General features: G+C 39.0%; 1 protein-coding gene across 2 annotated transcripts; it reads right to left on the bottom strand.

Annotated features, from left to right (window-relative positions):
* Window positions 1-9500: 9500 nt before the first annotated feature.
* ALCAM (activated leukocyte cell adhesion molecule) lies at window positions 9501-125166 on the bottom strand. Of its 2 annotated transcripts, XM_039732806.1 has the most exons (17): window positions 124760-125166; window positions 45090-45190; window positions 41949-42168; window positions 37887-37951; window positions 37420-37507; window positions 36410-36592; window positions 31322-31449; window positions 29577-29706; window positions 23898-24010; window positions 22869-23004; window positions 22660-22793; window positions 20972-21104; window positions 20197-20235; window positions 19926-20043; window positions 17953-18009; window positions 13046-13160; window positions 9501-11309 (listed from the first exon to the last, which is right to left on the bottom strand). In XM_039732806.1, exons 1-16 carry the CDS (start codon window positions 124857-124859, stop codon window positions 13073-13075), a joined length of 1833 nt encoding a protein of 610 aa, XP_039588740.1. In that variant the 5' UTR covers window positions 124860-125166; the 3' UTR covers window positions 9501-11309; window positions 13046-13072. The 2 variants fall into 2 exon arrangements, with proteins under 2 accessions (XP_039588740.1, XP_039588741.1); XM_039732807.1 differs by lacking the exon at window positions 17953-18009.
* Between the last annotated feature and the right edge of the window lie 118627 nt (window positions 125167-243793).

Below are 243793 nucleotides of genomic sequence, written 5' to 3'. Positions count from 1 at the left end.
CACATCTGGCACTGGGAAACAAGCAGCAGCAGGCTTGTCTCATGCAGAGGGTGGTTGGAGGAGCAGGCTGGGATCCAGCACATGCCTCCTTCTGCCAGGCACGTGTGAGGAAAGCCTGCAGCTCCATCAGGCAATGGACTGATGTGGGAGATGCTCAGTGTATCTCAGAGTGCCATCTATGGAGGTCCCCTTGCCTTTCCACAAGCATGGTGTTTGCTGGGCTCATTCATGGCTGGTTTTACCCTTTATTTCAGAGGTGACAAAACCCCAGCCCAGCAAAACAAGACGACAGGTCTGTACCACCACTTGCCAGTGTCTGGATTTAGTCAGTGAGCCCAGGAGGGTCCTGGCTTGACAAACTAGGGGAGAAAAATGTTTCCTTTCTGGGCCAGCTAATAATCAGGTCATATTAACAAGTAAAATTTGATTAGGCTTCTGATTAGAAAAGAGTAAGCCAGGAGTTTGAAGCTTGTTGTATCAACAGAACAGATTAGCTTGAGTCTGACGTTCTGCTTTCAATAAGGAACTGTTAATAGAATTATGGTTAGTGTCTGACTTCCTCATGAGGTTCTGACCAGGATACAGGGCTTTGAGTGGTTGCTAAGTATCACAGGATGTGTACTGGGACTTTGTAAACAGCCAGGCAGAAGGCTACCAAATCATGTAGTTACAATAAACAATAAGGGAGTAGGGAAATCTCTGACTTTAATGAATAAGGTGAAACTTGTATGTTGGGAAAATACCAGTAGGTTGCTGTAATTTGCCTAAGGTGACCAGTTGGAAAGGCAGATGTCCTGCTGAGGGGCCCTGAACTCGCTGTTGTACAAGGCTTTATTTGCAGAATAGCCCAGTTCAAAAAGTTCTGAACAATTCTGACAATTGACCCTTTTTACTGGAAAGCATTGAGATCATGTCACCCACAACTTGTGAGTGGGCTCATTGCATGCGAGGAGAAACTGCCAACATGATGTGACCTGGATGGTAATGTCATTTGTATTTTTACTTTGAACAGATTTTAGGAGGAGAAAATAAATAATTCTTGTAAATTTTTTATTGTGCCTGGCTACTTTCAGCCAGTTCTGAGAAATGGCCGGCAGATCTTCCTTCACGTACTAAACCATTGCTGTGGTGTCACAGGGTACAGACTGTTAAAACCATATTGTAAATGCCTAACATTTAGAAATATAAATAATGCTTAGCCTACTTTTCTCATCAGGACAGGATACAGTGACAGTGTGATTAATCATAGGCTGTTCAGCATCAGTAGGGGGAAATGAAACCTATTAATGCTGCCGTGTTCTCCAGGCACCGAGGCTGTACTGGGAGGAAATGATCTCTGACGTGAGGGAAGACAGACTCCTAATTCCACACACAAAATTCCACCTGCTGTCAAGAATGATTAGGGATCAGAATGGTATCTGAGGGTATCAGTGGTGATTGCCTGATCTTTGTGGCTAATGAAGTTAACTGTCCATTAAAGTTCTGTGTGGTGTTTCACATTGCACCTAAAATGCTCCCCTGCCCCAGATATGTAGGAGCAGGACAGCTGCTCCCTTGGAGGATGCTTGCTCTCTCTGCCTCAGACACCAGCAGTGGGAGGGGTTGCACATTGCTTTCAGCCCAGAGCAACAAGCTTTGCTTCTGCTTGTTACTTCAGACACTGGGGACACTTTTTGGATGCTGCCGTCATCACCACCAGCATTAACAATGCTCTCTTCAACTTTATTTGGGGAGCAAGGGGATGGGAACAAAGCAGTGTTTCTTCTACATCTTTGAACTTCTCCACAGTGAATTTCAATAAAGACATCTTCTGTTCTATGTTATAGCCAGACTACCTTTGTCTGCTTCACAAATGATTCATTTCAGCATAATATCTATGGATTTTGTCCTCCCTCAGATCACTTTGAGTTAACCTATGGTGGGGAGCAGATGTTCTGCTGGAATGCCAGGTCTTGGATTCTAATGTGTCTGCAGGAAAGCTGTAGATTGTCTGAAGGACACAATAAGGGCAATGCACTGTGATCCATCAGCTAAGAGAGAACAGGATGGTGATGTTGTGAACAGAAACACAGTGACAAGTTGCTGTCACATGCACACTGCTCATGCAGATGACAGGGAAGTGCTTGTACTTAACTGGATCCAGGTAGTGGTATCGAGGCTCCCATATGGAGTTATTTGTCTTAGAGGGCAGGTGAGCTAAAAATAACCAGGCAGCTGTAGGTGAGTTTGTCTTGCCAGGTCCCTTTCAGTTAGGGAAGCTGAGATTGCTTCATTACTGTCATTGAACCACTGAATGTGGGTACAAATGTAGCAGCACTGGGACCAGTGGAAAAGCAGTAATCAGAAACACATTAATTTGGGAGGGGAATGGCTAGAGGAAATGAGGCACAAGGGGAACAAAAAAGGTTCAGAAGTGGAGAAACGGAAAGCAAGCTAAAAATCAAGTAAAGAACCAAGGGCAGATTTTCCAGCAGTAAGAGTATGAAATTTTACAACGTTAGTGTAGCTGTCCTACTGGCCTAAGGCCACCAGGATGCCAGAGGGAACCCTTGGGACAACTCACTCACCTGCCAGCCAGGCCTGCTTTGGAAAGGACTGGTGTAGGGGGGTCAGAGCCAAGGGGAATAACTTGCACCTTAGTGTTAAATGCTGTGGGGAGGGAAGGTGATGTCTATTTCAGTAGTAGTACCGTGTAATTAACAGGATCTAGCATTGATAAATGGTAGCTTTGTAGCTGTGTAATTGCAAGCAAAATAATGTAAATTGAACACAGTTGTCTGTTAATTAAATTGTTTTATTACTTATTAGTAATATGTTGATTAATCAGTAAGAATTACAGTCCCTATCAGTTCTATCTCCAGTCTGCAGTATAAAGGAGGAAAGTCAGACCCTGAGGCAACAATCCAGCATGTGGTTCTTCTGAAACTGGACCTTGGATGGCTGCATCTCTGTGGAAACCAAAGTGGTAAGAAAGTGTTGCAAACACGTTAACCACAGGTCTGGTTACTCTCCCACTGTCTTCCACAGTAATCTACAATCCTCAAGGTGATGTATTTAATGTAAAAGGTCTTTCATTCCCATTTTTAGCTCATTAGTTCCTACATGGTCAAAATTGTCCTGATCTCTCAAATGCCCATGTAAATATTTTTGGTTCAGCTACTTTCAGCTTATAGTTCCTGTTTTTTGAACAGGGGTGTTGGCAAATTTTTGTTTAGACCTCTTTTCAAATTTCTCTGGGTATCTAGTAGCTGCCATTGCAGACAGGATGGTTTGGGTCTTTTTTTTTTTTTCTGAGTAGCTTTTTATTTCTTCTTCCTGTGAAACATTATTTAGTTTCCCTTAGGTAAAATTCTCATTCCTGATTTAATTTTATTTGACTGTTTGGGTTAGCTTCAATGGCTTACGAATAATTTCATTATTTGTTCCATCTTGCTTCCTTGGTTCCTGACAGCTCCTCTCTCACTACCTTTGTCCTGATGAGCAGTTTTCTGAATTAGCCAGAATTTAGCGTTTTCCCTATGTAGATAAGCATCGGTAATACACAGTTGGGATGCTATTTGTGATATCTTCACACCAAAATTCTTTTCAGGATGGTGGTAGCAGAAACTGTTTTCCCCCTTAGAAATCCTGTCACCTTTGCTGTTTACCACAACCATGATCACTGTGTCTTTGGCCAGGTGTCTGCCCTGTGCCCAGCCAGCAACAAATGGCCATGCCTCATATTTCAAGTGGATTTATTAGGAATGGTGAGAAATGCATTTTATGCTGGATTACTTATTACACTTGTGTTTTGTGTCAAGATCTAGCTCAATGAAAGAACTGAGTGCATTGAAACACCATTTGAGAGGGTTATTGGTTAATAATACCTTTAAATGCAGTTGAATGTTTTTCCTCATGTAAATTTATGCAAAGGTTTTTGCACTGAGGGTGGAACTATTATAATCAAGGCAGTACTATGTATATTGAGGAAGCTGAGCTATTTGGGTTACTCCTATCTCTTAGAGTTGAAGACACTCATCCTGTCCAGTCCAATTATTTCCACAGAAGTTTTTTTTTTCTTTTAAGTTCCTTTCTGAGCTGAATTGTACTGATTGAAGAAATGTAGATGTTTAAAAAGTTCTCTTGATACCTGCTGCAATGCTGAAGCTGGATTAGTGCTTCAGCCAGTCCTGCTCCAGCAGCTACTGCTGGTTCAGCCATTAGACCTTCCTTAAAACTCAGTGAGCAAATGCAACCTGCTTAATGCCAACTCCCTGCACCCCTTCTGCAATGGTTGAAGCTCCTTTCAGCATTTCCATCCTGCTGCAACTGGAATTAGATGGGTTTGTTAATTGTTGAATTTACCTCAGCCCCAATAGGCTGTTCTCTCTCTGGAGATACATGAAGAGTTCTGGTGGCTTCCTCTGTTAGAATTAAAGATGACCACTGAGGGTAGCAGCTTTGTAAAGGATTGCTCTGACTGCTGTGAGCCCCAGATCCCTTCTTGTTACAGCTGTTAGCACCTTTTAGCTCATGTTAGTGCAGAGAAACATACACATTCTGAGGAGAGAGCAGCTGTTTGAATGAGTGCTCTAGGGACAGTAGTAAAGAAAGCATTAGGATGGAGCAGTGCTCCTGTCTAAGGGCTGCATCCTTGCAGGATGGATGCTGCTGACCACAGCAACATTCCTACCTCAAATTATTTTTTGCATTTTTTATTTTTTAAGATTTGCACTTGTAAAAGTATTTAGCTTTTATTTAAGGTAACTTTTAGTGAGTTATGCTCCTATTTGCTGGCAGAGTTTCACTCTTCCCTTTTCTCCTACACCCTTTTTTTAAGGACCAAACAATTGACTTCTCAGTCAGTGAGAGGAGTTGGTCCACAAATACAACTTTCTCAAAGGCTTCTGACTACTGATGACTTTTGTTGCCAAACTTGTATTTCTTATCCCTGCCTCGAGTACATGTAAAAATTTCAGTGAAAAACTCTGCTTTTCAACTGTTATTCCTGATGTGGTTTGGATTAGGAAAATCTGGGATGCAGTGCTGTGCAGAAGAAAAACAGCAAACGTGGAGTGCACTGCACAGTGGATTATTTCAAGTACAGTGAGTGGGGGAAGAAAGACATTGCACTTAGAATAGATATTACACTTGACAAAAAGGTCTGAGTATTCCACACACTGCTAATCTTGCTAGCTTCAATTTTTATCAGAAAGTCTGTCTCAGCTGATTTCCATATCCTGTTTCTTTCTGTTTAGTAAGTGCACTCACTTTAGCCAGTTGTGTTTGTTGTTTACTTCCCTAAATTCATGGAAATTAGTGTTATCTTTCTTTACTTGGAGTAATAAAACCAGATAAAGCTTTTATATCAACATGAACAAAATAAAATTTGTGAAGATATTTTGTCTATTATGAGGGTGTTATTTGAGCCTTTAATTAATTTAATTTCCTGAATTTAGATTCAGTTATAAGTTCTTCCTTTTAAACGTATTCTCTTGTCCAGGCTAGAATAGCTCTTCTTGTGACAGATGCAGATATTAATGAAAACTCTTGATCTGGTGTGTAGACATTATTGAAAAAAAAACACAACCTGAATTTGTAGTCACTTTCTAGCCCTGGAGAAATCAAACTGTTGTCAGAGATGTGCCCATTCAGTCACTTAACTCCTCTGGTGAGAATCTCAAGGGGCAGGAGGGAGAATGGATTAGGATGACGTGAGTTTGATCTGAGGTAAGCATTGTTCTGGGTTTGCAGTTGGTCTCTTTTAACAAAAGCTTTATTATATAATTATTGCTCTGTTACTATATTCTATATCACTCTATAAATATTATATTATTATATTGTAGAATATATCTGAGTGAAATTGAACATAGGTTTGTATTCACTCCTTTTTACTAGAAAAACTAAATGGGTAGAAGCCACTATATTTAAATATTATTTAATTTGTTACTTTTTAGAGCCATAGGATGTTCTTCCTTCCCTCCGCCCTCTCATGTCAAGGGCTGGGTCTCATGAAATAAATCCTTGCATCACAACTACTTGGACTGAATATAGGAAAAAATATCACATTCTTAAACCTAAGGTGCTGGCATTCCAGTACCAAATAATATTTATTTAACATTAGTTTTAATGCTATAAGTGACAGGCAAAGGGTTAGATAAGAAAAAAAAAACACATTGGTGTGCATGGATATATGCTATGGTATTACAGTTGAGCCTTTGGAGTGTGGGTTAGATTTTTGTGCAATTTTCCCAAAATAGGGAAACTCCAAGGGACTCCAGAATTGTGGATGCAACCACATGGAAGCCCAAGCAGAGGAAGCTTGGTATGTTTCTACCTTTTTTCCTGTTTCACAGTCTCTTTCATGTCTATAGTTGTGTTAAATTGCTGGTAGTTACTGGGTGTCCTGCAAATGAAGAAGTGATGGTGAGGGCAGCAGAGAATCAGTCTGTACTAGAGATGTGGTAATGAGCAGCAGCACAGGGAACAGACAGAGGCCTTGGCTGTAACACCAGGTGGAGCATGAGAAGAGGCAAAACATCTGGGAGGAAACAGGGGGAGGGTGAGTGATGACAGAGTTACATTACTGTTTTCACACTAAGAAACAAAATTTCCTAATAATTTGTCAGGCTCTACCTTTTCAAGCTGAAATTCATTACTACATCAAAGTGAATGCCTCACTACTAAAAGAATAAATGTCTCTATTTAGAATGTAAATGAGAAGAATGTATGAATTACAAGACATTTTAAGCCTTGTGAGTGGCTGGGAGGATGGAGTTAGTCTTATTTTAGAAATTGGCTTTGACATAATTTGACAATAAGTAATAGGCTTAGTTTCTGATTCTCTAATAACTTGAAATGCAGCAAATCTTTGCTGAATGTGTGAGCTGCATTACACATGAATGCAAGGCAAGGAGTGTATGTGGGGGGGTTGGCTGCTTGGTTTGTTTGCAGCCTGGCTGCTTCCCTTCCTACAATGCCCTCCCTCCTTGGCAGACCACTGGGAAACAGGGTTGAAGTGTGCCTGCACTGAGTTATGCCAGCTTGAGGATGTTATCCTTTTCCAGAAGATCTTGGGAACCTTTCAGGGGTTAGAAGCACATAACTGGAAGTTATGTACCTCCTGTGCTCCTCTGGCTCCTTCTGCCTGGAGGAGAAATCTGCCTGAAAATGCTGTATTGGGCGATTCTTGGAAACAGACACCTGAACACAGATGCATTCTTGCCAAAAGGAAACCCAGAAAACATTTGCACAGATGTGGTTGACACAGGAGGTCATGATCTCATTTCATATGTCACTGTTTAATCTTAGCTGAGATAATTACAGACATATGGCTGTCTAAATATGAAGTCAACAGGAAGGTATCCAGCTACATGTGGTACTACAAGTAAATCAGATTTCACTGCAACAGCCAGCAGCTGAGGCTATTAGGTGGATGTTGGATATTCCCTGACAAAATTTATCACTAAAAAAAGGCAAGAAATTTAGATTTATTCATTCTTTGTATGTCTTTGTGGACTGGTACCAGTATAGATAAAACTCACACTAGTATCTTGTAATGTTCAAATAATAACCAAAATGTAGCCATGATATTTTATGAAAAATCCTTTGCTAGGATTTTTCTCCTATTCTAGCAGGGAATCCTCAGAAAAGAAATGTAAACAATTAACTATCTGATGCCTGTGGAATGTGGTCTGGACATTGTTTACCAACAGGTGCATCTGTGATTGGGGCATGTAGGTTGTTTCTAATTAATGGCCAATCACAGTCAGCTGGCTTCAGACTCTTGGGGTCACAAGCTTTTGTTATCATTCCATTCCTATTCTTTCTAGACTTCTGATGAATCCTTTCTCTCGATTCTTTTAGTATAGTTAGTATATGATTTTAATATCATATATATCATAATGTAATAAATCAGCCTTCTGAAACACGGAGTCAAGATTTACGTCTCCTCACACAAAACATTGAACATACCAACATAGAATTTAGAGTTATTTATTTGTGTATTTTTTTCCAAAACATGACAGGATGAAAATCTGGTATCCCACAAAAGGTGGAACATATTGCCTAAACTGTCTGGGTTGATGCTGGCAAATCCTGGAAAATACCCAGACAATGAGGTATGGATGGTTTGTTCCCCTGGCCACAGCTGGGTCAGTGCTGTCCCTTGCCTGGGCTCTGAGCAGCTGCCAGCCCCAGCAGCACAGCAGTGGTAGGTGCAGTGAAGCCCTCCAGCAGAGGGCTCAGCACTCACAACCAGTACAAAATCTCCCTGATGCTTTTCCTTTCATAGTGCTGACCCCAATTACTTTTTTTCCCTTTCTTTCCAGAAAGCTCACCTTGTGGCCACACCTTTATCACATTTTCGTAGCTCATATCCACTGCAGCACAGCTATAGCTTTGATATTGTTGCTTCAGAGGACTCCCAGAGCTGCATGGGAAGCCCCTGGGTATTTTTGCAGGATACTGCCTTTGCAGCATGCAGTGAAATCCCCTGGTTTGTTCCAAGCTCAGTGGCAGTTTCCTGCACAGCACGAACAAACACCACTAATTACATTATTTCCTGACTGTAAAGCAAGAGGATGGGCTCTACTGCCTCCTGCAATGCTTTTAAACCATTTGTGAGCAGGGATTGGTTTTTCTTCCTCTGTGCAGTAAACTGAGGCTGAACTCTTGTGGAGTCCTTGCTCAGATTTAAACAATGCCCCACCCAAATTCACTGCTAGTGTAATTATTTGTCCAGGTCCCAAGGAGAGACCTGCACGATGAGCTTTGGCAAGGCTTTGTGCACCAGCTTGTCTTGAGAAAGTGCTTGTGATCCCCAGGTGCTGTGGGCCAAGAGAAGCCCCACAAACCCACACCCATCACCCCACGGCCTTTCCTGGGAGCGAGACTCCACGGGGCTGTATTTGCAGGACCACAGGCAGCAGCAGCAGCTTGAGCTCTGGCCATGAGCCTTCCCCCGGGCTCACACGTGTTCTTGTAAACTGAGATTTCACACGAGCCAGTGAAGACATACTTCAGTTTTATTGTTGTTTAGGCATGGATAGAAACATTAATTCTTTTGCACTCTTGGTTCTTGAAACTTGCCTATAGTGAACTCGGAGCAGGGAAAAACCCAGCTCCTCAGATTGACGATTTAAAGTGCATAGGAGATCAAGCAGAATCCCAAAAGGCGAGGAGTTTTTTATATTCATTTTCTGTAGCTGTGAAAGTTGAAGGACTTTTTTTCTTCTCATATGCCCTATATTCCCCTGACAGTGATATGAAAATTTTCAGCCCTTCCCTATGCCTTCCCTTTGGAGTTTTCCCTATCTTTGGAAGATTCCTCTCTGTATTTAAGAATTATTTGTAGTGATATAAACAAAGAGAGGCAGTAGATGCACACTCCTTCACAGGACTCTGGTACATTTCCCGTTCAGAGTCATGCCCACTGAATTTGTTTTTTCTTTTAAAAAACGTGTATCGCTTGGCAGTGTTCTTGCACCAAAAGAAAAAGATATATTTATATATAAAGTAACTTTTTTTGTGTGTTCACGTTTTATTTTCGAAAAACAGGTGTTTAAAAATTTTAGAATTTTTTTAACAAAATTCTAAAAAGAAAAAAATCACAATATTTACAGAGATAACAGAATGGCTTAGCCATGCAAAACAAATTACTTTGGTTTTCCCCCATTTTACTTTGGTTTAAATATTGACCAAGATTATAATTTTTTTTTGCCAAATAAAACAGTAACAAATTAAAGTTTAGAGGCATATAACAGGATTTCCCTCTAATATTTTATACAGCATAGAGTTTATAGGACATCTTATGTATTTAATCCATGCCAATGCACTACAGGAAGCTTTTATTAAGACATCAGTCACTACTGCCCAGACATTTAACATTTTACAAATTTACAAGTAACAGTGTTTTCTGCCCCCTAAATAATGCAAAAGTGGCAAAATACATTTCCTAACGTCCATCTTTTTCTTTTATTTATTTATTTATTTTTGCCTACCAGTCTATAAAAACTTACTTTTTCCCTGGATATTTGTAAATGGAAACCTGATGTTCTGCTTAGTTCTACTGTTCCTCTCCATCAAAGCTGCCTGTTCCCTTCTTCCAGAAACTAACTTTCCAGATAAGATGAAACTTATCTCCCTCAAGTACAACTTTCCATTGGCCATTTACCCTAAAACCTTTTCTTATCAAGTACCATTCTAAAAATTCCCTCAAGCAAAAAACATGTTTATAAAGTTACAAACTTGAATGTAACTAAAAGATACATAGACATTTCATTGTTACAATTATATGTACTGTTTGATAAATTAGGTACCAGTTAAAAACACTAAAATTATCTCAAGGTGCATTCAATATCTGTAGCATAGTTAACAAAAACACACAAAAAATATATATATATTTATATATTCTATTTTTGTGGGAAAAAAATGCAGCTTTGATATGATAACTTTTTAAAAAAGTTTCCAATTTGGACTGGTATCTCTCTGAAAAGAAGAAAAGGTACAGTACTTTAAGGCAGCAAATAACATAAAGGAATCAAAATTAATCCAGAATTCCAGTTCCTTATCCTAATGCTAACATGAAAGATGACTGATAACCATCAATAAAATGCATGTCTTGCTCCAGAAGAAAAGGATTTTTTAGCCACCAGCTGTACGTACGCTAGGAATTTTTCATAGTGTTCCTTACTCAATACCCAGACTTCTTCAGGGAAACTCTTTATTCCCCTTCTAGCTTGTTTAGCTTTGCATGGTTTTTAAAATGTTCACTTTCATTAACAATTTAATTTATTCTTGTCACAGCTGTCACCCTTCTGCTTTACCATGATTTCAAAGAATGAAAAAGGAGTTTGACATTTTCCTTTAAGACAATCTTACACTCTAGGTACTTGCTACAAAGCAGAGGCTTCACTGATTACAACCAGAATCAGACATGTACCTGTTCAAAGGGTGTCATAAAAACAATTGAAATAAAATCATTACACTATACATCAGATTAACAGCAACTCCCAGAACAAAGCCTTACAGTGTATAAAAATAGCTACGTAAAAAATTTACATAAAGGCAAACAAAAAGAAATCTTCAGTGCAGACATTTACAAAAAAATATTTCAAACAGAACACAACATGGTGACCTATTATCATGGCTGTTGCCAAAATTTTGGGAGGTTTGTGGGGTTTTTTTTAGCTTGAGATAATTGTGTCTAAAATCCTTTGAAAATCTGGTAGTATGATCTGCTCAATACTTGAACCATGAATAGCTGTCACTTCTTTGTATATGTTTAAATACAATCCACGTTCATGCTTCAATTGGTCTATATGTATTCTCTGAAAGATAAAACCAGTTAAATATTTTAAAATATGTTAACCATCATAACTACTCAGTATCTATGCTGTAAATAAACAGCTACATGAAAAGTACTTTCTTCTGCAGCTCAATGACGTAAACACTTTCTTTCATGACAAGAATCGCTGTTGCAGCATTGTTCCCAGTAAATCCAGTAAGTTTATCTGGTAAGTAATGGATTTATGTTCATTTCAGTTATGCAGATCTACTGATCTGAAGAAATACAGAGTAGAAGATTGCACCAAAGGCACACGTAAAGGGTGTTTACACTGCAACTTTTTCAAAATCCAAATGGATTTGTTTTCCATCTTTAAATCCTTCCTAGGACATAATTTTGGTATTCCCAATTCCCTTTTCCAAACCAGTAAAACAGTAATATTGCTGGGAAAGTGCCTACAGCAATGCTGCATCTCTTTATATACTGTGTAATTGCTCTATATAATCCATTACATTCTAAATGTTTAATGCAAAACTTGTGGCTTGTATTAGAAAATGTCAGACAATACTGACATATTGAAATTATTGACAGTTGCATTCATTTAAAGAAGAAACCTTGTTATATAAATATGAAATATTACAATTCCATATGCTTTAAACCCCTGCTACCTCAAGAAGGTATGCAATGCTATTTACTTAAGATCATTGAAAATCAGGGCTGTCTACAGCTTTTCTGTGGAGGAGCTTACAATGCAAGCACCCCTGAATTTGTAATACTCTCACTTTTAAGATTATTTGATGACTAACTCAACAAATCTCTATGTTTAGCTGGTTTCCAGACTCCTGTATTAACACAGTATTAATTTTAAATGACCTAAACTGGCCAGAAAAATGGTCTAACCTTACCCTCCTTTGGTTACTAGGAGGAGAGGTGCAGCAGTGGTGTGTGTATGTGTGAGCATAGGGTGGTGCTATTGGTGCTCTGCAGTGCTCCTGTAATTCCCCGCAGAACTTCAGCATCTGCCAGGCCATTTGTAAACAGTTTACTTCATACAGATCCCAGCGGGGGAAACTTTCAAACCTGTTACTAATGTCTCTCCGCAGAACTTCAGCATCTGCCAGGCCATTTGTAAACAGTTTACTTCATCCCAGTTTGGGAAACTTTCAAAACCTGTTACTAATGTAGTACACAGTGTCTCCTACCAGGATAAAACTGATCACAGTACAGGTGTGTGAAATCTAGACTAAGAGAATTGTTTTGTTCTAAGGGAAGTAGTAATAACTTGAAACCTTCTGAATCCTGTTACTAATGTAGTACACAGTGTCTCCTACCAGGATAAAACTGATCACAGTACAGGTGTGTGAAATCTAGACTAAGAGAATTGTTTTGTTCTAAGGGAAGGAAGTTTCTATAAATATTTCAAGTAATAACTTGAAACCTTCTGAACTCTATCTAAACATACTCTTCATATAAACACATACATACACATGCACAGTGGTACAGTATATAAATTTGTATTTTCATTTCCTCAAGCACATGCATTAAAATAAAGCCAAGTATCAAGTTCTATCTAAATGTCAGACTTCTTTTTATATTTGTATATACATCTCTGAACTCTTAACCGGCCAAAAGCTTGAGTCTGTGTGTCCTAAAACTACACCACAAAGCGACCCCACTGCCTCACCTCTGGAAGGTGATCCCCAGACCAAGCTGGAGCTTTGATCACCAGAGAGAAATGGTAGACAAAGACATTTTAATGCTGTAATATGAAACACTTACCTGGAATGATGACTGACACATTTTCTCTTAAGTTTCAGATTTATGATTGTTTTCCTCTAGTTTTTTGTTTTCTTCTATATTTCCAAGATCTTTGTCTACATGTTTTGATGCCGTCCTACAATGTAAAGGAAGGTCATTTTTGCATGTCTACACCATTTTGTTCCAAATTCATATTAATGACACTGCCTCCTCCCCTCACAGTAAACAGAAACTTTTGACAGTCCTGTTCTGAGCAGAGCAACAGGTTTGCATATGTCTGTAAATAGGCCAGTGACACCAGAGTACCACAGGAAGTATTGCAGCAGGGCTCTGTGTTGATCTACCTTTTAAGGAATTCAGAATTATTCTGAGCTAGCAGACATTTAGTAAGGCTAAACCAGCTGTGGAGAGCCATGTTTCTTGACATAGTAACTGTGCAGCTTGTTTCAATAAACACAAGTCTGCTTTAAGGCATACTAAAATGTTACAAGTGTAGCTAAAATATCTTGATCAACACAGCAATTTTTGGGTATTTGTAGTAAATGACTTCAGAGCCTGTGCCAAACGGAAGCTCTTTAAATGTGAAGAAATTCATGAAAATTCTGGCACCACTGAAAAAAAATCTCACTCTGGCTTGTAGGTCTGTGTTAGCTGTGACTGTTGAGTTTTGGGTAAAGATGAGATTGTGTAAATGTTTGGGTGGGGGGAGAAGGAAAGAGGTATGCCTCATTTAAAATAGCAGGTCTTCCTTAATGCGAGTAGTGGTGATGCATTAATGAGTTAAGTGCTTAGTTTAGCTTAGCACAATAAAACCACTATGCCATTCATTTAATCTGTGAGAAGCCTCACTGTCTGCCAAGGTGAAAGATTCCTGCAGTGCTGTGATAACATTTTGAAGGCCCCAATTTTTAAAATGTAAATGGGCAAATATGTTTGAGTGGGACAAAGAAAATCCCTTGTGTCAAAGCAGATTATCATATCTGCATTTTCTCGACAGATAATTTGTTTCCCCTACAGAAAAGTATGGTCTGCTGTGACAGACTGATGCATATGCTCACCCTTGCTTCAGGGTACAGACCCGGAGTGACGCCAACTTGCAAAGTACAAGGAAGACACAGGTTGGGAGTGTGACATGTCACCACGCTGACACCATGCAGGAACGCACGGACCGGACCGGCCAGTGGGATTATTGCCAGAGGGGAGCTCTTGGGCACATCCTCCATCTGAGCAAAGGCTGGGAGAGCCCTGCATGCCATGAGTGCCCTGGGCTAGGGACCCTGGAGCAGCGCTGCTGAGGCAGGGAAGCTTAGTTCTTGTCTCTTGAAGAGACCTCCCCACTTTTGGGAGTGCTACTGAAAAGCTGCTCTCTTGGAGTGCCCGGGGAGGATGGGATTCTGGATCTCGAATCCCACAAGCTGCACTGAAAGAGACTACTCTGAAATCTTTTTGGTTTTAGAGGAGGTCATTTCCTGAGGAGCCACAGGTTTTAATATTTTAAAGCTGCATTAACTTTTGCTATTGGTCTGTTATATTTGTGTGACTGACAGGAAGGTATCATGCTGAAAACACATTTACTGCAAAGATCTGAGCTCCTCTTCATTACAGGCAAATTTAATTTAAAAAGTGATGAGATATTGTAAGTAACTTGTTCTACAGTGGTAAATTTCTATTGTGCAGTAACAATCTCTTTTTTCTGGTATTCAAAAACTGAAACACATGACATGAATAAAAGGGAAGGATATGAAATGCAATGAAGAAGAAAATTCAATGCTTTGGTAGGGACTGACCTTCTATGAGCTTAATAACCTTTCACAAGTCTCTTTAATCATAACAAAAAAAGAAACACCCCTCAAAAAATTCCTTGAAAATTAAAAAAGTTTATCATTTAAAACATGTTTGGTTTAGGCTGAGCACATAATTTGGCTTGTCATGTGGCTAATAAGTCTTTTCCATAAATAAGTCTCACAAAATTGGAGACAATAGTGGAAGAGATGAAAAGCTGAAAGAAGCTGGACTCAGGCAATTACCTGAGCTGAAGTGAGTTGGATGTGAGAAAGCAGTACCATGCACATCTGTCCTCACATAAACTGCTAATGTCTGCTCTTGGAGACTGGATAGACTTCTGGCATAGCTCAACGGGTTCCTTCTTTTTGGCCCCTTATCACCAGTTTTACAGTGCCCAAATCAGACTGAATCTCATATGACCTGACACAGCACAGAGAACTGTCTCGTCTTTGATAAGGTTAAAAGTATTCAATGACTATCACCAGGAGATTCTGCAGTGTGATCAGGTTTTGATTTTTAAAGTAATCTATTTTAGTTCTATATTCAGTCAAACTAAATGGCACCTTTATTTTCCTAAAGCCACACTGGGCAAAAATGGGACACTTAAAGAGCAACACTAACTTTGAAAGAGGCAGGTGCTCCAGAACTCTTTTGGAGGATGTTACAAACCACTTGCTTGAAATCAGAGCAGCAGCAGTTTTTCATGTCTGACAATTAGATGGATATCTATTCTCAATGCCTGAGACTGAAATGCAGCCTTTTATTTATGAAGGTTCAGTGATCCTGCTGACCTGTTTTTTTGTTCCCCAAATGCTATTATCGAGGCAGAATCACCACCTCAGCACAAACAATGCTGCAGCCTTTTTTGGTGCTATCTAAATAGTATCATTAAGAGATGCAGGAGTTATTTGGCTCGGAGGTGTGGTCCCCAGGCAGTGCTCTGCCAAGAGCAGAGGAGCAGCCACCCCTGGCACGGCACCAGTTGCCAGGGCTCAACAGATGTGCTTGGGTTTGTAACAGAAATGTCTCAAAATATGGGTTCCATTACTTCCTGAGCTGACTTCAGGCACAGCACAAGGGGTCCTACTCCAGCTTAACATTCAACAACAGTTGTTCCTTACTTTTTCTGTGAATTAACTCCTGCCAGCTTGCTCCATCTGCAACTCAGGATTGATTTCCTCATAATATTTGAGTAGCTGGGCAATGAAGCCTGAACATACAGAAATATTCCCAAGGATTTACCCAAAAGGGAAGACAGCCCACTTTACCCAGACCTGGAGCACTCTGACACTCTCATTATCTGAAGCTCCACAAAAAAAGCCCACACTTTTGATAGTGTTGCTCTGAAGAGTGAGAAGTTGGTTGTATAAATATGAGTTTACTCACTCCTCTTTTTTTTTTTTTTCCCCTTTAATTTGTAAATCATGGATCATTCTGAGCTCTTGCTAAAATTATGACTCGTATTTAATATTTATCTATGCTTGCTCTTCAGGAAAATAATTATCCTCAGGGAATCCTAATCAAAATTTCTCCGTAAGTAGTACCAAAGTGAGATTTTTAGCATTCTTTGGAGTATGTGTGCTGTGAGGCCACTATTTTATGGATCTTGTTCAGATACTGTTCATAGCATTGTTTGTAATATGAAGACCATTTTCCATGATAATTGTTTTGCCTGCTGCAGTGTAAATACAGACTACATATAGGTGACCCAAAAATTGCTGTAATGTTTTAATTTCTGATTTATTTTAATCTCACAAGTCTGGGCCTTGCCCTCAACACTATTTAAGGAAGAAAGTATGCAGTGCTGTTTGTCCTTGCTACCTTGTGATAATGACAGGTAAGATGATACACATCTGAGTAGCTCTGGGTGCTGAAGCAAGAGCCATGAATTTCCTTAAAGCTACACTCAACTGCACTGTTGCAGATGATATTCTAGGAGCAAATGGTTTTATACATCCCAATCTGGACTAGCTGCAACCTCATTATTTACTCCAATCTTGCCTTCCACTTCCTCCAATTATTTTTAAATGTCCATCAGTAGGACAAACCACAGAGATATTAGAAAAATATCCCAGTAATCAAGAAATGGGTGACCGTTTTTAATTTGTGTCACTTTTATATTAGATTTGTGTTGAGCTGACACTTTCAGAGATGTTTGGTAACTATGTCTTTTCTCTGAAAGAGAATTGCGTGAAAGCCAATACAATGCTGAGTCTTATTGAAAACATAGTGAGTTTCTTACATCTTTGGCCCATCAAATCTGACTCCTATGCTTGTTTGCTATAGAGCATCAGAAAAGCAGAACTGTTATGCTTCAAGTGTTCACTTTCAGAGACGCCAATAACCTTTGTCATTACTGTGACCTACGAAACATGTCAAGAGTTTGATGTGCTCTGAGTGTGAACTTTAAGACTGCTGCTGTGATTCAGCTGGCCCAGCTGAAGTGATATCCACTGGATGTTGAACCACTTTAACCTTGATCAAGCCTCATGTGACTTGAGATCTGAGCACCTCCCAACTACAGGGATAAAAATGGGGCCAAGATCCAACAACATGCCAACTTCCATGACTAGCGAGCAGGTGCTGAGTGCACTATTTCCTTTCTGAATCTTTAATTTCTGCTGTACCCTCAGCTGTTCCTGGCAAGGTGAAAATTTCATATATGAAGCATTTACCAAACATGGGTGTCCTTCAATCTCTCAAATGACACTTGACACAAAAATTTTACAAAGATTCCAAAGTGCTGAGTTATATTCTGTTCAGTACAGATTAGTGTACAACTAATTTCTGGAAAAAGGAGAAATCTGAAGAGAACAACTGTTTGGCCTTCTGCTCAGATGAAGGAGAAACAAGGCATGCTGGGGTAGGTAGCCTCAACTCTTTATTCAAGAGGAGGCTGGATGCAGGATGTGGAATAGAGATGAGTCTCTGATTTATGGGATAATATTCACACTGAAAAGAATATATGCCAATAATCAGCTTTTCCATCAAGTGAAGCTGAGGGAGTGAGTAACTGTACAAGTGATTTATTGTGAATATATTCCAAGGCTACAAGTATAATTCCTACTTAGTGTGGATGACAAGACAATAGAATATTATACAAACCACAACACCAATAACAAAAAAAGTAATGTTTTTCTTGCCTCGGCAGACTTGGAAAGTTCTGTGCTGCTGCCTTCTCAGACTTTCCTTTGGCGTCACTTTGGGGATAGAGATTAGGTGAGTTACTGGTCAAGGGTGGGTTCAAAAAATAACTACTACCTGCTGGCCTGGATGCAGATGGGGAGGTTGTGTCCAGAGGTGTAAGTTGCTTTTTGCAAGGTCTACTTTTATTGCTAGGTTATGATTCATAATGAAAACTTTGTCAGAATAGGTACTGACATTCTGCTTGCTCCTGCAAATATGGTGTGCAGAAAGCAGGGGGGATAGCAACACATCAATTTAAAAATATACAGAGAACAGGAGATTGTCAATGATGATACATCAATTAAGGAGTTTGGAAGCCAGCAACCATGTGTCAAATACAGAGACTATTGTTTAACTATGAAGGCATTTTTGTTTCCAGTGAACCTGTCTAATCAATTCCAGCCCTAATTTTTCCTCTAAGCTTTAGGAAGAGAAGCTGAACATGAGAAAAAGAAGTGGTGTCCATTTAGATTATGCCATATCCTATCTTTGAAGCAGAAAAAAATTGTTATCATTCATAAATTCATCTCATGCTATATTCTATGATTCCTGTCGGCTCTCCCTGCAGTACTCAGTGGTGCAAGAAGAGATATTTTACCTTCTCCACCCTTGTTACTTGTTACATTCACCACCTCATCCAAAGAAATCCAAAGCAGTGTACCACAGTTTCATGACTCCACATTCACACATTTGAAAAGGAATGACAAACTTATCTTAGGCATTACTGCAACAGTAGCAAAGTGTGGGAGGAAGAGCACTATGTTGCTATTTTACCAAAAAAGCATAAGCCTTGGGAAAAAACCAAAAAAACCCTCTATAGTATCTGAGTGCAGTTCGGTGCATGGGTAATTTATAACAATTCTATATTTGGAAAACTTCAAAACCCTGATCAGTTATGGTTGAGCCAAAGTCTTTATGTATTATCTAAAAAAAGGAGCATTTCTTAGCAGATGGAGAATTCCTTGTTGTACTTTCACATCAGTGAAAACACATTTGTTCATAGTAAAATCCCACTGGTATATTTTAGATTTCATTTGATTCAATTTTAATGGAAGATCACACTGAAACCAATTGAACTTTAAGACTGCTTTTACACCTGTACTGATGGGAGCAGGTTATGCACAGCCACTTAACCTCCCCTGCTCAGAAGCAGCTGTGAGAGCTGTCAGAAAGCAAGGCTACTTCTGACTGCCCTCAGTTCACCCTGGAGATAAAGGTATGGGGGTAGGACCAAATGGGGCACACAGTAACAGCCAGCTTCAAAAGGATGGAGCAACGTGGTCACTTCTTGACACCTTCCCATCTATTTTCTGAAGTGAACCTCTGTGACAAGGAAGAAAGTTGAAAATGGAAAATGCTGTTCTATGCCTATGACATCTAAAACCTGGGCTGGGATAAGAGGTCCTAGATTTTTCAGCAACAGAAGCTCTATTTTTACCAATTTTATTTCTGATACCTGAAAGTACGCGTGAACAAAGCAATTAAGGATCTCTCTTCTCCCTTAGATGGTTGAGTCTTATTCTGTATGTTATTCCGTTTTTAAAGGAAACAAGGTAGCCATTTCTAAGTAAAGGCAATTTCTAGCACCAGTACAGCCACACAGGCTTCCAGACATCACATTCCACAATTAAGTGCTATATTTAAATGCAAGAGTCAGCACAGACTTGGCTGTCAGGAAACAGGACCTCATTACTACTATGATCTATGAAAATCTTAGAATCCCACTTCCAGGAGATGAGTCCCATTAAGCAATAGGACAAGCCAATCAGAGGTACCAAGTTTCCTTTTGCTATAAGTGCACCTACTGTACCAACTTTTCCCCACTCCAGAAAACTGAAATGCTGTAGAGGAAGAAAAACAAGTAAACATACATCTCTTCTTATCACTGCTCTTTTTCCAGCTTAGTATAAAGTTTTCAAAAAATTCTTACTTTGATTTCTTCACATAGAGCCAGTAGACAACACCTGCAATCAGAGCAACCAGCAGAAGGCCGACCACAATTCCCACTATTAGCTTTGCCTGGTCATTAACCTTTTCACTGTTGTCATCTGAAGCAAAGAAGAAAAGTTAATGAGATGACCTATGATAACATAAAGCATTGCAACATTTCTAAGGAATTTTCACCAGAAACAGAAAAAGGGATTAGAATATTAAAAAAAAAAAAAAAAAAGAATAAAAAAGAGAGAGGAAACCATACATACCACCTCTATCCTCTGTCTCATCATATTCTGGAATACTTACTGAAATGAAAAATGTAAAAATTGAATTAAAGACAACACAGACCTAAAAATTACCTTTAATTACCTATTTAAAGCAATGACAAAAACTGGAACAGTGTTTTCCAAACAAGATATTGAATCCCATCTTTAAATAGAAGCCTTCCCTTGTAACTATACTATATACATTAGAAGAATCTTACTCTAAACCTGTAATATTCAAGTCAGAAAAACTTCTGACCGAGAATTTCTGTCTTACCTTTCCACAGGTTCTCACTACCTTTCATCATGATATATGATTAAAGCCCAGTATGGCTGATTTCTGTTGTGAGTCAAGTCATACCAATAATAATAAACTGTAATTTAGTGACTAAGAGATATTGTTGATTTTGTAATAAATAAATAATCATTTGTGTCTTGTACATGAAGTATTACTTTGCAGTATTTTGTATTATTATGTTGTACTATTATTTTGTAATATTGTTTACTTTTGTAGCTAGCCAAAAAAGTCATGAAGACTAAGTGACACAGTAGAAAGCTATCAATAAATTTTATGTACTGCTGATCCAGAGTGGATTTACAATTGCTTGACTTAAGACAAAGTGCTGATCCAGAGTGGATTTACAATTGCTTAAGACAAAAAGGTTAAATATCTCAGTATTAACATTACTATGCAGACCTACTCTTCATTTAAGTGTGATGTATGAGTACTTTATGAGAAACTGTAACTTTAAGGAAATTATCTTTAGAGGACACTCACTAGCAGAGACGTTCATGGAGGTCACAGTCCTTTCTAGCTCATTTTCTGCAATGCAAGTTAAAGTTACATTTTCCTCAGGAGCAATTACAATTTTACTGGAAAATTTCCCATTAACATATTTTGTCTCCTCTGTCTGAAAAGGTGAAAAATGAAGATTAGTATAATTTAAAAACACAAAGAACAATACACGCATCACTTGTATTACACAGTGAAAATGTCCAGACGGAAATAACTTTCAACAAATATTTCAGTTTTCCAAACAACAGCAAGAGAAATACTACATTGTTTTATTAAATGATAATGTAAATATTTGAAAGAAAAAGTTGGCCAAAATATCCAGTTATAGATAGTATAATGTGCACTGTAAGACCAATGATAAAAAATTATTTTTTCTGAAAAATTAACAACATTCCGCATTTGCTTTTAATTCACATATTTTTAAAAATATTCCAAGAGAAAAAGTTCTTGAAATTTCAAACTTCTAAGGTACAATTTTTTCCATCTTGCTGTTTCTCATTTACGTCACTATAAGGGGAAGAACTGCCCCAAGTTTTCCACTTTCCAGCTTTCCAAGCTATTTCCACACTAAGCATTATTTTGCCAAACTATTGTGTGTGTCTAGTAGCACCTATAGTATCTGTACTGTAATATCAATGTGTTGTTCCTTAAATTTGCTGTGCATCATTCTTGGATTAATGCAACACCTAGAGAAAATTATTTGCAATCATTTATATAGCTTCAAGACAATTCCTGTCTATACCTATAAGTAAATGGACCAATTTTGTCAGCTACACATAATTTCTGTAGGGTCAAACAAAACCTAATGAAATGTAATGGAATCTACAGAATCACTGCACATTGTCCTTCCAGCCACTGACTGTAGAGTGGTCTCATTTATTTTTCCTGCTAAGGCAAAATCTGGCAATACTTTTCATGGGATTTGGTAATCCATATAAAAATACTTCAGTTTGCATATTTTCCAGGTATTTTCCCTGCTATATATGAGTTCTTCTTATTTATCCCTCAGGATAAATGTATAATCATTTGGTAATCCATATAAAAATACTTCAGTTTGCATATTTTCCAGGTATTTTCCCTGCTATATATGAGTTCTTATTTATGCCTCAGGATAAATGTATAATTGTTCAGTTTCCAGCGAGAAACAACAGGTATAACCATACAAAAACAACTACAAATATTAGGATAAAAGCTGCAAAGCACATAAGGAACTATAATGAATGTAACTTCTGATTCACACACGCCAAATTTCATTACATTTCACTCAGTTAATGCCTACATCAAGTACCCATTTGCTTTCTAATGTAAGTTCCACAATTCCATCATTATTTGCAAATTCTTTATGCAATGGCAAAATCAGCACATTACCCAGATAAAACGGCTAAGTACCTTCATTTAAAAAATGCATATTTCATTTGTAACCTTTTATTTTCCCCTGCAGCTTCAGCTTGTAGCCAGTGGATCTCCTTTGCCTTCACTTGTTCTATTCAAAAAGGCTTTATCATAAAAAAGTCATCCATGTAAGTGCCACATAGGTACAGCTACCCCTTAACCTCCTCTTAGATAAATGAAAAAGACTTATTTTTCAATCTCACTACCTCAAAAATGTTCCTTGATTTTCATTTGCACTTCCTATACCCTAGTGTTTGGTGAATAAGAAAGATACTTGCTTTATTTAGGATGCTTCCACTGCCCGTAACTGTCCACTGCACTGCTGGTTTGGGGAAACCTTCCACATGGCAGATAATTGTCTTAGACATTTTATTTGTGTTGGTTTTCTTGGTCATTTTGATTTGAGGTTTTCCTACAAGAACAATATTACAGTTAACCATTTTATTTTAAAGTAACCATTAATAATTGCAACTATCTGCTTGCTTACCTTCCACAATAAGTTTAAGTGTCTGTCTTTTCCTCAGTCCTTCGACCTCCTGCAGAGTAGTTTCACAGACATAGTTCCCAGCATCTTGATACTGAAGACTTGAAAATGATGGACTTGTTTGCATTCTGGTATTGTCCTGATAAAGTCAGGAGTTAGAAATAACAGATATGGACTCACAATACATTAACCCCTTAATGACTACTATCAACAGAAGTTTTCACATGCTTTGGAAAATTAGATGCTCACTTTTTTAAGCTGTTTCCCCATTAATAAGTACATTTGAGTATACAGCATGAAAAGTGGAAACTGCTGGAGATTTATAGAAGCCATCTCATTTCTTCTTGAACAAGTCTGCTTTTAAATCAAGAGCATAGATGGGATCAGTTATGAGCTCTGAGCTTTTCTAAGAGGTTGGCCAAGACCATAAGTGATAAAACATTTGAGACACAAGTAACCCTCCTCTAGGCCAGGCTTATGAGCTCAACATATGCTCATAAACAACCATTAAGCATCATTACTATAAGTTTCCAGCACTACAGGTTTTGTAGAAAGCCACTTTCTGCAACTGCTACATTTTTCACCATCTAACCTTTCAACCCTTGCCCTTTTGTTATGTTTATCAGAACCAAGACCAAGTGCACCTGTGACAAAATGCACTAAAATTCCCCCAAATGGGCTTTTCTTCTTAGAAGAACCTTATTCTCAAAGGGCCTTGTACAGATCCGTTCACAGAAGTGGTATTTGTATTACAATATGCCTTAATTCTCTCCATTTGGAAGCGGAGCTGATCATTACAGTAACTGATTTTCAGTCATCAATGTGAGCAGATCTCATTTTAACCACATGCATAAGACCCATTTCAACAATATTCTTTAAAAAGCCCAATGAACTTCCTTCCTTCCTTCCTCCCTCCCCCCTTCCCTTCCCTTCCCTTCCCTTCCCTTCCCTTGCCTTCCCAATACTGAAGTAGCAGCAGTAATATGAAGAGGTGAACATCCAGTTGGAGTGTGAAATAGATGAATTACTGACCTTTATCCAAAACACAGTTGCATTTCTACTAGAAGAAATTGTGCATGACACAGGCAGGGCCTCTCCAATTTGTTTTGTGACTTCTCCACTAGGAGTTAGCTGCAAATCCAAATCTGGGATAGAAAGAATATTTGTAAAAAGTTAATCTGAGAAAGCCTGGCCCATTTCAGAGGCTTATCAAGAAAAGAAAATGTGACTAATTGCACTCATTAAATTCAAGATTTCATTTCTTCAATAAAATTCAAGTCAATTTTACAAGGAAGGGAGATGAGAGAATTATTCTAAAACAGGCATTGCAGAACATTCATATTTTTGCTGTAATTATAGGCTAAAAGGAAAAGCAAAACCTCACTAATCACTAGACAAATGGATACAATTTTTTCACCTTGTTCTGCTGAAAGAATGACAGAGCAAGCACAAGAAGCTGAAGAAGTATGTCACATAACAGAATGTGCATCTTGGAAAAGGATGCACAGAATGTTGTGAGGGTACCTTACTATGGGCCAAGTGGAAATGCATCTTCAGGGGAGGACTACTGCAGGTGGGGACAGGTTATCTAAATAGTGATTGTGGAGAGAACAGCAAGGGTCAAGGGGTGCCTTTCTTTTGTGTGGTAAAACTAGAGGATTTTTACCCTCAGAGTAAGAAGGGGATGAAGAAAGTCAAAGAGGGTGCATGAGACATGGTACTGATTGAAGGGATGAGAAGCCTGAATTACAGGGTAGGGGAGCTGCACATGAAGCCCTTTATTTGTTCTTATTTGTAAATTAAAATGCCACTTTTGTGTACCTCAAAAAAGAGTCCAAGCTCTGCCTGACATATTTAAGCTCAAGGGAAATTGCAGTCAGTGACAGCTGTGTTTGACACAAGGCAGGGTGAGAGCCAATAACAGAAACATCAGGAAACACTGCTCTGGATTTTTCTTAGTTTAAAGATTTGATGGGCTGATCATTTGGAAAAAAAAATTAATCCTACAGTGAAAGAAAAGCAGAGTTAGCCAATCTTTATTTTGCTTCCCCTCTGACAGTGCCTTGCTTGTAAGCCAAGCTGCCTGACTGAATGACTATCACAGATGTGTGCACAAATACACAAACACATGTGGTCAAAAGCACACATGACTTCATCTCAAATATGGTACTTGCTGGAAAAGGGTTGCAAAACCTCCTTTTGACTTTTAAGTAGAGCTTTAAAAAAGCTTGAAACAAAAATCACAGTGGAGGAAAGTGAGTTTTCCTTAACAAAACAGTGAACTTCACTACTGGCTTCATTCAGTGGTTGCCCTGGGAACACCATTGTAATTAAAGGTAGAACCTGAGGGAACAGCTAGTGTTCAGCCTGTACTATGGATCTGCAGCATTACTATCTGTGTTACAAGCCCAGTGTCTTTTCTGAGAGGTCACAAGAGCTGCATTTTCATCTGTGAATGAGTCAAAAATCTTGATGAAATAAAATGGCATCTTGTTTCTGTATTCCTATGGGCATTCCTATCCTCCCTCCTGAAACCAGTAAATGGAACCCAACTATTCTCCTGTGGCTTCCAGAAGAAAAAAAAAGAAATAAAATTACAAGATTCCTACAGTGAGCAGTACATAGATTTGGACAGTGTATGGGATCTTCTTAAACACATTCTAACAGTGCAGAGGGGTGGTCGAAGAAAAAGCTGTTGTTTTTTTTTCCCCTCAAGAATTTCCTTCTACATCTACTTAAACCTTTTGTAAAAGCTGGTTGTTTTTTTTTTTCCCCTCAAGAATTTCCTTCTACATGTACTTAAACCTCTTTGAAGCAAGATAGCACCTCAAATCTAAGGGCTCACCAAAGGCCATTCAGAAGGCATTCCTCTCGTATTTGCCATAGGAAGCAAAAATTAATGGAAGTTTTTGCCTTCATCTCAGGCAAGACTGACACTGAGCCCAGAGCAATCACTCAGCCCAGTCTCCCTCCAGGGCAGTCTGACTGTGCCCTGCTGGCCCCTTTGTGTGGTGTAACTGGGACTACAATCCCTCCCACACTGGTCTTGGTTGCTATAGTGGTTCAGGAAAATGTAGAGGGTATGAGATGAGCTACATAAGTCAGAGCAGTATTTGTATGACTTATAAGGCAAGACAGAATTAAGCTACTGTTTAACATAGGATCCCCTCTAGAATCTCTACGTGAACAACTTGATTTAGCTTAATTTTCTGCCAGTTTATCTGTAAGGTCCACAAAGTAATGTGATGTAGTTACCTTTACCTCTCTACTTAGTAAATAATCTCACTTTGGTACAGAAGTATGAGGAGAAAACATTTCTTGCATACAGAAGACTATCAAAACCAAATTTTTGTCTCCATTGAAAGAAAATCTTTTCTGTGAGAATTTTCTGTACATTTCACGTTTGGCTTTGAAATGTTCTTCAGAAACAAGCTCCTCATCAGGCACCATTTTCAATATATTCTGGCTCTTAATGTAGTCTCATTTGAAGTCTTGCATTGATTTCAGTGCTGTCTTTGCATACCAAGTAGGGCATGGAAGAGACAAACAGTGCATTCTGCACGTACCACCACATCATGTGAGGGAGGTATGGAATTAATGTGGGCAAGACTGAAGCAGAAATTTCAGTTTGGGAAGCTGTGGAACATCTAGGACAGACTCCCAGCATTTAAAGGAGGCCTCTGATGGAATACTGTGCTGCATTTGGGAAAACTATGCAGGCACTTCTTTGTTGTCTGAACTCCATAAATAAATTAGCAGACAACTGGAAACTTCTCCTAGTATCTTGAGAATAGATTTTTCCATGCAACATTCAAAAGGTGATTTTCTCCTGTATTTTCAATGGCTTTACTGAAAGACGAGACAAGTCAAGACAAGGCTATAAAAATATCTATAGAGAATTACAAATGCTATACTCCCAAGACCTTCAATTTACCGGATGGTTTGCAGAACGCATTTTAGCAGAAAGGAAAGCATCACAAAGAGGAAGTTCCACAGACCTACTTACTCCACACTAGGTTTTATGTGCAGAAACAGTTACAGAATCATATAATGCTTGGGCTGAAAGAGACCTAAAAGATCCTCTGCTTCCAACCCCTCTGCCATGGCCAGGAACACCAACACTAGTCCAAGCTGCTCAAAACCCCATAGCAACAGATAATGACAGGGCACTGTGGGTTGAAAGAGCTCTTTCTTTATAGCTGAGGGAAGACATACCTGTCCTTTACCCTGGCTGCTTTCCTTGCCTCACTCAGGGTGTGCTTCTACACCTCTGTAAGTGGCTGTAAACAGCTTTTGCCTTGGTGCCCTGCCTGCCAGTTTTGCTCATCTGACCCTGGGCAAACTCACTGAAGGAACAAAGCTGGCAGAGAATTTACAACCTCGTGTGAAAAACCCCAAATCCACAATATCAATCCTGTTCTGTTGCTGCCTCTGTAGAGGGACAAATCATGCCAACCATGAGCACTCAGTACTTTAAACTGGGACCTGGCTGCACAGATCCTGATCTGAAGGGCACGAGCTCAGGTTGTAGTTTGTCCTTTATGTTCCATGGATAAGGCAGGGAATATTTTATACCCCTAAATTTCCTTAATAAATAATTTCACTAACATTAAGGGTAACTCTGATGCTGTAATGTCAATTTTAAGCTTTCTGTAAATCTCATAATTTACAGTCAGCTTGGAAAAATGGAGCTTGATTTTCTCTACAAAAAAATATTTCAGGATTATGGCATAATAATGTTTTTTGATGCCAGCAAGAAGCTTTCCCTACCTAGACACTGAAAGAAATCAGTGCCATTATAATGCTTAATAAAATTGATTTGGGAAAAGACACTAGAATTGAAATTTAACAAATTCCTATAAATAGTTTATAAAATTTAAATTAATTTACGTTTTATTTAAATATTAACATAAATAATAAATTAATTTTAATTTATTTTAATGAATATTATTATATTGCCTGCTTTTTGTTGTGCTTGTGGTTGGGTTTTTAAAAAACAAATCTAAAATGCTGAGATTGGATGTGAAGAAATGAAAAGCCCTGACTCCTAATCATAGTGTGCCACCACAGAGAGGAATATTCATCCATAAAAAAGGTGAGGAATTAAGCAAAAGAGGGAGAAAAAGTAGGATTTGATTAGTAAGTAGTATTTGAAGGACAAACCACATGCTGCAGAAATGCTTTAGACCAGCATCTGACAAGACAATGAAGTACCTTAAGGATGGTGCATGGTCTGGACATTTCAGGAATTACAGAACTATTCCAGGCCACTGCAACTCATTCGTAAAAGAAGGCTTTATAGAGATGCTTTGGAAAAAAACTAAAATGAACCCTAAGTACAGTGAAGTAGTAGGGTACTGGAGTGCACCTCTGAGTTCGGAGTAGCTGCATTAGCTGCCAGCACTGGAAAGATTCATGTCTAGAAATTACATGTTTCTCTGGCATAGCAAAGCTCTTTAAATGTGCAGACAAAATAGAAGACACAGGAAAACTGGCTTGCTAAAAATAACTTGGAGCTGAGAAAGCCATTTTTCAGAGTAATTATTTATGAAAATAAAAGTAGACGTGAAATACACTTGAAGAAAAATCAAAGGGCTGGTTATACCAGAGCAAAGGTACCTTTGCTATCCAGCAGTGAAGAGGCAGCAGCACAGAGCCCTTTTCAGGTTTTACATGCCCAACTCTCAGCAAACAGAGCAGGTGGGCAGGGTAACAATGGATGATCTTATTAATGGCAAAATATTCATTACATATAATAGTGTAATTAATCATGTGTAGTGTAATTAATCAATAACTACCAATATATTATGCATGTACTGTACCTCTTCCAAGAAAAAAAAAAATCAAAACCAAATAAAGAAACATGAAGTTTGTTTTAATGTAAAATATAACTACAGTGGAAGCCTTCATTATCCTTCATATCCCTCTGAACCTGTCAACTACTGATGATACTGTGAAGAGTACAGACAATCAATGTTTTTAGGGGAAAACTTCTAGCCCTGGCATGAGTTTTATTTAACAGCCTGTGATAGTATAGCAGAGTTTGAAAGAGTTCCTGCTTTTGACTTCTGCATAAAGAGATTAAAAGCAACTATTGCTTCAATGGTTCAACCATTCATGGCTGCTTTCGAAGTGTTGCTGCTAGTGTGACTAAATAATATCCAGCTAAAGAAAATTTAATGAGCTCTGTAGCTCTCACAATCCTGGAAAAAATAAAAACAACAACTTTTCCTATGTGAACATAACGACTTCCTAAGTTTCTTTTCTAGGCCCCTTACACGTTAATCTCATTGAGGGAACGGGAACTTAACTATGAAGAACTAGAAGAATGACCTTCAGTGATATTCCTGTGGATTAGCTTCCATGTTTGTGTACATTCTAAGGCACAGCTGGAAGAAAGTAATTTTCCCTATATACATTCACTTGAGCAAAAGATAAAATAACAAAATTCTCACCATATGTGACAGTGTAATAGAATCATACAGAATCCAAAGTTACGTGAAGTGAAACTATCTAGACAATGAATTGAGAAAGTCAAGATTTTCAAATAGAAATACATTAAAATAAATAGAAATGAGTGGACATGCCTTCAAACAAGCACTTCACCTGTAGGTAACTGCCCTAAGCTGCATACACAAAGCAGAGAAACCATCCCAGGAGGTCCAAGATCAGTTTGTATCCTACCTAGGAGGGCAAAATGCAACGACTTACAGTGCACAGTGATGGTGGTTGAGTCCATCATGCTTTTGTCAGTCAGAGAGCACTTGTATTCTCCTGTTGCATTTCGTCTCACATCTGTCATCACGTAAGTGTCTGAGCTTCTTATACCTTCTGTTTCTCCCTGTGGGTGAAAAACAAGACATTTACTGTAGATGGGCCTGCTAAACCCACTAATTTTTGTTGAGGATTTTTTTTTTAATTATAAGGACAGTGAAATACTTCAAAGCACATATAGACACAGCATCACTGAAATGTAATTACCTATTAGTTAAAGTAACATTTACTTCCTGCATGATAACATTATTTTAAAAAACAGCTACAGTCAAGAGCTTACTCTTTTACTTGAATGACTAGCTCATTTTAAGAGGATGTTACAATACAAAATTTAACATTTTAGCTGAAAAAACCCAGTCTACTAACAATTAAACAAAACAGAATCAAAACAACAAAACAAAATCTGACTCTGATATATTCAGCTTAGGACAAATAATGAACTGAATTGTACTGCATTGCACATATTTGAACAGCACAAGCACACTGGTGTTTTGAATTAGCCAGCAAATTAGCCAGCTTTAGGGCTGTCCAGTTCCCCAATTTCCCCCTGATTACTGACTTAGATCAGCTTTGAAACAAGCATAGAATGATACCCTAATTCCTATCTCTGAATGCAGAAAGAGATTTATAATACCTGTGAGCCTTTCAAAGAGATCACCCACTGCAACTCTCCTTGAGAGAAAGGACCAGTATCAGACAGCAGGGAACCCACAGATAAGACAAACTCTGGTGTTTAGCTCACTCACTGTGATAGTGGAGCAAGGAGACACCAGACACTTTTTCACTGGCATTTAGTGACTTTCTAGGATGACTCACTGAATCTAAATGGCTGTTCTGAGATAAGGACTTCAGCTCCTAGCTCCCCTTGCTCTCTCCAGCAATTCAAACATGCCAGGAGTCCAGAGTAGTGATGATTATGTTCAGAGGGTGACATGCTGGGATTGAAATATCTGAAAGGATACCACTTCTTCTGGCTTCTCGCAAGAGCAGCTCTGCTCAGAGCTGCAGCAGGAACAAATAAGGCATATAAAACAGGAGTGGGAAGCAGGACATGGGAGCAAGGACCAGGAGTCTTAGAATATAAAGCCACATCTGTCTGTGGATTTCACCAGTACTAAGAAGATTAATGGTAACAAAGACTTTATTTTTCTCAGTCTGTGTCTTAAGCATTTTACCGATTTGTTCTTCTGTGCTGTCACACTCATTATTTTTTGTGTTGTTATGCCACCAAACAATTAACTGAAGAGAAGAAATAGCACAAAGATTAAGCTGTGAAAGTCCAAAAAATAGCTGAGTTAATTTGTTGTACTTTCACTGCTGGATCTGTGTTATGACAACAGATGAGATGGCTTTCTTCAAGATGCTAAACTGCTGTAATTAAAACTGCTTATTAAAATACCTCATGATGGGAAAGAAAGCCTTGTAATTTTTAGTAGGTCTAAACTGCTGAAAAATTTGGGTGGGCTGGAGTGGAAGGAGAGTTTTTGTCAAAAATATTTTGCCAACTGAGTTGAGGTGTTCTCAGAGTGTGACAACGGTCAATGTTTATCTTCAGTGTTTGTCGCATCAAATTCCTTTCTTCATTTGTTACAAAACCACGTAGACACTGACATGTAGCAATGTCTGCAGGAAGGAATGATACAGAATATTTCACTAGGCAGTGACAGCAAGGCAGGACTTACTGGAATGTAAAACAGGAACTCCTGTGGAGGAGGGTTGCCGTTTCCTGAGCACTTCAGAGTGATGTTATCGCCTTCTTTAATGGTACTACTTTGTGGCAGCACTTGAATAGTCACCTTCTCTGTTGGGTCTGTGAAAATAATGTACATATTTAATAGCTTCAGGGTAATCATAGAGCAACACTATGCATATGATATTCATTGCCCAAGATAAATGCAATTTTGTCATCCTGCAGCTGAAAACATTTGCATGTGTAGATCTTTTTATAAAAGAACTTGAAGTTAATCACACTTGCTATATTCTTGCCAATTAAGCGCAAAGAACTCATATGACATAAAATTCATTTTTATTCGCCAAAATACCTGTAACTGAAACAGCAATGATTACAACTATGTCATGTGCTTTAAAGCTAAAGAAATCCTGATTAGTATGAACCATTTCATGGTGTGATTTCATTATGAGGGATTAACTTGTCCTCTGTGAAATTCCCTATTTGGAGGACCACAGCAATCAGAAAAACAACTGAAGCTCTCAACGCCATGCATTAGTACTAGATAATAGCCTTCTGGCTTAAAAAGAAATAAACATGAACTAAGCAACTATGTTCAGCCTATTCTATATGCTGATCACTACAGGCTTTCAGAAAGATAAATCTGGTGAACATAATAGGACCCTTAGCATAGTCAACAGAACAGTAAATGTAACATACTTCTGTCATGTTCACTGAAGTTGAACTATAACTAACATTTTACTTTCATAATTTTTTAAAGCAGTGTATTCTTTAGCAGATGCTATTCTTTCTAAGTACAGACCTAAACATAATTTTTAAAAAACAAAGTAAAATGAACAAAATTTAAATAATATGGGCAGATAACTCTCACTATTTTAATGTCAAAGGATAAATAAAATTCCAACAAAGATGCCAGTCTTGCATTAAGATACAGCACAGCGCACCTTATTAGACACTAAACAAGTCTCCCCAGCAGAGGAAGCCCTAGCTGACAGGTGATTTTGTGTGTTTAGTGAAGCGTGTGCTCCACAGCCCTGCCTCCCTTCAGGCATTCCTCATGTCTGTCTCCTGCAGGGATTTCTCAGTATTCTCAGACTTCTCAGTATTTCGCAGTTCTCAGTGGAGCTGCGTTCCACCGCGGCCTCTCAGGCACTGAGAGCCTTAACACAGCCCAGCCCCTCACCCCTCCCCAGGCACTGATTCCAACCTGCCACAGCCTCCCTCCTTCACAGCCTCGGCTCCCTTCCCATGGAACCACCACACACGACCCAACAAGCTTCCACCTCAGCACCTTCAGAGCTGAAGCACAACTTTGCCTGCTTGGAAAAAGGAAGTCCAGCATCACTGCTGGTATGGAATACAAGAGATGCAATGAGATAGCTGGTCAGGAATGTCATGCCCCTCTTGGTAGCTGCTGGGCCAAAAAACTCAGTTTCAGGGGCTGCTGCAATATGTCTTTCCTTCTGTCAAGGTAAAGTTATCATAAAGAATGTCTAGATATATCCTGGAATGGCTTAGCCTTTATCTTGAGACTGAAATGGAAGGAATTAATAACGAGAAAGACTTAAATTTAGAACATTTTTTTTCCCCTCACAGAGATAAACAGAACTGGATTAAAAATGGACACTATATCCTGGAATGGCTTAGCCTTTATCTTGAGACTGAAATGGAAGGAATTAACAAAGAGAAAGACTTAAATTTAGAACATTTTTTCCTCACAGAGATAAAAAGAACTGGATTAAAAATGGACACAGTTAAACAAAAGTTACATTCTTGAAAACCACCAGTCTTTTCTCTAGAAACATCCTACCCTTCTATCTACAGTAATCAACCCAGAGCAAATTTTAATTTAATTTGCTAAACTAGAAAAAAACCCAAACATACAGCAGTAAAGCCTACTTTAACTGTTATCTAAGATGAAGAGGTCATTCTTCTGAGGAAGATGCAGCCTGTGAAAAGGAAGATGATGTCCACGGCCATGCAGAGTGGTGCTTGGCATGAGCAATGTACTCCCCTGCTTTCACTAAGAAACAGGAGCAGCCTGGTGAAGTCATATCTTGCCTCTCAGTGGCACACAGGCCTGACTTGGCCCATCTTACTTGGTGCTTTTGCACATCTGAGATTCTGCTTTCTACAACAGCAAAATTCCAGGAGCCAGCACCAAAAGGCAGCCATTTAGTAAATTAATGCTGCTGCCCCAGAGCTGCCCCAGCCACTGTGCCATTTCAAGGAAAACACCAATGCTGGAAGCAGCCTTAGAGTGAAGTGCCCTTGACTCTAATCTGTTATGTAAAGCAGTTTATCCATAACAAGACAGACACCTAACAGCAAGGCATGACTGGGAAGCCCGCCTGACAAACATTATCTTTTTACACTGATTAATGCTGAGCAGAACCCTACATAACTGGAGCTTAGATAATTAAATATCTGAGATAATATCGAAGTGTCCAGCTCCAAGATTCCTCTCCCAGTACTCCCTGCTTTCAGTAGCTTCCTTGCTTGCAGCTGCAAAAGCAAGCATGTAACTGCTGCTAGCTGAGCTAAATTATCCTAATCCAAGTAACATCCAACACAGCATGAGCTAATTCACTCTTCTTCTCACACTAGGTTACAGTGTCTGGCTCCTTCCAAGATGTGAACTAGCTATTAAACATTTGAGTACTAAAGACTACACTAACTCAATGCAAAAGATAACCAAATCAAACAAACAATAAAACATTTCTTAGATCCTGACTGAATAGATATATCTTTGAAAAAAATCTTCTGAAGGCATAATTTTAGTCATGCTCTCCCCATTTCTTTAGGAGAAATGGATAAGTTGCAAGGAATGAGCAGCAGGTTGTTCTGATTTGGTTCTATTGCTTCAGAGATGCAAAATATCAGTTTTGACAGTCAATCTAAAAAAAAAAAAGGCTGAAAGACTTCCATTTCTTAAGAATTGAGTCTGCCATTTTTAAAATATGCATTATATGCATATGAGTTTTGACTCATTAAAAACATCACAATTATCTTCCATTTCTTAAGAATTGAGTCTGCCATTTTTAAAATATGCATTATATTTGACTCATTAAAAACATCACAATTATTGAGAAACTAATTAGGAACACTCACTGAACTAAACTAAAAAAGCAAAACCAAATCAGACAGGTCATTATCATCAACTAACAGCAGTCATGAATTGCATCTCTTGAAGCTTGGACATCTATTAATGAAGAATTTCACAAATTCATTTGGAGATGCATTTATGCAGAGTAAGGAACTGAAGTTACAGCAGATGAAAATACTCAGAAGGAAAACTGGGTAACTCCACACTCTAGGAGTGGACCAGGACTAGAAGAGCTAGTTTATCAAACATTATATCTTTACACAGAGGGCACACTACATATGGCCAGTGACCATCGAGAGCCAGGCAGCTTTTTTCCCCTTCATATTGGCTAGTTCTTACCTACAAGTGGATGTAGTACACACACCACAGAAATCTGGAACAGCCTTACCCTCAACAGGTGAAGTGGCCCTAACGCATGAAAGCAGAGGGGAAATGAGGACAGCACAGCATCTCTTGGCAAGTAACAGCAAAAAATGCTTTCTGATCCTCACATTTCTTTCCTGGGAACATCTGCCATGCACAGCAGGAGTTATTCATGGTCATGGGGCTCCACAAATGACAGAAAAAAACACAGTGAAATTTGGTACCCAGTTTTATAAAGCAAAACCAAAAAAATAAGAAATGTCTCTAGCTTTAAATTGATGGGATAGGTGTGGACAGGCTTGAAATACCCATGGTATTCCCATGGGTAACAGCTGTCCGAGAGGTTGTGTGGACAGGCTTGAAATGCTTGAAATACCCATGGTATTCCCATGGGTAACAGCTGTCCGAGGGGTTTTCTTCTCCTTTAGTTGTGCTGGTTGTCACTCTGGAGAAAGAGCTTGTAAAAAGACAACTTTGACTTCAGATGAAACCAAAGACCAGCTGCTCCAAGGTTTGGTTTTATTTGATCAAGGTTAAGGCCCTGTGGCTCAACAAACTTTACCTGCAGGGGAAAAGCAACTATTGTCTAGGCAGAACACACATGGCACTTCCAGTCCATGGCTTTTGTTCTCAAGGCGGTGGTGCACCCACCCTACTTGGAGAAATTGAGTGCCTTATTTTCTTTGTTTGCAGCTGGATCACACAGTTGTCATACAACACATTGCTAAGACACAGATGCTGGACTGTACGCTCAGACCCTATCATTCCCAAAACAGGGACTCATCTTTTACAAGATGAGGTACTAGAAGTGTGCAGAGAGGTAATACTCGACTGGACATATTGTCTGTCTCCTGTTCCCCTACATCCTGCTGTGACCTGCTGCCTTCTACAGTCCTTCAGAAGTGTCATTTTACACGACTTTGAAATGCCTCTTCCCCTGGTCTCTAAGTGCTGCCACCTCCTCTGATCTTTCCTTGCCAACAGCCTGTTTTGTTTATTCAAAGGAACATTATGATTTCCACATCCATCAGTAACACAGTAAGAAAGCTGCTTTAGAATTCAATCCAGTTACAAGCAATTATTTGCACAAATTCTTTACTTAAGAGTCTACCAATATTCAAATTATACATTTTAAATGTAAAACACAGCATCTTACAGCTGTAGAGAAGCATTTTGTGAAAGGTAGGCAGCCAGCATTAACTGCTTGGTGCTGACTCTGAAAAGATGAAAAAAAAAAATTGAGTTTACTAAAAACTGTATTGTGTATTTACTGGATTTTTCAGGGGGCACAGAATAATTTTTATCAACCACTATAACTTCCCTTAAAATTCTCAAAAGCCTATTTCACTGTAGCTTTTTATGGCTATCACTTTTCTCTTGCCAATGAAATCCTGATATTTATTATTCCATTGCTAGGAAAAATGAAATCTCAGGAAAATCTGAAGATAATAAAAATTATTGACAATGTACTCAGACCTTCTTGATGCAAATCAGTTTGAAGAAACCATTTCAATAGCCAAGCACTCTCTAATTTTGAAAACTTTCGGATTTTGTTTTCCCCTGCCCTGGAGGTCAACTTTGTACAGCAAAAGACGCTTTTTGGTAACTTACAGTGAACATCGAAGACAACTGGTTCAGACTGCATTGTCTTCTGGCCAGATGGTCCATAGTAAGCCACAATGCAAGAGAACTTGGCATTTACATCTTCCTTTGTGGGCATGTACTGAAGAGACGATGTCATGGTGAAGAGTCCAGTTGTTCTGTCCACAATCTTTTGCAAATTTATGACCACAACTGAAAAGGAAATAATGTTTCAGTGTCACACACACAGAATTTGAAACCTTTTTCCTGTATGTTGTTGCCTGTTCTGCATTTGAGATCAGGACGCAAACATACATGGAACATGTTACCCAAGAGATTCTACACTTTTCCTCTAGTACTGCCACTGAAGTATACCAAGAACATTTTACCAACAACATACTCTTAACCTACCTAATATTTAAAATCAAATTTAAAAAAAACCTAGTTGCAAACTGGTGGGGTTTTAATACAAATCAGCCTAATTTGTAAGACAGAAAGAAAGCCTCAAAAATGGAAAAAAAATTAGGATCAAATTAATTTTTTAATTATTCTCTAATTTATAAAGAAGGAAAAATATTGTAGCATTATTGGTCTGTCAAAGTTGAAAAGGAAAAAAATAGTTGTTCTGACATATCCTGGGAAATAATTAGTCGTATAAGATGATGGTCTGTGAGATCCAAAACACAATACTGGACAGGTATGAAACTGAGACAGTTAATGCCTTATAAGAAGTTGGAAATTAAATACAGGTTTCTATTAGTTACAAAAGCAGCTCATAGATAGCTTTGGGATAGCATCAATAAAGGCAATTCTCCTCTCCATGATGTGTATTTAAAACTAGAACTAAAAGAGAAAAAGATTATGTGGTGTAGCTCGGGTCCTCTGAAAGGCCTGAACATCTCCTTCCAGCAGTATCTTTCTATAAGAGCAGTTTTTCTCAAAGGAAGAATACATTAGAATAAGGCAGAGCAACTCTTATAAACACTTCACGCATACACCCACGTGTGGATCCAGGGACATGGGCCATTAGCAGAACATACCATCATCCACGGGCTGCAGAACTCTCCCGTTTTTGTACCACGTGACGTTGCCCTCGGGATAACTGTCCCTTGAAACGCACTCCCCGAGCTGCAAAACAGACAGGAATCAGCCACTTGCTTTCTCCACTAGGCTTTAACACAATTCTGGTTTTACTTACGCCGTTTTGGGTCAAAAGTTCTAGGAAGTTTGAATGCTTAACCTCAACCGCTTTTCTTAAATAAGGCATTTTGAATCAGCGAGGCACAATTTGGAACAGGGTGGTGGGTCTAAGATCAGGGTGGCCCCTGTTTGCAGATCAGGCAGGAATAATGGAGTGGTGGCAAGGCAACTGCTCTGTGCTCAGCCTGGCTATAGACTCACAGGCAGGTGTTCATTCACCCCTCTGAGCCATCACCTCTGTCTGGACTGTAAAGGGACTTCAGGCAGCTGTTGGGAACATAACTGTGAGGGAGAATGCTGCTCTTACCATTTGTAGCTTCTCTGTTTCTAAGAGGTTTGCTTGATGTAAGATTTCTGGTTGAGAGGGTTGTTCTAAAACATAAATAGGATAAAAGTACTGGTGAAGGGAGCACAAACAGCTGTTTGAAAAACAGAAAAATACTAAAATTATGTGGATTTTGAAATGAAACAGAATAATCTAGCCTGATACAGTCTTACCTACATTTTCCCATTAGAAGAAGAAAGGGTGAGGTATTTCTATTTCAATATTAACAAAAAAACCTGAGCACAAACTCTCACTTTAAATGTTTCACACCTTCCATAATGAATTCCATGTACTCTGACAATACATCTTTTAACCAGACAGACAAGTTCACCACCCAGGAGGAGAGAACCTGAACTCATCTATTGATTTATAGGATACACATGCTGGAGAAGGAGCCAGTAGTACAGAAACTGTAGCAACAAAAAAGCAGCTTTCCTGCAGATATTACTGTAGCGGAGCTGTCAACATTATAAAGGAACAAATTCAACCTAATAATTCTTCTAATGTTTATTTTTCCTAACTGAGATTATTACATTTAAGGATTCAGATGACAGAGGAAAGTGCAATTATTTTAACTGATTCTGTGTTAGTTATGACTCTCTTAAAAAAAAAATAAACTTTTTTCCAGTGCCAGTTAGTCTTCGTACTTACTTTTATTATGGTAGATGGATCTCTTAGCTTGCCAAAGTGGAGGATCTATCAGTGTTTCTATCATAAAAGACTACTTTCTAGGGACTATATAGTTTGTCTGTTTAAACAGTTTGGCCTGAAGCCCGGAATGCAAATTTTTATCTCCAAAAGAGACAGTTTTGCCCACAATTTTAAAAGAAGAGGGGAAGAGTGAAGGGAAAAAAATAAATCAATGTCTACACAGTCAAGGAAAGGCTCTACACCCTATCTGTACTGCTTAAACAACCATACTTTTACAGACTGAAACATTCTTAACCATGTCAGCTTACAAAACCCTTTCCCCAAATTAAGCTTCCTATGAAATACCGCATGTATGTTGGTAATCCCAGCCCTAAGTGAACTTCACCACTGTCTTGCCAAAGTCTCTACACACACTGATGAAGTTACTGATGTGCAGATGCACTGCTGCTGTTGTCACAGAGGTAGCAAGCCTGTTTTCCCAATAATCCATTTTATTTGTGTGCATGTTTACGTGCAAATGCACAAATACTCTTCACTTGAATGACCACCCCAGGATGGAACAAAATCAGTTCAAAAGGGAAATGAAAGTGAATAAAAGAAGCTATTCATCCAGCATCTTTCAAATAACTTTGCTTATGGCAAAAAACAAAACCAAACAAAAAACACAGTCAAAGCTATAGACTAAGACTGTCACATTTTCTTCAAAGGACTAATAAAGATTTTTATTTTTAGAAGATATACGCATGTTTGTTTCTCTTTTGTTAGAAAAGAGAAGGAAGGAAAAAGTTGGACCTTTTCCATATAAGAACCTGTCAAGGAAAGATTATTTTCACGTCAATTCAAGAAAACATGGTTTTACAAAACCATTAACAGGCTTTCTGGGGCAGATTTTTGGGTCCCATAAAGAGGGGTAGTTGCCTGCCTGTCCCAGTCATGAGCTGATCAAGCCACAACACCTTCTCCCACCTCAGCCTTGCTTCCTTTTGTCTCTCATCTCCCCCAGGACAGGGTTTGGTGTTTGGGATGCCCCTGCCCTGCAGTGATCCTGAGAGGGGAAGGGAGGCCCCCTTGCTCTGCAGCTGCTGAGTGGGGCTCTCCCCATTTTGAATGCCCTGTGACTGAGCAGGTGTTCCAGTTGAGAGGCTGCCACCTGCTCTCTACCAGCAGCCTCTGAGAGGAAACTCCTGCTGCCAGATCCCCGCAGCCGCTGCACGTGCACCAAGGTAATTCACTGCAAAACACTCACTTGGCATTTACCAGCTCAGCGTCTGAAGCGAGAAAAAAATTTAGACTTGGCAGCAAACCCCACTTTGGTGGGTTTGCAACTTCAGCACACTGCTTATCTCTCAGCTTAAGAGCTTGCCAGAGTATTTTGCTACTCTATATAAGCCTTATAATAGAGGGAAAAAAGAGTTCATTGCCTACAAAAGCCAAGCGCCAGTGCAGCAGGACAGCAGCTCCTGTCTGCTGGGCTGCCCTGCTTTGGAAACTGGCCATTTAATTCCACAAAAAAGTTGCTGACAGGATCCATCTGGAAAGCTGGTAGTGCTTGTTTGAGTAGTCAGTGAGAGAGACTAGCAGGTGGTACCTGCACAGTGAGCCATTTCAGATCCTTAGTCCTCAGATAATCAGGTAGCACAGCTGAGAACGGAACAAGCTCCAGCAAAACTCAGAATCAGACCTGGCTTCTGGGATGCAGCTGAGTTCCAGGTGCACGAGATTCTGGTTTATGAGGGTGACACTGCAGCAGCTTAGCTCTGTACCTGTGGCTCCATGAGTTAGAAACTCCCCTCATTAAATAAATGAAGCTTGCCAGCTACTCTTAATTCCTCTGCAATTAAATTGAGCAAGTGAGCAACTAAAAATGAGAACTTAAAAACCAGACTCAAGAAAATTAAATGCAAAGAAAAGTTAAGAGAACCGTAAATAAAGTTGTGAATGCAAAGTGAAAAACCACAAAGGTAATTTTTCTTGCAGCGTTAAGTTGGCCATATTACATGTGTGGCATCCTCCCTTCTTATCTTCCTTAGTAAATAGAAGCTTTCTCTACTAGAATTAATGCACAGAATAAACCAGACAAGCTGTGCTCCATGGCTGAGTTAGCATTGTGTTAATGCTTAGTAGAGTACACAGTAATTCAAGCAGTTAGTGGGGGTTTTTTTACCATATACCACTGCCTCATCTACATATTTACTACTGTGCAATAAGTAAATATGATAATTCTTTATAATTTCCTTTGAAGCACTGTGTTTACTATTCGTGCTCTGAGCACACTCCTCCCTGTTGTCATTAATTCAATTGTTCTTGCAGTCAAATTGAAAGTGCAACAAGGGAATTACTATTGGCTCCTAATCTTGCTTTAAACTCATTTATGTGACTGACAGCATTGATATCATTGAAGACTCCCTGGCACCTTCTACCTGAGAGAAGCAAAAGGCTACCCCTTCCAAAAGATGAATTTTTGTTTTTCAAGCACAGTGTGATCTCTTTGAAACTGCCCATACCCACAGTCAGTGTGTTCCCACAACAGATTTACTGTGTAGAAATCTGTGCCTGAAGGGCAACAAAGGCCAAAAGCCATATAAAAACATGAAGCTAAGGACGATAAGACACTGCAGTCACAGCCCTGTGTCTCTAAAAAGCCACAATGGATACCCACCCCAGGCTGACTCAGGGTTTGATGGATTACACTCCTGCTCTGAATCAGCACCAGAAAGGGACCAGGCTTGTCCCTGCTCCTGTGTGAGCTCTGAGCTGGGCTGTGCCTCACAGGGCAGGGGTTTGTACTGCAGATCAGCCTTGCCATGGAGCTGTGGTGACAGCAAACACTAATGGACCTTGCTGCACTCTAGGAGAGAAAGGCAGACTGGTACTTCTCCTTCCTACCATCCAGCAGGGGACAAAACAAGCATTTGGGGCTGGTGGATCACTTCCCAGCCTCATGCTGTCTCCCTCACAGTGTGTGCTGTTGCACAGTAGCTGCTCAGAGCCACTTCAAACCTCCCCCCTGAAATAATCCAACAGACCGCACACAGTTAATGTTTCCCTCCTGCAGAAAAATTTGCTCTGAGAACAAATGGAAAATAATCAATGCTAATTTTACATTTTTCATTTCCAAGGCCAAATGACATCACATAAGTGAGTCATTATCAAAGCCTAAAATTCTCTTTGAGCCAGCACTTATCATGAATAAACTGCAAGTGCAGGCAGTCCTGTTACATAAATGCCACCAGTAGATTACATTTTTGAAAGCTGCAGAAATTTGCTAGTCTTAGTAATTTACTGAGCCAAACTTACTTTCTTGGCTTTAATCCTGCCCTAAACAAAAGTTCCTGTAATTTATGATTGAGATGCTGATGAATGTTAATGGTAGTAACAACTAGATTTACTTACTGAAAACTTTGACTATCGTCGGCTCTTCGGAAACATCATCTTCTGTAACTAGCATACATACAAATCTCTTTTCATCACTGATTCTTGCATTCTTGATGGATAATGTATAGTTTTCTGAGAGACTCAACCTGTCTTTGTAGTCTGGTACATCATCATACTGTACATTTTTTTTTGTTGATGATCTGAAGGCAATAAATACTGGAGATCCATTTGGCATTTCCTATAATAAAAGGATAAACACCTCTATTTTGCATAAACACTCATTTAAAAGTTCCTGAAGATTTGTAATTGGTACAAACCTATAATTAAAAAAAATCTGCAAACTATCAGATGGCTTTTTTTTTTCTGATTAATTTCTGCTGTACATAGAAGAAATTCAGTGTTATAAGAGCTAGTTTAAGATTGCCAGGGTACACATTGAGAATATCATCAGTAGAAATTATTTCAATCCTTTGGCTCAATCTCAGCATAGCAAAGGGCTTTCTCTGATAAAAGCTGGTGGTTTTGGCAGCACTTTCCAAAAACTTGTCTGTATGAAAAAGTATTTGAAATAGAAGCATGTGTGAGCTAGTCTCAGCAGCTCCAATTTCCTTTTTTACATTATTGTTTTACATATCCCCATTGTTTATTTGGGATACTTAGACTTAATTTCAAATGCAAGATTTAGTCAGGCATAACTGTCTATTTTATTCTAAATTAGTTCTTAGCTTTTTTTTTTTCCTTTGTCTTTAAAGGACCCAAGAGCTTGTAGATGGGAATATACATATAATCAAATATTGCTAATTGCAAAGTATTGTTTTCTAGACGTCCTCTTTATGCAGTTCCCATCCCAAGAAGGAATACATAGTTTGCAGCCTTGCACAAATCCCTCATATTAAAAAAATACCATTTTTAAGATGAAGTTACAGGCGCAGCTCTGTAGGATTTGATTCCTTCCTCCTTACACAAATACATGCACAGAGCAGGGACAGACAGTGTCTGTCTTTATTCAAAGAGAGGTGAAACACTGATTCTATCTTTATGTTCAGTATTGTGCTGGGTGCTGGAGAAGGTTTTAATTCTCTTTTATCCCTTATACCTTGCAGCACTGATGTTAGTAGTGTTCCCAGCACAACACCTCAGCTGGACTGCACAGTCCACAAAGCTCACAAAAAGTGATGATGCTGTGACAAGATGAGTGCTGTCAGAGCTAGGCAGGGAGCAGGAGGCATCAGCTGCTTGTGAAGTTTAAATTACCTTACAGTCTTTCTCCCTCTCCTACTTTTAACTCTTGGATTTGTCTATTGTTTGTCACACAGAAAATACTTTCTTGACTTGACACACCTGACAAGAAGTTGGCTGTCGAGTGCAAATGAGCTCCTAACTCCTGCAGCCCACCCAGCTGCAAACACACACAGGTAGAAATTGAAGTGAGCAACAACTGCCATGGTGCAAGTCTCCCAGTGCATCCAGGTTCCCAAGAACCCAAATTTCTCTTCATAAGGCAGTAGAGAAGAAAACAGAATTCATCCTTCTTCCAGTGAAATAATCGCCTGATGAAAAAACCTAATCCAACCCTCTCTGTTCCCATGCTGTGAGCTGCCCTGGGAGAAGAGGTACCACTTTCCCTTGGTTGTGTGGGCTGTCAACAATTTCATACAATAGCAATTTAGATAGGCTTCTTTGTATGTTAGATTTTGTGTTCCTTTCCATTCAGAAGAAGCTGCAACCTCTCCACTTGCTACTTGTTACTTGTCTGTCCAACACAGACAACCCAAATGTAATGGAAAGAAAGAATGTGTTTCATTTTTTCAGAATATCCTTGCATCTTCAGAGAGATGGACTTGTGTCTTCCTCAGAAAAGTCAGCGGACTGAAAAAGATACTGAAAAATGTAGGCACTCCATCTTCTGAATGTTCATGTGAAACAGTTTTGCTGCCCCTTTTTGGGTAAACATTCTCCCCAAACTTCTTAATTTCCTGAAAAGTGTTTGCAGGAAAAGAATTATTGAGTGGATGTGACTACAAAAGCTGCAAACCTGAAGATAAAAAGGAAGGAGATAGGGGAGAATTGGACTCCCCCACCACCACTGGCAGATCATTCTCCCGTAAAAAAATAAGCTGGTGGATGCCATTTGCAAAAAGAGAGAGAACTATACAATTTTAAATCCACTAGAAATTATTTATTACTGCAGATACACTTGATTTAAGAAGAGGAAATTGCAAACCTGAAGATAAAAAGGAAGGAGATGGGGGAGAATAGGACTCCACCCCCCCCCCCCCCCCCCCCACCACTGGCAGATCATTCTCCTGTAAAAAAAACAAGTTGGTGGAGGCCATTTGCAAAAAGAGAACTATATAATTTTAAATCCACTAGAAATTATCTATTACTTCAGGTACATTTGATTTGAGAAGAGGAAACTTAGATGAACTTCACAGAGGCAGGAAAACCATTTGTCTCAATACAGTTTGAAAAGCAAAAGGGGTTTCGTATCCCAGCATTTTTTTCCAGACATGCTTCTAGGTTTCCTTTACTTTGATATGCTGATCCTCCTTGTGACCTGGGACAGTGATCATACACAGGACAAGCTCATCCTGTGGTGTTCCTACACAGGCTGACCAGCACACCTAGAGAGCACCCATGTTTTTGCCCCTGTTTCCTGCCAGAAAACCAGCAGCAGCGCTCCCAAGGTCAGCTCTGCTCTCTTCTCCGCTGTGCATTGAGCAAAACAAAGCCTGAAACAGATCCCGGTGACTGTCAGATCAACCAAAGACGGGGACAGTGCTTTTTTTCCCCAGGGATGGAGCACGCTCTGCTCCAGGCAGCTGACTTCAAAAGTGCTCAAATGTGCAGCGATGGCTCTGTCAAGTGAGCGAGACACCACGGGATAACATGCCAGATCTCTAATACAGGTTGGCAGAGAACTCCTGAATAATTATTTCTCTTGAACAATGAGATTAATTCCTCAAACCTCTAATCTACACTGGGCAGAAATTATACAGCTTGGAATCTTGCAGTCTTACAAACAGGAATAAATGGCTTCATGCATGAGGTAGAAATCCTGTCGTTTGGAATCTTAAAATATCTCTCTCTCACACACACACACAAAGTACACATCATCCTATAACAGCTGTAAAAAATATAAAGACAAGATATACTTACATATTTCCATTTTCCAAACATAAGACCATCTGGTACTTCTAGAGGACAAGGCATAGTAATAGTGTCTCCATATATTGCATTTACTGTGTACAATCCCAGAGCTAGAGGAGAAACAGAAGACAGGAAACAATTTTATGTGTTTTCTTGAATTCCCATATGCTAGCTAATATTTGGTTCATTCCTATTGCAACAGCAGCTCCTTTGCAAATGGTGATTTTCCAGCATGTAGGATTTATCCTCAGACCTATAACAAAACAGAATGCCTATCACTAAATTTGTTAAGTGAATGTTATGACCTTTTTAGACCCATGCGTCCTTGCCAGAGTCAATGGGAGCCGAGTGTATTTCCAAACAAGACTGCACATGCTCAATCAGATGAATATCTACACTACAATCAGGATTGTCTCAAACTTAAAATGCATAAAGGGAAAATCCCTAAACCTTTATTTTCTTCATCTGAAAAAACAGCCTGGAGAGGTTGCATTGCAACACAATATTGTGAGGAAGTCAGCAAAAAAAATGATACTCTGACTGCTGCATAGCATTTAAAAGATAGGAAATGATGACAGAAAAGGGAATGATGATATTAAAATATGTTCCCTAAAACCTGGGGGGAAAAAACAAACAAAACCCAAAAAACCCCAAGAAAAACTAGTCTGTACATTTAAAATTTGGAAATATGAAGTGAAATGCTTCAATGAATTATTTAAAAACAGCTTTTTTGGAAACCTCAGCATAATGTTATTGTGCTAATGCACTTACAGAATAAAACCGACCCACTCATTTTCATTGTCTGAAACATGTGAATTGAACAAAAACAACAGACCTTAAAGTGATGAAGTGCTGAAATGCAAGGAAGCTTAAAGGAGAAGATGTTACAACTTGATGCATTTGCTACAATGCAACTTTGCTCCTCCTTTCCTTAGCTCCTCTTGTTTGCTGCTCTTTGCACTGGAGACAGATTTTGCTTCTAGTGTTTGCCCAGGAGTGTGCTGGCTGCCTGCTCCCAGCCACACAAAGCTTAAAGGAGAAGATGTTACAACTTGATGCATTTGCTACAACGCAACTTTGCTCCTCCTTTCCTTAGTTCCTCTTGTTTGCTGCTCTTTGCACTGGAGACAGATTTTGCTTCTAGTGCTTGCCCAGAGAGTGTGCTGGCTGCCTGCTCTCAGCCACACGTCTGCAACTTCTGTCAGATTCTTCCCCCAGAGATTCAGGATCTCCCCCTTTGCTGTCTCTTCATTTGCAACTACAGCTTAAGGGCTTGCTGCCAAAGGAACTGTATTTAAGAGAGTGAAATAAGATGCTGGTGGACGTAGCCAGGTGCTTCTGAGGAAAATCATCCATTCCTTCTAGAAACATTAATTTTTTGGGAGATTCAGCCCTTCCTTTCTATAGCTAGAAAAAGAAACATGCACCCCCAAAGACCTGAGCCACAGACCCCTTTGCTTTTCCCAAGTCTTAAGGCTGCTGCCTGGAGGACCTGACAATTCTATACAGTGCATAGATACACTCAATAGGGAGGTTTTTCCAAGGGACTTTTTTTTTGTTTTAAAGAAAATCATGCCTTTTCAAAGACCCAAACACTGAATTCCTTGCCTGCAATTTAAACTAGTAAGACTCCAGAGCATTTTTCTTGGGTGAGGACTTCAGAGCTCACTGTTAACATCAGCTTGTGTTTATCACGTGTATCAGAGTGACAAATGAGGCTGTGGGGCATGTGCTGTATGACATTGCACAAAGAAATAGTATTGCAAAATCTTTCCTTAGAGAAGCTACAATCTGGATGGCACCACAACCTTAAGGCAGAAAAGCAGGCTGGAGCTTAATGGACTAAAGGAACACAGGAGATAACAGGCACCACTACCTGCATTCATCTTAAACTTTCTTTCCTTCACTCGCCTCCCTTTCAATTAAAGCACTGGTAATCTTTCTAATTTTGTTACTTAATTAGTCACAAACATGCTTGAGATGCATTACTCACACTGTAGGGACTGGATGCTCTAATTTTCTATATGGTTCATGGAGACCAGCTGCTTCCTAAATGACAATAGCAGTCATTCCACTAGGTGGTGCTGAGTAAGAGCAATCTTTTCAAAAATAATTTAAAAAAAGATCAGATAACTTCAATTTCATGGAAACAGAAGCAATGTTTTACAATATCAAGCTATAAATGGAAGTAAGATTCAAAGCTGGAAGAAACTGTTCCCTTGCTCCTTTCTTGCACTCATCTTCATTCTGATCACCAGGAGGGGGGCAATCCTAATTTTCATTTTTTTGCTAGAGCAATAAAAGCTGTCCTTTTTGTCCTTTTTTGGTTCTCTCCCATGGGATCAAAATGACAACAGACTTGCAAATATATATTCAATTAGTAAACTAGTTAGTACCTGTTCAAATTCCAGCTAAGTATCATTTAGTAATTTGAAATCTAGTAATAGCATTTGGCATCACATGGATAACCAAAAACTGCTCCTGTGATATGAGATGCTCTTTGGTATTAGGGGAAATACTCCCTGTCATTAGAGGAAACCAAAATGAGCCCCTAGGATCTGAAATGCTGCTCTCTTCTACACACCCATTTAGCCCTACAGAATTGCTATGATAGCAAGTACACACTACTGAAGGCTCAACAGTCTCAGGAGGGAGAAGGAAAATGTTTCCAGAGAAACTCTGCAGCATTCAGAGCAGGTAATTTGTGAATGGTCTGATAAAGGGAAAGACTGACTTCTGATTTTAGAACTCTTTCAGCTGAAAGGCATTTCTTAAAAAGGACAAATTCATGACTTGACATAAATGCTGCCTGTACTAAAATCACACATTTTTCTATGAATTTGTTAACACAGAACCAGAAAGATATAGGTTTTACTTTGAATACAAAGAAACAGCGTTTTCAAGAATAAGAAAAGTCCTCTTGCAAAACATTCTCGTTCCACTTCAGTAGCAACAGATCTAGCACATCGAAGGAGTGCAAATTAATTGAATAACTGCAAACTTTCACCACAGTAACTGCAGTCATCTCCACAAAATGACCCTACCAACCTACGCACTTAAGAAAAAAACAAAAAAAACCCCACTTCAACAGAATTGGAAATTCCTCTCTCTGTTGCTATTAGACATATTTGTAAAATGGTGGGATGAAAAAGAAAAAAATGATTGCTTAATGACACAACAGTGCTTACCACCAACCATCATATTGTATGGCCTCTTTACATAATTTCCAGCTCATTCTAAGAAAAAGAAAATGAAAGCAGGATCTACAAATACATAACAAATTGCTCCATGCCCTAACATGGTGCAGGGTCAATGTCAGGGCCCTCATTTCCCATTAACTCTGCCAGAGGACACAAAGGCGACCGCAGGGAATAACGCTACGTCACTGGGCATCGTGTCCTGCCTTGCTCTATTTCTGGTGCACCTTTCTGTAGCTAATTAAGAGCTCAGCCAGCTTCCCTATGTGATTTTCTGATGTTGTCTTCTAAAACTGAGCTAGTGCTGTGAATAACACCATTAATTCAGAGGCAGGATCTTGTCTCACGTACACCGAGAGCAGCTCCACCTGCTAGGTCTGAACTACACCTATATCACTTTCCTTCCATTTCTTTACATACATAAGAGGCTTGAGAAGGCTGAGATTTACTTCATTTCCCTCTCTTTGATCCAGTGCTGAAGAAACTCTGAGCCAGATGAGACCTTTCCACACAGGTTAGAACATGGGAAGAAAGACGCAGCTTCATGAGGTATGATGGCTCAGAGAAAGATCCCAGCAGGACACTGGTAAATTGAGATGACATAGCTATTGATGCTTTTAATTGGAGTACTTTCCATGTTCCCTGTGGCAGTGCTAACTGCATCCTTCTTTGTCCTGCTCTCGGCCTGTGTTTCACAAGGCAAGAACCAAACAGTACCCACATCTTCAAGGGACAAAACAAAAAATCTTGAACAGAAGCTTAAATACAGATAAGGTACTGTTGTTATTTTAGATCCTCACCAAAAGTATGAGGCAGGTCATACTTTAGACCAATTATTCTTTTAAAATCAACAGGATCATATAGGAAGAATGCATAGAAGGTGAGTTAAAGGAAAAAACACATTAGGAAGCTGATGGTTCTCCAAGGAAATAACAAAAGCAGCCATGTTTTCCACCTCTACCTTCTGTTCGCAATACTAAACAACTTCTTGTCCACAAACACCTCTTCTATGTGCTTAGGAGTAGTATTTTTGGGACAAATGCAAAACAGAACAAGAGCTGTTCAAACACCCTGTAGATGCAAGTTCCACGTGAGACTACGAGACTGTATCTGAAAACTGACTAGCACAGGTACTGCCCAGGACTCCTCTGCGCTGGCAGGCACAGCAGGGCTTCCTTCTAGTGCAGGGGAAGGCTGGGGAGCTGAACCTCCCTCACTACCTTGGCATTCACTGATTTAAACGATGTTTTACATCTACAAAGATGTCCTGCATTTTCCTTTGCACTTAATTTTTTACTGCTGATGCTTCTGCCCTGGCAGGTTCAGCAATGCTGCTTTTTATTACACTGTCTGGACCCAAGGAGCAAAGTCTCATTACTAGAGAACAGCAGGACATGTTGGCTGCTATGGCTCTTTGCAGCAATCAGCAGCATGAAGCAGGGCAGGTCAATTAGCAGCCTCTGCAATGTCAGTGTCCAAACTCAAGAGCCATTATGTCTATTTAGCACCTACCTCAGAAACTGTAGTTAACTACTTTGGAAACTCTACATTAGGATTAACACTCCAAATCTTTTATTGAGGCATTGGCCCTACCATCTTTTCTCCAGTACAGACTAGCCTGTACTAAATATAATCTGGGAGGTTATAAAGCTTTGCCTCATAAAATAAATATTTTATAAAGCTACTTGCTATTTTTTTTTCTACCCTCCACTTCCTAAAGGGATTTCAGCTATATAGGCATACACATAGGTCCTGCTGGGTACCCACTTAGGTACCAGCATAAATGGCTGGTACTGACCTAAATGATTTTATTTTTTAGGAAACATCAGTGTTTCACAAAACCATTACATGTTCTTAAGATTGGGATGGCACCATTTAGAATCACAGAACCATTTATGTTGGAAAAGACCCTCTAGATCACTAAGTCCAACTGGAAACCTAATGCTGCCATGTCCACCACTCTACTATGTCCCTAAGTCTTTTAAAGACCTCCAAGGATGATGACTCAACTTCTTTCCTGGGCAGCTTGTTGCAGGGCATGACAGTCCTCTTGGTAAAGACATTTTTCCTAACAGCCAATCTAAATGCCCCCTGCTGCAACCTAAGGCCATTTCTTGACTCCCATCTCACTACAATCTACTTTTAGGTAGCTGTAGAGAGTGATAAGCCTCCTAGTTTCCAGATTAAACAGCTCAGCTCCCTCAGCCACTCATCACAGAACTCATTCTCTATGCCTTTCACCAGCTTAATCACTCCTCATTGAACACACTCTTATTAGAAATATTTTTATTTTTTAAAGACAAAACAGTATATGAAAGACAGCTGGGTGTTGGTACAATACAAAAATTTATTAGAAAAAACTCTCCTGGTTTGGATGTGACAAGACTTGACAGCAGATATTTACTGTCCCAGCTGTTGATACTTGATAATGCCTTAAAGCAGGTTTTAACATGGGAAAGTATTTGTCATTTAATTAAAAGCACTATTCAGAGAAAAAAAAAAGTAAGAGAGTTTACCAAATCACAGACTGAGGTTGCAAGGGACATCTGGAGGCAACTGGTCCAATCACCCTGCTCAAGCAGGGCAGGGCCCCACCTACAGCTGTCCAGGACCCCATCCAGATGGCTTTTGCACACCTCCAAAGAAGACACCACAGCCCCCCTGGGCTGCCTGTGCCAGTGCTCAGTCACCCTCACAGGAAAGAAGTGTTTCCTGATGCTCAGAGTAACAGCCTGTGCTTCAGACTGTGTTCACTGCATCTTGTCTTGTCACTGGGCATCACTGAGAAGATCCTGTCTACACGTTCTTTGTACCCTCCCTTCAGGTATTTGTACACACTGGGGAGACTCCCCTGAGCCTTCCCCTCTCCAGGCTAAGCAATCCCAGCTCTCTCAGCTTTATCCTATAAGGGAGGTGATCCAGTGGCCCTTCCCTGGACTTTCTCCAGAACGCCCATGTCTCTCATACTACAGTGCTCAGAAAAGACCATATGCAGCAAACTTGTCATGCGCCTTTTATTTCACCACCTGTGCCTGATAAAATCAGTTGAAAAACACAACAAAACCTATAATTTTTTTTTTTTCCTGAGCCACAACAGCCAGGGAGGCAAACATCACCCAGCTGCCATTTTCTCAACAAGCTTGTCCTTGTGATCCAGCCTGCTCTGCTGAGAACAAGCCTCTTCACATGAGCTACAGCAGGCAGTCCTATGCACAGCTCACACAGTGCTCATTAATTTTCTGACATAGCACAGAAAACACAAGATACACTTCAGGATGTCAAAATACCAGTCAAAGCAAGCAAAAAAAAAAAAAAAAAAAAAAAAAGCTCACATTATCAAATCTCACACATAAGGCATTCTTTATTTCAGCTAGGTGGGTATAATCATTTGTATGCTAGGCATGAAAATAGGGAAGCAGGGCAAACACTTCCAAGAAAATTCAAACAATGATTATCTTCACTGTACAAATATGATTAAAAACAAAGGTGCATGTGTTTGTAGATATGTTATGTGATACAGGTTATATAAACAGTATATTGTTTCTTCTCTCTACCTCTTCAAAGAGTGAAATAAACCCACACAAGAGCAACTAGCTCGTCAAAAGGACCATTGGTAACAAAGAATCATCAAAAGTATCCAAGAGGGAAACTAATTGTTCATAAACATATAGATCAGCATTCAATGCACCAAACACTTTTAAAGCAACATAACAGAAATTGCTGAAGGGTTTCTTATACTTTATCACAGTATTCCTTCAATTAGTTTTAACCCTGAATAATATTAGAGCCCAGGCAATTTTAACACCAAAGGAAAAAATCCTTTTTCAACTTATAAGCACTGATGGAACAGACAGCAATTACCCTTCAGAATACAGACTGCTAACTCAAGCTCTTTGAAGCTGTGAAGTTAACTTGCACATTTGGGACTGGTTTTGGTTTGTTTTGGGTTTTTTTTTTGGGAGGGGGAAGGGGAAGAGGGAAGGAAAGGGAGAAGATCCAGCTGAAAACCTGGTTGTGACTCTGGAAGATGCTGAGCTGCTTTTGACAAGCTTGTCAGAAACACTTCCTTAACTCCAGTGACACAAGCAGCCAAACCCATACATACAGGAGCACTTATGTACTTAACACTGATTTTGGCAAGTATTTGAGCAGGCTAGAGAAATGGGGCTTGGTACTGAACAACATTAAGGCACTGGACACTACACACCATGAAACAGGCAGGGTATTTAAAGCTAAAGAAATACTGAAAGCATCAGAGAGTAGGCATTAAATGCCAGCAGAATTCAGCTATCATTACCCTACACAAGCATTAAGTGTGTTTAAAACACAGTTTTTCTCCATTAATGAGGAAAAAAATCCTGAAGGAAACATGTCAGCTCTTCAGAAATCGTCTTTCTTATGAATACTAACAATTACGCCTTTCTAATACCATATAAAACAAGTGTTTTCCTTATCAGTACAAAGAAATGAGCTATAATTAGAAACTAGCTGAGATAACTTGCCCCATCTGACCAAGGCTACATGGGCTCTACCACCCAAATCAATGAAGAAATCCTCAGCCCATTTCTTCAAGAGGAGTGAGGTCATTGCATGCTTCTCACTGGTTCTTTCCTCTATAGTTCAGCCACTCTTGAATGGCAGGGATGGACAGTTTTCCTACACATGCATATAGTTTGGCTTTCTATGTAACCTTAAGTGTGAGCTCTAGGCTGAGCCTCCATGAGTTTAGGTCCAAAATCTCATGGAGCACTTTAACCACAATTTTAAAAGTCCTACCTGGTGGCCATATAGAGCTCTGAGTACTGTGTGCCTATTCACAAACCAGACTACTTTTTATTTTACTAAGAGCTACTTCTGTTCCAAGATCTCAAAATATCCAGCTGTTTCAGTATTTTGATCACTTTTTTCCCCACTTCCCAAACCAGAAAACAGCTTTCCATCTCTATGCTCCTTTTCTGTATGATTTTCATGCAGCCTGATTTGAAAGTACTTTAGCAGAAACTTTTGGGAAGATTGAGGGAAATTGAGGAAAACACAGAGGTTTTAGAAAGTTATGTCCTTCCAAGAGCAGATGGTTTTGTGGTGCATAGTTTACAGGGATTATCATCACTGCAAGCTTTACCCTAGTGAGGTTCACACTGAGCATTTCCCTGAACATCTTCTGTCATCATCACTGCTTGCAGCACTATGCTGGAGAACATACAGAAAAAAAAAAAAAAAGCTTTTAATTTTCAATGTACCCAAACACCTAGATTGCATCTAAATAATGATGACTAATAATCTTTTGTCAGCTTAGTAACTTCCAATATTACATATAAAGCAATAACCATGACATTTTCCAGATCATAATCACCAAAACTTTCTAAAATTTTTGATAGGTATGCAAAAGAAATTTGCACATAGTCATACTCCTTTAAAACTGGAATGGCCATCATAAAATGCATTATCATTGTCATTTAAAGTAAAACAGATACTGCTTTCAAGTCAGCACAGCTTTCAAATGACATAAAAGAGCTGTTCCTAGCATTACCCTCTGCAAAGCTGGAGACTAAATGAGCAGTTCAAAGCTCAGTAACTGATGCAAAATGCTACTGCAAAATGAACTACTTGTGTCAGCACATCAACCTTCCTACCGTACCACCTCAGCCTCGCTCCAATGCCCAGCTCCATGAACACAAAGAAAACTGATAAGTCCAACAGCTCTGAAATGGGACCAGAAAAGCTCCACTTTTTAATCCTCTCCCTTTTATATCAGGAAGGCTCCAAAATCTAGTAAAGAACTGTAAGGAAAACCCATGAAAGCCACCAACACCTTTGCAGCACATGGGCTTTGTTACAGCAAGATTTTCCTTCCTAAGAGGAAAACCTAAGCTTCTTTCCCAAACCACCACGCCAAAACATCACCTGTGATTTCAGTGGCCTTCTAATCCCACTATTTTATGGAAGCTCTAGCTTTTGGCTCAGAATTATCTAGTGCTGTTTCTGGATTCACTGCTAATCCCAAATCAGTCATATTTGCGGATTTAAGTGTTCAAGTCATTTGAGTAAATCTTACAGATTTAAAAGAAGTTACATATATAGCAATGTTACTGTAAATAGAAAAAAAAAAGCAGCATAATTCCAAGCAAATATGTACAAATTAGACTTAAGAAACACACAACCACTGATTAAGAAATGCTTGAATTAGCATAACGCTAACAAAGACAACATTTCCACAAGATCCAGGTGGAGTCACATCAGAAGACACGGCCAACATTGGCAAATTGGGGTCAGCCTCAGAAAACCCAGCTATGACTCTTATGAGCACCGTGCAGTACTAATAAAGCTCTTTCCCACAGCCAATGCTGCAACTGAAAGACCAAGGTTAATGATTTACTTTTGGGCATTTTTTTACAAAACATTGCTTAGAATAGTTCTCATAATTCAGAGGAAGATGTAAAATCACTAATGTATCTTACAAATACTTCTGCACAAGATGTAGCCATGACTAAAGGAACTATGATCAATTTGGGTTTTTTTATAACACACTAGAAATTTGAGAATAGTTTATTAAAATAGTTACTGACATATGGTGTGATTTTTTATGAGTGGTCAGGCACATCTGCCAGGGAAGTGAGTTATAGCTTACTAAAGTCTGATGATACAAGCTATCTGCCAAGAGATGAGAAGCAAATGTGACTCAGAGAACAGTTTCTGAGTAAATACTGCAAAGAATTTTTACTTTAAAGGGTATACCTAATTAGGCAAAATGGGATCAACAAAGCCTTTATGGCTTGGTGAAACTTCTCACTGTTTCTGAGGTTAGCCCCCAGCTGCTCCTGAAGCATACTTCTGATATGCTTCTCACTTGCACTTCTAAAGCACTTCTCCGTTTGTTAAAACTACTCAAATTGTTTTTTATTTTCTCATTATGCTAGTCAGCAATGCTGGTGTGTATCCAATACCTTGAAGGGACTTAAAAGTTTCTACTAAGTCAAATAAAACCTGCAGCTCAAAAACAATTGCCTAAAAATCACCATTATATTCTTCCATGAATCCCTTTTTTGGCTATTAAAAGAAGTCAATAGACAGCATATTAAAAAAAAGATTTGTCCCCTCTTGTTTCTTCATTACTTGATATTGACAGTATAGAGTATACTGAAATTATTGCTAGTGAAAGCTTAGTAACAATTTATACTTTACAAATATGAACTTTCAAAAACATGTATATATTTTGTATATTTATTTAAGCTCGAACGAGTCCAGGAGCAAAATCAAAGTACCATAAAGCAAATAATATTGCTTTATACTTTACAAATATGAACTTTCAAAAACATGTATATATTTTGTATACTTATTTAAGCTCGAACGAGTCTCAGGAGCAAAATCAAAGCACCATAAAGCAAATAATATTGCAAAGTATGAGGGAAGAAAAATATCACTGAACACTCTAGTTAAAAGTAAATAAATGCAGTGGACAAAAAATTAAGAATTAGGGGGGAAAAAAGGCAAGTAACACAAAAAAAAATAGAAAAAGTGATGTAGTTAAATCCTAGAGTCCTCCTATGCAAAGAAAACTCAACAGCAATTTTCCTCCTCTTCTAACCATGTTCTTCCTGTGAGTTGTGTCCTTTCTGCCTGCAGTCAGAAAGAACAGGCACTCGCCTTCCACCCACCTAAGGTCTTTCCAAGCTGAAAATTAGTCCCTGCCAGGCACCAGCACTCGAGTTGTGTCCTTTCTGCCTGCAGTCAGAAGGAACAGGCACTCGCCTTCCACCCACCTAAGGTCTTTCCTTAGGTGGGTGGAAATTAGTCCCTGCCAGGCACCAGCACTGTAAATATTTTTAATCATGCCTGTTGCCCCTCTACTTTAAATCATGATCTGCTCTGTCAAGGAATCCTAAAACACAGGAAAAGGCCAGATCTCTCCTATTGACTGTTCCAGATCTCCAAAAGTACCCTTCTCCATTATCTGCACACGCACTTGGGCCTTTCTTTACTCACACAAAACCGTCCCAAGGCATCCCCAGCCTTGCCACAGGCTCGCTATCTGCTGTCCACAATCACCTCTGCAACAGTGCTTCCAGCAAGCAGAGAAGACCCCATAGGGAGAAGCCATAATTTCTTGTTTCTCTTTATCAGTGCTCTGAAACACTTGCAAGAGATTCAACTGTATTCCCATACACTCCAATAAGTAAGAAGTAAAATATTTGGTGAATATTTGGACAGGGGACGCGCAGAGGGGCACTTTCCTCCCTGCCCTTCATTAAGGCTGTATGGTCCACATCTAATTAACAAATTATGTCCTGCCACACTTGCCTTACTGCAGTCACACTTACCAGACCTGCTGCTTGCTTTGGACCTGCTTTAGCAGTTATTCCCAAAGAAATCAGCTAGACTTCATGACAGAGAAAATAACCTGTGACTGTAATGCGTATAATGCATACAGAATAATTTTTTCAGTGAATAAGCTTCAGTTACTTTTGGTGAAAACCATGCATTAATTACCTCAAAACAAAAAAACCCAAACAAACAAAAACCAAAAAGGCCAAAGCTTTACAGAAGATAGAACTTCAGAGGACACAGATGAAGGACAGATTTATCCTTCCATGACACCGAGTGGGTGAAAAAAGCTGTACATGCTTTCAAGAGAACCTGCTGGACAGACACCCTGCAGCTGACAACAGGCTTTTGGCTGCTCTTTTTTCCAGCTGCTTTCCCTACTGATAAGGGAGAGGACAGAGCCACACAGATGAGATAATGTAGCCTCACCAAATCACCCACAGGTCTTTGTTACCTGGAAACGAGAGCTATCGTTTCACTGATAGCACAACAACAGAGGTGTGGAGGGGGGAAGCTCATTGAAAGTATAATGCTATAAATCCTTATGGTTTATGCTAAACTAAGTGACTGAGAGCTCCTCTGTGTCTCTCTTTAGATTTAATGGGCTCCTCGCAGACAGTTTTTTAAATTTTGTGGATGCCTGCAGCCAGCCTTGGTATTGGCAACAGCCTCCTGCCCTGGGAGGATGAGCTGAAGCAGATGTGCACTTTCACCAGTGGGAGAAATCAACACCACCTTAATTTCTGAAAATTTGTCTTTGCCTGCCTTTCTTAACTGAAAACTCACAGATGTGTCACAGGCAAAAACTGCAAGCAATATATAAAAGCACAAATATAAACACAAAGTTTACACAGACTCTTATTCAATGGAGAAATGCAGACACATGGATGTAGAGATATCTGAGGCTGGTGTGAATTCAGTGCCCATCATGTCCACTTGTGGATATTACTGACATGTGTGGAGGGAAGAAATGCTGCCAAGTACCATGTTCTGCTTCCACCTCATATGAATTTACATTTCTATGTGCATATACAAACTAGCATCTGATGTGCTATCACCTTTCTGCTTTGCATGAATTGTTTATTTTTTTTTTTACAAAAAAATCCCTCAAACCGTTGCTTAATATAATTCTGCATACAGAAAAAAAATGCTGGAGAGGAGCACAAAACAGCAGCTCACATCTAGTGGATGCAGTCACAGCTTACAGTGAATTTCCAATATAATGTAACACTGGAAGATATAGGTACTGCCCAGTTATTGAACAACTTGCTGTAAGTTTCAGCTGCCCTCTGGAGAAAATCATGAAAGGTTGGAAAAAGCAAAGCATGATTCCTATTAATGGTTTAAATTAATATAGGAGTTACTTCCTAGAATTTTAATACCTAGTTATTGCCTTCTGTAAATACAGTGCTGCTGAAAAGTTTAAAAGCAACAGGATACATTGCAAAGCCTGTATGTTGACCCGAAAAAGGAGTTACTTTCAGTGTGTGAAAACAGAAGGCACAAAGAAGTTTTATCTTTCAAATATTTATGCACATATTTATCTTCAAGAACAAGTAGTGCCACAGCATGAGGATGAAGGCACAAGACATCAGCATAGCTACTAGAAAACTGTTGTGTCGACTAGGCTTCCCCCCCACTACAATAAATCTTGCTGTAGCATCCTGGAAGTCCAGGACCCCATTTGTAAGATAATACAGAGACACAATCAAAGGATTTCTCAGGGATCCAGCCCAGACCAACCTTACACAGACCGCTTTAAGACCCCCATGGAGTCACTACTACTTTCAGAACATAACCCCAGCTCAACAGACTCCCCCAACTCCAGGTTTGTGCCTATGCCACCAATAAAACCTGCTACCTGGTTTGCAGGAAGAGAGAAAAATTGACTGCCAGGGCAATACACTATGCTGGCTTTAGGGAATGTCTTTTCTGCACACACCTCACGTCAACACAGTCCAGTCCACTGAACAGCAGTATCAGAAATGATAGCAACTGCCCAGACTCTGGTGATTGTAATTTCAGATTTTGATCTGAATGGCCAAGTAAACAACAATTCCTGCAGGGCAGCCCACCTCAGATGCACGGCTTCCAGTGCAGAGTGGCTACATTTATGTTGTCACTGAAACTCTTTGTAAACACCAATCTTGGTGTGCAAGTCACTGCTTCCTCTATATACCTGCCACAAACTCTGCAGAGAAGGCAGCCGTGTTTTAGTCAGCATGACAGCTGCTACAATACATCATGCTCCTGTAAACTGCCTTAATGCCCAACTGCACTTTTAAGTACATTTGAACATTTCATTTTGACCTACACATGTGGGCCATAATTACCAATTTCTCTGTCTAGGTACTGCTGCTGCTGCCCATATCACCACTTGCCCCTGAGCAGGAACACAGAGGATGGGTCTCCTGAGTTATTACTTTGATTTGTGGCAGGAGCTTTTACCTGTACAGTGTCAGTTATCAATTTTTTGACACTAATTATGTACTCAGAGAACAACCATTTTGCAACCATTGTAGACAAGGTGCTTGCTATGTAGGCCATACGTGGGCAAAGCACACAAGCTACTGCAACTCTTGGCTGAAGCAGATCCTGTCCTGAAGAGCAGAGCCTTCATGTGCACCTTTATGCTGCAGTACTGTAAAGTGAGAGGTACCTCACTCCTCTCCTAAGAGCACTCGGGTGTTTGCTGCAGAGGAACAGCACTCACATGGGGTCTGTGGGGCACTGCTCCAGCTCTTGCTCAGTTGAAAGCATCCCTGAGTCAGTCAGTTCCAAGCTGTCCTGCTGTGCTGTGGAGATAAAGCCATCATGCCTGAGGGGAGCACCCTTTACCTACAGGTAAAAAATACCTTTACCATTACCTACAGCCCTCCCAAACCACCACTCTGTAGCAAGAGGAACAAAACCAGGCTGGGTACCTGGCAGAAAACATTCCTGAAAGGCAAAAAAAATCTTACAGCTCCTCCAAGCTATCTCTGACCATCTGGAGGGGTGGTAGGATGGCTCAGTGGGTCAAAGAATCTGACCCCCTAAGAAAAAAATTTGCTCTGTCATCTGTGAGGATGCAGAACATCTTTAATCATCTCCAGCTTCTGTAGAAACATGCACTAATTAGCATAAATATTTTTAAAAATGCTCCTATACCTAATAATTCTAAAGACAACCTGAGAAGTAATTAATAGTTCTGGAACCCCTTTTTTTTTTCTTTCCCTCTTTCTGGAGCACCATCTGGTGCCCTTCCTAAAATACCAAGGCTAGAGAATTATTTATGTGAGCTTTGACCACGTCTGAACAGCTCACAGGATGATGTATGTTTTTAATGCCCTGATACTGACAACAAGCCTTTTCTCTCTAAATTAATGGGAAACAAGCGTTGCACAGTGAAGATAAAAGTGACTTTGTGAAGTTTTATTCTTTAGAAGTTCCCTATTGTAACAGATGAGGGTCTTTACAGAAATATCAGTGTCAGCTTGTCTGACCAAAGGGAAGGATGCCATGGCACATGTGATATGGGTTGTGTGTGCATGGTGGGAATCGATGGTATATCAGGTTGGTCTTAATTAGGTAATGAAAAACAAACAAACAACCTACCCCACCACATACAGACACAAAACCCTAGATCAACCCATGTCACCCTCCAGCAAAAGAATAGCTGCCCTTAGCTTCTCACAGGTACAAATCAGCTTTTTAGGTGGATTAGTTTAACTTTCTTAGTATGTTTTTCTTTTTCATAAATTCATTTGATATGCAAATTCACACCACCGAAAAACAGATGTTCACAGCCTAAACCAAGCCACAGAACCACAGAATAGTTTGGGATGGAAGGGACCTTCAAGATCTTCTAGTTCCAACCCCCACGCCACAGGCAGGGTCACCTTCCCCCAGATCAGATTGTCAAAGACCTGACTTTGAACACTTCCAGGGATGGGGCAAAGAAGACTGAAAAGCTGGGTTTTGAGACCCAATACAGGCGTTGGGAGTACCAGACCCCATTAAGTGGGGCTGCAATGCAGCCCCTGCTCACCAGGTGGTTCCCTGTCATTCCCCCTTCTGGAAAGCAGCATGGGGACCTTTGAGCAGGAACCCACAGCTTTTGTACCAAAGGGCTGTGAACCTGGGTCTTTGGAAACAGGACTCGGGTACTTTAAAAGTAGCTGTCAAAAATAGTCAATAAGAAAACCTAAACTCTCCATTTACAGATCCCTGTACTCACCAGCAAATCTCAAAGCACTTACTCCTGGACATACCTACTTTTACCCTTGTTTTAGAAGAGCAGAGAAAATGTCCCCAGACAAGGCGGTGTGGAGAGCTGTCAGCTGTGGCAGAGCTGGGATGGAGAGAAGCAGTGACAAACAGTTGGCACAAAGCAGCTTTAAACTGGGTGACAGACCACCAGGCTGTAGAGTTGTAAGTGTTTCATTTTAAACCCTTAGCATTATCCTGAAGTACTGTTTAATAAGCATCATGCCTCTCCTTCGAGGGTGAAATAACAGGAAGTCCCTAGGAGAAGCTTCACACCTGAACTCGCCGGATGGAGAGAAGCAGTGACAAACAGTTGGCACAAAGCAGCTTTAAACTGGGAGACAGACCACCAGGCTGTAGAGTTGTGTTTCATTTTAAACCCTTAGCATTATCCTGAAGTACTGTTTAATAAGCATCATGCCTCTCCTTTGAGGGTGAAATACCAGGAAATCCCTAGGAGAAGCTTCACACCTGAACTTGCCTTCTGTGCACCAACAGCTGCTGCAAGAATTATTTTTCCTCTCTAGACAGTCCATATAAACACCTGAAACTGGCTGCTACAGTATTGAAGGTAGTACAACATAAGATAAATATCCATCACAGCCATTTAAAAAAACCCCCTCAATATATTAAGTGCTCTAAAATCAAAACAAGATACTTAAATCAAGCTGAATGCATCTGAGTGGGTTTTCATTATCTAGATTTATCTTAGGTACATGTCATTTCTGTCTCATTAAATTGCAATATAAATTGTACGCATAAAAATATTAAACATTTTTTCTTCTCAAAATGACTAAAATGTGATAAAAGCCCACACAATACTTTCCCTTGCCTTGATGTTTGCAAGAGAGTACCATATGGCTTGTCTGGATCCCTCAACAAGAGTTTTCTTGAATTCAAAACTAATTTGATTTGGCAGCTCCTTCTTTAGAAAAATGTAAATTCCCACAACATGTTTTAAATTATATTCTAGTTAACAAAGCATTATTTTCTTGTTTGAAGTACAAGCAAGCTTTTACACATTTTTCATTTTCACCATAAAGGTAAATTCTTCAGCTTTCAGAACTGGCAGTAGTATTTTTTTCTAAATAATCTTCTCTGCACATCACTAATAAAATAATATTGCATAGTTGTCTCCATGCCTCCCTTGTATCTCAATGTATCAGGGCATGCCGAAGATCCAGAGTATATGGTAATCTTTTTCTTAAACAACCATGTATACTAAGAAAGAAAATCAAAGGAAAAGAGCTTTATTGAAACCAATTTTCTTCTATAGGGGAAGGTACAGCAGAAAGTTCTCATGACTGGCAAAGGCCAGGCAGGCAGCATTTGATAGGAGGAATAGTCTGAGCTGGTTTTCCAAGGTTGTGCTACAAAAGACCATCCTTCCTGTGACTTCTCTTCTAGAATAACCAAAGTAATTAAATCAGCAACTAAGGGCTTCTCTGAAAAGACCTGCTCACAGGCCATGTGGTATAATAGTCTGGTTTTGTCCTGGATTTCACACCAGAATGAAATCACTTTATTTTTCAGGATAGATGCAATAGCTACAAATAGAAATTGCTATTTAGTTACACTTCAGAGTACAAGGTAGTTTATCATAGGTGGCTTCTGTGGACCTAAAGAACCCTGAACTACAGGTTTTAGTACAAGAAACCTTCTTTACAGCTGTGTTACAGACTTTTCTTTACAGCAAAGGAAAATGAAGCTTGTGTAACTGTTGCTTACAGGTACCCCCACAGCAAGACAACAAGAAGCTGACAATTTCCACTCAAGTTTCACAGGAATGTAATGAGTATTTCACATCAAAAGTGTTGGGAAGACAGGGAACAGGGGAAAATAAATTAATAAAAGATTGTGGTCAGGCGAGAAAAAGACTGCAAAATAAGCTTAAATTGACAGGTTGCCAGAGCATCTACCCTGTGGAGAAGTTTGCACAGAGGAGACAAGTTTCAACAGGACCTTCCACCAACTTTGTTTATGAACACACTGATGGGCATGAGGCCATGAGAAAAATAGCCATTATTAGGTCTAATACCCCTCATTTCCTTAGTTACAGCTCCACACCTTTACATTCAGTCATTTCTGTGGCTGAGGGTGACCTGCACCAGGCTGGAGAGACAAGGCTGTGCATGAGTCCCAGAATAATGGAGAGATGGCAGGAGGATGCAAGCGAGCATCAACCCCTTCCCTGCTATCTGAACAAGCCATCAGCTGAAATGATCCTTAACAAGGAGAGCTGTAGTTGTAGACCTGGTTTTCTATCTCCAGCCATTAAGGGATAGAGGTATACTGTTCTAGGAGTAGTCTTACTTCATTAAAACTATTACCTGAAAAGCAGGAAAACAAGAGGAAAAAAAGTCTTCATCCCCCAAAACCAAAATTCAGGCAATTCAGAGGATGCAGCAGATTTTCTGTATCAAAGCACAGTCCTAACTAATCTCACAGAAGCAATTCTAATTAGTCAGGAAATGAAGAACAGTTCATTTCAGACTGGCTGAAAGAACAGTGGATTGATTTAAATCAAATCACTGATTTTAATCACGGATTTAAATCAACCAAGCAGGACACCTTGATTTAGCTCATCAACTTTAATCTTGTACTTTTTACTTTTTTCCTAATGAAAGCTCATTCATTTTGTTAAGATAATGTGGGGAATTGTGAAAAGAACACACTTCATGTTAAAATGGCTTAAAATCTTTATTCTCACTCAACATTAATGACTTGTGACTTCAAAGCTTGAACTGACTATTTTTTTAACAGTTAAAAAGCATAGCTTTTAAAATTAATTCACATTTTAAAGCTCATGAAACACACTGTAAATTATTTTAGAGATTGTAATAAATCTAGGACTTGATAAATGTAAAGATTTCTGCTTAGGTATCTTCTAAAGCTGTCTGGGTAAAACAACTCCAATTTGAAGACACCACAGACTTTAATCCATTTCTGTGAAAGAACATTAGAGCCCAATAGAAGACAACACATTATGTAATTTAGGTACACCTATTAAAAATATACAACCTGATGCTGTGCAACATTCTCTTAAAAAAATATTTAAAAGCTGTCAAGATACTTTTGCAAACGTGTTAACACAAAAAATATGAGGAAAATGGTGCTGAGATCACAACGATGAACTAGTCAGAGTACTTTGAATATGAGATAGAAATCCTGATTAAATGCTACGCTAGGAAAAGAAAAAAAAAGCTACATAATTTATGAGGGAAACAATTCTGAAGCCAATGTCAGCAAAAAAATGAAGAGGAATGTAGGGACAATCCTTGCGCTGGAAAAGAGCCGGAGGTGACAGAAGAGCAGAAGGGATTTCATGTGTAGGTACATGTAATACAATGTGGCAGCAGAATAGAGAACAGCAAAGTGTATTAATAAGAATGAAGAGACATTAAAATGAACTAAGGGATGTTTCAGGAGAGTGGACTGAGAGACACATTGTTACTAGTACACCTAAATGTTACCAGTGTACAGCGTTGGTGTTTTATTCAATATTGTTTCCTATTTTTCCCCTTTAGAGTCTTGACAGAGAGAAAAGTTGAAAGAAAACACTCATTTGGTACCAGTGCACATCAAGACACACCTCTCCATATAAAACCCAGCAAACCAAACACAGAGTTACATCAGCTAATAAATGCAACACAAAAGCACAGAGAGCCTGTAGCCAAGCAGTATCTCATTTTAATTGTCGATACAATTCTGACTGTTTTTGTTAGGCAAAAGCTACAGATGAAAAATATCAACTCCTAATCTTTATGGGCTACTATTTAAATCTCCACCAGGGTGCTGGGGCTCTGGTAGAAATGTGCAATGAAAAAATGGTGATGCTTTATTCATTAGTCCTGCCCCCAGCAGGCACTCCAAGCTGCAGATTCAGAGCTGCCTATTTCCTTGTCAATGTCTTAAGCACCTTTCCCTTCTCTCCTTAGCTCTGCAAAGCTCTGAAAGAAAGATGGGGATGGAGCCCATCTTGAACCATTCTGAGCCAAAGCAGACCCAAACAAAACTTACAATCTCTTCCAAAAAAGATTAAGTATGTTTGATTTGCTCATAGTCTACCTCAGAAATCAATGAGGATAATTTTTCCAGTTTTACTGACAATGCTCTTGAGTAAGAAAAGATTTACATTTGAATTTGAAGCATTAAGGTACTTCTGCTTAAAAACTGTGGGAACCTGCAGCACAAAGTGTCAATCTGCTAGCTGAGGCAGACGCAGTGATCCTGCTTTTAGTTTTCTTTGACACGGCAAAGAAAAGGACTTTTTAAACACCACTTGAGAGCACACAAGTGATAAGAACAGTCAATCCAGAAGGAACATTCAGAAGAAAAATAGACAAAACCAAGCTACCGTGGGCAAATGATGAAGATTTAACAAAAACTCCAGACTGCTGGCCTTTGGCCTACATGTCAGATGAATTAAAGTAGAGCTTAAACAGCAGTGCGTAATTTCTCCTGCTTTATGATTAGGAACTTCAGCTACTTAGTTTTGTTCATTTGCTTTGGAGGTAATATTCCAAGACCCAATCTACATAACCTGTGCACTCCTGGTAACTGAAGTTATCTACCTGCAGCTCCAAGAAATTAAAAGCAGAACACAGCTGCAGGCGGATTTTCTGGGTACCACAGTCTTGGAGGGTTGACCACTACAAATACATGCAACAGAGCAGGTTACAACATCTTAAATAGTTACACCCTTCACATAACAGCACCTAACTGTGCCAGAAGAAACACTCTGCAAAAGCATGGACATGATGCCAGTTAAGAGTGAAAGGGGTGGCACCAGAAAATAAAATCAGCTGCATTAACAGTGCCAGCATATTAGTCTCTAAGCATCTTTTGCACACTGTCTTCTCTCCCCTCCATCCCAGTAGGATAACCTAGTGGAGTTTACACCACGGATCAGATGTATTTTTGAAAGCTGTATTAATGTCACCTCACCCTGCAATTTATAAACCAAGTTTATGCAATTTGGTGTGGATTGTTCAACCTTGGCTTCCCTTTTCAGCAGAAGGTAGGGAGAGAGGGGACAGAAAGGTTCTCTCAATGTCAGCACTTAACTTTCCCCTCTCAAGTCTTCACACCTGCATTTCTTAAAATGACAGGTTTTAAGAGAAAGTAATACTCAGTGCCTTCAAAATTCTGTAAAACAAAGCCCCATACTTTCCAGGCTTAGAGAGCTTCCATAAATCATACTATTAGAGCTGGACAATGAAACTTGTTCAAATGCTATTTCAGGGCGCTGAAGATGCCTCATGGGATACTTTATCATTTATCTCATCTTAAACATAAATTTATCACTCAAACCAAAAATAGTATCAGAATATACGCCTACACTGCTCATGAACCTCAGCCTGTACAAGCCCCTCTAACAGGTGGAAAGCTGCGCTAACAGACAATGAATGCATCTTTGAATTCATGTGATTATTTTTCAAAAAAAATCACTAAACTTGTTAAATTTATATGTTAAAGAGAAAAAAACATCAAACCTTTTGATAACCAACAGACCCTGCCAAAGAGAGAGCATCTATTTAGTAAAATAATAGTTATCCCAGCTGGCTTTGGCACACCTAGTTGGGTACACCTATGCCAGCTGCTGCAATCAGATGCAAATCAAGAACAGACTTTTCCCTGTTTTCCATCACAGCCAGAATTGCTATGCTTAGTCACTTATCATAACAGAAACACACGCTTAGGAATAATTACTAAGAAACTCCTTACTCTGTACTTTTCACCAGATTTCACTGTGCAGATTAATCAAAGCATAAAACCTAATAATAGGTTAAACCTCGGACTTAGCCATTTTCAGAAGGACACTTGCTATGTGCTGACACACCTGCTTTCTTGCCTCTTCTGTATTTCTTCTATTCATCTATCAAAGAAACAATCCTATTCTTGTCTTGTCGAAACAGCCACTGGAGAGAAGTGAATCATATTTTAACAAGCAGCCTTTTGACTCCGTTCTATTCAAAGGAGCCATACATTCAGGATAACATTGAGGCAGTTTTCTTTTCTAACCTAACTTCACATTGTAATTTTTGTGAAGAACACATTTAAGCAGGCGTCTTCAGTCCTATGGCTTTTTGATCCTAGGTAAATTGTTGGGTTTTTTAAAATGTCTACACTTTATGCATTACTATTTTACACTAGAAAAAAAAAAAACAGTCTTCTGAATAATTCTTTCCTTAGAATTATGGTCCATCACCTTAACTTGTGGTTTGTCTTCCACTAAACACAGAATGGAGCATTTCTTATTTTCATTGTTTACACAGGACATGCCATTTTAAACATAGTTTACATTCTTCTGTGATAGCAGTTGCTTTTCAACAAGTGTATAAAATTATTTCCATTAACAACTTGTTTTTCTGGTTTTAAAAAAAAATCACATGAAATAAGTTGTAAAACTGTGAAATTTTGTTAAAACACTGATTATTCCTATTAAAAAGCAACCCAAAAGAAAGTTCAACTAGAGATTATTAGCATTACACTGGATATTTCAGGACAAATATTAACACTTTGATAGCTCATAGCCAAATAAAAATATTTCTGATTTTCAGAGTTACACTTGGAGTTAAAAAATAAGTGCACGTACAATCTTTTTGAGAAACTGACATTCTAGCTATCAATTTTTTGAGGTATAATTTTAAAGTTTATATCTGACAGAAGCTGGAGCTAACACATCTGGTTTTAAAGGTACATTGCAAAAGTTCAACATTTTACAGATATGTATGATCTATTCCTAGATTTTGAATAATTTAAATACATCAGAGACATTCTTCCATGGTTACAAAATTTTAGATGATCACTTTCCTGTTAAAAAACACAAACAAACAAAAATCCCTCAAACAAGAAAAAAAAACAAACCAAAAACCTTCAAATTTGAAATTTTGGCATGTTTCAGTGCTTCTGGGCTGGAAACCTAACAGCACCTAGGTGTATTCTGTAACTTGCTTTTGCTACTGTTGAAAAACCACATTTGTAACTAGGTTATGACTTTATCTCTCTCTGGCACCAGTCTAAAGCAAGAGAAGGGATCCAGTTCAGCTCTTTCAATGCAACCAGTCTGCCAAGTGAAAATTCTAATTTACTAAGAATTTTACACAATTCTCCAGAACCCTATATATAGCAAAGCTGAAGCCTACAAAATGTTAAATTTGGATTTGATCTCTGCATCATTCTTTCACCTCCATACTCCTGTAAGGTATCATTGAAGGACAAATAAAATTATACCAAATATTCAAGTTAGCAGATCGAGATAGGACTTTTCAAAATATTAAGAAACTGTTATATGCACTCAATTGAAAAAGAAATTAGATAGAGATTTTACATTTCAGGTTTCTGGAAAGAGAAAGTAGTTTACATGTAGGATATGCATGTATCTACACACCTGGTTATGCCCATGTTCATTCACACTATAAATATAGACAGATTTCACAAAATCTTCTTGTCATTCTCAGACTCATATATTACTGAAACATCCATTAAAAAAAAAAACAAGGACCACCAAGCCAAGTTAGTGAACTCATTACAATTTCTGGAGATTTCAGTCTTCAAGTTCCCTTTAAGTGCATCTAGAGAAGATTAAATGCAATAGCTGTGGCTGGGGCTCTGATTTCAGCTGCTGCTGCACAGATGACTGAAATTTAAAAGTTATTCCAGGTTCATACTCGAGCAAATAACATCTGGCTCTTCGTTTTTAATGTCATCATGTGTATTTTTTAAATCACAGTAGAAAATTTTGTTATGGCCACCAGAAAAAAAACACTGAAAGCTGATTATTTCAAATCTCCACGTCCTTGCTTCCCTCCCTGCCCAAGCTAGTCAACCAGCACAGCATTATCTTTCATGCTGCATCTAAATTTATTCTCTTAAATACACCAGTCAGTGTTCATGTAAAGCAGGGTGCAAGACTTTATGTAAACCAAATACCTTAATCTGAATAATTTACTGCTAGGAAAATTATATGTTCTATATCTAGAGTAACAAGCAAAGTATCAATAGAAATCCACATCCAACCTCTGAGTATTAGAGAAAGAAAGATCTTTTGGCTAAAGCTCTGAATAAAGAACAAGGACACTTGTATTCTTGTTCTGCCACCACAAAGTTAAACTTTGTGCATCAGTCAAATTGCTTTCAAACATTTAACCAGCTATATAGTATTCTGTGATGAGATAATATTACATTGTGTAAAAAAAATAATGATTTTGTGAGCACAGTTAAATGATCCAACACCTGACTACTGATACGCAGTTTAGGTTTTCATTAAATATGTAGTTTTAAACTCTGCTTGGTTAAATGCTGAAGATACATAACAAATGACGACAAGCTGTTCTGATTTAAAGACAAATACTTATATTTCATTAATGCAAAACAATTATTGTATTTTCTATATCATTAGAGTTTCAGTACCCAAGGCAACATAAAGCCTAAATAGGGTGGAAATTCAAAGCAATAGCTGCCTTCCTGTGGCTGTTTCCTTTTTTGATTTAGGCACATTCATATCTAACCCAGGTGCCCAAGTAGGCAGATGGAAGTTGGACAGCAGTTCTCTTATCTGATGCTTTCCTCTGATGTATACAGGGCACGCAGTTTATTAATGAATGTTGGCTTTACCTACAGATCATGAAGCAGGCTGAACCTGTCCTGTAACATCCTTGAAGATCAAAACTCTAACAGGCTCTAAACAGACCTCTAAAACAGGCTGTGTTTCAAACTTGCACAGTTAACAACTGGTTAATGCCCACATCGTTTGGGAGCAAAAGAAACCTTGACAAAAACACCGTAATTTTGCCCAAAGGTTTCTCCTGCCTTCAATCTCACTCAAACAGCTCACAGGATTCTCTCTGTTGAGTCCCTTTCAGGCTAATGAATTCTTTGTTTCACAACAAACTCAAAGAGATCTAAGTGATTTTGCTTTTGCCCAAACAGGCCTACACAATCAGGTTTAAGGCAGAACAGCTCAGGAAGCCCACCAAGGCACATTGAGTTTTATTAACACTTTGTTGCTGGATTACATCACATGTGCTCCCTTGGCTGACCTGCATTCCCACTCTAGGGATGGGTAGTACAGGAGTAGCTGCCTCTGAAGTAACCACAAAACTTGCTATTTAATCCAGCTTCTATAGGCATTGCAAAATAACCCCTCTCAATGCACAGTTAGTATAAAAATACACCAATTTCCACAGAAAAATCTGAAATTAGTCTGATAGTGGCACCTTTGTGAGCCTTTTGTGGGGTTTTATGACACACCAGCCTTATATATCTGGGGAATAAATAAACTGAACAAACACAGTAATAATTTTTCAAATGATTCTTTATACATTCTTCTATATGTATTGTAAGTTGAAATACAAGCTTATAAAGTGCTTCTGAGATTCTAACCTCCAGGTTTAATTGCATGAATAAAAAAATTGTTATCATTTGGCACCCAACTGTGAAAACAAAACCACCATTTTCTGTTTTGGAAAAACAAAACAGATTTTGCTTTCAGCTTGTTTTTCATGAAACACGATGTAGGAATAAGCAGCTTTAAACTGCTGCTTTTAAGTGTCACTTGGAGGCACGGCTACTTAGAAAATTAAACCCATAATACATTGTATTACAAATGCAACTCCAGGTCTCTTGGGTATTAACCTCATGTTCTAAACACAATTTAATTTGGCTCTGCTGCCTGTCAGAAAATTGAGAAGAGAAAGTAAGACTGTAACTTTTCCAGTACAGCACAGGGATTGGTCCTTCTAAGAACTTGCTATTCCACTATACCCAAAATCACTGTCTACAAAATACCAGAATTATTCCTTTTCACTTTCTATTTTCTGTTCAAAAATTATGTGACAGCAAAAAGCAGTCAGTGCAGAAAGTATTAAAACACATTTCTGATATATTTGATTTTAGAGATGTCAGCATATTTTTATCTGTTATTACAGATTTGCAGACTTCCATATTGCTCAGATACTACAATTTCTCTCTGAATTTCAAATGTTGGCATTGTTAGGGATTCTATTATAGTGGCATGAAGCAACCTGAAGACTCAGCCTGCACTGAGCATCTCTGGAGGCAGACTGCCACAAACCCTTGCAAAACAAGCAAGGCAAAGGCACAAAATGAAAGGCAAAACATTTATTCTTCCACTCCTTCTCCCCACTTCACTGCCCTTAAAGAAGCCATGTGAAGTAGGATCCAGTGAGCAGACACTGATGTACCTTGAAGGTGAGAAGCTGGACCAGGGAGCTGGGAATGGCACTGCAAAACAGGTCACACCTGCTGCTCACCAGCAGCCTCAGCTGCACACAGAAACTGGAAACCTCACTCTTTGAGATGATCCTTCTCAAAATCCCAGCCTGAAATTGCAGAAAGGGGCCGACCCATCTCTAACAAAGGGCCAGAGACTGAAATCAACTTCTCCAGTAAGATTAACCCAGGAATTAAATTGTAATTATGCCATTGCTGTGGTACCTTGGTTGGCCTGTTTTAAATGGTGAAAAGGCAGCCTCCGGGAGATGAGAGGGGCTAAGAGGAAAGGACAGCTGTCTTCCTAGGGACATCACATTTCACAGATTCAAGAGATCTTTACACCTGTTAAGTCCTGGGCTTGCAGCCACAAGCTCTGCTCTGGAGGAGTCCAGACAAAACAGACACTAAGAGAAATTACTATTTCATGCTTTTCCAGGTCTGTCTTACAAAAATGACATTTCCCTGTAAGTTCTGTTAGCAAATCCTCATGGATGCTGCTACCAAGGGCTGATGAAAAATGAAGCATGAGGAAGGAAGCAGAGTTTGCATCCGCTGGTGCAGGATGATCAGCCATAAGCAAGAGATGTACTGTTTGCTCCACAGGTCTGAACACTCAGCACACAACCTCATGTTTTTCGTTTTTAATCTGAAAAGTGTATAGCTGATAAAGCTGCTCCTGGACAGTAATCTTATTATTTTTAATAGGGAAGGAGAAATAAAAGTAGCAGAAATTACTGAACAATAAGCCTTGATAAGCAATAGATATTTTGCTTCAGTTAAAAATTATTATAGAACATTTATAAATCAAGGTCCTTCTCAAAAAAGTTAATCAGAGATATATTTCTGTATGAGCAAGACAGCACAGATATTAACATTTAGAGAGTGAGGATTTCTTTTTGGGTGATCAAGGTGACATATAATGCAGAAATCTGATTTCCTGAATTGCCCCTTAGTCACACCCTGAGAAGACATCCAGCTTGGCATCCCAAGGCTAAGCACAACCAATTGCACTGCTTCTTAAGATTATTATTTCTCTACACAGCATGAGATCCCCCCAAAATTCTGTTATTATGAGTAAGTGAAATTCTGCAATCTCGTACAAATCTATAAAATGCTCTATTAATCATATCAGAACTACAATTATATATTTGGAGATTAAAAAAACCTGACAAATCAAATACCTATTGTCCCAAATCTACCCCTACTCAGCAAATTCAGAGCTCTAAGTTGTCAAAGAAACAATTTTTTTCTTATTATTTGAAGACATCTATGAATATATCCTAAGAGGAAGGCAATCAAAACTCTTCTACACCTGTAGAAATGTAAGTTTTTGAATCAAAACTTTTGAACAAGCATTTGTAATAAAGTATTTAAAATTTAAGGCATCATCAGGCAAATCCCCAGTTATAAGAGGGTCTACAACACAAGTTGTTGATAGCTGCAATCCCTACATTTCCCTCCCTCTTTTTTCCCACCCAGTTGCAGAGAAGTGTAGAGCACCAAGTGTCCCCTCTTCATGTATATAAAATAAAAGTTCAGGATGTAACTCAGCCCACGTTTCCCCAGCTAAAAACTAACCTGACTTGGACTCATCTCCATCTGGAAGAAACACGTGACAGGACATTTTGGGGGGAAAAAACTGCACAAGGGACTCATCACAGACCCAACCCAGGTGCTTTTCCACCAACAGTTCTTCCCACACAATCTCATGGCACTCTAAATACTGAGTGTTACAAAGGCGAACTGTGTAAATATGTCTTGGGTTTTTATTGCTGTTAAACACATGTGAAATCCTCCATGTCGCATTTAAAGGACCAGCAAACAGTTTTTTTCAAAGGAAGAAAGTAATAAATGACTTATTTACTCTGCTTAGTGGGATACCCTGTCATGTCTCCAGGACTTCCATTAATGCTCCCAGTCCTCTTCTGGTTTTCCACTCATTACCTGCAGGCCTAAAATGCAAACAGCACTCTGCTGTAAAATGCTTGCTCTTGCCAAGTACAGAAGCAGAACTCCCAGTTTTTCTGGTATTCATCACTTATAGCTTTGCGTTATATGGGGTTTTTAGAGGAGGTGGGAATACAGATCAGCACGAGCAGAAAATCTGCCAGACACATCTTTAGGAGTAGCCAGCTCTGGATAGGTGTGTACCCACCGTGGCCCTGAACATCCTGCAGAATCACAGGCTCACAACAAAGTCTGGGTTGAAGGGGTTTGGAAATCATACAGTGCAACCTTCTGTTTAAAGCAGAGCCCAGATCAGGTTATGCACAGGCCTGTCAAGCTAATTCTTAACTATTTACAGTGAAATACTACATTTTTATCTAATCCTCTGCAAATTAGGTAACAAAGGTAAGAAGAACACTCAAATACCAGATAGGTGTTGACTTTAATAGAGACCTTTCATTTTGACTGATTTTTATAAATTAAGTTTTCTCTTCAAGGAATGATCACTTCTAATACAATTTCAAAACCGAAAGCAAATGCAAGATTAAAAAGTGGCTCCAAAATCGCCCAATATCCTCTAGAGTTTTGTAATGACATGGAGCTAACAAGCAATGAAAATGCAGTTCCAGAGACTTTACCAAAGCATTCCAGAGACCTTGTACTCCAGTTGCCATCTGGTCTAAAACCCAAGCCACAATATTGTGACTATTCCAGCTAGAGACAGAAAGAAGCTGGTAAGCTGTTTCGTAATTATTGTGTAGCAGTACTAGAATACCTTGTTTGTGTTGGACTTGGGGCTGTCTAAATCTTGCTGATATCAATCAGCTTCAGCGAGTGCTGGATCAGATCCACACCTGAGAATTTAACCAATTTGATTAAGGATTTGTCAATCCCAAAGTTTGTTCAAGAAGTATCTTGCCATTAACAGAAGCGGACAGGTTGTTCTTCTAAATTTCTAAGACTCTCCCTTGAGGACCACAGCAAACATTTTAGGTCCTTGATCTACAGCTAAGGTTAATCTGTTTTAACAATGCCCTAATCAGCTAAGATGTGCTGGATATTGATGAGAAAGGAAGCAGAACAGAGCCTTGATTAACTGAAGGGCAAATTAAGTTTTCAGCTGAATCCTGGGACACTGAAAAAAGAACAGGTGGAAGAAGGAGGAAAATTTGTCTCCTGAAGAATAAAGAAAGATCTGGAAGTCTAACTCTGTGCAGAACAGATAACTACAGGAGAGGCATTTGGAGGAAGAAGAATTACAATCAATCAAAACTGGAAGGCTCAAAGGGTGGTTCCATTAAGAAACTCAATATCAGATTAAGTCTGCAGGGAAGAAAGATCCTTTGAATGTGAGTTTTATTAAAAGGAGTATTTTAAGAAAAAAAGAAGAGAAAGAAATGCAACTTCAAGTTGTGAAAGAAGGCTTCCTGCCTGCCCTGAACTCTCCACCTGATTGCTAAAATAGGTGCTATTTGCCCTTTCAGTAGCCACTTCTGTGGATTTTATCAAAGATTTTTCGTGGGAAACCAGGATCACCACCTACTTGTGAGGAAGAATTACACGAGTATTGTTAGATATGCCTGGACCACCAGTCTCCAAAAGACATTAGCAGCTGCTGAGAGGGCACTTCATCTCTTGAGGCTGTGATTAACTATTCTGCATCTGATGCCGGGAAGCAAAAGAAATAGACTCTGCAGCCAAAATATGCAGTCAAGAACTTAACAGCTGATCATTAAAGAAATAATTCTCTAAAACACATGCAGACAGGACATGATCTGTACCATTACACGTGTATCCCCATAGAAATAGAAGTAACATTTCTTGTAACATAAATTGCAACAAATCAAGGGAAACACATCACCAAAAGAATTGAGGAAAAAAATTGCTGATTTACTATTTAAGTAATGTCACTCTAGACAGTTCTGAAATTTGCTGTTCTTGTTAGTCAAGGTTTCTCTCATAAAGTATCACTGAAAGAAGCACAATAACTGAGAAAAAAAAACCAGTCTAAAAGGTGAGGAAACAGAAACAACTGAATGACAAGAAGTCAGATAGAAAAGAACTTAAACTAATTATTTTCTAACTGAATTGAAAGCGATTCAATACCAAACATCGGCAAAATTACCATGGCCCATCAAAATTGTTCTACATGACAAAAAAACCCCAAAAACATTTTAAAGAACATTGAAAAAAAATAAGAATCCTAATTTCTACTGACTCCATTAAATCACAAAATACTTTGTGGATGTTAAGTTTCCTAATCTGTAAAAACACTTTTGTTACTGTAAGCCATTACAAAAATTCTTTGTTTTCTTAGAAAATTATCAAGACCAGTATCTTTTGTATACCTTTCCAAACTGTGGTTTAGTAAGTAGGGCTTTCTGAAAGTTGTTGCCAATATGTCTTAGTAATGTCAAAATCCTCCTTGTTTTTTAGCATACAAATTAATTTTGAATCACCAACAGTCCTTGAGCTGAGTAAAAATTTGCTTCTACCAATATCTGAAGCATACAGAAAGCCTACCAAAAAAATGCAGCTGAATACACTACCACTACTACTCCTGGCTTATCTATTCATGCTGCAAAATGTCCATTTCAGCTCCTCAGCAACTCTCACTTCTTTCCCTTTAAAGCTAAATATTATCAGGGCTAAGTATACTTTTCAAAAATTTGACTGATTTTTTGTATGCTGACATAAAGCTTACCAAGCATTTGTTACAAAACCACAGTCCTAAAGTCATAAACTCAGGATATTTATCTCGCTGTATTTCTGTTACCTCAAACAGAACCACATACAGCCATCCTCTGACTCTAAGAAAAACTAATAAAGCAGTAAACTCAGATAAAATTGATTTCACCTAACTGTAATTACATTCAGTGTGGGTTTTTATGTCACTTCAGCATCACCTTTATGCTCAGATGAGGGAAAATGGCATTTCTAGGGAACTAACAAAGAACAGTCTTCCTCTCAGTGAATCATGCCCTCCTGACCATGAGCAGTTGCTGTTTAGACAGCTGACTCAGATGTACACCTGCCCAAGGGGTCAGATAAACTCCTGTGATTATTGTACTCAAAATATTTGGGGAAAAAAATTCCAAACAGCCAACAGTATTTTTAAGGAAGTAATCAACAGAAGCTGACAGTCAGATATTCTGCGCATAAGAGTGCAACCCTTCCAGCTCTGCCTTGGAGAGGAACATTTACAAATCCAAAGCTATCAGTAGTCCTCCCCAGAGAGCAGGGATACCCAGCAAATCCACGCTGGCCACTGCTGCAGGTCTACACAGGCAGATCTCCTCCCTTAGGTGGGACTTAAGTCAATCAAGTGGCTCTGGATACCTGAGGAAGTCCCAACACACAAAATAACTACACAGCATAATAGAGCCTCAAGAATTGTGCAGATATCAAGATTTTTTTCATATGGCTGCAAAAAAAAAAAAAGCATCCTCATTTCTATTACACTCGTACAAATACTCATGATTTTGCAGTCACTGGTTTGCAAGCTGAAATGCTGAATAAGCAGTTTCAGTATTTTACAATTTTTGCAAACAAAAAGTAAAGGTTTTCTAGTAAAAATGCTGACATTAACTTGCTCCAAGCATTACCAATATTTTTAAAGTTAGAGACCCAGAGGAAAAAAACAATATTTGCAAAATCATGTAATAGATCAGTGTTGAGAGCATTACTTTTCACAGATACCATAAGTGATGGATTTCTTTCACCAAAGATTGGAAGATATTTCCCAGACACTGTATACAGAGAGAACACTACACAGGCATTTAATCTAGCTTCTGGTAACAAACCATTCAACATGTTTAGAGTATGCAACAATGACACCAATGTATAAAACCTTATTTCATAGAGATGTTGATATTGAGCAAACTACATATAAAAATTCCCTAGATATCTCAATTAAAAACCTACAGAATTTTTAAATGATATCACCATTACCATAAATCACCAAGATTAAAAAAAGCATGCAATGGTTTATGTTACTTTTTCAAGTTAATTTAATAGCTTCAACTAATAATAACTAGGATTTGAAACAGTTTTCTTGTTAGCAACTAGCAAACTGATTCCTTAATGAACATTTTTGACCCTTAAAATAAGTAAATAAATGTATACGAGAAAAAAAGCTGTTTATAGTTTTAAGACCGCAACAATTAAGAAATTGTGAACTGATTTTTTAAGTCTGTTCCTCTGAGAAAGATAGGACTAAGAAAAAAAAGCCCTTTCTTCTACTTTGTACTCTCCAACACAAGGAAAAATGAGAGGTAGAATGATACAATAATTCACAGGAAGGACACAGAGTTTCTGTTTCAAGGGAAGAATCCAAAATTTTTCTCTTTTTTTTTTCCACACAAAATTTACCTAGGAATATTTTGTCAAGACTAGCCACAACATAGATAAGTATTTTTCTATTTTTTCCAGCCACCATCCGAAGCAGCACAGCCGTCCTCTGCATGCTCTCCCTTAAGCATTTTAAGCTGCAATTCCTTATCTTTTACAGAGCTGTTGGCTCTTTATGACTTCATCGTGATCTTCTGTTGATGATCTAAACTCACTTTCTGATACCCATAATTTTTAAATTTCCTGGCATTTCTTTAAGGAAGTCTTTGGTCAGAATCACTTAGGATGAGCTTATCTGCCACAGTAATGAAGAGCTGAGGGAACTGGCTTTGAGACACAGCCAAGAAACTTCTAGTTTCAAAGTTTAAACATGCCATAGTTGATTATAATATGTCCTCTGCTGCAGACTATAGACATTATATAGACATTATAATATGTCCTCTGCTAACACATCTGAGCACGTTTGTTTTGCCAATGAATCAATATTACTTGAATCCTTTGCACTTTGGGGAGAGATGGTGGGGGAAAGGACCTGCAATTTTGACTATCCAGCTCTTCTGCCTCCTCAGGATATCGGTATTAGATATTTGAATGGATACCTATCCACTCCACTGAACAGGGAAATTAGCTGGTATCTACTGATCTGCAGGACATGCACAGGGATCTCATTTTCTCATGTATCTGCACAGACTGACTGACTGACTGCTGTCACTGATTTTGGTAAATACACTCTTTATTAACTAGTATGTGGTCCTTCACAGGGAAGTATAAATGCTGACATTATTTTTCTTTGTGAGATCACAAAACTAACAAATAGAAATTATCGTTGTGTCCCCGCTACAACCATGGATAACTTATGTGGTACCACGTGTTGCTAATTCTAATGGTAAAGAATAATATTAATGACATGAAAATGGATTTAACACATCCTGACCTATGTCTGCATTTATTTCCTACAGCAAAAGAGATAACAATTGAGTATGATTCTTTATAGCATAATCTGTACTGCCATGCAAGAATCAAGGTTGGAAAAGAGCAAAGTTGGTGCAGATTATATCATGATACTATATTAAAGTTCTCTGGACATGTACTACCTCCAGAGTTTTATTTCATTCTTCCCTAAATCTTTGCAGTTATTTTGTGAGAATTGTGTGTAAGCCAAGAGCAAACAAATCCATGTTACAAGCCGTGTTTTACATCCCTTGTGCAGTTGGTATGAAAGCTGTCTTTGTAAGGTACGTGACAACAGACTGCAAAGGTTTAGTGATGTGACTTCACCCTGGATTGCTTCCATTGCCATATTCAGACTCTAAATTCAGGAGATGAGGTGTAGCAGTGTCTCCCAGAAGGGTTAGATGCACAAAGGGGAGCTGGCTTTTCTTCTATGCTTTTGGGCAAATCTTTTGAGTACAGAAAAGAAGATAATCACAAAGGCTGACAGACTGCAACACAGTGGATTTGAATAGGCTTTCATTTTTTGTTGTATAGATAACTGTTTTAAGTCAATTCTTTATGGTCATCAAAATTAAACATTTTATTTCAAACATGCTTTTGAACATAAAAAGAGAGAGAGAGCCAACACACCAGGGGCTCTGCCGCTCCCTGCCCTTCAATTCCAGTACCATGGGAAATGGTACAGTAAATCAGAGGAGGGAAGAGACAGTAATCTACAGAGATTTGGAACACAGCTGTCTTCTCATGTCATAAGAACTCTGAACTAAAAGTCATCTAACTTTACTGAGCAGCTTAAAAAAATAATTTGGGGGCACTTTTAAGTGTACTGGTTGCACCCTCAGAGATTCCAAAAAAACAAATTAAGAGTGAGTGCATACTTACTGGTTCACCAACAGGGATTACTTTCCTCATGCAGGACAAACTGAATGATCAATGCTCCAAGAGCAGCTGTCAGAAAGCCCTGAAGGTCTCCTGCTGGTGAACTTCAAAAGCATAACTAATCCTGCCTGATTCTGGTAGGAAGTATTCACCCTCCCAGCTCTACTGGGGAGGAGATAAAGGAAAAGCAATAGGTCACAGAAGCATCAAGCACTCCAGCAGGAGTCCTGTGTTTCCTGTCTCATTTTCCAGCCCTTAATAGCATACTGATTTACCTGCTATATCTTCTCTTCAGAGGATCCCAGGCCATACTTCATCATAAAGTTTCCAAGATTAGAGTGGGAAAGGCAAGAAAAACCAAACAGCTCATCTGGCCACCTGCCCTCTTCTTCCTGCACTCTGCCCTCCCCAAGCAACAAACTAGACTCTCTGAACAAAATGAAAGCCACTAAGTTTTCTGTGGATGTCTCTGTTCCACCCACCAAAAGCACATACACACATTCAAAGCAGAGGACAAGGCCAGAGGTTTCACCTGATCTAGAAACTGGCTCTGGAGAGATTCATCTTAATTAATCACATCCTGCTTTATAAATCCAGCAGACAAAGTAACACATGTGCTGCACTGGTTTCAACAATGCTGGAGAAAATGAAGTAGCTGACAAAGGGGAAAAAATTGCCTTTTCAACCTTTTGCCATTTGAAATTAATTGCAAAACATGTACCAGTGTACTGTAAAAAAGCTGAAGTCAATATAAAAATTTGCAAACGTAAGGACCCTCATGTATTTGATATATACTTAATATGATTTTGTTTTGAAATAACAAATAATTTTTTTAAATTAACCAGTTTACAGGCATTTTTGCTACATCTATATACACTACCTAGAAAAAGCAGTACTACCACTTCTATTTTTCAAGCACAAAAGCTGAACAAAATAAAAAGAGAAAAATCAACTGTTTAATGCAGATTTGAGCTTAAAGAGCCTGGAGTTCATATCCAGCAGAGTAATGAACTGGGCAACCAAACCTGGAACACTTAAAAGTCATATCAGCCCTCATTTCAGGGTGGTTGTGTGCAGGGTCCCCAGCCTGACAGACATCTCTGGTCACTGACCTGACCTCAGTGGGACTAGCAAGCAGCAAGGGAGGTGCAGCTGAAGGACCTTGTGAGTGCCAGGCTCTGCACCAAGAGGAGACAGCAGCTCTTGGCAGATCTGGCAACCCCAGCTCTTCCCACTTCCAAAGCAGCAGGACGAGGAATGCAAATGGTGACTCTAAGTAATTAGCAAAAGCTAAGTGCTAAGGAAGTTGCTTCACAGACTGACATCTTTAAGGGGAATGGGACCTGACCACTCTGCATTAGTTTAGTCAGTTATCAGGTTCTTTAACTTCATGGACTGTTTCAAATAGAGTAAGTCACTCATTGCTTTCTAACTGGGCCTAATTAATCAGCTCAGAGTGTGTTAAACTTCATTTCAGAATGAAAAAATGACACCCCAGAATACTTAAGTTAACCTAAGTTAACTAATCACACACTGCCCAGATTAAAGGCCAGCAACTTGAGAACACAGTTTACATATTCATGATTAACTACAGATTTCTGAAAGCAAGGCTGGTGGAATACTCTGGACAATACATGCCCATGTGGTAATAAATCTATTTATGGTGCCAAATTACTTTTCCAATATACACTACAGAGTTCTCAGGAAACCTTGCTCCAGTTGTTCAAAATCATCATGATCCAGCTTGAGCAGATGTTTAGCAATGAAGCAAGACACTTGGTACCATACTTTGATGCTGAATTCAGATAAGAGTGAGATTAAGCAACTGAGATACAGAATTTCCTCAAATACCCCTGGACAATAAGGTAAAAAATAATGGCATATTTAGAGAATGCTGAGTACTGTTGTCTTTAGTGATTCTATTTCTGATTGTAATTATCATAAGCTTCCAGGAAGATTGTAAAAAAACAAAAGTTTCAGGAGTGGAATTTGAACAACCGAAAACTTACAGATTTGTCAATAAAATTTGTAAAGCTTTCTAGCAGACAGACTTTTAAACTATGCTTTCTAAATAATTGTTGCCCCAAGACATAAACTGCAAGAACAGAAGTCTCTGGTCATGAACCCACAGGAAAAAAAAAAACAACAAAACAGTAAGGAAACAGGCACTTCAGCATACTTTTTTTTTCTTCTCCTTAGAAGGCCAAAGCACACAACACCTGCCAACATAATTGCTTGTTTCAATAAAAATACTGAGGTGATCTATTTTTCAGTGAAAGTAAAGGTTTTTAAAGATCCCTTCAGACTAAATTTATCAATAGACCTTCATGATTTTCCTTATATTGACATTTTCATACAGTCTTGTTGGAGTGAGATTCAAAGAACTCATTGCTGGCTAGGAGCAACATCACAACTACACATTCACATATAAAATAGAGGTCACACTGAGCAAAGATCAACAATTTAGAGCATTCTCCTCACAATACACAACTGTCTTACCAAAGCATACACAGCATGCATGAGTTGTTCACTTTGCTTTAAACGATTTAAACTACCTGGCCTAAGTCACTCTGAAAAATGCACAATCGAGAAATTATTCTTAGCAAATGGGGTGGGGGAATGCTGAAAGGGAAGTTTTAGTGCTCTGCATGTGTCATTCATACTAAACTGCCTTTTTATAAAAAAGTGGACTTGTCTGTATTTGAGAATTCAAGAGTCACATTACATGTCTGCAGAGAGACCCTTGGAGGTTTGGTTACAAAAGCCAGACATGGTATTGTGTAGCCCCTGATGACAAGAAGTCAGCAGAGTCTATTACATCACTTCAAAGTGGTCAAGCAAAGGCAGGAAAACCCCTGACGTTATCTGATAAATTGTTTTGTTAGTTAGTTTGGCACCAGCGTGTCTGGTACCTAATACTTATGATACACAGCCTACCAAGTACATGGTATTAAATTCCTGCTATTTTGTGTCAACAAGAAATGTACACTGTGACAAAGGCCTTTGTAGTAAAGTATAGGAGGAGAGAAAAGTCAGAGGGGAACACAATACATTTCCCAAATAAGTAAGGAAACCAATGAATTGTGCTAGGATTGACTATTGCTAACAAGCTACCATTAGGGAGAGAACCTCACAGTTCAGACCAACTCCAAGCATATCACATTTCACTACTAATACCTAGTTTTCAAACACAATTCATTGTTGGACAAGCCCCCTAACCATGCTATCAAAGATCTTTTTTTTCTCTTAGGATACATTTCAAGCAATCTTCAGGCATATCCAGTATCAAGATTATGACTGAAGAAGGGAAGCAAAGGAAGGACAATAATCCAGAGAGTGACCTATTTCACAGAATCATCACAGAGTAATTCAAGGTAAACAGGATCCCCAAAGGTCTCTAGCTCAGCTCCTCTGCTCAAACCAGAGTCAGCCACAAGATTGCATGAGACTCCTCAAGGCTTTATGAGGGCACATCATAGAATCATAAAAGCCCCTCCTCTATGGCAGCCTCCTCACCACAACTGCTCTAGTTTACCCACATCTGTCTTTTATCAGCAGGCCCAAAATTGAGAGCAATATTCCTGATATGGTCCAGGAATACCAGTTCAAGGGAGTAGCTCCTTCACTTGACCTGGTGCTCTTCTCCTGTTAATGCAGCCCCAGACAGCTTCTGCTGTCTGCTTCCAATGGTACCCTGCCAGCTTGTGGCCAGTTCATCTGTTCAGACCTCTGGGAGATCCCAGTGAAAACTCAGGGAAAGAAGACTTGGGCTGCCTGAGGACTTCTTGTCTTTGTGCACTGCCACTCAATCTGTCCTGTTCAACAGCAGGCCAGCATTTTCCCTGCTTATTCTTTTACTGCCCATCCAGTGGCAGAAGATTGCCTCATGGTCCTCAACATCCCTTTCCACTTCCAGCTCCAGGTGAGCTTTGTCTTTCCTAGCACAATCATTGTGTGCCCCAGCAACAATTCTGAATCCCTCCTTTGGGGCTTGTTGCTGCTCCCACCTCCCCAGTGCTGCTCATTCAAAATGAAGCTCAGTTCTGATCAACCTACTTTTTTTGCTGACCAACAGGCAGAATGCTCAAAGGAGGGAAGGAAAATATCAGCATGAAGAACTTGCCAGGTAATTTGAAATCCCCTCACAATCTTGAGGTCAGTCATGTCATGGTTGATTCAGCCACTGATTTCACCACCATTTTCTACTTGTTCATGAGCTACAGATTAGGAAAATATTATCCCTAGTTGGCCCATTAGTGTGTTAACAAAAAAAGTAATTCTAAGTCCATTTCAATATCAATTCTATAATTTTAAGGTGTTAAGTCTGGTATAAATTATGGATTTTGTGAAAAAAATGTATTTAAACTGCCTCTACACTTTAAAGTCTCTTAGTACTCAAATGATTTGGTTTGCCTACTTTGCTCAGTCATAAACTTGGGACAGTAAGAATTCAGATACAGAGTTGCATTTGATACCAGTGGTCACTGTACCCAAGACTTATGACAGTAATAAGCCTTTCAATGTCTGGAGATTATTCTAACTATTAGAAAGATAATGTAATATGAACTTCTAGGCTAAGAAACAGTTCTGTATTGAAGCTTATGGCAAAGCACAGGAAAATAAAGCTTGAGCTGAAAAATACTCTCATCAGTATTTTAGCTCTTTTTACTTAGTTTATCTAAAGCAAGCAGATGCGTGCAATGAATAAAAATGTGTATTTTGCAGCATTTCAACCAGTATTAGAAAAATATACACTTGAGGACACAAATATTGGCAGAGGGAATCCTCTGCCTGAATTTGGATATATGGCAGTATTGTAGGTCGTGCTAAACTTCAAAGAATAAATATAAAAATTGCCCAATTCTTCTTTTTAATAAACAGCACTTTTGAGTGAGAAAGGCTAAAGGAGAATATTTATTTCACAGTTAATGCACTCTATAACCACTTTTACTATTAGCAGAAGGCTTCCCCCCACCCCCATGTCTAGACAGCAGTTTTCTGTGTGACAGAGACCAAGCAGCCCAACCTAACTGTCAGGCAGAAGAAGCAACATCAGTCTTTTTTAGCAGTGTCATCCCTGATACTTTTTTTTGGATGAGGCTTCCATTTAACATATTCAGCTGTATCTGATGTAGATGACTGTCTGCTAGGACGAAGACAGATGACCCTCTATATTATCCTGTAGGGGAGTTGCATTGATTTTGCAATACCACCTATTCGCTGTTTCAGTTCACGGTCTGGCATTTTTGTCAGTACTGGCAGTTATTTCTTATTCTACTTCTGTGAAGAATCCCCATCTATCATCCTGCTGGATGAAAGCCACGATAGGTTTTGCTCATCTACAATAAACACTGTCATATATGGAGGCTGGTGTCCTATCGAAACAGAGCTTATGTAAACATGATGAGCTGTGCACGTGTCCATCCATCAGCTGAGCCCTAATTACTTTGGCCTGAAAATACCTTGGAGTTGATACACAGCCACCAGCCTCAAGGTTCTTCAGTACTTACAATTTTCTCATTTAACAGAGATAAAGACTTTAAGGAAGCCCGTACTTAATTTAATTTCTTCCCCTTTGGATAAATTAATTCATCTGGCTGATTCTCCTTGGATGTGGGTCAGGGTTATCATGGATATGACCTCAAGGTTTCAGGAGTTTGAGAAGGCAGAATGGAGGAATGAGATAGGTAATACAATGCTGTTTAAAAAGAGAATTTCATCTTCTGCAGATGAACATGTTGACTTGGCAATATATGTTAACCACTACATTCCAACCAACAAGGTCAAGATGAACAGTAGCATGTCCTGAGTTGTACTTTCTGGGAGAGACTGCCCTTGACAAATGTAATCAGAAAATTTTTGTAAGAGAGCTCTGTGGAAAGGGGTTGTGACATTCATTTAGCATATCTCCAAATTAATTCAACCTGATCCATTTTCTCAAAGATTTCACTGACCCACACTCTTGCAATCCCACATAAGCCTGTGTGTCTAAGTGGTCTGGCCAACATACCTTGTGTGCAACACTGATTCCAATGAAACATCGTGTATTATCATTCTCATGTAAATGATTGAGGTAACACTTGTTATGGCACTATCCTTTGCTTCAAAGTGTTGCTTACTTCAGCCTTCATAAATCTTGGGACAGGTTGCTGTTTGCTGGCCATTTCTCTTTGTTTGTTTGAAATATGTTTGTTTTTCCTTCATGAGACCACAGGAAGAAAAAAATCACATAGATGACACTCTGCAACCTTGTTGTCATCGTCCTGTTGCCAGCAGAAGACACTGTGTTCTGAATATTCGTCTATGTTGAGATCTCAGCAGAGGATGAGCCTTCTGGACTGGACATAAACCATATGTTCTTCAATGTTACTACTAGGAATGGTGTCCTGGGAGTAGTAGTGTCTCAGGCTACTCAAACTGTGTCTGCTGTTAGCAAGACAGGCTGTTCTTACAGTCCTCATCCTGCTCTTTCTTTTGGTGCTTTCACAAAAACATGTAAAAACAGTTCTTCCACTGGTACGTCATTCATACAATCTTCATAAATGTAACTAAATTCAAAGTATTAAGACTGAAATTTTCCTTTCAATTTTCCTTTCAAATTCACATAACTGTTACAAATAACCAAGACTTGCCACTGTTAAAATCAGTGGTTGTTACATTTGTGTTATTTTGAGCCAAGGTTAACTTTGACAAACAGCTTCTTTGAAAAATCCCAGAACTGGAACCTGCCTCTTCATGCCCTCCTGAACACCTGTAGAAGAACTTGAAAATCTCCTTCCATCCCTGGAAGCATTCAAGGGATGATTCTTTGAGCAGCATGTCTCATGGAAGGTCTCCCTGCCCACAGCAAGGGGTTGCAACGAGATGATGCTTGGATGATCTCCAAACCATTGGGTTGGAACCAACTCAAACTATTTTGAGTCTATGATACAATCCAATATCCAAAATGTGTCAGTACCTGCATTTATGTTATTATCTGCAGTGCCAAGATGAAACCCCTCCATGCTTAGTTGATGTGCAGGTAGTTTTTCTCTGTTTAGAAGAGGCAAAAATCAGCCCTCCCATTGTCCTTCTGAATGAAACACACAACTATTGGCTGTACACACTAGCTACACATATGTTTATGTCTTGGTACATAAACATGTCATTATCTGTATACTTGAAAAGGCTTATGATAATGGTTAAGGCACAAAAACTTCACAGCATTTACGTGACATGGTTTCCATGTTTCTTGTCCAGTGTTTACAACTGCCTATAGAACTTGTACCTAAACCCTGAAAAGCTGATTAGTTCAATTAAGCTTAAAAAAAAAAAAGAGAAAAAAAAAGAGAAGCATATCTCAACCTTCACTTGACATTAACAAAAGTGTTTACATGGCACAGTTCCTGGCTTTCCAAGCCAGCAGAGCCTCTGCAACACAACTGATTAATTAAAGAGCAGTGAGAAGTTAACACTGAAGGTTACTGATTAATTGTATGTTAGAGCTGCCTAATCAAGTACCCAAGGCAATAAACAAATACAAAGATATATTACACACTGATTAACACAATTATTTATAGTTTTACTTTTAACTGGTTGCCTGCCATACAGCAGTCTTCAACCCAAATAAACACTGGGAGGGTGATCAGGATCACTTACTCTATTTTCCCAGCTGACTATTAGGACTGCTTTCCCTAGAAGTGAAACATATGATTATAAATCCTCCTTCATGCATGGTTGTCACATGGGCAACCACACCACAATCAATTATTTATTTCTGAGTGCTACTGGTTGCTATGCATGTCTCCAAGGGCTGAAATTCAGCACTGCAAACAGCTGCTAACCATCATTAAGAAAAAAGCAAGCAAGCTACTCTAAATACTACAGCCCTATTTGAGGACAAGATTTACACCTAGAGATGATCAACAGCTCTCTCTCTTATTCACATTCAGATCTAATGTCAAATTTCTCATTTCAGAGATCTTTGCTTCTGTGTATGAATTTCCAGTCCCAGACTGCAGTATTTCTTCGTCTCGCAAGGCTATTTTCATGACCTCCTCTAAATCTATCAAGTAACTCCTTTCTCCATACCAAGAGATGAATACTAAAGTGTGTCCTCACTCCATAGTTTCTGTGCTATCCATATATATAACACAAAATAAAACATTTCCTTGCAAGCACTGGGACAAGTTTATTCACTGTTAGGGAGGTTATTTGAAGGAAAAGCTGCAGGAAGGGCTCTCAAAGAAGGAAACTCTGCAATGACTTTTTTCCTCCCAAGTCAATGAAAACAACTTGTCTCCTGCAGAAATGTCATCAGTTCTCCTCCCAGATATGCAAATTCTGTCTGATTCATACCAAGAAGCCAATGAACAGACTCTGCCTCTTTTGTGTTCACCGTCCACCTCTCTCCTCCTCTGAAGAAGAAAAACAAGAATAAAAATGAAAGAAAAAACTGTGCCTCATAAAAGGCAACAATTACTGAGCAAGTCATTCCCTGGTACATCCCCCAGAACTCTCACTGTGCCATACAAAGTTTTATTAGTCCCTTTAATAGGCTCAAACCCATTGTGCCAGCTAATTCCATGTCCTCTAATTACACAAATTTGACTGTTTGCAACAAGATCCACAGCCAATCATGAAATTTCCTTTTTCCATCAAGTTGGTGTGCATGAGATCTGACAGCTCTGGCACACTCATCTTCCTCCATCCTCTGATAACTATTCTTTGAAGCTGTTCAGGGGAGATGAAAATATAATAGCCACAAAAAAGGTTGATCAGCATGAAATAAAAGAGAAGGTCAAAAGCTGATTGATGCCACCGCTGAAATTGTAATATTAAGATTCAGTCAATTTACATTGTTAAAAGTCACAATTTTCATACTAGTACCATCTATTTTTCCATGTTAAAATTACCATTAGAATTTCTCTGTAACCTTTTTTTTTTTTTGAAATCTGGTTGCAATTACAATCAATCAAGAACAAACCCATCCCTTATCTCCAGAATTATGGATTCTGTGACATAAGTGTAAATTATACATTCAAAAATCTGTCTGTCCTTGTTTCCATAAGTGGTTAATTACATAGCGTTTGAGAGTTGTCTTTTGGAAGGCTAATTTTCATAAGAATCTTTAAATGTACAATAGTTTTTTTTTTCCTTCAGAAACAACTTCCACACAGCAAAAATGAATAGAGGCAAAGTCTTAAGAATATTGAGCTTTATTCACATATTTACCAACCAGGAACTCTTAAACCCACTGTTTAACCCACATAAACACAGATCTCTTCTGCACCCTGGGCTTCCAAATGTTCAATGACAGCATGTGTCCCCTCATGAAGTTCTAGATCAAACTTGAATCTGAAGCACCTGTTCTACATGTGCTACACATACAAGCAACATGTTAAAGCAGGCACTGGACCTTCAGTAATTGTTATCATTCACAGAATAAAACAACAGGCAGTCAACAGCTGCTTGTGAAATTTGTTGAGTGGCCATCACTCTTAAAACAGAAATATATCAATCCTCAGCCATTAAAACATTAGATCTCACTGTATGTTTGCTAAAAGTACAAATTCAGAGATTTTATGGGGGGTTTTCCTTATTTTATCTCATAAACTGGTACTTAGTCTCTACTGTACTGCAAGTTTAACTGGTTTCCTTAATTTTGACACAGAAAGGTAAGCCAAGTTCATAGTAAGCAAACACACTTACTTCTTCCTTTAATCATATAGCAATTTTTATTCCAGTTCATTGTTAATTATCTTCTGGATTTCTGTGACTAATAAAACTCTCTACCACTTTCTTCCACCTTTTCCATGACACTGTGTTGCAACACAATTTCCTCACATAGCTTTACACCTACTCTGTCATAGAGTATTTCCAAAATGAAAGGTAACTGGAGGCAAAGATTCCAACTATTCACACAACCAAAGGTCTTTAGAAAACCTCTATCAGTATGCCCTGTAGCTGATAGAAGTTCTCCTAGCATACATGCCAAATCAATAACATCACAAAACACTCAGGGTAAGAGTTCACAGCTTCAGCAAATTACACCCAGGTACTGCTGAAGGGAACACCTGCAGTCAGGAGACTTAGTTAAGAGAAGAGCTCTTTCCTCTGTCATTACAACCCTGGAAAATGTGTCAGGGCTCACTCGTTTCTATTTCAAATGCCTAGTGACACTCAGTAGTTTCAAAGCGTTTTTTCAAGGGTCCTTTCCTAGAGGCCATTGAACTTCCAGAAAAAAATATTGTGAAACAATTCAATGAGTACATTTGATACAGACAACTGCAAATCTCCATATATTTTTACAGTTCCGGGGTAGAGAACGACCCTGAGCTCTTGAACTGACTTGTTTATCCTGACCTTACACAAGTTCCCTCAACAAACCTGCCTGGACAAGCCCTTAACAAGAAACAAGTTCAGTGCTCATTATATGATGCATGAGAGAGAGGTGTGCACTAAGTGTTAAGCTGCTCTACATTTAATATCTGAAAAGTTTATTATCCCTGTAGCACATAATCAGGAAAAAGAAAGTAGGTAAAATAATCCCCTGCTTAGAGATTTATATTAAGAAGATGGCAATGGTATTTAAGAATCAACACAAGGCACACCTCATAAGTAATCTCAACAATCTTAACAGTACACACAGGCTCCTCACAATCCTCACTCCAGAAGCAGCAATGAAGTTGTCACTGTTCTCCAATAAATGTGTACCTTCTTAACAGCCTCCAATGGCAAAGCCCAAATATCACATCTGAGAAACATTCATGATGACATTTACATGGATCAGAAGGAAGAATTTTGTGGAAGGCTGTTTATGCTAAAGTATTTCAGTTTTGACATTTCCACGGTGAAATTTCAAAAGAGCATATCTGTGGGTGTTTTTGATAAATTATGTATCATAAAGACAAGAGAGTTATTAAGGAAAAAGATACTGGTGAGCAAAAGATTTTGTTTTTCATTAACCAAAAATGACCTGAAATGTAAAATTATTGAATTCACTGTACTGTAACCTAGAACTAACCCCATAACCTTCCTCCTGCAACAAAAGACCTAATTATACACCTTGCTATGAAATTTAGTTAAAATACCCTTTGAACACAAAATTAACTTCAGAGTTATACTTACTGTGTCACCACTATATCACACCTGTGCAAGTGCTCGAGTGCTCTAATTATAGGTTTATAGGATGTGTGCCTCAGAAAGTAACCATCTGAACTCCATAGAGGTGATCAGGACGATTACTCTTGTGCAAAAGCATTTAACACAATGCCAGAAACACAGAGCATTTAAGTGCACCATTTCAGCTGTCTTCTGTCCAAGCAGTGGGACTACTCTCAGGGAAAATAGAAAATTGTTGAGCTTCTTCAGCTTTTTTGCCCCCCTCCCATTCTTCTAATGCTGGTGCTAGAATTTCACTACAAGCTAGAAGGCATTTGCAATTTGTAAAATAACTTGTAAACAAATAAGGAGTGCAGAAAAATCCAAACAACATGGCATCTTCTGCAATGAAGGACTGAAATCATGACAAAAATCTTCCTGCTGTCAACATAATTTGTTTAATTTTCAATTTTAAACCAAATGTTAGTGAGTGAGAAACTTCTGCAAGCCTCCTAAGTGCCCTAGATAAGAGGCAAATTTGTGAGCAAACTGTGTTGTTTACACCTTGAGAAATTTCAACTTGGTCTTTTTTCCTTTTCTTTTTTCATGTTCACAGGACTGTATACTGATGGGTTTGTACAAGCCAAAAAAACCCAACAAAAAAAGCCAAATGTAGCCACTGCAAACACACAAGCTCATATCTTTGTATTCAAATGCCTGCCCCAGTGAGCAAAGCAGGACAGGGCCAGAGGCTCCCCATCCCCACACACCCTTGGGCAGCTTCACAAGTGCTCCAGCAAAGCACAGGCACAGTTTAGGCACAGCTCCACCAGCCAGGCTTTGCTCCCAGCAGGATATTTGGCTGGTGGATGTACACTCCATGCTCTACCCCCTGCCCTTTTCCTTGGCTATATGGATGTGGACAGAGAAGGGAGGCAGGGAGACTACAGATAACAGCAATAACCCTAATGGGGATCAGGTGGGAAAAGCAGGAACGCAGTAGGAGAAACGCCACATCCGTAGCAAAAGGAGGTGAATAAAAAAGATGAGGAAATGCTGCATGACAGAGCTCAAATATTTAGTCTTTTAGACTAAAAATCATTAAAAGCCTTCTCCCCCTTCTCCATGTCTTTGCATTAATGCTTTAATCCCATTTGCAGAAAAAAAAAAGATGATGATCTTACAGATTTTTAAGTATTCAAATATGATCCATCTGAGTCTTTGTGTTTTATGTGAACAAGAAATAGGTCCAGCTCTGACTGGTTCAGACTTGGGATGGGAAGAGTTAATAAAGAAAAAGAATGGGAACTGTAGAGGCATTTAACTAATCTGTTTTTGGTAATAAACCATAAACTAAACCTGCACAATTTCATTGCAATTTAAATTGCTGCTTTGTCAGTGCAGCAGTGAACATCTTAGCAGGACCACTTTATCCTTTGTGTATTCCCATAAATCTGACTTATCAAAATTCTAGACTTGGCATAAATTAATATGGAGCAGATTTACAGGCTTAAGAGACTTTCCCCCCCCCCAATTTTTAGATACTTGATAATAACTGTACTTCACTTTTTAATACGTGACAGTTTTATGGGGTTTTTACATCACAATTTAAAAAAAAGGAAATGCAAAATCTTCTCTGGGCTGAGACTGAGAAGTCCTAAGTATTAAAAGAGCTAAGCATCCCAAAATTTAATCTGTGACCCCACATTTTTAGAATTATATAAAATTGCTAGCATGTTCCCACACTCAGCTCATGTATTACTACCTTTACCAGTTAAATGCTTCCAGTTTAACATTATCTCACTTGAGTGCTTCCCTTGGTAGCTCTACTAATAAACTGCATACTTTTTAACAAGGGAGTCACAAAAACAGATTCACAGCCCCATCAAACAGCAGGAATTCTCAGGACTACTTTAATTTGAACAATATGGGGGAAAAAAACCCAAATCCTCTTACCTATCTTTCTTAACAAATCACACACTTTTACATACCTGTGATTAGCCAACTGCTATCACACAAAGTTATAGTGACTAAACACAGACGTGTGAAAATTACAAATGAGGAAAGTTCCCTCCCAGTGCTTGGAATAGCCCATTGTGCAATAATTCTCATTTCTGGTATCACATAGAAAAGAACTCAGACTCTGTTCAAAGTAGTAATATGAATATGTATTTAAAGTTTCATCATGCTAACTTGCATGAACTCAAATCATTAAGAAGCTGACAAGAATTTCCTGAGCAAGTTCTGCATCACAAAACATACTGCTAACTAGGAATTTTAGTTTCACTGCAATCTTAAGATTATATTTGAAAAATGGATTAGCCATTTAAAGTTCTATGCCAGGCTTCTTGTCAAGTCAAGTCAAGTCGAATGGCATTTCACTATGGTTACCATGAAAGAGAAAAGATCTATTGTTAGAAACACACAACCAATTCAAATAGATGGTTACTCACAGCCATTTGTAGCTACAGCAAAATTTGAGAGCTCCTTTTCAGAAAGTCAGACCCTGTTTAAATGGTGGTTTTGCTTCTGTTTTTGTTTTTGTGGAGGGTCCTCAACATGTGGCAGGATCCTAAATTTATTTACAGCTCACAAAATTAATTTGAAAAACTGCTTAGGATAGAAAAGTTAGAGGGGAAAAAGAGTGGCATTTTATTGTGTTGTAAGCCCAGTAACAGTATTTGAGAGTTTGCTTCCCTATTTCTGTGTTACAAGTGACATCCCCCACTAGGCATATTTTGCTCCAGCCCTCCTGATTTCAGCCAATAGAGGACACAAAAGCTGCCAGGTTTCTGTGCCAGAAAAGCTGCTTCTAAGTAAGAGAAAGTGTTTCTCTCCTGGTCTCTGCCACAAAATTTGCCAGATTCTAGACACACTCATGTTCAGAGATAAAAAAAAAATAAATAAAAAAGAAATCTCTGTTATTTACTGCTCTCCTGCCCTTCAGAAGGGATAAGTTCTGCAGTCACCATCAGCCACACAGCTGTACATGCTGCAAGGCAGGCAACAACAATGACTATTAAATGAAGACTGATGACATTCTGAGGGGAACATTTCCAAGAAAAATTTCCCTAATCAAATTAAGCATTGTGCACATAGATGAGATTTTATTTTTAATCACTTGGAACTGTTTGCATTCTAAACCTCATAGTGCTGCACAGGCTTACAGAAGTGGAGCAACATGTAGCTACTTGAATACACTAGAAGAATAGGGACAAAGCATAGTAGGTCACAAATGTTCATCAGGGTTGTCAGAACCACTATTTGCATTACTTTTCTCTCCTTTTTTGAAAAATAAAAAAAAAAAGCCCAAAACCAAACAAAAAGGCCCAATGAAGATACAAAATATCAAAGAAATACAACAGAATTTTTGTGGCTTTCAGCACATTCTGTCCAAGAAAGCCAGCAGACTCTTTTAATATTGTCAGTCTCAATTTCACTTGTTTATCTTGTGCATATACATGCTAATAAAAATACTGGAAATAATGACAAAAGTAACTAGAATCAGACTGATGTTTCACTGGTGTGCACTTAAAAAAACCAAATCAACCCCTTATGTTCATTACGTAAATAAAAAGCTTAGGTGACAACTCTTCTTTGACCAAGGTTGTAAGTTTATGCTTAGGTGAATTCCCCTGCAAGAGCACACAAAGATGTGACACCCTCAGACTGAAAACACTCAAGGAACTGCAGAGATACACAAGTATCTCATTGTTAGCTAGATTTTAAGCGAATTTTTTCATGCCTTGATAATTTTAAAGTCATTCACCAGACAGAACTGGCCACTGCAATCCCTGTCCAGTCTGATACAGATGCTGAGGGATCACACTATGAGCCTGCCAGAAGGCTGCCAATGGATGCCTGTAATCTTCTCCTCCCTCATGATTTTTCACTGACTGATTTTTAAGGCTTGAAGTGCTTTCATTCATAGCACACAGTATATTTGACACATTTACACACCAGTGGCCATTTCCTCTATTAAAAAAAATATATATTCTTCTCCTTTTGTAATAAAAAAGGAGAAACTGTCTACTGAGAAAAAGAAACACATTTCACTGTTTTGGTCATTGGTCAGAAAAGATCCATTCTGATTTTACCACGCTAAGATGGTACTAGAGAGTTCAAAACGCATTTACAACCTAAGCATACACCATTTTTAGCAAGCTATAAAATGTAACCTTTGTAGAATATGAATAGTGCCTCACAATAGCTTTTAAAAGGGCTATTAAAACTTCACACTTCCGATAAAAAACAGTCTAATGCTCTCAATCCTGACATCACCTTTATACAATGTATTTCTTCTGCTACTCAACTGTGTGAAAAAAATCCAACCTATATTCCGAAGATTACCTCTTTGGACCTTCAAAAAGTAATCTAAAAAATTTCTGAATCTGAAATCTGCAAAAAGATTTCAGGAGGGTTTCTGATTTTGTGAAAAGGTTTTTTTGCAACTTTCAGATGGCAGAAAAAGAAATATGCTCTCATTACTTCATTGGTTTGTAACAGCACCCAAAAATTAGCATTTCCATAACCATTGAGAACAGAAGAAATAAACAGGCATTTCTGCTACTACTGTGGGCTAGACTTCCAAAAGCTCTTTGTTTATAAAGCAAAGCCAACAAAATTCACTGACACTGAACAAATAGATCAGAAAATCACAAATCTGTTAATCTAACACTGGCTACAATAAAATGTTCATTTTTTAGGTCAAAACACATTTCTTTATGGGAACATACAGGGTCCTTGAGCTCACCCAAGAGCAATAAAGCCTCCACAATTTATCATCAGTGTAGTAAGTGATCACCCTTTTCTCTTCACAGAGAAAAGCAACTTGAAAAAAAAAATTAAGACAGGGATCATGTCCCAGCAGAAATCTCCTTTCTCATGTCATTTTCATGCAAGCATGTTGTACACCACAGCCATAATCCACATTTCAGCAACAAGAACAGAATGTGTGTTGGCATAAACAGAAAGTTAGAAAGGAGAGCTATGGCCAGGCAGTAACTATTTCATGCTTTAATGACTACACCACAGCCATAATCCACATTTCAGCAACAAGAACAAAATGTGTGTTGGCATAGAAAGGAGAGCTATGGCCAGACAGTACCTATTTCATGCTTTAATGAGTCTTCACACAGAAGCCAGTTCTAGGAGTAAAGACTTCAACAAAATTTACTAAATGAAAGAAGAAAAACCAAAACGCACACACAAAACAAACCAAAGAAAACAACCACCACCAAAAAATCACAACAAAACAAAAACCACAAACAAACCCAGAACAATAGTCACCAATTTTTTTACTGGCTAATTATAAATACCATCAACCAGAATATAGGTACAAGCATGCACTTTTTCTTTCCCTCTCAACTCTTGGGTTCAGCTTCTTTGGCTGACTGCAGCAATGTCAGCACTTCACAGCAGCAAGCCCAGCTGTGAGACCAGAAAGTCACAGAAAGCCATGACCCCCTCAGTCTTTCTTGTTGACAATGCTCCTACAATATGAAAATTATTTCTTTTGGGGGCTGAGATACTTCCTAGGAGTTGACACATGCAAGCTCACTTTTCCTGCAGTGAATACTTCTGAATGTACATGGAATGGCTGTACAGATCTTCCTCCCTATCCTGCAAGTTGGGTACTGGCAAAGGAGATTTAGAGACACATCTCCAACTCCTCCAAAAAAACCACACTAATTCTGAGCTGACCATCTTGATCTGCTTTGCGAAGTCACTTATTTTGTATTTGTATGTCTCATTTGTAGTACATTAGCTTTCATTTTCATGGAAGAGTCTGATTCTTTTGAGTTTCTGGGTCAGACAGCTGAAGTCCAAAAGTCTTCATCCACATAGATACCACACAGATACATTCTTTTTAGCAGGCTGATCTCTAAGCCATTAGCGTTACTTATGGTGTTCGCTAGTTTGACCACTGTATCTCTGTCCTTTCCTCCCATGTTTCTCCGACACAAGGTGGGAGTAGAGGAAAAAGACAGTAAGACAGCTCTTTATACTTGTACCAGTCTCTGCCCACACGGCCATAACAACACAATTAATAATCTCAGTATTCAAGTAAGACTTCTCAAAAAATTCTTGCAATCATACGAAACACAAAAGATGTCCAGTTTTAGCCCTTCATGTTTTAATCTCTATTTCAGAGCATTTTAATCCCCCTGTGATCAGAGGGCTGGAGAAGCTCTCCTACCAAGACAGGCTGAGAGAGCTGGGTCTGTTCAGCTCGGAGGAGAGAAGGCTGTGGGGAGACCTTACAGCAGTCTCACAGTACTCTACAAGAGAGCTGACAGGGACCTTTCACAAGGACATGCAGTGATGGGACAAGGGGAAATGGCCCCAAACTGAAAGAGAGGAGAGTTGTGTTCTTTACTGTGATGGTGGGGAGGCCCTGACACAGGTTTTCTGGAGAAGCTGTGGATGCCCCACCCCTGGAAATGACCAGCCAGGTTGGATAGGGCTCTGAGCAACCTGGTCTAGCAGAAGATGTGCTGCCCATGGATAGGGGGCTGGAACTAGATCACCTTTAAGGTCCTTTCCAACCCAAACAATTCCATGATTTAGGATCTTAGCATAGTTTTGACACATTAACACTACACTTGCTTTAAAGCCAGATGTGGTTTCACTATATATCCTGCCTTTCCATTATCCCTTGAATATTTACTGCAGTGTAAGAAAATACATTGTAACTAAATTTATCAGCTAGCTGCAAAAACTGAAAAGTCACATAGCTCATATTATAGCCTAATGTCTGAACATAAAATATAGAGATTTAGGATTTTTTCCTTGATAGCCTAATCTGATACTTTTCTTAAATTGTTAGTGAAAAAAAAAACCAAAAACCAGCATAATTTTTACTCATGAAGAATGATATTTACCACTTCCTAGGAAAGTTAATATATCAATTTTTAAAATATTTTTACATTTTTTCAGATTTATCTTCAGATTTGTCTTTATTATGTAAAAAACAGAAAACCACACCTAGCCAGCAAAACCCACAATAAACCAGGTTTTCACTTCAAGACCACACATCCTCTGCTTTAAGAGAAATACCACATGCACAGGGTGTCACAGTCTGCCATTGCAGGAAACTACCTTTCATAAGCAAGGAGGATGAGATTTCAGCAGGACCAATCACCTTTGGCTGCTTTGTATTTTATCATCTTGCCACCAATTTCATTCAGCTGGGGTGAGATGAATACAAAAGCAAGACATTCTACTTATCTTTTTTATCTTCCACATTGCTATAGCTTATGAAAAAACAAGAGCTTTGATTGCTAACTCCAAAGTCAAACATTAAACTCCAGAGCAGGAAGCCTTAGAGCCACCTTGTTACAGCATTACTTGGGCTTAGGTTAGTTGTTTGGGTTGTTTATTTCTTGAGAGTTTGTGTTTTGGGCTTTTTGCTGTAAATCCAAAAGAAATAACTTCCTCTGTAATTTATTATGTCACTAAAACAGCCAGAGCCAGCTAACAGTTAGTAGAAATAATATATGATAACAAATATTTTGCCCTAAGTTACAGGCAGGCAAACCTGCAGCTAGAATGCATCTCATTACAATGCCATTTTTGGAAGCTAAGTCCAGCTGTGCGTCATTCCAAAGAATTATGCATATTCCTTATTAAAATCTATTAGTGGACAGGATACTTATTTTCCCTCCTTCATTTTCATTTCATCATTGCATTTACACTGTGTAGGCAGTGGCAAGAGATGATGCATGTTAAGAAACAGAAAACCATTCATTCTGATTTCCTAATTACAAGGGAGTAGACCCTGGCTGTTTTGAACTATCTCTTTGTTTTGGTTCACATGTGCATTAAATGAGCAACCTTTTCTGCAGCTAAGTGAGAAATAGCAGGGCACTGCTCTCCTGGCACTCTGAAAAATGACTGCTTGCTTTCAGTAATACCGAGGACAAAGTAACTGGTGAATATACAGAATATCAGAGCAAAACCATTTTGAATCATTCTACCCACAAGATGCTGGTGGGGAATCTATATTCTTCAAGTGTCTTTTTCTGTCTATCACTGTCTCAAATATTTCCCCTCCTTAAAAGATAAGCAGATACTGTAATACTTGTATCCTTACATTTGTGGGAAAAAAAATCCCAAATAAAAACCCAACAGCAACAACAAAAAAGAGAGTAGGCAGCCTCTCAGGTACTGGGCACCCTTCAGTCCAGCCTCCTTCCTGCAGGTCATGCAGCCACCCTCTCTCTCATTATTACTTCATTGCTCTGCTCCCTTAGGGTCTAGTTCCTCACCAGCAAAGACAACAATTTATTTTTCAAGTGCGTGGTGGGGAAAGTTGGATGTGTGAGAAAAGAAGCCCATGTCTTCTCCCAGAACAGTTACTGACACACCGGAAATACCAGTTTTGGTTTCTTCACTCAATTCATAGGTTCACAAGGAATCAAACTTTCCAGATTATGTAGATCCTCTCTACCCGTCCTACAAAAATGCTGTGATCTATGTCTGACATCAGGAGATCTGACACTGATAAGAGAATATAGGAAACCACATTATACTGACTTTTCATGTGATATTTTTCACCATTTTCACATACCTTTCTTTCTCATCTACCTCTTTTGTCTTCCACTACATTAATTTTTCTACTGAGTTTACACTACATAAAACAGTTAATTTCATCTCTTAATTTAAAACTGATAATTTAAAACATAAAAAATTACTTTTAATAATACAGTCAGAGCAATTAAATTATAGCCTGCTTTTGAAATGCAATAAAAAACTGGTTACACATTTACCTTCAAAGTTCCTTTATGTGCTATGTCTCAAAAAACATCCTTGAACTTTGTACTTCCATCCATGTGAATTCTTCAATTTTCAATGAACAGGAGGTAACAGGGAAAAAACCCAAACAAAAAACCAATGAGGGGTGTGGGTCACCTTGGACTCTGCAACATCAAGGACAGTGAGATAAACCGTGTCCTAACTTGTCAGGTATTGATTCTCAGATCCAAAAAATCCTTGTTTGGATTGTTCCCTTCAATCAACTGTAGATGACAGATATGTTCTTGCAGGCATGCAGACTAACAGAAAAAGAAAATTCTGATGATGAATAGAATACAAACAGCATCATCTGAACTAGTTCAGTTCTCCACAGCTATAAGAAAAGTAATTTATAAACAGATATGACTAAGTCTTTAGAATGAAAGTCCAACACTTTCATGTGCCTTAACAAGTCCACATCCATCTTTCTTTATTCACTACATTTTGACAGTTCAGTAATTTTCTCCACTAATATAATGTTTTGTTCCAAAAACCCCACCATATTTGTACTTAGAATCTGATACCAGATGAATAAACTAACCTTCTAAAATTAAAAGCTGGAGAAAACACTGTGTCAATTATCACAGCTTTAGTCAAGACAATGACACATTACAGCTCATAACCAAGTCAACAGCTCTGCTCCCTCAGTCACTGTGTTCATTTGCAAAGCAAATTTTGACATGGATGAACACTGGCAGGCTGAGCAGAGTGGAGAGATGCTACAATGCTGCCATCAGAGTAAAGGAGAACACTGCATAGGAAGATCTGGATTGCTTTAGTATTAGAATAATAGAAATGAGATGAAAGTTATAAAAATTCAAGCTCTCCTGAACATCTCATGAGTTCTGCTCAAGGACACCAGCCCAGGTATGACAGATAATGACACAGCAACTATGGTCTGACAGCTCAACAGAAAAAAAACCTAAATTATACCTGAGGACCAAGTATTAATGTCACTGTACAACAACCACAGTGAAGCCTCAACTCAACAGCTTACTGCTGTTAAAAGTATTTTCCAGATCTGATTTAACTTGAACAAGTAAAAAGATTGTTTACTTGCAAGAAGAGTCTACTACATGAGGGAACACTAAGTGAGACTATTATCTAAACACACTGGAGATAGAAGTGTTTGAGCTACAGTTCAAATACTGCCACATGCATTCTTACTGCACTCTGACAAGGTGAAGTTTTCTTCCCTTCTGAATGGAAGAAGCCATGAAAACAATTTTTAAAGGAAGTCAGTCAATTCATAAGTGGAATTTATATAACCATCTGCAACTATGTGGGCAGAGACTCAGTGATCCAAGATGCCCCTTCCAGTCTTAAATGTGCAACTCTCTCTTAGTAACATCACTATAAATCTTCTCAAAGGAAATTCCAGTGTGGGCATAAACTACTTTCTTCACCCAAATGTGCCATGCCCTTTAGCCTGAAATTAGCAGTTAACACCTGAACTGGAAATGCAAGACTCCTCTGAGCCTACTTCAATTTTCCAGTCTGCTGAATTTTTAAACAAATTCCCCTATAATGAGCTTCTAGCTGCCTAACCCCTTATACATTTAATATAGATCTCTCAGAGATTTCCTCTTATCCTCTGCATCCTCTCTGCTCTCCTTGTGGCTTTTTTTACCATTTTCTTGCTTAAATACTGATTTGTCCCTGCTGAAGTTACTTTGCCGATAACAACATGCTGTAAGCCCAGCACTTGAGGTAGAAGCCTTAGAAGGGTCCAGGATGTGCCTGGTACCCTCACACTTCTCCATTCAGCACCAGGGATGCACCACCAGCCTGGGAATGTGCAGATTCATCTTTGGTCATACTTCACACTCTGCCCTCTCCTCCCCCTCTCCTGTCCTTCATTCTCCAACCTCCAATGTATTTCTTTCAGAAATGTTTCTGAAGTGATGTTTTAGGAGTGACACACCACAGCTTTTCCAGCATTTAATAAGCTGGTTTAATAGCAAGTACTTATTTGCCTGCAATTTCTTACTGCAATTTCTTAGCACTAATGCTGATGTTGCCAAGCTCTAAGGTTCCTCCCCATAAAAGTGGTATTAAATGAACTTCTAAATTACAGATCTTCTCCTACATGTTCTAAATATATACAGAAATACTTCTTTTGCTCAGTTGGAGTGAATTTAAACTAATTTGATTCTGCAGATTTGGGCTTGTCAGTGCATCAACTCTGTTTAAATCACATCTCTTAGCAGATACTACTGTTTTTCAAGACCACCAGCATACCAAAACTGTTACTCTTCAGTGCAAAGAGCACTGGACATCTCCAACACTCCTGAAACAAAGTCCTAATTAAAGTCTGGTAATTCTAGATTTGATTTTGGTACAGAAAAGAACTAACGCACCCCAACAATATTTTTTAAATTCAAAACTAATTTTTAAGAATGAAGGTTCTAGGTTTTTTGAGAAACCTAGAACTTGGACTTTTAAATGTGTCTGGAGGCTACAGTAAGGAAGAATGTACCTGCATACCATTTTGTAATTGAGCATCCAATTCAAAGTTTTACTTACTCATTCAAATGCAAATTAAACTAGCTAAAGCACAAATGCCCAGTCTGAGACACAAATTCAATTATAACAAGTCAGTCACTGAATTCTTAATATATATGCCTTTCTGTACCTGTATATACATTTTAATCTAGACAGAAGAAAGAACAATGACCCTGGTGAGGTATATGCAGATTAAACTCCATGGTTAGGTATATGACAAATTAAAATAAGTCAAATAAAATAGACTAATAGGAGCTCTGGGATTTTTTTTCAACTTTAAGAGACAGATATGAAAATTTTTATCACTTTTTGTGAAGACTTTTCCTCTGAGTGAAAGAACTGTAACCACAGACATCAGCCCAGAGATACAATATCAGACTGGTATTCCTGGCATGACCAAAGGTAGATTAAATGATAGTTAATCTGAACTATGACACCTTTTGCTTGGCTTAAAAGCACTTTAGCTTCTATAAACCTTTCAAATATCAACTAATTAAGAGTTGAGGCTCTTTGAATAATTACTTCTGCAGACACCCAAGTCAAAAGACTTTGGGAAGCTTGTTCCATTCACAGGACTGAGCAGCTTCCAGCAATTCTACACACTGACCCGCCCTGGCAGGCAAACACCACAGTCAAGGGCTCCAGCCTCTCAGAAGTGCAACACACATCTCCCAGTTTTTGTGGCAGATGCCCACAGCTCAAGACCAGGCGGTTCCTTCCCACAGGTTATGTGGCTGGTTGTGGTGGGCTCACCTTCCCTGGATACCAGGTCACTTCCCAACCCAGCTGGAGAGAGAAAAGGTCAAGGGTTGAGATGAGAGCAGGGAGAAATCACTCACCAGTTGCTTCCACAGGCAAAATGGACTTGATTTGAGGAAAATTAATCTAATATATTGCAAGTCAAATCAGAGTAGGATAATAAGAAAATAAGAACAGATCTTAAAACACCTTGCCCCTATCCTTCCGTTCTTTTTTGGCCTTAACTTCACTTGTGAATTCTCTACCTATCCCCACAGTGGCACAGGGGGATGCGAAATGGTCAGTTCATCACATGTTGTCCTGCTGCTCCTTCCTCCTTAGGGGAAGGACTCTGCCATCTCTTCCCCTGCTCCATCCCATAGGAGACAGTTCTTCATGAACTTCTGCATGTTAGACCTTCACACAGGTTCTTCACAAACACCTCCACGGTGGGTCCCTTCCATGGGGTGCAGTCCTTCAGGACCAGGCTGCTCCAGTGTGAATCCCCCACAGGGTAACAAGTCCTGCCAGCAATCCTGCTCCAGTGTGGGCTTCCCACAGGGTCCCAGCCTCCTTTGGGCTCTGCTCTGCTATGGGGATCTCCACAGACTGCAGGTGGATCTCTGCTTCACCATGGACTTCCTTGGGCTGCAGAGGCACAGCTGTCACACCATGGGCTGCAGGGGACCCTCAGCTCCAGTGCCTGGAGCACCTCCTGCCCCTCCCCTTCTGTGCCCTTGGTGTCTTGCAGAGCTTTTTCTGTCACATATTCTCACTCCTCTCTCCTGCTGAATCTCCACCATGCAGATTCTTCCCCCTCCCTTACATACATTATTCCAGTGGTACTGCCACCATCACTGATGTGCTCCCTGGCTGTATGGGACAAGTTCTGGCATCTTCTCACAGAATACCAATACCTAGCCCTGCAAACCAAACATACTGGTTCAGAGAAAGCCAGCCTTCGGCAGGGAATACTTCTCATCCTCCTCAAACCACATGTCACAGATGTGTGCCTCTGCACTACAGATCCAATCTGTTTGTAAGCCCAGGGACTGACAGCAGAGCCAGGATTGTGTGCCTTGACAGTAACAAGACTTGCTAATGTAGTAGCTTAAGTAATCCATTCTTGCCCTTATAAAAATCTGTGAATCTTGTTCAGTGCCATGTGCTCAGAGGTCAGTATGTTTCACATGATCCCCAAAAAGATGCTTTGATCTTGTGTTGGAAGCATACAGGTATCAGGTCATTCTGTTTCAGAAAGGCCACCCAGATCAAAAACAAAATAGATACACCTCTTCCCATCACACACACACACACTCATCTTACTCCTGTCATCACTGTTTACAGTGTTACTCAGACACTGAATTTAAAGGATTTTGTGGTCTCAGCTAACCTGTAGCCTAACGTTATAGTTTGGCTGAATTTCAGGGTGAAAGGTTATAGCTAAAATAGAAAAGCAAAGACGGAGTTCATTACAGAATTTAAATGGATCATATCTGATGATCCACCATGAGCCTAAGTTTAGATTTACATCATCTAAAAATCTATCTATAGACCTGGGTAAAGATTAAACAGGTAAGCACAGCCTTCCACTTAGCCCATCACCATCAACTCCAAACTGAATACAAATAAACTCAACTCCGTACTAAATACAAGTTTTAATAAATTGTGCTCTGGTGGAAGAGTTTTATGTGGTCCAGATTTCCTGTTGAACAGTTAGATATACTTTATCCTATACATTTTTATTTATGTAAGTAGCAGTTTCAAGAATGTACTTTCTTTTCAGGTATCTTCTCTTGCTCTCCATACTTCATTTATTTGCATCAACACCCTCCTCCTTACTTCCTGTCCTTATATCACAAAACTTCCTGTAAAATAATTTGCAATTTTGCTATAGCTCTATGATCTACTCACACCCTTTTGGCATTAAAAAAAAAGCAGCAGAACAGTTGCAGAGCTGTGACAGATGTAATTTGAAGAGGAGAGAAGAAAGAGATGTAGTTTGTTGCATTGTGTCTTTCGCTCGGGTGCTTTCTGGAGAATTAAAGTGTGCATTAAGCTAAGCATAACACTTCTGAAAGCACACAATGACTCATAAAGGTCTCTTGTGCTTAGCTTTATATTTTTCCCCAACAATATTTAGTGCAACTTGCAAACATCAATAAAGAACATGGCACCTAAGACTATCTAACACACCTACTTAAGGCACAATATTGGCACTTACAAACTATCCTAGTAAAACTTCTGAAGGGCAAAACTAAAAACAGGAATTCAAAAGTGAAGTACAGCAATCAATCTTACACAAACACACCAAGCTTTCACAGGAACCAAGACATGTTCTTGCATGTATTAGAGCAGATAGGCTATTCTGCTTTCTGCTCTAAGCACTAAAAATCCTAGAGGGAAGATTTCATGCCAGACTAGAAGGGAGCAAAAATGTGTAATTTAAAGTAATTTTGTGTTTAAAATACATCAGGACAGAACTTCACAAGTTTAATGTTTTAATAAAGAAGTTACATACACACACAGGGGATACTGGGCCACAGGGATCTCAGTGGCAGAGCTGCCACCTTGTAACAGCACAGAATTAGTTTGTCAGCATTAGAAATAATCAGGGTCTTCCCTGATTAATAATTAATTACAGTAAAAACAAAGTGTAACAGCACAGAATTAGTTTGTCAGCATTAGAAATAATCAGGGTCTTCCCTGTTTATTCAGCACAATTAATAACAGTAAAAACAAAAATCTGGCTATCTGCAAAGGCGAAACTTAACCAACCCGTATGTGAGTTACTCCACCTTGGAAATTCACACTGCTGAAAAAAATTAAATGCTTTCTAAGATGAGCAAAAGAAATTAAGATAAAGCAAGCAAAACCTCAGCAGGATAGGTGATTTGATTTCAATTGACAGAAGCTACACATCAGCTAGCTTCCACTAAGGACACCACTGCTGCACTAAACAAGCCCTGCAATTTGACATCAAAGGAGTTTTGAAAGAATAGTACATTACATGCTGAAATCACTGTTCTTCTTCACTTCCTGACATTTTACAGCAACTGCCCAAGGGACATGAGAGACTTCAGCATTAAAATAAGTCAAATAAAAATCTGAGGGAAAAAAAAATCTGTTTTACTCATACAGACAACTCGATTGGAAGAGCTGCTAAAGTGACCTTCCAAGTGATGAGGTGTAATCAGGATGCTCCACGTTCACAGCATGTAAATGAATTAAAGCCAGAGAAGGTACTGGACAGCTGCCTCAGTGCTTCAACACCCAAAGGTGTTTTTGAAACTGGCTACAAAGGGACATACAGTCCATCTTGGAAGTAATTCTCTTAAGAGGACAATTCAAGAGCACACAATTTGCTGGAAACTGCATCCTGAGAGTAGTCTGCTGTGCCTCTTCATTACCCTGGCTGATGAGGCAAGGGAATATGAGAGCTGTACTGAAGTGGGAATAAAGCAGGCCAAGACTGTCAGGGACTGGGACAGGAGAAAAGGAAGAGAGGAAAATGAAAGAAACAGTCAGGCACCAGTTTCCTCAAACGATGGAAAAGAGCAAAAAGTCTGAAGTACAGATCTGCTGTAAAGACACGAGTTTTCAAAGCAGCAGCTCCAGCTTCAGAAACATATCACTTGGCAGGAGGAAAAATGTTCAGGATGTTAAGAAACAAACAGCCCGTGCTGGTGCAGAAACCACTGCTGTACAGCACAGTATGCTCTCCTTCATCAAGTTTCAATTCAAAACATTATCTAACTTCTATTTCCAATATTAAAATGCTGGCAGTATTAGCAAATAATTAAGTAGTATCTTTATTTCCTTATTTTAAGGAAATCAGTCACATTATAGGAAAATACAGTGATTCACTCACACCACTATCAATTCCTTCTGTACGATGTTTTTATAGTGCAGTAACTGGACACAAATGACAAAGAAAAAAGGCATCTGTAGAAGTACATGTTAATCTGCAGGCACCAACTTATGGAAACCTCTGCTACAGTTTAGTTTCCTTGCATTTAAACTCAAACAGTTTTTGAGGAATAAAGCAAAACAAAGAACTGGAATGTAGTAACAGAGAATTTAAGACACATTTAGTCAGTCCTGCCCATTGCCATATTAAAGGTTGAAAAATAAAATAATTCTATGCTTTCTTAGTGAGATGAAAAAAATTGAGATGGCAGTGTTTGTATCATCATCTCTGTTGCATTGCTCTCTTCTACTCTGTGTTATCAAAAAAAAAGAAAAGAATTGCCAATGAAATGCTTTATGTCCTTATTTTAAAATTAAAAAATACCACTTTAATAAGTGATCAACAGGAGAAATTTATAATGAAAAACGGGCTTTAATAATATTCACTACACACAGAATCACAAGGGTTTATTGGTAATAAAAGCCTTAATTAAAGACTCAATTATTGATAGACATAAATGAAGTACAGTTATATCATTTTTATAAGCCATGCAAAGTATAAAATAAAAAGGAAAGAAACCATTCCTGGGCTTTATTATTTCATGTCAGTAAGAGGGTTGGTTGTTTTTTTTTTTAATTGGTTTTTTTTTGTTTGTTTGGGGGATTTTTGTTGTGTGGGGGTTTTTTTGTTTGTTTGTTTTTGTTGTTGTTTGGGGTTTTTTAATTTACAAAAAAATAAATTCCACAACAGCCCTCATTCCCTCCTCACCTTTCACTTAGCTTTTCCACCTCCATCTCATTTCTCCTTTCATGCATTAACAGAGTCCTTCTCAGGCTACTTAAATGCTATTATTCTGCCCTTTTAGATTATGACAGAAATGAGTTCCACTGACCATTCCTGGCCAGAAGCAAGCCAGGCAGCCACTGCTCTCCCTGACACCCTGCAGCAGCACTGCCCTGGTGCAGCAGCAGCATTTGCCAGAGGGACAACCTCATCTGGCCAGGACGAGCTGGTGATGGCAACAAACCAGTTTCACTCAAACACCCTCCTCTCATCTCTGCAAAAGGCAGAGCTCACTCTTGCATCCCTCTTCTGTCCACACAGGACTTTGAGAAGGAGTCTTGCAGTTCTCCAACCCCTTTTGTATGGCTCAGGTACCTCTGAGCTGATGTTCCACAAGGCAGCAACAAAACTAGAAGGAAAACTGCCTTGCTGACAATGCAGCTGAGCAGCACCACCATAAATCAGCTCCTAGCACATCACCACAGCTACATCCTTCCACACCAGAGTGCTGTGCTCATTCCAGGATCCTTGCACAGCCCCAGGCACACTTAGCACCTCAGAAAAACACTGCCAGAAGACACCTGCCCTGCAATCAACCCCCTGCTCATGAAAGAGCTGGTTAAACCATCTGTGTGATCTGGATTCCCTAATTGTGCAGAATTTGGAGCAACTTGAGAAGATGCATGATCTTGGAGGACAGAAAAATAGTCCCACTAAACACAGATAAAGGCCTGACAAAGAATCGTGCCAATCAGGCCAGAGGAGGTTGCTATTCTCAGCATTGCTCCCAGTTAAATAAAGATTTCTGAGCTAAATAAAGATATCAAGTGTACCTAGGAAATGCTTTCATTTTCACTGCTGCTGCAATTTGCAGCTGGCAGTTGAGTTTCTCAGTGAGATCCTGGGAAGAAGACAAGAAAATTCTACAAACTTAAAATGACTGGACATTGCCAGAGATTCAAATGTTATGTGCCACTTTTAAAAACAGAGGTGCAGTCAGGACGCTAACAATTAACAAAAAGATAATACTGAAATAGAAAATGCATTTAATGAGAGCCTGACTAATGCCAATTAAATGCTCTTTGAAAAAAGAGGATGCCTGTGATACATTATGATTCAGAAACTAACCAGTCTACGTAAGCTAGCCTTGAATAAGAAATAACAAATTATTGTGTTAAATAGCTATAAAATTAACACAGACCAAGAATATTTTTTCTTAAATTAAAATTAAACAAAAACTCAACTGATAATACTTAACAATTTCAGGAGATTTTACCATGCTCATGGAGAAATAAACAAAGAAAAGGTACAAGACACCCACTTTCACCAAAATTAATTTTATCTTGAGCAAAAGAACAAAGAAATACAAATAAACCAAATATCTTACTGGGCATAATCTGGCTAGGGGAGCAATTTGATCCAACCATTTTTGATAAATGCAATTTCAGATACTAGGAACTTAAGGAAAAAAAAAGAAAAGAAAAAACCCTAAGGATTATATTGGATCAAAGATTTTTTAAAAGATTTCATTCAAGTAAGCTATGCAGAGGTATGCAACTCTGACAAGCTATGCTGCCATCCAGCAAAAAAACCAGAATCAGAGTCTGCATGAGCCTCCAGAAATGCCATCATAGAAGAGTCAATAATCAAACAACAGTTGTAGAACATTTGAACAAAAATAAAGGAGGTACCTCAAAAATAAGAACATGAAAGATTGCATATAAACAACAAACACTGGTCTGAAAGCCTGACAATTTTATGGCATAATGCACTCACAGCCTGTTGCCAGCAACAAATAACTTGTGCACACAAAGAATTTCAGATCCTTGTTGATAATATTGAAGGAAAAAATTATGAAAAAAAGGAAAGTTATCCTTTGTTACTCTCCCACTTACCTGTAAATTCTGAACAGTGGTGTGGCTGAACTACCCACACAGGGATGCATGCATTCTTCAAACTCACAAAGCTGAAAGTAAAGCAACCTATGCTTACAAGCAAAAAAAAAGGTGTTTGACTAATGAGAAAGTGCACACCATCACCTTTGTTGTGGGATGAATGTAGATTGAGCTTAGAAATTGAAGGGCTTGACCCTCACCTTTTAGAAGCCAGTTTAAAAGACTTCAGGAAAGAAACATTTCTCCCTCATCTCCCTAAAATGCAGCATATAAAAACACATTGAGATAATGTGTGGGCATTCAATGAAAATTATTACAGTTCCTAACCTTCGCTAACAAGTTTCAGGGCTAGGTAATTGATTATAAAAATGAAACTGCATTTACTATTTGCTAACTTCTGATAAGCAGCAGCTATATAATTGATTCTCCCTTTCAGTATGCAACCAATTGCACTGGTATGAAAGCCTGTATGTGAAATGCTGGTTTTTATTTAACAGTTTATCTCACTGCCTACTTTCCCCTCTATGAATAAAGACTGAACTCAAATTGCTATGAAAAAAATGGTGTGGACTACTTCAGTGTATTTAGTGTTATTACTGGGTAAATGGCCTGAGACAAAATGAGATTCAAGGTTATCTTAAGTTACTACTTTTCTGGGAGGAAATCTAGGAGTCAGAAGCAGTCATCAGTTATTATTCCACAAGTCTCCCAAGAAGATCTGTCACAGAAATCTGGCAAATCTCATAATCCTGTGTTTCTGTATCTCCAAGGCATAGTTTGGTAGACAAATTCTGATTAATTAGCTGTATCAGAATAGTTTGCTAATATAAACATAGCATGTGTATTCCTGGCAGCATAACAATTCTCCCTTCCTCCTCTCCTTTGCTTTGCTTTTGACAGTGCAGTCTGCTCACATAAGCACATCTGTGTGCTGGTGTACAGACACACAGCCCACACCTGGGCTGGTGTAGAAGCACTGGGGAAACATGCATTATATTCTTTGAGCAAAGTCTGTTGGACAGTTAGGCCTGAGAACTCTACCTAATTCTTATCTGATGTGTTTCGTCTCCAGATTGTCCTCAAACCCCTAAAGCTTGTGTTTAATGACCAACAGGGAGAAAAGAGCAGCCTTCTTTACTCCTCTGCATAATCACCTGCTGGTCTAGACCACAAGTCTCTCCCCATGGTCACTCACAAAAAAAGATCAAGACAAAGGACCTGGAATCCCCATCACATTCACTTCTGACTGAATGGTTCCTAGACTGAGAAATTCTGCACAGACCTCATAGGTGTTATTTGAGATGACAGATGAGCCTGTGATTAAGAGTCACAGTGTCATGCTATCGTAGGCATAGTAAAAGAAAGACAAAAAAAATATTTGTTTAAGCCCATTCTTTCTTTAGACTGAGCACAAGTTTAAGTAGAAAGCACCATGCCCAGAGATCAATCTTCCACTGACATGCCTGTCCACTGCAAAAAGAACAGAGCACATGCTGGCCTTCAATAACTCCCACATTATCTCAGTAAATTTTCTACAGGTCTTGCTTCCTATCACAGTTGTATGCACTGAGAGCCAAGATTTTACAGGATTTCATTTATGTCTAGACAACTTTTTAAGTATTTAAGTCTCTTGCAGCTAGTCACAATGATCCTTCCTTCACTCACATTTTACAATCCTCCAGCATAATGAAAATGGATGTCCAGGAGCTGGAACAACCTAAATGATCATTATTCACAACAATCTAATAAAATATGCTTCAGTGAAACTTAATATTTAAAAAAATACAAGCTGAAATTAAAACTACTCTGGGAGTTTATTTTAAATAGCAATAACAATAAAGCACTACAATATCTCCTTGAAAAGTGGGACAAAAACAACACATGAATGGGACCATAACTGAATTAGTCTACACTGCAAAATAAACAAGTAATCATCACAGGATTTGATAGCCATGCATTTAAACATATCCTAATCCTGAAACTAATAAGAAGGCATAACTATAAAAATAGATGTCTCATGTTAAGTCTCATAAAAGTCACAAAACTGCAAATCTGCTCTAAAGGATTTTCTCACATTTTAATTAACTATCATAAAAATATTGTGATAAGATAATCTCAGTTTATATAGAAGCATTTTGTCAATTTAAAATTACGCTCAAGAAAGCTTAGTAAGCTGCCTATTCCCTGCTGACAGGCACAAAAAAAAATTTATCCATTCTTATATATTCTGTTTTATAGATGGGAAAACCATATGTGTGCAATTTAGAAACAGAAGCTTTAAAAAGTCAGTCAAAGAGGTGAACTTGCATCAGACTTGGGAAGACTGAACTAGATCAATCCCCTACCTGAACTATTTTTCTGCAAGTCATGATAGCTCAACAAGCTCTGCAAGGAACAAAAAGACACTGTGACTCTCAGACAGTATCCAGCATCTTAACAGCCTCTACACCATCACTTTTGGTTTACTGTATTCTATGGGCCCTGATATTTCTATTCTAAAAACTAGGTCCTTGAGAATCTATTTAAATACTCAATTTCAAAGCTGGGTGTTCAAACACATGGTGGATCGCGGCCCAAAACTTGTTTTAGCTTAATTTCTGTATTTGGTGACCAAGCAAAGCTGCTGTTATAGGTTTATGGCACCACAAGCTGCTTCTCCCCACCTCAGCCCAGATACAGCATTAACAGGCTTAGACCAGAAAAATGGCTGATTGTTGTAATTTCAGCAGCAGTGGGTCATACTGTATTTATACTGTATGTATTTATTACTGTATATATTACAATACTGTATATATTACAATAATATATTGTATATTACAATAATATATTACAATACTGTATATATTACAATTATATTACTGTATATATATTACAATTACTGTATATATTACAATACTATACATTATAATATTACATACAGCATTTATTACAATGCCCTTATTAAACAACTAATGTTACATTTCTTCATAACTGGTGACAATGCACTGTAAGAACATGGGCTGCTTCCTTCCAGGAGTGAGTTTCTTGAGCATCAAGGATGCCCACAGTGTAAGGTGAGAGTCACTCCACAGAAAATCTGTTGGCCCAACAGGGCAGACACAGACAGACAGGTCTCCCAGCGATTATGCTCAGCACATGGCACCCTTTCTCTGGCACATTACTTCATACACCAAGTCTCTTACAACGCATAGAAAAGAACATTCAGGGCTTTTTGCTATGCTCAAAAACACTGTCAGCACAAAGAGGTTTCAGTTTATCTGTCCTGACCCCTAGATGGAGAAGGGAGGCTGTCTAGAAAGGGTGAGCTAGTCCAGGTGCTTGCCCTATGAGCACAGGCCACGTATGCCCAGTGCAAGAATGCATCAGCTTTGCCACGTCCCTGTGGGAAGCAGAGATGGTTTCCTGAGACAGGAAATAGCACTGAAGCGTGTGGCTGACAAAAGAGGAACAACAGGGTGACGTGGCAGTAACAGGATCTTTACCGAGAGGGACATCCTGCTGAATTACCACAGGTGAAAGGAAAGGATGTGACTGTCAAACCCAGGGAGCACGTGGAGATACAGACAGGGGAGGCCAGACACTGCCTGTCTTGAAATTGTGACCTCCTCATCTCTTCTCCCTCAAAATACTCTGCTCAGGGGCCCTCCTCAACCCCATCACTTTCCAGAATGCTTTCTGCTCTCCTGTCACGACTCATTTCATTCACAAGCCCAAACCCAGCCTCCCTTTCTGTGCAGAGGGCTTCCTCCCCCAGCCACACCAGGGGAAGAGGCAGCACACACTGGCTGTGCCAGGGCCCTCTGCTTCCTTCCTCCTGGCATGGCCTGCCTGCTCTGGCACGCCAGGCTCTTCACCACCAACACCCCTTGCCACTGTCTCTGCAGCAGCTGGGAATGTGCCAAGCCAAAACCAAAAGTTGGGCTCCCCTCAGACTCAGATGACTCTCCTCCAAAAACCCACCCACACGACATGCTAGCCCCACATACATCAGCTACAGCTCCTGTCCCCATGCTGTCTGTCCCTTCTCTCCCAGGTTCCCAAATGACACCATATCCTGCCCAGTCTCTCTTGCAGAGCTCTTTCCATGATTTTGCCATAATATTTCTTTTCACAGGCTTTAGGGATATACCTGGTTGAACATGCTGGAAGCAAGTTCTTTGCCTTTAATTTTGGTCTGCCACAGTGCAGAGATGCTGATCTGTGTCTTTGGCCCTATCACTAGGAGTGATAGCAAACTTCTCTTTCCAGTCTGTAAGGGCTCCAGTCAAATATTTGCTTACAGAGGAGTAGCAGGAAAGTGAACTTTTAAGTATGCACATTAATACATCCTGTCAAAGAACCAAAGTTGCTGTTGTTGCAATCCTAGATACTCCAGCTTTAATTGTTCTCACCTCTAAAGCCTTCACTCTCCAAAACCTACAAAACATAGAGGCATACTATGTCAATGACACAGTGAAGTTAAGCATACAAATGCTAGCAAAAAAAAGTATTTTCTATTTCTCAGCATGAAATGTTCTCAAACATCTTTTGATGTTCAAGTGGTATTTATAAATCCACACCACCTCTATTATGTTTTTTTGCTTTCTTTAAACAAGAAATGCAGACCTTTTCTCTTAAATTTCAGCTGCCAAAAGAATAAAAATTGGTGGGTAAGAATTTAAGTAATCTTTGCATCTTTTTCCCTTTCCTATGATTTTGAGAAGTCAGGTTCAGACTCCCCTGAAAATAAAATGGCAGTAAAGAATAGCTTTAGCTTCCAACTCACTATACAAAATTTAAACCTCCACTAATGTCATCAGTAGAAGAGATCATATGTGTCAATACACAAAATACAGCACCTATAATGCATAGTTGAAGCCACACAAGGGTTCAACCCAAGGCTAAATCACAGACACAGATGCTCCTCAGCTGCAGCAGTGGGCAGTAGTACAAGCTGACATGGTAAGGCTCCCTCCAGAGTCACAAAACACTCAGCCTAGTCCCTTCCCACAACAGAGGGAAGAAACACAGGAATTGGTGCTCCTGATGCAAATGGAGACATCCCTGAGCTTTCTGACCTGGACACGTGCTATTCCAGATCTGATCACAAGACAATCCCTGTTCCAAGCCTTGCATGGCAAAGTTCAGCCACCCTGACACTGGGAGAGCTCTTCAACATGCAATTCAGCTTCTGTATCTGCAAATATAATTTGCACAAGATTAAGCATTCCAGACTCACCAACAGCTTGTTGGCAATAGAAATTACCAATGCATCCATTGCAGAAATAGACCATGCAAAATTATCCAGTTTTGCAGTTGCAACTAAAGCATTACCAATCCGCCAAAGGCCGTGAAGTGTCCATTATGTTTGAAGTGTAACTCAAGCAAATGCCATAAGAAATATAAATAATTTTTTCACCACTAAAGTACCAGAGATCATTCAAATCCTTTCAGATGAAATGCATGCTGTAGTACTTCCACTCTGACTTAACAATCCAAGAGTGCTGACATGTTCGAGGGGAAAGTGGTTCCCCTAAGCCACTGTCAGTCCCAGTTCACAACAGCTTCTACAGCTATCACTGTTTGAAAAGCCTGGGACATGGTGCCACTTTTTTCACAGAACACCCATCAATTTCCTCTTCCATTACACTATAGTTAAAAAACAAAACAAAAAAACCACCCAACACAACAAAACAACCAACGAAAAAAAATCCCCAAAACCCCCCATCCAACCCTGAATCCACATTCAGTCTTCAGGTTCCCTGATCACAGTGAATTAAAGAAACTCTGGACTCTTTTTTTTTTTTAACATTCAAGTTGCTGTTGAGGAAGATAATAGAAAACTGCAGAGCTTAGCATTTTATTAGCAGATGGAAGATTTAGGTCATACCTGGAATTAAGCCCCAATAAAACTTTTGGTTTTGTAGTAGCTATCCCTCTCTAAAGACAGAGTAACAGTTCAGCTCCAAAGAAGGAAAAGAAAATGCAAAAAAACCCCATAACTAGAAGTGACTTAAAAGCCAGCTAAAAAAAGCCATTTCAAACATCATGAAAACTTTTAGCAAAAAAATAAAGGTTTTCATTGAAATATTCCTTTTTAAGTTTCTATTTTTAAATAACAAGGTCCCTCAAGTTTTATGTAGAGTTTATCACACTGTCACAGAACTCGCAGTCTGTGAACAACCAACATCATTTGTGCTTATGAAAAAAAAAAATCTGTACTTTACAGTATGTCCAAAAAATTGCATGAAGATTTCTGTATCTTCATGAAATTCTTACATGAAAATCTGTACTGTACAGTATGTCCAAAAAAATGCATGAATTCTCTACTGCATGAAGAGAGCCTCCTCAAAAGGAATCAAGGTCACCACGTGCCCAGCATTCTGCTTTCTCACACTTAGATGAAAAGCCTTCCAGAAGAATTGTTGCTGTTTACAGATGATGATGCCTCACAGGAAGACTAGAAATCAGTTGAAACACAAGTAAAAGCAAGCTATGGATGTTACTTTTGTGAATTAGAATCCACACCTAAAACAAGGCATCCTACCATACCAAGAGGGCTAAGTTTTTATACGTACTCACACAAATCTTCCAGTGTGAGGCTCATATGTGGCCTTCAGGAGTACACATAAATAAAGCAATAAGAATTTTGAGAAACAGTTTGAATGCATTACTTCTGCCCAGAAGAATTAACAACATCTTGGACTGAGCCATCAACATCAGTCTTCAGATCTACTCCCACATTTAAAAAAACTGGACTGAGCATTCCAGCTAGAAGTTTTTCCACCTGCTTCTCCTCCTCTGGATGCAAACATCACTCCTCTCAACACCCACTTCTTTCTGGATAGAGCTGCTGGCAGCTCACACTCAGCCATTCAGCATTCACTACAGAAACACACTGCGTTATTCATTCCTCTATGCCCTGTGCCACTGATGCAATGGAAAGAGAGCCAAAGATTGTGAGCATACTGAGTGTGCTGAAGTCCATCTTTCCTTATCACTGCTGTACTTGCAGATAGACATAATGATGAAAAAGTGACCCACAGAGGGCTTCATGCACCATTCAGAGCAGAAGAAAAGTGTTTCTAAAGTAAGCAGACACATCTCTGCAGTAGGACAGGGAGTAAGCACATCCCCAGCAAAAGGTGGGAATTTTTCATGCTTGGGAGGAACAGAGATCTTTCCCCTCTTACATAGCAGAGATGAAACAGCCACCCTGGACCTACAGGCGACCACCACTACAGGGAGTTCTTGCCAGCTGGCTCTCCAGCTGCATGCTGTCCAAGAGGAATTCCCAAGCTCCTCACGCTGAGCTGTGCTGCCCTGGTGGCTGCAGCAGCCATCCAAGGCCCCTTTGCAGGATGATGACAGCCAGCAGGCTCTGCAGAGCCTAACACTGCCAGCATGCCCCAATACCCAGCTACATTCCCACAAGACCTCCAAAAAACCCACAATTCTCATTTCCCTGCTTCCATCACTCTGGCTCTCAGACAGACACAAAGCATGTCTTTTGCCCCTATGATACACCAACAGTTTTACACACAGGCCAGAAAGTTTGCCTTCCTTCTGGCTGCAGATGCTTAGGGCTTAAAGCTCTTTTAAGAAAAGAACTTTCTTACAGAGCAGGAAATACTTTATGTTAGGATGCACAGAAGATGCCAAAATATTCTGTGAATCTACTAGGGAATGGTTAACCTGCCTCTATATCCACAGTAGTCACCTTTCCAACATACCATTTATTTCCTACTATCTCAAAAGTTTTAGGCTACTCCCCCTGCTGCCCCCAGAAGCTGTGCAGAAGTTTTGGATTTAACACCCCAGGGTACTTAAAGTGACAAAAAATGTCCCAGAGACACAAGAGAGTCTGGACAAAATACCAGAAACCTGACCCTTACCAAGTCTGCAGGTGCACTTCCAGAAAGCACACTCCAAGATTCATACAGACTCTTTGGAATTTGCTGCTGTGGGGCACCTCACATTAACTGGGGTTAAATCTTGAAGGTAAAGGACTTAAACTTCAAAGCTGAAATAGAACATGTTGCATCATTCAACAGCAGCATGGTGTGCCAGGTCAAACAGAACTACGGAACAGTTGTCCTTCCAAAAGTCCTGTTACAGAAACCATGTCAAGAGCTAAACTACTGGAGCAAACCATTTTCTGAACAAAACAAAAACTATAAGGGAGAAAAAAAGCGCAAAATACAAATTCATGCAATACAAAGCAGCTGCCATTATTTGCTCCTACACTGGTGACTGTTTCAAACCGCAGGACTCCATTATTAACCGTAATTCCAGACTTACTTTACTAACCGTAAAGCTCTGCATTACTAAGTTCTTGCAGAAGAACAACAGTAAGAAACATAATTCACTCAAACTGGAAGCTGCTGGGACACTCATAACACTGATTTTCTTATTGCTTCTGTGTGTAGGCCGGGTTCAAGATTAGTAGCAAGTTGTGCAGCAGTTTGAAAACTGAAGAGTAATATTAAAAATACTTGACAAAAATCTCAGTCACGAATTATATTCGGAAAAATTATCCCCTCGCTAACCTTTAAAGCTGTCAAGTGTAAGATGCAAATGTTTTTTGGATTTACATCACCAGTTGTCAGGGCACTACTTTGCTGTCAAGTGTCAGAAATTTCCACCTTCCCCTGTTTTAGAAAGCAAATCGCATACTGGGGTGTCCCTGTGTGGATTTTAAAATAATACATGCCCTATCATCCTCCTCATATGCAAGCATTTAATGTGCTGTATCAAGAATGAAGAAATTGATTCAGCATTCCTCTCTATTCTGAAGTTACAGGGTTATACTGCAGTTTCCCAAATCCTGCCTGAATATTCCATTTGTCCTTTCCCTGTTGAATGTAAAGGCCAGAGTTCATCTCTACTTTCCAGAACAGCTAGAACAAACCAACAAACCATGATTTTATCTGGATGAGTCACAGAATCCACTTTGCTAAACACATGCCACTTTATACGTTTCATGAAATAAAATTATATGCCAAAAGGGATAAATGCATAAATTAATACTCTAGCTATCTCATCAACTGAAAAATAATTCAGAAGCTTGCAATTAAAAGAAACAGCAACTCGCAAATAATTTTGAGATCTCACAGTTGCCTTCAATTGCCCATTTTTAAGTGTATTTCAACCTACGTATTCTCTGTAAGGTATCCAGTTACAGACAATTAAGTGAACACTTACCATTCCACCTCAGAGATAAAATGTATCAACCCTCTAAAACAGGAGCCTTGAAAATTCTTCCTGGTCAGCAAGAGAAATTAACTTAGCTCAACAGTGACTTCTCAAAAAATAAGTTGTTACATTTTCTAAAAATAAAAGCAAACAAAACCCAAACAAACCTGGAATCTACCACATCAAAAATTCACATTAAGAAGCCAAACCAACAAAACCGTGAAATAAGTCAGTTGTATATAAAATGCCACACTTAAATCAAGCTGGACAAAAACTACATCTATTTTGTTCTCCGATATGAATGGATACTTTCTTTAGTTAAATTGGAGAAAAATGGATTTAAAAATGCAACTTCTGCAGCATGTGAAATGATAAAAGGCATTTGTCTGGGATTCATCTGATTGAAGAATAATGCTGAGTTCATTACAAGCTTACTTGAAGGTGGCTCAAAGAATATTTTTTTAGAAGTTGTGTTCTTTATTGGGACTTCATAATTAGTTTCAAAACCACCAGATCAAAAATACTATTAAAAATTTAATTATTCAAGAAAAATATAAAGTCCTAAGTTTACAGAGCAGTTATCAGCTTTCTGTATGCATGCTTTTCTGTGTTAGAGACATGGAATAGGTTAAAAGCATACACCTAAGCTGGCTTCTTTCACAATGACCATGTTTACAGAATGGTATATGTATTCAGCTTTTCCTTAAAAAAAAAAAAAAAAAAAAAAAAAAAGAAATCCTGGAAGAACTTACTGAAAAAGCAGACTAGCAGACTTTTTTTAAACAAATGCCCTACCTAACATTTTACTGGAAGTTCTGACTTCCTCTCACCCCAGCAGTAAGCCTGGTACAATCATTTCCTTATCCTGTTTGTACCTTTTTCATGCCACACAACTCTTGGCCCATTCGAAACCTGGAAATACCCTCTATTTATTCTAATTCCTTTTGGGCTTCTCCATGAATTTCACCAGCTGCTTCCCTATACAAAGAAAGTGTCACTTAAAAACCTGATTCTGTGGTGTATCCATCTGAAACAACCAAAGCCTTGCAGCAGAAGAGAACTATCTCTAACTGAGTCATCTTTTGGGGTTTGTCTAGTACATGATTTGGATTTGTCCTTCCTTCCCCTTCATGAAACAGGACGCCTACGATGAAAGTCAGATGCTTTCAGTAACAAAGCCTAGCATGACAAAACAGTGTGAAGAAACAAAGACTTTTAATATAACTTTCTGGCTGAAGCCAGAGGTCTGGGAAAAGCTGAGACATGCTGCTTCTAACAGTAAGGTAGCGGAGCTCCCTCTATTGAATTAGCTGCCAATATCTCTTCAAAGCTTTAAAGATGCCAACCGTGGTCAGAATCAATGTTCTAATAAAAAGCTAAAACCTTCCAGCCTGGGCAGCTGGGACCCATCATGTACACTGTATGCAAGAGACAGCTAAGGGAAGGGGACAGCCACCACACAGAGCCCATGACACATGCCAAAATGTCACTGCCTGCCAGGGCTCCAGCCCTGGGGACTTCTGCTGTCCTTGGCTGCTGTTTGAGAGTTTTCCATCAGCTCCCAAAGTGCTGTGCCCAATGCCCACGACTAACAATGCCAGGGTGCTACAGATGGTGCTACCACAGCACAAAACACAACACACAAGTGCAGTTTGAGCTTTTGAAGTTTTTCTTCACAACAGGGGTTAACTGTACAGAGTACCCCCTAAACAAAATATATGAATATACAGACTGCTGAAACACTTATTAAATCACCAACTGCACTTTTTACATCTTATCAAGGGAACAGCTTAGTATTTCCATTGCTGTTGAAAGCACTGCGAATGCTTTCTACCCAAATGTTACAGAATTGTTCTAACCCTGATAACCTCTAAAAATCATACCCTGCAGGTGCTCTGTCTTGCTCTCTTATCACTTTCTCCCATTTTTTACCTCCCAAAAGAAGCACAGTTATTATCAACAATAAAAATACTAGTTCAGAAGAAGCAGCACTGTTTTAATAAGCAAATATTTATTTGCCTTTCTGGAGACATATATCCATGATAAAAAAAAAAAAAAAAAAAGGCAATTTGATCTTAAGCTATGCAGAAATTGCTCAAAAGAGCCAACACTGTGGAGCAGTAGATTAACATCCACTGGTGTAGCAATGATTGTGATTCAAGCCATCCTCAATAAAACACACTGGGAAAGGCAAAGGAAACAAAACCAAAGGAAAAAATAGGAAGAAACTTAATCTGATCTCTGCCAATAGTGGATTGTCAGAATGCAAGGTGCATTGCAATCTCCTCTCTAAATGATGAGATTCATTTTCTAGTGTATTAAAGGCAGAAATGTTCAGCCTCCTTTAATATTCATCCTGTTCCCATTAAAGAAAATATACTGAGATAAAGAACATGTAGGTCAAAACCTTGTCTTCTGGGAAGATAACACTCAACCATTTCATACCAAGGGGAGCTGTTAATATTCAGGTTTTTCTGGAAAAATCACGTTCTGCTTAAGTAATTTCTAATTATCACCCTACAGCATTTACAGATCTTTAAGAGTCTCTCATTTGAGCATCAGTAAATGGAAGTGTAACTATTTTTCTTGAAGACAGAGGAACTTGAGAGAAATCAGAATATTGCAACAGGTCCTCAATTCTCTTACAAACGTGGCCTTGAAATTTACACACATTTTTTAATAAAAATTACTGTATTACCAGAGGAGAAAGCTGCACACCAGCCAACTCAGGGGAACCTTGAGTAGCACTGAAGAGAAAACCTGAAGATTACACGGTTTTAGATATGGTAAAAATAAATATATAAAATCTAGCCTCCTGTCACAGCTGCCAGAACTAACCAAGACCATACTACGACACCATACTATTAGAGACGTGGAGAAACAGTCTCAACAATCAGCATGGTAGTACTAAAAAGCCACACAACTCCCGTGTGTGAAACGGCAATGGAATAACCACTGGAGATCAGACCTTGAGCCAGCTTGTCTGTGATCATCATGCTATGGTCATAGAGTACAGATCACAAGAAGGGAAGACTGAATATTGACAATCTAGTGTAAGGAGATCCAATTACAAATTCAAGCTCCTAGAAAATAAGTCCATTCAGTCTCCCCAGTGTTACTAGGATCAAAGTGCACACAGAGAGGTGGCGCTCCCCTGTAACCAGTTTCCTCCTAGCAACCTGCTCCTATTTCACCCAAGAAGTCCAAAACCACTTTGACCAAAAAATACTCTCTAGAAAGTCCTCTGGTAGGAACCTAAAAAAGCCCACGATGGTGTTACGTAGGAGCAGCCAATATATTAAAGCTATTGCTGCTACAGTAATGCTTGTTTTCATATGGCTTAGAGGGATCTAATCAGGTATTATACCATGGAAATCTGCAGTGAGCACTCTTACCTCTTAAGACTATAAACACCAATGCTTAAGTAAGATACTTGCAAGAAAATAGAGAACACAGTTTTAGCCTGATCATACAGATGTAATTTGCATTATGTAAAACACTTCTCTTTTATTTCCCCCTTGTATCATCTTGCATAAATATTTAGAGATTCTGCTCCCAAAAAAATTCTGCAGGAAATTAATTCTACTACAAAGATAATATATGAACCCAGGGTAAATAATTTTAACAACCCAGGTTACTTTCAGGAAGCAGAATGGATGGTACTGCAAGAAAGGGGATTACTCTTACGTAAGTTGGAGAATGAAAATAAAATATTCTGAAATTAAATATGACTTGTGACAGATATACTTATTTCATGAACATAACATATATTTTCTTCAATTAAAATCACCTGGCTGAAATTTCAAGGATTTACAGAACTGGCTGATTTCTGTTGTTGCCATCTGCCTTCTCAGTGCTACAAACCCAACAGTAGAGGGAAGAGCACAATAAAAATAGGTTCTGTTGGAAGACTTTCACATCAAAAAAGAAAAAAATCCCACCTAAATATATCAAATGCTTTCTAAAGCAAACAATCTAAGAATTAAAATTCACTTAGGAATGAGTCTAGTTATCTATATATTAGGCCACAAATACATGGCACACTGAAGAATATACACGTGGTGCAGATGTCAGTTTCAGAAAACCCATGTGAACTCCAGATCTTAATATTGAAATCCAGTTTCCCTAGCTCAAAGTTACACCAGCTATACCAGGGAAAAAACGCAACCAGAAGTGAGAACACAATGAGTGTCATGAATAAGATTACAGGTTTCAGTCTCACTAGGCTCAGGCAATATGTAACAATGCTAGTAATAAAAGGAGAGACTAAGAGCTCCGTTGTTGTAATCCATCAGAAAGCAGGGGGAGGGGGAAAGGTCATAATCAGCTCCTGATTAAGAGTTTACTTTCTTTTCGCATACAGCCATTCTTCCAGGGATGTATGAGATTATAATCCATTTTCTCACTTAGTCTGACCTAGAATCAGTCTCTTAGTGCCAAATGTGTACTTGGACCCCCTCCCTCTTCTTAAGATGGGTATCTTCCTAGGCAGTTTATTCTGTGAAGAAACAAAACCAAGTTCTCATAAAGATCCCAATCATCTCAGTCCATCTTAAATATTGCCAGAGATATTTACAATTGAGGCATATAAACTTTGAATATGCTTTTAATACCTCATCTATTGCTTTCCATACCCAAAGCTCAAATGGAACTCTCAGAAGCCGAGTACCATGATAAAGTAAAACATCTATAATTTGTTTAGATGACAACAAACTAGCTATCATCTAAAACAGCTGAGATAGCAAGGGGGAAGAACCAGCAAAACTACAGCAATATCAAGACCTTTTTATAGGTACTTTTGTATGTAAGTATCTCTTATATTCCTCAGAATGAAAATAGAACTAGAGGCTTAAATCTACTGTTGGGCTTTCCAGGCATTTTCAGTACTGCAGGGAAAGTTTGTAAACGGAGGTGGGGCTGGTTTCTCCCCACACATATTTCCTTACAGTTAGCCTGAACTTCTCCTTGTCAGGACAAGGAAGGAATGAAGAGCAGAAAGAACAAGTTAAATGGTTTTGCTGACAGCCTAGGTAGTCAAGTGAAGTGACATTTTTTTATAGAGCTCCATCAACACAACCTTTGAGATAAAATATTTTATGGTTTCACATTTTCTTCAAATGGAAAATGTAGACAGACACACAATCACCAAGATCATTTTGTATTTACTCAGCTAAATCTCTCCACAGAGGCAAAGTCTTGCTTCTTAGAAGCTGAGATGCTTATCCCTCTGATAATCCACATGCCTTCAAGATTTCCTAAAATGAACAATCTTTCCTGAAGACTTTCTCTGCATCACAGCAACCAGTATTCTTTGTAAGCTCCGCCACCGGGACTGGTCTTTATTATGTCCGACAGTGGTTATATCCTGTATTTGCCAAAGCAAAAGCCAAGCAGCACAGCCTGACACACAGCTTACAGTTCCAATATTGCTGTTGATTCTGTCTGGAGCTCTTTTACTATTCTGTTTGAAATTACAGATTCAGCAGGCTTGCTTTACTGTTGTAGCTAGTTTTCAGTTTTCTACTTGGAGCTTATAAAACACAAGTATAAATACACCTAGTGAAAAAGGTCTGCTCTTCTCTTTCATCTCGCCAAAACCATACTGGCCATAAATAGTTAACTGGAGAGCACGTAACAACTAGGCAGAGGCCAGGAATGAAAAATCACCAGCAGCTCCAACACTTCTGCAAACCCTCCGTTGTTGCAAAGGCACATAGAGGCAAAGCCATTTCTTAAAGCAATACAAAATTTTACCACAGGCTGACGCTCTTTCTACAAGAATAATGAGACGGTCCCCGCGCTGAATGCAGAACTCCTCACTTCACAGCTTTTCCCTCAGACTTCACTTTCACGCTCAATATTTACAAAACAAAGCCTACAAACACCTCATAGCCAAAATATTCCCAGAACAATTAGGCTATTTAGCACTCTATGCGCCTTCCTGCTTCCCTAGCGCCTCTCTCAGGAGTGCTCTCGGGGCAGAGAGAGGGGAAGCGAAGTTACCCACGCGATCCCGATCCGCCGGAGCAGCCTCGGGCACGCAGCGCTGCCCGGGCAGGGGGCACGGCCGGCGGGGCTGCCCGCGGGCGGCACCGCGCTCCCCGGGCTCCCACCGGCGGGAGGCCGCCGGTCCCGCGGGCTGCGGGCACGGCCAGGGGCGGAACTGAAGCGCGGAGGGGAGAAGCGGCTGAAGCGCCGAAGTTGCAGGCGGCTCGCCGCACAGACGTGCCGCTCAGCCTGGAAGTGAAAGCGGCACCGCACCGGGACTCGGCTGCCGCTCCCGCGGGGGCAGCGCTGCCCGGCGGCCGCTGACAACGCCCTGGAGGCAGCCCGACGCCGCTTCCCAGGGGGAAAGATGAGACCAGCGCGTCTCGATCCCGCTGGGGCAGCTCCTGCCTTTCCCGCAGGAGAGACGGCATCAGCCGGCGCACCCTCGGAGGGCAGGAGAGGACCGCTCTCCTCCGGAAGCGCAGCGGGATGCGGCGGGCACCAGCGGCCGGGAGCGACCCCCGGCGAGCAGGGAGCCCGCGGTAGGTGCCGGGGCGCTCCGGGGAGCGGCGGGCGGGCACCGCCACCTGCGCCCCGGCCTCCCCTCCGCCAAGTTACGCGCGGCCGGGACGGCGCGGCCGCGGCCAGCGCTTCCCGCGGGTGGGCGCTCACCTGGGGGCAGGCAGAGAGCTGCGAGCAGGAGGCAGAGCAGGGGCGGCGGCGGGCGGCGGCGGCAGGAGGCGCAGGCGGCGGCGGCGGGGGGCTCCATCATCCCGCCTGCCCGCGGCGGGACCGGGAGGCGGCGGCGGAGCGGGGCGGCGCGCCCGCGGGGGCTCTTCCCTCTCGCACCGGAGCGCGGCAGCGACTTCTCCCTCGTCAAGGCCGGGAAGAAGCGGCGGAGGCTCTCCCCCGGCGGCGGGAGCAGCGGTAACTTCCCGGGCGCGGGCGGCGGGGCGGCTGCTCTCCCTCTCGGCGCGCAGAGAGGAACGACTCCGCACCGGAGCAGGTGACGGCTCCCTTCTGGCAGCCGAGCGGCGCTCCAGGACTGAGCGCTGCGGCGGGAAAGGCGGAGCTGGGCCGGCCCCCGAGCCCCCGCCCCTCCGGAGCACGGCGCGCAGGCGGGGGAGCCCCGCGGGCAGCCCCGCCGCCGCCGCCCCGCCCGGCGCAGCCTCCGCGGCCGCCCGGGATGTGCTGTGAAGGCGAAGGGGCTGGGGCTGGCGGGCGTGAGGGACAAGCCGATCCCCTCTTCACCTACCCCTGCTTTGCCTCTGCTCGGTGCATGGGTTGTTTTCTGGTGCTGTGTTCAGGATGCTTGTTGGTTACGAGTGCTGGAAATCCAAAGCTAAAAAATAATGAAATAACGACAATGCCCGTTCTTTTGAGTGCATAGAAACGTGATGGTGCCTCCTCTGAGCCAAAATTTTTAAAAAAGGTGGGGGGGAACAAAGCAAAGATAGTAACGATTAGTTTAATCTGATTTAATTGATATAGCAGAGGATTGGATAAAAGGAGGGGAGCTCACAACACTCTGAAGAAATGCACTGCAGGGTGAAGAGGGATCTTTCGTCACTTGTGGAAGTCGGCTGCCCTAAAGGTCAAAAAGATTCCTCATCAAAGTAATGTAATCCAGAAGCAGCGCTTTCATGCACAGTGCTCTATTCTCCTCCCGTTTCGGTCTGAGTAAGCAGCGCTGTTTCACTGCACAGCAAGTTTCTCAGCTAACAGCTCTGCATGACCAACATGTAGCCCACGCAGTCATGTGAAGTAAACCTGGTGGCCAAAATCTGAAATATGAATAATGCACATAGTTTGGTCTTTTCGGAGGGACTTTCTAGTAGTGAAATCCGAAGTGTCAAGTGCTCTCTCTATCTCACTTCACCATGTGATGATTTGAATTCTTGGACGGGAACTTCCCCAAAACTCCGGAAAATGAAAGACAAACTTAGCCAGTCTGTTGTGCTATTCTCAAAACAATTTTCTTGATGTCTAACAACTAAAAATACTTAAACATTACAGTGATACAGAGTACATTTCGAAAAACACAACCTGTGTACTTTTTTGTGTATCATGCTTGCTTTTTGTTAAGAGGGGTAAGGAAAATTTGGCTTTTAGAACTTTTAAGTCTAAAGTATTGTCTTCACTTCAAAAAGTCCTTCTATTCTTCCACATTATTATTATTATTATCTTTCATACTGTGTAAGGCACACCATGCAATCAGTTTTAAAAATACTTTACTTGCTAGGCTTACTGCTCAGTAGACCTCTGTCATCCTTTGTTTTCTCAGCAGATTTCTCTTTATGGTCATATTACTAAGCAGATTTTTAAAAAATGCTAATTTTAAGATCAAAAAACTTTTTGTTTTCCTGTTGAAGCAAATTAGTGTTTCTCATTCAGTGTTTTGGTGGTTTGTTGTTTTTTTTTTTTTCCTTGTATGTTTAGAAGTTGTAGGGTAATCATTAGTAGGGAAATTTAATATTTCTCTTGCTGTTAAACCTGGAGACCTCCTTAAAATCTTGAGAGAGACTCTCAACAGAATTGCACTGAGATGACCGTCTAACAGAGTTCAAACTTTTATTCCTACTCTGTTTTTTTGGTGTTGGTTTTTTTTTTTTTTAATTTCTGGAGCTTTTAATAGTATGTGAGTATGTGCTGAGTTTGCAACAACTTGGGCTCCATTACAAATTAAAGGCCTAATCCTGTCTCCTGCATTGATATGGGCAAGCTTGTTGAAGTGAGTAAAATTGTGGCTGGCAAAAAAAAGGCAGAAAGGCCAACTCTAAAAATGCTCTGAGTGCAAATAAACATAAGAAAAGGCTCATAGGTCAGAATTCACGCTGCATTTAGTACCTGTTTGCTTTTTGTTTCCCAACATGGCAATAGCGAGATCAATTTGTATAAATGCAAACACATGGTTTGCTGGTTTAGAGCATTAAATAATGCCCAAGTACCTTGTTTTCAAAGCAGATGATTAACTGCTGCCTCATTTGCATCAACATAATGAATAGTATATGTTCTCTCTCACTGGGAGAAGGGATAAGGAAGTCTTTCTGAATATTGTAAATAATTTCCAATGGCATGGTGCAGAGACTAAAAGGCAAGCTATAGAACTATACATTTCAGGCAGGCAAAACATACAGGGTAATTTTACAATTTATGCTCAAGATAGTATTGTGAAAAATTATTTGTGGACTATTTTGCTCTGAATGGGTTGCCTAAAGTCTGTAAGGAATATGAGAAGTGTGAGAGATTACATTAAGGACATAATACTTTAATCAGATGTATGATTTGTTTAGGGCTTTCCTCACTCCTTTGTCATTTATCTTCAAAGCTGTTTCTACCTTTCACATGAAAGGAGCTCTTTGAATTCTGAGTAAATAGAAAACATCTCAAGCTCAGATTGCTTAAGTGTTTTGATAACTTTACAGGATTTTAAATGTGATTAGAAATTGTTAAGATAATTATTAAAGATATCTTTATATGCTATGCCATTTCAGCTATCCTCAGTTCTGAGACTTATAATTAATTCTTTTAATGTCTATTAGGTTGATAGAACATAGATTTTTTTTCTACAGATTATTTTCTTGGGCCACACTCCTCTTCCTATTGAAGTTAATGGGAGCATGAGTGAGGCACCGATCTGTTGGAAAAGCAGCAACTGCCTGGCTTTAAAGTCCAAAATAAACATTTATTTTGAAGAAGTTAAAACACTTACTAGTACAAAAAATCTGTAGAAAATAACTGTTTTTGAAAAGCAATAACAATAATAATACGTTGTTAAATGCTTAATCCTATCAAACCATAGATTTTCTATTTATGTGACAAAGTGGATTGAAAGTGTAATCCATTAATAATGGTTGTGCATAACAACAAAGAATTTTTGTTAAGCTGAAACATCATTTCCCTTTTACAACAGGTACACAAAACACTTTGGAAGCCAATTTCTAGCAAGAATAGTAGAGAATAGTGTTTAATAGAGCACAATGCTCCTGATAATTTAATCTGTTGTTAATAGTGAGTGGATGACTTAATATTGTCTCAAGGAAACTTTGAGGGCTGGTTTGGCTCAGCACTCAAAATACAGTCTGTGAAGTGGAGAGCTGTTGTTGAAACTGCCCTTGAATTGTAAGACAATCATTGAACTTTATGTCCAGTCTTGTATTTCTGCAAATCCGACTCTGTTAGTTTGGCTGGGCACTGCTGGGGGAAAGGTGTCAATTCAAAAGAGACTTGCGTGGGTTTTGATTATTGTCATTTGTGTAAAATGTGATTCAGCATTATCTAACACCAAGGGTTAAGCACATATGTAATCCATACTGCTGGTTACAACACAGATGCAGGAATTTTTGGTGAATCAGCTGGGACGTGGCTCATATTTTATGACTCCTGAGAAATTCACAAGGTGCTTCCAGCTCCCTAAGGTGCCTTGAATACCTTTAAACACCAGGCTCTGCAAATCTGAGCCAAACCATGTTGAAGTCAAGCAGAGTCTTTCACTGATTTTGCTTGATTGCACTAGAAGCTGTGGTAGATGAAGAATACTCATGTCTGTCAGGAATTGTTTTGCATTGCTCAGTATTGGCACGTGAGGGTAACTGGCAGTGAAGTCTTTCTGAAGTGGATCAGCTGTACATGGTCAAGTACACCTCTAGATCGTAAAGTATTTCAAACAGAACATGCATAGAAAGTGGTCAAAAGCCAGAGCTGGCACAAAAGTGAACTGTGACCAGTAGTAGCAAAGAAGAAAGCCTAGTTAATTGGGGTTTCTGCAGGTATCTGCAAATTTGCCTGTCTTTGACCTAAGTAAGCAAGACCCATATATATAGAATAAATAAAAAACCTCTGATAAATTACAGTTACTGGAATCAGCATTTTCAGTATTTCTTCACTGCAAAAATCATACTACTCATGAACATTAGCAAATGCCTGCCAGTGTTGTTATTACAGTAATCAGCATAGCAATTAGACTCCTGAAACAAACTTATTTTCCTATTACCCATGTCCAGTGCACCTGTTTTTTACATAATTTAACTAAAGGACCAGCACTGTACAAGTATGCATTAAAATAACATTACATTTGTATTATATACAAAATATCCAGAATGCTTTCAGCTGAGATGAAATTTTCATAAAAATACAAGTGGAACATGAGAATAAGTAGAATAGCTCGTTGTCTTTAAAAGTTTGTCATCTGCCTTAAAAACAAACATGAAGAAATTAAAATTTTTAGACTATAAGCAGGTTTTATGCACAAAATAGACAAGAGTCACATTAGATGATGATGATTGAGAAGTGCATAAAAAGAAAAAGCAATCCAGTTCTATAGGTTGGACCAGTATATATCAACTTTCCTGGCCACCTACTCACCTTTTGTGAAGACTCAATGACCTTTTCCTCTGCCTTTTTCATAAAGGTTTGAGGTAGTTAAAATTAAGCAGTTTTCAGATTTCAGGTCTCTTTTTTTCCATTAAAGCCACTTATGAGGGCAAAGAATTATTTTTTCTGTGGGTATCCAGAATTGCAAAGAGTAGCACTGATAATATATTGGAGAAGTAAAATAGCTATAATACAAAGAATTATTAGATTGCTACAATGCTTAGACTGTTTCGCCTTTTCTCAGTGTCCATGAAACCAAATTCTTTGACTTTTTGTGCTTTCTAGTCCTTGACAGTCCCTGAATGTAACAGGAAAATACCTTAATAATATAGATCTGGTGCGCCTCCTGTACTGAGGAGCATCCTTGACAAGACATGTTGCATTCTGCCAGAAATATCCTGCAAGCCGTTCTGCAACACCTGGTTTGCAATGTTGGCATGCTGTGAAGGAGCAAGAAAGAGCAGAGTGTCATGTGATTTATTAGGATGTCACTGAGCTTCTCTGCCCTGCTGGATGAACTCTTTACACTTACCCACAGTTGGCCTGCCTGTGTGTAGGATGATCTTTCCTGAGTCTCAAGTGATGCAGAGCACAGTTCGCAGAGGGGCTCAGCCAAGTCCTGGCTTGTGAAGTTGCTTCTTGGGCTGAGGAGCCTTTCCACAGGGCTGTTCACAAAGGAGTGGAGTGCAGTTGGTGTTCGTACCAGCCTCACCTGGAAGCAGTTCTCCATCTGTTCTCTTGATGTCACTTGTGGCTGAGGCTTGGACTGGCTTGATTCTTGCAAGGTCAGCTCTGTCATAAGCTGCCCCAGCTTCCAAATCTGGGACTGTGTTACCCAGTTCTACTCACATTGCCAAAGCAAGCGCAGACAGCATCCTGGCAGAGCAGCAGAGGGATATGGAGGCCCACTCTGGCCAGCAGCCTCCTTTAATCCCTGCTGCATGCTGCCACTCATTATTGCAACATTAAATCATGGCATTTTATAAGGTGGGCACTCAAATAGCCTTCACCTTTGTCCTGCCTTTCGTTTGAGGATTTCGGATTCTGTGAGAGCATTAAGTGCTTGGCAGCCTGTGACATTGGACAAGATACTGAACACTAGAGATATGAACAGGTTTCCTAATCTGTTTGAAAATCCAATGGTGATTAAAATAAAGGATTCAGAGTTCCTGAGATTTCATCCTCAGCCTCCCAAACTGAAACTACTCTGTTTACCTTTCTGTTGGTTAGAGAAAGGTAATAAAAACAAATGTAAATATCAGAAGCACGGCTGGTAGTCAATTCAGTAAAATGGTCCTGCCTGTATTGGTTAGTATGCTCATGTTTAATTTTCAAACTTAGCCAAGGGGAGAAAAGTGGAGGTAACTCATTCAGAGCATGTTGGGGATTTTCTTCTTTGCATTATGAAAACAGCAGTGAAAGTAAGGATGGAAATAAATGAGGCATATTTTATAGGAAGTTTGAGTGCAAGATATGGAAAAAACTTTGCGCTTTATCCACCTGGAGGCCACTTGGTTTTAGGTCTGCTTGTGGCTGAAGAAAATCAGTGAAAAGATCTCTGTAGGTCTCTGTGGAAGATGGACAGGGCAAAGACAGCTCAGAGCCTTTCATGCCTGCTCAGAACATACTTGGACAAAGGAAATCTGTTGCCTCTTCTGCAAAGCAATTTTCTTCCTTTTTTGTCTTGAGTGAACCAAAGAAACTTGTGCAAGTCTTGAAGAATGATGAGTTAGTGTTGAGTAGAGTAGGTGCACCATACTGCAGAGTTCAGATCCTTCAAAGTACTGCTTCTTTGAGATACAAATAATAATTGAGAAATGAGAAAATGAGAGATGGTGATAAAATGAGAACTGGAAATGAAGGATTAAAATAGAGACTTAATACCAGGTTCACTCTGGTTTTCAATACTAGGATACTGAATTCTGTACATCCCAAAGCTAGGCAGTTTCCTGTGATGACAGGTATTGCCTCAGACCCTAGTAATCAGTTTTTCTTTACACTCTTGATGGTAGTAGCAGACTTTCTCATGCTGCATGACTTTTAACATATGCAGCTTTCATTCATTAACTTGGAGGAGAGGGTCAGCAGGAAATCAATTATGTTGTTTTTTTTTTTCTTTTTAATGTAGCCATATGCAGAACCATTAAAATTAATCCACTGTGTTCCAGCATTGCAATTTCTTCCTTGCAACGTTTATTGCAGTGTGTCTGCCCCCAATTGTGCTACATCAGCACTTGTAGATTAGGAAGAGCAATTCCTAGGTAAATGAAAGGAATTGCTTTTTCCCAGTCTGCCAGTTACCCAAGGCAGGAATAGGCTTGCCTCAAGGGATGAAAAGGCCACCAGTTGATTGTGTGTTCCTCAGAGCCATATGTTGTCAGTTCCCTGGAAAAAAATGTATTTGATCATCTTTCATTTACCTGGATACCTGTGTCAAGGCTAGATTTGTAAATTCTATTTTTAAATGCTTGAAGACTGAAAGGTTTTCAAGTTGATTACAACACAGCTTAGGTGAATAGTATTGGAGTATCTCCCTTATGTATGTAATGCTGGCTCCTCAGAAGGTGATACCTCTTCAAGGTGTGCCCTTGAAAAGGACACAGTGATTGGAACTGTTGAAAACAGAGAGTTTAATTAAATCAGTAGAAAATTGCCAACATGCTTGAAGATGTGGAGGGTTAGCACATGGATTTAGAGAATTAGCCATGTATGAATTATGATTATGATATAGTATGTATGTTGCATTAGAGCAAAAGGCTCTGAAGTGTTTGAGCTCTCTTTAAATAGCTTTGCTGTTCTGGAACAAGGAAGAGCTCCTGCTACAGGTAGTTTACAGATGAACTAGATAGGATGAGTAAAGTGTGCTTTGAAGGAAAAGAAAATTGTTATTCTTGTACATCATCCTGGCACATTTGAATACATTACACTGTTGTACGCATTTCTTTTTTTATGTTAAAGGAAAAAAATGTAGAAAAAAAACCAAATCAAACTTGAAAAAACTTTTGATTTGCAGAAATTATAATAGGAGATGTATTTTCATTAAAATGAACTTGTAATTACCTCCAATAAACCATAGCAATGTGTTTGGGAAGGTGATTTATGGCGTTTTATGTTGGCAGAAGATGTAACCACAGGTTGTTGGATTAGACACCAGTGCTGAGTCACAGTTTAGAAGGTAATACCAATTACTGGTGCATCCTTGTGAGAGAAGCTCACTGTAGTAGCTGCCCCATGTGTTTCCACTGGCTAAAATAATCAGTGCAATTATAGAAGTAGTGCTGCAAGGGCTTTTTTTTTTCATACAGAGTGCTGAGAATTTCTGATAAGGATTGATAACTAATATTTTGGCAATCTATTTAGTAACAGTCTTCAACTCAAAGGCTGGAAGACAATTGTTATCAGCTGTCTCAGGATCACACTCTGCAAGAGGTGGATTCGCAAGCACATTGTAGATTTCAAGGTCAGATACTCATTCTGTCAGGATGTGTGTAATGGTTCTTAGGAATGGCAGTCAAAAGGGTTCAAACTTGCCTGGCATCAATGTTCTGAAAGTTTGCAGTTATTAACAGGAAGGAGAGTCTACCTGTTTTGCTTAGGGCAAGCTTACCAAGATCTCTTTACTTTTCTAGCTTTCATTTGACCTAACTTTTTAAGTCTATGACATTTTTCAGAGGGCAATTTATTCCCTCGACTCTGCTACCCAGAGTTTTAATTTATCTGCAGACTTGCTTTTCACTACTCTCTCATTGTCAGTCTCCCATGTCTCACAGACAAGATGTTTCTGCTTCATCCCATGTTTGGAATGATAGTGTTTGTATTCCCAAATCACCATTACAAATGATGCGTCCCTGATTTCCTGGGGATGGCTGATCCCCCATTTCCATGTGATGTAATGAATTAATTCCTTGTTTTGCTTTGCTTATATGCATGGCTTTTACTTTCCCTGTTAAACAGTTTTATCTCACCCTAAAAGATTCTTCATTCTTACCCATCTGATTCTCTCACCCATCCCATTGTGGGAAGTGAGCAAGTGGCTGGGTGGCTCTGAGCTGCCTTTCAGGGTTAACCTACAACAGGTCTTGTTCCTCTCAGAATTGTTTCTGACCCATTGCTTGAATTTATCTTCTGTTTTGTACTTTTTAAAATTCACCCTATGCTAAAGATGTTGCACAATCACTACAAGTGAACAGGCTTTGTATCAATTTATTAATAGATAATAATATACACAAAATAGTGGTCATGCCACTTGTTCACCAACAAAATTGTATATTCAATATGTAATTCAGGATAAGAAGATGCATCTGTATAAGGGTGTTTGTTAAGTGTAACATGTATGCCGGAGAACCATTTGATCCTCAAACTAAACTTTTCCCCTGCTGTTCTATTGTAAGACAATTGTAAAATCTATTTAAACAAACAAACACACAAACAAAAAAAAACCAAAAACAAGCAAAAAAAAACAAACCCAAAACCAAACAAACAAAAAAAAAAAAACCAAAAAAAGAAAAAACACAAAAAGGATGCATTAATCACAGTTCTCTGCACCTTGCTCACATTCACTCACCCATTCTTTAAGAATAAATCTTTCAGCCTTATTGCTTTCTCACATAGATAAAAGCTGAAAACGAAAGAGAAGTTGGAAATGGGAAGAGAGTGTAGCTATTTTGTAAGTCCTTTTGTGGGAGAGATGGAGAAGGAAATTAAAATTTGCTTCAATGAAACAGCACAGCAGTGTATGAAATTTCAGTTTTCTGAGAATGGAGGTGAGGTTTTAGAGAGGCATGTATGAAGATTACTGAAGTGAACGCTGCTGTTAGGCAGACAGGTTTCCACTTTCTTTTGAACCACTGCAACTAATTTTGCATGCATTGTGAGCTTTTTCTTTTTGCAAATCATATCTCTTTTGAGAGAGATGAACCCCTTGAAAAGCAGAACGCTCTAAAAGGCAACCAGGACGATTTGAGCCTATAATTGAGCTCCTACTAAATTAATGTTGCATTGTCAAATGCTACTTGATGACAAGGAGGATGGCACAGCCGTGTAATTCTTATATTGTATGAACCAAATTCTGAGGTCTTAAGAGGTTCTTAGAGATGGCATCTATCTCACTTAGCTAAGTGGCTCTTAAATAAAATAAAAAAATTGAAGAGAATAATAGTACTTAGAGGCAGCTTCTGTGAAGTGCTTGTCATGCACAGTTCCAACAGCACTTTAAGAAAGAATGTCAGTATCATTATTTATACTGAGTTTGTTTGGGAAACTGAGGCAGGGGATGAAGGGGATTGAACCAACAAGTAGTCTGTAAAAGACTCAGAAACAGCTACAAAGTCCCATGAATGCTGGTAATGCCCTGTAATCTATAACATCTTTTTTCCTCTGAATGTTGCTTGAGAATATGTTATCCTTGAGAGAAATTCTTCAAGTGGGCCACTTCAGTTCTTTGAGAAATGTTAAGAAGTCTGAATTTGAGAATTTTTTTAATCCAATGCCTCTTGGTATTGAATCCTTCATGTCCTTCCCAAAGTATATGTGGAGCCTTTGCGGAAGCCATGGATAATCTGGAAAATGGTATTATTAGAAGGCAGGCAGCATGTTGATTTACCTCCTTTGCATTCAAGTCATACGCTGTGGTCTATGTTATTTCAGTAGCTGACAACCACAAGGACCAGAATGAAGAGCAGGGAGAGGGCTGAGCCAGAGATGACAGAAGGAGAGCTAATATGTTGCCACAGGGGCTTTGCAATGGGTGCATTATCCTCCTGTGACAGCAGATTGCCCTCTCAAGGTATTTGTTCGAAGACATTACTGAAGCTAAGTCCTGCTGAAACATGAAGTTTTAGATAATGTTGGTTAAATGTGATTTGCATCTGTGTGCAATGAAATAAATTACGATTAGGTCTTTTGTTTATGAAAACACCCTTGAGATCTTACATATGCAATCCATAGGATGTGTTATTTAACTGTAAATAAACTGAAGCTAGACAAAGCTATGTGGAAACCATGGGAGGCAGAGGTACTTTTCTACTTTTCTTGTACAGCTACTCGGGTCACTACTACAGTTAATGTAATGGGCATTATAATTACTTATTTTTATAATGAGACCCTAAGATCAGAAGATGGGCAGTACTGTCATTGTTATGGAACATTCATGGGAAAAGATGGATGGAATTATGTGACTCAGTGTGGTTCAGGGTGTTGAGGCTGTTTATGTCTGTAGGAATTGGGTCTTGGTTTTTCAGAAGGATGTCATGTTCCCCATGTAGAGCAGCTGCTGTTACTGATGACTCCTGCTGTTTGAACACATGGAACACAGCAGCAGTGGCTACACTTTTGTGTATATGTATATAAGGGAATTAGTAAATTGGAAATAAATTTGGAAATACCTTTGCCTTCTGAACAACAATACATTAGCTTCAGAAGTAATCCACTCTTTAACAAGTTGGGAAAATGATTCACATGCAGCTGGTAGGAGGCTGAAGAGTAGTGAGAAACTGTTGCAGACACATACTATTTGCCTGCTAACTCATATTCTTGTTTTTGATCCTTTTTATTCCTAAATTTACAACTATTTTATTTTAGTATACTAGCTTTGAGGAAAAAAAATGTTAAGCATAATACTTTGCTTACTAAGCTAATCTTTGCATAATTTCTGTCCAGAGCTAATTTATTTTTGTTATTCAAATTTACTCCAATGTCATGTTTGAGGGGTCTTAACTCTCTCATGCAACATATGCAAACTGATTGTGTATTGTGGAGTTTATACTTTATATATCAGTATGAAGTTGAGATTTTTACTTGTCATTTATTTATATTAAATTTTTCCTGTATTGTCAAAAGACACCAGTATCTTTGCATGAATTACTGCTGACCTGAAAAATTGGTTATGCGCTTAAGTCCATCCTGTTTGTCTCCAAATAGAAAGAACAGTCTTGGCTGATACAGGGCAATAGCTTTTTTGAAGAATGCGTAGTATATCTTCATTGCCTTTTAGCCTTAGATGCAGCTACCACAGGCTGCAAACATTCTTCATGAAATCCTGTAAGTATGGGTGAGTTAGGCTGCTCTGAGTTCCTGCCGTGTTTCTCTCAGTATCCCAGCTAGTACCAGCTATTGCTGTTGCAGACACACGCAGCATACCAGAATTGTTTTCCTTCAGCCATGTTCCTCTTGGTGGCAAGATGCTGTTTCTAGCAGTTCAGGTGGAATTCACTTCCTTTCAAGAGAGGTCCTTTAGGCTGTGCTGTCCGCAGGTCACAAGCAACTTTCAGCGGAATTCTGTTGTTACACAGGTTGCTCAGCCTGCCTCCCATACTCCCTAGATAATGGCCGTATTTTCCTGGGTTTTAACCAAGTAAATTTCCTGTTAAACAAGATTATGGCTTGATTAAGATGCAAAGAATTTGATCCAGTATTTGTTTTGTTAACATTTTAAGTTGTATTTTCCTCCTAATTTTCCTATGCTATTAACTTCTCTTTATTAAAAAAAAATAGTTTGAGTGTAAACAAAGCAAATTATTTAGATGAGTCTGTGCCCTAGTAACCAACTAAAAACTATTTTCATTGAGATTGAGACTGTGTTTGAACTCTCCACTAATGCTAAATCCATGGTTATCAAACTGTTCCACAATACTGTGGAAGTGAATAAGGCAACTATTTTTTTTGAGACATTGCTTATGATTGCTGGAAAAGAGAGGCATATTAGTAACAACATTGAGAAGATTTATAGCTGGTTTGCTGGTGCATAGGAGAGTAAGTGCAGATTACTGAGGGCTCTCAGTTATGAGGGCTATGAATTAAAATTGTTATCCATAATTTATGATTTTCCATGTGCTTCCAGTCTACTTTCAGTTAGAGAGAAAACATAGACAGGCAGAGTAGGGAGGAGTAACCTTGAAAGAGGAAGACTTGCTTCATATAATCAGCATCTTCATCCTGTCCCTGAAAACAAATAGAGAATCTTACAGTTATTTAAATGTTTGATTGCTATCTTGCTTTAAAGATTGGAGACCTATTCATTAAAACAGGAAAACTGCAGGAGCCCTCTTGCACAACTTCTGTGCCTTAACCATGGGCTCCTGTGGAAAATTTGGAAGACTAGAAAAAGAAACAATGAGCCCTGGAAAGATTACCAGCATAGTAGAATCAATTTCTTCTATTCTTGCAAGTATTTGTGTACATTTTTGATAGCTGGTTCTTCTTGGATTTAGTGCACAGGTCAGACCTAGTTCACTCCAAGTGCTTTTCTGAAGTTGACTAAGAAAAAAACCACTAGTTTGACAGACATACTTTTGCTTCTTACATCCTGGTACATTTTTCACACTGATACATATATATGTATTTAGAGAGAGAGAGAAAATTGTACAGCACTTCTTAAAAGAGGAGAAAGAAAATGCCTGTAATTTCTTTTAAACTCAATTCAGGTGAACTTTATTATTAGAATACAATGTTTAATTGTCTACCTTTTAGTCTGTATAGTAGCAGCACATCTGCTTCTCTTCAGCATGTCTTTCATTCCCCAAAATTTTAATCAAGTGGTAGGTTAATAACTTAAGAAAACTATTTCCTGTGCATCTTCTTTTTTTCAGCATTTTCAAATTAGCTTCTCTACTCTTGCCCATGTAGTGCATGGTGCAAGTTCTGCAGAAAATTAGTAACTTCATCCACATATAGATGTGTAGGGTGGCTGAATTTGTAGGTAATAGTGATGTAATTAGGTAACAGAATTGTTATGTTAGAGTCTGCCTAGGCAGATTGAACCTCACCATTTTAAAAATTGTCACTAATGTTCATAAAAAGAGGATATAACATTTTATTACCTGGAAATAATTTGCATTTATTTCTTGGTTATTAATTCTTAAATTTATAGCACAAAAGTAACAGGAAGAGACCTATCTGAACATTCTAGATTCTTCTGACACATATCTGAGAATGGAATAAATCCCCACCAAAAGCAGCATCATTGTAAAATGAGAGGAAATAATTTGGTAGATCAAAAAAATTAAAAAAAATCTTATTTTTTATTTGAAGAAGATTTCCAATACTGCTATAGCAACTGTTGTAAATATTTGAACCTTATGATGAGTAAGGGAAAGGGGTAGATTTCACCCCTATTGAGGAACTTATTGAAAAGAGAACCTTAGACACATTGCTAATGTATTTATTGCCAAAGGACAGAATTCATCTCCTGAACTCCAGACAAACAGAAGAACTGAGATTCAGTTCTCATGGATGGATGAAGACTCCTCTAGAGCAATTTACCTTGTGTATTTTTTTATCACAATGCAGCCACAGAAGTGTTGACATTGCTCCTTGATTTAGTTGAAATTTTGAAATGTAGTTTCTCACCACCGCGGTAGTGAGATTTGTTTGGCAACTTGTTAACACATTAAAAAAGAAAATAGATGGGTTTATTATAAAAATGTACTCCTGAGCATCACAGATGCACTCTTTGTCCCTGTATTTGTTGCCTTCCTGGGTTTTTTTTCCTGTGCTATCTTTCTTTAGCTGATAATCCAAAAATATTTATGCATATGCTCATTGTAGGTTTGAAAGTATTCCAGATGTGGCTGCTCAAATGCTTGCAGTAAGTTCCTATGTTTGCTGAACCTTTAAGGGCTCCAGTTGTGGTGACCATAAAATATTTGGGGTTTTTTACAGTGTTATGGCTGACTATTTGCAGCTATCTAGATATTTGGCTTCCTCCAAATCTAATAGCAATCAGCTTCCTTAAATACCTTCAAAAATCTGTCCTTTCAATCGCTTGGGGCAGAAACATTCTTTTTCCTATTTAACAAAGGAACAGTATGCCAACTTTTGGTTGTGTTTCAGCAGCAGTAATAACACTACATGCACTCGCTGCTGCTATTTTCATACCTATATAAAACCTTTTTGCTTTAACATTATTACTGGAGGACTTGTTCCGTCTGGAGAAGAGAGCATCTGGGAAAACATAATAGCAGCTTTGTATGGAGAAGCATGGAGGCGATCAAGATGTTGGAGCCAGGTTCCTAGTGGTGTGCACTGATGGAGAGCAAGAGGTAGAGGACAGAAGTCTAAACAAGAGAGGCTCAAACTGAATAAAAAACCCCCTTTTTCCTCCAAGAGGACAGTAAGGCAGTGGAACAGGTTACTAAACAAGAATGTTCTGTCTCTTTCTTCTTGAAATCCCAAGACCTGGCTAGACTAAGTTGTGAGAAACATGGTCTGCTTTCAACAGAGATCCTTTGTTTGACTTCCTGAGGCCACTTGCAACTGAATTTTGTTATAATCCTATGAACACACTATTTTAATTACAGAAGTTTTCAAATACCAATACTGGAACAGATAAAAATGGCTACTGCACTCAGATTGTGAATTAATTGGTCTAATCAAGCAGTTCTACCTTAACTACAGGACAAAACTCTTCCTTGATACTGTAAATATGTTTCTTTATAGCTTCTGAATCATTGTAGTTACACCACATCTAACAGCATGCAGGTGCTTGAATATATTTACTGGAAAGACAGGTTGATTTTGTTTTTGCTGTCTAGCTGTTGAGATAAAGAGGTTGACAATGACTTCGTAAACCATAAGAGAAGCAAGCTTAGGATTGCTAGGGTTTTAGCTGTTAATAAATTTTTCAGTTTATGACAACCAGCAAATTTTTTTTGAAAAGCAGAACTTAGTCAATGTCATTTTCAAATGAGAATTATAATGCCTAAGATGTATTGTACTACAACTTTTTTTCCTCATGAGATTTTCTCTAAATCACCTATCGTGGTTAAAGACAGATGTAACTTTATTCCATACTCTAAAGCAGTATGTCTTTATATTATACCTTGAAAAAAATCTGCTTCTATCTTTTAATTCAGAAAGCCTCATCAAGATGTGCTTGTTTTTGCCTTAGATAAAAATAAAGAAAGAGAGGGAGGAGGAGAGGGAGAGAGAGAGAAGCTACAGTTTTTTAATTCCTTTTTTTAGAGATTCTGATTTCAACAGCTGCAGAGAGTAATTATTATAAAGACTAGTCCCAATTGTTTTGAGTTGATGTTGTAGCCCTATAGTAGCAGATACTCAGCAGATGCAGACTGAAGCACACAACTTGAAACATATGGCAAGATAAAATCTGAAAGCTATGCTAGCTAGCTACCATAAAGATTTTGTGAGGGAAAAGAACTTTAAATCAACCTACACTTTTAAGGGAGGACAGCAAAAACATTTTAGGAAGGAATGATGATACCTCTTTATCACTTGTGCATCTGTAGCTGAAATCTCTGGAAGAAGACATTACTGTGTTTTATTCTAATTGAGAGAAGTTAACAATTTTTTCAAGACTTCCAAATATATGTACTTATATATATACTATATATATATATATGTACTTATAATCTCAAAGTTCAATTATTGCACGTTATTCCAAAGTCTTTGTTACTCTATCAGTATTCCAAAGAAGGTAGAATAAAATTTCAGATTACCAAAAAGAAAAGAGATTTTAACTCAAATAGATACTATTAATGAGTAAATCACTGAGAAAATTTCTGGCTTTTGGAAATCGTTTAGGTGATTTCCCCTTGAGGCATGATGTAAATAATGTTGCACCTGTTTATTTCACCTCATGGACAAGTTCAGTTTTAATTTCACTGAAGTGCAATTGCAATTCATTTATTTTTAAGAATTCCAGGGTAGAAACAATCCTATCTTAGAAGGCTCAAAGAAGGTTTATAAATGTGAATATCTTTACTTGAGGCATGATGTAAATAATGTTGCACCTGTTTATTTCACCTCATGGACAAATTCAGTTTTAATTTCTCTGGTAGAATATATTACTGAAGCGCAATTGCCATTCATTTATTTTTAAGCATTCCAGGGTAGAAACAATTCTATCTTAGAAGGCTCATAGAAGGTTTATAAATGTGAATATCTTTACCTATATCTATCTACATAAATATAGTAAAGAACATGTATTTTAGCATTAATGCTTATGATTGATGCCTTCGATCTGAGATTATTCCTTTCACCTGTAGATATATACATGCACCACACATAGACAGTAAGTATATACACACAGAGCAAGAATTTGCTGTACTGGTCTGCCTACTCTCTTGGTTTTCCATTGTCACTGCTTCATCCTCTGCCCTGCTAGCCATCATTATCACCGTGGTTTTCCATCTTTCACCCTTCTACCACCCATTTTATGTAAAAACCTTCCCTGAGTTGCCTAATCATATTGAAGCAGGTCTGATAAGCAGCAGCAGGCATCCCACAACCACCTTCACACATGGATGACATTTTACTGTAAACTATGCATTTATGGGTTTTTTTTCCATATATTTTGATATAAGTATTTCTTGTTTTTATAAAATATTTACATGAATAACATCCTGACAAAACAGATACTTCTGGATACAGTACAATACTTTTTCCTGTTTCAATGTTGTTGTTTATCACACTGATGCTTCTAAAGCTGTGTGGGTGTCTAGTGTGTGGCTTGCAGCAACATCTTCCTTTTGCATATAAGCCTTTAATAGCTTATGTTTCTGGTTAATGTTAATGGCACATGAGTGGGAAATATTTCATAATACAATGTACTGTTCATATCTGTGTGTATTAAGTGCCTGGATGCATCTTCTCTTTACTACAACAGTTTTATTCTTATGAGAAAAAAAATAATTTTGCTCTCCATTGACCTGTTATCTGTTGCACTTTTCAGAAACTTACCTTTAAGAGATAGTGGGGTATGGCTGTGTATATCTGAAACACACGTTCACATCTTCAGAGATAAGAAACAGCGCGCATCATGACCAGCAGATATTTCATATTGGCAAGGAATGATTTTATGTCAGATTGGAAGCTGCTAGATGCTGTGAATGACAACAACGGCTCCAGCTATCACTGGGAAAAAAAGAAAGAAAAAAGGAAATGCATAAGACACCGTGTCAGAAACACTTACAGCATCCTGACTATGCCTGTAAATTCATGCGGAAGGTACTTCACACCCACTGTTCAGCTGAAAGGTGTACCAGAGAATAACTGTGGCAGGATGGGATAGTATGTGGAAGGTCTTTACTGAAAATGCTGTATTCCATCTCTGCTTCCTCAGCAGACCCTAGATAGACAAGGACCGTGATTGGACATGATGTAATCTTTGACTGAGGTGAAATATCTGGCTTTTTTGGGAATATATAGTCAAGGATTTGGATGAATCCTTCAGATGTTCTACTAAAGCTTTTTTTTTTAACCTAAGCAGGAAAAAAAGTGCTTCCAAAAATTTTGTGATGAAGTACAATGAAATCATCTTTGCAAATATAGTTAGGAGAAGCGATGAAGACTCTGCTATGTGCTTGACTGAGTCCAGAGCTGCCAGTTTGGTTTAAATAAATGTATATGCATCATCATTATTAATATTATTTTTTATAACTATTAGCACATTAACTATAATAATCTTTAAGTTTGCTAATAGGTATAACACTCTACTATATTTACCAAGACATCCTATTTGTTAGAAATCTAAATACCATACAATTTTATGTGAGGACTAAATCTTGTAAAACAGATGAAATAACAGCAGGGGGAAAACAAAAATGAATATGGATTTTCTTCTTCATTTTAACCCAGATTACCTCATCCACAGAACCTACAGAGTCTGCAGATATCACATCTGACTAGGAGCTCAGTTCAAACTATTGCAGAAGGCTGGAGCAAGCCTTTCATGAAACCACAGTCCTAAGTGCTACACTTGTTGTGGTTGGGTGTTTACTCCATGGTGTTCCAGGGCAGAAAGCTGAATGCAGCACTTCCTATTTTTCACTGCTTGTAATTTGCATCTGCCTTTGAATTTGAGAAGAGAGTCCATGTGTTTCTGAATTGTGCTTTTCTGTGCTCTCTTGCAATTCTACTTTTGATGTAGCTGCAGGATGAAAGAAAGGCCTTTGGAATAAGGGTTAGTGCCCCATCCTGCACAATTAACATAATGCACATATCGGGCCCTGGTTCTTGTTCTGGGGAAGTGGGGGCGTGGAGTCCCAATCACTTCCATGGATTTTTGACTCAGGGAAGTAATGGTAACTGTGTTTGCCTTTTCTGGATTGAAAGCAATGTGCCACAGTCAGTGAATGCCTGTCAGTTAACATTTGCACACAGAAAGTGCTCAAGTGTTCCTTTTCTGAAAGTCTTGCTTTCCTGGTATCTTGGAGGGGAAAAAAATTTAAAAATAAATTAGGAATCTTATTGGAGAGGTAATTTTAAGCAATCCATGCATTTTACGCATATTTTTAAAAAAGTAATTTTTTTCATTTACGTAAATAGGTAATATCTATGTTATTTGTGTCCTTGTTTTCGCTCATGGTGAGGACAATACAGCCTTGTACCTCAGACCTCATTTTTAGAAAGAACTTCAGGCATAGTCTCACCCAATCTAGTCACGTAATCAGATTGCAATATTGCTAGTTTAGGGGCAGTAAAGTTTATAAATCAGCAAAACTTAGTAGTATAAAGCAATGCATTTTTAAAAGGAAAACACTGTTTATACGAATAATGATTAGGTGAGATGAAAATTATGTTACTCTTAACAAAACAATTTACTGAAACATTTTGAAAATGGAATTGCCAGGAGGCAATTTATTTTGCTTTGAAATAAGGCTCAAAATTGCCTTCTGCCATTGTGATGGCAGGATGAGGGAGGCATGTATACAAAACCAGAAATATATACAGATAAATATATGTACACGCACTTACACCTCACCACATATCTTACACCTCACACATGTGTGTGCATTCATTTTTGCATAGGGATAATGCTTTCCTTTATAAATTGATGTTCAGCTCTTTAAATCTGATACCTGTTGTAATAACAACTCTGTCTTGCAATCTCATGGCAATTGCAAAAGGGAAGCAAGGTTCTTTTTAAAAAAAATAATAAAAAGTTCTAAAACATTATATGAAGACAGTCTGAATAGTACTGAATTCAGATTGACAGAGACTCTTCCAAGCTCTATTTCTACATATGGAATATTGAATGCATATGGAAAAAGCAAACAAACCCTGCTGGTTTGCAAGTTGTATTGTAGGGCCTATTTCAGACTGTAGTCTAGAAATTGGATAAATTTATTTTTGAGGTGAGAAAAGCAAAGATGTAGAATGTGGGAGAGTAGAGGACAGAGACCAAAAAATTGTAAGCATTTCAGAGGAAAACTGCTAAGAGTCAGGTTTTCCAGTCTAGAACTTAATCTCTTGTCCATTTATCATTGCATGCTATTCTCTTTCTTATTTTGGCTACATGAACTTCTTGCACAGTTAGCAATAAATACTGAAATCCTTTAATACCATTTTACCCTGTCTCCTACATTATGTCCATGGTCTTCAGACATCCTGAATTTGGCACAGACCTGTGGCTTAAAAGAATTTCTGAGTATTTTTGCAAGAAACTAAAACACTTATGAAAGTGCATGTACATACAAAATCTTACAAAAAGTTTCCCTGAGTGTGATAAAGATGAGTGAGGAGGCCCCTGACAGAGGAACTTGGGCAAGGGGATTGCTTGGGGATGGCAGGGACATTTGGCAGCCAACTTCTCTAGATGTTGTTGAAACCATTATTCCTGCTTTTCCACCTTCTTAGGTGGAAATAATATTTCAGAAGCACACAAGCTAGGTGGAATCAGGCTGTCCAAATGTACATTATAAGGAAAAAATAAACATTTTCTCTTGTTTGCTTGCATGTGCGCATCATCCCCAGCAGAGAATGTTGCTCCAGAAAGGCTACATTTTTTCAGGTATTCAGGAGAATCATTGCAGTTTAAGTGATGTTATTAAAATCTCTTAAAATCTGTATCTCATTCTTATCGCTTAAGGTACAGTGGTGCATTAGTGAGGTAAAGGTAGAGGTGATGGTCCAAGTTCAGGGTTGTTGGAATGAGAGGTACCAAAGTGGTGTGACCAGTAGGAGGAGGAAGACAGCTCTGCCTTTCTGGAAGAATATCTGTCTTGGCTTCTGATCTACTGGATATAGAAGTACCCAAAATATTCCCACCATGTTTCCTCCTCCAACACTCAGCTATACAAGATAATCTATACCTCGTTAAGAAAAACTACATTAAGATGAGGCAATAGATCATCTTGCAGAACATGTCTGATAATAATGCTGTTTTTTCTGGCAGCTAAACAACTTATCAAAAAATGCTTGATTTCAGTGTCAATCTACATTTACAAAGAACTGGAAAAACCTTAAATCTCATAACCTAACTGAGGGCCAAAAGGATAAATATTATTTTTATAATCTCTTTCTTTTATGAGTGAAAATAATCAAGCAGGTTGCAACCCTTCTATGTTTGCAGAATAAGGACCTCTGTGGCATGAATCTAGGTGGTGTAACTTGGTATTGCTAATTGTCTTGCCAAGGGCACAAAGGGAATCAATGTCAGAACCAAAGTGGGAATGCAGACATTCCAGGTAACAGTTGCAGAAATATTCATATTGAATGCTTATTTAGCCCTTCCAGAGGTTTTATAGAAGTCAATTCACAGAGAGATATTCAGAAATCTTTGAGTCTCAACTTACTCACTTTGCCTGTTCTTCTCTGAACTCCTCACCTTTGTACCCTGCTCCGTTTAATGCTAAGTGTTTGTATTTGTGGTTCACGTGCTGCCCACTGAGTCTACAGAGTCTGTAATTCCTGTCAGCACTGGTGGCCCTGTTTCTGTGATGTGCCAGGGCCACATTTCATCCTTTGTCAGCAGCAGCTCAAAGGAGCAGTCCTCACTATTTTCAGCAGTTAGTGCCATCAAAGATTAGAAGATTAGGTGCAAAATCAGGACACCAAGAAAGGATCCCTCTGACACTGACTCCTCTGGGGTTCTCCTACATCACACACACACTCATGCTGGTTGCTTGGATTTAATTACACTTTCTGCAGCTCAAGCACTCTTCTGGGCTAGAAGATTCCAGACCCACACTGTGGGGAAGTGGCTGCTTATGGCATAGCTCCCCTGAAATTAGGACATAAATTTTGGTTAGGATGCCCAGGCTGCTCCCTGACAAGTCTGCACAAAGCATCTGTGCCAGCTGAGGATTCTGCCTGCAGCATTTTAGTGGTAGGAACAAATGTACCTCACCAAGAAATGACCCTTGGGACAACAGGAATCTGTCAGAACCTCCTAACACAGTTGTTTCTGATGCAGACATCACTTTTTGCCTCAGAAAGTGAAATTTTTTATCAGTTCTTAGGCAGCCTACAAGAGCTTTATGAACTTACGGGAAAAATCAGAAAGTTCTTCGAAGACATGAGCAATACTGATACTGCACTCAAGGCAATAACTGGGCTCTGTACCAACTCTTTTTTTTATATTATATTGGAACAGTGAAACACCCTTTATGCTAGACTTTGGAGATGTTTCTTGATTTATTTTTCTCCTATTGTTTTATCAATACATATAGCATGGCTTTTTTGTTAAAGTATGGAATAGGTCCTCATCTTTCAATTCTTTCTGTAGGTCTCTGACTTAAAGTAGAAATAATGCTGGGCTGAGAGACATTTTTAGTAAATCCTATTGCTTTAAAGAAACCCTGGTTATCTGCTGCCAGCACAGAACAGATACTAAGAAGCGAATTTGTAGTAAACCAGTATAAGAAGTCTTTCATATAACATCCAATTAGAAGTCTTTGTTGTAACATAAGATCATGTTTACATTATAATTAAGATTACATACAATAAAAGGGATTGAATGTAAATATTTTTTGTCAGTGAGGAAATGGCTTCACTGCGTACTGTACAAAGCACACAGAAATCTGAGCTACTTTTAAACTCTCTTGACTGACTAGACGCCTGTACAGTTGGATTGCTTCTATACTAGTTCACTTACCTGTACAGTATATAGTATTCTGTAATGCCCCTGAGTTATGGACTGCATGCATGGACACCCCATACCAGATGTGTTTCCTGTACTGTAATAGTTTTCCCATCTGGTCACAAAGATTATTGTGCAGATTTTGATTTTTTTCCCCCAAATAATGACCAAAATTGCAGTGTGACTCAGGAAATTAATACCAGATGAGTTTCATCAAAATACTTGGGAATTTTTTCCATTAGCATCAGTAGATCTGGAATTCCATCCACTGTGCTTTTTAGTAAAGATACCCTTGAATAAACTGCAAGGGCAAGCATGGGTGTGCCCAGTGGGAATGCTAAGGAAATCATGCTGCTCAGAAAAGAAAGAACAAGAGAGCACACATCTTGCTTCCTTCTACGAGGTTGATGGAAAGATCTTTGGCCTCAAGTTACAAACAGATCCTAAAAACCTGGGAAACCCCCTTGGAAGTCTTATCCCAGGCTAGCCACGAAACTGTCCTCATTATTAAATTGCCTCCCTTGAAGTAATTTTGAGGATGAATAGGACAAGTTTAATATTTTTCATGGATAAAATTGTGTTAAGTATCAAATCACTGTCAGTGTTGAATGTTTTATTGAACATTGAAGCTACTCTAGGTACATGTTTGAGTATCAACCTTCATTCTAAATAAAAGCTTGTATTTTGCATGGTTTTTATGTTTTTCTTTGCAAATATCATCTGGTGACCTTTTAAATGGCAAGGCCAAAGCATGAAACACTTATCTTGTAGGGAAGCCCTTGTAGAACTCTTAAGGCTTACAGAGCCCTTTTTTAGTGGCTTTTCAGCAGCTCTGCACATTTTCTGGTGCTTAACTCACTTTTTGAAATCTGAAGAGATAACAATGAGTAACATAAAAGGAGAAAGAGAAACAGGCTGAAGAAATTCTTCAAAGCACATCTCTAAACAAAAGAAATATGGGACCCTTGTCCTGTCTGCTTCACATTCCTGTTGTAACGATTTCAGTTCCTTCTGGCTTCCTTATCTCAGAAAAGAGATAGCGTTGCTTGCTTACTGCACACAAGGGCTGCAGGAAGTAATTGATTTAGACATACAGGCTGCTTTTGAAAGCCTGGAACATTATTAATATGAACCACTGCCTGCCAAAGACATGACCATCTAACCACTGTACCCTCTGTGATTGAGCTTTATGGAATCACTGCGATTACTCCCGACCTGCAAGGATTAAGGAAGCCAGGCACAGCTTTCTATTCAGCAAATTCATTTTCTGCTTTATCCTCAAACTGTATCCCTCCTTGGTTTTGCTCATCAGCATTCAGCTTCTAGCCAAGGAGCCTGTGGGTTCTGCCTGGCTGGCCCAGGGTGAGACTTTAAGGGGCTTCCCAGATTTTTAGTATCCATTTGTAACTTACTTGGGGCCAAGGACCTTTCTGCTAGCCGTGTTGTCAGAGCAGGAATTTGCACTGCTATTTTTAATTTCTGTAGGGCAGTTGCATGTTCCTGGGGCTCCTGCAGACATTTATCCCCCTTAGGCTTCCTTCCACAAACCACTATTGGAGCAGCACTTTGGAAACGGCAGCTGTGGCAGGCGCCGATTCACTATGCTTTAGTCGTGACTGTTGCTTCACGTTTGTAAGTAGCATTGAGGGGTTGTTTTTCTCTAATTGCTTCCAGCTCACTCCTGCGCCACAAGAACATATTTATGTGCCTTGTTGATCCTCTGGATTGTGCAGATATTATGCCACTGGCTTTTGTATCATATTTTCTGTGCCTTGGAGCTGTTTTAGTATTTTTCGCTCCTCTCTTTCCTTCTACTTCAAAGCTCTGCTGTTATGCTTTGCTGGACAAGTCACATTCCAGAAAGAGTTAGAGTAAGAAATAAGTTGCTGGCAAGGATGCTTTCTCTTATATAAAATGTGTATAGCAAGCCAGCATGTTGCTTTAGCTTTCAAATGTACATTTACTCTTAGCAGTAGTTAAAATAGTTTGAGATGGACTATTTCAAATATTTATGGGAATGAATAAAAATATTTTGTTGGGGAAAGCAATTTAATCAATGTTCTGAATGAAAAACACATTTTGTGGTTTTTCTTTGGGAATATTTTTGCTGTATTTTCTTTTAATATTAACATTCTGATTCTGCATTGTTTTGTGCCTACTTCTATATTTTTGTGTGTGTATTTAATAAAGACTTTAATAAGTTAAGTATTCTGGTAATCTTGTGCTACTGTTCCATTAATGTATTATTATCTTTTAATTTTTTTTTTGGCGAAAAAAGCCCAAATTGTTATTCTTCAGTCTGATGGTACAACAGGAGAAGGAACCATAGTGCCATTTTTCATGGACTAGAAGTGCATCAGCACATACTGACACATATTCTTGCAGAATATTTTAGATTTACCTCATTCCATTGAAGTCTCCATAAAATTCCTGCCCTTTTCTCCACTAACCAAGACTTTACAATGCAAACCAGCACAATGTTCTGGAAAGGTGCCTTGGATGTAACTTGGCCATCTCTAAGAGTGCTCTAAGCACTCTAAGAATCCCTCCATACTCTGTGATGTTTCAGCTCTGGTTTTTTTTTCCCTCCAAAAACAGAGAAGTGTTTTAGGGATTCAGTCACACTCTGTTTTAGTCCACATTTTTATATTTTAAACTTAAATTCATTATTTTTACCCAGTAAAGGCTGGAAAATGGACTTTGAAATGATGAAACACAGTCTAAACTTTTCTGGGAAAAATATTTCCTTATTTTTTAAATTTTTGTATGTATATAATATTAAAACTCACACAAAAATCAGAATGAATAAGAAGAAGGAAACAATCTTCAAGCAAAATTCTTGCTTTTGTAATTGCCAGTACAGGTTTTGATATGTGAGAGGATGTGAAATGTTGTGGCAAACTTCAGTTTTGCTTTATCCCCCAAAAGGCCAGCTTAGGCTAGCCCCTTATATAAATCTGGATGAGTTTAATCAGAGCTGAATTTTGCAATGTGTTAACTCAAAAGGCACACTTCTATTCTGTCAGTCTAAACATGAACTGCCTTAATTTAAATTTCCATGCATAAAAATCAATTATCTTCAATTTTGTCTGCAATTCCGCATAACGATTCAATCCTTTTCAGAAGAATTTCTGGGATTTTATTCAAAATCAAATTATCTGGGTGGATTTTTAATAGGAAGGAAGGGATGGGAGTGTGAGTTTTTGACTCTCCACAGAGTTGTGGGAAGAACTCAGACATTTTGCAATCAAGATATTATGTTGAAATATTGAAGAGTATTACACTATTTTGGCGACACCTTTATTAAAATGTGCAGTGGCTTTTAGAGTCTGCTTAGATATTTGACTGGATTTCAATCTATCAATTCACTTGGAGCTTTTAATAAAATGTTAGGAAAGTTATTTTACTATTTTCTATATGGTTAGGAATTTTTAATTAAAGATTTCTTCAAATTACTTCTTTGACATTGTTAACACAGCTCTTGTTCTGTGAATTATAGGGGTATGTAAAAGGTAGCATTATTATATTTTTGTTACATTTTTTTTGCAAGTAAATGCTCTGTAGGTTTTTATTTCAATCCTTAGTGCTTAACGGTAACTTCTAGTTAAGCCTGATATGGTAAATTTTTTGGGATGTCTGCTATATTGAAATACAGTATGCAGTCTTTGAATTATTTTGAAAATGAAGATGCAGATTTTTAGGCATTTTGCCTAGGACTTCAGGATCTGATAATTGCTTGTAGTTGTAATTGTTTGCATATTCTGTCAAAAGAAATTAAATATAGCAGCTTTCACTTGGGAATATAGAAATGGTTCAGGAGCTCTACTCATATTATTTGCTGAAAGTTAAAATTATGTCTTTTTTAACAGAGGGACTGCAAGTAGCAGAACAAAATGTAGTGGTAGGTGCTGCTTCCACACTTTTTTTTTTTTCAGGTACTGTTGTCCCTAAATACTCCTTCTTCTACCACAGTTTTCAGTTCAGACAACAAAAGGGTTTGGCACATGACTTTGGTGACCGCAGCCGCGCCCACTTGTGAAAGCAGCAGGAGCCACTTGAGTGCTGATTTAATTTCTGCCACAGTCGGAATGACTCAAACTGGGGCTCTGCGGGCCAGGGGCCAGGCTCTGTGCCCAAGGTGTTGGAGGCTCAGCTGCCCATTGTGCATGAGGGCTCTGTGGGTCTCAGCTTGTAAATTGCAGGCATCTCTGCTTCCCCTCCTGGATCCGTGGGCTGAACGGAGGTCAGGTGTTCTTAAACCGATAAGGGAGCCCTTGAGAGAGAAATTACTTGACCATCCGTATGATGAATGGCTGAAGAGAAATCAAGAAAAGCTGGGCTTCAGCTTGGCATCCAGTACAAACACAAATGTACATTTTGTGCCAGACATCTGTGTTTGTTCCAAGAAAAGCCCTAGGAAAGAGGTTCTGGCCTTTTTCCACCTGGAAGTTATGAAAGAGGCATGAAAGCTTAGCTTGCTTTTTCCTTAGTGTGTAGTGTGTTATGTCCTAGGATATTGGAAGCTCTTAAAATGGCAGCAGTGTGTTTCCATTCAGACCCTGAGCTTTACTGATCACGAGGTGCACTGTGTGGTTCCAAAGGGTGCCCTGGCCAGTATTTCTTGCCTTGTGCTGGACACACAGAGGGCATGCCCTCATGGCAATGCACTTCAGAACATTTACATATGCAATTACAGTGTTCTCAAGAAATGTATAATGCTCTCATTACATCCAATTAAAAGCTCTCAATGAATTCTATAATTCCTTTTAAAATCTACAGGCTTTTGGTGTGTCGCATGTTCAGTGTTCATTAGAATACGGGCAAATGTTTGCTTCCCATCCCTTTGTCCTTTGTTCTTTGCTTAAAGATGAACATCACCCTCTTGTCCTTGTATAAAGAACTCTGGGTTCAATGCTTTGTTTGTTTGCTTGTTTGTTTTACATTTAAAAAAATCCAGATCTTGCCTATTCTGAAGGACATTTTGATTGAATGAGAACACAGTAAAACTCACATCACAGGTCATAGAATGTTCACTTTAAAGAATGCTTGAGTTTGTTTTTGCCAGCCTCTTATAAAGAAATAGAAAAAAAATTGCCTTTGATAAAACATCCCTTTCTTCAGTTATCTCTTGTAGGAATTCCCGGTTCACATCTCTTTATCATCCAAATGATTGTTCTACTAGAAAGGTTTCAAGCTCATCTTTTTACCTTTGTTAACTCCCATTTTATTTCTCATTGATGTGAATGGAACCTTGAGACCTGGCTCGTGTTTTGGCAGTCTGAGATGTTACAATGCCTCAGGACAAATAATGAAAATACCGGAAAAAATTATTTATTTTACCATTTTTAGAGCATCTGTAACACTTTGCTTCATCTTGAACACAAAGAACCTAAAGTAAAAATGTGCTTACATTAATCAGGTTGCTAGGAGAGTAGGAAGATTATAATGAAACAATAACTGCCCTCATGAAAAAGAAAGAAGCATCCTGGTATATTAAAAAACATGTCAGGACAGAGACAGGAGGAAACAAAGCAGGTGATATCCCTAGGTTTTGGTGGCTTGAAGTTTTTTTTGGTTTTGTGTTGTTTTGTTGTTGATGGTGATGTGTGGTTGGTTGGTTGGTTGGTTGGTTGGTTGGTTTTGATGTAGCAAGGTGATATCCCTAGGTTTTGGTGGCTTGAAGTTTTTTTTGGTTTTGTGTTGTTTTGTTGTTGATGGTGATGTGTGGTTGGTTGGTTTTGATGTAGCTCCTCAGTAGTTTCTGCTTATCTCCAGGGAAAATGATAAATTTGAACAGTGAGGATTCCCCAGATTCTGGCTGGGATTTTGCAGCCTCCCAAAAGGAGTTCTAAATCAGGTTCTGGCTGAAGAGAAGACAGCTTAGCAATAGAAACAAAGCTGTAGCTGAGTGAGCCTTATTTCCCAGCTTTAATATATCCTGTATAAAACTACCAGGCTATTTCCCCAAACATTCTTAATAAAGTGAAAAGTGGATTTTTTTCAGAAATCATTACACCAGCCCAGATCCTGCTGTGTATATGTGTTTGGTTCATCACATAAGAAATCAATAGCAATACTGCAGTCATGGGACTGCACAATGTATCAATGCCTGCATTTGTTTTCCAAAATGAAATATTAAAAATAGGAGATGGAGAGTGAGATGAAACATGCCAGTGAGTAGTGGGACTGTACTGGAGTTTCATAAAATTGTAACATGTTTTGATGGACGTTTCAAGTGTTAATTTGAAGGGAAGTTAGATGTGCAGGTTCAAATGAGCTTGTAATATTGAAGAAAACTCATGCACTGTACTTAGTGTGGAATTACACATCTGCCACCAGGAAGCTGCTACAGAATGAGTCTTTGCTGTGAAAGTGCTGACTTTGATGGGAAATTCTGAAGGCCAGTCCTGGATGGCCATAACCATGCTCATGGGTGTAGGTTGGCTTCTGTATGTCTCCATGTAAAGCAGTGCCCAAGACTTCAGCTGCCTCAGAGTAAGCGTGTAATACTTCTCTACTATATTCATTAACAAATGCAAAGCAGTGCAAAACAAGTGGATTCGGCTTCAGAGTGATTTGTTCAAATGAATCATAACATTTTTTAGAAAGAAAAAGGTTTTATCTTAAAATTATTACTAGAAATGGTAATGTCAGAAATATTACCTGTGCCTGCATAGGGACTATATATTTTAGTAAAAAGTTGAAATTTTGTCAGAAAGCATATTTGTGTAATGATTAGTAGGGGGTTACATGACAGAAGTTATTTCATTATTTATCTTGAATATTAACAATTTATTAAACTGTAATAAAGGTACTCAGCTTCATCCATTGAAGACTGCAAGTTAAGTCTGTGAAATTTTATCCTTAATGGCTATTAAATGTGCAGAGTTAGAAGAACATAAAAAGAGAAAACAAGCTTAGGATGACATTTCTGAGAATCTAATAACAACGAAAGAAGACTATTCATTAGACAATATTTAATTTTATCTTCCTTCTGATTCCTTAAATGTACCTAAGGGGTCTTTATATTACACTTAATTTTTTGGTAAAATGAATGCATATGTGTATGTTGAAGAGTAATTGGTCTTTCCATTATAGTGTTAGGACAAAAATGTTGACTCCATTTTTTTCAATGTGGGTAATAGGACCTAACTTCTCTGTAGTAATTTGGAGGGGGCAATTTTGGGGGGTAATTTCATTCCTTCACAGAGGAATTTTTTAGCTCTACCTGAATTTTGCAGATGGTGACCGCAGCATGCAGAAGTAAAGTGATACCCCTCAAGGGTGACATTAAAATGGTGAAAATAGGGCAAAAATCACCTGGGTCTCAGCCCATTGCACTGCTCTTTAGACCAGAAAAGAGACACGATTGAGGAAGTAGGAAAAGGGAGGAAAAAACATGTCTGCCATTTCTGAAAGTACTGTGGCTAGGAAAATCAGATACACTTCATGTCCATCTCTATTAAACTATGTTGACAAACCAGACTATTAGCCATGTTTGAAGAGGATTAGTAATTTACTAGGTAGCCTAATTATCAGAGCTCTTTTTTTTCTCCCAGAAGAAAACAATTATAAATCTATTTCCACACATTATTTAAAATAAAAATACTTCACTACGACAGATTTTATTGCTTGTTCAATGGTTTGCAAATGAATCACAGAATACAATGCACTGCTGTTTGAAGTTGCATTTGGTGGCTTTTAATAAAATCCCACTTTTTATGCATCAGATGGAGCATAATCTGTTTATTTCCTCTTTCCTGTGCAAAGCGTCACTTTAATGCCAGTCTGCTGAGACTGGCAGAGACTGACAGACACAGTTGCATCATTAGAGCAAAGGTGCCAAAAGGGATGTTTGGCTCTTTCAGAACTCCAGCTCTTCAATCCCTTTTATGCCAGCAGGCAATATTTATTAAATACTTGGAGAACCAATTCAGCCCATTTAAACACTGGCAGCATAAACTTGCATGTGATTAGCAGAGAGAGCTGCTGGTGTGGGAACGGGATGGGGTACAGGAGTCCTTAAGGCTGATTCCCAAACTGACTGTGGATGCATGGCATTTCTTTAGCCATGTCTGCATGAATGGGCACAAGCAGATCAGTGCTTGTGTTCCTTTGTGTTGTCTGGATGAAAGCCAGCTCTGGTTCAGAACCATGGGAGATTTCCTGCCTGGCTGTATGAGGCTGAAGGACAGAGCTGCTCACTTTACTGAAGGGGTGCTCCAGGGTAGCTGTGGGGAATGTGGGGTTCTCCTGTAAGTCTCTGCTCAGATTCTGGATAGCACCTTTCCTGCCACGGTGCAGAGATTATGTCCCTGTCCCTCCTGTGGCAGAGCTGATGGCACTTTTTACCTCCTGGAGTTCTGGCTGCCATGCAGTGCTTTTGTATTGATGGGCAGAATCATGCTGGAAATATTTCTCAAGGGCTTGGAAGAGAAATGGCCCTCTGTGTTGCTTCATGTCATTTAAAACTGTTGATTTTTACCTTTAAGGATGAAAATGCAGCTTGGTGCTGCTCTTGAGGGCATCATTAATCAGGTCTGAGTGAATGCTCATCACTTTAGTAGATTTATGTGTATTTATTGTCATTGTAACATTTCATGTGCAGTTACATCCATTACATGGAGTCTGTGCAAACCTAGGCAGATGCAGATTCAAGGCTTGTAAGGTGTATTTTTTCTTTGCTGAGTCAGGGGTAGATTTCACACAGCCAAGTCAGAGTCTGGGCTGGTTTTATAAATTCAGATATATTTAATATTGATAGTGCTTGGAATAACAGGTGAGGGCACAAACTGAGCTAAGAATCTGTTTCTGCTCAGCATTGTGTGACTACACAGCAAGAGGAGTTTTACAGTCTAAGCAGGTATGTAGAGGTGAAGGTTTGTTTGGGAAAATTCTCAGAATTACAAAGCGATATGTGCAAGATAGCACAGCAGATTGGATACAGATCTTGGCTTGAACCTGTAACTCCTGCTTTCTGGGACTGTTCCCTTGTTTCTCTCCAGCTCTCCCTGCCAGTATAGAGATATTATCCATACATGGACACACAAATGCCACAGCAGACTGCAAAGCCAGATCTTCAGCTCATGAAAATATCAGTGCTTTTCCATTATGCCAATAGGGTGATGATGCTTTGCCATATATGAGAACTTGATACCATGTTTATGTTAAAGTTTTCTAGTGTTTTTAAGATTCAGAACTCAGGACTTCCCAAATTTCCTTCCTAATTTGGGCATTAAATCTATATGTAGGCTGAGAAGTATATGACCTGATTTTTGATCAGTGATTCCAGTGTAAGCAGGGGTTGCCTGAATCCTTCATAGCTCAAATCACTCACATCACTGCCTACATATGAATGTGGGTGCTTAACTTCAGGCTCCTAATTTTAAAAATGTCTCTCAAGTATTGCTTTTGGCTGCTGGAGATTTTAGTGTCCCATTGTCATTGTTCAGTTCAGACATCTATCCTTCTGGGTCTTTGTTATGGTGTGTATAACTCTTGCATTTGTTTGGTCCTGTGTAAACACATAACCTTTGCAAAATTCTGCTTAGTCTTTACATAGATTCAAAATAAGAATGGATTAGTTTCTACCTGTGGGTACTGTTGCTAACTTAAACGGTACAGGACAAATCACCTATAAAAATAAATTGGCAAAAATGGCCTATTTGGATTAAACATAATGTCCTCAGCTTGGTTTTAATCAAGTGGGGTTTCTTCAAAAGTGGGTGTATTTCTGAGGCTGCTTACTTTTCACTTTGGGTGCCAATATCCTTTAATTTTCAACAGAAAATTAAGCTTTGTGAGGCTTTAAAATTACCTCACAAGGTTATATAAGAAGTTTTTACAAGGTGATCTGGAGTCTGGAGGAACATGTCAGGCTGGTATTTCACTTACATCTAGATGTACTGTGTGACATATTAACGCTGCAGACACATCTGCTATTCCTAAGGGGCCGGGGAAACTTCAGTCTCAGGCAGAGGCAATATGTGGGGTTGACAGAGCAGACAAAGAATCACTGCACGTTACTGTAGCAGGTGAGAGATGGATGCAGGGGAATTGAGCAGGGCTTAGTATGATTCTGCTTGCTGTGCAAAGTAACATAAAGTATGTGGCAGTGTTTTGTGACTTAGAAATAAGGCATAGACAGTGATTCACTAAATACATATTCTGAATATAAAGCAGTGACTCTTTATAGCTTAACTTCTGTCACCCTCCCAATAGCTTCAAGTCTGGCTCACAGTGACTATACCTCTCTCTATAAGTACTTTCATAATTCTACTGAGCTTGATCTCATCCATGAGACCAAAAGGGTGATTAAAAATATGAAGAGTTCCTAGACAAGTCATAGTTTTATCTAGAAGTTCTGAAATGCTAAATCCACATAATCTGTAATATTCTGTGGGGTTTTCCATTTGCTTAAGACTCCTAAACAGTTTTTACATGCAGCTAATGGATATGGTAAGGTTTTGAAGTCTGCAAACAACTTTGGATGCCCATTTTTATAGTCATGCAACTATTTAGTGTCACCTGTGTTATTTTTAAATAAAGAACTTTCTTCTTTTTGAAAACCTTTTTAGGGTTTTCAGTTCAGTTTGAAATGTAAGTTATTTGAGGTGTAGACTAATCTTTCTGTCCTTTGTGTGTATCATGGTTTCAGGTACCCTTACTAATTAATACAATTAGAATCTTTTTTCAGTTCAGTTTGAAATGTAAGTTATTTGAGGTGTAGACTAATCTTTCTGTCCTTTGCGTGTGTCATGGTTTCAGGTACCCTTACTAACTAATACAATTAGAATCTACTCCCCTGTTCTCCTCTTTCTTGGTCTTATGTAAAACTCCTATTTTGTACCCTATGATTGCAATTTGATTCGACTATGTACTTAGTTTATGCTGATAATTTTCTTCCAAATATGTTCTGTCTTCATTTTTATTTTGTTTCAAAGCTGCCTAGAGTTGAATTTTAAAAAAAATACCAGTTAAGAGGAGCAAGGTAGTGCTTTATCACCTTATCACATACAGCAAACAGAGCTTTCATTCCAGTAGTTTTGGTGGCCACCAGTTTGGCATTTCTGTATTTGGAAACCATTTCTCACTAACGTGTGAACTCTGGAGTGTCTGTAGGTATAGGCAAAAACAGTTGCCTGAAATAGCAGATTGCTCTGAGCAGTCCTGTGGTGATGACCTTCTGATAGCTTTGCCTGTACCAGAGCACTGCAAAATCAGGCCAGCTGCAGCTTTAAATGAACTGAAGATTGGTGGTTGATAGGCTGGGGCAGCACCTGTTGTTGGAGGTGAGCACAAGGCTTCTTCTCCCTGTTCCCTGGATACCAAAAAGAGCACCAGAAGCAAATCTGCAGAGTTGTAATGCTGGGTCTCTGACCTAGTTCTGTCTTCATCTCTTTTCCTTCCAACAGCTTGGGAATTATGGCTTTGTCTTGACCCAGACACTCATTTTTTTGACGCAGTTTTCCTTATATGGAATAGAAGCCCCAAGTTATAGGAGAAAACTTTTAAAGCTCCTCAAAACTCAAGAACATAAAAATTGCAGCTATTTTCAGTGTAATGAGGCTGTAAATCTTTTGGTCTTTTGAAATCTCCTCTCTCATATTTAAATTCAGTTGAACTACAGTGGCACAGCCTTGCAGTTTTGACAGTTTGCTTTTAAAGTTCACCCACCCCTGAAAATGTTCTTACGCTCCTGAAGTCCAAACCATGGGAGGAAGAACTTTCTTGGGTGCTGTCACATCTGCTATGACTTACTGTACCAGAAATCCCTTCTATGCTGGTGTTCTCCAAGGGTATTATTTCTTCAGAGGTGAAAGCCTCAAAGGCTTCATTCTTACTAATGGTCCAGGGCCTGTTTTCTGTCTCCTAGTCTATATAACATGATACATGAAATAAATCTATCTCTCTGGACTCAATAAATGAGGCAACATTGACAGAGCTGCAGCTGTGCTGCTTCATCATGGACCTTACCTGCACTTAATGATGGATTAATTTTATTTTTGATACATGCCAATCTGGCTGTGTTTGAATAAATAGAAGAAAGAATAAGAACACACCAATAAAGAGATGTTGCTCTTCATTTGTAGCATTTGTGAGGATATGTCCAGTATAGTGTCATGGTATATTAGCTACGAGACACTGGCAAAATATGGGTGGTTTCTCAGTTATGCAAAGTAAAAAAAAATTTGGTAAAAAAGCAGGGAAAGCAAGGAGTTGGAGCAGGTTTTAAGATTAGCTCTCTGAAGGCACCAGGGTAATATTTAATATCTTAAATTATGTTGATACAGCTTCCTGAAATTTAGTCAAAGGATGGATATTTTTGCACTTCATTTAAATTATAGGAAGACTTTGTAAATTAATTTATTGGTAGCCAGGTAAAGTTTAATTACACTGTGAAAAGAGAAGGTGGCATCTTTCTCAGTACAGCTCCTCTGTGGATAACTTTCAGAAAGAGGTTCAGAACATCATTAAATTATAGACTCTAGAGACTGAATTGGCTCTGTGACCATTTATAATCCAATTAAGAGGAAATAAATAAACAAACACACAAACAAATCCCAAGACCCATCTGAATTGTCAACACACACAAAAATGCATTAAAGTTTAACTCCCATAATTTTTTCTTTAATGAAAAGGGTGAACTAAAGCAAATGCCACAAAATTGCTGCTTTTAGCAAACTGTAGGTATTACCATATTTAGGATTTGTAACTTTTTTCTGAAGCCCTTGATAGTCCCCAATATCTTTCCAATCAACTCCTTGTTATTGTGCTTCTGGGTTTGTTTTTTTTTTTTTTCCAGAACACAAACAAGAAAATGAAAAACATTGTAACATTTCATCATATGCAGCAGGATTTAAAGCTGCTTTGGAGAAATTGTGCCTCATTATCTGGAAATACAGCTACCCAGACTGAAAACAGCCCAAGATGATAGAATGCACCAACTTGTCTATTCAGAAACATAGGAAACTCATTTCCCTAGTGCTCTGTTCTCCATTGGATTCCTGCTGAATACAGAATGAATTTAAAGATTTCTGCCTTATGTTCAAAAGCCTATTGAGGATTTGCCTTTTTTTTCCCCCTCTCAGCTGTAATAGGGACCTACTATATTAGGTAGTTTGCAAAGTCATGTGTGGACAGTCCAAACCCTGGCACCACTGAGGAAACAAAACAAGAGGACTAGATTGAGTGATAATTTTTGGGCAAATTCACAAAAGAGCTGGGAATGGAGCCAAATCTGTGACATTCACACTAGTTTCATAGCAGCCAAATCACCCTGCCTGCCAAAGCTACTCAAGTAAGCACATCTTTCTCTACAAGCATAATTTTTTATAAGAATTTCTGTCACAATAGTGAAGTTTCTAATCTCAGGACGTGAAATGGGATACTCTTTTATGCCACTTGCAAAACTTTAGCAAGCAATTAGAACATCAGCTGTGGGAGATCTGTCGGACACGTTTGTTCCTTTGATTAAGCTTTCCAACAACATCACTTCTTTCCAAATCTCAAAACTGAGAAGCAGAAGAAAGAAGAAGAAAAGATGCGGGGGAAATAATTATTTCCTTAAAAATCACCCAGCATCTGGGCAGCGCAGGGCTGAAGGTAATATGCACAACTAAGTTACCAGAAGGGAATATTTAATGATGCTAAATATTAGTTCTTGCTCCTACAATGTCTCATTTGGTAATCTTGAAACTGTTTCTCATTCCATCTTTTCCATACTGAAACTTCAACCTGCAAAGACTGCTGTGCACCTCTTGGTTTTACACTTGATGTTTACACTCACTGAATGACTCCACATCTGCACCTGCATGCCCATGTAGGTTGAGGGCTGCTCAGAGGCCTCCTCTTGCACAAAGGTTCCCAGATAAATGGGTACATACACAAACTTGTTTTGCAACTGTGCTTTCAGAAGACCTGGGAGATCAGTCTCTTAGATGCCATAGATTTGGACATCAAAGCTTTACTGGGCAGGCACTGGGTATACTTCCCATGTGCTGTGGACAGCACACCCAAATCTTGAGACGCAGCCTTCACCACTGGTGTAGGGACACCCCTGTCTTAGTGAGTGCAGAAAAGCACAAATATTTGTATTCTGTAAACTTCATTAAGGAGGCAAAGGTTATCTTAATTATGAATGAAGTGTAGCATCTGCACAACTAGGCAGAGTTACTTTTAAAGGAGTATACATTTATATGTGTCTTTCTTTGAAACGTCAATTTCATTGCTGCTTATCTTTTTTAATTAAGTAGCTACCTGTGTTGGCTAGGTCTGTGGATGAGCTTGTACTTCAAAAGAACTGTGATAATAATCCATAGTATGAATAAAAACCACATTTGACTGAGACAAAGCTTGAATCACATGAATATGCGACTGTATTATAACAAACCTGCAAAGAGGTTTGGAGGATTGTAGACGGAAGATGAAGTAGTTAATTAAGGAATTACATCCACAAGGTGAAAAGTCCCTAAAGATAAGTATCCTGAGAGCTATTTTAGGGAAAGGATCTAGGGTTTCTGCATCTGAATAATTTTATGCAAATCTTCAGTGGCAGTGTTTGGGTCGGTGTGGCTGTATTTTCCCTCTTACACAAGCGCTCTCAGTTCTGCAGTCTCACACTCTTTGTAGCCTCATGCACATGAGTAGACCAGCAGTCAATGTGCCTAAAAGTCACAGGAGAGGACTTTCCAGGTAGGGAAGGTCAGCGTGAATATTTGCTCAGGATAAAGGAAGCTCATTTCTTTCCTGAGCTCTGCTTAAAAACCCCAGTCAGTCCCTAAAGCAGTATACATAGAAAATCTAACTCAAGGTCACAGACAGTACCAGACTGTGGCTTTCTGGAGTTGAGAAATACCTATTTACCATATTTTAATGTTAATTTGGCACAGGTTGCTCCCCTTCTGTGTAATGCTTTCCATTCTTCAGTTGTGAGAAAAAGAGATTAATAAATGTGGGTGTCCTCTCTTCATGTTGTTATTTTGCTGTTTGTACTTTCACATGATTAAGTGCTTGGCTTAAGGTACCTGAAATATCTTGTCGTCTGCACACACTGAGATGATAATCTCATATAATACATATAGAAATGGTCTCATTATTGTTTCTATCTATTTTTAATGTCTTCCATTGTGTTACTAGAAAAGATACAGATTTTTACTAACACTTGTGTGCTTATTGTATTTATTTTTCAAAAGTGAGGATTTGTTTATTTATTTTGATTTATAGGCAAAAAAAGATTTCTTTTAGTTTGATGATCTGTTTATTATATTCAACGTGTCTTTCCACTCTTTTTTCACAGTAGATAATACCTTTTAGCCACCAAATTAGAATAATTCAACATACTCCTCTATTTTAAATTACACTAATAGTGACTGTGGTTTGTTTTAGACAATAAGCATGTTGACAAGATGATTTTTAGATATTTTTTTGCCATTTGTAATGCAAGCAGGTAAAAAAAAATAAATAAAAAGAAAAAAACCCCATAAATAGGATCAATTTCCTGTTCTCTTTTCAGTAATTTCTGGTGAGCTGAAATATTTTATGCTTTTTTGTGTATTTCAGTGGAGGCTTCTGCTAGTTTGGGAAACAGGTTTCTCCTGATTCTGAGGTGGAAGAAGTAAGATAAGAGTGGCAGCATATCTTGCTTAAATGAAAGAACAAACCTGTTGTGGTGTGTTTTTGTTTTATTAGTAGGTTTATTGTTTGATTGTTTGATTTGTAATTTTGTAGTTCTTGTGTTGTTTCCTTTCTATTCCTTCCTTTTCCTAGAACTTTGGTCACTTTTCCTGTTGTTAGATGCTAGTTTTTATTTCTCCAAACTGTGTTAGTTTACTGAAACTTTTCTCCTCCTTTGGGGTTTTTTATTGGTTTATACATTGTGATGCTAGTTTCTATTTCTCCAGACTCTGTTAGTTTACTGAAACTGTTCTCCTCCTTTGAGGTTTTTATTGGTTTATACATTGTATTCCCCGCCTGGTTTTTTACTCCCAATTCTCCTGATTTGTTAAAGATTGTATCCTTCCCTGAGACCTGCCCCACATATAAGCTCCTGTCTGCCCCCTATTCCTGGTGCCGGGATGAAGAAGAAGAGAAGTTTTACCATCAAATAAAAGTTACCCCAGGACCTGTGTGCTGCTCTGTGTTTTACACTGCACTGTCACTGGCACCTGGGATTCAACGGGGCTCAAGGGGGGATCTTCTGGCCACCCCCCTCCTGTCATCACCTACCTGGGAGGAGAGGCAGTAACCAAGCATTGTGATACTAGAAAGCAGGAAAAAAAATGCAATTCTTAAAATTAAATCTTTTGAAGATTGGGGACATTAAAACATTTGCCTGTCTTGAGCACCGCTTGTGTCAGGTATGTTTGGAACACTGCTGCTGCTGAAAGTTTTTTATGTTTGGATGTTTGCAGCACATCCAGGTCTGAACTAGGAAGTACTGCTGGGTGATGTGTTCCACACCATCAGGAAAGCTCTGCCTTGGTGCGTCCTCAGTGATCCCATATCTGTGACCAAACCCAAGCTAAATGGTGCTATTAGCAGAAAATTGCTATTGATTTTGATCTTTATTTTCACACATTTTTAATAGAAGTTCCTGCCATCATCCAGGATACTTTTTTTATCTGAAATAATAAAACCTCAGAAATGGGCTGTGAATGTGTTATCTCTCTGTATTGAAACCTGCCAAGTTCCCTGCATCCCAAGGTGCCTAGTTCCCTGCAGACCTTCTCTCCAAGTGTACCTAATTCCTTCACTAAGTTCTGGAACTTTTACACTCATAAGGGTGAACAATCCACTCTTCAATTTCATCAACGCAGCTTAGATAGCAAAAGGTGACTATTCAAATTGACAGTCGCAGTCGGGGATTTTAAATTTTGTTTTACAAACAAAATGCATGGGTACAAAACTACTCAAGCAGGGCTTCTTCAACAATCCAAGTAGCCGCCACTGTAAAATGAGAGCATGAATTCCTGCAGACAAGTGGCTCAGGCATGTTTTGTACACCAGAGTGTCCTACCTAACTGTGTCTGCTCCGAACACAAAACTGAGCTGTGCTACCTCCTAACACTAATTGTAAATGGACCTATTACAGAGCCAGGGAAGTCATTATGATAGCTCTTTGTCTAAGTCATCTGGCAGCCTGTAAAACATGGTGTTTATGATGGTATTAGATGGCTCTAAGAGCTATATATCATGCTTGTTGCTCTGGAAAGGCACCTGCTGACTTTTCATATGCCAGCTTGTAAATAGAAGTATGCAGACAACTTGGCTACAATATCTCCCTTTTATGTTTAATGAAACCCATTTGAACTTTGGTCTGTGAAAATAATAGTTACAGAATTATTTTAAGGGTGTACAGAAGAAAAAGAAAACCTTTGCTCAATGCACAACTGGTACAAGGACAGAAATTTTTTGGCAAATATTCTTGAAAAGGTCATTCTGTATTTATACGCAAACTGCCTTTTAGTGCTTTGACTCCAAAAAACCCCGCTGAACAGAAACACTTCTCCAAGTGTGCATCTAGTGAGAACAGGAAATGCAGAAAACGAAAGATATGCATTCCCTGGCATGTCACCACTGGTGGTTGCTCCAGCCCCCTGTACAGCATTCTTGCCTTTTGGCTCTAAGGTAAATTTGTGCATGGGCTACAGCCTGGCTGCTCTGTACCCCCACCAGAGAGGTTGGCTTGACCTTTGCTCTCTGTAAGTGAGCCGCTGGTCTTCTCCCTGTTCTTGCCTGCTTAGCTTCTGGGGTCATGGCAGGATTCAGATGCAAGAGAAACAACATTTTCTATGCAGCAGAAGTTTTTTAGGAAATGTAGTAAGTGTCCTTGCTCCTGCATTTCACGCAGAGGTGCTTGAGGACACGTATAAATATCTGCAAGGAGTGTTTATGGGATGCATAAAGCTCTGTCCCTGGCTTTCATGCTCACTCATCCTTAACCCCTCTAGAATTAAGAGATATACATAATAAATGATTCATTATGAGATTGTCTCTTGAGATTTTTGAAATCTTCTCAAAGCATAGCCTATGTCGATCACATGCAAAGTCTCAAATGGAATTATTTCTCATAATCAACCACTCTTTGGATCTCATTTTTACTGTGTCATTTTAAAAGGAGATTTGATTCTCTGTTCCTGTTTTTCAAATTGAAAGAAAGAAATAATGTATTTTTAAATCCATATTCAGGACTCAGAGATATTAGCTGAACAGCCTCTGCAGTCTCAGGATTTCCAATAAACTTTCCTCAACAGAAAATCAATCACTTTGGGGAAAGATACATGTATCCCAGTCGTTGCATGCAAACACAGGAGTGGTAATGTGTTAAATTAGATGCCTTATCAAGTGGCACAGTAAGAATGGTGCTAATTTACATAATCCATTGCAACAATAGATGTGATATAGCAAAGTGCACTCTTAAGTTTAATAAATAATATTTTTGAATGCACAACATAGTACCAGATCACCTTTGAGATAAAGTAAGTAAAAAGGAAAAAAATCAAACTTTTATGTCTAATAATGGAAAAGATATCCAGTAATTACCAAGGTTCACAGAATCTGAACTGAAAGTTTTAATTGAATTTCTAATATGTATGTGGGGACTCTATTGTTGAAAAATTAATGAAAGGTAGACAAAATGGGTTTTCTAGAACAACATGAGTGACAAGTATGCAGCCTGGAGTCTCTGCAGAATGAAAACATTTTTCTCCTGAAAAACTCAGATATTCTTATGGTTTAATATATATTTCTGTTCAACCTAAAACCTTTATCATGATTCAAAAGACTGATACTGATTTGGCAGGATTTTGAACCACATGTGTTAAAGACTTTGTTCTTACGTAAAACTTTATTTATTCTATGAATGTTTAAAGAGCGCTGTTTACAGCCAGGTCCTACATGCATCAAGACCTTCATTCACAAAAACACAATGAAGACACTTGTAATTTTTCTACCTTTATGTCTTCCTGGTGCCAGAACTCATAAAACGGTACTTTTTTTTTTAAATTAAGCCATAAGAGTTAATTTTCTCTTTGTGTCCGCTCTTCCTGTAGTAAAGTAATGCTGAAAAATTCCTGTTTATGTTGTCAAAAAATAAAATAGAAAATCAAAATGAGCATGTGAAAGGCCACCAAATCTGAAAAAGAACCCAGTTCAAAGCATGTTTCCTTGGAAATTTATGTGGACATGAAAACAAAGTGTCAGAATGACAATGCATGTGGGCCATTAAGTTTCAGTGTAGTAATGGTGTTCTATCTAGAATTATACCTCATTTTTCAGTAGTTCATTTAAGCCTTGGCACTTTAAATAATTAAATCACCAAATAAAGGAACTGAGATAGCTATGGTTTTTACCAATATTTAAAAAATAATTATTTCTTTTATATTGCATGAGTATGTCAGTAATCAATGAGCTAAGCACAGCTCAGCCAGCTCTCAGTGCAGACTCAGTTCATACATGCAATGAGAGCAGCACTGAGCTTTGAATCTTTTCAGCAGACGTGGCTTGGAGCCAAGATCCTGGGCAATGCAGGTGCAATTGGAGTATCTGATAATGATTTGGCCCCATGTATGCAAATTGCCAGAACCTAATAATGGCAAGAGGAGAGGAAAGGTCCCACCTGCACTTTGTGTGCCACAAGTGAGGCTCAGTCTCTCTTGACTCACAGTAGCAAGAGTAGCACCATTATAAACCCTGCCAAGATCTTTGTAAAGCCTTCATGCTCAGCTGCAGGGGAGGGTGCAATGCACAGGCTGCTGCCATTTGCCTTTGTACTAAACACCTTGGATTCTATTCCAGCAAAGGCAGAATGCACGAGGGTGGGATGTGGGAGAGCGCAGCAAGGCCTTAGACCCCAAGGTCCTGCATCTGGATACATGTTCTGAAGTCATGGAATGACCACCTTCCATTTCTAGGCACATAAGACCACTTCCAGTGATCACAGCCTGGAAATTTTAGGGATAAGTTTCAGGAGATTTTAGGATTCCTTTGAAAGGACAGTGTATAACCAACTACAGGTGTTAGATGATGGGTGGAACATGAAGCATTAATAAAAAGGAATTATATTAAAAAGACACTGTCTTGATAACTGTTGTTCATTAAAGGTCAGACTGTGTGGGGAAGCCTCTAATTTATGGATCATATAAAGGTGATTGACGAGTCTGGAGTGAGACAGATCCTTACATGTCCTTCTTCTCGTATGATAGAGAAGGGCATCCCAGAGCCTGGTCACTTTTCCACTTTCTCCAGGAGCACTGGCAGGGCATAGAGAAAGACTCATTTCAAAGAAAGTAATGTACTTCCCAAAGCTTCTCACTTCTAAGAGCCTGTTGAGCTTCATATCATTCTCCAAAGAGACCATTCCCTCATATATAGATGTTACCTTGCTGTGTCCTGGTTATGTTATTATTATTATTATTAATCTTGAAACTCTAGTCTCATCTCCGGTATATGATTATGTTTTGACCTGTGATTCACCTATTCACTTCTAGTTTTCTGTATGATAAGGATGTTGAGCAGTTGCCAAATTTCATACCAGAGGTATCTGAACAGTAGTGGTAGATTAAATAATCTCTGCAAACCACATTTCTATAAAGGCTTTTAAAGCACATTAGGATCTTCTGGGATGAGAAGCAATTGTAAACTGCAGTTATGATTGTCATCCAGCACTTAGGTGTTATTGGAACAGAATGAAGAAGAAAGAAAAGCTGTATAATGATTACTGACATGAATATTTGATGTGTTGACCTTTGCTAACTAGCACAGTTTCTTTCTCAAGTGTGAAGGTACAGAAATAATATCTGACTTGAGATTTAGAAGATTTCATTTTCATCCTCTAGAGGTACTAGCTTGTATTTCTTCTTTACATTTGTCGTTAATAAGGACCCAGAAGAACAGCAAGTGGGAAAGTAGTATCCCACAAGATACCTTGGAGTTTCAAAGAGTGGGGTTTTTTTTTCTCAATTACAATGAAAATCTCAGTTAGACTGGAAATGCTAATCTATTTTATTTTGGAATGCTGAACAATTTTATATTAATAATGCTGAAGCAGTGTATTATGTTGAATCAAATGTCTGAAGAATATTATGTAAAGAATATGAAACCTTATAAATTAAAGGTAAAAACAAAATTGATAAATTAAAAAAAATATACAAAATGCTTCCAACATTTCAAAACACAAGGTTTTAATATGACATAATCAAGGCAAAAGGTGAAACAAGATTCATTTTTATACTTTTCTCTCAAGGTGGATATTAAAACTGGCACCGTCTTATTTTAATTCAACATTTCTAAATGTAAAACAGCTTTTGACCATGTATGTATTCTTAAGACAAAATCATAATAAGTATTTTTTTGGTTCCTTCACTCCAAGTAACAGTGGATGATTGCCTGCAAAGCACTTCTGTTCGCAGGTCTTAATTGCAGTAGAGGAGGTATCCCTCCATGAAATTCCTGCAGGCTATGAGCCAGGGTCAGAAACTCTGCTTGGCTTACATGCAGGTCTAAAGGGACTTAGCAATTAACCTGTTCTTATCCTTAAATCTTTTCTTATACAGAGTTACTGCTAAGCAAAGCTGGAGTGTGGAATTACAGGTGGTGTGGTGTTGTACACCACTCTGCACTAAGGAAGAAAAAGGAAATGTTTGTGTGTCTTTGTGTCTGGTCATGTGTTTTGAGAACACAAGTACCACACAGAGTGCTATTAGCAGAATGAGAGTATGGAATAATGAGTAAGAGCACAGATACATTTTCTTGTCAGTAAATCCAGCCTTAAGCTGGGTATACCAAACTACCTCCTTGTGTAGACATTTTTATGAGCAATGAGAGAGGTAGCTTACTTAGAAATGTGCTTTCTAAGCTGTTTGGCTCCCAAAGCTATTTTGAAAGCTTAATGTCTTTGAAGATAGGTTGAAGTGCTTCATTCATATTTGTGGCATTAATAAACTTCTCACAGAAAGTGACTGTGGAATGGCATGTGCACAAACCAATAATAAATTCCTAACTTGTGCAGCCCTCTCTTTAGCCCTAATTCCCTCACCTCAGGGTTGACACAGGATCACTGGCAATATTATCTTGTGTTTTAACATGCCAACCCTCTGCCAGTCTCAAGACAGACTAGCACCAAGCAGCTGCCACCAGCAGCTGTGGACATTCAGCACCTCTGAAAATTAGCTGCAGGGTATCTTAAGTCTGGTATTCCAAAAGTGGTGAATCATAAATTAAAAGCTATATTTGCAAACATGAATCTAGTTCTTGAATTTTTCATAAGAATTACTAGAATTAAAGCCTTACAGAGGATAAAAAATAAGTGAGAAAAATCAAAAGACTTGCTGTACCCACTTGAAAAGGAGAATCTGCATGAATGATACTCACTCTAATTGTTTCAAGTAACATCTTAAAAGCATTGTTGATAATTTTGAAATAATAAAGAAGATTAGTAAATTATCTGTTAAAGTGAAGCCACGCTGCAAGGTCAACAGTTAGTGTGGTACTACATTAAACAGCAAAATGAACAAATTTGTTGGTTAAAATAATGAACAGTTGGTTGATAAACCTGCTGGGGACTTGGCAAGAAAAGCTGAACATCAGTAGAAATTAAATTGGGATGGAAATACCTGGAAAAGAAAAAAGAATGCAGAAAACTAAGAGTTGAAATGCCTTATTTATCATGTTTAATTTTAGTTTCTTACCTGAGATCCTACATGCTTATCACATTTTACAGCAAGCATATGTCATTCTGCTCAATAACACAGTTTAAACAAAGAGTGAAACATAGCCCCTTTTCTAAATTTATATTGGTTCTTAATTTGGTGTCAGATATCACAAATAGTATTGTTAGAAACATATTACTTATCACAAAATATGCCACACAAGTTGTAAAACAACATGTCCAGGTCTAGGAAACCCTTTTTCCTCTAATCAGGCTTGATAAATAGGAAGTCCTTAAGCTGCTGGTGTCAGTGAGACAGTACCCAAATCAGTTCATGACACAGAGCTGTCTGAAAGATCTCTGATTCTTCTGCTGAAAACTTCATGTATGGAGCCACATCTGTGGCTTACTTTGGGCTGGATTTGGGGTTAATTTACCTATTCTCCACATTTAGCAAACTTTAAAATCATGAGCAACTATGAGAGTATTCAAAGTGGATTTCTTTTGAATGAAACTAAACCAGGACACATGCTCCAGTCATGCTTCAGATGCAATGGGGTCAGTGCATGGGGCAGACGAGAAGTAATTTGAAGCTCTCTGAAGTGCAGCTCATGCAGATATCAGCTCCTAAGCACCAGCTGTTCATGCCTAAAATCTTCTCTTGCTGGCCTGCATTACTTGGTAGGGCAGACATGGTTTGTCTGTCCTCCTACATTGCTGCCTGGACACTGCCCATGAGCAGGTTGCCTACAATTCCTGTGCTCTGGCTGCAGCATCAAACCTCTTCTGAGACTCGTTTGCTTCTAAGGGTTTTGCAGAGCATAAAATGAGTTTACAACAGCCTTCCCCTGAGCAAGGCAAGCTGCAGTCCAAAAATGGGGTAGACTTGAGACAGAGAATCTTTGGTCTGGCTCCATGTGATCCTGCACTGAGTTTTTCAGACCCACATGTCCACTGGAGCTGGAGGAACAGAGTAATAGTGATCACTGGCTGGCTGGTGCATATCCCAAAAGATGTAAAAAACACAATATGGTGTTCATAATGTGTGTTTTTTACAGGAAGCACAGCAACATAGACTTTGAGGTGGGAGGACTTTTTAGAATGAATCATTTGGGTTAAAATGGGCCTTCCAGAATTATCAACTCAGCTTCTTTTTCTGACTTCTTCTCGGAAAAAGAGTTTTCCATTGACTCATGAAGTTTTGTTGTCCTAAAAAGGCTAGAGCGCTCTATTTGCTTATAGCAAAACTTAAATGTATTTGTCAAATTTACCATTGCAAATAAATATCCATATGGCGTCTTAAAAAAATACATATGGTATTCCTATATCAGAATCAGCATGTGTAATCCATGGAAAGCATCCATACAGTCCTTAAAAATGCATCAAGTTCTCCACAAAGGAGCAAATACTCTACAAATAATATAATTGGTTGTGTGGTGCTATGGAAGCAAATACTGGTGACTCCTCCTCTCTGGGTTCTATCTGAAGGCAGAGGAAGGTTCTTCTTGTGCCTGACACAGGGAAGAAGGAGCTTCACACTCCGTGCTCTGGGGTTAGGAGTGTGCAAAGCCTCCACAGGTACCTGGCCATTGGAGATGATGATTGTGGCCATTGTGTGATGACTCAGTGCATCTGCTGAACTGCCTTGAATACTCCCTACTCATTTTGTGATTCTTGCTAGCAAAGAGATTTCTCTAGAGGATTTTCTTATATGCTGCTGTTGCATCTTTTTGGGATCTACTGTATATATGAGCCATTGCTGACCAGTGCACAAGTTGTGTGGGCTTGAAGAGAAAAGTGCCTTTTAAAAATTGACTGTTGGACTATTTGTGTTCTTACAGCCCATGCAGCAGCAGTGCATATTTAAAACACAGTGGTGGTCTCTTCCTGGTGCCTGTGAATTCTGAGGAATATGGATTACTGGTCTGTTTTGGTTATTTTGTTTATTTCAGAAAATTAAGTCTTGATTTCTTGTGGGTTTTTTTGTGTTTTTTTTTTCTTTTGTAAGATGGTTGCAATAGCAGATTGTACTTCTTTCTTAGAAGCCAATTAATACTGATATTTTAATGTTTATTCTCATATCTCACTTGACTGTCAAGAAAGTAGTATTTAGCAGCACACTTCACTTAGTGCAATGTATGACACTAGTACTATTTCAGAATAAATAAATTATGCCTCTCATGCATGGTATAAAACTTAGAATAGAATCAGCCACTAGAAAGAAATGAAAGGAAGGAAAGGAGAGGAAAAAAAAGAGAAGAAAGAAAAGCCATGGACACCCAGAAGCCAGATTGATGTAAATTTTTGTAAGCTTCATTGGAAAAAAAAAAAAGAAAAAAAAAGTTTTCATAAATAATACTCCTACTCCTAGAATGTTGATAAGATTGATGCAAATTTTTGTAAGCTTCATTGGAAAAAAAAAAAAGGAAAAAAAAAGTATTCATAAATAATACTCCTTCTCCTTGCATGTTGATGTTGTTTAGATGAGTGTTTTTATGAATATTTGACTGGTTACTGGTGTCTTTCATTACTTTGGAAAGGGAAGTTTGTACACATGCTGAAGAAGAAGATAAAAACCAGCAGCCTCATAGGAATATGAGGGCCTCTGCTAGCACTCTCTCAGCCCAAAGAAAATGTAAACAAATGTATGAAAAAAATGTCCAGTGTTGTTTCTCCATTTCCCAGAGAATTAGAGAAGAGTGGGTTAGGAAAGATCTTAAAAGGTCAGGCTTTGAAATTTGCAGGCAAAAACATTTTGTGGACTATTCAAAAGGAAGCTAAAAATAAGGGAATAGATTAAAAACAAAACTACTAGTAAATTATTTGGAGAAAATGAAATGTTCCTCACAGCTGTGAGTGTTCTCTGTGCTTTACACTTGTCCCCCATGACAGGATGCACCAGAGCTCTGACTACTGCAAATCAGTCTTACACCAGTGCCTGTCCCTTTATTTTTGTGCAGAGGGAGGTAGATCAGTAAAGCAAGAAGGACTCATGTGGACAAGTTATTTCACTGTGTTTAACTGACTTAGTTATTTCCAAGACAGTACAGTGCAGTACTTTCTGATATAGGACATGCAGAAATTCCTTTCACTTTCAGCCATCATAAAATTAAATATTAATTTTTTCTTCTTGACATCACAATAGAAAATGACATGATATTAGTATTGTTCTCCTGCTATCAGTTTATTCTACACTGAGTATACACAAAGAGATAAACCAAGCTGTAAATCCTCTTTAACCTAAAAAAGATCTTTTTCAAATTTCTTATAAGGAATTTCTACTCATAACATTTTTTTTCTCAGAACACTGATAGCAAAACCATCACATGATACATATATCATGTATTGCTTTGTTTTGGAATTCGCCATAAGTGGGACTTTCAAAAGCAATCTGGGATGATCTCATTCAAATCTTACTGGCATAGTATGTCTGCAAGGACATGACACTTTGGAAAAAATCCATCTCAGAATCACTTAAGCTGCCACATGACAGTAAATCTAATTTTAAGGAGCACTATAGAGAAACAAAACACCACAGCCACATGACATAAAGCCCTGAAGCTCTACAATGTCTTCCTGTCAGTCCAAGTTGTTAAAAAATACTAAAGAAGAACCTTGTTTTAGCAGGATTTTGGTCAAAAAGGCATATTGTTTTTTGTTTATAACTGGCATAAAACTGAAATGAAGCTCAAGATGTAAGCCTCATGTTGTTGGGGCTTATGTTGGTGGTTCTGTATGGCAACGGGAACATGGCAGAGTCCTTGCATTTAACCCTATAGGAATATGGGCTCATAGCTGGGTAGACATGTGCTGTAGGGGTCTATAAGAGCAGTGGAGAGCTTTACCCATCTGCAGCAAGAACAAAGACATCTTGTATCCCAAAGCAGTGTAGCAGGTTCACCTATTATTTCACCTATCAAAAATAAAAAGGAATTCTTGGTAACTTTATGTTAGCATGACGTGGATGAAGGAGAGCCTTTTTCCTGATTTTATTTTGGGTCAAAACAGAAGAATCACATTGTGACTCCAGTCCTGTGTTACTGTAGATGCTCAGTGCATCTTTAGAATTTAATCTACTTTACTGACTATGAAAAAATCACCTACTGCAATAGAATCATGCCAACTATCAAACAGTAATCTGAGCAGTCAGTGAACTGGAGTATGATCTGCTCTGTTTGTCAAATTTGTGGAGTTAGGGCACTTTCTTGCTTTCCCTCTGCCTAGATCCATTGTAATAAATTTGTATTGCATGTCAATTATTTCAATTTATGACTACCCATCTCTCCATTCTGAATATGTATGTGATTTTAATTTAAGGCTTCCTTGCTGTACAATATTTATTATCAGTTCTCTATTTTAGCCAGCATTGAGATAACTGCTATTTTACACTCTTCTAATGTCTTCTCTTTTCAAGGTCATCAGTTTTGAGACATCGCTGAAAATGAAGTAGGACGTATGGTTCGGTTTAATCAAATTTCATGCTCTGTTGCCTCCTTCTTATGGCCTCTGTGCTAATTGATCAAGTTTTCAATTAAAGTCCTCCATCTTTGTTTTAATTCTTTGTTAAGGTTTTTATTTCATTACATGGTTTCATAAGATCTAACTTTTTACAAGTGCAAACTGTCTCTGCTTTTCCAACTATCTAGTTACAAAAATTTAGCTGTGTAGTTATAATTTAGCTATATGGCTCATCTCATTTCCCCTTTCTTATTATTAAAACCCTCAGTGGATTAGCTTCATCTGTTGGATTTAGACTTAAAATCCAAAAATTTGATTCATTTGTCAAGATGAGATTAGTTTACTTCATGAATTGTCATGGCTAAAAATCTCTCCGTATCCCAACAGTTTCAGCCATCTTGCTTAACCACAATTAATCAAATTGCTGTTCCTGAAATTACTGTCACTAATATATGGGGCCATGTCAGGAATGTGCAGAAAATCCTGCCTTATAGAGAGGTTTTCCTGACAAGCAGTGATTCTGTTTTCATTCCTTTATTGTTTTTGTATGGATCAAGAAAATGTTAATATGGCAAATGAATACTGCTATGCGAGGTTGTTTACTCATTCTCTAGTTCATAACACCATGTTTTATCCCATGAGTAATGCTATATCAAGTGTTTTTTGAAATTCACTAACGTTCATTTTTAAAAATCAAATAATTTTTTGATTCAAATGTTTTTTAAAAGGCCAAAGAAAATGTACTGGCAGAATCCATATAACTACAATTATCTTTTTTTTAAGGGAGGCTTTGTTCAATTAAGGACAGTTCATTTCAACCTGCGGACTTCTAACTTCATTTCTGATGCTTTCAACTCTGATGAAAATATAGACCAGATCATTCTCTGAAAAAAATTGTGATAACTGTCAGCAGTCTTAAAAGGTTTATGGTTTACACTCTTTGTGGTATGAAAAAATCTCACTTTATGATAATCTTCAAATAAAGTGTGAAAGCCTATAAGACATTTTACATGCTTCTCTTTAAGATGCAAAATCAGGTTTGCTTTCAAAGTCAGCTATCTGAATGTTAAAACAGAGCTAATGTGTTGATGAGACTGACTGTAGCAGACCAATTCCAGAATCACGGTGCTCATACATTTTTGTATGCTGTTTTAGTATAAAGTCCTGTTTAGTAACACTTCCTCTCACATTGTGTTGAAGAGATGTGTTGTGATTTAAGCCCAGCCAGCAACTGAGTACCATGAAACCACTCACTCACTGCTCCACTCACAGGGTCAGAGAGAACTGGAAGAGCAAAAGCGAAAAAACCCATGGGTTGGGATAAAGATAGCTTCATAGCAAAAGCAAAACTGCACATGGAGCAAAGCAAAGCATGGGATTAATTCACCACTTCCCATGGGCAGGCAGGCATGCATCCCCAGGAAACCTGGGCTCCATCTCGTGCAATGGTGACTTGCAAACAAACTCTCTGAACGTCCCCCTTTCTGTCTTCCCCCAGCTTTCCATGCTGATCATGGTACCATATGGTGTGGAATATCCCTTGGGTCAGCTGGGATCAGCTGTCCTGGCTGTGTGAGGCAGTACAAGCAGCAGAAGAGGCCTTCACTCTGTGCAAGCAGCAATAACAACATCTCTGCTTTATCAACACTGCTTTCAGCACAAATCCAAAGCACAGCCCACAGTATCGGTTACTGTGGAGAAAATTAATCCTACCCCAGCCAAAACCAGCACAGCAGGCTGCAAAATCCTGTACTTTGGAAATCTTCTTGTCCTTTCATGTTGACTATTCTGGCAGTGACCAGAAGAAAACCTGATATGCTGGGAGGACTTGAGTTTTGGGAGTCAAGTAGAATGAGGTGAGATCCTGCTTCTGCTGCAGGGGTTGCCAAAATTGTTGCTGATTTCAACATAGTCAATATTTCATCCTTCCACCCAAGAGGAAATAATTCATGGATGTTGGTATCATCTGTAGCATCAAATTCTGTTTGAGATCCACTGGGTTTCTTTGGGCAAGCCCACTGACCACAGTAACCAACAGAAGTATCTGTATCAGCAAAAAAAGTTCTACTTGTAGAGGGCCTCTTCAGGCCACTGATGCATTTTTTTAAAGGGTGGTAAGATTCATCTAGCCTGTAGCTGGTTTTCAGCAGTAGTCAAGTACTGAATGGTTGAGAAAGTCACAATAACAGGGCAAGTATTTATTGATGCCTCCCTGGCTTATTCTCTTGCCTCCAGCAATCCTTGGTTATAAACATTGGTTTTGGATTTACCATTCTTGGTGGAATAATTTCCATGAAATGACCCTGTTGCTGTTTGAACTGGTAAGAATAAATATTATTTAGAATAATCTTGGGCAAGAAATTTCTTGGTTTAATTGTGATGCTTATAAAAGTGCCTTCTTTTGTTTGTTTGTTTTCAGCCTGTCACCTGATAATGTCATTTTTTGTCCCTATTTCTTGAGCTGTGAAAAATCAAATAATTTTTCCTAATGATCTTCTCAATTTTATTGACATCTCTATTAATTTGTGTCATGTCTACCCTTGGTTCTCTCTTTCCTCTGCAAAAGAGTCTTGATGTGGTTATTTCTACTTTGGACATTATTCTTGTCTATATGATACCTTATCTGAATGTTTTCTCACCCTTGTACAGCTTTTCTGACCAGAAAGTCAGACACTGCAGGCAGTGTTGAGGTATGGGCACACCATGGGTTTATAAAAAGAAATAACTACACTTGCAGCTTGATTCTCTATTTGTTTCCTGGTATTTCCAAGCATCCCCTTGTGTTTTTCTTGGGCCAGCTGATGTTTTTATGGAATCAGCTGCTGTGAGTGGGAGCTCTCATTCTGGACGAGGGGCAGATAGTTCACAGCCTGTCCTTGCACATATCAGGTTAAATTGTGTCTCCTGGTGCATCACTGCGTATTTACTGACACTCCATTTTGGCTTTCACGTTATTCTCCATTATGGTGCCATATTTCTGTGTGCTTTTACAGCATCCTTTCATTCCACTCTTCTGAATAATTGAGCATTAACAGATTTGTCCTCTCACTCTTCCCCCCTTTTCTTTTTTGAGTATTTTGGAAAATATTTATTAAAAGCCCTTTAAGAGGAAGCTTGTTGAAAGCTTTTTGAAAGTCCTTTCACTATGTGGTGAAATGCCTTTGAAAAGGCTTTGTACTCTCCATGCACAATTCCTACAAGTGGAATTACCTCAAATAGGCAAATGCATTTGCCTGAATGTCTCCGCCCTCTACTTCTCCTTCTCAGAACAACAGGTCAATAATGCCTCTCTTTTCCAAGTTATTTTAGGGTTTTGGGAAGTAAAGATCATACACGTGCTGGCTATTAGTATTTTCTAATCTAGCTATTTCAGTAATGACTTGCATGGTGAATGCTTGAAGGGAGCCATAGCAAGAACACAAGCTGTTCTTTAATTGCATCTGGCAGCCATAATAATTAATAATTGTAAAGCAAACGTTGTCTACATTTGAAATATGCAACTACTACAGTGAGAGAAGATTATAACGTCTCTTTGCTTTTGAAAATCCCTCAAAGCCATTATGTTCTTTAATAAGCATATTCTGAAGTGTATTTTCTTATGCAAGTGGGCAATTCAAGAACTGCAGAGATGAATATACTGCATTATACATTTAAATCAAGATTAAAATAAATTCAAAGACAATTGAAATTATTATTAAACTTAATAAAGCAAATCCCTGTATCCTTCCCATGGTTATTCAACACTGCTTAGCTTGCAAGAAGAAGAGTAAAATAGTCCATTCCCCATCCTAACAAATAAAGATGGCAGCAATAAACCTCTTTTATTGAATGTTTGATTATTTTAAGAAAACCTGTTTGTTTTTTAAAATGTATGTTCTGTTCTCTCTCGACATGGTGAGCCACAACACGTAATAAATTTTAAACCAATTTTGTCTGTGAATGCACACAATCGATTTAAATAGCATTTACTTGCATCGGGTTGCTTTAAGAGGACAGTAGCTCAGCAAGTAGGAAACTTTGTGAGACCCCACTTGGTGTCTGCTGAATGCTAGGTCAAACCGAGCTGAAACTGGTCTGGTTTTCTCATCCCAGCCTGAGTCAAATAGAATGTTCAGCTATTTCAGGAGCATATTTGGAACAAGTCTGATGTGTGAGTTTTAACCTGGAGGGTGCTCTCCAGCACCCGTTATGTACCAGACGTAGTAGGGACAGCGTGGGTTGTTTTCCGCCCTACCTTATTTCTTCACCCAGTCACATGTGAGTTGGAAAGTGCTCTATGAGAGCCATCCATAAACACAAACAAAGCTCTCCAGTTTTCTTTGGCAACTATTAGCATCAATATCACCTCTTCTGCAGACAGAGCTTGGACAAACTCCTATTTCTTTCTTAGTTTCAGCTTTAGCTCTGCTATCACTCTGCATTCTGGGTATTCTAGCTCATGTAGGCACTGTTCTTTGATCATGATAAATCCAACATGAACAGATGGATTTACCTTTGGCTAGAAAACTATAATTTATTTATTCCTTCCCCTTTTCATTGTGCATGCTTTTCTTACCCCTGAGATTCCTACCTTCCTTCCAGAGGACTAGCAGAGAGATAATGATTAAACTTTCAGTGCCCTTGTGATCTTTAAGGGTTTGATTAACCATGGCCAGAGTGCAGAGCCTGCAAGTCTCAAATGACACAGAATGAAGAGTCGTAACAGCAAGTACCATTCACACCAGTGACTTCAGATGTGGACAGGAAATCCCATTGCATTTAAGGTTAATACTCTCATTTAGCCTAATAAAAACATTTGGCACTAGCTACCTATGTTATCTATTTATGGTGACTCTTTTAAGCCAATTTTCCACTAGTAAACTAGCAGAAGAAACCATGATTCTTCTTAACAGCTGAAAAATACACTTGTAATCTCTGTTTTAGAGGCTGCTGTGGGAAACAGCCTCGTAGCTATTTCTTCTTCAATCCAGCTGGCTTCTGCTAAGCTAAAGGTTGCTGTATTAAAACACAAAATTTGTTATTCTTAAATTTAGGTTTTATTGAATTTGATCATTCTATTTTTAAAGCTGCACTTCAGTTAATGGTCCAAACAGATCAATATTTATAACCGGAGTTGTGCAAACGAAATACATTAATAAGTAAAATATATACACTTGTACTTTCACATAAAACTTAATTAATCTGATGTGATTTGTAGACCTTTTAATTGGAATTTTTAGCTAAGGAAAATAAAGTATTTTCCTCTACTTGAGAGTAAGGAGAAATTCTGGTTATTTCCAAATAATAGATACCAGATTTTGATTTAGTAGTGCTTTATCATAAGTTAATTAAGCTCAATTTCTTCAAGCAATGCCTTCGATTTAATGAAGTGAAAGACCAGCACCGTGCCTTTAGGAGCTGGTGTCAGTTAAAACTGTTCCTTCTGCAAAGGGTTGTCAAAGAGTCAGCTGAAGGTACAGTAAATTCCTCTCAAAAGTATGATATTGTGCTGTACATGAGAAAATAAGCCTAACCACTCAAAAACTGACTCGGTTCTGGAGTTAGTTAGGTCAATCCTGTCTCTGCATCCTTTGCATGGTGCTCTTCCAAGATATGTGCAAACTAGTCTAGAATAAAATGCCCTTGATATATTTGTATAGTCACCCTCTCCTTTGAGATATGTCGAGATCTTCCATAGACATGCTATAAATGTCAGTATACTTTGCAGTCTAAAATAAATCCATATTTGCCAAATACATTTATTTTTTCATGTGTTTGTGGGAAGTTCTTACTCTTTCAGTTAGGTAGACAAGAGTAAATTTCTCTTACCTTTCTATTCCTTCTTTATTTTGACTCCTGGAACAAATTTGTCTAATTTGTGGACTTCTTTATTTAGGCCAGAAATAGCTGGATCCCAGATGCATCCCTTGCTGTCCCAGACAGTCACACTTCTCTCTGTATCTTGGGAAAGGGAATTCAGGGACACACAATGTCAGGTCATCAACCCTGGCTTTATACAGTCAAAAAATCTCCTAGCAAGTGTAAAGTGTGCTAGGGATGAGGATCTGGTCCCATAAATAGGATAAGAATAAAATATTTGTATTCTGTATAACCAGAAGTATGTAAGACCATAGCTCATTTGCTTTTGCATCTGGAAAAAAAAATAAGTCCTTTTTTTTTCTCCACCTGAATTTTTAGGTCAATGTGACACTAGTAGCTGCCATGTTGTACCTGTCTTTATATACTAGTCGGTAAAAATTGATGATTTTCTAAATTACAAGTAGAGGTTTCTTCATGGAGAGATTTAATTTCTTCCTAACTGTTTTAGATGCTGGTTTGTCCATGTTAAGTTGGTTACACACACACACAAATTAAAATTCATTTTCAGCAATTGAATTGTCAGCAAGTTGTCAGCAAGAGAATCCCTCCCTTTTCACCTGCCCTCAAAATCTGTTATTAAAAACAGTTGAACTGCTAATGAAGATGAAACAAATCTCTGAGACCACTTTTGAGAATACGTTTGTCAAGTAGAATTTTAGACAAGCTGTTTCAGGAAGGAGTATGCAGGGACTTGCTGCTGTAACAGAAAATCAAACGTACCTATGTTTATCTCCTGTCTGTAGACTATCAGCTCCCCAATGCAAAAAGGAATATGGACAGCACCCCCTTCCTCCTTTTTTCCTTTAGCAATAAAGTACTGGCATCTTATTAACTAATTAAGTTTTAGATTTCCCATGTAGGAAAAAACCCGTTCTGAAATTCACTCTCAACTCAAATTAATTTCTGAAAAAGCCATGTCTGCGCTGCTGGTAGAAGGCTGGACTCTGTAAGGCTTTTTGCAGTTTTGAATGGTGCAGCTGCCATTGTCAATTCAGTTTAGACAAACTTAAAATAAAATACCTGAGCATCTCTGGGGGAAGTTGTTTTGTGGTTCAGTAGGCTTGGCAGGGGTGGCAGTCCTGTCCAGGTTGCCAAATTCCTTTTGCTTACTCATGGGGAGAGAGATGCCCATGTGTGAAGTGTAGCACTTGATTAAAAGAGGGTAGGTGTAGATTAGATATTCAGAAGAAATTCTTTACAGGAAGGGTGGTGAGGCACTGGCAAAGGTTATCCAGAGAAGGCCAGGATGCCCTATCCCTGGGAATGTTCAAGGCCAGATTGGCTGGCATTTTGAGCAACCTGCCCTAGTGAAACCATCCCTGCTCATTCATTGCAGGGGAGGTGGAACTAGGTAATCTTTAAAGCCCCTTTCAGCCCAAGTCATTCTATGATTTTTCCCATCAATGGCTAGATAAACAATAGTTACAGACAAACTCAGCAAAGTACTTCTCCCCTCGCCAAGATTTGCCTCTAGGACCATCAGCCCAATGCATCCTTCTCTCTGCTTTGTCTCCATTTCTCAGTCAAATACAGAAACTAAAATGTCTGTTCTTGAAAGCTTGCCGTTTTCAAGATTTCATTTTCAGCTCTTATGTTCACTTCAGGAAAGCTTCACTCTGCTGTCTCCACTCTTAATTCCTTACTTCCACTGTATTTAAATCCAGAGAGAAACTGGATGGCAGTGGTGGATTTCAGTGTGACTCTTAGATGGCAAATGGAGAAGGGAGGAATGGCATCTGTGTGGTTGGTCCTTCATGACTGTAACTGTTTGCTCCTAGAAATGAGGAACAGGTGCAAGAAATCAAGAGGCGTGCAAGGGCCAAAATCTCCCTGTTCAGTGCAGATTTCTGTGGGAAGTTTGCAGAGATCTCAATGAGCTGTTCTGGGCCTGGCTGTCTGTCTTCTAGGATTCTTCAGCTACCCAGGGAGATGGGAATCTGACCCTGTGGCAAAATTTAGCTTCAGAAATTGAGCTTTTGTAGCTTTGCTTAAGATTTCACCTTTTGTGTTTGCACAGTACCTGATCTTAATGCAACCCATTGCTGCATTATCTTTCCCAGCCTACACTCTGACAGCTTTTAAAAGAGGCATGAATTTTCTCTGTTATCTCTGTGGGATGTGTAATGCCCTACACCTAAAATTCAGCTTACTAGCTATTTTGCTCCTGCTCATTTCAGCTAATGGAGATAGCTAATAAGGTTCTTTTACTGTATGTTCTCAGAATATGTTACATAGCCCGTGTTAGAGTCTCTGCATAATTGTTTGATGCAGGTACTGGAAGAGTGGGAGTGAAAGAACAGGTTAGGAATTTCAGCTTATTTAATGAGCTGTTTTTACCTTTGCCTGACAAAGGAGGTAGGAGAGCCTATATCACAACTCTTTCCTGAAGATCAAGCTACCTACCTTATTGTGGTTTGATTAGTCTGATCCAACATTTTCATTTCTGGCCTCCAAAAATTGTTTAACCTATTTTTTCATGTGATTTTACACCACAATGGTGACAGAAAATAGATTGTACTCAAATCCTGAAGTTTACACCATTTCAAAGTAAAATAAAGATAAGAGAAGGTGACTAATTAGAGACACTTTCTAAGAATGTTTGTTGAAGATGCCACGGATGCCACTGTTGCACAGGATCATCTCACAGAATTTAAGTCCAAAGACTCTGAGACACCACCCACGTTTTCCATACTGTAAGAACCTGAAGGTTTGTGTTGCCATATTAGACACTGGTCATCACTTGGGCTCCCTCAGGTGTGCTAATAAATAATACTATGAAACAATAACAAATGAAATCCTGGTTCCTGCTGCCCAGAAGTGCTGAGCATGTATGTGTTTACTCTTATTGCTACAACCAAAACAAATTGCAGCCAACTTTATGACTCTCTAATCTAGTTATATATGGTGTTAATACTGGGAAAAACTCAGAACCCCATAGATTTTTGCCAATAAAGGAAGGCAGAGTTTTCCTATTTTCATCTCTTTTTTCTTCCTAAAGATACCCAACCCAAGAATCAATTGGGTTTTAGCTGACATAGGTTCCAATGTCACCACAGACGTTGCAGTAGAGTTTTCTGAGACATGAAGATGTGTTCATCCTTTTTCTTTTGAACAGTCTTCCCTTTTATGCAAGGAATTCTCAGACATCCAGACTGAGAAAAAGGGTTGGAGTATACTATCTACACCTACCAGGAATTCATTACTTCCAGTCAGTGTTAAGAGCTGAAAAAGTAAGACTTCAGAGCTCACCTGACTCAGGTCCAGCTGACTGGTAGTCTAAGTAAATAAAGCAATTTCACTTCAAGAGATCTTAGAAGACCTAATTTAATCACCAGTGTAAGGATTTCTGAGGGCATGCAGAATTCATTCTTTTTACATCACCTCTGATCATAATTGCTTTCCAGGAGAATGAGAACTTGTATTTTACTGTGTTACTTATATAATGGTTTGGATGATTCAGAATGCAGAGCATGCCTTTGCTTTTGCCTTTTCTTGCTCAGAAATTCCCTTTGTAATCAGCTGCTTACTCTCATTGACTGAAATGGAAGGAAAGCACTCCTTGGCACAGAAAGGAGTAATGGGAAAGGTCAGGTGAATGAACAGATCTCCGGAGCAGAAGCTGGATTTGAGGAAGAGGATAAAGCAAGATGCAAAGCCAGGACAAGGTGAGCATTCCAAGTGGATTTGTCATCAGCCTGTAGACTGATGCTGCCCTGTTTCAATTTCCAGGCAAGGCAAGGTTATTTGGGCAAAGGAAAAAAATCCCACTAAATTGTGCTGTTGGTAGAGAGGCCTTTTGAGTCAAAGGTCTGAGAGATTGTTTTTTCATCTTAAAGGGAAGGAGTCAAAACAGAAGCAATGTTCCTCCTTTTCATTACTATAGCTCCTTCCTGATCCTAAAAAGCAAGTGAACAGTTTCTACCCAGGCTGAGCATCCTCAGGACTCAGCCATGTATCAACTTGCAATGTGTATATCCTTGCAATACAACTCAAGAGGCATTTGTTTCCTGTGTCGTAAAAGACCAAGGAAACATATCATTATTATTACTATTAGTTTTATTGTCTTGTATTTTAGGCTTGTATAGGGGAACTGTGATTTTTTTTTTTTTTTTTTTGACGAAGGAACTGGCAAAGAAGATTAAGTGGTCTAATAATTTGTAATAATGAGTGCTGCATTTGTGAGTACTGCAGGGTGTTATATTATGGCTTTTGGGACCATGCATGCATTTTATAGGGGTATAAATAAATAATAATTTGTGCCTTCAAAATGTAACAGTCTTCAGCAGGGAAGGACAGAGAAATGAAGGTTGATTCAGAAGGGAACTGCTGCTCCAATTTGCCATAATTTTAACAAGAAGAGTTCTGTTGAGTGCTTACAGGAGAACAATGTGTAGTTAATACTTCAAGTTAAGTACTGGCTTGACTTTTTTTCCTCTTTATTCTTGGATCCAATTATGAGCAATCTGCAGAAATAATGAGAAATTATTGCAAGTTTTCCAAATTTCAGACCTTTTTTAAAGGGATAAGAAGGAGTCTTTTATTTTAATACATTTATATATTTCTTCACTTTTAAAATCTGCGTGAACTTCCCTATATAATTCACCTCTGAACTTACACAGTTAAATCTGATTTATTACTACAAATTATGGCCCAGTGGATATTGATTTACTCACACCAAATGATAATATATGCTAAGAGCAATCCCATAGGGCAGACTTGCACAGTAAAATGCAACTTAGATTTTCAAAGTCTGGACTTATAGCAATAAAATGGGTTAATTTGAAAGGCTTTATAGAATTTAAGAATTATTAATATCCCCCTATTATGATGAAAACTAGGTTGAATTATTCATAATGAAAATATTGTTGTAACTTTTGTTGGATATTGGAGCTTGCTGTTTACTTTGGATGTTAAAAAAGATTATAACTATTCTACCTCCCTTTCTGAGAAGCAGTAATTCACAAGAATAGTCAATGATACTGCTCACAAAGGGGAGCTGAATGCTCTTCTGGCCTTTAATAATGATAGGTCATATTGTGCCCCTGGCTGTAAAACAGATCTTCTCACTTCAGGAGGTACACTGCTGACCACTGGTGTGAAATTCAGATTCCAGCTGGCATGGTTAGCTGTGTAAGAAGTGAGTGCAATTATAAAAATCTTCTAAGGGATTTTTTTGTGGCCTTTCCTAGCCATGGAAGGCGCAACCTGTTGTGCAGGGAATTTCTGGAGTTCCAGGATGAATGCCAGTCTAGATTCTTTGGTCTCAAAATTGCTCCTAAGGCAGAAAAATATAGCTTAATCTATGAAAATTATATTATCATGTTTCTAGTCAAGACGTTTGTCCTTCAGTGAAGTTAATAACACAGTTTGAGTAACAAATCAGGACTCAGCTGCAGCAAGTTTTCTTCTCAGGAAAAAACCAAATTATATTCAGGTGTGGTAGAGAGCACATTGTGCTGGTGTGGGAACATCACTTCCCAGTGCTGCAGCCAGGGGAATTCTGGGGGCAGTGTATTCTGACTACCCAGGTAGTTTGCAGGACTAGCACTACTCATGTCTAGCACTGCGCCATCCCTCAATCACATCCTGCCTTTCAGGGTAAAAACTTACAATCGTAGAATGGTTTAGGTTGGAGGGGATCATCCAGTTCCAACCCCCCTACCACAGGTAGGGACAGCTCCCATTAGACCAGGTTGCTCCAAGCCCTTTCCAGTCTAGCCTTGAACACTTCCAGGGATGGGGCATCCACAGTTTCTCTGGGCAATCTGTGCCAGTGCTCCACCACAGTGAAAAATTTCTTCTGGGTACATAAGCTGATGGAAAACCAGCACTGCAGAGGAAAAGGATCCTGTCATGTCAAAGTCAAGACTGGGGAGGATGAGGTGGTCTCAGAGTATGCCTGTCCTACATTTCAGACCTGGAGAAAACTGCTGTAGCAGACATTGTCTCACCTGCAAATATTGCATTACTTGGCTGGGGATCCATGCATTGCACACCTTTAGCAGTGTGGGTGCAGCTTTTGATACTTCCCCTGATTTTCAAGTGTATGGAAGGTGTGCTAGCAAAAGGTCTCATTAGCACCATGGAAAACCACTCCAGTTTTGAGAAAAACTATTCATGATTGAGCAGATACAAGGAGTGTCTGCCACTGGTAGCTTTGTGTGATTTATATTTAGTTGCTTAACTGGTGCCTCATTGCATCATTTCTCAGTATTTTCAAGATTACATTGGCATTTTGTGGTTAAAGATTAGTTCACTGCATGGTTGCACTTGCATGTGTCCTTCCCTTTTGAGAATTCCTTGTGGGATGTTAATTTTCCATTTCTAAAATGTTATGTCACATTTTAAGAGAGAAGTATTACACAGGAACTGTTGGACACAGCCTCCAGGTGATGCATTTATCATTTTAAAGCGTAGAGAGCAAGGGCAATATTTGTTGGAAGTGCCAGATAAAAGGCATTGAACAAGAAAACATCAGTGGTACTTCCAAGGGGTAGACACACTGGAAATAAAAAGATTTTGTGGCATCTCATACAAAGAACTGAGGGTCCTGGCCTTTAGCTAATGCCAGAGTCCATAGCTCTTTCCAGGTGTCCAAAGCACAAGGGAGTCAATGGAAATGGATATCACGAAGCAAGAGACAAATGGCCAAACTCGGCTCTTCTGTATACTCTGACTCAAAATATTTTCATTCATACCAGGGGAAATATTCCTGACAGTGTTATTAGTAGCAATATTTGACTCAAACTTTGGAAAGCAATGTAAGTCTTTGACATTGTAAACATTCAGTTTTCTGTTTGCCTTTTCCATGTTAATGTTTTAAACTTTGTACCGTAGTAAATAATACAATAGTACATTTTTATTAAATTGAGGAGACACTTTTACATTCAGTTATTAGCTATTTAGACATTGGTAAATGGGCTGTTCTCAGAGACACTGATCTTTGGATATAATTTTTCTTTCCAAATGCACATTTCAAACAACATACCATTTTCTTTCTTTAAATCTTGCTTTTTTATCCTTTTTCACCCCCTCATTTTCTGTTTTATCTTGGTGTATTTGTTTTAACTTAAAAGAAGATTTTATTTGTATCTGCAATTTTTCAGTGTGTTTGTTTTTGTTGGGCATGGTATGCATGGTTATTTTATTAATGTTCAGAAGCAGCCTTTTTTATGATTCTTTATGATTCTTTCTCTCTTCCCTCAGAACATAGATCTGAATTAGTGGAAATAATATATAGGTAATTTTTTTGGTGGTTTATGTGATCAGTAGAGAGCTAGCACAGAGCTTTCCAGAAACTCTTGGCAGGACCCTGAGATGATCATCACAGAGGAGTGGCTGATTGCAGAGCTGAATAAATCTGTGATTACATTACAATACAAGGGCCAGTTTCTGCAACCCCTTATTCATGCAGGCAATCCTAATGGAGGCAAAGTTAAGAAAGGGAAGAAAGCTGAAATCATCAAATTCCTTTCAAGCAGAAAAATCATCCTGTAGAGTGAAGGGGTTAATGCCTTGAAGGCTGCCTTTTCCCCCCATTTCCCATCAGCTGTATACAATGTGAAATGAAGAGAATAAATTTAATTGTTGCTAATGGCTCAAGCAAAAGCAACCTCTGTAAAATAGGCCCCAAAAATACTGAAGGTATTGCTGACTCATTCTGCAATTCAGAGAATGTTCCTTCCAGTAATTTATTTAACTTTGAAAGACAAGTGAAAAGTTCCTTAACCAGGAGTCACTGCTACAGATGGATATTCTGAGGCATACAGATCTGAAGAATTTATTTGGAAAAAAAAAGTACTCTAGTGTTATATTTTTGATGCTATAGAAAGTGTAACTGCAATTAATAAATTTCTATCATTACATCTAGCCCAGCTTAAAACTATAGAGATGTGACATGATGAGTTCAAAAGGTGGAGGAATACGTCTTTAAAATGTAGGCACAAGAAAATATATTGGATGGGGTAACATGCCTCCAGTATTGAGAAAAGCATTTAAAAATCTACACTAAAAGTTAAATTGTGTTTTTTAATAAAGACTATCCCTATGAAAAGCATTTAAGCTTATGCTTATATTGAAGGCTCTGGTCAAGTTGCACTGATATGAATAGAAAAGGTGTATCCAAACCCATCAGAACGAAAGCAAATATGGGCTGATGCAAAGCCCACTGATACCCAAAGGTATGTATTTAAAGCATTTGTCAAAAAGAAGTTATTCATTTGTTCATTGCAAAGCTCTCTAATGTATTCCTAAACAAGGGCAGGGCAGTATTCAGGCAAAAAAAAAATATATATACAGGGGATGCAGTCTGTGCCCTTCCTGACCTTAGATTTCTCACAGGGTTTGGGAAAAGTTTTTGAAGGCCCTTCTATCAAGAGAAGTATCTGTCATTTCCCCCCAATTTCTATTGGGTCCTATACAGGGTTTGGGAAAAGTTTTTGAAGGCCCTTCTATCAAGAGAAGTATCTGTCATTTCCCTCCAATTTCTTGGTCCTATGTTATGAACAGTCTTGTTTCTCTCCATGTTCTCTGCATTTCTGGAGACTGTCTCCAGGCAGCCCTTACTGCTACCACCAACCAGCCCCACATGTGGGTTTAAGGGAGAAACTTCAGGGTCATCTTTGGGGCCCATGACACGTACTGAATAAGTCTCCAGGCAGCCCTTACTGCTACCACCAACCAGCCCCACATGTGGGTTTAAGAGAGAAACTTTAGGGTCATCTTTGGGGCCCATGACAGCTCCTGAATAATCAGGATTGTGTCTACACACTACTTTGCATTTCTGTTCAAATAAGTTCTCCTGAAGTTTTAAGCATTTCAGTAAAGCTATGGCAAAAATGGTGGATGGAAGGTGTAGGAAGAGCAAGTTTGGTTAAAATTTCTACTTTTTAGAATGGATATAATCTGCATATACAAGTATGGAAAAGTTCCATTTCAGCTGTTAATGATGTCTTTTTTACTTATCCAGCACATAGCAGAGTTGCCCTGAGTGCATTGAAGAGTATGGCTCAGTATTTCCATTGCTCTTTCATTGGAGAAGCAGGTGAAAAACAATTCCCACCAGACATAGGTCCAAGGGTTCAAGAGTATCCAGGGTGTCCAGGGATTTGTGCAATATATGTACCTAAGCCTGCATGTGTTCTCAGTATTGCTCCTGCAAACTCCTATTGAAAACAATATAAAGCTTCCAGTCTGCTTTTTGAAGAGGCCTTAAAGCAGACTTTTGAACAGGCACTGAGTGAAGCAATAAAACAACATGAAATGCAGGGGTTCAGGGCTATGGCATAGATAAAGGGGTTTTTGGACCAGAGTATGAGTTAAACAGCAGTGGCACACTGGTAGTAGTTTCATGCTGGAATGTTGCAAATCCTGTTGTTTGTCTCAAGGTCTTGCACACAGAGAAGTTATGAGATGCAGTCTGAGTCAAAGCTATGTGAATTAGCTGTGATCTGACAGCCTCAGGACTGTGTCTACACACTACTTTGCATTTCTGTTCAAATAAGTACTCCTGAAGTTTTAGGCATTCGTGCAAAGCTACAGCAAAAGTGATGGTATATTTTCCATAGACTTCATGGCTATGTGGGAGAACCAGCTATGCAACCTGTCCAGTGTGAAGAGAATTCTGTCATGAATTGAAAAGGAAAAATGGGAAAATATCACAGAAATAGTCTGTCCTTTGGGCTGGTGTAATTTTCTGTCACTGGCCAGTAATTGGAGGATGTTCAAGCAAAAATTACTTAGTGCTGTGCTTGATAAAATGCAGTAATCTTGACCAAGGAAATTCACTCAAATATTAATGAAAATGGAAAACTGTGAAATCAAGACATTTGCAGATGAGTAGGGAGGTTTCATTTTCCTTCTCACAATTTACTGTCCATCATTGTTGAGGCTCAAATGACCATAAATGGACACATGGATAAATTACCATTATCACAACACCTGGCTCTGTTTTTCCTGTGAAATGGTAGGAGGAAAATTAATACAGAAATTGCAACCAGGTGAAAGCCACTGTAACAGACATTCTTTGTGGTGTGCTGCATCCCAAGCTGATTTTTGCTAAATGTTTTCACTTGTGTATCACTCATGTATCACTGAGAGGCATTCATGTCTACTGTATGATTTTGTCAACTCCTGCAGCCTGAAGCACCACAAGGCACTCTGAACTCTGCCAGTAAAAGGAGATGTATTCTCCATGCAAGGGCATTGCACAAGACCCCTTCCATCTCCCAAAAGACACCTACTCTGAAAGCCCTCAGGGCTTCTAGAAGTCCTAATGTTTCTTCTTGATTTCATCTTTGGGGGGAAAACGGATGTACAGTTGAATACTGCACTGGAAAGGGAGAGTTGTGTGGGGAAAATATGCTTCTGAATGTTTAGAAGGATAAAAATTACCTCTTTTTTTTTTTTTGTGAGTTCCATGCAACAAATTCAGTCCAGGAATTAGTTATCCAAATTACCTCTTACTTTTATCTAATGCAAAAACACTGTCACACTCTTAACTAATGCTTCATTTTTGTTTGTAAATGCAATATCAGATACTTAATTAGGCCAATAATTATTCACACATTAGTGTGAAGTTTTTGAAGTATAATGGTAACTTGTTAAATGTGTAATTATTACTGCTGATAATTAGGTAACCCTTTTTTTATGTGCATCACTGGTCACAGAAAATATGTTTGCAATATTGAATGGCAAAATTCAGGAGAATTTACATCTCATAAAACCTTGACCTTCCTCAGCTAGAATTTTCCATGTCTTGGATACTCAATTATACTCTACATTTCTAAGAAGCTGCAATTTTGAATTTCCTGCTATCTCAATAACTTTCTGTTGTTTTTGAAACAGGAAAATTGCATCCTATGTGTCATTATTATAGAAATTACTATAAACTCTCCTTTGACACAACTAATTTTATGTGAAATCCTTGCTTTTCTCTACCTTGGAAATTCAAATAACAGGCATTTGATTCCACTGCTGAAATTCTCTGTGAGGAGGTTTATTTTTAAAGATCCAAGTTTGATGCATATTTTCCATTTCACTCCAGAAATTTGAATGGCCAAATACTAAAGAAAACTTGAAGATTAAATATTAATTCCTGCTAAACACTTTAGAAGTACTTCCCTAGCTTGACCTATTTGTTTTATTACCGCACAAGACTGTGTTACACATACATTTTTATATGTGTGTGTCCATATATATAGGAAGGTACCCATCTACACATGCTCCCTATATACACAATTTATATGCCCATTAAGTACAGAACCAGATGTTTTAGAACACTATGGCTTCACTATTATTCACTCAGAAGTTAAACACTTCAAAAGCTGAGGTGCATCATGTAATCATAACTATCGTCTTTCGCCTATGGCAGTCTTTAACGGGGTGGTCATGCATTACTTCTCAAATAATGCATCCACGTGCAGCTTTATATTTTTAAAGATGCAGTACTTTAAACCTAGAAAATTTTCCAGACTCTCCCCCAGGAGTATATCTTACATGATTTTAAGTCAGTGAAAATATTCTTACTGATAACATGGAGAACTCCACTCCTTAAACCTGTCCATCCTCTGTGCAAAGGAAATTTTAATGTGGTACTTCAAATCCTAAACTGTCAAACTTTCCCTTCATTATTCCACAGGTATAGTAGTATTTATGTGAGTTTTATTTTGAACCACTTATTCCTTTTTTAAATAAAAATTATTTATGAAAAACACTTAGTGGGCCTGCTGATCAGTTCCTTTCTGATGATACAGAAGACTCCTATATTTACTCATCTTTACTCATAGAAAGGGATCATAGTAAAAAAATTACTATCCAATTTATAGAGGAATCTAAGGTTTTTATTTTTTTTTTTACATATATTTTCTAAGGACAATTTTGATTTTAATTTTTAAAAAAGCGCAGCCACAAGATTGTTCTAAATAAAAATGTGTTTATTGGGTTGAATTAGTCCTTAATAGAAGTTGTAACTGAACCCTTTTATATTTAGAATTCTTTTTTCTGGGATTATCTTCACAGATGTAATTTTTTCATATTGTATTTTCCTATGGTCTTCAATTTCACCTCAGGAGAACCTCTTGTGTGCTGAAACCTGAGAATCAAGCTAGAGAGGTCCCAATATTTAAAGCTACCTAGATTCGAGAAATAGTATAGACCCTTAGAAAAACACCAGTTATAAATTTTGGATAAAGCTTCAAATTTGAATTGCTTATTTGAATGAAATGTAAAGGACCTTAGATATGTCATCTAAATACAGTTGCTCCCTAACCAAATTGCAAAGAAGATGAAAGGAAATAAAATCAAGAGAATGATCAACAAGAGCAATGAAGAGCTAAATAGTTCCCTGTTGCATTAGAGTGGCAATAACTTTTGTCGCTTTGATTTGCAGCTTTGTAAATTGGGAATATCATGGCTGTTTCTGATGTTTACACAGCACTTAACAGATAATTAAAATTGTCTACATGCTAAGTATTTCAGCCATACATGGTATTTTAATGGCAATATCCAGACATGCATATCAAAGCAGCATAAGACCACAATTTTTTCATACTTCATCTGGGTAAAGAAAGGAGGTTTTCTTCAGTTTCCCATAACTCATTCTCTTTGCTCTGCTTTGAGTGTATGAACTTGGAAGAACTCTACCTGGAGCCATAATAGAATATTAAATTCTATAAGTAACCACTGGCCGGTATTTCTGTTGGGTTGTTTTTTGGTTTTTTTTTTTTTTTTTGGGGGGTTTTTTTTTTTTTAAGGGGGGTAAATTTTTTTTTTTTTTGGGGGGTTGTTTTTTTCATAAGGGTGATACATCAGCAAAGAGATAGTAGAACTTCTTTTTAACCCTTTCAGCCTTGCCCCTGTTCTTTGGCTGGCTTGCTCCTCTTGATGGCATTGTGCTTTAGGAGATTACTGCCTGTGCAAACTTGGCTGGAAGCAGAGCGCTCTGTCACCACGCTGAGCCCAAGTTAATATATGCTGCCTCTTAGTAAACCTTGCTAATTTGAGCTCAGCACTGTGCTAACTTTAATTAAATGGCTTCTAATTCAGAGCTGGTTCATCCCCATTCATGGGAAGAGTCAAATTTGTCTGCCCATGGTGATATGACAAATCCCCACAGTTATTACTGAATTCTTTACTGAGTTGGTTCAACTTGGCACTGTGACTACAGTGGCCTGGCTTACCAGGATCAGTGCGAATGTTTATTTTCCCTCAGATGTTTAGGAAGTTGGGGAAATGTACATTAAAATAGTTCATCTTTTATTCAGAAACATAAAAGAAAACATTGTATCTGTTCCACTTTTTACCTCCAGAAGTTACCAAAACAGCAAGACAAACTTTCTGATTAAATAATATAAGCATAGGAGAAGAGCAGCCAACAGTGTCATAAAGTTAATAAGAATATACTTTTATTTGGACTGGAAATAAGATAATTTTCCTCTTTTTTTTTCCTTTTAATTATTATCATTTCTGTTTTGAAATAATTATGAGAGCAATTGACATCTGCCAAAAGCAAATGATGTGCCAGTTTATCACAAATTGCTTGTCAAGTCTAGGCAAGTGTAAAAATGGTAAATGTAACATTAATTGATCATTTTAACATACCAGAAATTTTAAATTGCTCCATACGATAAAAATTCTCATTTTTGCCATGTTTAGAATATTGTTTTCTAGGGCAACTACTCTACCACTGTTCAATGACCATGCAATGGAAATTAATTTCATATTCTTTCTCCATCATTGCAAATTATTTTAATTACTTCTGCAAAAAGTAATTGGCACAATCATCAGAGGTTAGCAGATAATTTGGGAAGGTTTGTTTTGCCAATTTATCCATTCTTGAAATATCTATATGAAATTATTTTATTTTTTGTTACAAATATGTATGAAAGAGTTGTAGTTTATGTGAGTGCTTTCTAGGAGATCATGTGACCTCAGGGTTCATGAGTTAATACATTTGTTCTGGCTATTAAATCTTAACTGAATGTTAATGCAACATTTCAAATACTATAATCTGAAGGCTTTTGTAAAAACAATATTTTTGTATTGCACCATGGGACTGTAGTTATAAAATGAGAAATCACAATGTGCTCAAAATATTGAAGTTCTTGACCTCCTGCTGAGCATTTGATATTGAAATATACTTAGTTATAGACTTTGAAATTGATGCCCCTTTTCATTCTGGGTTGAATTTGCACCTTTGCTACAGTAATTTCACTTTGCATCTCTGCACATAATTATTGTGAGACTGATTCAACAGGGGAACAATAAAGAGAGAGTTCTGCCGGAACATCAGACAGTATTATTTTAATGAAACTTGAAAGTTTGAAGGACTAAAACAATAAACACTGCAAAATGCCCAAACCAGGATATAAGGCAGTCATTTTTTTTTGGTTCTTTGTTACCCTTGAAGTATTTGGAGCTGTGTTTCTGCAAGATGAGGTATAAGTGTAAAAGACAGCAAAGGTTTGGCCTCTGTGATCATTCCTGCAGCAGAGTAAGGAATCCTGTGTTAAGTATCCATCATCTGCAACCTCCAAGCATTTAACTGCTGATATGGACACCTGAATAAGGAAATGCAGCAAGAGTGTAAAAAAGACTTATATCTTCCTAATCCTAAACTCAGTATCAATTTCTCCTTATGCATTCGCTCTGCTGAGGACTCTTAATTAACTCCCAAGGCAAATGGACTCAAGAAGGTGAATGGTTCTTTTCATTCTGCTCTGAATCATCACTGTCATAAGCAGTTATAATCTTTTGCTCTGTGAATGTGAGTATATTTTTATTGTTCATGTCAGTGCTGAAGTGCCCTCAAAGCATTATTATATTGCATTGGGATAATGAGCATCTCAAGGAGACATTCATAAACTGAGCAGATCCTTAGCCCCTTGGAAAGTGTTGCAATATGAGCACTTTGAGGACATGTCATTTTAGCAACACACTGAAATTTGGGAGGGTGGTGGTGGTAGTGGTGGTCTCCCAGAAGGCATTTCATTTTGGTGGCTTTCTAGAGAGCAGTTTGCACAGACTGTGCCCACAGGACAGTCAGACCCCAGGCATAGTCCAGCTGAGAGATTTGTTTGCATTCAGGCAAGTTCTTTCCATCAAGCTAACAGCAGTGCATTTGTCATTCATGAAAATTCGGTCCCTTTGAAGCCAATAAGTGTCCTGCTGTCATCTTGCAGTGTGAAAGGTGTTTAAGCTCTGAATCTACAATAAGATAAGTGGTTGAATCAGAAAGAAACCTGTCAAATTCCACAGAAATTATTAGTCATATGGGATTAGTCTGGGGTTTTTTTTTTGGAAGGGAGGTTTTCCAACATACTTAGAAATTTACTCCCATTTTAGCTGAATCTAGCTACTGAATTTCTTCTTTGTATAACAGCAGATCTCTCCCAGTGTGCTTATAATGGTTCTTTTAATACAAAAACAAGAAAAGTGTACACAGAAGTCCATTTCCAGCTGCTTGGGCACTGTCAATCCATTGACATCAAGATCTGCTGAAAAATCAAACCATGAACAGAAAGGTCTTCAAACTTGATGTATAATTACATTTAAAAATTAAAAAAAAAGTCTGCCAGTTCAATGCCTCATGCTGCAAACTGACATCAGTAAACTGACATGCCAGCACTGATGTTGCCAGGTTTTCATCAGTCACCAACCTGATTATCTCATGCATTGGCCTACTGATGCCAGAGACATAAAATGAAATTCCAGACAGTGAAGTTTTTCAGTGTAGTGAAACCAGAGCCTTTCCAGTTCTCATCAGATCACTTTCTTAGGACACATCACCTTCTAAAATTTAACTTTGATTTTATGACTTGGCTCACTAAGGGGGCAGAGTGGCCAACGTGATGATGATGGATTTTTATACTAAGTCAGTATCACTTAAGCCTATTGTTAACTCTCTCTCCTCCATCACTTTGGATATTCAGGTTTCCTACAAATATTTCTCTGTGATATAGCTTCTTTAGATATTAACAGTTCCGATGATATTTCACAAAACGTGTCTCCACTTTCTTTTTCCTTAGCTTCAGAAATGTTGTAATCAACTTTCTATGGAAAAATACTAGGGGCTGCATTCGTTTCAGGTATATTCCAGTAACAACAACTGTGACATGTGAAGGAGAGACTGGGTTGTTCCACTCGCTGCTGGCCTTCATTTGGCCCTCTGACTCATAAGGAGCTTTTGACATTGTTGTTTTCAAATTGCAGTCCTCTTCTTTTCCTTCTTTTCCCAATGCAATTTCTGAACACTTGCCTATTGATTTACTTCTCTTCAATACTTTTCCTTCTGCATGAATATAGGGGTTTATATTCCTGTCGTATTTTCCCTGACTTTGCATAGCTGTCTTCACTGCCCTTCACTTTGCTGAACCCATTTACATCTCTCTAAGGAGTGAGAGAGAAATAGCACCCTTCAGTGCCCCATTTGCTCATCTCATTGCACAGGTGTAAAAGACAAGATAGGAGATTGTCAGGAATTAGGTCTGGCTCAAGCTACTCAGGCATTGAGTTATGCTTGAAATTTCAGGTTTAGAAAACATGGAAACCATCAATTTTCATTTTATGCAGTTGTGCAATGGTATGGAGTAGCATAAAATCTTACCTTGATCCACAGTCACCACTTATTTCTGTGCTGTACCAAACTCTGAGCAAAGGTGAAATTAAATGCAAGTTTGTAAGTCCTGAATTGGGCAGTATATGGTCATTGAGATACCAGGTTTTGCTGCAAACAATCCATGCTACTCTGTAAAGCAATTCAGTCTCCTGTAGGTTCCTAGGCACAGGTTGGTACTGTTGGTATGAAAAAAGTCACCTCAGCTGGCCATTCTTCCCTCATTACAAGGTCTCCCCTACCAATTTCTGAGCTGTGCAAATAACAGCTTGATAGAAAAATGGGAGCCCTGTTCACCATGATGGTTTAGAAACTGGGATCACGCAGCAACTCCTTGGAGAGCACCTGAGGTTTGTGTGGAGGATTGGAACCTGAGACAGAAGAGAATGGACAGCTGAGGAAGGCAATCACCACAACTCTTGGCTGGTAAACCATCTTGCCTGTGCCACCAGAATATACACATGTGTGTATATTTTGAGATAATTTGTTATTTTGAATACATGAGTTATTCTGTATTCAAGCTTCTATTCACAAATTCAGTGCATTTCAAAGTCTTGATTTGATGCTGGTTTATTAATAAAGTTATTACATTTAGTCACTTAAAAAACATTGAGAACTTTGCTCTCAGACTAAGCTTACACAGTGACCAGATTGACATGCAAATGTTTTGCCCTGGTTTATCTACATTCTGTCTTTGGAGACACACTCAGACCTGTGTCCTATGGAGTGCATGACACCACACAGTGGTCGTGGTTGGAGGGGGCTCCTGGAGCTCCCCGGCTTCAAACCCCTTGCTCAAGCAGACTAATCCAGAGGCTGATGCCCAGGACTGTGTTTCCTGTCCAAGGAGGAAGACTGCACCACTCCTCTGGTGACCTATGTCAGTGCCCAGTCACTCTCAGGAAAAAAGTATTCCCTGGTGTTCAGAGAGAGTCCCATTTGTGCCCATCACCTCTCGCCCTGTCTCTGGGCACCACGGAGAAGATCCTGGTTCTGTCCTTTATGCACCCTCCCTTCAGGTATTTGTAGACATTAATGAGATTCCCCTGAACCTTCTTTTTTCAGGGCTAGACAGTCCCAGTTCTCTCAACCTTTCCTTATAGCAGAGGTGCTCCAGTCACTTAATACTCTTTATGGAACTTCACTGGACTGTCTCCAGCAGCTCATAATCCGCAATCACTTATACATTTTTAGAGTAAAATGTAGCGCTGTGGCTTTTTTGTTTATTTATTTGTTTTAATAATTCTGGCTATTTCAGGAACACTTAAAGTGGAAAAGTAATGAGAAAATAAGAATATCTAATTTACCTTCAATTTCTTTTTTCCTGCTAGATCTGCTTAAGAGGCTGTGGTCATGTTCTAAGTCATTTAAGAAATGAACAAAGGAACAACTTATGTGGGAGATTAATGAGTGTAAGGGACTTTGGTAATATGGCGGTAAGTACAATAGAAATGTTATAAATACCTAAAAAATCAGCACAGAGAAGTATGGGCAAAGGTCCAAATGGTTGTCACTGTTGTAAGATGAAGAATAAAACCCTTAATGGGCAAAACCTCTGCCTGTTATTGGTAAGAAGCACTAAAAGTAGCCATTCTTAGGAGCATTTGTGGTTGACTAGCACTTGTTATGCCACAGGAGAGGAGTAGTAATCCTGAGGAAGAGGTTTTTCTTTGTCATATCAGCAGTTCTAAGTAGAGCACAGATACTTTATGCTTCCAGGACTGGTTACATTAGAAGATGTACTGAGCACAGTGCAGAGGACTTTTTTTAAGAGGTGTTCTAGGAATGAATAGCATGACTAGTGAAATTTTGCTTCTTTCATTTGTAAAAAAAATACAATCACTTTTCAGTTTTGCATGTTTCCAGTCAAGATAGGTGCAAAGTCACCTTTTTTTCTCAGAAGTCAAACAGGCCAGAGTGTACAATAGCAATTAAGTATTGAGTGTGCATATGACTAATTAATTAGTGCCATGGGGAAACATATGTTTTGTCTTCTTCCTGGAGCCAATTACCACATTCCTGGGTTCTAAGGCAGAATGAGAAGCAGCCCCATGCTGAAATAGGAGTGTGTTGCAAAACAACATGACAAAGAAGGAAGGAGGTATGTGCTGACCAAGTCAATGTGTACAATGACAACAAAGGAAAAAAGTATCTAGGAAACTTCTGCACTGAAAAAAAACCTCAAGCTGGCTTCAAGGGACACCTTCAGATCATAGGTGCATAACTTTTTAATTAATGTACAATGCTTAAACATATTCACCCCAGGGTGATATATGTATAGTTGGAGATAAGTTTTGATATGTCCATTTTTGCTTTGAGTTCATATTCCTGTATTTATAGTGTCACTTTAATTCACTCTGTGCTCAGTCCTGAAATGTGCTTACATGGTTGACTTTGCAACCTCAAAACATCTCCTTCCTCCTGAGAAGGAATCCGAGGAAAACTGAGCAAATGTTTTATTTAGCATCAGTATTATGTTATGCAATGGGTTTTTGGCCAGGATGCTTTTGAAGAGTTGGTAAGGATGCAAGTCTAGGCTCACCAGCTGACTGAGGGGCTGGGGTTTACTCCCTTCTGCTCTTCCCAAAGACAGCAGAGATTTTCCAATTCTTCCTCACTTTTAGAGGATGCAGTAGTGGTGCCTTTTCCAGTCTTTATTCTGCTGGTATTTCATTATCCTTGGAATCTTGTCTTCTTGAAAGATGCTCCTGAAAAAAGAAGCATAGTTGCAGAAGTCGGGTATAGTTATATGTCTTGGTTACATCTGCCATGTAAATTATTTTTTGAGCGAGAATTAAAAGAATGTCAGGTCATTGAGAATGTGGACAGAGTTCCGCTGAACTTTGGTAACCAAATGCTGGCAGAAATTTTGTGCCATATTCCTTGACTATTTGCACAAACTGGGATTATGTCAGTAACAATGGCACAAATTTGTAAGTTAAATACAGGAATGCCTCCTAGAAAATGACAGAAAATGACTGGTAATACCTTCTAACGCTGTGATTTGCTTCAAACTTAGGTATTATCTTACCCAGCTCCTGACACAGAGATGTGGAAAGTGCAAATATGTTTAAAATAAATAAATCCCTTCAGAATTCTTTATGCTTCCATTTCCAGTTGCAGGAAGACATCTCACCAAAGACATTGCTACTCTGTGATACTTCTTTCAGACCTAACTGAACAGGATTTAAAAAAAGCTTTAGCATAGCTTTATGGCAAGAATATTCATGAATATAAATCTATAGTTTGCTCACACCTAGCATAATCCAGGTATACATTTTTCCTGTGCATTCATTCATGGAAAATGTAACAAAGATGAAAATCCCATACAGAACCATTTGACCATCTGTGCTTCTTGCTGCCAAGAAAATGTCCTTTGCTTTTGCTCCTATCATTTTACTGACACTCTTGACAGGTGGGGCTTTTACGACCATTTTATTATTTTACCTACTTTCAGTCCTCATCTCCCCTCTTTAGGCCCTCTTAGATTGAAGTATTTAAAGAATATGCTCCCTTATTTCCTGCTGCTTTCTTGCAACAGAGCATTCTGTTCACTCATTTTGTTTCTCATCATGACAGATGCCGTCCCCTCTGGCTTTTCTGCTTCCACCTTGTGGCTTGTTATGATTGCTGCTTCAAATGTGAGCATTCCCCATTCCTCCCCCACTTCCTGTGCATTAACTTTGGGAATATGTTTATCCAGCAGCCAGCCTGCTGAAGCTGTGGATCTCCAGGGATCAACCCGCTGCATTAGCAGTCATCTTCATGTTTGCTCATGGCAACAGTGCTGGTTTCAGCTGGAATGTGACCCTGCCCCAATCTCCCTGCCAAAAGGGGTGGAAACACAGTCACAGCTGAAAGAGCAAACACAAAGAAGGAAAGAAGGACTGACACCAATTCCATTGGTGTCTGGAATTGACTCTTGCTTCTGTTTCTGAGCTTGTTGAAGGTCTTTCTGTGTTTTTGTGAGCACAACCCACCTGGATAGCCCAGAAGAAGCCTAGCTCAGGCAGTGACCAGTTCCTCCCAGCAAAGTCACTCATCATCTCTCTGGTGGAGACCACTCTTCTCCAAAGGAGGGGTCTCTGGATGTGTCCCAGGCAGTGTGTCACTATCTAATTCCCACAGTGTCATTCCAAGGACAGACAAGGATGCCTGATGGATTCTGAGGGCTGGCTTTGCTGGTGCTCTGCTGGGGTCAGCCCAGCTGTGGTGCTGGGCAGAGATGAGTCTGACCAAGGTGCACTGGGTAGGGTCAGTGCTCACCTGGAAATCTGGGCCTTCAGACCAGGCTCTGAGCCAGCCCCACCCTTTGGTTTCTCATGTGCTAAGTGCTGCTAATTATGCTCTTCAGCTTTCATTTTCACTTCCAATCTCCATTGGCAGAGCACTGCCTTGTGCATTTTAAGATGAGCCTCAAGAAGGTATTAATAATGCTGCATGAAGGTGCTAGACATAATCAGGAAAGGCCTTGGCTTTCCTTCAAAGAATAAAAATTCATTTTTGATCCAAACCCACAGCTGGTACTTACAAAATCATCAGGAAAATGTTGTCCAAGCTCTGATCCATATACATTCCTGTACTGTTTCTTGGTACATCTGTAATCAGAGGGATTTAACAAATGGGTAAACAATTTATCACGTCTTTAATAAACTGGACAAAAGAAAAATCAAAATCATGTTCCAAACTCATTTAACAAAAGCTCATCAAATTATTTAGTGCAATTGTGGTCTCCTGGATTTTGATTTGTTGCCAGACTATATTATTTAATGCACTCAGAAATGAAGAATTGGTATTCCAGTGGCACAATGTATCAGAGCAACATCAAAGACATTTATAGCTTGTGTACTGAGTTGCACATAAGTTTCAGGAAAATATTCTGTTTAAACACACTGAGTTGTGGGGGTATTTTATATTGAGCATTATCAGAGATAACAATATTTCATTCTAGGCAGATGACTATCCAGAAACATAATTAATCATGATTATTTATGCCATACCTAATTATCAGGAAATAGCCCTAGGGATACACTTCAGTTATATTTCAGAACCTTCAGAGTATAATTACTTTGCTTTGTATTAAATATTCTTTCCATACTCTTGAAGAAGTTTAGAATGTATTTATAAAAAACATAAGGTCACAAGGATAGAAATAAATAATGTGCAAGCAAATAATGAAAATATGTGCATTTGGGGAAGTTCTGAGTTATTACGAGGAAGTACAATAATTTAATTCTCTTCATAATTAGGTAAAAGAAATAGCTTTCTACTGTATTTTTTAGTATGTGAGCACAGTAGCATAACAGCAAGGACTTTAAACTATAGACCTTTTAATATTCTGTTAATGTGGTGCAAAGTGGATTAAAAGTTGGAAAAAAAAATACACCTAAGGGCTTGAATGCTCAAAGACTTCTAATTTGTAAATTTTGAAACCTATTTTTCAGTGAAGACCTTTAATATTCTAAGGAGTTTTATAGCTTGTGGTGTTGTTGCAAAAATATTTAGATGCATTTCTATCTTATTATTTATAACCCATTGTGTGTAATTAAAGCATTTAACAGGAGTTGTAAAATTAGGTAGGCAATGTACATGAGTGTGTATGTCCGTGATTTACATTCCAGGTTGTTAAAAATATTGAATACCTTTAAAATGAAGAAAGGATAAGATTCAATATAAGGCCTCAAAACATGCACACACTTGTGGACCTAAGCTATAATTTTATTGAAGGGCATACCACACAACAAAGTCATTCCTGTATAAATGAAAACCTGGACCTTTTTTTTTTACAAAAATAAGGGTTTTTCCCTGTTTTTTTTTTTTTTTTATAAAAAAGTCAACAACATATTTTCAGCACCGCTATAGCCAGAGGCTGTTTTTGGGAACACAGCTCTTTCATAACAGACTTGCAGAACAGTGCTGGAATGCACATCATTATACTGTTTGGGTAAATAGGCTGGGAAAGGAGGGTTAGTTTTGGTTTGGTTTTTTTTTGTTTTTGTTTTTGTTTTGTTTGGGTTTTTTGCTTTTTTTTGTTTTTTGTTTGTTTGTTTTGTCTTGTTTCGGGATTTATTTTTTTTTTGGTTGTTGTTGTTGATGTTGTTTTGTTTTATGCTTGGGTCATGGTTAGGAAATTACGTATGTCCAGGCAGTACATTCAGTTATTTTATTAGCTGGGAGAATATGAACTCAGAAGTACTCATTCAATGCAGCATTTTGGGGTGTGCTTAATGTGGGAGTTCCTGACCTCAATTCAGGTTGGTCACGGTAATGTCTGTGGTTAAACCAAAAGGCTCAGCAGAGCTCAGGCTGCCTCCAGTGAGCTGCACCAGGAGGTGTCATGGAGTGAGTGCTGATCTCTGGGGCCTGGCAGGAGTGCTTTGGGGTCTCTGCAGTTTCACTCCTCAGGCCTAATCTTGCACGGCTCCCAGGACTTTGGGATCAGGTTTCACTGAAGCTCCTGCTGTGGCTTGTCCATGATTCAGTGAACCACAGGTGAGTTGCCTTGGCAAGCCACATCACTGCTGTACTTAATGCCCATACCCTGGTTTTAATGCCCATGTGGTTTGTGACACAGTTTTGAAACCTCTTCAGGGTTTGTCTTTGCAAAACCCTAATTTCAGTGAATTTAGAGGATTATGCTCTTTGTTAAATTATTCAACCTGCTTAAATATGAAGAAAAATAAAAGTGGGTATTATTTTAAAATGCCAAGGAGGACTGCCTGATGTTAAAATTGAAAGTCAGAAATCTCCTTTTAACACTGGGCAGACAAATGCAGAGATATGCTAGAATTTAACGTAGAGACAGCCCTCAGATAAAGTCCATTATGGTTTAAGGACAGCACAATGTTTATCTAAACCAGTGATGAAAAACTATGTGTACACTTGAATTGTCACCCTATGTCTTCTGTGAATAATCTAATGGGAAACTGAATGTTATTTGGTGAAGTGTTTCCTTAACAAATATCTGATTTTTTCCTATCTCCTATCCCAAATTTTTATTCTCTGCTTCCTAGCCTCAGATGGAATGTTTTTTTTGCCGTTGTTTTTTTTTTTTATCCTACTATTTGAAACAGCATTAGCATAGAAGGCAAAATGTTTTGGTAATTGAACATTCAGTTAATTAAACCAACTAACATTGAATGCTAGTGTTATGAATTGACCGCTTTCCCCTGGCATTTTCTCCCTGAAAATTTCTCCACTTCCCTGAGATTTCTGGGCATTACTAAGTGTGCACTGCTTCTTGATGCTGATGAGCAGAAGCAACCTTCCTTTAATAAGGCACTAAGGTGGAAACAGTGATCTAGTGACTTTTTAGAGAATATTAAATGTTTCATTTTAATTTATTCCTCCCAATATACCATCCTCCAAAGGCAAACCCTAAGAAAGATGCAGCGAAACTTATTTATTTGGTGTTGATTCAGTTTACACTGAGGTGAGCTCAGGTACTTCCCTGAGCAAATTCCCTGAAGCTGTGAGTGGTTGAGGTGAGAATCTATCCATCTCCAAAAGGCTTAGGGGAGCTCAGTTGCAAGCAGCATATGGGAAATGAAAAGAGAGGGGGAAAAAAAAGGTAGAGAATTGTAGGAAAGAGAAAGTGTTCTTCATATAATCTTAACATGTTAACATGTCATTTTTTCCAGAAAGAGCCATGTTGTGTTTGTCTAAATACCTTCCCTACCATCACATGGCTGCTTTGATCCAGAGCTTCTTCATAAATTTCTGGGCCAGACCAGACACCTCAGCTTTCAGCACATCTTCTTTCCCCAGTCTGAAAGATATTCCTTTCCTAAGCACCCTCCACTGGTTTGAAGTGTGTGCCATAGCCACCAGAAAGCTTCAGCTCAGTTCTGGTTAGAGAGGAATGGTGGGCAGGGTAGCTGTGAGGGAGAGGAGTTTGCTCAGCTGGGAAAAGTGGACACTGGAGATCTGAATTTTCTCAAGTTTAGATCTGGCATGTTGGGAAAAAGGGGAGAGGTCAGGGCTGCTTTTCCCAAGGACACAATGGAAGAAGGGAGATTGTTATTTTATGCATGGTGCTCATGAAATGATCCACAATAGAATTTTCTTATGAGATAGACATAGAATGGTTTAGATAAATCTTTTCCTCAAAGAGACATTCTCAATCTAGTTCTACTGTTGCTGGTAAGAGCCTATGGCACATCCTCTAATCTAAACAAATACACACTGCCTTCCACTGAAGATTTCAGAAGAAAATGGGCTTTCCCCCTGTCCCCCCCAGAAAGATTGTTTGCCCTTATGTGAAATTGTGAAGGCAGCTTCTGCATTGTTAAAAGAAATTATTCCTTGACCATTTATTTTTCTCACTTTCCATTTATTATTTTACACCTTCTCTATCTCCCAAGGTGTTTTTTTAGGCAGGAGTAGAGATTTGGCTTATGGTGTCCATCATGTGTAATTGATCTCTGTGGTTGTAGACCCTGGAGTGTGACTTCAATGAGAAATCCACTCCAAGCATAAGCTGGGAAAATAATCTCCTTTCTTTCAAGAAACTGCAAGCTCAGTAGGGAAAAAATGACAAAATTCTGGCAAATATTCTGCTGTTTGTATACATATTGTTTCCTGGTGTTTTATTTCAAATTTTTCCAGAGTGGAAGTCCATCTTTTAGACGCCAGTTCTCTCCTCCAGTCTTGCCAAGCCACGGCAGAATAGAACTATTTTTAAATTACCATCTATTCAAATTGTTTGAAAACCTATTAAAACACTACATACAAAATTTGGAGATAATTTTAAATTCTTTCTGGAATCTATTTGCAATTGCCAAGGCTCAGAAACAATCCAAGGGAAAACTGCTTTTATATGGTACCAAGCTGTCTATTTCTTACAGCCATTTCAGCCACTATAGGTAATCTCATATTTGAATATTCAGTGCACAGTCAAGACATCAGCACAGGCATTCACTGCGCATCCATCCAAAAGGAAGGAAATAGGGAAGCTTATAGAAATGAGCACCTTTGTACTATTGTTCTGTTTTTCTGCCCTGTCTTAAATTCAACCATGACCTTGGTTTATTTGCACTACTGCATGGCAGCAATGACCTTGACCTCCAGAGTCATTTCAGTTACCTCAGGTCATTTGGAACAGGAAGAACCTGGAGGTCACGGAGCTGTGCCCTCTAAAAAAAGGCTTAGGTTTCTCTGTATGAATCCTCATTTAACATGTAGATGGCCTCTGATCCTGTAGGATTTCTGTGTAATTTTAAGACTTTTCTGTAAGGACTTTGTAATGGTGATAGACTTTCATACTTGACCATATTTCCACTTGCTTGCGAGACACATCCCCAGTTATCTGGCCACTACAGGCACCTCAGCTGTAAAGACAGAAGAGAAGCAGTAATCCTTATGAATGGCAGCGGAAAATTTATTCAGGAAATTTGCAGATAACAAAGCCATGAATATGAAGGTAATTAAGGTTAACCTCTACATCCATGTTACATGTGAGACTATGAAGACACCCATCAGTATCATGGCTTTTCTCACATGATAGCTGACTCGACTACGTTGCTGAGGTCTGTAATATTTTCCATTTTTTTTTAATCTTTGTAACAGGGGAGGCTCATGTTATGGCATCAAAAATATGTAAAAGTTTGTTTTTCATTTCATTAACAAAAACAAGCATATTGAAAAAACCTAGACATTTATTTCTGACGTTTTTAATAAACCTTTTCCTTTAAAAGTCTTTTAAAATGTTAATTTGCATTAAATATTAATTTGGAAATATTTTTCTGCTTTATGTAGAAGGAATACCAGTATTTTATAAATTTCTCAAATTAAAATTTAAATATCCTGGTTTGGGTAAAACGGAATCTTGTATTAAGTGTTTTTTTTATTATTTTGGAACTGTTTGATTCACTACAAATTGTCATCAAACTGTCAAGAACAGCAGCAGCAAGAATATCAAAGACAAGAAGCAGCAGAAGAAATGTTATCTGCCAAAAGCTGTTTAGACAGGAAGGTGTCTTTATTTCTAATGTGTCTAGGCTAGGCTTTCACTTTTCTTTTCCTTACTTTTATTCACTCATTAATAACTGCATATTTTGCTAAAGAACTCTGAATGTTGTTTTTTCTTTTTATTAGTGTTAAATGCAGAACAAACCCAATCAATAATTCTGTCTGCTAGATCTAGGCTCTGGGTGCTGTTAACAGTAGACAAAATGAGCATTATAGATTAACAAGTATTTTGGTTGCATTGCTTGTTAAATTCAGTTAAAATGCAATAGCATTTTGTAGACTTATACAGGACTTTTTATTAAAAGAAAAATATACATTATGCATAGCTTTTGCTTTTTGGCTTCTGTCTTTTTAATTTCATATCTTTACAGGTGTCACACATTGTTTTCACATAGCCACTGCAATCATCTGTTTTCTGTATTAGATTTCTGTATTTATTAGCATTTAGATACAGGAGGCACTCAGGTAGTCAATGCAATAATTTTGAAGAGCTTCACTAAAACCTATTGAAGTCAAGAGAACATCCTACATTGGCCTCAGCAAACATGTTGTTTAGAAAGAAGTTAGAGATATCAATTGAGCATTTTGATAAAATTTTTCAAGTGTAAATTCAGTAGCTGCATGTCCCCTTCTCTTCATGTCACTTCATTACATCTTACTGCAAAAGGTCCAAGCAATAGCAAGTGATACATTTCCTTTTATTAGGGAGCAGTGGCAAGGAGCTGTGGCTTATGTTTGTTTTGTCCTGACTTTTACTCTCAAAGTCACTGAAATACAGCATGGAAATCAAAATATTGAAAAGAAAGTGTAAGTTTCTGCTCTTATCTACTGAAAAGTGAAACATTTCTAAAGGCTGTGCTCTCTGTGGCTGGTGAGAAGCTCTGGCTAGACATGAGTGAACATTAGAAATGTCTTCTTTTTTAAGCTGAATTTTTATATCTGAGTAATTATGAAATCTCCAGGGCAGGAAATTCTTCCAAATATACACATCAGAGAAAAATATAAATCCCACAAACAAGACACGAGATAGCACATCCATCTGTTTGTAACTTTAACACATCAGACTCCTTAATAACTCTGCAATAGTCTTTTCCTGACCCATAAATGTCACTCAAGAGCACAAAGTATCTTCCACTTCCTAAAACACAGAAACTTTACATCTCTATATCTGAAAGCTTTAATTTTATAATTCTATTACAATCTGCACTAAAGAGCTGAAAATTCAAAATCCCCAGTGAAAAGGGGCACTTACACAAACTTTATTGTTAAGTTAGGCATGGCACTATTTTTTTTTTAGAAAATTGAAGTACTGTGCAGGAATTTGGGCCTTTTTGTTTTATCTTGTGTCACACTACTATAGCATATGGTGTTATGTAATTTATTCTGAAATATGAATTTATTTTGAAACCTGGCCTCAAAGCATTTATTTCTGGAAAAAAATTAAATCTTCTAATTTTACTGTGTCAGAAAAAAGATTTTTTTTTTTTTCAAACTCAAAGCTCTTCTTCAGAACAAGTTTAAGGGACCATCATGTGTTTCCTCAGGTTATTTTCTAGTACTTCGACTGCAAAAGTCCTACACAGAAGTTGCCTCCACCCTGATCTGGATGCTGCCAGAGAGTAAATAAGGAATAGTAACAAAGTAAAATAACCGTAAGCAGAAAAAACAGGAAAAAAAACAAGGAAAGTGTGCATTTGCTTTAGTGTAGGCAGCAGCATGCCTCCACACTTTCAATTCCCCCATGGCCAGGTTCCATTTAGCACTTAGACTGCTTTCATACATACATATGTTTTTCCTGAGCTAAGAAATATTTCCTCTTCTCCTTAAGGATGACTTTTAGGTGTTAATGAACATGAAGACCGTGCATGTGAAAGGTGTGACTTTGAGGGTTGCTGAGCCCTTCAAAACATTTTTTAAAGTAGCTTAGATAAGTGGAGGCGAAAAAGCTAGAGCAGTAATGTGACACTGGGCAGCAGAGAAGGCTTTGAGGGCCTCCTCTCAAAAGGAAGAGTCAGCTAAAATTCCCTATTGAACTAGTGGGGAAGGAATTCTAACGAGAAAGAACAAACAAATCCAGCCTGGTTTGCCAATGTCCTGATTTATGTACTGCATCAGGACTCTCTTTTTGTTCCCCCTCATCTTTCCAGATCTATGGCTGTAGATGTAGAAGATTTCTATAGAGGAAGTGAGGAGCTGGAATTAACCTTGGGCACATGAATTATATAAAAAAAAACAAACAAAAAAAACCAAACAAAACAAAAAATCAAAATCAAACAACAACAAAAAAAAAACCAAAACACAAAAACCCCCCCAAAACAAGCAAACAAACAAACAAACACAGGAAAAAGATAAAAGAGAGAAAAAGATTGCAAAAAAGACAAGGGAAACAACATACTAAGTAAATTGGTTTATTCAGGCCTTTATTAGCCAGAAACCATGGTGATCATTAGCTGTTGGTATTTGAAATGAAACAAACTAGTCTCCTACAGATCAAAGCACCAAGGACAGAAAAGCAGCAAGGAAAGCAAATGCTGGTATTATGTAGCCAGTTAAAATGCCTGCCTTATCTGAACATCTACCCAAGGCTTGGAACTAGCAGCATTACAAAAGTGGGAATAGGATTATTTTCACATTTAAAATAGACATAGGTCTTTCTGATTGCATGAGACTGTTCCTGCAGCCAGCTGGCAGGGAGCAGCCACCACCCAAAAATGTGGTGTGAGACATCAGCATGACCATGTGGTGCATCGGGCACAGCTGCCTCACGTGGTCCCACGATGCTCTGTCATTGTGCCAACTCCACATGTACCTCTGAGCTGTAAATTGGTTTAAAAACACTCATAACGACCTGCTTGCATCAGATCAATCAAAATTCATTACCGAGGTAATAAAGGTGTGTTAGAAACTGTCATGGATTTTCTTAATCACTCCCCTAGATTTCCAGGTTTTTGGTATTCAGACACATTTTCAGCAGCTGAGCACTTCCTAATATCTGTGTAAAGAAAGTGAGTGGAGGTGGGTCTGGAAAAACCACAAAAATGTTGCACACCGAATATTCAACAGGCTGCTTCTAGATTATAGAACAGCTGGTTGAAAACAGATTTGGTGGTGCTGTGCTACATAAGAATGAATATTTAAATGGTGTAGAAAGCCATGCTGAAAAGAACAGGTCCCTCTGAGAGCATGCTGGTGCCAGGGAGTGCTGGTCTGACCTCAGCACATGGTGCCTGCACATGTAATGTTTGCTGGTAGTGACACAAGGATGCATTTCCTTGCATTTTTCCTGGGGTATTGCTGCTTTCAGCCCTACCCAAGTCAGTAGAAGAAACCTCAAAACCAAATCCCCTCCACTTTCGTGAGTTTTTTCCACTTCTTCCTTTGAATCCAGTCTGGTCACCTCTGCTTGTTAGTGGCAATTCCCAGCAAGCTGCCCAGTTTTACTGAGGTCACAATGCTCACAGAATTAGGACAAGTTGTGTTTTTCTTTTTGCCCTAACGCTGATCTCCCTTTACTAGGCAGAGCTGTTTCTAGATGTTAGAGTTAGTACAAGAAACCTGGTGGTGAGAAAAGGAGTCTAGAAATGGTGAGTGATTTTGGGGTGGCACTGAAAAATGTAGAGGAATGGAAAAAGAAAAGGATAAGACATAGGAAGAGTTACTGTAAGAGGGGAGTGTATAGGAGCAAGCAGAGAAGTCTGTGTGTGTTTGAGGAGTGTAGAGCTACATGTTTTTCTGAGAAAACCAGGAAACATATGTGTTCAAAGGTCAGGGGTGAATGGTGAGAGCTGGGGAAGGTTTGAATGGCCCAGGATGAGAGCCCGAGAAAAGGCAGCAGGGCAAATCAGAAGAGGTAAACTCAGTTCCTGGCTCTTTTATAGGCTCTTGGCATGGACCAAGACATATTGTTTAGTCTTCTCATTACTTTGCCACTTCTGATGTCCTTATTTTGTGAAGTCTTTAGACCAAGAAATATGCATCAAAGATTATAGGGCCTTCAAAGGGCTTGGATGTAACAGCAACAGCAGCATAGGTAAGTCCTGTCCATGCACAGCTCCTGTGGCATCGGGTCAGTGCCTGTCTCTGAGGAGGAGACAAAGGCCCATGGCCCTCATGTCCCGGCTAACTCATCAGGAGCTTGTCGCCCAGGCAGCAGATGAGATGATCAGGATGGAAAGCTTTGGTTTCTGAGGATCTAACCTGGCTCTGGAATTAAAATAGGAGAAGATAGGGCATTTAATACCTCTTTCTGTCTCTAGACAGCAGGGAAAAGTACATGAGTCTGAGTATGAGTAAATGTGGTGGAAAGGGAGTTTGCAATTGAGAGTAGGTTCTGAGACAAAGCAGTAATGCTTGGAGATAGTTTTACAGGTTTAGTGAAGAAAAAGCTGCCAAGAAAGGAGAGTGTGTCTGAGAGGAGGCAGGAACCAGAATTTCTGAGGCTATGAAAAGTGGTGATGTGAGAATTTTGGTAATAAAGGAGATAGGGTAAGAAAGAGAGTGAAGTGTGTTAGAAAGGGAGTAAGCACAAGGAGCTGAAAAATGGGAACATGAGAGAAGAAAAAGAGCTCTCTAAAAGGAGAGAAAAGTGTTGAAAAACACTGGGGGAAAAAAAGAGAAAGAAAAAAGGTAAGATAGGAAAAGAAAAAAAAAAGAAAAAATGGCAATTAATTCTGCATTGCATAGGAAAAAAATGACCTTAAGGAAAAAATTAATTAGAAGGTATCTGCAAAGATAAAAGATTATGAGAAAGGAAAGAACAGAATAGAATGAAGTAGCAAAGAGAAAGAGGGAGACAAAGTACATGTAAACGAAGATTTTAATTAGCACAAAGGATAAAGATATCCACAGGAAAAAAAAGCATATGTATGAAATATCCGTCATTTATGTAGGTCCCTTCAGGCTCAGATTTTTATGCCTCTTTTTCACTACTGACATTTTAAAGTTGAACACAATTCTCCTCTCTTGGTTGTTCTGACCATTACTTCAGCAACACAGAATGATGTAATACACATCTTCCACATTTGTAGTTATGTTTTTGCTCATTTTTTATCACTGTTTACTACTGACACTGATTTCCTCATTAAATCAATTTTTTTGTGTCTATATTGACAGTGTGTTTCTGGATGACAACTTCTCTTTTATCTAGGGAATGTATTTTGGTAGAACTGTTGGTACCCAGTCACTGTGCATTTGCACTGCAACTCTCAGCATCACTTACCACACATACCTCTCAAGGAATGAAGTATCTTTCTAAGGAAACAGCAGTGATGGAAACTTATTCAAGCTACATTTGCCATGGGTTTCTTCATGGACAATATGTTTTATGACTATTATTGCAGTTATTTTTCTACACAGATGATTCCTATGAATTAGCTTTTGTCAAACAGGCACAGAGTTATAAGTTCCCATTTCTGTCCCCGAAACTGGCACAATCTGTGAATTTGAACTCTTCATTAAAGAAATTGGATGATAAAATACATCTGTCTCAGAAAGACCTTTAGTTAATGGTGGTAAAATATAATGAAAATCTGAAAGGACTGACAACTTTTTTTTTTTCAGTTTTGAAAAGCTTGACGTGCTGTTTTGTATTGTAGCTTCCTTTGATTCCCTGCTCTTGTTAGGAAAGCTAGCTTAATGAGGAAGGCAGAAGGGTGGATAATAATCCTACCTTTAGCATCTGCATGGCAGCGTAGATTTAAACACAGTTTTAAAAGGGTACCACAAGTTTGCTTTGTGGTTGTTATGCTTTTTCAGGCTTTGAATGAATTTGGTATGCACTAGGAAAAATTTCTAAAGTGAACTTTGCATGGAAGGGGCATAATGAAGGGACCATTTGTCCCATCTCATTAAACCAAATGGGAAACTTGAGATTATAATTCTGTGAATTTTACAGGTTGCAGCTTAAGGAATGACCCCAGAATGGGCAGGTGCACTTGCACAGATTTTGGTCTAGCTGGTACAGGAGAAAATAAAGTGGAGATGTGCTAGTCCAGACCTCAGCACTAAATGGGTCCTGGAAATTTTGTGCAGCTCATAGCAAAGTTCACGTCACCTTGTCTCCACTGCTTGGGTCCTGCACGTAATTACACATGGAGGAGAAGCTGTAACTAGCTTGGAAGATATGTTTTCCAAATGGCCAGGGCATTCCCAGTGCTCTTTTCCCCCCATGCTCAGAGGCAGTGAATAATGCTGTCCTGAAGTGCACGTCATGCAGAGCAGGCTCTGCTTCTGCCTGGGCAGGTTTTAACAAAAAAACCCTTGGACTTCTGTTGTGAGAAGTGCTGAGCATGCATGCTCATGCAATTCCATGCTCTTTACTTGGGGCAGAAGGTTCTGCTCCCTTGGCAAAGTCACCCAAGATCATGGAAATACCTTGGCTGTAAAACCTGCCACCACCAGCAACCTTCTTATGTGATGTTGCTGGAGTTTTTTTCCATACAGGTAGAATATCTAAAACACGCCCTCCAAACCAAGAGGAAGGAGACTCAGGACTGCAGTGAACTTTGACAAAGCGTGCAAGGAATTTTCTGTTCTGAATAGGAGGACCATGGAGTGGAAAGTGGGAAGGAAAGTGAAAGCTCCGACCAGCCAGCTCATGGTTCAGGTTCTGAAGCACTGTCAGCCAAAAGAAAAGCCTGGGAATATAATCTGTCAAAGATCTCCCACAACAACCTGGTTTCAGGCCTCCTTGCCAAACCACAGTAGATGATTGTCATATTTGGAAGGGAATAATTTCTTTTCCTACTTGTAGGCTTTGTTTGTGTGGGATTGGTGAGAGAGGCAAATATATTAGAGAGGGAAAATAAGTGCTCAGTCCTGTAGGAGATGGATGTTCTTTCTGTCTAGGGTTTAATTACTGACAGCAGTAAGTACTGTTAGATTTGCAAAGAAATATGGACTTGCTTATCATCACCACAGGTAAGATGACACATGAAAGCTACTTGAAGACTGAAGAAGCAATTCTGCGTGTCACACAGACAACATCCTTATACATATACATGCACACATAATACCTTCCATTAGGCTAAAGGATAAAAAAATTACTCTCATTTCTCATTTCCACTCTTCTAACTGTGCAATTATATTTCTGTCTAAAGGGAACAGCAAGTAGAGTGAAAAATAAGTTTTACATGTGCACACACACATATATTGCGTGTATGTGTATGTATACAAAGGGTTCTACTAAAATAAAGCCAGCCTAGCCAAACTGTTTGTCTTCTCTAGGCAATTTTGTATTAAGTCTTGTGTTCTTACTAGCCTCACAATGATCTCAGATAAGGAAACTGCACCTTTGTGAACAGAACAGAAGAAAATCTATTGTTCCAATGTTTATCTATTTGCATATTTGGAAAGAAGTGTGACCTCATTCTCCATTCATTGTCCTGGTTTTTTTTCAGTTTATCTCTGAATATATTTTCTTTGACCATCTCTCTCATGCAGATTACTTGATCTTAATGAGTATAAACTCACTAGCTATTATTAAAATTGTTTAAGCAATGTAAGGTTTAATTTTCTTGTGAAGGCTCCTCATATTCTTAATTGTAGTGATCTTATTCCCTGAAGTATCTGTGTTTCCATTATTAACTCCTATTAATAAATTGTATTAATAATATACCACCCAGTCTGAACTGAAACACTGCAAAACAAACTAAGACAGGGAGGAAACAGTCCTCATGTTTTGTTTTAAAAGGAACTAGAAGTATTTAATTTAAAAGTAAAGAAAGCCAATGACAATATTGCACCAGATTCTCCATTTTGCTGACACCTTACTCTTCTTGTCCTACCAAGAAGCACTAAGCATGTTCTGAATAAATACCCCGAGAGAAACCCTGCTTTGAAAGACTGACACACTTGTGGCATGAATTGAGAGTTAAGGTCAGACTGCCCTTGTACAGTGCAAAGCCAAACCTGGAATCCTGACTGTGGGATCTTCAGGTGAAAAAAAATTGTATGTCTGCCCTGAATTTCTCAAAGTTCACTACAGAGCAGCACCAACTCATAGAGTTGCAAAGCACAAACAGCAATTGCATGGTAAGGGTCTGAAACAAGCTGTCACTGCTGTGCTGCTGTAGACAAGCACTGCTGCAGCAAGAGGCATCACCGAGCTGGCATCACCTCACTGCAGCTGGTGTAAAAATGTTACTGCATATAGGAACCACGCTATGGAGTCCTCATGCAGTGTGAGGACAAGAGGGGAGGGGAAAAACTAGAAGCAGCTACAAGCTCACTGCCATCCAGCCATGACTTAAGCCTCCATCCAGATGTACATGATTGGGCATGGAGTCCGGCAGAGCTTGCAGCATGGGCAAAGAAAGAAGTGCTGGACTTTGTCATGTGCAGACTGGGGCAGGAAAGAAGCATTGAAGTGTCCAGGTGACAGAGTGGCAGAAGGAAGGCTGTGCATAAATCTTCATGAAGTGTGGACTAAGTCTTTTGCTTCACTAGGACAAAAGTAATTCTGTAAATAATTGTTTCTAAAATGAATGTTTTAGATCTTTTTTCCTGTATTAGTTTTCCAGTTCTAAATATGTAGGTGGACCATTTCAACATGTTGTCTTTTTTGTAATGCATTCTATAGTGCCTATTTTTTCCCATGCTTCTTATGAGGACTTGAACCTGCATTTCAATTTGAAGCAGCATTTTGTCAACATTCCCTTTCAGCATTGCTGCTGGTGATGCTGCGCAGAGAGAAGCAGGGACTGATTCCATACAGAATTAACTTGGGGCAGCTGAGAGAGCTCTTGTTGAACCCAAAGGTCTGCTGATGCCTCTTGCCAGGGAAAAGCCTCCCTGCCACATCTCAGGGAGCCTGGCTGGACATGTCCTGCAGGATGTGTTATCAGCACAGCGCCTCTGCTTCCACCGCTGGCAGAGCACAGCGAGCACAGGGATGAGCAAAATGCCAGAGTCTGTGCCTGGTGCAGAGATGATCCTCTCGGCTGTCCTACTAAATATTTCATTTGAACCAAGTTCAGGGCTCAGCCAGACTGGCTCCCGTGAACATAGCCTGCATGAATGAGATGACAAACTCAGCTCAGCTTGGATTGGCTCGGCTCATGCTTTCCTGATCAGCTCAGCTCAGCTCAGCTCAGCTCAGCTCAGCTCAGCTCAGCTCAGCTCATGCCTCCAAGAGAGCTCTTGCCACCCCAGCTCATTGAGAGTGAGGAATATGCAAGGGACAGCTTCCTAGGTTTAGTGGTGTCCCTAATAAGGCATTTCCTTCTTTTGTCTTAGCTGTTGCTTCTCCCTTCTGGTCTTTTCCCCCTCCCCTACAGCGTTTCTAGTTTGCTTCCTCCTGAGGTTTCAGTAAGAAACGAGGTTAAGGGAGGCAGAAGTAAGAACAATTGCACAGAAAGGATATCAGGTATCTGAATTCCTCTTGTGTAGAAAAGTACTTCTTAGCAAATATGGTCAAAAACATTTGGTGGAAGTGGTCTTATGTTTGATAGTATCAGCTTGCTGTAACTGGGACATTTTGCAGGAAATATTGATTATAATGATATTTCACTTTGAACAAAATGGAAAGTAATGAAGCCACCTTCTCACTTTCTCTAAGGCATCATTTCTCTAATGTTTTAAAATGACAAGCTGAACAGACTGGAACCCCTTGGCTCCATTTTGGAGTGGTTTTCACTGCAAATTTTCCTTTTGAATGAAAAATTATAACTGAAAAATGTCAAAATAGAGAGTAACATTTTAATTTAAAACATTTGCAGGGAAGATTATGAAAATAAACATTCTATTCTGATCTAATATGGAAAGATTCAAAATCCTGGACTGTTTCTGAGACAGAAATTCTGGCTCCTGCATAGCCCTGATAATATCCAGAGCTGAAGCAAAGCATTGATCCTGGATTCCTTGACCAGTAAAACCGCTTTTGTCTGTGTGTGTGTGTTTTCTGCAGATGGCTTCCATCCCTCTTTATTGTAGCAGTTCCTAATATCAGCCAAAAATATCTGCACAAAAGCCTCTGTTATGTCTCTGGGCTTGAATCTTGGCCAATGTTACATATATGGAGAATAGAAACCCAGTATCTTGAATGGCTATCTTTTGCATTATACTGACAGAGCCCGAGCTGGATAAAATGCAGTGTGCAAACTGAAATTGAATGAGCCATAAAGTCTGAAATTATTCATTTGGGAAGTATGTTCTGAGTGTCACCGCCACCTTAGAGATCAGGGAAAAATAAATAAAAGCATTTTCTCTTTTGTTATTAGTTTGTATCTTTGCTTACTGAACTGTGTGCTGAGAAGCCAGAAGGTCCAGCAAGGGGCAGAGAACATAAAATTTCCATTATGCTGTTGCTCTGTGGCAGCATTTGGTATAGGTGAAGTGCTTTCTAAAAGCAACCTCTGCACAGGGCATGCAAAATATGAAGCAGCTTGCAAACTACATGGCTTTGTCTCTCATTATTACAGAAATAAAACTTCCTTTCAGACATTGCCACAAAAACAGGGGTTCCAGATGCAGTTTTGTATTACAGACTAGCAACAACAAAGATATGTACTTTATAGAAGTGCCATTTTCCATTCCAATAACCTGGGTTCCAGATGCAGTTTTGTATTACAGACTAGCAACAACAAAGATATGCATCTAGAAGTGCCATTTTCCTTTCCAATAACCCTATTAAATTCTATAGCTATCTATGTTCCTTATTTAAGAATTAATATATCTGGGAAGAGGATTGCTTGTCGGAATCCGCTACAGTGCAAGGGGAGAAAGGGTGTGGGTTTTTAGAGTAAGATGTCAATTGGAGTACTTAGGCTTTTCTAAGCTATATGCATTTTAAAAAAACCTCAATCTAGTAGTCACCACTGCCTGTTGTTCATAGGGCAGGAGAGTATGCAGCTTGAGAAAACAATGGTTTGTTTTTCAAAACTTCACATTTTCAAAGCTATTCATTATTCTACAGATTTTTGCTGCCTTTCCTTACAGTACCAAGAGGTTTCCCATGGCATATATCTCAATAAGCTCTGCTCAGCCATGCAGGACTGTTCCTGGCAGGTGGGCTGCTCTCAGCAATAGTGCAGCCTGGTCAGCACACAGCTTCCCCAAATGATTGGGTGCCCCAGCACCAGAGGATGTGGCTGTCTATCAGTGGTCCCCAGACCTCCAAAGCTGTCCTTGCAGTGCTTCTTGCTGCAGCCCAGGCAATGGGATGTGGCTAAAGGCTTGACAGGGCTCAGGCTTTGCACTGATGTGCTAGTGATGATTACAAGTTACAGCAAACCCTGTGGTATTTGGAGCATGTGCAAGCTCCAGTTGGGAGATTCTCATCCTTTTTGCTCAGCTGAGCCCAGAGGATCCTGGATTGTGCAAAGGACTGCAGAGTTTAAAATATTTTCTTATCTCTGGATTATGTTTGGGAGAGAACGGTCTCATGATGAAAGCTTCAAACCAGCATGGAGGAGAGCAGTTTGGGCCTGGCAGCAGGGAGGGGATTTGGCCTTAGAAACACATCCACAAGCCCCAGAGAGAGCCTTGCTCTCTGTCCAAATTGCAGTGCTGCCCTAGTGGGAGCCCACTGAAGGAAGGGATGGCACAAAACAGGTTGTCAGACATAAGGTTTCCAGCACACTGTAGTGACAGGGAATTTTTCTCTCTCATGGGATCAGGCAGCAGCCCCTGTTCCACCCACCTTTATCATGACTGGCATATCTTGCCTGCTATTGTCTGGGTGGCAAATACACATCGGGAAGGGAATGGAAGGTGGGTGTGAAAAAGCTTGACTGCTATAATTGTCTCCTATTAGCTTAAACATTTCTCCTTCTTTTCTGCACTTTGATCCACACTAAAGACAAAGGAATGAGTAAAGATGTTATCTGAGGTTGGCTAACTTCCTTGTTTTGTGTCCTGTTTGTTGCTTAAATTTCTATTTTTTAAATTGGAAATGAATATTTATACTGTCTAGTAGCAATTGTAGTTTTAATGAAAACAAAATCCTTCAATGCTTTTACTCTCATTTTAATTTCTACCTAGGAAGTCCCTAGGAAGCTCCCCTCAACAGGCTAAATGCTTAGATTTAAATGACATTTCCTTGTTCACAAAAGCAATGATTTCTTATGTGATTCATGTCACTGGGAAAAGTGACATAATTCTTAGGAGGGATGGAATCTTGTAGGTTAGGTTATATTAGTCTTGGTTTATCACATAAATCTTATTATTTTGTGTAGGTCCCTCATCTTTTTTTTAATGTTTCCATCCTATGCCATTGAAGACTTTGATGTGCATTCAGAAGCAGATTGAACTGTGGCAGGCAGTTTCCCTCTCTAGCTTCCTCCTTGCCCTTTTCTGGGAAATGTCTGTCCCCATAATATGGACTGTGGGGCTTCTCCTAAATCCGTGCAGTTAACTGCCAAGCTTATTAAAGGAGATTTTAATCTGGTTTGATTCATGGCAACATACAGCCCTGCACAATGTGATGGTCTAGAGGTGGCTCAAAAGCCACCCAGACACCTCAGCTACAGGGACAGTGGCTCTCAGGAGGTGACAGAGTGGACAATGAGAGAGCAGCAGGACTTCAATCTGACAGAAAATGTGTGGCAGGATCCTTAAAACCTCCCAAGGAACAAAAGTTACAGGACAACAAAATGTTCATATACTTGCTCCCCCATCAATGTAATGCTTCTTTCCCACATGTGCCTACAGAAGTTCTTGGTCTGATGACAAGGATGGTGTGGAAAGCTTAAGCCATTGTCCTAGGGTGACAGCCATCTTCAGATCTTTCTTGAATTTTCCAATAACATTCCAGTATAAAATCCAAAGGAGGAACAGCAGCATTGTCTGTCATACCCAGCTTCTGTGAAATTGTGTGACACTTAAGCACAGGATGGAAAACAAAATCTTGAAAGCTGATAATCCCTGCACATTGTTGGTTACAGAAAAGCCAGGTTAATCCCAAAATATTGCTGCTGTTTCTGGTGCTGACATACCATCTGCTCTTCTTCATGCTAGACTTGATGGGGTATGAACTTTAAAGCCCTCTTTGTAGATTACACTCATTTGTGCCTTCAGACATTCTACCTTGTAAACAAGCTTATGCTTTTGGTTGTAGAAACACATTTGCTTTAATGATGTGATAATTAGTGGCAGCAAACACTAGGGGTTGATTTTTTAATTCTTCCTGGAAGGGTTTTGGTGGAGCCTGATGCTAGCTCTCAGGTTCTTGGTGCTCTCATGCTGGTTTGGCAGTGTGTTTGCCTTGTTCCCAAGTGGTCGACAGAAGAAAGACCACTTAATTTTGGCAGCTATGAATTGGAATGGGTAAAAAGTCTTGCTGCAAATTAGGTAAAGTGCTTAGAGCAGCTGCCCCAAGAACTGATGGGTACAACCCCTGCAGTGGGTTGTCTTTTAACAAGGATAGTACAGTGCCATTTCAAACAAGTGCTAATATTAAGCCTAACCAGATTGCAAGTAACCCCAAAGTTACTCTGTTTCTATAGCAGGACACATTTAATGAATGTAGCTGCCTGACCAAACTGAAATGGAAGTAAAAAAAAGATTCTTTTGGCTTAGAAGAAGTAAAATTCCTTTCTGAGATCAGTACTGCACCTTGCTTTAGAAAGCATCCTATTTTTGAAATGTACTGTAGCAATAAAGCAATTTATTTAAACTCTTTCTAGCAACCCACAACCCAATTTTCCTCTCTCGTTACAAGTGTTTATGACAAACACATCACCCAGGATTTTTCTGTGTATGCAGACACGAATACAGCTTCCCTAAGTAATGGGATTGCCTGTTTTATGCCAGATACACACTTAACACATATATTTGTAATGCAATTATTGATGCAATGGATTAAATATGGAAACTACTAAACCCCAGAAGAAACTAATTTTCAGTCACTGATCGGCTAGAAGGATTCATGTAAGCTAGGAGGAACTAGTGCAACAAATAGAAAATGTAAACTGTGACAATATTCCTTGATTTATCAAAATTATTGAAGTAAGTCTGTATGCCAAAAATAGACCAGTTCAAAGCTGTATTAAACCACAATATTTTAAATAACCATAAATGCAAGTGTGTGCAGAAATTATATTAAAAGAACAGTTGTAAGATTGCAGTCACTTTACCAAAAAATCAGGAAGTGTCAGAATTACAATGATTATCAGGAGATAAATGTCCACTCCACTGTGTCTATGTATCATGGCGTAGTTGTTAATGACACAGTTGCATATAGATTTTTTCCAAAGGACCATACCTCATTCATCATGCAGGATGGATGCTGCTCACTTAATCAGCAGTTATTCAGTCTCTTGTTTACTCCATATTACACAGATGAGAGGACTCAAGCCTTATTTGCTGCACACTATTCAAACCTTTCTCTAAAGACAGAATTTTCAGTTGCCTCCTGGGCTTTTCTATTGAGCTCATCCCTCGTGTGGTATCTGAGCACTTTGCAATGAATGCATTTATTTATACAAGACCCTTGTGAGAATGAGAGATATTATTAGCCTTATTTTACAGATTCACAGACAAAATTCTCTTTTTTCAGTCTGAGGCACCTATGGCCAGATTTTTCCAGTGTGCTCAGCTTTATCTGTTTAAAGCAGAATTCAGGTCCTATTGAGCTCAGTTGCAGCTGGAATACTCAGCATTTCAGGAAATCAGGCTCCAGAGTATGAAGTCAGATACCCAGAATATAAAACACAGAGAATTTCTTCCTGCTTAGAGGAACTTTGCTTTTTGCTGTTCCTGATTTCTTGTCCAATCCATTCCTTCCCCCTGACTCCTTTCCCTTTCCCTGACTGCTGCCCTGTCTCCTCTCAGGCACAATGAGGGGAACCAGGGTCAGGCATGGCCAGGAGATGACTGGGCAATGCAAAAGGCAGAGCTCAAGGTAAACAGCACGAAGGGGCTTGAAGGAAGGATTTAGAAACTTTGTCTGGGTGGGTGAGCACTGTTAGAAAAGCAGTGCTCAGCTGGACTTGATACTTGTGAGGGATATCAAGGAAAGCAATAGAAGCTTCTGTGCTACTTAGCAGTAAAACGATGAACAAGAAAAAAGTGGACCCACTGCTGAATCGACAGGTGATTTAGTGAAAGAAGAAACTATCAGGCTGGGAACAAGAGAAAATATTTCCCAGTGAGAACAGTCAGGGGGTGGAGCTGGTTTCTGAGAGAGGCTGAGCAGGCTACATCCTTGGAAGTTTTGAAGAAGGTTAAATGGATACAGCCCTGATAAGCTTGATCTGATTTCTTGACTAACCCTGCTTTCAGCAGGAGTTTGGACTAAGGAAATTCCTAGTGTGTTTCCCACAGAATTACCCTGCAGTTTCATCACCGCTCTATTTCACAAGCATGTTGTTCCCAAAAACCAACTCATTTTACTGTGTTCTTTTTAAAATTTGAACTGCAGTACTTTTTCAGAAACTTAACTGCAAGAATCACACTTTAGTCCTGGGCTGGCTCATATCCAGCAAGGCAGGAATTTGGTATTTACTTAAATTTTCCCTGCAGATATGAACAGAGAGATTATTTTCCTTTCTTGCAATGGGTTACAATGAGGTGAAATTTGGGAATTTTATTTGTGGGAAGAGGAAAATTACATTCCTGACATGAAGACCACAGTTTCTTTAAAAGAGGAGGATGAGGTTACCTTTCAAATTGAGGTTGGGTGAAGGTGCCAAAAAAAAAAGCCAAAATCAATCAACCAACCAATCAAAAACAACAAAAAGAAAAGAAACCCCTCAAAAAACAACTCCCCCTTCCCCCAAAAAAACCCCACTAAAACAACAACAACAAAAAAACCCAAAAAAAAACCAACAAACCAAAAACCAACAGGGGAAAAATTGTTTTCCTCTAACCTCAGATAAAGAGTAATCATATTAACCACAAATAAAGAAAACCACTAACCACCACCACCAGCACCACCACTAGTGGAAGGAATACTTTCACTGAATAGTTGTAGCCTCACAAAGCCGTAAGCAATATAGGTACTACCTAGTGTTGAGAAGAGTCTTAAAATATATTGTGATCTCCAAGTCACCTAGGACAAGGGGTTTTGTAGGAATCTTTCTGCACATTGCTTTCCCTGATAAAGATGAAGCAAGCAGGAAACCCTGCCAGAAAAGAATGACAAATCGAAACCTGCCTCAGCTGTGGTTCTCTTGAGTGCACAGCCTGAAGCATCTCCTTGTTCTCACAGAAGTATTTCTGCATATTCTCTTTTTGTGTGTAGTACTGTGGATCAAATGAAAATAAGAAAACTCCTTAAGAATTTTTCCATCTATAAATGGATTTCAGAAATTTCAAAGTGCATTGCCAATAAAGGTGTTGTTTAAAGGTTTGAAAGTACAGAAGGTTGCATAAGAGTAAAGTTGTGCCCTATCGATTCCTTGCTCATTTTCTCTCAACCAATAGAATGGTTTTAAGTTTCCGTGAGGGCAGAGGACATGTTATTTCTGTATGAGTGCAATTTACTTTTAGTTATGTATGCATAAACATACACACACACACACACACACAAACAAGTGACTAAGCAGTTACTACAGTTACTACACTAAGAGAAGGCACATTTACCTGAGGAACACATCAGAGGAAGCAGATTTCCATCACTAGCTAAGCCAATTTTAAACCCATGAAGGTTTTTCACCCTTCAGGAGATGCAGTGACATAAATATTGCTTCCTTAGTTGAATGCTTATTGAGGTTGATGCTGAAATCCATATTAGGCAGTTATCTCTCTTCCAGAATGGAGGTCCCTGCAGAACCAGTGTTGTTGCTGTGAAGCTGTAATCCTCCTGTAGTGCTAAGAACCTTTACAACCCATCTCCACTCTTCTCCTAACATTGCCATTTTTTAACATGAGCAGTGCTGTCAAAGTGGATGTACATGTGAGTCCAATGAGATTGCTGGGATCTAGCAGCTAAACCTCAGCTGCTCAGCAAAGACCAAGGCATTCAAGTTTTGGGCAATATCTTCTTTACCAACACTCTCAGGTTTTAACATTTACAGCTCTGGTCACCATGACCAGTGATGATGCCCTTTCTAGCCCACTGGAAATAAGTTGGGAGAGCACTTTGTCCCTTTCTCAGATGGGCTCACAATTTCATGCTGGGCCATGCCCTGCAACACGACTGGAGTTCAGCCAGGTGATCAATGAATGAATGCCTAGATGTCACAGCAGGCTTAATCCCTGTAACTTTAATTTCCTTTACTTTTAGAGAGTAGCAAAAGGAAGATGTAACTTTTTAAAATTTTTTTAAAGGAATGAATTCTGTGGCTGTAGGGGATGGCCTTCATTGAAGTAACTTTTTATTTACTTTCAAAAAAAGAAAGCTTTAGGTTTATTGGAATCATTCAGTGAAAAAGCACAGAAAGAACAGGTCATCCTCTTATCTCTCATTTCCTCTGCTTCTTTTCTACACCCTCATATGGTTTCAAGGAGATTTTTTGACATCTGGCCTTCAATTTGGGGCTGTTTTCGGCACTAATTTTTAGTTTCACTGGGAGCATTTGAACTCTTGAATAGCATTTCTCTTATCTTCACCACACCAAGTAGTTACTGCTACAAAAGGGGTGAGATAGAGAGAGTACTTCTCAGCTGAGGCAACTGCTGCCACTAACCTGCTTTTTGTACTGAACACTGAGTCATGCATTAGAGTCAAAACAAGATTTATTTTTCTGAGTTAGAAGAAATAAATAAAAATTGTGAACAAACAGACAGTTGTCATTGACAGTCAGTTGGTACCTAGTGAATTATATTCTTTAGTTAGCAAGTTAGCATATGTGCACTAAGTAACTTTTTTTCTTAAGTACAATTGCTCTTGGAGACATCTGTGATGGTACTAATTCTATAATTATAACCCTCTCTATATCTTAAGCCTCTTCACTTCCTGCTTGATAATTTTGTGTCTTCAGAGAAGCCCAAGAAAAAGGTCTCTTTCACAAGAAGGAAGGACCAGGCACATTGTGAGAGTCTCACTGACATGCAGCTCCTTAAACCTGTGGCCTCATAATCAGTTTACGATTTTGGGTGGGGCACATACAGTTTGTCACACCTTGCTGGTGACTTGGTATGGACATTTTTCAGGCTTTTTGGTTGTCAAAGTGCACTCATTAAAAAGATGAAAGCATTTAATGAACAATGATATGTTACAATGCTGCTTGCTGTTTGTGGATCCCACTTGGCCCAAGGCAATCAAAGCAGGGACAGTGCTGGTGTGGATGTTGCTGTGAAGATGGTGCTGGAAAGTCATGTGGCTCTGTGCTCCCGGAGAGCTGGTGTTGGGGAAGAGAAAGGAAGATGGCCAGGCTAGAAAGGTTTCTTCAAATGGGAAGTAGATAGCTGAGGAAAGGTTTACAGGTGGAGGCTGTGCAGTGAAGGGAAGAAAGATTCACAGTAGTTTTCAACAGTAATCTTGTTCTTTGTTTTTTAAACAAACATCTTTGTTCATTCAGAAGAAAAGATGAATAAGGGGTAGGATGGTAGTATAGAAAGCAGTGAATGCTAGAGAAAAGGTAAATCAGTTATGGCTGCTTACTGTAGTACAAACATACAAGATAATAGGTATTGGAAACATGTCTGTCAAAGCAAAGAAGCCAGGGAGAAAGGCCAAATACAGGTGAGAGTTACCTATTTTCTGAGTTCAATACCATAACAAGTATTCATGAACAAGCCTAGACTGTTATTTTAAAGGTCTGCCATACAGTTATTGCACATCACATTGATGCCAGGGCAGAGGTGACTGGGATTTGTAAAGGGACAAAAGTGCACCAACTCAAGGTGACAACTCAATTGTCTAGATCTGTTCAAACATGCTGCAAAGGCAAAGAGGATATGAGTGACATCTTTGTAATGTGGTAATCCAAGGCCCCTCTACCAGCTCTTGCAGGTACAGAGAGGCTCATGGACCTTTGCTTTGTGAGAAGCGTGTGCTTTGTGGAGGGGCTGCTGTGGAAACTGGAAGCCACTCTGTGCAGTCAGTAATCCCACAGGTCCTCACAAAAGGCAGAGAAGAAAAAAGGTCCTAACCATGCAACAGGGAGGGCAGAAATCTTGCTTGGGCTTGGGCTCTATGTCCACGCTGCCTCGTGCATCAATAAAGCTTTTGTGGGATGCATCCCACAGCTTCCACAAAGCCCTTGGATAGTTTGGCAGTGGCAGCTGACAAAGGGCAGAGGGCTGTTGGGGAGTTACTGCTTCTGCAGACCCTTGATCTTAAGGGAGGTGAGTAAGATGCTGCCCAGAGGGCCTAAAAGGGAATAGAGGTTTATAGAGATGACATTTCACTTTATGGCAGGCAAAAGGAAGAGCATGATGTAATCACTTCTGGATATTATCTTAAAGGCTCCTGGACTCTAGTGGAATGTAGAAAAACATAGACTGTCAGAAGTGAGGTAGTGGCATTTAAAGGATATCACTGCTGAATCTGGTTGGGGTGCAGACCAGCACAGGCAATTTTTCCTGAAAACCCTGATACAAGCTTTAGGATGTTCTTGAAATGGACACTCAGAGAAATAAAGAGCTCAGAAATTATGCTACTTGGGAGCTTTCATTGGAATAAATTACAATCAGGAACATTATCTTTTGTAAAACAAGCTCTTTTTGGTTCAAACCCCTTCTGCTCCTTGTGAAGCATCAGAGAGCAGTAGAATTACTTTGGTGTAATGTTATTTATTTCCAGATTTCTGGTAGGCTGCAGTGAATTATAGTTACTGAACCAGCTTTTATCTAAGGTTCCTGAAACTGAGCAATTAACTTTCTGACTTTTACACTAAAGCAATTCATGTAAACAGATTGTGGGTATGAAGCAAAATGTTTAGCAAGTCATAAACTGTGAATCAGTTGTTGATTTGTCCTTTTTTTGTTTCTTTTATTTTCTGAACAAAACATAAATTTTCTGTCTGTAGTGGGACTTTTTTTTCCTAATGTATTGAAATGTGTGTATCTTTGGGGTGTAGAGAAGTCCCCAGAAAGAGTCTCAACCCCTGGCAGTTTACCATAAGCGGTGAGAGGATGCCCCTAAGGAACAGGCATTTGGGGAATTGTTACAAACAAGATTCCATTGGCTATGATGGTATATAAATTTATAAGCAGGACAATATTACCTTGCATTTATCACAAACAAGAAAATGTGGCTGTGTAGTTAATATGAGGTAGGTCAGACAATATATATTAATCTCTGTTCTTATCCTTCCTACTTCAGTGAGTAGCCAAGCCAAGAGGATAAGTAATGCATCTCCTTTGCATGATGATACCTCCAATCCTTTGTCCTTGCTTTGCAGAGCTCAACAGTATTGCCATATAAAGTGTCATCAATATCATAGAAGCTTGTCCCTTCTGAATAGATGGGACACCTTCAGAGTCCCTGAAGATACAGGCCTTATTTAATTTAGACCTTGGCTCATAGCTGCCAGAGCTACCTCGATGGTAACTTCTAGAGAATAGTAATATGCCTGTTGACTTCGTCCAAGACTGGTCCTTGCACCCTCCCCAGAAGATATTGCACTATGAAGATTATGGAGCAGAACATGACAAAAAGGACTTTTCTGACTCCTTTGACTGCTTAATAATTAATTATATGACCTCTGTTTAGAAGAAAAGCCAAGCTAATTAATGCATACTTCAATAGATTGTATTGCCTATAATACAACTATGATGTATAATGTAAGTTTAGGAAATATGAAGATTGAGTGTGGGTAAAATGTTCCATTGTGCACCATCACAAGGATTTTAAGAGCACTTCTTTGCAAATGTCTTCACTCATTCATTTTATGGCACTCTGCATCACTATGTAATCATGTATAACTGCTTGAAAAAACACTTAGACTTCTGGCCCCTTGGGGTGCAACTGAGTTGGAGAGAGACAAAAAAAGGTCAGTGTTTGAGCAAGGACTGAAATTTTCTGCAGTGGTACAGCATGTTCCCTGGAAGTGGGAGTGTGTAATACTTCCCACAGGAGGGCTCATCCCAGTGGTCTACATTTTACATACTTTTAATCCAAATTATGTAGCTTTAATCCAAACCTGAAACCTTTTCGGCCACCTATTGCTTTTGCATTATTTTTGTCCTGTTATCTGAAAAAGAAGTGCTTCTGATCAATTAAAACTGAGAAATGTCTTCTGTCAAGTTTCTGAAAGCAATTTAAAAAAATCTTCACAATGTCAAAGGGAGTAAAGCAAATGCTCTTATTTCCATTTTCAATGTAGAGATGTAGAGGAAAAAGTGGAATTAGTTTGCTCTGGGTGCAGGGTTGTTACAGGACTGAGGATGTTCTGTTGTTGTTGAATCCTACTTTGGGTTACACCAACAGCCATAAACTTTCTCATGAATTTATACATTGCCTCCATGGCAGGTTGGACTTTTTTTGTTTTAGGTACTCTTACATACACAGAATTGACTTTCTGTGATGGTCAGCTGGAGCCTTTTGGCAATTAACTGAATGGTTAGTGTAGGAAGAGAAGAGAGGGTCCCTTTTCTTTATGAACCTTTTTGCAAGTGTGGACTATCTCATTAGTTAACGTTGTTATTTGACAAAGTTGTGAAAAGTGTCATGACGTCTGAATGACTGCAATTACTACTCACCTTGTTCTCTGTGCCTTGACTCAAATGCCTTTAGGTAATTTGCAGAATCCTGAGATAAAGGCTGATATGCAAACACCATTCCTGAGATAAATAGCAACAAATGTTCTGTATGACAGTCTTTACTTGTGAGGCATTCAGATAACACAGTGATTGGTGTCTGGTTAGACAGATGGGGTTTTATTATTTTTCTCTGGTCCTTTAAAGTTGGATATTCCATTTTGAAAACTGAATGGACACCTGGTCAGACTGTTCAAAACAGGGACTTGAGAGAGGTTGTACTATTTCACTATTACAAAGGTGAGCAAAATGCACTTGCCTTGAGGAGTGCCAAATGACATACAAAGTCTAGACCATACACAGTCTAGGCTCAATATGTCCAGTCTGGGTGAGTGAGTAGTTAGAAGCGTCTGTCTCTTGGCTGCAGGTCCCACCAGACAGCAGTGATCAGGGCTCTGTGTCAGCTTTTGGGCTGTTGCCTTTTGCCTTCATCGGGACTGCTGTGCCTGCAGCCCTGCCATGCTGAAGTGCTGACCATGACCCTGAGACTCTGCACAGGAACCACCCTGGTAACTTCAGGCAGGGAAGTGCAAATCAACACTCACACCATCCAGCCTGACAACTGGTCAAGTTGTGCATCTGCAGTCCCAAGTCAGAGCATTCCATGCAAATATGAAAACTGTTTCAAGGTCAACTCTTGGTTCTTCACAATCATACCATTCCAGTCAGCGGACTGGTGGGTATTAGCTGTGTCTCAGATCTAACTGCCTTTTTTAGTTCATCCAGCTTTGGAAGACGTTTCTCAAGTAGTGTGTCTGTTGTGACTTTGGAGTGATATTGAAAAATGAGGAAGCTGCCTCTTAGGTTATTCCTGGTTAAACCTGGTTTTCTCTCTCAACTTAACAATAATCCCATATTTATCCCAGTTTCCTTTTCCTGTTCCCACAGAAGAGCAGTCTCTAACTTTGTAGTTGCAAATCCAAATCTGAAATCTATAACCAGATCCTTTCCCCACCAAACAGTGGTTGGCCCTGTAGTGAAGTTCCATGTTGCATGATTTGAACAATAAAAAAATCTTTCATCTGTGAGGTTTAATGGCCTGAAGATATCCATGGTAGGCAAATGGTCATGAAAATGTTGCAGCCATAATTTGTTTTGGTAAGACAGTCAGGGGTGTCAACCTAGATGTGTGAGGAAAAAATATGTTTTGCATACTAAAATTACAATAGGATACTTGGACTATGCTGTAAGTACCTTCCTTCCTTCCTTCCTTCCTTCCTTCCTTCCTTCCTCCAAAAGAAAAAGAAGAGTTGAACAGAGATACTTTTTCAATTTCAGTGAGACAGCCCCCCCCCCGCTTTTTTTTTTCCTATTAGCCTACAATAATTAATTTAAGCAGAGTGACACGGTTTTAGAGGTCATACCAATGAATTCCAGACAGCTGAGACATGTCTAGTTTAGCTGGCCTGTCTACATGGGCTTTCTGAACAATCAGTGGAAGCAGAGATGCCTTTGCAGGGGCACCTGAAATTTGAGTCACCTCCTGGAGGAGTTGTGTTTCTGGGTTAGCTATGTTGAGGCTTATGAACACCCAGTGCTGGTGAGCATCCTAATTTCACCTGAACAAGAGCATACTTCTATATTTTTCATACCAGTTATTTTTTTCTTTTCTCATCCTCTTCTAAAATTTTGATCAAATGACAAAGCAAACTCTGATAGTTAAGCAATATTGATATACAATATTTCATTTTGCTGCATTTCTCTCTAGTTTTCTGGATAAAATTATTTGATAAAACTTGTGAAGGGTTTTTTGTTGCCTTGGAACTCTATTTTCTAGCAAAGTTACCAGTCTGCTGTCAAAATATTCAAGGTTAAAGCCAACTATAAAATAAAGCAGATAGCTTCTGTTTTTCCCATCATCTTGTTGGACAAACACAAATTCCAGTTTCTCAGGCTGTTAACTTGGCATCTTTTACCAGAGGAGAATTCAGAGAGCATATGAATAAAATGCCAGATAAAGAGAGGAGTATCTTCCCCCTTTTAGGATGCTCAGTTTCTCAGGCTGTTAACTTGGCATCTTTTACCAGAGGAGAATTCAGAGAGTATATGAATAAAATGCCAGATAGAGGAGTATCTTCCTCCTTTTAGGATGCCGACCACACCTTAGTCAATCTCCTGTGAGGGAAGTGAGTTGAGTGTACTAATGATAAAATGGCAAATGTGCAAACTCCCTCAAGGAGCACTTAAAAATCTGCTTCATCACAGCAGTGTGACACGGACATGAACAGAGGATTGTTTTCTTACTTCAGATTCCAAGCAACCATCAACTTTACTGCACATTTCTACCTATGTGAATTACAAATTAGTGACAAATACATTTGAAAGCTAGTCATTACCTCAATCAGTCAATTATTCAAAAGATGTATCAGCATGATTAGTTGCTCTCAGTTAATTACAGGAACAATAAGTAGCTAATAAAGGAGTACTATTATTCATATAATATGGATTTTCATTGTTTTGGAGATACTAATTTTAAAAGTCCTTTGAATCTATATATTGAGAAAACACCCAAAAATACTTTTAAAATAACTTTTTTCAGTTTGCAGGCAGTGTTTTACTCTCTTCTAGTTCTTTCAGACAAACTTATGCTTCTTCCATCTTCTCAGCAGTGTTGAAAAATAATGAAATGATCTTCGAATGTCGTCTTAGTAGTGAATTGTGTTAAGAAGGTTGAGTGAAGGATGATTAGACCACTTGCTGCTTTTAATCACTTCACTCCCGTCCGAATCTAAACTGATGCCAAAAACTGGCAAAGAAAGATGGGTACGTCAAAGACATTGTATTTCATTCCTATAAAAACACAATTTGCTCTGAAATTACAGATGCAATACTATAGGATATCATAATTCTCCTCCCTAAAATTAATGCCTGAGGGAGAATGTGCAGTGAAGGCACTTTTTAAAACAATATTGTGGCAGTTGGTTCCTTATATTTTGTATACCTTGTACTTTTTTCTCAGAACCTTCAGCCCAACTTGGTAGATCTTTATAGCTCAGTCACATTCCCAAGTTTGAAAAATTCTGAGATCCTCATGGGTCCAAAAAAGCCATCATGACACCCCAGGAGGCATTTGCAAGTCCCACCCAATGTGCCTGGCTACCCCCACAGGGTCAAGCTAAGGACAATAATCCAGTATTGGATGATGGAGCCACTAGGTCTTTTAGAAGACCTTCCCCTTCTCTCCAACTCTCCCAATACTTTAAAAACTGTATGATTATCTAAGGGTTTTGGTTTTAATCTTTTCATTTTCATTTCACCTTTATCTTTACTCTGAAACTCTCTCTTGTTGCCTGTTCCAGTTCTATCTGCCCTGGGCAACAACTCCATTAATGTACCCTCTACTTATTTATTAAAAGAAAAAAAAATTGAAAAAGCCCAGTTAAATCTCAGTAGACTATGATCATCTTTAACTTGGCACAGTTTAGTGGTTAAAGCAGTATAATAGAAGTCAGGAATATCTACATTTGACAAAAATTCCCTCAGAAAATCATATAAGCTCTGTATCACAGCTTCTTTATATGTAAGATAAGATTTATACCTGACAAGGTGTTGTGAAACATCTATATATGGTATGCATTATTTTGCTCCTCTTAATTTCCTTATTATGGCTGCATACTAATTACATGACTTGAACTTATGATTTTGATGAATCCCCTCACATGATTTCAGAACAAAATCACCCTTCATTAACTGTTTTTTCTTTCTTCATTGTACCCAATAAATGAAAAACATTAGAGGAACGCAGAAAACCTGCTGTATTGAACTAGTGGTACCTAGTCCATTAATGCTTTAATCATCAAAAACATAGTGGATATATAGTCTTCAGACCTGAAGGTCTTCTCCAAATAATGAGAGGAATACAAATCCTTTTACATTCAAACTGATGTTCTTTAATGCATAGATCAAACCACAGCACTGCATTGGATTCTTTGTAAAAATATGTAAAAGTCTTCAAGTTTCATCTGCATAAAACACTGCAGAAAAGTGAAAATTGTAGGGCTGATTTGAGCATTTCTGGTCATTTTGTCTGGATGGATGTGACACTCTAGCAAAATTGCACTGCCTATGATTTTACATTACTGCTGTTGTTTTTGTTCTTTCTATTTTCTTTTTTTTTTTTATTTTATTTCATGAGGCAGGCATGGAAGGACACTGATGGAAGTATTAGTCAAGAGAGGTGTTATTGCTGCTGCGAAGGTGAAATATGTGTCACTGCTGAAGAGAGGGACTGATAGATGTGAGTGGGTACATCACCATCTCTGATACTGGGTAGATGGAGGGTAGAAGAATTCAGTGTTGTAGATGATTAACTGTTGTAGACACAACAACTACATCATTCCCCTTGTACACCAATACAAGGGAAAAGGACTAAATTAATTCTTTTGGAAGCTGATGTACTCGGGATGTGGACAAATTGGGGTAGTCAGAACCAAATTACACCCCTATTGCCATTCCCTTTATACAGTACTTCAGGAATCACCACACTAATGAGACTCAACATCTTCCTCCTGGCTTTATAAAAGTCACTTTTCAGGCCAAATTTATTATCTCCTCACACTTCTTCCTGCTGGCACACTCCTGAGGCAGAAGTAGATCATTGAGTAAACACTAAGCTTAGTCAGTGCTGTTGCTGCAAATGCTCATATTTGTCATGACAGTGATTCAGTGGGATTTGAAATGATGGTGTATTCTGAGCTCCCTGAGCATTTCTCTTGTACAGACCCTGTGGCCTGACTGAGGCCAGGCTTACTCACTAATCTTACTTCTCTTTGCCCAGAAGGCTTTACACCTGTATGACTAAATGGAATATTCATTTCTTTTTCTGCAAAAACATGCCTTCTTATGCTGGAAAACAGAAGCAATGCAAAAGTGATTGGATCAATTTGTTTCAATTACTTTGTGCAGTCTTGGATTTAATGTAATTTAGAGAAACTTAAAAGAAGTTCTGAATTATTTTTCTTTTTTTCTTTCTTTCTATGCTCAGTTTTGACACTGGAAAGAAATAATTTTGTCTCTTTCACCAAAAAATTGTGCAAAAAATACTTAACCTCTTTTAAATGCACTTGCAGTTATTTTATCAGGAGTTCTTCTTCTTCCAGATGCATTTACAAATACATACAAAACTCTATCCATTTAGTATGGACTAGACAAGTACTTGCAACATAAACTTCTTGTGTAAAAGATTCCCTGTAAATCAAATCCTTCTTGGATATTAGAATAGCTCATGTTCAGCTGCTGTTGATCACCACGCCCAGGTCCTTCTCCTGTAGCCCTCCCTGGAGTTTGTGACCAAGTGAAGAGCACAGCACCCAGCCTCATTGCACCTTATACAATTGGCCTCAGGCCATGGATCCACCCTGTGGAGGTCCTTCTCCTGTAGCCCTCCCTGGAGTCATTGTGACCAAGTGTAGAGCACAGCACCCAGCCTCAGGCCATGGATCCAGCCTGTCCAGCTCCCTCTGCAGAGCCTTCCTGCCCTCCACCACATCAACATTCCCACTCAGCTGGGTGTCATCTGCAAGCTGACTGAGTGGGCACTCAATCCCCTAGTCCAGATCATTGATAAAGATATTAAACAAGACTGGCCCCAATACTTATGCCTGGAGAACACTGCTTGTGACTATCTGCCAGCTGAAGGCAGCACACTCACACCCCTCTCTGAGCTCAGCCAGATTTTTATCCAGAGAAGTGCACACCCATCCAAGCCCTGAGCAGCCAGCTTCTCCAGGAGAATGGTGTGCAAACTGGTGTCAAAGACTTTGCTGGAAGTCAGGTACACATTACCTCTCAGGTGGGTCAGCGTGTCATAAAAGGAGATCACATCAGTCAAGGAGCACTTGCCTTTCATAAACCTGTGCTGGCTGGGCCTGACCCCTTGGTTGTCCCATGCATGTATGTGATGGCATTCAAGATGATCTGCTTCATGGTCTTCCCCAGCACTGAGGTCATGCGGACAACCCTGTAGTTCCCCAGATCTTCCTTCCAGTCCTTCTTGTAGATGAATACTACATTTCCTGACTTCTGTGACCTCCCCAGTTAGCCAGGATTGCTGGTAAATGACAGAAAGTGGTTTTTCAGCCAGCACCCTCAGTACTCTTGAGTGGATGCCACTTGGTCTCATAGACTTGTGCATGCCTAAGTGGCATATTAAGCTGCTGACCATTTCCTCTTGGATTAAGGAGTCTTCATTCTGTCTCTTTCCCTCTCTTCCAGCTCATGGGAGCTAGGTGCCTGAAGAACAACTGTCTTAATACTAAGACTGAAACAAAGGAATCATGAAACACCCCAGCCTATTTCTCAGCTTTCATCCCTATGTTTCCCATGCAGCCAATAAAAGATGGTGATCATGCTTAGCCCTCTTTTTGTTGTTAATGCATTTACAGAAATTTTTAAAATTGTCTTCTCCAGCACTAGCCAGATTAAATTTTACTTGGGGTTTGATCCTTCTAATTTTCTCCCTGTATAATCTTATAACATCCTTGTAGTCCTCCCATGTTCCCTGCCTCTTCTTTTTAAGTGCATGAGTCCCTTCTTTTAAAGTGCGTTTTTTTCCTGAGTTCCAGACAAAACTTCCTCTTTAGCCAGCCTTGCCATTTGGTACTTGGGGACAGCCTGCTCCTGTGCCTTTAAGATTTCCTTCTTGAAGACTGTCCTGCGTTTTACTTGGGGTTTGATCCTTCTAATTTTCTCCCTGTATAATCTTATAACATCCTTGTAGTCCTCCCATGTTCCCTCCCCTTCTTTTTAAGTGTGTGAGTTCCTTTTTTTAAAGTGTGTTTTTTTCCTGAGTTCCAGACAAAACTTCCTCTTTAGCCAGCCTTGCCATTTGGTACTTGGGGACAGCCTGCTCCTGTGCCTTTAAGATTTCCTTCTTGAAGACTGTCCTGCCTTCCTGGACCCCTTTCCCCTTCAGGACTGCTTTCCACGGGGTTCTGCAAACTAGTGTTTTCTAGAGAGGCCAAAGGCTGCCCTTCAGAAATCCAAGATATTTGATAACTCCTCTCCTTACTTCTCCAAGAATCAAAATTGTGATTACTATGCCCAAGAGAGGTCCCAAGCACCAGCCCTTCCCTATTCAGCAACAGCAGGTCCAGAGGGATGCCTTCCTAGTTGGCTCACTCACCAGCTGTGTCAGCTGCATATCGAACAAATTGTCTGCCTCTTCTGCATATTGTCTGAACATTTTGTCTGCATCTTCATCCTGGTTAGGTGGTCTGTAACAGACTACTAACCTGATTTCTGCCTTCTTGGCCTTCCCTCTGATTCCTGCACATAGACATTCAGCCCTATGGCCACCATGACTCATCTCTAACCAATCAAAACACAGTGCTACCCCACCACCTTTTTTTCCTTGCTTATCACAAAATCACAGAATGCTTAAGATTGGAAGGGGTCACCAAATGCCATCTAGTCCAACCTTCCTACTCAAGCAGGGTTCCCTAAAGCACACTACTCAGAAATGTGTCCTGACAACTTTTGAGTATCTCCAGTGAGGGAGGCTCCACAGCCTCTCTGGGCAACCTGTTCCAATGCACAGTCACCTGCATAGTGAAACAGCTCATCCTCATATTCAGGTGGAACCTCCTGTGCATCAGTTTCTGCTCTTTGCCTCTTGTCCCATTGCTTGGCACCACATTTGCTTGGCACCACAAGTTGCTTGCATCCATCTTCCTGACACCCCACCTTCAGATACTTAGAAACATCGATGTGGTCCTGCCTCAGTCTTCTCCAGGCTAAACAACTATCCCTCCTGAAGAGTTCATAGCTGTCCATTGCAGCACTCCAGGCTTGGCCTCAAAGAAAATTGTCATTTGATGGAGAGAGCAGAGCACGCTGTAAGCGCTCCTGATCCCTGTCAACTGTGATCTGCCAGAGATAGCAGAGAAGGAGTGTGCCTCCACATCCACATGGGTCCCTCAGCTGAGGGACTGGCATAACTCTAAGTTCAGTAAAACAAATGTGTATTTTTCAAACACAGGACATTTCCTGTGTTGAAGCTGGTCTAGAAGAATTCCAACAAACTCCATGAGTGCAAGACACTTCAGAGATCATTCAGTAGCATTCACAGGTCTCTCCAAGATATTTAATTTACTGCTGTCACCTAAATGCTTTAACAATCCTGGAAATATTTCTTTATGCTGATAAATTTTGGCATCTGTAATAATTAATGTCTGTGGAATAAAAGGTGTGTGTATAAATTGCTGTATATTTTTGTGTAGGTGACTGCACATGAATGCAATCACAGGCATTCAATAATCATAAAAAAGTGTGAATGCTGAGTTCAGATTCAATGTTGAATTGAAATGCCAATTGATTGAAATGCCAATAACAGCTATGTATTGTAAAAATTAGGGACAGATTGCAAGATTATACATGGAGCACACAAGGAAATGACTTGTTTAGATAATGTTATTATCCCTAGTGAAGGTAGTCCCCATAATTGTTCTGTCAGGAAAGATTTTTGCACTGCAAGTTAGAAAAATGTGGGGGAACCTGTTAACCCCACTTGTCTGACCAGTTCCTGTCAGAACTGTCTTTATTTGGAGTTTCAGAATGAAAAAAACACATAAAGTCTATACCCCCTTTCTAACATTATTATCCCCCCTGCTGGTTTAATTTATGTGTTTAATTTTGGTTTGCTGGGTGCAATATGGCTAATTGCTTGAGAACTGTGCAACCTTACAAGGGAAATTTTGCTTTTATAATTTGTAGCACATCAAGTGTAATAATATTCATTTAATTTCTGAAAAAGGTAATTATGCTAATAGAATTATTTGAATAAAAATTCACATAGTAGGCAGGATAATGTCCTCTACCTCTTAATTTATACTAATGCAGGTTTGCAAGGAACTTTTAATAATGTGCTTCAACCCAGGACCAGGAAGAGCTAGACAGAAACAAAGGACTGACAGGTCTTAAATGGGACAAAAATGCTGCAAAGACAGAGGTCTTGCAGCAAAAGCTGTCAGAAGTGATGCAGGTATTGAATTTGGATAGATGCTGCAAGATGCAGTAAGCAGCCCCTGGTCACATGGGGGGATGTGGTCTTGCTATGTTTAGCTAAAAAAGTCAAAGTAAGGGAAGAAAAACAAGACACTGCAGCTCAGCAATTGCATTACATGAAAGCAGGGCTTGTGAGGTGTAACCCTTGGTGCAGATAACCCATTGCCTCCCCAAAATGTGTGGCACCTAAGAAGGGCCAGCGCTGTGTGAGACTGACCATGCAGAAGCTGCCACCCAAAAGGACGTGGCACCCAGCTTCTTCCATCACCCTGGAGAGGCAGCTGGATGGAAAGCACAGTGGCAGGAGAGGAGCAGCACCTCCCTTAGTCTCAGGGAAATACAGTCTGGTTTTGCAGCCATCCACCAGGCAGCATTTCGGCATGATGGCTTGGAACTGGCTCATGATTAATTGTCAGTGTGGCCAGATTTAAAAACATGTGATCCCCATCTCTTCCCAGAGTAAACTTTTGTCCCCTGGCTCTGGCTCTTGCACGTGTTGCTCAGTGAGAGGTTGGTGTTTGTCAACACTAAACCACACTAAATCTCCTGCAAAAGTATAGAGTTATTGCTTTTAAAGTTGTGATGTTGGGGGTTTCCAGTGTTGATTACTGCATTTGTAGCAATTTCCCAGACTTGGAATGAGGAAACTGTTGCAAATCCTCTGTGAATGGCTTAAACAGGGAAGCGTGATGTGTGAAAGTATCTAAAGGTGGTGACTTTCATACTAGAGTAATATAAAATACTGTGATTAATGCCCAGAGTGTCAGTTCATGTTTTCTCCCTGAATTATTACAGGAAGGTTTTCTTACATGCCATTACTATAGTTACAGGTGATAAAGAACAGGATTGGCAGCCTAAGAACTTGAAAAAAACTGTTTATCCATAGAAAGGATGTTGTTATGAGGGGCAGATTTTGCACAGCTCTGTGTTTCTTCCTTTTACCAGTGCTCCTGTCCCCCTTCTCCTTCTGTACTAAGTTAATCATTCACAGAATTGGTGATTTCAAGGTCACAAATAAGGAGACACTTTTAGCAGCTTCTCATTTTTGCTGGAAAAAAGGGGGGACTGAGGTCAAGCCTATTCATTTCACAAATGCTGGCTGACATTAATATCCGAATGCTTTCTTGATTTCCTCTGTTGGGTACGGGAAATAGCTTTAATATCTTGTATACCGCAATGTGGTAGCTATTGCCTTTTAATGTTGATCCCTATAGACCATCAATCCCTAACTGGTGTGGCTACTTACTGCAACTGAGATGGTTTTACACTGATTTATAGGTAAAAGATTCCTTGTGCCATATCCAATTCCTCAAGTTGTATGGTTCCACTTAATTTTTTAAATTTTTAAAATTCATTTGGGCATCAACTACCTCTGATTTTTAGGTAGAACTCTTCATTGATTTGATTGTGAAGTACTTAAGAACATTACTGCATTATATGGCCATGTGTTTTTATGGAGCTGAGTTAGTTAATGATGTCAGAATATTTGTTTATGAGATTTTTTTTAGTTTTGTTTTCCTTTGATAGTTTTAAATACAAAGTGCCTTATAACTGGGGAAGAACAAGTTTGTATGAAATAAAAATGGCTATGGATCTTCACTGAAAACACATTGTGAGGCTATTTTTACTTTCATTGCTGAGTTTTGCAGAATAAACAGATTATAATAAACAGAATACAGAGGGATGATAGCATTATTATTATTATTTATACAGCACCATAAATGTGCACTCTGCTTAACATACAAATAAAAGATATCTCAGGAGATCACTTCAAGTTCAACTCCAGCATAAAGCACAACTTTCTCTGAACATTTCTTTTTTTTCACAGTTGTTAAGAACAAATGTTTCAGACTGGAGTACATTAAACTGAGGAACTAAAATCCTTATTAGGCTCAAAAAGAACATGATTGACCATACTGCTTAACAGTATAGGCCAAACTCACCCTGTGCTAAAAATCCTTCTGACTGCAGCGAAGGCCAGGCCTGACACAAGATTCCCACCAAAGCTGCTGGAATCCAGGAGTGCTCTGAACTTGTGAAAATTTGGAAGATTTTTAATGTTTTTAAAGGTGATGCCTCACTGTAGGGCATAACACCTCACAAAAATCATTGCAATGTCAAACTCTGTATTAAGTACATTGTTCAGAGTGCTCAACAAAAACCTTAATAATCAAAAAAAAAATTTATTCTCTTATTTTTAAAAGAATATAAACGTGGCAGTGATTCAGGCCTGGAGAAGCTCTGTGAGGAAGGAAACGTTGGAGACTGAATACATTTAGAAACCCCACTTGGAGCACTGATCCAGTGATAAGTTGTGAAAGCTCATCTCCCAAGGCGTTGAGAACATGTACATGCACTGTTGTTACCCATAGACATGAGCTGGGAGCCACAGGGGTGAAGGGAAAAGCTCACTCCAGAGGAACAAAATATTCCAAATGAACAGTTTTAAAGGAAAATCACTGAAAATACTAAGCAAGTAACACAACAAATTAATTGAAAATGGAGCGTTAAAAATACTAATTAAAATAAATGTCTATATAGTATAGTGTTTACAGATTTCAAAGGGAGGAAAGAATGTTTGTTGGAAAACTTTGTAATTTGCAAGGCAATAAGAGACACTGGCAGGTGCCAAGCCCCTTGGGGATAAATCATGGCCAAGCTTCAGAAGTCAGGAAGGAATATGTATTTCAGTGCCTCTGCAACCAGGATCTTTGGCAGGATGCAATGTTTTCTGTACCAAAGGGACACCTCTTCAGAACAAGTTCTTTCTTATGGAACTTAATTGTTAATGTAAAACCCCATTAATACTATTGTGGCAGGAAGATTTAGCTAGCTTTAATGTCTTGACAAACTGGGTAGTCTGGGTAGTGCTTATAAATAGGTTTTTGGTGGTTTTTTTGGGGGTTTTTTTTGACACCTGTGGAAATTCACCCGATGTAAAAAAAACAAAACTACTTCCATCTTTGAGCAAATGAATTGTGCTGCTGTTGGGGTGCTGAAAATTTACTGCAGCAAAAAGCAACGAGAAATAGTGTCCCAGTAAGAATACCACCCTAATCACACAGCTTTTCATCATGACACAAAGAAAAACCATATCAAAACCTTTCCCCTGAATGCAGATATTCAGAGCAGGCTGCCAGAGCCATCTTCATCTGTTGTCCCTGTTTTCTTACACAGATGTCACAGGAATGCTGAGGCTGGAAATTTGTAACTCCCCTAAACATGAGATAGTGCTATTCTTCCTAATCATCACTGTCAATTAGCTAAGAATTCCTGAAGTGCCAGCTAAGCAGTGGTGGAGAATAGGCTTCATTCTAAATCTATGCTGGAGAACAGGAGTACTACATTTTGCTCTGTGCAAGAGTTTGTTTTGAGCATATGCACTGTCCATATCCTGAACTCTTCATACTGCAGGAGTAAACAGAGAGTGCTGCATTACAGTGTTTAAAAAGTCCACCAGATACTGTGCTTGTCTTTAAGTAATGAACAAAATTGATTTGTGAAGTCTGTATTGAATACTTTATTTTCAGTAAGAACCTGTGGAAGCCTAATTTTTTAAGAAATGGAAGGAAAAAAGGCAAAGTCCTTGCTGCCAACCAAGTAAGACCTGACAAAATTTCAAGTAAGTGTGAGTGGTAAAAAGATGTTCTAGCACTGCATTATATCCTCAAGTTGAAAAAGTTAGTAGGCTGGAAATGTGCATCATTCCAAATCTGGAAGGATGAAAGGGCCTTTGGTTCTCAAGGATTTGTCCATAACAATTCAGACACGTTAAAATTTGGGAATTTGTCCTTTTCTATTAGTTTGACCCAGGGGTTAGGAAACAACTCTACTGGAAAAAATTCTGGACTCTTGTGAATTTAGTAGAACTTTTGTAGTCAGCCATGTCTGGAGTGAGATTTTCTTGATTGTCTAAAGCAACTGGCAGCAAATAGCACAGTCTGAAGAAAGTTCTGTAAAACCAAGGAGAAAATTTCTCTTCCAGGGATTAGAAAACACAGAAGCCAATTCTGTTGAAATAAAGCCCATCTTTACAGTCCTTCCCAGTGTGATAATTGATTTCAAATAGCTTTTGAAAACAAGGGATGGCATCCAAAAAAAAGGCTCTCTGGTATACCTGGCTGGCATTTATTATTACAATCCAGTTTCTGAGGAAATATTTTTGGACACAGTCCTTTTTCTGACCTGAAAAAATAAGATCAGGAAAATTATAAAGTAATTTGAATGACAGAAATACTAATCTGCCTGGATATTTTGTTTTAAATGTGTCAATCAACAAATAGCCTCTAAATCAACAAATAGCCCCTAAATCAACAAATAGCCCCTAAAGCTGTTTGAAAGCTTAGTAAAAAATTTCTGTTTAAGAGCTAAAGGAAATTCTCTTTTGTCCATACAAAGGGGTTCAGCTAATGTCTCAAGGTCTGTTCCAGATGATTTTAAATCTGCATGTTTTAAATCTGCTTTACCTTGATAATCTTTCCCAAGACTATCTAGGAAGAGGTCTGGGTGCTCTGAGAATTCAGAAATAAAAAGAACTCTCCAAAGTGATCTTAGTGCTAACTTCAGCTGCCTCTGGCCCTCGTCCAGCAAAGCACTTAAATCTGTTCTTCTCTTTGAAATTGGCTTGGCAATGTTAACAGGGCTTGTCACATATCTGCAGTGAAATACCAGCATAAATGGTTATTTAGATCTAACCCCTCTATCAAGGCTTGAAGTACCCACAGTAGTCACTGCAAGGGAGGGCTCTGTTTCATATTTCTGTTGATCATGTTAACACATTACTTTTCTCTTTCTACTGACTTGTTTGACTTGCCTCACACTGCAAAGCTTCTTTGGCCCAAATTCATCCCCCTCAGTCTAAATATCACCACTCAACCCCTTCAATCAGCTCCTTGGTACCCACACATATGGCCTGTGTCTATTGCTGGGGAGTGCTGACCTTCAGTAGAGCCAGCAATGCTTTTACTAATTAAAGAACAACTCACCTTCTCTAGCTTTGCCCTTCGATTCCTCCTAGAAATCCTTTTCTCCTTAATAGAAAAACGTCTAGATGATGGAACAAAGCACAGTCATCTGGTGACCCTTGATTGCGTAGAAATCTAATAGCTGTCTTCCAAGCTGGGGATCCACCTTGGCTTTCTTTTTTCCTTAGAACTTTGTAAAAGCTAATTGGAAAGCAATCACAGCCCAACACTTAATAGACTTTCACATTTCAATAGCAAACATTTTTTTTTCTGTGTTCGAGAGGCACACTCTGGGCAATTTGCTGCCTTTCATAGAAGGTAGGTAGTTTGATCTTGGCTAGGGAAGAAGGCTACAGCATATCACTTTTATTACCTTCTTTATATGAGAATAAATGTTTTATAAAAGTTCTGAAAATAATTTCTTATGTCAGGGAGGAAGAAACTTAGTCCTCGTACTCAAAATGCTTTAATTAGTTTTCCTTGAGTCTGTTTTCTCTGTTATCCCACTACAGCTGAATCAGTTTTATTATCCTGAAGAAATAATTTGCTCTTATTAAGACCAAGTACTCTGTTCAATAATTTAATATGTTACATTCATCTTTAACATTAAAAGGCCTGAGACAAAGTTCACTGAAATCAATGGAAAGTATGCTAGGGACACCAAATGGCTTTGGATCCTTTTAAGGGAGTTTTAGTCTGAAGAAGCATTTATATTGTGGTTATTATGTGCAGTATTTCTAGCTTGGATATTATTAGAGGTGTAATTATGGTAGTCGAGGGATCTGTGAGGCCAAATGGCAAGTATTCATGCAAGTCCTTTAGCAGGTGGAGGCTTTTTTAGTCTGAGTTCTTTGCTACCATGGTTACACTCCTACAAATACCTGCCCTTATTACCTTAAATTTAGTTTACTTATGGTTACACAATTTGAAGTTACTCCAGTATAGCCAAATTTACTCTCCCTAGAGGTTTCTTGTGTTACGGTGATTTCATCCCTTAAATCAGAGATATATCTCTGTCTGGTTTTCCTTCATCACTGGCTGGATCACAATACTGCTTGTCAGCAGTCACCCGTAACAGACAGTCTTCTCTAGCAGTGTTGTCATATTCACTTACAATCTATTTTCTCCTTTCATTACTCAAAGAGGTTTTAATACTCCTCCTTTTCTGATAGGTAATTTTTGTTCCTAGCTACCTGTGTTCCCCTCATGGATCTCTTAATGGCAATAAATTAATCCCTAGATGCATTATAGCATGGCTGAGCACCCTTGTATTGACAAGTGAGCCAGAAAAGCCCTTCTAGCTCAGTTCCTCAGAGTCTGAATATAAAAAGCTATCCTGGAACATCCTACACTGATATTAGGCAGTATAAAAATCATGGTGTGTGCTGGAAATATTATTCTCCTCCAACTGATATTG

Source organism: Passer montanus, unplaced genomic scaffold (genome assembly GCF_014805655.1).
Source record: "Passer montanus isolate IOZ18808 unplaced genomic scaffold, ASM1480565v1 scaffold80, whole genome shotgun sequence".
NCBI classification, from domain to species: domain Eukaryota; kingdom Metazoa; phylum Chordata; class Aves; order Passeriformes; family Passeridae; genus Passer; species Passer montanus.
The sequence above is the reverse complement of the archived record's forward strand: the minus strand, read 5'-3'. Positions and strand labels throughout refer to the sequence as shown.

Bases quoted from the DNA above. Each gene is read 5' to 3' on its own strand.
- ALCAM (XM_039732806.1), bottom strand. From the start codon at position 124,859: ATGATGGAGCCCCCCGCCGCCGCCGCCTGCGCCTCCTGCCGCCGCCGC. The intron at 29,707-31,321 runs GTAAGTCCTGCC...TTTCACCCACAG, and splicing joins AGTTCCTGTTTTACATTCCA to GGAGAAACAGAAGGTATAAG. The intron at 24,011-29,576 runs GTAAGTCGTTGC...TTTCTATCCCAG, and splicing joins AACCACCATCACTGTGCACT to ATTTGGATTTGCAGCTAACT.